The following is a 288,358-nucleotide window of genomic DNA, read 5'->3' as shown; positions in this document are numbered from 1 at the left end:
AAGTTTTTTTTTGGCTCGGTAGTTGTATCTTAAAAAAAGTGTCCTATAAAGGGATAATATTATGTTGAGTACAACCTTCAAAAGTTATCAAAAAATATTTTAATTAATTTTTGTGTTCCATATCCAACTCGGCAATACGGAACGGAATCATCTCGGGGTCTGTCTGTAACAGGTGTTTTTTTTCCAATTTTTTTCCATTAATTTATTTGACGTAAACAAATTAAATTTGTCACAATAACTTTAGTAAGTAAGCTCGGTAAGTATTGGCACACTCAAGATAAGTCACCAAACAGAAAAATAATTTAAAAAAAACATCGATAACTCGGGACATGACAACACTAGTGGACTAGTGTATCGACATAATTATTGAGAATGTCACATCACTTCGTTGACTGTATACGTATTCAACAAAACCCTCTCCGCCCCCCCTCACCCCCGAATACTGAGAGAAAGGGACACATGCACCTCAGCCTGATAATACCTAAATAAAATTGTCAAAATCGAGGTTTTGTAGTCCTCATTTTTCTACTCCAAAACTGAACCGATTTCCAAGATTTTTTTTACCAAATGTATTGGAAGAAAACATTCTATGTCTGTACGTTTCGCTTTTTTTTAAAATACATCGTCTTATTTGTATACTGAACGTTTGTTGATGGCGTTAAAAAAAGGCAATTTTAACAATTTTTGAAGGGTTATAACTCCTATAAAAAGTAACTTATCAAAAAAATCAAAACGTACCGACACGCTTGCGGTTAATATTCATATTATGTAAAAAAAAATATTTTCTCTAGTGTCAAAATCCAGAGAGGGAAATGAGGAATACGTTTGTATGGAAAAAAACACCACCCGGTTTCCTCTTAAGCATATAAAATATTTGATATCAAAGATTGAATACAGTGAAAAACATGAATTCTTTAATAAATACCTGTGAAAACTGATTTTTTTTGTTCCTTTTGAGCTTCGGTTGAAGCACCCATACATAGCACATATAGCCATAGCGTTTTTTTTTTAAATTTCGCTCAATTAACGTAAAAATATCAATATGTTTGCACTTTTGAGCTACCGCACGATGACAGATCAAACTGGTGTGAACTTCGCTCGTTCCAAAAAGTCGCTTCATACCGTTTACACAGTATGTTTTTAACAGAAATTGTTTGTCTCTGTTTTTTGTACGTTAATGGAACCGAGCTGAAAGGGAGAGCTTTATTTTGCGAGTATGTCAACGATTTGTACAAATATTAGTGCGGTCTCTTGTATATTATTACTCTAAGGTCCAAACCGTGTCTTCAGCCGATGAGAATGCTCCTTTACGGCCGATAGTGATGATAGTTGTAAAGTTGATTGAGATTTATTGCAATCTGCCTCCCGCACCCGGTGCTCGGTGAATGTTGGTCACTGGGTGTGCTGTCGTCTCTGCTCGCTTCTGGCGTTTGGCGGTTTCCTAACAGGGCCGGCTGATCTTGAAGAAGTAAACACCAGAAGATTTGGAGCAGAAGACTAGGCAAGGTGAGGCAGGTGAAGGGCAGGAGTCAAAAGGGGTGGGGGATTTTACCCGCGTTACATGAGAGTACATAAGCCACCGCAAAATGTTTCATATTCATTTAACCCCCGAAATTCCCAGAGGGAACAAAGGGCGCCCATTAAACAGGGCAATAGCCAACAACACCGGCTAGAGCGCCAGCCCGAACCAAAATAAACTCCCCAAGACTCCTCTCCCAACTCTCCTCCACGACCCCTGGATCCCGTACATGTCCAAGCTCTTGTTGAACAAGCCACGGCGCTTCAATACTCTATCCAACATGCCACCAAAGAGCTGGCAAAAATTCAGGCACTATTAAGAAATCACAATGTCTAGACAAAATGTTAAATTAAATAATTGTCAAATAACTCCTACGCCAAGCTCAAGAGCTAGCACTCTTCATTGGAGTAGAAATTCAACAACATATGTTTTACACTATTACTTATTTTTAACTTATTTTATGTACAATGTAACAATGTTATAAGTTAAACAATAAAAATAAAAAAAAATAATAAAAAAAATAAAATAACCTACAGACGGCCTTTTGGAACGCCAATGGCTCTGTCCTAGCTCACAAGGAAGAAAGAATTGAATTCCTTCACGATTATAGTATTGAAGTATTCCTCATTAACGAGACCTGGCTCAAGCCTTCCAGGAACTTCAGAATACCAAATTACATAACTTACCGTGACGACAGACTAGCTAACAAAGGAGGCGGAACCGCCATCTTGGTTAAGAATAATATTGACCACCGTCTAGCACATTCATTCTCTGGTATTAACATTGAATTCACCTCCATAATAATTAATACCTCTTCCGGACCACTTAAATTTATTTCTGTCTACGCACCCCCTACCCGCAAATTAATTCCAGCAGAATTAGACAATCTCTTGTCTGAAAATGTCCCCACTATAATAGCTGGGGACATGAACGCAAAGCACGGATCGTGGCACAGCCATAAAAATAACATCAAAGGTAACGTCCTCGCAAATTACGCGAGTACCAATCCTATCGTAGTCGTTGCTCCAGATAGACCAACGATTCATCACCATACCGGTAATCCGGACGTGATTGACATCGTCATTCTTAAAAATACTAGCCACCTACACTCCCTCCGAGTACTAAACGAACTTTCATCTGACCACGATCCAGTTCTCCTCTCTCTAACAGGAGGCTCTAACCCTCTGGTCCCCGTTAATCCTCTACGCACTAAAATCAAATGGAATATACTTAACGAGCTAATGAATAAAAATATAATAATTCCCACATCAATTCCCGACGAAACCACTCTTAACGCTGCTACCGCATCAACGAGGCGTCCGTTGAGATTCCTAGCGATACCACACGACCTGGAATACCCGAAGAGATCAAAGATCTTATTAGGGAAAAAAATCTTGTTAGGAAAGAGTGGCAGAGATCTTGCAATCCAATATTAAAGCATCATTTTAATAGACTAAACAGAGAGGTGCGTGATGCCCTCAGCAAATTCCGCAACGAGCGTTGACACGACTTTATTTCAACTCTCGAAGATGATAGAGCAGCAAACTGGAAGCTCTCTAAAGCACTCAGACGCCCAAAAACTAAAATCTCTCCGATTAAAGGCCTCAACGGAATAGCAACCGCTGCTGACAAGGCTGAAGTCTTCGCAGATAGCCTTCAAAGTCAATTCTCTCCCAATACAGACTACGACGACCCAGCCTTCGTAGCAAAGGTGGATTCAAAAGTAGAATCAATCTTAAGTCTAGATCCTGAAGACCCTCCAATTAGGTTCGCAACTTATGATATTTGATACGACAATCAGATTATTGATATTCTGTTAACATTAGATTCAACTAAATAATATTCGGTTTATATGATAATAAGATTATTTATATTTTGTTTACATGAGATTCATCTAAATGATATTCGATTGACAGAATAATCAGTTTATATATATTCTGTTAACATGATAATCAACTAAATGATATTCGTTTGACACGACAATCAGATTATTGATATTCTGTTAACATGAGATTCAACTAAATGATATTCTGTTGATACGATAATCAGAACATCAGAAGATGAAGTAAAGGATATTAATAAGAAGTATACATTTTCAGATATCATGATGAAAACAATGGAAGGACGTCTAGAGTTTCTAGAAACACCTGGCTCAGGAAGTTTATTGGTTTGTTTAAAAGAATACTTCAATCCAAGTCCAGCTTGTCGAAGGCTTTCCTTGGTATGTATTTAATTACACATTATTTATTTTGATTGCAAGAAATGGAAGAAAGAAAAAATATTTTTTTATTGAGTAAAACCTCAAATTGTGTTATTAAATCAACGAAGACAATATTAACGATGCTCAGAGAACAAAGACGTGAATAAGGAAATACAGAAAAAGATTCAGTCTCGTCTACGAATTGAACCAGGGACATCTTCCTTGCTGGGGGAGGTTTGGGGCACAGGTTTGATGAAATGTGGGTGTGTGCTTGATGTTGTGGAGACACCAGCAGATTTTTGTCCGTATGTAGCATACAAGCTTGTCTTAGTGAATAACTGGCGAATCTCCAAGACCCTAATTTTAGCAAATAGTTTGTTTGAGGGGTGGGTTCGGTTGGCATTTAAATATAATTCTCAAAAATAGTTTTTGTACTGTAATAACTGGATTGATAACAGATGCGGCACAGCCACCCCATCCCACAATACCGAGACCTCTTGCCGGGGAGGTACTTTTCTCCGGCAAGGAAGAGTTCTCGGGTTCAATTTCTGAATTAATTTAATCTTTTTCTGTCTTTCTTGTTTAACATCTTTCGTTTGAGTTAACAATGTCTTCAACTATTAAATATTAAAATTACTTACTAAATTATATTCAAATTTTACAAAATATGCGATTGAACCTTTTCTGATCACTTTGTAGGGTAAATTATAGGGAGTTTACATCTCCCGAAAATAATAACAACATTACTTTTACACACATTTATGTGCGACTGGTATCACTGTAAACCTCGCGCGGTAAATATTTCATTCTCTCTCCAGTGGTCTAGCCGCCGGTTTAGCCCCAAATCTCCTCTAGCGTACGTCATGTGTTTTGTTCATAAAATTATTGTATCGTGAGTTTTGTAATAAAACTAAATTGAAAATATTCGAATTCTCATTTTTACACACCGAGAGTAATCACTTCACCTTGGATTCTGCGGATTGGAGAACCACAGAATCATTTAGCCAACAACCCATTTAAATTGGCGATAATTCCAACCCTCCAAAACATCTTACTGTCTTCAAAATTTATTTACTTACTTGAAACATTTTTATATTGACTGTAAGTTTCATTTTTTATAAATTCCAGACAGGGAAAGCCGAACAAAATTTCATGCAGCAGGAGTTCATGAAACAATTTTTTTTATGTGTAGGTTCGAATACAGGTACCGCACAAGATATCGCACTGGCGAACCATTCAGAGTTGAAAGGATGCTTTTTTTATTATTTTTTATAGTGAATACCTCACAAGAGTCCCAACTGCTCCTGTCTGGAGTCAGTGAGACTATGGCATCCCCAATTACGGGATGTTGTGAGGCTGAAGGTAAGTGGGGAAGGGAAAGAGGAAGGTGGGGAAGTACCTGGCTATTCAGATCTAGTCACTAAACACGGCTAAAGCCATTTGGAGCAACGTTTCAATTAATGAATGAAATGAAAATTTGAACATGAAATGGCTTCAACTGTATTTAGTGACTAGATCTGAATTCCTCACCTGTAGGCCCCGTAGATGGTTTGAAATGGGGATATGTAAATACGAATATTGTGGGAGCACGCTAATATTAAACGATAATAATTAAGCGAGAATGTTGATAAATAAAAGACGACTTGTTTGAAATAGAGCGAAAATCTCTTTACTAATGATTTTGTTGCATTTAAAGGTAAACTGTGATTTTTTCATGTCTATAACACATTAAATAAAAGAACAAAACGTGTTTTTAATAATTTTCGGAGCATACTTTGCGATTTTTTCATATCGAAGGAATTTCATATAATTAAAGTATCGGGATAACAAATGTATAGATATTATCTTAAAAAATAACGTATATTTTTTTTGAAACTTAACGAGTTAACGAGAAACTTGTTATAAATCGGTAGAAATTAGGTGGTTCCATGATAACTCAACACAGTGACTATTCAACACACCTTTCAAAAGTGATTTAATGTCATTAAAAAGACGAAAAAAAAAAATTTAAACCTAACCTAACCTACTTAACCCAGTTAATAAACTTTTTGTTTCATCACTTTCCATGACGTTATATAACTTATCCGGTCACCAAATTAGGTATACAGAAGCTTAAGCCTCACATGTAATGAAATGCCATGATCCCACTAATTCCGGTCAGTTAGTTATCTTGTGCGGTATTGACAATAAATCATAAATATGACCACGTTTTTTAACTTGTTTTGCCGTTTCTAATACAAAACGATATTTTACTGAGTATGTAATCCTAGGTCGGAGGAGAATCTGCGAGAAACGACATAATATGTGGAAAGTAGTTCAACTCGTCTGAATGAGAACGGGTCATTTTTTCGACTCATTTTTATATAAAACAACACTATAAGGTAGAAGATACCTCTCGAACAAGCATCTTCCCTTCCTCATTTTTACATTTGGTCTCTCCATTCCTCGAGCCACTCCCGTTACCATCCTCACAATGTCACCCAACAGGGGGGCAAAATATCTTTTTTGTCTGATTTCAAAAATATTAAAATATAAAATGACTTGCCTGTGCAGGCCTTCCTATGGTACAAAATATTGATTCAGCATATTTCTGACTCTGAGTATAAGAGGAGAGTGGAACGTGAACACAACAAACACTAGGTTCACAAAGAATGAGGGCACGCTTTTTCCAAAATATAGCAAAAAATGTGCTAGAATATAATGTTCCCAATATGTTCAAGATGTTCCAATTAGATTTAAGAAATATGCTGTAAACATGTCACATAAATAGAAAGACTTTACTTATTTATTAGCAGAGGCGGCTCTAGGGATTCAGTCGTGGTAGGTCATTTGAAAAAAATGTGTGACTAATCTTTATTTGATATTGTGAAAAATGCCCATATATTATTAACTATATCAATTTGTTATAGAGTTTTAGAGTCGCGGACTCTAAATAAATATTATGTTAATATAATAAATTGGAAATAAATACACAATCCATGTACTTACGGCAAATTATTTTTAAGATATTAAGTTTTAATGTAGTTGTCCACAACATTAAAATAAATAAAATCAGTGTTTGATTCTATTTGACAATGATTTTTTACGTTTTTTGTTTTGTTTCATTCTAAATCGATAACAACATAAATAATTATTCTAATCCTTTCCCGAACTATGCAATTGAAAAACAACCATTGTTCCACACACTACAAGCGTGTAAAATGAAAAAAACGACATTTGTTTATGTCACCATCTCTGTAAAACATATAATATTCACCGTGTTGTCTCCCCCACGGTCATGACCTAAGCGTCCCTAAACTTTCTTCGGAAGCTAATTTTTACTTCGACGAAAAATATAGTGCCATCTCGTTTATTCTATGGCGCGCGTAGGGACAGAAGATGCCAAATTGGACATTCTTTAAATTGACCCAGCGAATCGTGTGGACTTGTGAATGAAAGCTTCTATTAGAGACAACAGATGTCACTGCTAGTCACTCGCCGCCGCCGCTGTTTCGCGTTACATTTTAAATGTTTTGATGCACATAATTGATTATTATATTTATTATTGTTGTCTTATAATTTTGGGGGGTCAAACACCAATTGACCTAAGGGAAGAACCGCCACTGTTTATTAGTATGTAGATTTAGTGTTATTTTAGATTAAATTGTGCCAATAATAATAATTTGAATATTTTATAATTAATAATAATACTTACATTGTGATTGAACATGAACATCCTGTTGCTTAATTGTAGTTTAACGAGATAATACTTTAAGGCGATGCACTACGTCGTGTAATGTTTTGAATCGCGCCGCTATCAATAACACACCTTACGTAGATGGCGATAAGGCTTAAATTCCCGCTTAACACCATCCACCTATTGTGATTTATGCAAGAAAAAAACATAGCCAAAAAGTGCCTTTTATTTTATTTTGTGGATGTTCAGGCACAAATATTAAATTTTTTTTGATCATGTTATAAATAACTTAATTTGCCACATTATACAATAAAACTATAACCGAAAATGGGTTCGTAAGTAGGAGATTTTGAACTTTAAAGCAGTTTTGATAGGTCCAGACATTATTTTTTTTCTGGGCTTATAAAAAGACTTATCTAAAAAATACTCTATTATTTCAAAGGCCAGAATGTATTCTACTCGAAGCATTTAATTAAAGCATCTGAAACATTTCTAGGCGACCAAATTTTCAAACCAAAAACAGATGATTTAGCATTATTACGTAGTGCATCGCGTTAACAATAATTAAAAGAAAAACTAACAATATATGTATATATATTTTTATAAGATTGATAAAATAAATAGGATTGTGTCTTGTTACTGTTAGCGCCTCGGTGTCCAAAAAGGGATCTATTCCGCGGCTTACCAAAGCTTAAGCGACCGATTTAACCCGCTTAAATTTGAGCGAGGGATGTCGCACATAGCAAGGATACGGACTGACTGACATACCGGCTCTAATGTGTTTTTTGATTGAATCATATTATTATTTATACTTATTGTGAATTTGTCGGGTATTATGCATGGCCATTACAATTATTATTTCTGTTATTTCCTAGGCTTTACGCGTGGTGTACCATTGAAGTTTACTGACCTGCTTTTGAAGTTTTTATTTTTGAATTACATTCATTTTCAATTTATTTCTTTGCTCACGGCACTCTCTGCGAAGTCTTCTGCAGGTAATTCTTAGTTGATTTAGCAGAAAATTATATTTATAACGTAGATTACAGAAATAAAAAGGAGATATGGAATGGAAGCGTGCCAACTTTCACTGAACTATATGACCTATCAAAACGACTATGCAATTAAAGTTATGCCATCGATTCCTAGGTAGGAACAACGGTGGGCTCTAGATGAACATACCATTATGTAATTAACTATTTTTTATTTATTACAATGTTTTTTTTTCTTCTAGGATCCAGTAAGCATTTAATGAGAACACTCTCTCGATTGTGACTCTTAACAACTTCCAAACCATCTGTCAGATTCTTTTACAGCGAATGTCTCTCCATCGCCCATGAGGATAGGCAGACAAACCACCGAACTACATCTGGCTGCTCGCTGGAAACTGTCGACAGCAAGAACAGGAAAGATCCGACTAGTAACGAAGATGGCCGAATGCAAGCGTCGTCCCGGTAAAAAGACATCAAATCAAGACATTTCACATCACAAAATACAATGGGAATTATGTATGTTAGTGGGATTCATCTCAAGATCATAGGGTTCGCATTGAAATTGTTGCCTACAGCCAACTTACAGAGACTTAAAATTATAAAACATTAAAATTACCCAAAATAATACACATATTTATATAAATCTGATTGTCCAAATGCATCATGTGGACTTGTTTGGGGAAAAGCAACTCCAGAGGAAGGCTAGGAGAGGTTGGACCTGCTATAGACGAAGGCCGCCGACGTAGCACAGGACAGGGAAGTCTGGAACGCCTTGTCGAGTCCTTGACCCCAAGGCAAAGGAAGTGAGAAGAAATGAGGACTTGGTTGTGCTTTTGCATTATTGATACCTCTACCGATTGCTAGATCTCTCTGCGATGTACCTAGATCCAATTCCCCATACCTCTAATGCGTGAAGTTAGCTATTATAGACCAAAAACAGAAGTTCAACAGCGTCGTCAGGAAAGAAGCGCGGTGCGGGAGACGAGAGTACGGTGTGACAAGTCACCAACGAACGCTAGTGAACTACAAAAAACTCACGCCCTCTCTGTGCACCTTCTTTTTCATTTGGCCTAGTCTTTCGTGTTTCTGATGCTTACAATTATTATAATGTTGCCAGCTGTGAATAGAAAAATGAAATGAGGACAAGCCAGAGATCTACAAATAATTGGATGACTTCCTGCCGTCGTGGAATGCAACCTTCAATTGCAATTTTAAAAGTTGCTTACCAAGGTCGGAATTCAGAATCGCACCTTCGCCGATAAAGTAACTCTTCCGTAACTGTCACCCAAAACCAATCTTTGCGGATTGCGGAAGCCCCGATGATATCCCACCTCCGATCAGATAGCATTTTTGAATAAATATCGATAAATTAAATAAAAAACTTTTATTATGCATTTTGTATTATTATTCACTGACTAACCATCACGCCGTTTCCCATATAAAATATCTATTTTTTTACGTTAGCTCCATAAAGGAGGCCCTGAGAAAAATAATTTCTCTCAGGATCTATGTCTTTATCTTAGGATCTTGGGTTTTTAAGAAAAGGTATGAGCGAAGGGTAGAAATCAGTGTGTCCAGGAGTGACATATGTATCAATCCATCCCTCCCACTGCGGTGCAAGACGATGTTCTGAGAATCCTGCTGAAGGGGTCATAAGGTATCCCTTCAACCAGTCTCTCCCGATGTCGATGCGGTGTCCTCCCACTGTGTGCAATGCAAGGTGATGGGTTGAGAGAATCTTGCTGGAGAGGTAAAAATCTAAAGATCTCAATCAACGCGTCTCTCCAAATCCGGCCCGCCGTCAAGACCCAGACAATCCTAACCCCATGAACCCGGGCACCCCAGCTGAGTCATCAAACGTGGCGAACCACCAAGGGTAAGCTATGGCAGAGGTGTTGGTTATTAAATGAATGGAGCACGGAGCGTCAGTACCCATACAAGCCTCACAAATTGAATCTCCTTTCAATAATAAAATAGTAAAAATAATAATAATAATAGATCCATAGTATTATCAAGAATCAGGGTTCCAAAGATTCCCAAGTAAATATGGCTTCAAAGAAACTGGGAGTCTTGTCGTCATAGACATTTACATCCAAATTATTAATGTCTATGGGGATAGCCATTATTTATTCAATGGTTACCAGCTGCTAACCCTATACAATTTTCAAGTACGCCCAGCAGTTAGATTTGGGAACCACCTCTGGGCTGGAGCTCCACAGTACTTTTATTTATTTACTACAACACTAAGTTAATACAAAGAGAAATGTAACAATACAGAATAATAAATAATTTATAGCTATGAAAAAATAGGAAACAAACACAATGAAGATAATGTGAAGTTAACACAGGAACAAGGTTTTGAAGGAGTTCACGGCTTCTGCCACATCAATACAAAATATTACTTGCGTAATGACTGACAAAAAACTTACCCTAAAAATTTAAGGTCCTTACTTGAGTTGACAAGTCTTGCCTTTGTGATATTGGTGAATGGTATCCATAATTTGTGGAGTGTTGATTGAGGAAAAGCAAATCATTGTTCTACTTCTACTTATTAGTCTACGGAGGGATATTGAAAGAGATGAGTTGCAACAAAGTAGGCAAGTCAATCATATTGTTAACCCTTCAGGCCTCGGAAGGACATTACTAGCCACAAATATCATATTCCATTATAGCCTCTGAAGGACAGATCTGACCCGTCCATACATTATAAAAGTATTTTAATCTTTCTTTCTATATCTTTCTATCTAATGCGTAGATAGGTGATTAGTTCGTCATTCGAAAGATAAATAATTATTATTTTCAGTTTTTTTTAAATATTTATACCGAATTACATAGATAAAATAAATAAAAAATGTCTAAGTGCATGATTACCAATCGGCAGGATTTTTTCATTGACAGTTAAAAGATAAAATATTTTTTATTTATTTTTTTACTGTACAAACGGCATAAAAAGTTAATTGACAGTTTTCTTACTAATTACCAATACAGAAAGAATGTGTTCTATAAATATTGAATTCTTACAAAATTATGGACGTTCCGAGTCAAAATGTTTCAGTAATTTTTTTTGTTAACATTTTTATGCTTGATATTAAAAAAAATATTTATAACTATCAATGTTTATCCAATTTCTAAAATGATATTTCTTTTAACGACAACTTCAAAAATAAGCAATATAAATATAGCACATTTTAAATACCTCGGAAGCATTCCAAAATTCCGTGAAATTTCATCATATTATCATTGGGACTTGTTGGTAAAATTATTTTAAAACCTGAAAGGTTAATAGTTTTGAAAATGCAGATGAGATCAAGGTCCTTTTTACGTTTTTTTTCTACGAAAGAAATATTTAATTTTACTTCATGTTCATCGTATGAGTAATCGCCTCTTTTTAGCCCTCCAAGCAATTCCCCTTAAGGCGACATAAGACTCTAATAACGGGGGTTTTCTCGACGCTCACATTTGAATTATTTCTGATGAACGTATTACTAAATTCTCAAATGTTTCTAAAGGGATCCCTACGGATGTGAGTTATTTATTTTTAAGATTAGTAAAAACAGTACCTCACCATAAAAATATTTAATTATTTCTGATGAACGTATTACTAAATTCTCAAATTTTTCTAAAGGGATCCCTACGGATGTGAGTTATTTATTTTTAAGATTAGTAAAAACAGTTCCTCACCATAAAAATATTTCATGTAAAACGGTTTGAAAATTTTATAAAACTATTAGCGGTAAACACTAGATTTCATTTTTCTAAGCAATGAATTGGTAACTTCCCGAGAGATCCCTATAGAAACATTTGAGATTTTAGTAATACGTTCATCGGAAATAATTAAAATAAACCCGAAGGCGAAGTCGACCAAAGGCCGGTCAATTACGCCGGGGTTTGCGTCCAATATTGTTTAAACACGACTTCATTGTTCACGTTGTTAAGATTCCAACTATATTTTACAGATTTGATAGGGAAAATTAAACCTCAGGTCTGTCCAATACACCAGAGCCACGCGTCGCATATTCACTTACGTCGTTATGATTCTGGCTTTATTTTAGGGTATTGTCACATCTTAAGAAGCGATGCTGTACGGATTCGATATGATTAAGGTAAATATCATAGAATTGTACATACAAAATATGATATTAAATATATGTATAGTAAATTGTATTTCTTAGTCTTTCTCACTAGGGTGACCTGTGCTGAGGCAAACTAAACTTATTCATTTCTGTTTTATTAGTTTTCTATGTCGTTTTTAATATATTTTAGAGTTTTTTTCATTAATCTCTTTCAGTCAATTTTTATTCTTGATTTGTAATCATTCAAAATTTCTATTCGCTTTATATCTGTTGATGTTGGAGTTTTGTCGCAAAATAAGTATAATTTCTTTGTACGAATATGGTTTTATGACCTGGAATATTTTTTATGTCATTGTGATTTTACCTTGTTTGATGAATACGCAGTATTGTAGAGGATTCAGTATTTTTGAATAGTTTCAGTAGTATATTTTAAGCATATATTTGGTACATCAAAACTATTGAAAATTTTAATTGAAGGCGTTTTTATGTGCACTTTCAGATGGTCTTTATGATTGCTTTTTGAATTATGTTCAGGTTATGTATATACTTAGATACAGCAGATCCCCATCCTGTAATCCCATATACAATACGAGAATTAACTAATGCGTAATAATTTTTTTCATGTCCTTTTTAATTCCCACGTTTCTTAGATTTTTAAAGAAATAGGTATATAGTTATAACTTTTTCCGTGGTTGATACCTTTGATATGTCGTGTCACCTGTTCCTGTACTTCATTTTACTTAACTTAACTTCACTTTATTTTTGTAATATTTATATTTTTTGTAATACCTGAATCAACTGTAAAGCGCCCCTGAGGTGATATCTCACAAAAGCGGCGCAATACAAATTGTCCAATAAATAAATATGTAGGTCCCATATAAGATTTTCATCAATTACCCCGAGATATTTTATAGTTAGTTTTGCTTATATTAAGGTTAAGCGAGTTCATTTTCAGCCAATTTTGAAGTGTACTAAGCCCCTGTTCAGCCACATAAAATGTTTCCGTCCAGTTTTCCTCTTGAAATAATATAACGTTATCATCAGCAAAACTGAGTATGTTTCCTTTAATGTTAAGGTTAAGATGCAATGTGCACATGTGTACATGGAGCCTGCTGTAAGCAGTTAGCAACATTGATCTCCGGTGTACCGGTGCACGTGCACGAGCGTTACACGAGCGGAACACCTGTTCACAGTTGATGTTGGCTTCCTGAGAATGGGTCCTTTCTGCGACTAGTTTTTTGTGAAGTATCTGGAACGAGCTGCCAATCTCTGTAATAACTTCTTAGTGAACTACTATCCATCACTATGTATTCAAATCTTATGCAATGAAAAGCCAGTTGTTGGAATTTAAATAACAACAATGGAAATTGTGGTAAGCGGGGATAGAACCTTAAAGGTGGTAATTTCGAATATTTTTATTTAAATTTGAATTCTCACGACTGAAAAATCTTTAAGAAACCCAATGATATTGATTTGGCGTAGAATATTTGTATAGTGTAATTTATGACCCTTTTGATATGTGTTTTAAAGTTGCAATTGGATGGAAATTCTTATATCTCCGCGTGTGTATTAGGGTGTATCGATTTTAAACTTTTTTTTGTTTTCAAATTCCAAGTTGAAAAAAAGTTGCTACTAGGTACCACAACTTACCACAAAAAGTTTTGGATTTTTAAAAAAATGTTTAGGTCTCCCGCACAAGACCTAAAGTTATAATTTTTTTCAAAAAAATCAATTTTTTTAAATTTTAAAAAATAAAATCGTAACTTTTGTGTTTATTCCAAGTTAAAAAACAGTAATATTAGGGCATAAAAATAAGTAAGAAACGATTTTTTTTTATAAAAAATGGATTTTAGGCCTCCCGCACAAGCCCTAAAGTTTGTTAATTTTGATGAAATTTTGTAATTTTGTGTACATATAAAAACCATGGTTTTTTAAACTTTAAACTACCTATTTATTTTTATTCCCTAATATTACTGTTTTTTAACTTGGAATAAACACAAAAGTTACGATTTTATTTTTTTAAATTTTAAAATTTTTTTGAAAAAAATTAAAACTTTGGGCCTTGTGCGGGAGACCTAAACATTTTTTTAAAAATCCAAAACTTTTTGTGGTAAGTTGTGGTACCTAGTAGCAACTTTTTTTCAACTTGGAATTTGAAAACAAAAAAAAAGTTAAAAATCGATACACCCTAGTGTGTATGCATGATTACAACCAAAATATTATTGAATATATTGTCATCGACATCGATTCTATCTGCAGAGTGTCAGCTTGATCGGATTTCAGGAAGTGGGTTTATTTCAACTTCCAAGATTTACCTTCATTAATTCACGAATACAAAATCAATATTCAAATGGATGCATTTAAAACTACTTTTGAATAAATAAACCCTTCCTTGAAATATATGTTTGATCGGAAATACCTAAAACCCAATTACAGTAATTACCTTACCTAAATGTAATATTGTATTTCAGGTAGTTATCCCAAAATCATTGCCAACATTACTTATAATTACCGTAATTAGTTTTATATTGTTTAAAACCCTTTTACAAGCAAGGGTATTACTATATAACGTATATAATTTCCCTCCGGGCCCATGCCATCTTTGGAGATACTGTGTGGAGGGTCTTTTTAAGGAGAGGAAGGAGTCGACATAGGTCTTGAAGAGACTCAAGAACGAGTCGTAGACTGATATATAGCTATTTGTACACAACTGATAAACAATCTAAATTATTATTATTTTTTTAATGATAAACTAATGTTTATAAGACAAGGTTTTATGCACAGCATAAAGGATAACAAATAATTATAAGCAATAATTAGTCACCTGAAATATCAATACAAATTGAAAATATCTCCCGAGTAAAAATAAATGCCGCCAACGGGAATTGAACCCGTGCCTTCTGATGTAATCAGAAGGTAAATTATTTTCCTAATGGCTTCCTGTGTTGAGCACTTGAATCCTATAATTTCTATACCCGCTATATCCGATTTTTTGACAAAATGATCTGAGTATGACATCTTGTTCACATTTTTGCGAGCAACAAGAGGAGCCTAAAATTGAGTTTCAAAACCCTCCTTATCATGACCAAAAACCATGTTAAAACTGCGAGTGAGAAACCAAATCCGCTATATCATACAGAAAGTCACTATCAAAACCCGCTATATCGGATTCAACGAATCACAAGCAGTTATTTTGCCAAAATACAATATGGCCGCCGCTCTGACGCCACGCTCGTGCGTCAAAATGATCTACGCGTGAGTTTCTAAACCCGCCATGTCGCCTCAGTTGACTTTCAAAATCACGAAGTGAGTATCAAAATCCGCTATATCCATTTTATTTATCGAAATTACTTAATTATTGCTAGACATATATAGAAAAATAAATGCTTTTCGAAATTTTATTACTCCAATTCATTATATAAAAATTTTTAATGCATTTACTTATGTACGCTAGAGATGTGACAGTTTTTTGCGGTTTTCTCCAAATCAATGAAAGTTGATATAGCGGGTATAGAAATTACACGACTCACTTAATGTCTTCGAAATCTAAATGACTAGTACTAATGCAGTTCCGCAGAGTTGCTCCAGACTACATAAGAGAAGCACCCGAAGAAAAAAAGTTTTTTTTTAAATTATTTCGAGATTTTTTAACCCATACAAACATTATAAAGACGATGTAAAGGCAACTTGAAACTAAATACAAATGCTTAAAAACTACAGGCCAAACAGGACAGGAAACCCTAGTGAGGAGGACTGGGAAAAAAAGAATCTATACTTATATTATACTTTATACCTACATCATGTGCAAATATTGAAATTGCAACTAATACCCACCTAGCACATTTAAAGTAAAACCTATCTATCCATACACAGTACACAAAAGAACATCTGTGAGAAACATAAGTTTTATTGTTTAAAGTGTGAGACTTTAGAAATTTCTTTACACAAGGACGCGACAGAAAGCTAGAGACATGAAAGCAATGTTATTTTTACAATGCGGACGTTAAAACTTAAAACAGTCGGTGTCCTTTGAGAAAACTGTGACTTTGGCGACCCTACCATAAAACATATTCCAAAAAAATCTTTATTTTACCACTTCATTAGAATTTTTTCTAAATATTTAAGGATACATGGTAGGAACAAAGCTTGTTAAAAGAGGGTTTTCAAAATAATATAATTCCTAAATAGTATAAAATATAGTCGCTATCCGCGTCTGTGTTTGTGCGCTTAGTTCTTCAAAACTACCCAACGGGTTTTCACTATCATTTAGAGAACTTCTTCCGGAAGGTTTATGTATATAAAACATTCATATTATATTTATAGAAGTAGAGAAAAGTCAATGTTTTGTAATGAAGTCGTAATCTCTAAATAGTATAAAATAAAGTCGCTATCCGCGTCTGTCTGTTTGTGCGCTTAGTTCTTATAAACTACGCAACGGGTTTTCACTATCATTTAGGGAATTTCTTCCGGAAAGTTTATGTATATAATACATTCTTATTATATTTATAGAAAGTAGAAAAAAGTCAATGTTTTGTAATCAAGTCGTAATCTCTAAATAGTGAAAAATAAAGTCGCTATCCGCGTCTGTCTGTTTGTGCGCTTAGTTCTTCTAAAATACGCAACGGATTTTGATAGGGTTTTCACTATCATTTAGAGAATTTCTTCCGGGAGGTTTATGTATATAATACATTCATATTATATTTATAAAAAGTAGAGAAAAGTCGATGTTTTATAAGTAATCAAATCGTAAATAAAATATTTTTGTGTTGACGCTGGCTAAACCTTATGAGATACGTCAAAATAATTTACTACGGAATTGTATATCTTAAAAAAGCCTACAAAAAGTTTCGTGATGGTATATTTCTCCTCAGAATAACCCCCAGCAACGCCGGGGGAAATCTTGAAATTAAATGTTTTATATTTTCGTAGAAAGCAATCACTTTGTGGTTTAATATTTTAATTAAATAAAAACAATATTTTTTGTTTAAAACCACGATTTTTTATTAATTTTAAGACCGACCGGTTTCGCTACACTCGAGCATCGTCAGGGTACAAAATTAAACTGATCATAAAAAGTTTTAATTTCAAGAAATATTTCTTTAAATTAAAAGTCTTTGCATTAGCGACTGAATTGTGTATTATGGAAACAGAACTATTTAGAAAGTTACAACAGAAGTTTCAAAGATATAAATCGTAACAAACGTGTCCCTAACATAACTACTGTATTCTGCTTAAATACTGAGAAAAATGAGTACGAATTTTTTAATCAAGATACTGTTAAAAATGTGATTGCATGATCATTTCCTAATAAAATATTGGTCATTCAAATTATGTCTGAACACGTGTTCACGCTGGTGCCCTTGTCCGTGTAATGTAATAGACGAGATGCAAACTATTATTATTTTGAAGAACTCTTTAAGTACTTTTTTTCTCCTACTTAACTCCTGTCCAATATTAATTAATTATGATTTATCTCTAAACTTGTATAAAAAAATATTTGTACACTTTTATTTGACACTGAGCATTGTCTATATACAAAATAATTTTCTTATATACTTTTTCCCTATTTACGTGTAAAAAATATTTAAAATTGTTATCTACCAGTCAATCTGTGAGAAATATTTAGGATGGAGGCGAATTCTCAAGTTATTGTTTTATAAAATTATCTTTTAATTACTGTCTGTATCTGTGTTTTCTCCGTAAGGCAATAACTACGCCGTGTAATATTTTGAATCGAGCCGCTATCAATAACACACCTTACGTAGATGGTAATAAGGCTTAAATTCCCGCTTCACACTATCCACCTGTTTTGATTTATGCAAGAAAAAAACATGGCCAAAAAGTGCCTTTTATTTTATTTTGTGGATGTTCAGGCACAAATATTTAAATGTTTTTCGATCATTTTATAAATAACTTAATTTGCCACATTAATTACAATAAAACCATAGCCGAAAATGGGTTCGTAAGTAGGAGATTTTGAACTTTAAAACAGTTTTCATAGGCATATACATTATTTTTTCTGGGCTTATAAAAATACTTATCTAAAAAATACTCCATTATTTCATAGGCCAGGATGTATTCTACTCGCAGTATTTAATTAAAGCATCTGAAACATTTCTAGGCCACCAAATTTTCAAACCAAAAACACATGATTTTAAATTACTACGTAATGCATCGCCTTAAATAAATAAAAAAACACGTGATCCGACTTCCTCATAACATATTCGTGCGTTACTGATAGTTTATTATGAAAATTTTCAAATCATTCATTATAGGCCTTCAGTCTCATGTTTATTTATTATTATTACACGCTCTAATGGGCTTTTACACACTACAAAGTTTAATAGTAGAGTATCACAGTTATTATAGATTCTACAAAATTAAAACAATAAAGGAAACATAATACAACGAAAAAAGAAATAATATTAAATGTTACAACAATAGCATATAATAAAATAAGATACATTAGTAAAAATGATAAGAAGTCTCACATAAATAGATATTCAAAATAAAAATAAAAATATATATATTGCGGAAATTATAGATTAGTAATCCAAATAATTTGACCATATTTTTAAAAAATTGACTATATTTCATATCAGTAAGTTTTCTCCGTGTAGATTTATGTATTTAATTTCTAATTTATTTGTTAAATTCTCTTGGATTATATTATTTTCCTTTTTAAATGTGATCAGCGCACAAGAGTCCCAACTGCTCTCAGATCCATTATATTGGGGTATGTTGTGATGCCGAAGGCGTGGGAGATGATAAGATTTCCTCTTCCTGAATAACGGTACTTCCAACATTCCTATTTACCTTTTTATTCCCTCAACTCTGCTTGACACGTACTCCTTGCTTAATTCCCATTTTTCATTCCATTCCATTTCGTTTCATTCCATTCATATTCCATTCAGTATAATTTTTAAGTCTAAAAATTACACGGAGTTGCGTTTTCGATTTTTAGCGATTTGTAAACGAGTTTAGTCATTGATGTATTATACTTAGATGAGACGTGAAGAGAAAAAAATATGTTCAAATTTTTTACCTCCAAGTGACCTCCAACACTCCTAAAACTACCGAATTCGGTCTATGCGCACCACTTATCGCGTTCTAATATCGGGACAAGTTTAAACGAGATATTAGTAAACATAGCTCTATGAATTTAGACCACAAATTAGGGGGCCAATTTCAGTCATATCAAATGCATCTTTTTACATAACAATAAACAGCAAAACCATTATTTAATGTCTTCCTTGAAATATTATATTAATAATGTACATTGTCGTTTAGGATCATTGTGGGGTACCTAATGTTTAGGTATAACTAGCTAATTACAGTATTTAACCACGGTTTCCTAATGCCATTTCTCTTGAAACAGTTTAAGACTTTGCTAAACTAGGCAAAAAACCCAGTAAGAGAGAAAGACCTGCAGAATTTTGGCAATATTATTCAGACCTTTCTTCTAAGAAAAAAACCAAACAGCCACATTGTGAATAATAGTGTTCATAAGTCTGGACTCCCGCATGTTGTTACTCGAAACTCGACGAACACGGGCGGAACGTTTATTCACAGTAGTTGATGTTGGCTTCAAGAGAACGAGTCGTTTCTTCGACTCATTTTTACATAATATATAATACGTGTCTCTTCAACCCCTACTCTAACGCTGTGTGCCCAACCAGGTAGCGATATAGTTTCCCCGTCTTTACACAGTACAGGCTCTTGTGAGGTGTCACTTAAAAAATGACAACATAATTAGTTATATATATATTTTATTTAACGCCGCACAAGAGTCCAAACTGTTTAGAAGCCAATGGGACTATGGCATCCCTATATGGGGTATGGGACATATATAGACCTGATCACTAATTAATAATGAACTTCTATTCAGATTGAGTAAATATATAATGTCTCTCCGAAAGTGGATGATAAATATGTATCCAATATGTTATTAATTTACGGAGATCACATAACACTGAACAGTCAATCTCTGGAAGTTTGTTACGAATTTTGCCATTTTCAGACTTTTCCACTTCTAAGCCACAGACAGACCAATGAAACTGATTTTATCACCAATAAAGCATTTTCGATTTTGAAATGGTTTGACCGATTTCACCAGAAATAAGATTAAATTGACCAAACTTAAGGCCCACAATACACACCTACAGTTTTATCAAATCTCTGCCTTATTTGAAACTTCAAAAAATCCAGAATTAAGACGCTAACCACTCTACAACAATGAAATTTATCTTGTTGCAAAATTTAATTAAAAAAATCAACACTTAATTTTTACCACCACTTTTATTGTTCAAAAAATTTACATTTGTCGTAATCAATGCTCACTTCTTCAGGTTTTACATAAAACTAAATTCAAGTCCAAGGGATTTTTTTTTCTCCTTGACTACCCACTCTAATGCTATAAGAATTAAACTTTTTTTGAAATATTTTTATATCTTATCACTGACAGCACGGGCATTAATCATAACAATATTTATTTGCAAATGTAAATAAGTATGTTAGTCGCAAATCTCTAGTTTTAAGCCAAAGTTGTAAGTCATATTATAACAGTATTGTGTAAAATACCCACTTGGGCATACAATGTTTATGGTCTAATTATAAGTCTTAGTTGCAAGTAACTAGCTATTAATCTTACTAAGGCAATAGTAATAAATCGAAGTTATAATTATAAGTGACAGTGAGTGTAAGCTAAATGTGTAAATTAAGTTATAAAGCGCCCTTGGGATTTCGTCACTAAAACGGCGCTATGAAAATGATCCAAACATTATTATCATTTCTTATGAAACACGTTGATTTTTTAAACAATAAAAGTGGTGATTACTTTGCTTATCTTAAATTGTTATGTTTTACAACTTTGTTTGGGTCAAATCAAAGTTCCATCTTCGCGCTGTCACCAGAGAGATTCCAGACTTAGAAACATCATTGTATACCCATTTGTTACCGTTTGGTGTCTTTGTAAGTGATTTAAAAAAAAATTGCAAATTGTCAAAGGTAAGTAGGTACGCGTTATGTAGGTACTTTTAACCTTTTTGAAAAGAAACCTTGGCAAAAACAGAATGGTCTTTTCTCATTGTCCTGGCAAATATATTTTTAAGCTAAAGGGAACTTAGGTACCTATCTACGCATGCATGTAAGTACTTGCATACACATTGTATGCACCTGCAATTCAGCGCGACAAATCAGGTAGGTTTATGAAAAGCACATGTTTTTCATACAAAACATACATACACACATATAATATATTCAAAACCTATGTATATATTATTTTATAAATCTAAATCTCTGTGTTCTAAATGATCAAACCATAAAAAAATAATTTTTGCATTTACTACTAATTAATGAAAAATAATCGATTTGTTTCAAAACTAATGGTTTCTTTGTCAAACGTATAATGAAAAATTAATTAGATTAATATGTGATATTTCACAAATTACTCATCTAAAATAATATATAATACATTTGCGGCACGCTCCATAGTGCAAGATACTATCAGTATCGCCCTGGTGTAGTAATAATATAATATTTGACTGATTTATATAGCGCCTTTTTGTTAAAAATCATATCAAGGGCGCATCATAAATGCATGTATTGAATAATAAACCCAGATGTCTTACGACTAGGATTCATAATAACTAGTGACTTACATATAAGATTTATATCTAGTGACTTACGACTAAGGCCTATAACTACTGACTTTGACCTGTATATTTACATCTGTGGCTTAAACTTAGAGACTTGTAAGATAACCATTCAAAATTGAAACATTGTTTGGTGACCAGATCTGAATAGCCAGGTCCACTTCCCCAACTTCCATCCCCATTTCCTTCTCCTCCCCACTACCTTCAGCCTCACAACTTACTCGAATTGGCGATATCATAGTCTCACTGGCTCTAGATGGTTGGGAGCAGTTGGGACTCTTGTGCGATTTTACATTTAAATTTTACATTTAACAAATTAAGAATAGACAAAGAAGTGTGCAAAAATAAGTACCTATAAATTTACAGTTAATACCTAGTACCCAATCGCACCCCACTGTTGGCAGCCACCTCTGATCTGGATCACCTAATTTTTTAAACTTTAACCCTTGCCTCTGTGTAGAAACGTACGGTCGTTTTGAGGGATTCCCACCTCTTAACAAACAGATAGTAATCTTTGGATGACAGGCATCAGGGGGAAATGCTGTACATTTTCTACCGGTATTTCAATGGAAGATGCTCTAAGGATGCTGGTCCAACATTTGTACACGGTTGACATTTGTAATGAACGGGTCGCTTCTACGACTCGTTATTGAGTTCAACAGCTCCGATGTGTAAGTATTTGCCGGCCCCTGTGTTTCCTACCTCCTACAAAAGAAGAGACCCGTATTCACTTCTCCCTCTTCTAAAAATATTCTCCACACAGCATCTCTGAGGTGACATAGTCTCAGAGGGAAATTATTTATCTCGGGGCCTCCTTTGTGGAATCGGCAAAAATAAATTGTGAAAATAATAAGAATGTATTTTTCTCATAACAAAACGATAATATTGTTTCGCCATTTTAAAATTATTGTACATACTTATTATTATCAAATATTATTCTAACACATGAAGGGGTAGGCAGAGAGGACGGACCGTAAAATAATATCAAGTCACACACTCCTCAAGTCTTGGCACATACTCCTTGCCTCATTCACATTCATACATCGTCTCATACACACAATATTCTTATTTTTTAATAAACTAATGTTTATAAGACAAGGTTTTATGCATAGCATAAAGGATAACAAATAATTATAAGCAATAATTAGTCGCCTGAAATATCAATACAAATTGAAAATATCTATATTTAACCGATAAATGAAGATATAATATATCGCGACTCCATCTAGTGAGAAATTTAGCAATAACAAAGCCTTTCCTACAAAAATAGTTGGTTGTTTACAGGTGGAAAAAATATAATGAGCAGTATTATTTTTTGGTTGAGGTACTAGTACATATTGAATTATTTGGCGGGTTGGAAATAAGCCAAACATAGCTCAGTGGTTCCAAGCACCTGACCGGACATCAGAAGGTACGGGTTGAATTCCCGTTGGCGGCATTTATTTTTACTCGGGAGTTATTTTCAATTTGTATTGATATTTCAGGCGACTAGTTATTGCTTATTTGTACAAAATATTCTATTAATCTGACTATTGATGTGGCCCGACCTGTAAGACCCAAACCATCTGAGCGTCCCTATCAATCGTAATAATTACGCTCACAACAACCTTGCTCATAATACCATCTTACTATGTATTTGTTTCATTTAATTAAAATTAATTAAAAGTTATCATTTAATATGTTTCTTAAATCAAAACATTGTATCGCCAAGAAAAGTTGGAAATAAATGCATTAATATTTGTTATTTTTCATCCCTTAGTTTAGGGATGGGTCAGGTTGTATACCGGAATTAAAAGCTGTATTGTCTGTTCTGAGGTGTTTCTAAGGTTTTAGTCGAGGCCAAGAAAGCTTGGTTTATGGCCGGGGTGGTTTTAATATTATTTATTATTATTTGTTCAATAGTTTAGCACGAAGTTTCCATGTGGTCAGTGATGGTATTTCAAGGGGAAAAGGAGAAAAAAAGCATCCTTGTGTGCGTGAGGAGAAAGCGGGCGGGAGATGTCGGATTATGTTGTTAATAGGGTGACCTCATCTTTTGATGGTCAGTGGGAACATTAAAAATAATAATAATAATTGGATAACTTGCATAGCGTCATTTTTTGTGAAAAATCACCTCAAGTGCGCTCTAATAATAATAATAGTTAAAATAAAAAATACGAAGAATTTAGGAAATGAGAATAAAAGAATTTGGCATTCTCAGACTATAAAAATATTATCATTTGTTATTTCGGCTACTGGCATTATACCTAGCTCTCTCATCCTAAATTTAGGCGTATTAGATCTGTCAAAGAATTTATATATAAAAATGCAAAAATCAGTCATTTTAAATACATTTATATTGAGGGATCAGTAGGATTTATAGGCCCTGTTAGAAGTTCTATCGAGCCGAACCCTCTGATATGAAAATATCTGTAGTCGGTGAATTATTTTCCCATTTGATCTCTGGTGAGTTGACGTGTTGTTCTTGTATTGTTTTGTATTTATTTTGCTTATATAGTGCACTTGCATAATGTGGATTGACTAGATGATCATTTGTGGAAGGGTTTAGTTTTTTCCTGTGGGGAAGATTTAACTCGGACATAAAGTCGGAAAATAAATATATCATATTGAAGATGTCGTACATACAAAGTGCATTAAATATTAGCAACAGAAAGTAACAAAATATTGATGACCACAAACCCATCGAAGTTCAGAATTTAATAACTTCAACAGAGTTCTATGTTATTACAAAGACTTTCAAGAAGTATGTGCACGAGAGATGGGAAGACCGATAGAGATATATAAAGAAAAGTAAATGCAGGTAACTCCATTAATGGAGGATTGAACGGCGTTGAAGCTAGTAAAAAATGTCTAAAGAAGCGAAGCTAGCAGTCCACAGTGAAGTGCTGGCACCTACCCTGATGTATGGCAGTGGGGCGTGGAACCGGCAGAGGAAGGATGGAAGTAGACTGAATGCCGTAGAAATGAGACACTTAAGGCGTGTGTGTGGTAAAATGAAGAAATGAGTAAGATGAAGAAAGGGACGCACATGGTTTTGGCTCATAGATGGAATAACGAGAAAGGAATGTAAGAATACACGACTCTAATGTGAACGGTAAAAAAAAATGACGCTCGAGGAAGACATGGTACGGTCAGGTGAACCGGGTACTTGAGTCGGGCCATGTCAAGAGTCAGAATAATATAAGAGCATGTATGATACGGTGTTTGAATGTTAATGCGGCAAGATCGAGTTGTTTGGCGGTCCGTTCTCTCTGCCTACGTCTGCGGGGTGATGGTTAGTTAGTTATGAAACTTGTTAGACCATATAAATTGTAAAATATTTTAAAGTGAATTCTCACTCAAAGATCACAAATTTTGACATTATGATGAGGCGAGAAATTACTTTTTTTTATTATTAAAAGTTGGAAACTGAGGAATCTACCTGACATAGAAAACCCAAAACAGTTTATTGAACCCGGGTCTACGCTTCGAAAGTAGAAACTGCTAATATTAACCCCCTAGAGACCGATTTCTTCAACTTTTACCTAAAAAATTCCACATTTGGACCTGATTTACTCCAAAACGAAAGCTTAAATCATAAAAAAGTCATCCTGCAAAATCTAAGCCAAATGTGATGTAGATTAACCAGCTTCCCGCTTGTACTACGAGTTTCCGGACACAGTGAATAAAACTAACCGAAAATTTGGTGAAAAATGTGCAAAGATTTTTATTATTGAATTATAAGTTATTATTATTATTACTAAATGCATTTATTGACTGGTGAAGGTAGACATCCAGCAACAGGTTTCTGGAAATTAAATAAAGATTTCCAGAAACTAGGCAATGGATGGTAACACTGCATCTCGCTGAGAGTATGCAGTCAAAAACTTGCGAATCCCAAATATACCATGCAGCGGTGTCACCCTTAGGATGTTGTATGTACCTAAACACAATAATATCCCAAAGGACACAATTATCATTACACTCCGAGCCCCGTGCCCCATCCCTGCCCCTATATTCAGGTACTGGCTATCTTTTGTCTTGTGTCGGCAGCCATTATCATCACCAATACTAGGAAGATGCACCATTCTTCCCGCCCAGTGGAAAGTTTACAAAAAATCCTAACAAAGCCGGGGGTGGCAAGACAGCCAATCCATTTACCATTTACTTAGGCAAAAGCTGCACTCTGGACCATGGCTGAATAGTTACCATTGAAAAAAAAATTCAACCACCCTCACACAAGTGTAAAGTATTGGTATTTATCCGATTTCAAACGAGATCATTGGTTAGTTTGGTGCAGCATCCCAACAAACCAATAGTGCATCTTAATATCTGTAAGCACAGCAAACTTTATATTTGCAATAATAAAATTTGAAAGTTAGAGTCATAAATATGTTATTTTAAAAATCCATTTAAACTTTAAATCTCGGTTGAAAATCATAAAATTTTAACATTGCTTTTATGTAATTATAAATAATAATATTTTTGGATCTTTTTAACTCTGCGTTTTTAACAACATCTTAACTATATTCAACACATTTTTTTCGCCTTTTATTAAATCGCAATTTCGTTATGCTTCGATAAAAACTAAAATCTCTCTATAATACTACACTTTTAACCGCAGAAAAGCTTTTTAAAATTTGTATCAATTTACCTTTTAATTCTTTATAATTTTCTTCTTTTTTTGGTTATTCTAATTTCGTCATAATTTAGGAACGGGTTGTTTCTGGGAATTTTTCAAATTTTCAAGTTCTGTTATTAAAGTTCTGTCAAGTAACTGTTCTATAATTATATAATAACAGAACTTGAGTAGGACATTCAGAAATTGTTCAAATTCTATGAAACAACTCATCCTTAGACATTACAATTCAATTAAATTCTACCACCTTGAAACAGGCTCATCCTTCTGAGGTCAGTTTTACAAAAAAAATCATTTATTCGTTACCATGTTATGTTAATAAACAGTTAAATATATTAAAAAACAAATCCGACAACAGTAAATTTATGTATTATTGAAAATATTTTAATGCCACGTGTCTACAAAGCGATTCACTGAACGCAAATAATATTTAATAATAATAATTGTAAAATGAATAATTTATTTTATTACCTTTGTAGGTGTCCCTTTTTAATAATAATATGATCATTATAACGTGTTAATTCTATGTTTTTAGACACATTTACCATCACGCACACAAAAAATATATTGAAAATTAATTTCACGAAGAAGTCGTAACATTAAAAAATTACCTCTTAAAACAATGTGTACCGCGAATCTGATGCAGATGAAAAATCAAAGAAAATTTAAATAAAAAAATATTATTTAAAGTAATAAAAAACTTTAAATGTTTGTCTGGTTATTATTGGTTAAATTTTGTGATGTAAAATTATAATAATCCTTTGCTGTTTTGAATATCACCTCGAAGACGCTTTGCGATATAAATACCATAATATAAATTTTAAAATTTCTTGATAAATACTTTAACAAGACACAACACCATTTCTGATGTCGAAAGGGTAAGGTAAATTAATAATTTATTGTTATTGTTTGTTTGTGTTTAATGAACGGCTTGTGTCCGATTGGTCCCAGGCGTCGCATTGGGTTTTCGTTGCAAGCGTCCTTGCGTTGTAGTCCCTTGTGCTAAATTTGATATCGCGGTCTCATAATAATCGACGCTTCTGCCCCTGGAAATTCCAAATCGTTGACAGAATTCGTGCTGTTTTTCTACTTACTTATGTCAAGAATTAAAAGAGATGGTGGATCTTTAGGTTAATCCACCCAAATATAATACGCTCAAAATGCGTAAATATCGACGCCATTTTGTGATTTTTTTATATCATGTTAAAATCTTCAATATCCTTAGTTAGTACAGCGCTTCATCCAAATATTATTATTATCAAATTACAAACACAGTTTTTTCAACGGAATTATCCTCTGCGCTATACAAATCATCCATCTATATATATGTTTTAAATTTAACGGATATCAGATCCGCCCGTTGGCGGAAGCGCCGTACACTAGCGCCGCACAGACGCCCGGCGCTTTATGAAACTAATTTACCATCAAAACATTGTTGTGTTTATGTCCCTCCACAGTGGCGATAAAATTACGAATTTCTGAAAATGAATAAGCTACAAATTGCTAAAAAAATAATAATTCAGCTTTGCTACCCTTTTCTATCGATTTCCTTGTTCTAATTTGCATTAACTTTCACAAAAACGGCTCAATAAAAATTGTTCTCAAGCGTCCAGACGCTCCAGAGCCAGTGAGACTATGGAATCCCCAATTGGGGTATGTTGTGAGGTTGAAGGCAGTGGAGACGGGAAGTAGATGGGGAAGAGGAAGGTGGGGTGATCACCAAACATGGCCAAAGACATATCAAGCACGTTTTTATTATTAAACGCAAGTGTTTAACATATGTTTTTAAATGAATAAATTGTGAAATACTACAAATTAATCACATACAATTTGCTTTTGCACGCCGGGATTTGAACCTGCAACCTTGGGCTTGTTAGTCGAAAGCTTTACCCCTCGACCACGGTGGCCAAAGGATCAAATAATATGAAATTATAATTAAAACTTAATATTTACTTAATTATGTCGGCTAAGAAGGTATTTAGCATTTGGCCAATATAGTCGTTTTATGAAACTGTAATAGTAAATTTGTTGTTTTTTTTTTAAATTTTAAAATATAATATTATCACGGTACGATTTTTGATTTTTACATATTATGAAATCTTAATAAGTTTAGAAAATACAGCCTTCGTATGTTTGCGGTCGAAAAACTCGAAACATAGTCCGATATCTTTGAAAATATCAAAGTTTGTTGTTATTAGTGCCAGCAGTGTTTAGAGGGCGGTTTTGAATAGTAGCAGAAGTCGGGGACTCCCGAGGAATACTTTATGCAATATCACTGCACCGTAATAAGATACGGAGTCGAATTAAATTCGATGTAATATGTTAACTAACTAACTAACCATCACGCAGGGGTCGGCAGAGAGGACGGACCGCCAAGCAACTCGGTCTTGGCATACACTCCTTGCCTCATTTAAAAAAAAATTTATTTAGTAAAAGATTATACATTATTTAAGAAATGTTTTGACTGCCCAACTAGGAGTATTCCCGTTTTAGGGCAGTCAAATTAGGATGAGTATTAACATTTTGATAAGTTGTTTGATAAGTATAGTATTAAAACAATAATGAAATAATAGGTATATGTACTTTTGACTGGTGCCTAATCCTACTAACATATTTTGTATAAATATGAATAACAAAGAGAAGAAATAGAATAAAATAAAATATCCAATTAAACATAAGATTAACTGCTGCTTGCGTAGCATTCTAATTTAAAAGTACTAGGTAGGTGTAGGTATTTACATTCATATATAGTATTGACATGGCCCGACTAAAGTATCTGATTCACTTAATCGTGTCATGTCTTCGTCGGGCGTCCCCGACTTTTGCTACCATTCTCATTTGCGTCATATATTCACTCTACAAGCCCAAATCATCTAAGCATCCCTTTCTTAATCATACTCATTACGCTTACATCAGTCTTGCACTATTTGCGGATCTCCGCTTTTCTCACATGATCATTCATGATTTTACCACATTTTAACAGTAATAATTATTGGATTACTTGTATAGCGCCGTTTTCATGAGAAAATCACGTCAAGGGCGCGAGTAACATTGTGGTATACTGTAGTGAATGGTGGATATAGTCGAAGACGCTCAAGAAAAACACCATAGCAACAAGTCTCCACTAGTTTCACATAAAATTGTAGAATATATCTAATTAACTCCTTTCTAAGAATGAAGGGAATTTTAGAGTCTCTGATCTTTAAAGAACACATATTATACTTGGGTTTTGGGTAAAGTTTGAAATGGTTAATTTTCGCAATCAGTGGCGTTGCTAATGTATTTTTGTTAATACAATAACAATAGTATAAAAGCTATTAATAAATAGTATTTTTATAGTGGAATAACATAATTAAAGCTGAATGTTAAAATATCAAGGCGAAGCTTAATACTAAATCACTATTTTAATTAATCTTTATAACGAATATATAATAATCTTCATTATGAATACCAAAAATATGCTCTAGATAAATTGAAGGTTTTCCTGTCGTTTCGCTTGAGTAGAATACAAATAAAATAAAAAATTACTCAATGAAAAATATAAATGTAAACTACTAAAAAAAATATTTTTTCATTAGAAATGTATGAGAACGCATAAAGGAAACAACTTTAAAAAAATACAATATTATAGCTAAGATTATCTGTGACAGTTTCGTTTGATTAACTTTTTTGCTTTCTTATAAAATTATTTACAAAATAAATAAAAACCAGTTTTGTGCTTGAAATCGAACGTTTCTAAACTCGGTTTGTCAAGCGATTTTAATGCCTATTACCTAGAATATACACATTTTTGGCTTGTTGCTTCCTCTTAAGAATAGTTAATACCTAGTTAATATCTAGGAATTGAACCCAAGACCCAGAAGATAATGTAGATAACTCTCAGTCGAAATGCGATACAGTTAAAAATGTGGAACTGCACTAGCACCCAAGCTAATACAGTTTACGTAGATTACGAAGCCATGACAGTTGTTAATATATATATATATATATATATTTTTTTTTTTGTTACAAAAATACATTTTTTATGTGAATACCATATATGAGTTCTCTGCCCGGAGCCAGTGAAACTATGGCATCTCAAAATGTGGTTTGTTGTGAGGCTGAAGGGATTAGGGAAGGGAAAGGAATGGGATGGGTGAGAGGAAGTGTCTGGCTATTCAGATCTGGTCACCAAACAAGGCTAAACCATTTAAAAGCAGATTATTTGATTTTTTAAAAATGTTATATGAAAAATACGGTTTTTAGAATAATGAAAAATCAGGGGATGATCGGAATTATTAAGAAATCAGGTCCAATTGTTGAATGTGGATTAAAATAATTTTCTGTTACAATATCATATTATAGGTAGGTACCTTCCAACTTTATCTCTTGTCTGAATTCAATCCGTATATATTATATTTGCAGCACGACGGCAAGACGCTCTCAGTTTCACCCTGGTCTAAGACCATTCAGAATTGAAACGTTGCTTGAAATGGCTTTAGCCGTGTTTGGTGACCAGCCCTGAATAGCCAGGTACTCCTCCACCTTCCTCTTGCCCATTTAATTTTCATCCCCACTACATTCAGACTCACAACATACCTCAATTGGGGATGCCATAGTCTCACCCACTCCAGACGGTTGGCAACAGTTGGGACTCTTGTGCTGTTTTTTAAAAAGGAATCTTCAATTTAAAGACATTTGATGAACCAGATAACTGAAACAATTAGTATGTTGATTGGTATTTTTGTACATGTGTTTCGAATTCAATTTTGGGATTTTTCGCAAGGGCGATACTGATATTTGGAAAGTATTTACTGCCCCTCAATAAACATGTAGGTATTGCTGATAGAGTCATTAAATTGATTAGTCATTACATTATTAACAGGCTAATTATAATCACATGGGTTTTCCACAAGTCTTTTTTTTTCCTGGACTACAATAATCGAAAGCATTACAACACGTAATTTTGCCTAATTACTGTGTAATTAATAAATGGGAAAAAACGTACTACTCCGTATTGGTCGCTAAGGGAAGAAGTTTACCTGAGGGTGCCTACCCGCTTAATTGCTATTTGTCTAGAAGCTAGTGGCTACCTGTCGAAATACTTAGAATTCTAATCCTTGACAAAATAATTTAAATATCAGGTATTTTAGGTTTAAAACAATGTTGTATAAGTGCCTTTTAAAAGGTCGACCGTTATAAATTTTAGACGTCTCCAAGTATTTTTTAAGTATCACAAATCAATTTGAAATAACCACAAAAGGTTGAGTTCCCAAAACCTACACACTACAAACTACATACTACAAACGATTTTATATTTTTGTAGTGAAAACTATCTAGATTGAAATTTAATTCGGATTATATCTTGTAATCATACACAAAGATAGCAGCCAAAAACTATGCATTAAAAAATGAAGATAATTTGGTAGTTCTCAGTCGGTATGACTTTAGTTAAAAATGACGTAAATTGACATGGTCGAATTGGTAACTGACGTTTTGATCATAATCAAATGATCGGATGTCAAAATATCGTATTTATCATTTTTCGTATGTGCATTTGATCGTATTATTTGCATACGATCGTTTTGATTACGATAATTTTGCTTAAGACCATTTTACCTATAACCGGTCGAATTAGCTCAGTGGTTAGAGCACTTTCTCAGTAAGGCAGAGGTCCTGGGTTCTATTCCCAGATGAGACCGAATATTTGTTCACGTTTTTCTTTTGAGAGTCGTTAATATTCTTTTAACTAAATGTTAAAAATTATTTATCTGTTAATTCTGTACAGGTGTTAAAATTTGTGAGTTTTCTAATGACTAAAATCCGCTACTTTTATTGTTTTAGTTTTTGCTATATAGCAATCCTGATGAATTTTAAAACTCATTTTTGGGCAGGAGGAATTTACAAAATATAAGTGGGAAGTTAGTTATACATTTTAAAATCATTTTTTCAAACAATCTAGAACTTAAAAGCTTACATTAATAACTGTTTTCAATGGAAACCTCATACATTTTCCTAGCCACCAGAATAGAATTTACAGATTGTCCGTGACATTTCTTGCGTTAGCAGACTATGTGTATTTTGAGAGCCCCTCTTTACAAGTTTTACTAAAAGGCGTATTTTGATAATACAAGACAACCTCAGAGTATAAAGTAGATGCTCTCAATATCGCCCTGATAAGATACCAATATATAGAAATGAAATCTTGCCTGGAGTACCCTTAGCCCTGTTTCATAGCCTGGTACTTTCCCAGCTTCCTTCTCCCATCTCCTTTATTTTCCCACTTTCTGAACCTTAATTTAGGATGCAATAGTCCCACTGCGACTTCTGTACATTATTCACAAAAATAATGTCTTGATTCAAATCTGATAGCCAAACATTAAAAGGTAACTTAAATTATTTTTTTAATGATAAACTAATGTTTATAAGACAAGGTTTTTTAATGCATAGCAAAAAGGATAACAAATTATTATAAGCAATAATTAGTCACTTGAAATATCTATAAAATTCGATTAAAAGTTGAATGTTTACAGGTTAAAAAATATAATAAGCAGTAATTTTTGATTGAGGTACTAGTACATTTTGAATTATTTGGCGTGTTGAAAATAAGCTGACGTAGCTCAGTGGTCCAGAGCACCTGATCGGACATCAGAGGTGAGGGTTTAATTCCCGTCGTTGGCATTGTTAAAAAAATACATAATATTAGCTTAGAAGTCATATAATAAACACATTAATTCAGACCGCCAGGAAATGTTCTCAAATATTCAATCTCCAAAGATTAAACACTATTAATAATATTGAATAATGGAATACTTTTCTGTCAAAATAATATTACTACCTATAAAATTTTAGATTATATGGACAGAATTTTTTTTTTATTTAGTTTTATTTTTTAATGTGAATACTGCAACTGCTCCCAATCATCTGGAGTCAGTGAGATTAAGGCATTCCCAACTGGGGTATGTTATGATGCTGAAGGTAGTGGGGACGGTAAGGAGATGGGAGAGAGGAAGGTAAGGAAGTACCTGACTATTAAGATGATTCACTAAACACGGCCACAGCCGTTTCAATATTGTAATATCTGTTTACAAACGCAAAAACAATGTATGTACTTGAATAGATTGACATGCAAAAACTTAATATTACGTAACTGAAACAGATAAGGACGCTTAGATGGTTTGGGCATGTAGAGCGGATGAACGAAGAAAGGAGTGTAAGGTGTAATATGAAGCAAATGTAAATGATGAAGAATTCATCAAGATCAAGCGAATCCGAAAGTCAAGAGTCAGACTGATGGAAGAGTATGTTTGAATGTGAATGAGGCAAGGATTGTGTGCCAAGACTGAGTTGTTTGGTCCGTCCTCTCTGCCTACCCCTGCGGAAAAACGGCGTAATGGTTAATTAGTTAGAAACAAACAGTTTGATATTTAAATCGGTATAATACTATTAGAAAATGTCTAAAAAATCTGATTAAGGTAATGAAAACTATTTTATTTTTCAATTATATATCACAATGTTTTTTATTGTTACTTGGATATTAAGATATACCTACAATATTATTTTTTATATAAGTACCGCACGAGAGTCCCAACTGCTCCCAACCTCTAATAAAATATGATTTTTTAACTGATTTATGCGTTGTTGAAATTGAAATAATAATAAGAAATCAATTCATTTCTCAATTAGTCTATTGAGTCTGTGTTATTTGATAGAGATAGGTTTAAAATAAATTAAAAACAATCATGAAAAACCTCAATACGTTGGTAAGCATGACAATTAGTCATATTTAATATTTTTGTTTGCTGAGTAATCAAGTATAGATTTTTAAACTTATGTACGAGAAAATATACAATGCAAAAGTGAGTGAATAAAATACACGAGTCAGCATAACAGAAGAGAATGTGTGAAGCGATGTATAAATGTAAATGAAGCAAGAAGGTGGCGGTCCTTAATCTCTGCCCACCCCCCGGAAAACCCAGATATTGACGATCTTAAGTACGTTAAAACAAGTAAATTAACAAAAATATTAGCTTTTTTAGTTAGCAAACTCAAAATGTGGCACATCACATTACGTTATAATAATACACTCGTTCAAATCATGTAAATTTAATACTTACATTAAGTTATATTATTTTTCTAACACCAACAATATTTCGCTTGAATGAAAGTAAACATTAAATCAATTATTTTCTTGGGCCTTTCCAGCGGCCTTTGGTGTTAAGTCTACGCCCGCCAAATCCCTCTGTTTCGTGTAGTGCAGGTACCTTCCACTGCACTGATAAGGGATGGTATATAAACCCCTATTTCAGGGGTAGCAGATCATTCGCAGTGGTGAGTTCGCCGAGGACACTTCTCCTCGGGAGAGCTGGTGGCTGTTACTGTGACTTGTGTTGAGGAGTGAAGTGATTTTGTTTACTTGAAGGATGTCAACATCAGCTGGTACTTCAACATACAATGGTAAGTTTTATTTAAAATATTATTATTATCGCTGGTTTCCTGATAAATTATAATTTCTAATAACTCATAGTAAGCGAAAAAATATAAAGATTATATTCAATTGAAAAACTCCCATACGTGGTCTTCCATAAGGAATTATACGCTTTCACATTAAACTAATTATTTGTGTCATTGAAGAAGGTAATATTAACAAACCTAAACGAAAGTGAAAAAGAACAAGACACATAAAATAAGAAGATAACGGTCACAACTTGGAATCGAACCCAGGATCTCTTGTCTTACCTAGACAGATATCTTTTTATTTTCTGTGTCTTGTTCTGTTTCATGTTTCTTTCAGATTTGTTAATATTATCTTCTTGAAATGAATTATTATTTTTTTTGGTAAACTAATGTTTAAGACAAGATTTTTTATGCATAGCACAAAGGGTAACAATTATTTTATAAGCAATAATTATTAGCCTGAAACATTCATCCACATTGAAAAATCTCCTGATAAAAGATACATGACACCAACGGGACTCGAACCCGTGTCCCTTCGATTTCCTGTCGACAGCTCTGACCACTGAGCTATGGCGGCTTATCTCTTATCCGCGAAATAATTCAATATATACTAGTGTTTCATTCAACAATTACTGTTTGTTACATTTTTTCACCTGAAAACAACCAACTTTATTTTATATGAGAAAGGAATTGTAAGTGCTCTCTCACTAGATTCATGTGAAAAAATGTAACAAGCAGTAATTGTTGAATGAAACACTAGTATATATTGAATTATTTCGCGGATAAGAGATAAGCCGCCATAGCTCAGTGGTCAGAGCTGTCGACAGGAAATCGAAGGGACACGGGTTCGAGTCCCGTTGGTGTCATGTATCTTTTATCAGGAGATTTTTCAATGTGGATGAATGTTTCAGGCTAATAATTATTGCTTGTAAAATAATTGTTCTTGAAATGAATTAAAAAAAGGATGAAAAAATAAAATTCTGGTTCAGTGCACTGGAATAATGTTTTTTATGTTGCCGCTAAACTTGCTTGATCTTGATTTTGCATCTGAAGGTGCTCCGGGTGTACAAGAGTTAAAGTTAAAAATAACGTATTTTTGTTTTGCGAAAAGTTGGTATTTTCCGTCCCTACATTCTTATGTTATTGTAGTACGGTAGATGCTGGCTTTTTGCTTATCCAGTCTTATCATCTCTACCAGCTTACTGAACAATCTCTCATTTTGGTTTTGTGATAAGTTGGTATTTTCCGTCCATACATTCTTCTTATATTGTAGTACGGTAGATGCTGGCTTTTTGCTTATCCAGTCTTATATCATCTCTACCAGCTTACTGAACTTTCTCTCATTTTGGTTTTGCGAAAAGTTGGTATTTTCCGTCCATACATTCTTTTTATATTGTAGTACGGTAGATGCTGGCTTTTTGCTCGACCAGTCTAATCGTCTCTACCCCAATACTACCAGCTTACTGAACAATATCTCATTTTGGTTTTGTGAAAAGTTGGTATTTTCCGTCCGTACATTCATATTTTATAGTAGTACGGAAGCTGATATTTGTAATTTAACAAATATTTTCATGGACTTCGTGGTACCTTCACTAACACAGAGTTTTCCGTTGGTCTTGTCCAGGTGTATATGTTTTATCTTCTTCTACGCGGAAAGGAGAAAGGAGTTTCGATGAAGTCTTCAAGATGATGGTCTCGACAAACCTGGGTGGCTGTTGAACGCCTAGTACATTCCGTCTTACAGTACATTTATTGATTGTAGTACGGGATGTGCTAGGCATTTAATGTCGTCTATTAATCAACAACTTCTATGGCCAACGTCTCCCCATCTTCAAAAATCAACACACTAACTGTTTCTATTCAAAGTTCAGTACGGATGGTACAGGACTATTGATGGCTACTGCTGCCAATGTGACTTCAAGACCAGATCGTTTGGGTCCTTCCAAAAGCCCGGTACTGCCTGACACTTTACACTGTATTTTTGCTGTAGTACGGGTTGTACCGGGCGTCTTGGTGGGGTTCGTATTCTCCACTCATCGAATATTCTCAAATTTCATCACCATGTGTTTACTATGCTGTTATATACTATTTATTATTTCCATATCCGTTGTGTGTTCAATTATTTCAGATGGATTTTATTTCACTCCAGATTCTAAAAGTCCTGTGCTTACTTGGTGTATACCGTCCATACATGAATTTAAATATGTAGTACAGTAAAAAACCGGGATTTCACGGGACGATATTCGCAAGAACATTCTGAATCAAGATTGGTATCCTCGTCTTGTGAAACTTCTGGTTTTGAAAGCATCTTCAGCTAGTTACTGTCCATCTTACATCGTTTTTTTTCTGCTGATGTTGATGGTAAAGGGCTTTAGATGATATCTGTTTCTGCTTTTCATATCTACTATTTTTTTCACAAAGTTTCTGGTATTTTATTATTTTCTTCCATTCATTAATATGGCTTCTGTCAAATACCCGGTACAACTTTTATATACACTATTACATGATGTAGTACGGGTTGTACTTGGCGTTTGATGGTTTCCAATTCCATCTGCATCGTCTTGTCATCTAGCGTTTGAAGCTTGTATATCTACACAGTTCGTCATCAATCCTGTGCTTACTTGGTATGTATTGTCCATTAATTCATTAAATATTTAGAACCTCGCCCGACTGAAATTATCTAAAGCTTATTACTGCCCGTCTTACACTGTTTAATTTGCTGTAGTACGGATTGTAAAGGGCTTCAGATGGTATCTGCTTCTGTCCCACGTTTATATCTTTTCTTCCATGACATTACTCGATATTGTGCGGTTTGTTTTTTATGGTATCTAAGACATCTTTTAAAATCCGATTCACATGCTTGAATTTCCAATTTGCAACCATTCCAGTTCTCCGGCGTCCCTGTAGTTACTTGGTATTTTCCGTCCATACATGAATTTAAATATGTAGTACGGTAAAGAACCGGGCATCCACGGGACGATCATCATCAGCTGTCTTCAAGTGTGTAATGACGTATTTCAAATCCCCGCTACATTTCGTACTACGTCGAGTCATTTAATATAGTACGGAGTGTACTGGGTTTTTGATTACGTTAACTTCAGCAAACTTCTTCAACGTATCTTCACCTACTTTCTTCTGTGCATTAATATGGCGTCCGTCAAATACCCGGTACAACTTATACATACACTATTACTTGATGTAGTACGGGTTGTATTGGGTTTTTGATTACGTTGAATTCAGCAAACTTCTTCATTTCTTCCCTTATTATATTCTGTGCATTAATATGGCGTCCGTCAAATACCCGGTACAACTTATACATACACTATTACTTGATGTAGTACGGGTTGTATTGGGTTTTTGATTACGTTAAATTCAGCAAACTTCTTCAGTTCCTTCCTTTTTTTCTGTGCATTAATATGGCGTCTGTCAAATACCCGATACAACTTTTACATACACTATTACTTGATGTAGTACGGGTTGTATTGGGTTTTTGATTACGTTAAATTCAGCAAACTTCTTCAGTTCTTTCCTTTTTTTCTGTGCATTAATATGGCGTCTGTCAAATACCCGATACAACTTTTACATACACTATTACTTGATGTAGTACGGGTTGTATTGGGTTTTTGATGGATTCCGATTTCTTCGGCCAGATCTTCAAATTTAATTATGTCTTAATTAATTAAATATTGTTCAACAACATTCTTTGATTTCAGCCATGTGTTTGCTAAGTACATACCGTTCATACAGTATCTGGTGTCCGCGGTACGATATTCCCAGTTTCTTGCTTCTTCCGGAATTCATCTGTTCACCTAAATTTCCACCTAAATTGCTGTAGTAAGTTTATTGTGTAAGGTTTTTGCTGGTGTATGCATATCTGACCATCGTATATTTTTAGTAACTGTTGACGCTTTATTTTTTCAAGATGTGAACCTATTTCTTCTGTCATGTGCACAAACATCATATTCCTGCCATGTCATCTATCGAATCCCTGGTACATCCCGTCATATACGATATTACCTAGTGTAGTACGGAGTGTGCTGGGTATTTGATGATGTTCAAATCAGCAATCTTCGTGATCTTTCACCGTCTTCACTGGTTCTTATGTATTATGCAAATATTATTTACTGTTTTTCTATATCTTGGAACATCATTATAGTACGGGCGGTACTCAACATTGAAGAAATTTCTCTACCAACATTGGAAGAAATGTTGTCAACACATCTGAGCGTGTGGTATGATTGTCTTAATTTCTTTATTCCTAATTCAAGAATGTGTTAACCTGAGAATTATTTGTTACAAAAAATATTGCCTTGCATGATCCAATTTGCTTTAGGTGATGTCTGATTTTATGTGATGTCTGCTGCTTCTGGTCTTCAGATAATTAGCATCTGCAGTCTGCATATCTGTGAAACTTGTCAAGTACCCGGTACAACTTTTACATTCATTTTAATTTAATGTAGTACAGGTTATACTTGGTTTTTGATGATTTTTGCTACATCTGTGATGACTTCCCGAAAATGTATCGCCATCTTCCGAATTATGTACATATTTCATTTCAGTCCTGTGCTTACTTGGTACGTACCGTTCGTACATGAATTTAAATATGTAGTACGGTAAAGTACCGGGCATCCACGGGACGATATCCACCAAGAATATTCCGCATCAATATTAGGTCCCTGCTTACATTTCTGATTTTATCTATAGCTGCTTACTGCCCGTCTTACATTGCTTTATTTACTGTAGTACGGATGGTAAAGGGCTTTGGATGATGTCTGCTTCTACTCTTCATGTCTTCACATCTTCTAGTTTCCGAAAGTTTCAGATTCCTTCTGCAACATCTTTCTAGCTGTGCTCGCTATCAATTAATTAATTGTAAATGTCTAAATTTATAGTTCATCAATGCATCAGTCCTGCGCCTACTGGTATTTTCCGTCCATACACGAATTTAAATATGTAGTACGGTAAAGTACTGCGTATCCGCGGGACGATATTCAACAAGAACGCACTTTTTCAAGAAATCGTCTCATCATATAAACTTTGATCCCATCCAAAGCTTCCGTTTCGTACTTCCTACAATCTCTTGCAGATACTGTGTGCAAATAACCCATTAATTCTGAAACAGCCTACATTCGCGCACTTGTAGTGAAATGTCACTAAACTGCGCTACACTGTTCCACAGCTTGTAAGTGACCAGTTATTTCTGTTACCATATGCATGGATTTAATCATATGCATGGATTTAATCATATAGTACGGTCAAGATTTGGATACTTGCGAAGCTGTACTCTACTTGCATATTTAATTTCAGTCTTGTCCTGCAATTAAATATACCGGGCATCCACGGGACCATCGCATCAATTATTCAGAATGTCAATTAATTCTGAATGTCAACATTTTTAGTTCATCAATACATCAGTCCTGCGCCTACTGGTATTTTCCGTCCATACATGAATTTAAATATGTAGTACGGTAAAGTACTGGGTATCCGCGGGACGATATTCAACATGAACGCACTTTTTCAGGAAATCGCTTCATCATTTCAATTCCATAGTAAGCTCAGTACTTCCTGCATTGTCCTGTGGATTCAGTATGCGAGTAACTAGTTAATTATGATACAACATACATTCATTGATGTCTATGGTACGGTATGTACAGGATGTTTTGCAGATCTGATGTAAATTGATTGGTTGGAAATACAGCACCTGCGCTCTACTCTGGTTTGCAAGCGACAGCATCTTCCTCAGCGCCTCTTGTTCCACAGCTTGTAAGTGACCAGTCCTTTCCGTTACCATATGCGTGGATTTAATCATATAGTACGGAATGGTTTGGGCATTTGCGGAGCTGTACTCTTCATGCATATTTCATATCAGTCCCGTACTTAATTTAAATATGAAGTACGATAAAGTGCCGGGCTTCCATGGGACGATATTCTCTAAGAATATTCTGCATCTATGGCCTCTGAAGCCTCCTCATCTTGTGAATGTTACAACTTCTGCTTAGATTTCTGATTCTATCCATAGCTGCTTACTGCCCGTCTTACATTGCTTTATTTACTGTAGTACGGATGGCAAAGGGCTTTAGATGGTTTCTGCTTCTGCAATTCATGTCTTCACATTATATGGATCTAATTATTTTATGGCTTCTATCAAATACCCTGCACATCTTTATAGTTTATCAATACATCAATCCTGCGCCTACTGGTATTTTCCGTCCATACATGAATTTAAATATGTAGTACGGTAAAGTACTGGGTATCCGCGGGACGATATTCAACAAGAACGCACTTTTTCAGGAAATCGCTTCATCATTTCAATTCCATAGAAAGCTCGGTACTTCCTGCATTCTTCTGTGGATTCAGTATGCAAGTAACTAGTTAATTATGATACAACATACATTCATTGATTTATATGGTACGGAATGTACCAGATGCAACTGCGCTCTGCCTCCGGATTCAGGGTTCGCAAGTGATAGCGTCTTCTTCAGCGCCTCTTGTTCCACAGCTTGTAAGTGTCCAGTCATTTCCACTACAATATGCGTGGATTTAATCATATAGTTTGGAAAAGGTTTGGATATTTGCGGAACTGTACTCTTCTTGCATATTTCATTTCAGTCTTGTCCTGAAATTAAATATGAAGTACGATAAAGTGTCGGGCATCCACGGGACCATCGCATCAATTAATTAAATCTGAATGTATACAATTTTAGTTCATCAATACATGAGTTCTGCGCGTACTTGGTATTTTCCGTCCATACATGAATTTAAATATGTAGTACGGTAAAGTACTGGGTATCCGCGGGACGATATTCAACAAGAACGCACTTTTTCAGGAAATCGCTTCATCATTTCAATTCCACAGAAAGCTCGGTACTTCCTGCATTCTTCTGTGGATTCAGTATGCAAGTAACTAGTTAATTATGATACAACATACATTCATTGATTTATATGGTACGGAATGTACCAGATGCAACTGCGCTCTGCCTCCGGATTCATGGTTCGCAAGTGATAGCGTCTTCTTCAGCGCCTCTTGTTCCACAGCTTGTAAGTGTCCAGTCATTTCCACTACAATATGCGTAGATTTAATCATATAGTTTGGAAAAGGTTTGGATATTTGCGGAGCTGTACTCTTCTTGCATATTTCATTTCAGTCTTGTCCTGAAATTAAATATGAAGTACGATAAAGTGTCGGGCATCCACGGGACCATCGCATCAATTAATTAAATCTGAATGTAAACAATTTTAGTTCATCAATACATGAGTTCTGCGCGTACTTGGTATTTTCCGTCCATACATGAATTTAAATATGTAGTACGGTAAAGTACTGGGTATCCGCGGGATGATGTTCAACAAGAACGCACATTTTCACGAAATCGCCACATCATTTCCATCTCCTAGAAAGCTTTTTACTTCCTGCATTCTCCTATGGATTCAATTTGCAAGTGACTAGTTAACTGTGATACAAGATACATTCATTGATTTTTATGGCACAGGATGCACCGGATATTTGCAGATCTCTCAATTGATTGTAAATACAGGACTTGCGCTCTACTCTGGATTTATGGTTTGCAAGTTACAAGTTATTTCTGTTGAATTTTGTGGTACGGAGTGCAACGGGAATTGTTAACAACAGTGTTAAAATATCAACGGCATCAACTCCAGGAGCTTTTCTTCCAAAGCTTGTATGTGACCAGTCCTTTCCGATACCATATGCGTGGATTTAATCATATAGTACGGAATGGTTTGGGCATTTGCAAAGCTGTCCTCTTCTTGGGTCTTTCGGCATCTTTACACCAATAATCTGTTTAATCATTGAAGATATTTTTGTTACAGAATGTAAGATGGAATTATTATCAGTATAGTAAGTAATATTAGTTCTAGCAGGACAGATAGCATCAATACTGAGTTATTTGAGCTCTCCGATTATGTATATCCCTCTTTTTAATTTAATATCCTGGTTCAACATGATAAATAAGTGTTTTCTCTCGTCTGATCTTCCGATAACTAGTACTCTCCGTCTTATAATCTATTTTAATTTTTTGTAGTACGGTTTGTGCTGGCAGTCGTGAGATCAGCTCGCATCGCCTTTATCTAACTTCTCCAGCTCCAAATTCTCTAAATTGAGTTGCAACCAATGTTTTCATTATTGCAATTACCTGGTACCTGCTGTGTCCTACATTATTTTGGTTAATAGTACGGTGTGTGCTTGGCATCTGCAAGGCTGAATAAATCTGGACAATAAGAGTGCACATACCTCTGGGGAGTTGACCTTTGTGGAACCAGAATACATCGCCATCATCCAATGACAGATCTACCTCGGATTTATCGATTACTAGGTACACACTTGTTCGCACAGTGATTATATTCTGTAGTACGGTGATTGTACCGGTATTTGAGACCATCCATTCAACTGTGAACCCAAAAAACTCAGTATTTAAAATATATCCAATAGATGGCGCTGTTTTTTTTAAAGAATGTTTGTCCAACAGATGGCGCTGTTCTTAAAAAAGTATTTTTACTTGTCACAGGTGACATCTATATAATGTAGGTATATAAAAACACACGCGTAGTCGAATGCAACGTTGTTTCAAAATACAAGGCAATCGGCAACTATCGGTAAGATTTTGAACAATGGAACATTAATATTTTTTATTTACACAGAAGATTGTACGATCGATTAATCATCTATTTACAGTTCCTACTTAAAAATATTTCTTATTTCAGTTAGGCTGATGGCCATTTTTTATTTTATTTTATTTAAACGCCCATAGGGCTTTTACAAGATATAATGTACATCTTTGTTTTTTTTAGTTATACAGATTACATAAAAAAATGTGTTAGCAAAATATAGGTTACATAAAATATAACAGTTTAAAAAATACAGGTATGATACAGTAAAAATAAGTGAGACAGAAATAGAAAATCTGCCAAAATCCTCCAAATCAACGATAATGATAATAAGAAAGTATAAAATTAGTTGATAACAATAGTTTACAAAGTGGGTCGAAATAGTTCAAGTTATTATTACAAGTTCAAAGTATTGTCAAATACTTTTACTATATTTAGTATTTGTTACCTAGACTGTGTAAACGTTGTATTGGAGAATGAAAACTATAGTTGGAATGAGATGTATGTGTGTAAAATGTTGATATTTGCCTCGTTGTTCGTGTAGGTATGTGTAGATTTATTAAATGCAGGAGTTCACTTGAAGTGAAATTACACTAAACTGCGCTATATAAATGCCATGTTATTATTATTATTATTCACAACAATCGAATTTAGAGTTAAAAAATTTTAATAAAAAGGTTAGGTCGTTCATTTTTCTTCTGTTTTCTAATGTTGGAATATTTAAAAGATTCATTAACGACAGGTAATTTATGTATTTTAAAGGGATGTTACATTTAAAATTTACGAATATACAATTTGTTTCAATTCTAAGAGCTTAGTTAGTTCACCTCCATTCGCAAATGAGGCAGATTTTGCACAACGAACGACATTATCCAAATAGTGTCCTTTTGTCTACCGACCATAAATAAACCACTGTCGGTAGACTTCCAGAACAGATAAATACATGACGCCAACGGGACGTCCCGTTGGCGTCATGTATCTTTTATCAGGAGATTTTTCAATGTGGATGAGTGTTTCAGGCTAATAATTATTGCTTATAAAATAATTGTTACCCTTTGTGCTATGCATAAAAAAATCTTGTCTCAAACATTAGTTTACCAAAAAAATAATAATTAGATAAAAATAATAATAAAAGTATAACCTTAAAACTACAAAACGAACGTGACTCACTACCGTTTAGGTCAGTGATACTCAACCTTTTTCTTCTGCGGGCCACATTCATATGTTTGTAAAGCTACGCGGGCCGCAACACTATACTGGTCAGTGTTGCCAACGGTGTGAGCTTGATTCCCCCTTTTATTATTCGAAATTTCGAAATCCATAGGGGGGGGGGTTGTTAGAGAATTTCTGTAAAACAATAATTCCCCACAAAAAAATTCAAAATGAGTGCTCCCCACAAAATATTTGAAATCCATGGAGGGGGGGGTTGTTAGAGAATTTCTGTAAAACAATAATAATTCCCCACAAAAAAAATTGTAGTAACACTGGTAAACATTTAACTTTGGAACTGTCAAAAATGTATGTGTTGCCACGAGCAAAATTATTTGTGCGCATATTTGTCTGTCAAATCTTTGTTTTTTAGAGATAGATCTAGCGTGTGCAGTTATGGTGTGCAGTAGCAACACTCTTATACCATATTATATTATATAGATAGTACCTATATTATACTTATACTATCCTCTTCGGGTTTCAATGTCTGTACGTCAAATTCGCAATTAATCTCAAATTAACGTGATATAGAATGCCAGATTTTGTAAATCATGTTGCTGATATAAAATGTATTGAGGGCCGCACAAAATAGCTCGGCGGGCCGCAGGTTGAGTATGACTGGTTTAGGTAAACTATTCATTACAATTGACGTATTTTCACATGTAATGTGTCCCAAATTAACTAATTGCCAAATTCAAGGGCAATTATGAGTTGGTGAATCACCGTAACAATTTGGGAACTGGGGTCAATTTCTTAATAGGAGTTAATTAATTACGAAACATGGTTATTGGGAATAATGGAGCGGGTTACTCGATTCATTTATGGGCCCCTGGTTCTTTGGATAATGGATTGGATTACCTAAACAGGTTGATAATTAAGATAGGCATGCTGGAACGACCTTGACGAAAATAATAAGGGTGTGTGCATTTATGGACTATTGCGTACTTTTACTTACTGTAGATTATATTTAGTTTTTAATAAGGAAACTGCAATTTGGGAGACAGGTTTGGGTTCCAAAATTTATTGGATAATCAACAGCTCTGATTCGCTACGTTTGGTGTTTAGCAGGGCTGTTTAGGATGCGGCTGCCCACCAGCAGCGTGGCGTGCCAGATCGGGAGAGGTTGGTTTGGGGAGATCGTCTTGGGGAGATCGTCTCAAACTGGACGGCGGAACACATGTTCATATAAATACTGATATTGTTACTGACATGCGTATATTGGAGCATGATGTCATGATATCTATTCGGGAAAGAACAAGTGTTCTCTATATATTCTGAATAACTAATACTTTAGAACTTAGCACGCTGTCACTTTTTTAAGGGGATCATTTTTCTCCGTGTTGCAGGAGTGATATATTCATTTCACTATTTCCTACCCAAATGCCTTTCTACCTTTCCAGAACTTACTGTCCCCCCTTTCCTTAAAAAATACCATCCACAAAGCATCCCAAAATATGACAGGCCCCGAGAGAAATGAATTTCCTCATGGTATAAAAAGTCATACTGCCTGAGGATATCAGGGACCAATAGGCTCTTCAAACAATCCGACTTGGAGAACCCGACATGTTGGGTTGGATCGGGCCAACCGAGATATTATTATTCACTTGTCGGGCCGTCAGAATAATAATAATTTGGTGGGCAGTTCAACATGGCCTTTGGGGTAGGTTGTATGGAAAGATAGTTTGGGCACGTTGAACAGATAGACCATGAAAAGAGATAATATGCGTTGTTTATTAAGACCTACTGGCTACTTGGTCACTAGTTTCAAGCTACTAGTTAAAAATAATAGCTGTGGGTAAGCCACCCATTATGAGTCTTTGATTTAAGTCACTAGTTATAAGTCTTAGTTGAGAGTAAGCCACTAACTATAAGTCTTTAAGTCAAGTCACTAGTTATAAGTCTTAGAGTCTCTTGTGAGTAAGCTATAAGACTATGAGCAAAGTCACTAGTTATTAGTATTTTTTTTTTAAATTTAATAAATACTAAAAGATTACAATTTTTGTGACTTTCTCAACTACCATACTAGGCTCTATATTATGATAGTAGTACATAATTTATCCAAGAATAACAATAATAAAACATAACGGAAAATGAAATTGTTATGGTGTAACAAAAATTTAAAAAATGCTTATTATTATAGAATCCAAATTAGAAAAAGAAATAAAGATAAAACTAAATAAATGACATTTTTTGTTTTTAATGAGTTTTTATTATTCACAATGTACATTTGTTACGTATAAATTTTTTTTATAAAATTAGCGACCGGTTTCGACACGTCCGTGTCATTAACTATCTATTTTAAAACTAAATTTTTAAGTGCAGAAATATGGAAATATAAATAAAACCCCATATTTCTGCACTTAAAAATTTAGCTTTAAAATAGCTAGTTAATGACACGGACGTGTCGAAACCGGTCGCTAATTTTATAAAAAATTTATACGTAACAAATGTACATTGTGAATAATAAAAACTCATTAAAAACAAAAAATGTCTAGAAATTGTTTACATAGTGAATGCCAAAGAAATACAAAAAATACTAAATAAATGAGTTAAAACATTTTTTTAAACAGTGTTAGGAACTCATGAATTCCTTAAAGAAAGGGGTTTCTAATAGCCAATGTTGAACACAGATAGTTAGTGTCTAAAGGAGCTATGAACCAGAATTGTCGTTGGCGAATGTGGTTCTAGTTTTAGGTTTGATGAAAAGCGGGTGTGTGCTTAGTTGTGGGTAAGCCACTAACTGTAAGGACGGGTTGTTTCGGAGAATTTGAACAATTCATCAAATTTCAACGTTCATTTTCAAGTTCTGTGAAAGATTTTTTCAAGTTCTGTTTTAATTTCAGTTTTGTCAAGCAACTAGCCTATAATGATATAATAACATAACTTGAATAGGACTTTCAGAGAACTCGGAAATGAACGTTGAAATTTGATGAATTGTTCAAATTCTCCGAAACAACCCGTCCTAAGTCTTTAAGATTTAAGACCCTAGTTATACATAAAGCATATATAAAGTGAATGAGTCATGAACGTGAATGAAGCAAGGAGTTTGTGCCTAGATGGAGATGTGTCGCGGTCTATTATCTCTATCTACCCACATGGAAATGGCGTGATAGATAGTGAAGCTGAAAGGAGATGGGTGGGAAGGGATGTGTTAAGAGGAAGGTTGACAAGTACTAACCTAGCTTCAGATCTATGGCAGTGAGGCATGGAACTGGCAGATAAAGGATGGCAGTGAGGCATGGAACTGGCAGATAAAGGATGGTAGTGAGGCATGGAACTGGCAGAGAAGAATAGCAGTGATGCATGGAACTGGCAGATAAAGGATGAAAGAAGACTGAATGATGTAGAAATGAGTTTATAATTCGTGGGCTTGAACGCAACGGGTAGCTGTTATATCGCTTACTGAGTTCGACATGTTTTCGGAATTGTCTGCAAATTTGCCTATTGAAGTTTTTTTTGTGCGATAATTGTAGATACTGGGGCGGAGAATATCACATTAAAGAGAGCTGTCTTAATAATAGAGCCTTGAGGGACACCGGCTCTTAGCAATCTCACCGTGGCAACAATTTCATCTAATTTGATTCTGAATTTACGGTCTTTAATAAAATTAGCTATTTATAAAGTTGGATCATTAATTAAGTTTGATCATTAATAGGGGTATACCTTGGAGAGACATTTTATAAATGAGATCTCTGTACCAGAGTTTGTCGAACGCTTTGCAGACGTGTAGGGAGATGACTAACGTGTGTTGGTGGCTATTGAAATCATTTGTAATTTCTTCAACCACCCGCAAGAGTTGGTGGAGGGCAGAGTGGAATACAAACTACATGTACAAAGCATTTGATCAATGAACGTGATGATGTTTGTAATTTTATTTATAGCTTATATTTATACTTTATAGCACAGATACATATAAACTTACTACTAATAATTAGAACTAGCTACTGAAAACTTTAAATATTTTTATGACCGAGTGGGTATTTACACAAGGTATTTATACCTTGGAGGGACATTTTATAAATGAGATATCTGTACCAGAGTCTGTCGAACGCTTTGCAGACGTGTAGGGAGATGACTAACGTGTGTTGGTGGCTATTGAAATCATTTGTAATTTCTTCAACCACCCGCAAGAGTTGGTGGAGGGCAGAGTGGAATACAAACTACATGTACAAAGCATTTGATCAATGAACGTGATGATGTTTGTAATTTTATTTATAGCTTATATTTATACTTTATAGCACAGATACATATAAACTTACTACTAATAATTAGAACTAGCTACTGAAAACTTTAAATATTTTTATGACCGAGTGGGTATTTACACAATACTGCTACAATATGACTTATGACAACTATGACAAAACTAGAAATTTACGACTAATATACTTATGGTCATTTACAAATACATATTGTTATGAGTATTGCCCATCAGTGGTAAGATTCATAAAATATTAAAGATAAACTCTGATGTAAGTGAGTAAGGTAAAAAAATAAACATTTTGATGGTTTCGGCATATAGGACAAATGAACGAAGTAAGGAATATATGACGGAGAAGTTAAGGACGCTCGAAGAATATATGACACGATCAAGTGAACTAAATACTTGAGTCGGGCCATGTCAAGAGACAGAATAACAAGTGTATGTATGAGACGACGTACGAATTTGAATAAAGCAGGAAGTGTGTGCCAAGACTTAGTTGCTTGACGGTCCATCCTTTCTGCCTGTCCCTGCGGTGAAACAGCCTGATGGTAACAGCATGACAATGAAAACAAAATATGAATTACTTGCAGTTAAGGTGAGGCCGCCCCGAGGTGTCCCACAGGGATCGAGAGTGATCCCTAAACATTTTTTTACCTCACATCTGAGGAAAATAATTTCACTCAGAGCCTATATCATCTTTTGGGATGCTGTGTGGGAGACTATTTTTTAAGGAAAGGAAGGAGACGAATTTCTGGCAAGGAAAAGGAATGAGTAGGAATTTAGTGTGTATTTTGAGACCAGTTGGAGAGATCATAGGGTCTCCCCAAACCAGCCTCTCCCGATTCAGCACGCCACGCAGAAAGTGGGCAAGGCGCATCCTAAACACACCTCACCCGATGAACCCGGGTATCCCTGCTAAGTTACCAAACGTAGCAAACCACTTAAGAAAACAAAGAAAAAAAACTTTCGATTATAAATACTGGTCTCTCAATATTCCGTGGTACATTTTTCACATTCTTAGAAAGATAAAAAAATATTGACTGATCGTAGCAAAGTCCTGTTTTATCTCCAACGTTTTGCATTTCGTCTGTCTGTAATTTTGTTTGTACGTTCCGTTTCCGTTTCAAGATGGTAGCTATTTTAATGGTTCAATTAAGATTCTTTTTCAAATTTAGAATCGACGTTTTTATTTTAACTTTCTTATTAGCATTTTTAAAGATTATTATTATTACCTGAAAAATGTTTGAAAAAAGAATTAGTGACGTTTCTTTGGACAAATTCTATTAATTCCTTTGAATATAAAAAAAAATTACTTTAAATTTTTGGACGCGAGGTCTACTCTCTACAGAATAAGGTAGTTATAAATATGTAAAAGCTAAAAAAAATACAGCACCGAGTTCACCTGATCATCACGATGTATTATTTTGTAATATTAAATTTACCGTATACAAATTAATTAATTCATTTTCATGAATCCCGTAACTCCACAACAAGGTAAGATAATCTGCCTAATCGCCTCATTAATTACTTAATCAGAGATATAATTAAATATGAGGAATTAATCGATACAATGTACCTACTTGCAAGGAACGTACTCCTGCCCACTCCAACCGTACTTACCTAACAACCGACGAATTAATGTTATTAGATTATTTCCCAAACCAACTAATTCCAAACATTGCTAAGTTTGGCTTTTCCTAAATCCTACCTATAGATATCTATTAGTAAATTACATAAATATAATATATTCTAAAGATATGCGCTAAAAATACAATGTATATTGGAATTTTCCTAGTATTTTCACATTTTGTCATTGCAAAAGTTTCTATGGAGGATTTTGTATGTAAGGCGCATGCTCAGAAAAGAAAATGCGTTTCCGTTTAGATTGTCGCGTAGATTAAAATAAATTAATTTTGAAATAGGTACTATTACCCTACCCAGAAAAAAAATTAATTGCTAAAGATATGGGCTTCCTGGTTTTTCGTTTTTGAGAAAGACTAACATTTACAGATTACCAACAACTTGACAACATTTGATTTGGTACTACCATCTTTATAACCGGAATAGTTTGATTGTACCGCGGTGAAGGATACAGCTATGCAGAGGATTGAAACCGCTCAAATATAGCTGGGAAGTGAGAGCCCGTCACTTTGGACTGCTCAGCCAACTAACCAATAATATATTATCTAGTTTTATTTCGAGAATGGTGAAATTTTGCACACTTGACCTTCAAAGTCTGTTCTGTCGATAAAGGTCAACAGATAGACAGCATCTACACTGACTTTAGCAAGGCCTTTGATAAGGTAAATCACAGATTATTAATACATAAACTAAAACGCATGGGTGTTCATGGTACCTTGCTAAACTGGTTTCACTCCTATCTAACTGACCGTGAACAAAGAGTAGTATTTGATGGTTATGAGTCAAGAGGATTAGATGTGCCGTCTGGAGTACCTCAAGGGTCCCATTTGGGCCCGATCTTGTTCCTTGTTTTTATTAATGACTTGTGCGATGTTATTTTGGATTCTAAAATTTTATTGTTCGCCGATGATTGTAAGATTTTTAAAATTATCCACACATTACTTGATTCAATACTCCTTCAAAATGATATCAACAGAGTTTCTAAATGGTGCACTGACAATAGAATGTTTCTGAATTCTTTAAAATGTGTCCACATAACTTTTACACGTAAACGCAACTCAATCTCAACTCAATATTTTATCGACGGTACTAAACTCCAGGAAGTCACAACCATTCGGGACCTAGGCGTAATATTTGATAAAAAACTAACTTTCACACCTCATATCGACAGCATTATTTCTAGATCCCTAAAAATGCTAGGATTTATCAAACGAAATAGTAAAAATTTTCAGAATCCCAAATCAAAAATAACGCTATACAATTCCTTCACCCGCAACGTGTTGGAGTACGCAAGTTCTATATGGAGTCCAACCTACAAAGTTCATATTCAGCGAATAGAGCGGGTTCAAAAACATTTTATGTACCACCTAGCGTATTGTGATAAGCGAGCTCGATCACTTCCTCATTACACCGATAGACTAAATTTCTACAATGTACGCACCCTTGAACAGAGAAGACTAAATATTGATTTAAATTTCCTTTTCAAAATTATTAATGCTCTAATAAACTGCCCTTTTTTACTCAATCAAATTATGTTCAACGTTCCTAGAATTGGTTCCCGACTAATACATTATATTCCGTTACATATAAAAAAATATAAAACTAAGCTGGGGTATGACTCACCTTTACCAAGAATGTGCCGTTATTTTAACGAGACATATAAAAGTCATCCCATTGATTTGTCAATGTCATCACTGGCCACCTTCAAATCAAACGTAAACAAGACTTAAAGCTACCTATCGTGTTGATCTATAAAATAATTACTGTTGCTGTTATGAAATGTATATGTAAGTGTATGTATTTGTGTATACATGTATGCATGTAGGTGCATACATGTACATTATTCTTTACGTATAGTTTTGTGTTCATCAATGTTGTGTTTGTCTGTAATTAGTGATAGTATCAACCAAGTTTAATTAATGTAATTGAATTTCGAGAGCTTTGATATGAATCACTGTTGACAAACCTAAGAAAAAAAAAAAAAAAAAAAAAAAAAAAAAAGTAAAAGGAAAATTACTGTTCACATCTGATTTTATAAAACCTCTGTGTAAAGCCCGGGCAACGCCGGGAGTTCAGCTAGTCATTTGTATTTCAGCTAGTCGGCGTGGATTTGATTTGTATAAAAATCTAGTTTTATTCTGAGATTGATGAAATTTCGCACACTTAACCTTCAAAATAAGAGGAAGGGCGCTGTCCACACGAAATTTCGAAAAACCATCCCATCTCCTTTCCCCCCCCGTTAATGCAGTATTTTTACACACCCTGGTGAAATTTTGCACACAATTGTGCACTTACCTTCAAAGAAAGAGGAAAATTACTGTCTACGTCTGATTTCGAAAAACTCTGTGTGAAGCCCGGGCAATGTCGGGTTTTCAGCTAGTCTATTCATATAAATGAGTGAAATTGATTTCTATATCTACAGTTTTATTCCGAGGTCGATGAAATTTTGCACACTTGACCTTCAAAACACGAGGAAGGTGTCTGTTTTCACCATATTTCGGAAACCAACCCATCCTTTCTGCGTACAGTCCGGGCAACGCCGGGGACTACAGCTAGTTATATATAATAATCGTATTATGTGATGCGCAAGAAAACGGAATAAGGGAATTTCCAAAAAGAAATTGCAAGATCATTGTGCATTATATACAATAATGTGTGACAATAACTGAAGTGGAAATAATATGGCAACTCCATTTAGGGTCAGGCCAGGCCAGGTCAGGTCAGGGGGTAAAGATTCAGGATTGAAAAAAATGATATCTGGTTTTTCAGATTTGGTCACTAAATTTAGGAAAAAACATTTCAGATAACGTTTCGACGCCTGGAACACCTGAAATTGCTGGGTTCAGAGCCAATGAGATTGCTGCTCTGCCACGCAGGTTATCTAGACTAAAAAAATATATGAAGATTTTGCTTAAGGCGATGCATTATGCAAAATCATGTGTTTTTGGTTTGAAAATTTGGTCGCTTAAAAATGTTTCAGATGCTTTAAATAAATACCGCAAGTATAATACATCTTGGCCTTTGAAATAATCGAGTATTATTTACATAAGTCTTTTTATAAGCCCAGAAAATTTTCTTTTATAAGGCCTATGAAAACTGCTTTAAAGTTCAAAATTTCCTACTTACGAACCCATTTTCGGTTATGGTTTCATTGTATAATGTGGAAAATTAAGTTATTTATAAAATGATCGGAGAATATTTAATATTTATGCCTGAACATCCACAAAATAAAATAAAAGGAACTTTTTGGCCATGTTTTTTTCTTGCATAAATCAAAACACCTGGATGGTGTTAAACGGGAATTTAAGCCTTATCGCCATCTATGTAAGGAGTGTTATTGATGGAGGCTCGATTCAAAATATTACACGACGTAGTGCATCGTCTTAACTTTCGAGTACCTACATACATTACAATTTTCCAAGGCACATTTTTTTTCCGATAAGTAAGCAAAGTATATTCAAATCATAGGTGTGTGTAGTGTACAGCTTGACACAAAATATCTTCAAAAGGCGACCAAAGGAGGAACTACCGAATCTATAAATATACTGAATCTATAAATTATGTTTAAATCCATAAAATCTACTCTAGGAATGCCACGAACAGTATCTTTTACTTTGAGAATAGACATTGTCAAGGGAGGCGGGTAACTTTTAACGTATTTACTACTTACTCTAGTAAGTAAGTGGTAATATCACAGGGGCTGAAACGCTAAACGCTTAAGGCTAAACGCGTTGTACGTTATAACCTACGCGTTCATAGGCGGCGTTAATTTCATTGATTTATTAAAATACTCTTTCTCAGTTACGATTTAAAATATTAAGACGCACCATTTGTTTGCGCCCGTACCCACGCAATATGAATATGAATAAATAGTTTTGTTCGTTTAAAAACTCAATTCTTTTCTTGAAAAAAGGTTGAAACATAGAATTAAATAATAGACGCCATAAGCAATATCCTTCACAAGCGATACGCATGTTACTCAGGAGGAATGCTGGTATTGAAAGTGTTAATTATATTCCATCCATATATTTTTTCCGAAGAAATGTCACCGATGACAATTATTTTTCAAACTTTCTTCATTTTATTTTATTTTATTTTATTTTATTTGGAAAATGCAGGTAGGTACCACATTTTTCATGCAGGTAGGTACCACAATATTGAAAAAATGCGAATAAGAAAATCCAAATAAACACGACGATTTCACACTCGAAAAAAGAATGTTTATTGAAACTTTAAAACGGCTACCATCTTAAACGGAAACGAAACGCACAAAAAAATACAAATCTTCGCCACGTCAATAAAAAAACAAAAAAGTAATATGAAAGCCCGGAATGTCGGAAATGAAATCACTGAAATCTCAATCTCATTTATTTCGGTTGCATTAATATTAAAAACAAATAAAATTGTAAAATAGGCAAAAAATTATTAGCATGCCAAAATTAATAAGCCCCCTTTTGCCAAATCGATACCGATCTACCCTCCATTATAATTTGGCGGGCCGCTCTCAAAACTCAGTAAGTAGCAGCTGTCTATGCTTATTCGGGAACGCGTTTTCAAAATGGCCGCCAGCATGCGCGCGACGCTTGAGTTTTCACAGCACAAATGAAATCCACGAACTGAACTTCAGTTGCGAATTTACACTCCTGTAGGTGGCCGGCACACCGTTACCTATTTCGTAACATTACCACGAACAATTATTATCATTAATATAAATATTAATACAATATTGTAATGAACAATATTAATATGTAATGCAATAAACTATAACTCAGACGAAATTCAAATTAACCGCGCGAACAAAACTGTTTTTTAAAAAAACTGCGTTTTTTTCTGCATTAACTAGTAGTTTTATGGTTTTTCGTTGTTGAACTATTGAATAGTGCCATTTATATTATATAAAATATGATTTGTGTTTTAAAGTGTGGTGTTATTGAGTTAATATCGCTTAATTTTATTTAAAGGATTTCGTTCACACGTGATTCAGCTAAGATTCCGACTGGTGAGTAAAATTCCGCAAGTATTACGTGATATTTATTGATGTTTCTTTGATTTTGTGGCTCTAGTGGTCAGAAAACTCAATACATGTTTTATCTGTGGTTGATTTGTTGTTTTTGGGGTAATCGTGGACATGTTTATGTAATGTAAGCACGTCACAGACCGACACCCCATCCCCTAGGTCTGCAACGGAAAATTACACGTTATCGACCGGTCGAGCACCGTTCGTTCCTGCATGCCCTTCTGTGTCGTACTAACACATAGACGTCTGAGAATTTAATATTAAACAATAAAATTAATTACCTCGTGCGTATGTACGAATTTGACACTTTAAAAATTGGAACTGATGGATGTACCTATTAAGAATCTTTTCAAATCCAAACAGGCGATGAAGTACCTATCTATAATATTATTATTTACAACAAGATTATTTATATTCTATATTTGAAATTTGTATTTTTTGTTCATTTTGTAGAAACGAAATTTCTTAGTTTTGCATTTATTACGCAAGTCATGTTGGTTGAATGCGTTTTTTTCAATTCCAGACAAGCGATACAGTGCCTGCTTTAAATAATGTATTTTAAAATACCGTTATTTTTATGGTATACTGACAATTCAACACGCTGACAATTCAACACACCTAAAAAAGTGCTATAAAGTTATGAAAAATTAAGAAACAAAAACTAGGTTAAATAGTTAGATATGTAACATATTTAACTTAGTTTTTGTTTCATCAGTTTTCATTACTTTATAGCACTTTTTATAAGTGTGTTGAATTATCATTTTGATGAGTTATCCGGTAACCGAAGAAAGTGTATCCAAAACCGTCACGAGTGTCGATGAAATAAATGAATAAATTATTTCAAATTAATGTTGGTCAATGTAATAAATGACATTTATACGTTGTGGAGGAAGATACATGCCAAGAAGGCGTTGGTATGAAGCACTTTTTACTGAGACATCTTATTTTGCGATTAAAAATAAGTCTTCCTCGGGCTCACTTTCAAGTCATATTCAAGTTAGATTCATGTCTTCCTAGGGCATTCCCGACTTTTTCAACATTCACTTCATCTAGTATAATAAAATCCAAATTGCTACTGTTAAAAAACTACATTATTTCGATTTTAATTCATTTTAATCTCATTTCAGTTCAGAGATAATGTCTCCTACCGTTCAAACGATTCTACAAACACTCATGGTACTACCAATAGCAAACTTGAAATTAATGATATGATATAAATGGGGACAAACAAAGAAACATTAATTTATATATTTACAGAAGATATGAAACGCGTAATATTTTTTAACTTCTTTTTAATATCTCAACGTGCAGTATTGAGCCAGAACTGAATGGCCAGGTTTCTAACCTTCACCCTTCTCATTTTCTTACCCTCCTCTCCATCGTGCCTCACAATATACCCAATTCAATATGCCATAGTCTCACTGGCTTCGGGCAGTTAGGACTCTTGTGCGCTATTTTTATAAATTACGCATATTCATTTAAAACTAAATTAAATATACCTTTATAAGTATATATTTAAAAAACAAATATTGTCTTTTTTGTGAATATCGCATAATAGTCCTGAATGATTCCTTACCGTATGGAGCCGGGACTACGTCATCACTATTTGGGGCATATTGTGAGGCTGGCATGTTGTGGAGAGGTACCTGACAATTCAGATCTGGTCACCAAACAGGCTAAAGTCATTTCAAGCAACGTTTCAATTCTGAATGATGTTTTTCACCAGGGCGATACTGAGAGTTTCTTCCACTCTGGTAGAATTTTTTAAATGATGTACATAAAGCTAAAATTTTTCATTTAATTTATTTTTTCCATCGAAAAGTTACTAATTTTCTATTTATTATTTTAAAGGAGATTAACTTATAAAATATCTGAGATAGAAAATCAGTTTTTTAAACTCATCTACTTGAATTTCACTCTTATTTTATCGTTTGGCAATCACATACACACACGCGGACTTACTTACTAATGTAATATACGAAATAAATGTCGGTCCTACCCGATTGGCACTTTCTGTCACAGTTCAATCTTCAGGCAAAAAAAAAAAAAAAACATTTTGAAATATGTAGATGGATTTTAGTAAAAAAAACTTTGTTTTTTAACTGATTGTTTTTTTTTAAATGGTTTTTCTCGTTTGTAATACAGTTGTTTGTTATAGAACTCATATCAAAGCAGACATTAAGACCTGAGCATGTTGTGGCATTTGAAAAAGATCGTTAAAATAATTATAAACAAACAATACAAGCCACACCAGCATTATCGTTTTATTCGCTCAGACTTGTATTGTTATTAGATTCGTTACGCAATTCAAATCTTGTTGAAGGTTTTTATTCTAACATGTATATAATACAGCATTGACGTGGAAAATAAATGTTTTATTTTCAATATTTCAATTCCCCTTCACACAGCATCCCAATATACAGGGTGTATCGGCACGTACCCGACAAACTTTAACCAGCTATTCCTTAGCACATTTGGAGTAAAAAATGTTATGGGCAATTTGCTGTCCGGTAACATTTTTTTTTAATAAAAAATTTACTATTCATATTTTCACCACATGTCACCAATGTTTTATCCTTTGTCAAAGTTTGAAAACCCATCTGGCAATATTTTGTTCGAGTTTCGTTGAATAATGTACGTACGTACCTACGTTGGCGCGCTTTTACAATCACAACGAAATGGCACGGCACCATTTGTCTCATTTTTACTATTATATTATTATTTAGTGTGTACGAAAGAGCGAGGACACTTTTTGACACACTTGCCAATAACAGCTGTTGAACACGAGAAACAATGCAAATGACAGTGACGGAGTATGGATTTTTTTATTTATTTTTTGTTTTTAATGGAAAAAAAATGTTACCGGACAGCAAAGCGCCCATAACATTTTTTACTCCAAATGTGCTGAGGAATAGCTGGTTAAAGTTTGTCGGGTACTTGCCGATACACCCTGTATAACAAAGGCCCCCAAGGGAAATAATTTCGCTCAGTTTGTCATGTGTGAAATTACCAAAAAAATCTGTAAAATTTTACAATTCCGCTTGGCGCAAATTATAAAAAAATCAGTGGTAAATGGTAAGCACCGGTATCGTGAAAACATAATGACAATTCGACACGCCTTTAAAAAGTGATATAAAGTTACTCAAAGTGATGAAAAAAAGCTTTTGTTTCATCACTTTTCATGACTATATATCACCTTTAAGATGTGTTGAATTGTCGTTGTGCTGTGTTATCCAATTACCAATCTGTTTGACTGTTTTGAGACTCGTTTTGATTAAGATTTGTGACATTTATGTCACATCTTTCTCGAAACGCGAAACCGGTCAGTAAAGGTCAAAAGTTAAAATAAACTTTCAATATAATTTTTATTATTATTAACAACGTTAGCTGGTTGCGAAAAACCTGACCATATTTTCATTCCTCTTGCTTACATAATTGTAAGCGAAAAATCTTGTTTGAGCAATGATGTAGAACTGGGAACCCGAGGCTATGGACCACTCGATTAACAAACCGATCGATTTCAGAAGAGTGTACAACTAAAACCAATTGAAAACTAAAACTATTGACAGTTACATTTACATTTCTAGGAGTGGTTATATTGAGAACCTGTTGTAGATTTGATAAAATAAAACATACAAATTACAAACACACAAATTTTAATCCCTTTCCCTCAGTTTAATTTTTATGTTGCGTCTTTTATAAAATAATTTTTAATTTTTAAAATATAATCTCAATAACAAATTATACCAATCAGTCAATTGGCTGAACGGTCCAAAGAGCCAGATTCGCCTAGGCATCGCGAGTTCTCCTCTTAGTTTTATGGTTGTGAAAGGAATTTTAATATTGTCAAGTTATTCATAAACTACAAAAATTTGCATTTCTTAAAGAAAAAAAGGAGAAAAAAAACTGCTTAGCGCTTCGATTTTAGAAACGAAATTTTTAATGATCCGGAGCGACGTTCCGGTTTTTTCGGTCATTTTGAATCAACCTGTACTACACAATCATGGAACAACTATAAACATCAATATTAAGGACATAGCACGTATACCTTGACGGCCTCCGTGGTCGAGGTGTTGGGCTCTCGAATAGCAGGCCTAAGGACGAGGGTTCAAATTCCGGCGTGCGTAAATAAATTTTATTTGATTGATTTGTGTTAGTTCACAAATTACTCATTCAAAATAATGTATAGCATATTTGCGGCACGTTCCAAAGTGGAAGATACTTCCAGTATCGCCCTTGTGTATAAGACAAGTATTCAGAATTGGAATGTTACTTAAAATGGTTTTGGCCGTGTTTGATGACCAGATATAATTAGCCAGGTACTTCCCAATCTTATCTTTCCCCATTTCCTTACCCTTCCCAATACCTTCAGCCTCACAACATTCCACAACTGGGGATGCCATAGCTATAGCTATATATAAGAGTCCCAAGTGCTCCCAACCGTCTGGAGCCATATAAATTAACACTTATGCAACATCCATCAATTGTTATTTTTTAATGATAAACTAATGTTTATAATACAAGGTTTTATGCATAGCAGAAAGGATAACCAATAATTTTCGTGCGACTAATTATTGCTTATAATTATTTGTTAGCCATCTATTGGTTTATGAACAAGGTTCCTCCACACCTAACCTAACCTCTGTATTGAGAGTCAAGGACACCGACTTTCCGGGCGCTTGTGATACTTGATCAGTCCTATTATCAGCCATCTTCTACTGCATCATCAGCTAGGTCAAGTTCGAGTTCATAGTTTGGCGAGCGAAGTGTCAAAAGTATGGCGAGTATATTGTAGGCAGAATATTTGGATATCTAACTCTTCCAGAATGGATATATTAGTGCGTCATTAGTATTTTTTCTCCAACAACACATTTCGAGAGCGTCTATCTGCATTCTCGATGACTTCTTCGTTCCAGCTTTTAGTATTAAATCCTGAGCATTTTTCTCCAGCACAACATTCCTAGGGCGTTAATCAGAAATTTACACCTGTTCGATAATAATTAATTTCCATTACACAAACTGGAGAGGGTGGCAGATTTCTACGATTGAATTATAGGATATACGTCATCGTAAACATTTTTCTCTAGCAACAAATTTCGAAGGGCGTCTACACGCATTGTTTAACTTCTCAACGATTATTTCTACTTCACTAACCGGAACGGCGTTTCGGTTTTTAACGATTGAATGTGATCAGCATTAGTTGTTTGATCAACCTGTATGTGTATATGTCACAGCCAAAGTAATAAATTCGGATATTACATATACCATTCAGCCATTATTTATAATGTCTACCCAATTTAGACAAAGTGATAATTGACACAGAATTAATCACATTAACTAGCCATTTTATATAATATCTTCGAAGACTTGGATAAAGTAATAAAACAAGTAGGTAAAAAAGATAAAGATTATAAAATTATATTTCAATTTGCCCTTAATTTATAAAGTTAGGTTAGGATAGGTTAGGTTAGGTTAGGGTGGGTTATTATAGGTTAGGTTGGGTTAGGATAGGTTAATTTAGGTTAGGTTGGGTTATTATAGGTTAGGTTAGGTTGGGTTGGGTTAGGATGGGTTGGGTTAGGATGGGTTGGGTTATTTTAGGATAGGTTAGGTTTTGTTTGGTCAGGTTATGTTAGGTAAGGTTAGGTTAGGTTAGGTTAGGTTAGGTTAGGTTAGGTTAGGTTAGGTTAGGTTAGGTTAGGTTAGGTTAGGTTAGGTTAGGTTAGGTTAGGTTGGGTTAGGTTAAGTTAGGATAGGTTAGGTTAGGTTGGGTTATGATAGATTAGGTTTAGTTAGGTTGAGTTATTATAGATTAGGTTAGGGTAGGGGGGTAACAAGTCAGTTGGACCGTATTTATTACTTTGTCTAACTTTGACCCGATATTATGAATAATATCCGGATAAAGTGATTAATTTATCACATTGTATAAACAATTTTATTATTATATATAATGACCAGTCATTATGTATAATATCTATTTAATCACTGTGACTGTAACATATATAGTAAGAAGGGGCTCTGATAAGTTCTACTTCATAAATCGGAGCGGCGTTCCGGTTTTCTACAATTGAATGTGATATCACCATTTGTTTTTTGACGAACCTGTGTGTGTATACATGGGGGGAAACTGGCTATTCATTCCTTTTACTAGTCCGGACAATGGTCGCCGTGCGCCTGGCTCCTCATCATTCAGAAAACATGAATGACAACTTCAGCGGATTTGGCCAAACAATAGCAGCGCTACCGTTCAATGCTTTTCAGCTTCTAAAAATAGTGTCAAACTTAAAACGGAGTCTGTGAATTCATAATCTTGATGTAGTATTTACTGCATAAGAGTCCCAACTATTGGGAGGCAGTGGGATTTTGGCTTCCCCAATTGGGGATGTTGGGAGCTTGGAAGATTAATTAAAAATACTAATTTCGGTTGTGACTGATTGTATACATGAAATTTGTATTTTGTTTTAAATTTTTAACAGATTTGTCGTAATTTTTCAAGTTTACTAACGGTGTTCATTCGAAAGGTAAATTTATGATCATCTCCGAAATTGTCAACGATTTTGTCGGCTTCACAAAATTTTCACAGGTCTGCGTCTTCGCTGGTATGTAATATTTAATAACATTTATGTATATAGAACCTTCTGTATACTGAAGTCTGTGAGACTGAAAGGGGATACTCAGGCTCGAATCTCAATTTAATACGTTTAATATTTATAGATTATAATTATAAGATCGGTCGGTGGCTGAGTTGACATCGCGTTTGGGTCGCACCCAGGCGTAGTGTGTTCAATTCCTCGGCTGGCTAAGTCCTCCATCACAACACGGGCAACATTTTCCGCTTACTGTGGTGGTAGTCATTTCAAATATTGTCAGGTTATTCGTAACCCGTTAATGTTTGTGTTTCTTTAAAAAAAAACAAAATTAAAATAATATGTAGCATATTTGTGAAACTTTCCATGGCGCTGTAAAACTCGTATTATCGCACTGTTGAAAACACCATTCAGAATCGAAACTTTGCTTGAAATGGCTTTAGCCATGTTTGGTGACCAGATCTGAATAGCTAGGTACTTTTCCCCTACCCACATCCTTCAGCCTCACAACCTACAATAATTTGAAATGCTATAGTCCTACTGGCAGCGGGCAGTTGGGACACTTGTGCGGTGTTCACATAAAACAAAATAAGAAGATGGTGGAGTGGAGGAAAGTTGGAAAAAATGTAATCTTAAATATTGAGAGGGCGAATCTCGTTTAGTAATAAATCACAGCTTCCCCTCTCCCGGCTTGTGTAACCTTCACCTGATTTTCCGCCCCCTTCCCTCCCACTGGCCTTGCTGTGTCGCATCCCTCTCTACAGAGGCCGGGCCGGGGGTACGTATGTTATTTCCTCACAAATGATTAACCCCTGGAATACCATGAAACCGTAGTGGATTTGATAGGAACTCACCGCGCTTGCCATGATATTATGGTATTTTGAACCTTGAAAAATGCTGGTGGCATACTAAAATAAATTTTATTCGCTTTGTACATAATATATATTAAAATATTATTTAAATTGTCGCTTTTTATCTGTTAAAAAGCGCTTCACAAATTCTAAGTAAAACCTCATAATGTTTCATATTTTAAAGTCATATTTACAGGAAATATTTAACTCAACAATATTGTATTAAATTATTTTATAACATTAGAAATAAGAAAAACATTTCTCTAAATATAAGTAGCTCTCTCGAGAAAACTACATATCGACGCCGGAAAGACAAAGGGCGTAAGAGACAATTTAATAAAAAAATGAGTTAATCATACAGTTTCGATAAGAATTTTCGTCTGATCAAAACTGTATGTGTAACTCATTTTGACTGCATTGTCGCTTACGACCTTTTGCCTTTCACGAGTCACAAGTCATAAGTCTTAGTTGTAACAAATTATTATAAGCAATAATTTGTCGCCTGAAATATTTATACAAATCGAAAATATCTCCCGAGTAAAAATAAATGCCGCCGACGGGAATTGAACCCGCACCTTCTGATGTCCGGTCAGGTGCTCTGAGACCACTGAGATACGTCAGCTTATTCCCAACCCACCAAATAAGTCAGTATGTACTAGTACTTCAATCAACAATTACTGCTTATTATACAGGGTTTTCCAATAAGAGGTGTTATTTTGAATAGCCCGCTATTTCAGTAGATGTTACTTTTGAAGCTGTTATTTTTTGACATTTGACAAGTAGAAACCACGCCATTAATAAAAATGGAACGATATACGCTTCGACAACGCATTGAAATTATTAAAATTCACTTGAGTGAATCAAATGCAAATCATCTTGAGTGATGAGGCCCATTTCCACCTCGGTGGCTTTGTCAACAAGCAAAATTGTCGCATTTGGGGCTCGGAAAACCCAAGAGTTATTGTTGAAAAGCCTCTCTATCCTCAACGTGTGACTGTTTGGTGCGGTTTATGGTCCGGCGGAGTCATTAGACCTTACTTTTTCGAAAATGAGGCTGGAGCAACGGTTACGGTGAATATAAAATATCATTAATCATCGCTATCGAGAGATGATTAATGATATTTTATGGCCGGAATTGGTTGGTATTGATCTGGACAACGTTTATTTTCAACAAGACTTTCAGCTACTTGCCACACAAGCAACGAAACTATTGATCTTTTACGATTGAATATCAAAATAACTCCTCTTATTGGAAAATCCTGTATTTATTCACCTGTAAACAGCCAATTTTATTTTTGTAGGAAAGGCTTTGTTAGTGCTAAATTTCCCGCTAGATGGCGTCGAGACATATTATATCTACATTTGTTGGTGAAATATCTTAGTTGTAAGTCACAAGCCATAAGTCTTAGTTGTAAGTCACTAAGTTTTAGTTGAAAGTCACTTGTAAGTCATAAGTCTTAGGTGTAAGCCATTACGTCGTTAGTAATAAATATTATCTATAAGTTAGGTACTAGTTACTAGAGCAGACCCGTGAAAAATCACGCGATATTATAACTGTAGAGTTTGTGAAGCTGAAATTATTTGCAAAATATTTGCAGCCGAATCATTGCCTTTTCAAAAATAAACATGTTTCTCAATTTTCTTTATGCCAGAATTATATTTTTTTGTTGACACATTAAAAAAACATTACGAAAGAAATACAAAAAATTGCATTATTATTGAAATATAATAATTTTATTACCTAACTACTTTATCGCCTGCCTGATATGGTTTATACTTATCAGATCCAATTTTGAAAACTAAAACTTCATTGAAGTGAGTAATGATTTTTCTACAGGAATCCGCAGGAATATTTCACGTCACGCACATTATCACAGACAACCGAAATTATTATGTTTGATAACTCTAAGTAGGATAGTACCTTGAGGTGATTTTTCACAAAAACGGCGCTATACAAATAATCCAAATATTATTATGGGGAAATTTAAAATATCAATTTAGCTGTCAAAATATGAATAAAGTCGTATTTTGTGTATTTTATGTTATTTAGAAACCGCTTTAAAGTTAAGATTGGGACATATTTTTTTAGTTTGTCTAAGTTTAATTATAAAATAGCCAGTTCTCAACTAGCACAGACGCTTGAAAAATCATGGGATATTATTAGGGGTACGTAAATTTCGTTTTTACGAAATAGATGCGATAAAAGCGAAATCTGCATTTTATTTGCGATAAAAGCGAAATTTGAAAATTAAATACTTTCGCACCTTTTTACGTTACGTGCTTTCAAATGTTGATCAGACGCGCTAACAATTATTACAACTCTGTTCAAAACAGACAGAGACGGCTATTTTATCAACCGAAAATTCTATCGATCACAGCATGATGTTGAAGACAGCAGCTCAAAAGAGCTTGGATAAATTGTTGGTACACATGGGGACGAATCCAACAAATGAGTGCTACAAGCACATTGACAGATTATTTTGTCCATCGGAAGCAGCAAATGTGCCCTCTTCTTCTGTCAATTCAAATTCCATAGTGGAAAGCTTCGCAAAAATTCCGTTTTTCAAAAGTGTACCACAAGAAGAACTAATTGACGGGTACTCACATTTTCACAGACAATTACTTCGATTGGTCGGCCAAGAAGCTCCTGTGGATGTAATGCAAGTTTTAGTTACATCAAAATCTTGCTACCCTGGATTTGCAAAAGCAGCTATTCAATGTCTCAATTGCCCTGTCAATAGTGTTGATGCCGAGAGGTACTTTAGTATCTACAACATTGTCGTAACTGATCGCAGGCAAACAATGAAAGATGAAAATGTAGAAATTACAACAATGCTAGCCTTTAATTGAGTTTTTAAAACTGTATTTTTTTTTTTGCGAAATAAATGCGAAATTTTCTATTTTGAGTTTTTTTAAATGCGAAATCACGATTTTTTATTTGCGAAATTTACGTACCCCTAGATATTATATTTGTAGAATTGGTATAGGTGAAAGAATTTTTAAAATGCCTTGTAATGGCAAAAATTGTAAATTTTAGAGACATTTACCATGATTTTTTTTTTATATTTTAAAAGATAACTATTTTGGTGATTTTCTTAACTACCATACTAGGCCCATGCCCGTATTATGGTAGTCGTACATGATTTATGTAGGATTATGGAGGAACAAATAATAAAACATAAGGGAAAAGGACATGGTAAAACAAAGATTAAAAAAAATACGTATTATAGAAATCATATTAGAAATAAAAATAAATAATAAACTGAAGTATATTTTAAATAGAAATAAAAATATTAAAATTCGTGCAAAATTATAGCAAATCATTTTTTTTTCTTTCTTTAACACATGTTAATCGTTGTACGTACTTATCTAGAAATGTACCCATGTACGGTCACGTTGTCACATTTGAATTTAGCAAGATAAAAAAACAGAGTTAAATTTTTTTTTTAAAACAGTAATGACATTTACCTACAGACATCAGAAATTTACACTTAGTAACTTAAAAAAAAATGAAATCTGCCAATAAATTAAACAAAAGATACACAAATTTCCGATATTGAATTATTAATTAAATAATTAATAGAATTTAAATTATTTTTTTCTGATTATATGTAATTACCTACTTTATCGCTTGTCTGAATTATTCTTTAAACAATCAGTTCCGATTTTCAAATTCATAACAAATTTTAGTACATTGAACGTGAATAATTTCATGCATTAATATTTCACATTTCACGCACCGACAGCCGAAATTAGTTTTTGATAACGAATTATTATTGTTATACCTTTTGGACCGCGGGCCGCAATTTGTCAGGCCTGATCTAGCGTGAAAACTATTCCATAAGAAAGATATTATGTACCTGCTTTCGGTAACTACGTCATTTGTCTTACGTGATTTATTTAAAAAGGAAAAATTCAACACAACACCCTCTTTATGGACTTTATGGCACCTCATTGCGAAACTTTTCTTAGAGCTTATCCGTTGTTTGTGGATGATACATTATTTTCCTTCCGAAAAAGGCCAAATTTATGGGGAAATTTTTTTTTCTAGTTCTTAGACATGCGCTGACCTATTTGGTTAAATATTGGGGTACGTATTCTGGGTACCTTTTTTTCACATTAGCTCTACACAGAAGGCCCTGAATTTTTTTTTCCCTCAGGGGATATTATGTCATCTGTGGGGATATTGTGTGGAGGTTTTAGAGAAAGGAAGGAGAGGATGGTCTGAAAGGCGATGGGTCGAGATAGAGTTTAGCTGGAGAGGTCATAAGGTCTCCCTCAACCAGTCACTGCCCAACCGACCCGCCACGAAGTAGGTGAGCAAACGCATCCGCCGCCAAGACCTAGGAAAACCTCACCCTGTGAACCCGGCTACTCCTTGTAAGCCACCAAACGTAACGAACCAATTGGGGTGACCTACGGCAGGCGTGTTGGTCATCCAATAAATGTTTCCAAGGGCGGCGGTACCCATACCCGCCTCCTAAATTGAGGACCTACACAGCATGGTCATATCGACAACTAAGCAAAATCGATACGACAAAGTAAGCTATCGATCTCAGTTTATTAATGTGGCTAGCGGTGACTGGATACTCAACACAATGAAAATTAAACACACCTTTAATATCATGAAAAGTAATGAAACCAAAACTAGATAAAATAGGTAACGTACATAGTTTAGCTTTACAAGTTAGTTTTTTTTATCGGTTGTAATACTTTATATCACTCTAGAAAGGTGTGTTGAGTTGTCATTATGTTGAGTTATCACGGAACCGTGGCTAGCACACCCGGTTCTGCTTACTATATCGATAATATTATCAAAATCGGTTGGTTATTGTCGGTCAAAGGTATTTCGTCATGTGCATAGATGTTGAATAGAGTCGGGTATGGCAGGGAGCCCTGTGGCACACCCGCTATCAGAATGGCAGCAAAGGAATTAATTTAGCACTATTACTCCGTTAATTCACGTTTAAATCAGTCTCTGTTCACCAAAAAGCAGCGATTTTATTTTTATTTTTGCCAAAGATGTTTATCGACTTGTAGACAAGCTTAGAAAGGCAGCGTAAGGGCACGAAAAAGTAACAATATTTAGTCGATGTCAACTGTCAAACGTCATCCGCGATTTGCGACCGAGCTAGTATATGTCGACAAAATACCGAATTCGTTCATAAAAAACACTTTGTGACAATTTTATCAATTTTATGAATGGGTCCCTAACCAGAGGTCACAGATTTGAAACCTGGTTTGCGCAAAAAATATTTATTTTATATCAATTACGTTACATTGAATACAGAAATCTCAAAGTGACAAGCAAAAAGTACGTCAACTGTAGTGCTTCCGATTTCGTAGTTTTAGTAGTAAAATTGCCTTAACAAGAGCCAAAACGCTCTCGTGCGCTGAGAGATTGTTTTAATTACTCGGTAAACACTAGTAAAAGCTAAGAAATGACATTTAATTCGTAAATAAACGCATATAACTTATTTTTTCGATTATTATAAATAATACAATAGCTTCCCTCCCGAAGTTTTTTTACGTCATAGATAAAATGCAAGGCCGACTAGAGTAGAGGTCTGGGCGCTCTAAAGCCAAATTACGCAGTCAGTGCTGTCATCAACTAAACTTCACTGTTTAAAATAGTCCAATCACTCCGTTTATATAATATGCTTGCGGTGAAACAACACGTAAATCAGCAGCAACAACGAATATCAACAAGAATTGCCTCCATTTAAAAAAATTGTCATTGCTCTTTTATGGCACTGTACTGACTTATCACTTGACACCTCAAAATTAGTCAGGCGTCCAGGCTATTAACTCTAGTCAGCCTTGAGGTAGTATTCGAACCCACTTTTGAATACGAAAATGCCGCCCGGTAATTTGAGTGTTTATGTTTGTAATACACGAGCAACGTTTGACTTAAGAATTTACTAACATAAGAGTGTTTTTTAGTTGCCACATTTTATCTTAATTTTGTGAGACAAAAACAAGTCAAGATTTATCGTATAGAAATTGTTTTATATGCTTTACTTATGAAAAATAATTATGTAGTAGGTAATATGAGTTTTTAATGGCTTCTTCCGCATACTACAAAATCTTTTTTTAATGTTTTGTACTTGAATTTTACCCAAAACCTTCCAGTGCCAAATGTACCTACCTTTGTTTAACATATCTTACTGATTGGGAAAAAAATATTATAAATAAATTATTGGAAATCATTACTTGGGTGATGTTGACATATTCAATACCAACTTGGCAAGTTTTGTGGATCATTTAAAACATTTATTTCAACAATACTCCGAAACACATCATGTAAACCTACAAATAGCTGTAATTTTCTGTTTTTGTTTCTTGTGTTTGTATGACTTGTTGCATATCTTTTATCAAATGTAATTTTATTCTTATTTTTTATGTTTCAAAGTATCTGTCAAATTAAAATTATACTACCAACCATGTAAAAGCCCTCTGGGCGTTAAATAAATAAAATATCGTCGAAGTCGCCAGGTTAAGCGGAGAACCACACCTTTATTTATATATAATTTCTCCCCGACTTCTGACGAGGGTTTTAAAAGCTTTGACGCGCCCTTGTTATTTTCACAAGGCGGCTTGGAAAACTTTTTCTTTAATAAAAACACAACTCTTTGCTGGTTTCCCAATGCTGGGAACTGAAGAAAAAATTTTATTATGTTTTTATCTCAGATTTTCAAATTGTTTGGTTTAATGAAATAATCGATACAAAATGATAACAATAATTAACTTTTCGGCATAACAAATGTAAAGATATTATTTTCAAAATTAACATTTCCTTTAAAAACTTAAGGCGATGCCATTCGTAGTAATGCAAAATCATGTATTTTTGGTTTGAAAATTTGGTCGCCTAGAAATTTTTCAGATGCTTTAATTAAATACTGCGAGTAGAATACATCTTTGCCTTTGAAATAATCGATTATTTTTTATATAAGTCTTTTTATAAACCCAGAAAAAAATAATATATAACGCCAATGAAAACTGCTTTAAAGTTCAAAATCTCCTACTTACGAACCCATTTTCGGTTATAATTTTATCGCATAATGTGGAAAATTAAGTTATTTATAAAATGATCGGAAAAAAATTGAAAACTTATCCACAAAATAAAATAAAAGGCACTTTTTGGCCATGTTTTTTCTTGAATAAATCAAAACAGGCGGATGGTGTTAAGCGGGAATTTAAACCTTATCGCCATAGGTTTAAATTCCCGCTTAACGGCTCAATTTAAAATATTACACGACGTAGTGCATCGCCTTAAAGAGTTACGAGAAATCGGTAGAAATTGAGTTGCAGGGGCTTATGGATAAACGTAATGTAGGGTAAGGTGGGGGAATGGCGGTCACTTAAGCGAAAAACGACATAATTCTTTTATTAAAGAACTTTGTGTAAAAGTAATTAAACTTTCATATAGCTAAAATAGTACACTTAATGTTTAATATGTTGTAAATAACCCAGATTAAGTAGTTTAATTATTTTTATACATTTTTTAAACCTTTCATTGACTGGTATTGCCCGCACTTTGCGGGAAATGGCAGTCACCATGAGGGGTAATAACAGTCGCTCAAAATCAGTAGAGTTTTGCATTAAAAAAAACTAATAATGACTAGAAATCAGTAAAACAATGTTTTTAATGTAACACAATGTTTTTATTACAAAGATTTACCAAAGTTCTTATTTAGAAAGCCATACCTAAATCAAGGCGTTTTAGAACTTTATTTCTACGCACACAAGAATCGCATTCGTATTTGTCAGGAGAATCGGTTCCGGTGCATTCTTTGTGTGCCCACTTTCCACAACCTCGACATCTGAACCAAATTTCATTTTTCCCAAATTCTTTGCAAACGCAACATATTTCTTGCTCACTATCATCTATACTTTCAAGGTTCTCTTCATCTGACGAGTCTGGGATTGACTTTTTCTTCTTAGAAGCCAAAACTTCTTCATCTGAAGAAAAATATTCTGAATCGATCCTTGATTTCTTACTGGTCTTAAGCTGTCTTCGTTTGGTGGTGGTGTTTGTCTATATCTTATCAGTTTTCTTGTCAGTTTTCTAGTCCGTTTTCTTGTCAGTTTTCTTGTCAATCTTCTTGCTATCTTTTGACAACTTTTCTTGTCTTTTTCTTTCCTTGTTTTCTAAGTCTGCTTTCAGGGGTGTTGCTGTTAAGATAGCAGAGTGTTGTTTGGTATTTGGACGTTTTATGGCTTGAGTTGTCAAAAGTGGCAACGGAGACAATACGGCGTTCTGTATTTTGGCGCTCGTTCCTGGCAAATTATTGTCCTCGGGAGTATTTAGTAATTCCACTCGCCTTAAATCCAGAAACTCCTTTCTGAATTGTAGCCGTGTCACAGTAGGGTTTGTTGAATTTAGAAGCCACATAATGTAAATTAGCCCTATATTTTCATATGAGGTAATGCCGGTCGGTGACTGCCATTACCCACTTCGAGTAACTGGCATTACCCCAAAACAAAAGAAATGTTTTCTTTGACATTCACTAAAAATCTAAAGAAGCTATCAAAAATCAAACCGGCACATCAAAAGTGATAACAAATTTGTTATAATTGGTGATAAAAGCAAATCCAGCCGTAAATAATATACTTAAGCTTACCTTTGATTGAAAATTCCAATTTTTAACAACAAAACACTCCGAAACATGAACGACGCACTGCCATACTGACGTGCGATGCAAGATGGCCGCGGCCATGTAAATTAGTTGTCCTCAGTGAAGACTAGATGGTGGTATAGGTATCATTTTTTAAATAATTCAGGAACTTGGTATTCCACAGTGACCGGCATTTCCCGCTGACCGGCATTCCCCCACCTTACCCTACATTATAATATACGCGTTCATAGGTGGCGTCCATTATTTTAGGAAAAAGCACTTCAAGTAAATTATGCTTTAAAATAATAAGATGAATTATTTGTTTGCGTCCGTACACACGCAATATGAATATGAATAAATTGTTTTGTCCGAATAAAAACTCAATTCTTTCAAGAGAGGCATACAAATACAATATTGGATTGATTCAATGATACAATTTATTGTATTTTATGCCTTTCTTGAAAGAATTGAGTAAAGAATAAAGTACTTATTCATATTCATACTTCCTTCGGCCTCACAACATACCATCCCAATTGGAGAAGCCTCACTTATGTTGGGAGCAGTTGGGACACTGGTTCTTGTACGGTACTGTAACAAAAAATAAAAATAAAATGGATTTCGCGATAATTTTTGCGTTGATTTTGTCATTTGTACGGAGGACCGGTAAAAAGTCTCGATAAATACAGGGTTTTCCAATAAGAGGTGTTATTTTGATATTCAATCGTAAAAGATCAATGGTTTCGTTGCTTGTGTGGCACGTAGCGCCGTCTTGTTGAAAGTAAACGTGGTCCAGATCAATACCATCCAATTTTAGCCATAAAAAATCATTAATCATGTATCGATAGCGCAATGCATTCACAGTAACTGTTGCTTCAGCCTCATTTTCGAAAAAGTAAGGTTCAATGACTCCGCCGGACTATAAACCGCACCAAACAGTCACACGTTGAGGATAAAGAGGCTTTTCAACCATAACTCTTGGGTTTTCCGAGCCCCAGGTGCGACAATTTTGCTTGTTGACGAAGCCACCAAGGTGGAAATGGGCCTCATCACTCAAGATGATTTGCATTTGATCCACTCAAGTGAATTTTAATAATTTCAATGCGTTAAATGTCAAAAAATGACAGCTTCAAAAGTAACATCTATCGAAATAACGGGCTATTCAAAATAACACCTCTTATTGGAAAACCCTGTACATATAATTATGTTTTTTTAAGACATTCGCACAAGAAAACATAAAATAACACATTCAAAATTTACCACGAAGAAATATGACGTGCTGTCCAAACTTTCGGAAGCTTCTGTAGTCCAACAATAGATTGACCTAGTGACGAACCACCGCAGTACATATTATGTATTGCGCATTACTAATAAACGTGTTTTCAATTTTGTACAGCAGATAAACAATCGTTAATATAGGGCAAATCCTTGTTTATCGGTTGTATAAACTTTCAAACAAGTTTATAATTAATGGGGGATATGTGAGGTATTGGAATAAGGCGCTGTTGTTAGGTTTTATCCATGTGTTTATTTGGGTGCAGATAATGTAAGACACGCATTCATTCGTTTATACAAACTGTGTAAGCATTCTTTCTTTCTAGCACACATCATCTTTCACACACACATTACACCCAAATAATTAACCAATATTTACAATATATAATTCTGTAAAAAAAAAACTAAGCAAATATTTACATAATTCAATATTTCATGTACCTACTATTTAGTTTTTTCTTTTTTCATCTCGGATAGCGTGTACGTTTTCTCTCTCGGGGACGCAATCTCCACTTCCATTGTCTACGGAATCTGGAAAAATCAAGAGACTTAAAATTTGTTATGTCCATGTCTGATAGTGGGGTAATACCGTACACATTATTATCATGTGTAAACTAGGGAACGATGACCCAAAACATGTAACTTTTAAAACGCGTGTTTGATTTTGAATAAATTGTATAAAAATATTTTTTGAAAGACAAACATTCCTGGGTTACAAAAAACCTGACAATATTTGAAAACCTCAATCAACTACCATCAATATAAGAGGAAAATTTGGCGAGTGCAATGATGGAGGACTCAGCTAGCACAATTGACTCTCTCCGCTACTTAGTAGTCATAAAACAGGGTTTTCCAATAAGAGGTGTTATTTTGATATTTAAACGTAAAAGATCAGTGGTTTCGTTGCTTGTGTGGCACGTAATGCCGTCTTGTTGAAAGCAAACGTTGTCCAGATCAATACCATCCAATTTCGGCCATAAAAATCATTAATCACCTCTCGATAGCGCAATCCATTCACCGTACCTGTTGCTCCATCCTCATTTAAAAAAAAGTAAGGTCCAATGACTCCACCGGACCATAAACCGCACCAAACAGTCACACGTTGAAGATAGAGAGGCTTTTCAACCATAACTCTTCTGTTTTCCGAGCCCCAGATGCGACAATTTTGCTTGTTGACGAAGCCACCGAGGTGGAAATGGGCCTCATCACTCAAGATTATTTGCATTTGATTAACTCAAGTGAATTTTAATAATTTCAATGCGTTGTTGAAGCGTGTATCATTCCATTTTTATTAATGACGTAGTTTCTTCTTGTCAAATGTTGAAAAATTACAGCTTCAAAAGTAACATATACTGAAATGGCGGGCTAATCAAAATAACACCTCATATTGGAAAATCCTGTATATCATCAGATATATTTTACCAGTGCAGATATTATAATTGTATGATTTGTAAGCTGAAAGTATTTATAAAAAAATAAGACACATTTATTTAAGACTTTCAAACATTTAAACAAAAAATATACGCATTTCAAATAAAGAATTATTAGTTAATAAAGAAATAATTTTGACTTACTGCTTTATCGCTTGCCTTAAATGGTTTAATAATTATATTTGTTCCAATTTTGAAAATTACAAGTGCATTGAACTGGGATAATTTTATGCATTACGCAGTTAAATTACGCATGCACCGATAACTCAAGTTATTATAATTAATTTTAATCTAATATGATTCACTCGTAAAGATGGCATCTCCAATGGAGTTTTTTGACTGCTTTTTTATAAAGTTAACAAATGTGCCATTTTTGATTTTCTGCCAAACGTCCGTTCGTTTTTGTTCGTGAATAAAGCGTTGTTTACGTCACACCGTCCATTGTCGGTGGCAGCCGTCTTACCAGCCAGAGGCGTTTTCTACGTCATAAATATGATAAGCCCTCGCATACCATATTTCTACCGATTTATAACAAGTTTCTCGTTGACTCTTTAAGAGGAAGCTACAAGCCAAAAATGTGTATATTCTTGGTATACCTTATATTGTAGGTAATAGGCATTCAAGCATAAAACTGGTTTTTATTTATTTTGTAAATAATTTTATAAGAAAGCAAAAAAGTTAATCAAGTGAAACTATCACAGATAATCTTAGCTACAATAAGGTATTTAAAAAAAATTGTTTCCTTTACGCGTTCATACATTTCTATTGAATAAATATTTTTTTTAGTAGTTTACATTTATATTTTTTATTGAGTAATTATTTTTTAAAATTGTATTCTACTCGAGGGAAACGATAGGAAAACCTTCAATTTATCTAAATCATTTTTTTTGGTATTCATAATGTATTCGTTATAAAGAATAATCAAAATAGTGATTTGGCACTAAGCTTCGCCTTATGTTTTTAATTTAAACTTATATATATTATTTTTGAAGATAATATCTATACATTTGTCATGTCGAAACGTTAATTATATGAAATTCCCTCGATAGAAAAAAATCGCAAAGTAAGGTCCGAAAATTATTAAAAACTCGTTTTGTTCTGTTATTTAATATGTTATAGGCATGAAAAAATCACAGTGTGTCTTTAAATGCAACTTAAGCATTTGTCGAGAGATTTTTGCTCTATTTCAAACGAGTCGTGTTTTATTAAATATTTTCACCATTTTTGCTTAATTATTATCGTTTTTCAATATTAGAACCCCGTAGTAAGCATTCAAAAATGTTTGAAAGGGAGATAGCGTGGTCTGTCATAGGCTTGACGTTGTGACTAGTTTTAACCGTTTTGAAATGGATTGTTCTTAAAATCATCAATTCCACATTTTTAGAAGTATGGTCAGAATCATTAAAATAAACATCAAGGACGGGTTGTTTCACAGAGTTTGAACAATTCATCAAATTTCGAAGTTAATTTTCAAGTTGTGTGAAAGTTCTAATCATGTTCTCTTATTATTTATTTCAGTTCAGTGAAGTAAATAATGATATATTTACAGAAAATGAATATATTTCTGTGAAACAACCCGCCCTAAATCTTCCGCACATTTTAAAAGGAATTCATAATTTATGAAAATACCTCATTGGGCCATGTCATGACGTTGTGAGACTGAAAGGGGACGGGAGGGCAATTAGTTCGGGAGGAGAAAGGTGGGGAAGCATCTGGCTATTCAGATCTGGTCACCAAACAGCGCTAAACTCATTTCAAACAACTTACAACAAATAAGGATACCACATTCCTACTAATTTGTTGGAGTTCAGCTCAACTAGCCAAAGTAATAACTCAACAAAAGTTCGATTGAGAAATGCGTTGCACCTCTGCCCAAACACACACGCTTCCGGCGCCCGTCGCGACGCCCGAAATAACCCGGCCTAGTGATGAAACACCACTCTTATTAGACAGAATCCACACTATTAATACACTTCACTTCTCCCACCTCCCACACCCCCCTCCCCCGACAACTCCCACAACCCCCCGACACCTCTCATTCCTGTACGTGTTTACTGGAATCTGCACATTGCAACTTCTAAATAGATACACTGATAGTAGTGCGTTGTGGGCGTGTGAGTATGCCAAAAGTAAGCTCAATTTGTCCTTACTTTTGCTGAGATCAATCTAACATTTCCACTTGTTTATTTGAATATTGCACAAGAGTCCCATCTGCTCCCAACCGAACCGAGACATTGAGACTGAGGAATTCATTCATTTATTCAAACGCCATAAAATGGCTTTTACAATAAACTGATAATCGAATTACAAGCGTACAGTGGTAAACAGGATAATAAAAGCAATAAATTAAAGAACAATTAATGTGTACACAAAATCAATATTGCAAGTGATGCAGTTATTAATATAATTCAAAAGAATTTTAAATATAAATAGTTGAACTATTTTATACTAGGCTTGTATAAAATCTGTCTTAAGTCGAAGTATGAGGTATCTATGATAATAGTCAGTAGTGAGTTTATTGTTACCCACAAAATTAATTGTACATGGAATAGCTGAGTAGGCATCGCAACTTGGCATTAACAATTCAGGGCTGTCAGCGATTGAATGATAATTATGGATAAGAGATAATAATTTTTAATAAAATAATACATATAAAATAATTCAATTCAATTGAGTGTGTTGTGATGCTGAAAATAGGGAAGGGAAGGATATAGAGATAATGCACGTGAGAAAGTATCTGTTTATTCATATCTGTCACCAAACACGGTTAAAGCCATTTGAAGCAATTTTAGAATTCTGAATGGTGGTCTTTCATAAGGGATGAAAATATACAGTATATTATTTTATATGAACACAAATTAATTAAATATAGTTTACTTTCGCACGTGGGGATTTAGGCCTGCAATCTGAAGAATTTTAAAATTTCTTTTAGAACGCATGATCAATTTCATTGGACTGCCTGGAAGCCAGGAGTTGAAATATCTTATGCAAAAAAATGCGACATCAGTTTTGTTTGCATTTTGTTTTGATCACACTTCTAGGTATTATCTGTTCAGTTCAGCGGACCTACTCCCACGGGAATACAACTCTCACTTCTACATAGATGCTAAACTAAATACATTTAAAAAATGCCAACATTATAGGATCGGTATTTTTTATTTTCAAAAATGTATTAAAATATAAATCTAATACAGAAACAGTCTTCATCTTCTTCGCTTTGTCCTGTTAGGGGGCCCATCGCTTCGACAAGACGCCTCCAGGCGTCCCTGTCCTGCAATACTTAAGCTACTTCAGTCTTTTGCAGACCAGGTTCTAGTCGCACAGTCTCTTGATTTACTGTCCTCATCTTTGTCTGGTGCGGCCCACTAGAAGTATGGGAATTTTTCCATCTTTATAAGCCGCGTCTCCAGCGACCAAATGTTTTCAAAACATCGGACAAAAACGACATTGGGTCGGGACCACATCGTTTTACATCAACCACGGACAAAAAAAACATTGTGGCCCTGCCCTAACATTTGGTTCAATATTGTCAGTGGAGACGCGACTTTGTGTGTTCAAATTGTTTTTTATATTTTTAAATATAAATTGTACTTATACATATATATTTTATGAAGTTTTCAATTGAAGATAATCAATTTACCTATTAATTTGATATTTTTAGTTTTTGGATTTTTTTTATTTAAAATTTGTTTTCGTCCTATTTTAACTTGACCGTGTTGCATTTTGTCCGTCTGTAAATTTGTTTGTACATTCCGTGTCCGTTTCAAGATGGTGGCCGTTTTAATGGTTCAGTAAAGATTCTTTTTTCAAATGTGAAATCTTTATGGTACCTACCTGCCTGAAGAATGTTTGAAAAAGAATTGTCATTGAGATAGTCCACTGCCATCTTTTATTAATACAGGCCGTGCTGTAGAAAATAAACTGACAGTTAAAAAGACTTGTTTAAGGACTTTGGCACTGGGTTAGTATAGGTTAGTAGCAGGGACCCAAACCATGTTAAACCCAGGGTATTCATTCACCCAAGGTGGCAGTGGATAGTCAGATTTTGGACAAATTGTATAATATCTTATATGAAATAAAAAAATCGGTACATGAAATATGGTCTACTATTCACATAGCTACTTGTAAGCTACGAAAGTACTCAAAGCATTCGGACACAAATAATATGTCACACGATTTCTGGTTCAGTGGTTCGAGAAAACCAGTGCTCTGAAAATAATGCGGTTATTTAAATATCGTTGAATTTAGATTGAGAGAACTCATTTGACATCAATGAATTAATTAGAGAGTAGTTACAGTGGGAGAAATGGAAGTTTTACAAATTGGAAAATGTTCATAGGGCTGCATTTATCGTTATTATTTTAAAAAATCTTATAATTTATTATTGACAAATCTTGCGTTTTTTTTACTTATCTTTTTGTTATCATTTACAATATTACATGAATTACTTACTCAAATCATTTTACACAGTTGAGATAGAATTCCCTCAGCAAACACAAGAGCCTTGTCTTTTTATGGTAAGGAAAGACTATTTTTTTTACTTTATAATTTATTTATTTATTAATTTTCGGGAAATCGACAGTTTAAATTTAATTAGTTTGTACATAAGTGTTATACAGCAAAAATAAAACCAATTATGGATTTCCTCCTTGTGACTTTACCTCTACTGAGACAACATAATATGGAATAAATAAATTAAATTTGTAAGGAAGGAATATGAATTAAAAAAATTCTACAAATCAAAAGATTATATAAAACGAAGAATTTTAAAAACAATACATTTATAGCCATGGAGAGAGGTTGTTGATATAAATCAAATCATAATAGAAATATAAACAATAGAGACATAACATTATTCAAAAACCATCAAAGAAATCCTCTTGTATTTGGTAGGTTCGCAACTGAAAATATCAACCTTGGATAATACGCTATTGTAGTTATTGCATAGTCTGCTCAGGCAAGAATTCTGCTTAGAGTTCTTTTTGCATTGATCAAATAATAATAATACTGTTTTACGTGTATATTTTTATGGTAAAAATTACAAATATTGAATTAATTTTTTTTTTTTAAATACAGCCTGCCTGTGTTTGTGCCAAAATTCGAAAAGTGGTTGACCGATATCGCTGACAACTTTAACGTTTGTTACGCAATATCTCTGCACCGTAATGAGATACGGAGTTGAATTGAAGTCGATGAAATGTAGTTTTTTCAAAGTAACATTGTGGTATACAGTAGTGAATGATGGAAGAAGTCGGAAACGCCTGAGAAAGACATTAGATCTTCTGGTTATTTATAGAGTTAAACCATTTTCCTGTATTCGATGGTCATGCATTCCAAATGTCAATTAGCTTATCGTCTCTTGTGACTCCTTGATTACCCAAGATGAAACATTTTAAGCTAAATTTATACCGTCTACAATATCTGCATGGAATGCGGTGACGAAATCAGCAATTTATTAGCTTGATTAATTATTCAGAATTTAGAGCACTTGAATGAAGCGAGGTGGGATGAGTTAATTATGGAGAATGTGCGCGATGACTTACATATAATGAGTCAGAAATAGTGTTAGGTGATAAATCTAAGTCAAAATTTGCACCTGTATATCTTCTAGGAACAATGGAAATAAGTATTTGGCTACTTCCAACAATTCAAAGACTACAAAATAAAGTTCCAAGCAAAAAATAGTATCTGTCTTCTTACTACCAAAATATATATTCCGGGAACAATGGAACAACTAAAGAAAGTAATTCTAAGTCAAAATAAGTATATGGCTACTGCCAACAATAGAAAAACTAAAGTATAAAGTTCAATATAATTATGTATTTGACTACTGCCATCGATGGAAAGACAAAATAAGATAATTCCATGCCTAAATAAGTGTATAGCTACTACAATTTAAGGTAATTAAGATATTTAATAAATATTGCCAATCCGAAATTAGTATTTGCCTACTTACTACTAAAAACGGAAAGATTCCAAGTCTAAATAAGTGTCTGGCCAACAATGGAAAGACCAAAAGAAATAAACTTAAATAAGTGACTGACTACTTACATTCAAATATGAAAAGACTAAAGGATACGATTGAAATCCTTAACACGGGAGATCCCAGTGAGGATATCATTATATCTATTTGTTACACAAAAAAAAGATAGTAAAACACTTATTATTATTATTATTCCGGTCCAAAATAAGTGACTGGCTTCTTACATTCAACCATGAAAAGACTAAAGAATACGATTCCGATCCAAAAGAAGTGATTGGCTACTTACCATGGAAAGCTAACCATGGAAAGACTGAAGGATACGATTCCAATCCAAAATAAGTGACTGGCTACTTACATTTAACCATGGAAAGACTAAAGGACACAATTCCGATCCAAAATAAGTGACTGGCTACTCACATTCAACCATGGAAAGACTAAAGGAGACGATTCTGATTCAAAATAGGTGTCTGAATACATAGGTACTAGGAAAATGGGATATTAAAGGATATGATTAAATGAAACGAAAGAAGACCAAATAATTCCTATCCAAAATAAGTATCTGGCTACTACCAACAATATAAACAATAAAGAAGAATCTCCTTAGCCAAATGAGTATATGGCTTTTATCAATATTGGAGAGCCTGAAGAAAATAATTCAATGACTTAAATGTTTCTAGCTACTACCTACAATGAAAATACTAAAGGAAATATTTCCACGCCAAAATAAGTAAATGAATTGGCTTTTGGTATGTTTATTGACCGCATCTGAATTACAAGCACTTTTCGACATTTCCCTTTACTGTTTTTAGTCTTATAATATTCCAAAAATGGACATTCTGAAATTCCACTTATTCGAGCAATTAGAAATCTTTGAAAACACATTCGAATGCTGTAATTCTTTGCCAAAATTAGCTGTCTTCTGCTTGTTGTATTTATATAATTTTGGCATCATTAGGTTCCTACAAGATGTCACGACCTTCCAGATGCTTGTATTCTAGATTGCATTTACAAAGCCAAGTCCTTGTCATTCTCCTTGCCAACGTTTTCGAAAAGCCGATGACAAGAGACAAGATGATATAAATCTAAGATCAGTTTCTAGATGAACATTGCAGCTGTTTTAATAATATTCGTTGCAATTTGCTCCAGTCAAGTCTAAATTATAGGTTATATAAAGATTTAAACTTTAAATACATTATTTTGTGTTCAATATTTATTATAAGAAATTATACATACTTAGCTTGATTTGGTTTAGACCCCTAAACCAAATCAAGCTACGTATGTATAATAAAACCCTTTCGCCAAAGTGATTTTGTGATGTCCCACGATTTTGATTGGTTTTTTCATAGTTACGTATTATAGAAATTGGGACATATTTATTTTTATCAATTTACTATATTTAGTTATTAATTGATTTAAACCCTTGACTGAAATTTATTAATGTATGCGAGATGAACATAGGAATGCTTTGACCTGACCAGACTGAGAAAGTTGGTCAGATTTTCCTTGATAAATTCGCCATCAAAAATATATTATCAACGGTCAATGAATACAGTGTTACAGACAACTTCTAGGTATACTGCGCTTACCCGCCCTGGTATAAGTAACGTCTGCATCCGCGGTATATGCAATGTCAAGCTTCCCATTAAGAGTGTCACATGTGCATTGTGCAATTTGATCAATGTGTGCATCCACTGAAGAGATAAACCGATATAAGTGTGTTGTGGCCGTGCCCGAATTTCTTTCAACTTTTCTTTCTGAAGAAATTGTTATAAAATTTTCAAAAAATGCGATCAACTTCATCACGCCGTTTTGCCGCACGGGTAACCTAATAGGATATACAGCAAAAAATCATGCATTAGCACACACCCTTGCTTCATTTACATTAATACATATCATACTCTTAACGACCAATATCTTTTGAAGCAGATTCAAATCCCGACGTGCGCAAGTAAATTTTATTTGATTGGTTTGTAAGTTTCATTTGATTTTTTAAATAATTTAAGGTGTATTTGCGGCACGTTCCAGAATTGAAAAGTTGCTTGAAATGGCTTTAGCCGTGTTTGGTGACCAGATATGAATAGTCAGTAACTTCCCATCATTCCCTTCTCCATCTCCTTCCCCTCCCCAATACCTCCAACCTCACAACATACCCCAATTGGGGATGATATAGGCTCACTTACTCCAGATGGTTGTTACTCTTTGAGTCTTGACAAGATCTGACTCGCCGTACTATTTTATTCGAACGGCAGCATGGCAGATCGTTCCATAACTTTGTAGGACATCCCTGACTTAATCCTTTCACTCCTTTCTCAATCTTGCCCATAATGCTTAAATCAGCTTTGGATTACTTTCGGATATCCACTTTTTTGTAACAGGTCATACTTTTTTTTACCAGGTATGCCTCAAGGATCTCATTCCGTCCCTCGAAAAGATAATTGATTTAAATGGCCTGCATTGGGTCTAGCAGTCGAAAGGTATATATAAACTGGAGACATCTGTTATCTTTCCAATTGGCATAAATCACACACTTCTAGCTATTATCTGTTCAGTGTGTGCATCGGGCGGAATGCAAGTCATTGGTGGTCAATTGAAGCGATCAGGCGCCACGCACCCAACTGGAATGAACCGATTGAATCTTTTGATTTAGCTGCAGATTGGCAGATTGGCCGATTGGCATGCATCTTTCAATTGATGCCAATACTCTCCTCAATTCATTATTCATGTCATAACTACCAGGTTAACTCTCATAATAATTGCTTAGATGTACAATACGTGCATAATATTGATTGGATTTAATCTATTTGCGGGGGTTTTAGAGCAGACGAACTTCGTGTTCCAGTGGTTAAGATCCTCGAATACAAGATCAGAATCAGAATTAAAAATACTTATTTTGTTTGTGGGTCTGCGAGTGATTGTAACTCTGGTTCAATTAACTATATTTGTTTTGAATTTAAATGTCACTATCAAAATTGCAACTGATTGTGTCAAGAATTCAGACTAATTTTTAACTGATGTAAGAATTTCATTCACGAAGAATTTTTTAAAGGGATGCAGCTGTAAAAATGTTTTCTTGATCATTCAGCAATTGTCATTGTTCTGATGTATTTTGTACTTAAACTTTCAGCCTCACAAATAGAACAATTATAATATCCCATGATTAATCACGGGTCTGCGCTTGTATAGTATGTGTGCGGCACGTTTCGGAGTATTTATTTATTTATTTAAACGCCATAAAATGGCTTTTACAATAGAGTGATTACAGAACAAGTAACGTGTACACTGTACAATTAGTTAGTGATACAGTTGTTAATAGAAGTGCAGTTAAACAATACATAATTAAAAGAAATATCTACTAGTGTAGTAATAGTTGAATGAATACTAGGTTTGTACAAGACCTGATAAATCGAGGTATGAGGTGTTTATGATAATGGATAGTAAATAAAATAAATTCTATTAAGGTATAGAATGTTATAATAACAGAGAATATGTTAATTGAACAGAATATTAATATGTATAAAAAAGGTGATTTGTTAACATGTATAATCTAGCAAAATATTATAATAGAGTAATTATTACTAGTGAGTTTATTGTTACCTTCAAAATTAATTCTACTTGGAATAGCTGGGCAAGTATCGCAATTTGGCTTTAGTAATACAGGGCTCTCAACGATTTTATGATACATTTGGACAAGAAATAATATTTTTTAATAAAATAATAAATATAATAGCTAACACTATAAGATATCCGGAGTAAATAGTTTAGATGTAGTAAAATAAGAATATTATCATGCCTAACATTGATTTTTGTGATTGAGGTGAAGAAGGGTATATTCTTATAACTATATTCTGTGTAGTTTAATACATTTACTACTTCTGAGAAAATATTGCAAACTGCATGCAATCTAAGGTTTAAGGGAGTATCTAAATGACTCAGTCCTGATATTGTTGTTGCAATTAAAAATAATTTTGGATCGACTAGTTCTTGTAGGTATATGGATGTAATTAAACTTAATAAATCAGGGCTGTCTGTAATACCCTTAACAATATTAAAAATAAAAATCAAGTCGGAAACAAGTCTTCAATCTGAGATTTTTCATAAGTTTAGTTCTTTCATCAAGTAATTGTAGTTTATTGTTTCAATTGGTAGACCGAGTTTATAGTTAATGAATCTTATGAATTTATGCAGATTTTTTTCAATGGAGTCAGAGTGGATTTTGAAGTGAGGGGACCAGATAGAAGAATTATATTCTACTTGACTTCGAAATAAAGAAGAATATAATATTTTGTTGTAATATTTCGAAAGTCTCTGCCATTTCGAAGAATAAAACCAAGCATTTTTAATCCTTTGTTAGTAACTGAATTTATACGTGAAAGGAAGTTAAATTTAGAATCGAATCGTGAGGGGGACATCGCTGATTTTTATATTGGTAGTTCTTCCGAAAAATCTTATAATTGAGCATCGATGGTAAGATAAAGTTTGTTAAGTTTGCACCACTCTTGTAATTTGATTAAGTTCGTTTGAATGTGGATACAGTCATTTAATGTTTTTATAATTTTAAATAGTTTTCAATCATCGGCGAAAAGCAACACTTCAACATTACTATCCAAAACAGTGACAATATCGTTTATAAAAAGTAAGAAAAGTATTGGGGCTAGATGCGACCGTATCGACTCTCAATATCGCATAAATGAAAGAGCACCATTCAGAATGAGAAGGTGCTTGAAATGGGTTTAGCTGTGTTTGGTGACCAGATATGAATAGCCTTGTATTCCTCAATCTTCCTGTTGTCCGTATTTTCCCTTCCCCACTCCCTTTAGTCTCACAAAATACCCCAATTGGGGATGCCATCGTTCCACATTGTCTATGAACAGTTGGAATCAATTGGGAGGTGTGACACTTGTTTTTCACATAATATATATTTCAAGTAATAAGCTTAAAATATTTAAAAAAAAAGCTGGATACACAATATAGGGAGATCAGAAATAGATCATATACTGATACCAAATACGGACTTAAGCTAAAACCACTCAACTAAACAAAAAAGCACCATGTAATATATTTATAATTATTTCAGAAAAAACACTACTCAATATATTTATAATTACTGTATATTATCCATACTACTAAATTTGTTTTAAATTTTAGTCATATGTAAATGAAATTCTCAGCACGGGAGATCCCAGTTAGGATATCGTTGTTTATATTTTTTACAACAACAACAAAAAGATAATAAACACTTATAATTATTATCATTTTTGTGATACATATTAACATACTGTTCAGATACAAAGTTACCTACAATTAGGGTTGCCAGATGATAATTTGATAAAGGAGGGCAGTTGGGTCCAAAAAGGAGGATTTTCTGTAAAAAAAGGAATACATTCAGAAATTAAATTTTTATATTATTTTACTTTATTTTAATCATATTTAGCTGAGCTGTCAATTTTGGAAAGAAGTTCTTGGTTTTTTAACAAATAAATTATAAAAATCATTTCATGTTTTTGACGTTGTATGGAGTAAGAATTAAAGATTTAACTGACTGCACATTTAGTATATTCCTCTCTTTGCTCCACCGAGTATTAATCAGTGAAAAAACTCTTTCAACATTTGCGTTATGTGCGCTTATAAAAAAATCAAACTCGCAGATCTTGAGCAGTTCTAAGAAAAATTCAATGTTTTTAACACTTTTGAAGTAGATTTACCACTGCTCGTGCAACTTCAAATCATAATGTGCTACATCTTCATCTGATTTTGATTTAAGAAATGAAATCAAGTTACGTAGTTCGTAGCTACGTGTCTTTCTAAAGCAATAGTGCCCTTGTTGCCCACATTCACATGGTAGTCGTAAACAGAACATTTTTGGCGTCAAAGTAGTCTCGCCCGCTGGTAAAACACGGGTAATTGGCTGTTTTATTAATATTTCGGATGTTTAGCAAAAAGGAGGACATACAGTAGGTAAGGGAGGACAAAACATGGATAAGGAGGACATGTTCTCCTTTTGGAGACCATCTGGCAACCCTACCTACAATACACTAAATATTATTATATTTATGTTCAAATTTGTAAATTACAGTATAGACAGCCCTGATTTATTTAGCCTCATTGAATATGGGATTAACGATGAAATCAAGGTGGATTCATTGGCTTTAATCTGCAGTAAGCAGTTTCAAATGTTTATTGATATACAAAATGAAACAAACACTTAGTTTTAAACCACTTTATTTCGAGTTATATTCGTCGACCGGTTTCGATTGGACTCAATCTTCATCAGGACAATAAAATATAATACTAAATTATAATACAGAGTAAGGTATAAGGTAAACATAAAAGAAAGAGAAAGTATGTAGTAGAGTATTATATTTTATTGTCCTGATGAAGATTGAGTCCAATCGAAACCGGTCGACGAATATAACTCGAAATAAAGTGGTTTAAAACTAAGTGTTTGTTTCATTTTGTATAATGTCAAGCCACAAAGTGTTTGCTTTCTTCGATAGTTTATTGATATTTTGAGAAATGGTTTTAATTAAATAGTATTGTAAATATATACATGGTACCCATCGCTCAAGCGGGTATGTTTGGTCGCGTGCTAGAAATCCCATCAAGACTCCAATAATTGAAGGACTTAACAATATCTATAATTGAAACAGTTTGCAGAGTGGCAAACAAATCCTTGCAAATTAATATTTAATTAACTTTCTGTCGTAAGTGATTCCGTGTCGAGAACTTAGCTGTAAATGTTAGGTACCGAGTTGTTAATTTCTGGAAACAATGGCAGTAATTATTCAATGATACTCGCATTAATTTTCCATCGTCAAGTTGATGTTTTTTTAACACGGTTGTTTCATGTTTCAACTCTCGTCAAGTTTGAAGATTATCAACTTATTTGTTGACATTTTAACATTTTTAACGTTCGCCGTTAAGCATCAATTGCGATAATTTGACAAGCACAACCGTCAAGTTGTTATGATCACAATTTATTTTAAGAGCGATCCCTACTGATGTAAGTTATTTATATTTAAGATTAATAAAAACAGTACATTCCATTAAAATAGCTTATGTAAAACGGTTTGAAAATTTTATAAAACGTTTTTTAACTATCAAATTAGCGGTAAAAATCAAATTTTATTATTCTATCCGAAGGATTAGTAATATCCCGAGGGATCCCTCTAGAAACATCTCTGCTTTTAGTAATATGTTCATCAGAAATAATTAAAATAAACTCCACGGAAAGATAAAGTTTCTGGGCCTGCAAATTCGACCGAAGGTCCATCCATTACGCCGGGCCGCGTGCCGAATATTTTTTTTCATGACTTCTTATGTCGTTATGATTCTTACTTTATTTTATGCATTTGTTAGGGCAAATTCAACCGTAGGTCTGTCCAATCCACGGGTTCGAGCGTCGCATATTGTTGTGCATGGCTTCTTCACTTACGTCGTTAAGATTCCGACATTATTTTAAGGTATTGTCTCGTCTTAACGGGGACCATTCAAATGTAAAAATACAAAATGGTGCTGATCGTCATCTAATTAAAAAATTGATATAAATCTAGTTAAGTCCCGTTTTATCAGAAAATAAACGTTTTATAGCGAAGATAAATACAGTGGGAGGTGTTGAAATTTTTATTGTTCACAATTATAACTCACGATGGCGTGTGGTTAGTTTTCCTATTCTCGAAGATTTGTTTTGGCTGCAGATGCTACGATAAGTTATTTTTGGCGTACTGCAGATATGGGTAATGTTATTGAACAATTGTCTGTTCTCATTCTAGGCGAGACTACACGGTGTTCGCCTCATCTGAACCAAAACCAACCCCATCTCTATTTCCCACCCTTAAAGCAGAATTTTTATAATTTTTGATGAAATTTTGCACTATTGACACTTAAGGTAAGAGAAAAATTACTGACATTACCGAATTACTTATTATCTAACTAACTAACTAACCATCACGCCGTTTCCCCGCAGGGGTAGGCAGAAAGGACGGACCGCCAAACAACTCGGTCTTGGCACACACTCCTTGCCTCATTCACATTCATACATCGTCTCATACATACTCTTCTATTGTTCTGACTCTTGACATGGCCCGACTCAAGTATCTGATTCACTTGGTCGTGCCATGTCTTCCTCGGGCGTCCCCGACTTCTGCTACCATTCACATTTGCATCGTATATTCTCCTTACACTCCTTTCTTCGCTCATTCGCTCTACATGCCCAAACCATCTAAGCGTCCCTTTCTTGATCTTACTCATTACGCTTACATCAGCCTTGCACTCTTTGCGGATATCCACATTCCTCACACGATCATACATGGTTTTACCACACATACGCCTCAGGGATCTCATTTCAACAGGATTTAATCTACTTTCATCCTTTATTTGCTAGTTCCATGCCTCACTTCCATACATCAGGGTAGGTACCAGCACTCCATTGTGGACTGCTAACTTCGCTTCTTTGGACAATTTTTTGTTAGCGCTAACTGCGTTCAGTCCTCCATTAATGGAGTTACCTGCTTATTATCTTTTACTTACGTTACTTATTATCTGATTTCAAAAACCTCTGTGTAAAGCTTGGGCAACGCCGGGGTTAGTTATTTATAAAGCCATCGCACCTAAATTGAAACCGAAGAAATTATTATTACTTTCCCACAGGAAAAACTAAACCCTTCCACAAATGATCATCTAGTCAATCCACATTATGCGAGTGCATTATATAAGCATAATAAATACAAAATAATACAAGAACAACACGTCAACTCACCAGAGATAAAATGGGAAAATAATTCATCGACTCCAGATATTTTCATATCAGAGGGTTCGGCTCTGTAGAACTTCTAATCGGACCTATAAATCCTACTGATCCCTCAATATAAAAATTTTAAAAATCTTTCGTAATCCTACATTTATTTACAATGACTGATTTTTGCATTTTTATATATAAATTCTTTGACAGATCTAATACGCCTAAATTTTTAATGAGAGAGCTAGGTATAATGACAGTATCCGAAATAACAATTATCACTTTTATTTTTGGATGAAGGTATTATTATTATGTATAGCCCAGTATTTTAATATATATACGTATTGTTACAACTTTCAAATGGTTTAATTACTTTCTATAAATATTCCCCCACGCAGTATGTTTCAACGTTGTTATTTCGGTCGATAACGTAAATAATATCAACGGAGGAAAATACGTAATTAATTACCAGGGTATTTATAAAATTAATTGGATTCTTAAAGGAAAATAGATTGCTTTCTCCATATTTTAATATTCAATTCGATTCTTATTAAATGTGCATTAGAAAGGAAAAAAGTATTTATTGTGGGTGTACCTGAGAGTAAATAAATTCTGTCTTCGCCGTCATTGGAATCTGACAAAAAAACCGTAAATATTTTCCACAGCACGCGGTACGCCTAAATAGATTTAGTACGTGGCTGCCAAGGAATTCCACGTACAAAGTGTTGAATTTGTTGCCCGCTTACAAAACCTTATAAGTTCTGTTCGTCTCATCCACGGAAATTGTTCACAACTCGAAAATGCGATGGAAGTCGCTGCCAAAATGTATCATTGATCGGAAAATTGAAAACATTCGTTCACTGATGTGTCACTATGATTGGTGTAACTTTTCTGTTGAATCTCAGAAGATATTTGTCATATTTTATGAATAACTAGTTGTACTCGGCGTTTCTGGGGGTTTATCTTTGGGCGATAGACATATAATATCATCGTTAACTTTTCTGTTGGCCTTTTTAAGATATACAATTCGGTAGCACATTATTTTGTTATATATCATGAGGATTAGCCAGCGTTAACAGTGTGGTGCTCGAAAATATATGTTTACGTCTTGATTATAAAACATCGACTTTTTTCTACTTTCTATAACTATAATAACCATGTATCATATATGTAAACCTTCCGGAAGAAATGTTCCAAATGATAGTGAAAACACTATAAAAAATTAATTGCGTAGTTTAGAAGAACGAAGTGCACAAACAGACAGATAGCGACTTTATTTTAAACTATTTTACTAGTTAGAGATTCAAGAAAAATCTGATCACAACGATTTGAACATTTCGTTTTTATGTTTGCTTTTTAAACTTTAGGGCCGGGTCTACGCTTTGACGCATTTTAAAATACATTAAACAGCTGAAAGTTAAACAAAAATTAAAACCAACAAAAAAAATTATATACTTTTTACAAAATTTACTACTATGAGATTCACCAGTTTCCCGCTTGTAGACTCGTCCAAAAAGTTTTTTCAAACCGAAAAATGTAAAAAAAGTAAAAAAATAAATAAATAATCAGATCAAGAAAAAAAAAAGTTGTCGGGTCCATACATGATTTTTAAATCATTTGGTTTAACGCCCAGTTGCGATTTTACGTAAATTATAAAAATAGCATTTACCTAGTGGAATTTATACAAAAAAAGTTTTTGATGTTAAACTGTTAAACTTTACATTAAAAATATCAGTAATAAAACATGTAACAGTAACATAAAATAAAATAAAAACTAGAACAATACTAAATATAAGACAAATTATATACATTACCAATGCTACTATAATTTGAATGATTCGGCAAAGCAGTGATGTAGATTACCCTTACTTATATAAATGTAGTCAGTTGAAACATGTTCCTCAGGTCACGCATCCTATTGGTTAGTGAGTGTGTCTGATAGTTGGTTGTGTATGTTTTGCAGAAGAATGTTATTTTTAATTTAATATTAACGGTGATGGCAGGGCTGTCAATTAAGTTGTCAATTACTCTGTGTAACACAACCAGGTTATTTAGATGCAATTGATTCACCAGTTTCTCGGTTTGTACTACGAGTTTCCGGACACCATTTATACTTAAATACACATAAGCATAATAATAATAATAATAATAATAATAATATTTTATTCCAGGATGTGGGGAGGTTTGTGCAATCCCACACGTCCCATATAGATATACATTTTTTTTTGTACAATAGATATAATAAATTATCAAATAAGGAAAACTATGCAGGGTGTGGTCTTGAGTGCGCTTGGGCCCAGCGCTCACTCAGGAGTGGCGCTTGGTGCTGGTAGGCTGCGGTCACCAACGTATTGGCGGAGGCCATTAGCCGCATCCTGGCTCCAGTGACCCGGTGTCTCATCAGGCCGGCAAATCCATTCAGTCCTAGTTCCGTGAACATTGTCGATGCGCTGCTGTATCTTCGGTATCCAAATATTATTCTACAGGCGTCATTATATTGAATTCGGAGTCGTTCCATCGAGCAAGTTCGGTAGTAACACCATGTCTCACACGTATACAGGCCAGTACAGAATGCGTTGAACAGTATTTTTTTAACGGTATTGCTGCATTTGCAAAATCTGCGGGCAATCATGTTAGAAACTATGCTAAGGCTTCTCCTTTGTCGTTCGATATCGCCATCGTCCGATAGGTTTTCATTAATAATGTGCCCCAAGTATTTCACGTTCGAACATGTATTTATTTTTGCCTCGTTAAGGTATACGGGGAGCATATTACTTGTATCTTGACTTTTTCCGTGGTGGAACGCAATCAATTCCGTCTTCTTCGGGTTGTACATCATATTATGCTGTTTTCCATATTCTTCACAAATGTTTAGGAGTAATCTTAATCCCTTGATCGACGGAGCTAGGAGGATCATGTCGTCCGCGTAGCTTATATGATTCATACATATACTGTTAACACGACAGCCCGTTCTGATGTCCAGGCGACTTGACAACTCGTCCATGTATACATTAAATAGAATGGGGGACATACACCCTCCTTGCCTTACTCCTGACCGCAAATATATCGGCTGGGAGTATGTACTTGCCCACCGTACAACATTTTCTTGCTGGGAGTGCCATCGGGATAGTATGTTTATAAATGAGGTAGGTATATTTCTAGCTTTCAATTTATCCCATAATGTTTTATGACAGACCCTGTCGAAGGCTTTACTTAGATCTAAGAAGCACCCGTATACGGTAGTTTTTCGTTTCTTGTAGAATTCTATTATTTGCTTTGCAGTATATATTGCCATATTAGTGGATAGTCTACATTTAAATCCCATCTGGTTATCTTTAGACATTAGTTTATCATTTATCTCATTTAATATTACCCTTTCAAATAATCTAGCAGTTATAGTTGCTAAAGATATTGGCCGGTAATTGCTGGAGTTAGTCATGTATGCATAAGCATTGTATAATATTGCAGTTTATTAAAAAGTCAAATAAATTTGTTTACATCACTTTTATTTATATACACCATCTACATGTTTCGTGAACGATGTTCACATCATCAGGATTAGATGTTCACTAAAAATTAATTATAGATCACCTATGAAGAGGAGGGGTAGAAAGAAGGGGAAGTGGTGAGAAGAGAGGGGAAAGTCCGGTTAAGTGGGAAAATATTTAAAAGAGGGTTTATATCTGTTTTGGAATCAACATTGTTCGAGGAACGAACAAGGGTTGGGATAGCCGTATTTTGAAGGGCTATTCCACACAGATAAAGCATGGATAAAGCCTATGGCTTATGAAAGGCAAATGCGATAACACAATTTGTAAGGTTAATTCACACTCAACTTACCGGGTGGCGAACGAAATGTGCATCTCGAGAATCATCTGTCAGCACTAGAACGGTGATCGTTGTACGGTAGCACTCGTTATGTTGAATTGGATTGCGATAAAATACGTTTAAGGGATTATTCCGATAAATAACCGGCGATATTACACACATTGGTTTTTACAAGACAAACGTTTCGATGCGATTGTACGGCTCACGGCACATCGTGATTATAGCTGACGTGTGTGAATTCAAAATGTACAGTTCAAATTCTGACCATACCATTGGTTAGCACACGGCCTGTCAAAAGCAAATCAGCGTGACGGAACAAACATTTTTACTTATTTCTAAAATTTCAAAATTATTAATATGCGATACTTTATAACATGTATGAATTATTTTAAGTCCTGAATTTATACCGAAAGTGTGATCATATTTTAATAAATGATCTGCATACTCAGAATCACCATATGATTACTATACGCGTATGATTATTGAATTGATACCTATGAATAGGATGAATCACAATTGTAATGTGTATTTTTTTCGACAACAGTACCTTGATCCATCTTCCCCCCATTATCGCATACTGTATGGTCCATTCATGTATAATAATAATATTTATAATTTATAACTTATAAAGAATTTGGCAAGATGCCATTGCTTTCAAGATGCCAATCGCCCGAGGAACAAAACGGCGAGCGGCCTGGAGCAAAAGCTCGGAGCACTGAGAACTAGGCCAAACATAAATACCTCCTTCACGGTTGGATGTTATTACCAATACCGGATTTTTAATAGCCACTTATATTTAGTGTTGAGTACATCTTACAAGATGCACTACAAATGTCCCACACAAAACGTCAAATGTCACCTCACAAGTCACAAAATATATTATTTTGTCCCAACGCTTTTTCCTCGTTTACCACAAATGGTTTTATTATTTTTTTGGTAAACTAATGTTTAAGACAAGATTTTTTATGCATAGCACAAAGGGTAACAATTATTTTTATAAGCAATAATTATTATCCTGAAACACTCATCCACATTGAAAAATCTCCTGATAAAAGATACATGACGCCAACGGGACTTGAACCCGTGTCCTTTCGATTTCCGGTCGACTTATATCTTTATCAGTATCTTGTATCTTTTATCAGGAGATTTTTCAATGTGGATGAGTGTTTCAGGATAATAATTATTGCTTATAAAAACAAATGGTTTTTATTAAGGCGATGCAATGCAAAATCATGTGTTTTTGGTTTGAAAATTTGGTCGCCTAGAAATGTTTCAGATGCTTTAATTAAATACTGCGAGTAGAATACATCTTGGCCTTTGAAATTATCGAGTATTTTTTAGATAAGTCTTTTTATAAGCCCAGAAAAAAATAATGTATAAGTCCTATGAAAACTGCTTTAAAGTTCAAAATCTCCTAATTACGAACCCATTTTCGGTTATGATTTTATTGTATAATATGGCAAATTACGTTATTTATAAAATTATCGGAAAAAAATTAAATATTTTTGCCTGAACATCCACAAAATAAAATAAAAGGCACTTTTTGGCCATGTTTTTTTCTTGCATAAATCAAAACAGGCGGAAACCTTATCGCCATCTACGTGAGGGGTGTTATTGATAGCGGCTCGATTTAAAATATTACACGACGTAGTGCATCGCCTTAATTCAAATATTCTTATATTATTAATAATAATAGGTATTCAGTTTGATTGTGTATAGTCAGATCGTATCTTCCATCTGCTGGACCGAATTTGCAGACTCGCCGACTTGGAACTGGAGTCTAGTGTAGAGCGAGCCACGGTGCAAGTTCAATAGTTTTGTGCGGCTCAATTGAACGACGGCTCAATTGAAAGTGAGCCGTGAGCTCAGAGCGTATGAGCAATGAGAATACTGCGCTCGCCCACTAACTCCCCCGATACGGCTCCTAGCTCCCAGCGTAAGCATATAGATGATCGTAAGATTCTTAAAAATAAGACGCTAGACAGTTAGTTGGTGTAGCTACATATGTCCAAGTCCAGATGTGGAACTGTCAGATGTCGTTCATGTCTCTGAGTTAATTAATTTTAGTGGCGCTATTTTTATAAAATACTAGCTGTACCCCGCCACGTGTTACTGTGGCTCAGTATGTCTGTGCCAATGATAATAGTTGGTCTGTGCAGATAGAGAAACATAGCACGTGTTGCTTTTACGTCCAACAGATAGCGCTGTTTTTCAAGAAAACCATGTTTTAACCTGTCACAGGTGACATCTATATAATATAGGTGTATAAAAACACTCGTGTATTTGAATGTAAAGTTGTGTCAAAATTTCAAAGCAATCTGTGAAGAACTCTCGGAGATTTAAGATTTTGAACAAACGAACATTTATATTTTTATTTATATTGATAGAAGATAGATAGATTTCCTGATAACTAACTAACTGATTTTTATAATATTAAAATAAAGTACATTTTTCAATAAAGCAAAAATATTTGACAAAAATTTTCAGGTTGGTAGGTAGTGGCAACAATAATGAATAGAGGATTATACAGGGTTTTCCAATAAGAGGTGTTATTTTGATATTCAGTCGTAAAAGATCAATGGTTTCGTTGCTTGTGTGGCACGTAGCGCCGTCTTGTTGAAAGTAAACGTTGTCCAGATCAATACCATCCAATTTCGGCCATAAAAAATCATTAATCATCTCTCGATAGCGCAATCCATTCACCGTAACTGTTGCTACAGCCTCATTTTCGAAAAAATAAGGTCCAATGACTCCGCCGGACCATAAACCGCACCAAAAAGTCACACGTTGAGGATAGAAAGGCTTTTTTACAATGACTCTTGGGTTTTCCGAGCCCCAGATGCGACAATTTTGCTTGTTGACGAAGCCACCGAGGTGGAAATGGGCCTCATCACTCAAGATGATTTGCATTTGATTCACTCAAGTGAATTTTAATAATTTCAATGCGTTGTTGAAGCGTGTATCGTTCCATTTTTATGAATGGTGTAGTTTCTACTTGTCAAATATGAAAAAATGACAGCTTTAAAAGTAACATATACCGAAATAGCGGGCTATTCATAATAACACCTCTTATTGGAAAACCCTGTATTTGGGTGAGGTTACTAATTATTGCACGACCTTTATTGGGACATTTTTGTATTACAGTGGAATCTCAGAATTTGCCCCCCCCCCCGCTGTCCTTCCAACAAATAAGAATATTTAACTGAAAAAAATAATCCACAATCTATGTTTTTCTTCATAAATTGTTTGGCTTTGACCGTGTTTGGTGACCAGATCTGATTAGCCAGATACTACCTCATCTTCCTCTTCCTCATCTTCCCCTTTCCACTACCTTCAGATTTACAACATACCCCAATTGCGGATGCCATAGTCTCACTGGCTCCAGACGGTTGGGAGCAGTTGATAAAAAAATAAAATAAAAACGTGCTTGGCCTCTAATCCTAATTCCATTGTTCAAATTATATTTATTATAATGGTCCTTGCGTTAAAAGATCAAATACTTCCTCTCTTTCTGTTACTTGGGTCGTCTGTGAGAAAGAGAGAGAGATCATATTGCCTTTATCACATGCCTTTATTTCTGATTCTTTGTATAGTATCGCCAACGCGTAATGTGGTATGAGAAGGTGATAAAAGTTAATAGCAGCACTTGGGAGTATGATTTCAGCTGATAAGGAATATAAGGACCTACCGCACCGCGAACTGTCGACACATTCTGTTTTTTTAAATCAATGTCACACAAATCATTTATAATTCAAATATTCTGCCCGGCGAAATGGTCGACTTTGCTCTAGCAGGCCTAGAAAATTGATATTTCCATGGGGTTTATTTAAATTATTTATAATGGACCTATTATTAAAATCTTTGATGTTTCTAGACGAATACCTCGGGAAATTACTAATTCATCGTTTAGAAAAAGAAAATCTGGTACTTAAATATTTTAATGGCGAGGTACTGTTTGTATTAATCACAAATACATATAAATAACTTACATCCGTAGCTATCGGTCTAAAAATATATATAAAATTTCGTTACGAATTTCTCGGAATTAATTAAAATGTGAGGCACAAGTTAAACCCCTATGTTTTACGTGCTTACTGATTTAACTAAAGACCATTATTATTGTCGCGATTCCATAATTTCAGCCCGTTTGGCTCCATAGAGCCTGAAAAAATGGCTTTGAATGTTCGAATCCAAGTCTCGCAATAGCGCCCGTAATAATGATATTTTTTTCTGAAATGCAACTTTATGCATATTTTCTTACTGATTTAATAAAAGACCTCTATTATTATCACAATTTCAGCCCGTTCGGCTCCGTAGAGCCTGAAAAAATGGCTCTGAAAATTCTAACCCAAGGCTTGCAATAGCGCCCGTAAGGATGATATTTTTTTGCATACTAAGTTAAACTGAATGGCAAAAAGGGGCTTGCTTAAATATGGACAGACGTAAAGGAGCTAAAAAAGAGCTAAAACCTTGTATTACCCAAAAAATTAACATCCTGGGAAGATTTTTCTCCGAGGGGGAGAGGGGCGAATTCAAATAAACAATGATTTCAATACAAAAATTCATCAAAAACGTTTAGGTTAGGTATCTGAAAAACGAGCTAAGAAGCTAAACCACTTTTTTGAGCTGACTAGCTCAATTTAGAGCTAAATATAGCTCTAAAAGAGCTGAGTTGGCAACACTGAATTTGATACCGATTGCAGCGTGATTAAACACAGCTTGTGGTAGGAATCAAACTCATGTCGACTTGAAATGCGACAATTAATCTTCTCGTCAGTTCTAGAATCGCCTTATCAATGTGGTCCCCAATAGCGTGATAGTGCAGGATTGGAAGATGCTTATTGGTTACCCATCGTCCAAGGATGAAGTTTCTAGTTTTAAATTATTGATGATGGCGGATCCATCGGTCCCCAGTCAAAAGGCTTTAGGCTGTTGAACAAGGAATTTGGGCTGCTTCGATTATGAACTTCTCAGGTTTTGTGTTGTGGTAATCGATGTGTTCCAAAAAGTTCCAGGGTTGAAAATCTAACCAATGCACAATGGTTAAGGGTAAATACTGTAGGTGCCACACACCAAAACCATTGATATAAATTAAATAAAATTATCCACACCTTGTTACAAATCCTTTATGTGACAATCTGTTACCTTGACTGCCCGTTTCCCCCTGTCTCGTTGATATAAACTAATTATTACGGACTGGTCACCTACAGTACATGTCCAATGATCGTATAAACACTGTTCATTACATTTAAGACTTAGGACTGACTTAAATACCGCCTACGATTGACGCGATGTCATGCTTATCAAGGTTTGCATAACAAGGTTAGAAATAAAAACAGACGTAATGTTATGAATTATGAAGTATGATGGCATACAAAGGTATCTCTCTATTATGAATTTTTAAAAACGGAAGATATAGGCATACCTCTTTGAAAAAAATATGATATATCGGTAGAGTAAAAGTAAATTAGCTGAAACGTGAATATTTTATTTGAGTTTATGTGTTTTTGAAGAAAAAATCACACGATACTATAAGAGATCGATTAGTTAGTAGAACAGCTCAAATCTCCGCTTAGCTGAGTCCTCTACCACAGCACAAATAATATTTATCGCCTATAACGATGGTAATAGGGGAAGACAAATATTGTCAGGTTATCTTAATCAGGGAATTTTTGTATTTGTTTTAAAAAACGAAAATAAGGGAATCGAGTTTCGAGTGCTCGGAGCTGTTGGGACTAGGCATCCTCAATTTATATATGTTGTGAAGCTGAATGGAGTGGGGATGGAAAGGAGATGGGAAAGAGGAAGGTGAGGAAGTTGTAATAGTAGTACTTGTAGACATCAGTTTCCATTGAAATACAAAATTCAAATTAAATAAATTGCTTTCCGGTCACAATCCATATAATGTATACGATGATGGTTTTTTTTTAAATTTCCGCAAAATTTTATTGATCGTCAATGTATATGTTTATTTTATTTAGAATGTTTTACAATTACAATTAAGTCCTGCTAAATAAGAGGTTCTTAAATAAATCTATATTTCAAAAAAATTTAAATCGGTACTTAGGACGGGCGGTTTCGGAGAATTTAAACAGTTCATCAAATTTCAATTCATCATTTTTATTCTTTGAAATGTGGTTTCTTTGGTTCTGTGAAAGTCCTATTCAAGTTCTGTTATTATATCATTATAAGCCAGCTACTTGAGAGAACTGAAATAATAACAGAACTTGAAAAAATCTTTCACAGAACTTGAAAATCAACTTTGAAATTTGAAAAGTTGTTCATATTCTCCGAAACAACCCGTATTTAATTTTTTTTATGATTTTCGATTTTATGTCCGGGTCAAATCTTCAACATAGGAAAAACTAAACCCTTCCACACACTTTTCCACAAATGATCATCTAGTCGATCAATATTATGCAAGTGCATTATATAAGCAAAATAAATACAAAACAATACAAAAACAACTCACCAGAGATCAAATGGGAAAATAATTCACCGACTCCAGATAATATATGTATTATTATTATTAAAATCACAAATAAACAGCAAAAACTAAAAATATTAAAAAATGCCAAAAATCTTTTTCTCATTCCATTTTTTCAGAATGTATTTTCTAAAATCAAAAAAATACTAAATACCATATTTTTAATTTTAATTTCGGAAAAATGTTGTAATTTTTAGGACATTGTTTTCTATGTTTTTTTTAACCATATTTATTTAAATGTTTGGGAATAACAAGTCTATTATTTGTATTTAGACTTGTGTTATGATCATGTGGGTTACTATTTTGTTATTATTCAAATAGAAAAGAGTGCTGGCTGACAATACTTTATTTTAAGCCAGAATATAGTAAAAACAGATAAAATATTACGAAGAAAGATTGCAAATGTGCCTTTAAAAATAATAGTATACCATACAAAGTAAAGTGTAGCCATTTGGGAAAAAGGTCGTAATATAATATATTACGTAGGGAATATTATTTATTTTGGGGTTCTTTACCAATTCCCGGGAAAGGTAAACAAACCCGAAACGTAAATAATCGAAAAACGGAAGAGCAGGCTCCTTCTCATCATGAATTCCAGACATCGATTGAAATATAATAATAATAACGTAGCATTTATATAGCGCACTTTAGTGTCATTTAACTTCAAGTACGCTTTACTATAACAAACTTAAAAACGGTAATTTAGTATTAGTGGTCATGTTCTTAAAATTATTTCTACAGTGTACCTTACCCAATACATATCTAATATTATAAAACTAATTATACCGTTAATTATAATGTAACACACACACACTATAAATGTATTATCACTAAATATCATTTATTATGTGTGTACTATTCTATATTTTAGGGTTACTGCAAAAAATACATAAACTGCCACTAAGAGGGTGGTCTGAAAAGTTTCCGACCTAAAAATGAAACAACGCCGCAGCAAGGTTTATCACCGGGGTACCCAAGCTTTCGCACATTTCGGAACACCTCCGAAATCTTCACTGGCTGAAGTGTCCTGAAAGGATCCAGTACAAGCTATGCTGGATGGTATTTAAAGCTATCAACGAAATGGCGCCACCGTATATTACTGAGCTATGCATTCCGGAAAATACTGGTCTAAGGCAGTCAACTCTTAGATCAGCGACATCATCTGCAATTGGAAGGTTGAAAGAGCCTAAGCGAAATCCGAACACTAAGTTTGGTGATCGTGCATTCGGAGTATCCGGCCCTAAGGCTTGGAATAAACTTCCTATGGAATTGAGATGTATAACCAGCCCAACAGAATTGAGATCCAAACTAAAAACTCACTTTTTCAGACACTCATTTCCATAAATCCGTCATTCTATACAAATATGTATTTTTTTCATTTTTTTATACCGTTATTGTTACATTATCTAGCAATTCTGTTCATTCAATTTTGCTATTTACTTGCCTACCAATGGACAGTGGACAATATCAGCGGGAACACAACACGTCAATCGGTTTAATTGTGATATGAATCATCTAGATGCGTTTAAGATTGACGATTGATTTTATTCATTAATTTCATTCATTTAACATATATATCCAGCTAACAATAAAAACACCCTAATATAATAGAACTTCCTTCTTCTTCTGGCGTTAGTAAGATTAGATTGTTAATATAATTTTAGTTGTAAGTTGCTAAATATGTAAATACTCGTATATATGTCGTTAAGATAATAGTTATATGCCTTAGTCGTAAGTCGTAATTAGAGATAAGTCAGTAGTTCTAGTATTAACTATTTAAGAAATATATTTGTACAGCGCCCTTGAGGTGATTTCTCACGAAAACGGCGCTATATAAATTAGCCAAATATTATTATTACAAGAGTTTTTTTCTTAAGTTTTTTTTATTTATTTTTCTACATAGTCTCCTTGTAACTCTGCACATTTCTCCAAGCGATGCTCCCATCTCTCTAACCCGTCCAAATAGTACTCGGCGTTTTTCTCTGCAAAATTATTGTTCACAAAGGTGATTGCCTCTTCATTTGACGAAAATCTCTGTCCTCCGAGAGCAGTTTTTAGATTAGTGAACAAAAAGAAGTCGCCTGGGGCTAGATCTGGAGAGTAAAGTGGATGGTCAAGCAGTTCAAACCGTAATTCGTGGATTTTTGCCATGGCAACCGCTGAGGTGTGAGCCGGCGCGTTGTCTTGGTGAAACAGGATTTTCTTTTCTCGTATTTGGAATAGTGCGTCGATAGTCGTGCGGTTGTTGGGAAGAATATGTTTGTTTTATTTTTTTATTATTTATTTAAATGTATTTCTCATACATCTAGTAGGAAAAATACGAAAAAAATAAAATATAGTTAACCCCTCAGGTCTCTGACATATTGACCGTTATTTTTTCAGAACAACGGTCAACACTTCGAATAATTTATTTATCTATAGCTGAATCTGTTATAAGGTATGGAATAACAGCTTGGGGAATTTCCTGTAAAACTAATATCGACCATGTTCAATCCGTGCAAAATTCATTGGTTAAATTATTAGCTAAAAAAAAATTATACAAAGAAAGGTTTAATATTCCATACATCATACATCAGAGTCTCAAAATTCTTTCAGTGACAGCAATTCTGTGGTACAAAATTATATTTCAGCACATAAATAACCCTTTATATATAAAAAAAGGCTAGAACACAATCAAAATACTCGTTTTATCTTTAATGAAGGACTTTTTGTACCTAAGCATACAAATAAATATGGACAAAGAACGTTAAACTATATGATTCCCAGTTGTTTTAATATGTTACCTGCTGAAATTAAACACTGTTGGTGAACTTACTGAAGACTTGGCGCACTGAAAGAATTAATTTGTATTTGTATCTTACAATGATTATATTATTCTAAAGACTTTAAACATTGTTATTTATGTTTTCATAATTTTCTTTTGATTTATTTCTGTAAAATGTATAATTTTTTATAGAAATAAAATTGTAAAAATGTAACTGTAAAATTACTATAATAAGATTAATAATGTAAATAAAGTGCTAAAAAGTAGTTTATCGGGACTTTTTTGTCTTATGTTTGTAAAATATGAAAAATATGTATATACCAGAGTCCTGGGGGGTCTCTGACATATTGACCGTTATATTTTCAAGGACGCCGTCAGAAAGTCGAAGAATTTTGAGTATTTCCTTTTACTTTACTTCGTTCACACGAACACGCCCGCAACACACTTTTGTTGTGTTCGCCTCTTCAGTGCTTGTACAACATAACGACTAACCATTTTAATAACAATATGATTTCTTGCAACCTCCGTCAGTCATTTGGCGATCAATTCCGGGACCTCGGCCGTGTTGACATTAAATGCATTCATACAGACTGCACTGTGATTGCACATAATGCACATTGCGCGCGGTTGTGGCTGATTTAAAACATTCTGCTATTATATATTTATGTCGGAAGTAAGTCAGGGTCCAGGGGTCAAGTAGTGGAACGGACCCTTGACAGTGCCCAGTGGCGTGCAATTTTTTTGTCATTATTAGATATTATACAAAAATTTTAGCAAGTGGAATATTTTACGATACCATATTTTGGATATTTTTTGTAGTTGCGAGATAACAACAGAAGTAATAAACGTGTTTTCAAACTAAGCAAAAATTTGCCATAATTCCTATATTAACAAATCAGATATGTATGCGTATACCCTATAAAATTATAAAATTACAACTCATCATTGAATTCCCCTTTGAATTCGTATTCTTATGTACATATTTAATGTTGTCTTTCCAGTACCCCGCTACGCGTTGCTGTGGCTCAGTCTGTCTGTGCAAATAGAGAGAAAATAGTGCGTGTTGCTTTGCGTCCAACAGATAGCGCTGTTTATAAAAAAGCACGTTTGTCCAACATATAACGCTGTTTAAAAAAAAATATATCTTTCGCCTGTCACAGGTGATATATATATATATATATAATATAGGTATATAAAAATATATTTCAAATTTCAAAGCAATCGGTGAAGATATTTCGGAGACATAAGATTTTGAACAAACGAACATTTAGGTACATTATTTTTTAATGATAAACTAATTTTTATAAGACAGGTTGATGAAATGAAGATATCATATGTCTCGACGCCATCTAGTGAGAAATTTAGCACTAACAAAGCCTTTCCTACAAAAATAAAGTTGGTTGTTTGCAGGTGAAAAAATATAATAAGCAGTAATTGTTGATTGAAGTACTAGTACATATTGAATCATTTGGCGGGTTGGAAATAAGCCGACATAGCTCAGTGGATACAGAGCACCTGACCGGACATCAGAAGGCACGAGTTCAATCCCTGTTGGCGGCATTTATTTTTACTCGGGAGATATTTTCAATTTGTATTAATATTTCGGGCGACTTGCTTATAATGAACATTTACATTTTTATATATCTTCAAATTATTCATAATCTAGTTAATAACGGGATTGCAGGCCCTTAACGAATGAATGTCGGAAAACGTGGTTCGTAAATATCTTATCATTTTTGCATTTCGTCATTTTGACGAGTTATCCGGCCACCCAAAATATGTAATACTCATTTTTCTCCGTGTGGTTCTTTATTTGAAATGTGTATTTCGTTTGTTGGAATGTTTGAATTATTAATAATTATTATAATATCGCGTTATTTTACGGGTCTGTGCCATTCATCTCATTATATCTAACCACTATTTTCTTAAAATCACCGTGAATACATAATGCGATATGACTCTGGAACGTGATGCTTTTTAAAAATAAACATCCTTTTTGTTTTAACGGCAAAAAAACCACAATAGTAGCGCATTAACGAACTTTGGTCCTAGTTTTAATGAGATTCATACAAGGTCCGCCTTTTGCCTTGAGAGATTTTTTATTTATTTATCTATTACTAAGTAATTACTATCAAGGGTCTGTGAAGGTTCTATTAAAGTGCTGTTCTTATATCTTTATTGACCAGTTGTTTCACAAAACGGAAATAATTACAAAACTTGATCAGATTCTTCACAGAACTTCAAAATCAACTTTGAAATTTAATGAATTGTTCAAATTCTGTGAAACGACCCGTCGTAAGTTTGCACCAATCTTGTAATTTATTTAAAAAAAAATGAATTTACTATACAATCATCTGTAGTTTTTATTTGTTTAAAGAGATTTAGATCATCGGCGAAAAGCAGCATATTAACATTATTATCAAAAACAGTAACGATATCATCAATAAACATTAAAAAAAGTATTGGACCTAAATGCGACCCTTGAGGTACACCACTAGTGGCCATGAATTTGTATGAAAGGTTAGAATTATTTCTTACTTGTAGAATTCTATTAGTTAGTTTTATCCATTCCAAATATTTACCCTCTAAGAAAACATATGCCGCCAATTTTCATAGGATCTTTCGGCCCCAAATAGGTCAACGAATTTAATTATCATCTTCAAAAAGGATTTCGATATTTGAATTTTTGTAATCAATTTCACTGGAAGTAAGGTTACATTGAGCTTATTCCGAGTAAACCCGGCTTCCAAGAAAATGGGCGTCTTGTATAACCCAAACGCTAATAATTCTGTACAAATCTCAAGTACGCCCAACAATTGAACTTCAGAGCCACCTCTGGACTGGAGCCCCACAATACTTTATAAACCTACTTGATTCTGTGCACAGGAAGGCGCTCCATCTGTTAACAGACCGATTGACATCTCTAATACACGGACGCAATGTGGGCATGCTGAGTCTTTTATATAGGTATTTTAATGGAACCTGCTCTAAGGAACTAGTATCAATAATCCCCGGTGCACCGGTGCATGTGCGTGCACTCGACACAGAGAAAAATGATCCTGTTAAAAAAGTGACAGCATGCTATGTTCATGATAAAATATCTATTAGTGATTCAGAATATACCAAGAACACGTGTTCTTGCTGACGTAGCTTACTGATACTCTGTTACGACCTCTTTCTATTAATTTTTAACAAGAAAACGAATGATTTGACTAGATTTTGAATACATTAATAGTATTTCATATCAGTAAGTTTTCTCCGTGGAAGGACACGAGCGGAACACCCGTTTACAGTTGTCTTCATGAGAACGGGTCGTTTCTTCGACTCGTTTTAGTGTAAGTCAGCTCGCATCTGTTTTTCCTCCTACATAAATCTCTTCCTACAGCACCTACCTTGAATCTCCTCACAGCACTGCCCAACCTGGTAGCGACATAGTTCCCATGCCTTTACACTAATCTTACATGCGTAAGAACACATCAGCCTTGGTACGCCACTGTAAGAAAACCTTTACCGGACAATATTTATAGTAAGCTATACTGTCCAATAGTGACAGTTGTATTCGGTCAGTAGGTGAAGAAAATAATTATAATTATTCAACTAATCAGCACTAACTATTCAAACTAACAGTTGGCGTCGACTAAAATATCGCTGTTATACCGAGCACGTTCACTCCTTATATAAGCTCGTCCATTTGGCGAGAATATCAAATTACACAGGTTGCTTTCTGCCGAACGCTGACAGATTGGGAAAACGGAGTTCAACAGTTATTCAATATCACAGGTCTACTGGTTAAAAATGAACAGCAAATTCTCAAAACAATTAATTTAATCTGTTTGCAAAACGTGCCAGTCTTGCGGCGGTGTAGAGCAATTTCCCTCACGATATTGGTAAAATTATCGATGTAGTAGGACGTAGCTTAAATGCATATTATGCTTAGTTATCGATATGATAATGCTAGAGGCTAGGCCGTTGGCTAGCTTGTTGTATAATCGTCGCTGGCGTATCGGCCGAGTGGAGTAATGCATTATTGTATGTGACACGACAAGGTTAGACTTCAGTTAGTAACTCGTTCATGAGCAAAGACCTTTATATCATACTTTATCGACGTAACCTGAAAACATTCAAATTTGATATTTTATGTATTATTATTATTGAATTTTGTATGCATAAACAATGGCTGTTTTTAACAAGTATTTTTTTCTTTCTTTCAGGAATCGACACAACTTCAAGTATTCTCTGTACTCGCATCTAGTCGCAAGTAATTCAAAGTGAAAAACGTGCTTTAAAAATAGTTTCATTAAATTAGCATAACATGCAATTCGCGTACGAATTGCAAAAAAACTAATTAGCAAAACATGTTTTAGTCGGTGAATTAGACAAATTCATTTAACCTAGGTAATGTCGATCAATTATTGACGTTTTAATCGACTTATCGACAGGTTGCCAGCGACTAATAGTGTGAATGACTTACATATGTCGGGAAACTCTAAAAATATCATTCGACAAAAAAGACGCGGTTAGATACGGCGAAAACTTCAAACAAAACATGGATTTGATAACCAAAAGATTACTTTGATAAAAAAACAACAAAATCTATTTATTTATCTAAACAAAATAAATATATTAAAAATACAACCGATCTCCACTTAAATAAATTATATTAAAATCTATTGATTCATTTGTGATTTATTCATATTCAATCGAAGAGATTTAAAATCTAAAAAATAAAATATTTATAACTTAATTTGCTAAGGTCTATTTTAACGGCATAATCGATCTGACGGCGTCCGTCGAAATCGATTCCAAGATGGCAGCTACTAAAACTGACATCGGTCGCAATGGGCACGAACTTGCGCCTCTGAACACGCGCGCCAATGGAGACGGGCATCACGGTGTGACTATTGTGCTGCAAGGGTCCAGGGGATCCTTGCAGAGGCCGGATATGGACGATCCTGCTGAAGACAGGGCAGCCTGGTCCGGAAAACTGCAGTTCTTCTTGTCCATCATCGGATACTCCGTCGGACTGGGAAATATATGGCGGTTCCCTTACCTGTGTCAGCAAAACGGAGGAGGTAAGATCTACAAACCTATTGTATTCATTTATTCTAGTTTGAGATTTACCTTTCCATGCCGGCGTTGTGTTGGGTTTCTATTTTCTTGATTTTATGTAGTTTATACTGGGACCGTTCTTGCGATATATAAAATATATACTTGGTTACATCATTGTCCATTCTTTACATGTATGTATTTAAGAGATGAATGCCGCATACACTTACCATACCCTAAGATTTAAAGCACAGGTCTTTCACTAAACATAACTCGTATTGAAAAGAGAGTTAGTCGGTCACTCGCTGTGAGTGACGAACTTCATCTACCCGAGTTCTAGCTGAAACTTCATCCGCCGGAAAATAACCGCACATACTAGTTTTATTGCTGCATCTTTATCTTAGTCTGGTTGGGCTCTTTAGGGACTTCTTGTTTTAGGGCTTACGAAATCTTGTTTTTACTGGATTGCCTAAAGGGCCTGTTTTAGGACCACTCTTATTCAAACATTTTATTATAGTTCTAGGTATTGCCCATTTCTCTTATTTAATATTTTAAGATGATCTCGGTATGAGCAATTCATAAAACACACAAAACATACATACGACCCGCACAACGGTAGATGTCAAATGATTTAAACCGTCAAGTTTATGTTTTATATATATATTACAGACTGTATCCATTTAAAATACAACATAAACTACATATTAACAAAGAAGAAACATTAAATACATATCAGTAATGTGTGGCATTTACATGTCCCTTGAATCCTCCATGTCAAAAATATCAATAGTTTTGGAGACGTTATTTAACAGCGACATACCTCGTCATGCTACGCCGAGCTAGTATCTCCGTTCTGCTATGTGAAATATATAGCAGATCATGTTGCTGTTCTTGGCTGTAGTTGTACGAACAACTTATAGCATTGCAGGAAGTATGGACTATCTATTAAATTATTAATAAATAATTTTATACGCCGTTACTGCAAGGGCCCCTCATTGACTGGAGACTTTGGTAGGGCGTTTTATCGAGCAAAGCTAGTTTGTGATGCATGAATCACGGGTACTCTCGCGTGCATTCTTTACTTATACTTTTTTTTCAAGGAACTTTTTTTTTTTCTGTTCTAATTTTCTCAATGTATTTTTGCTGGGGCCTACACAGCTGAGGCGTATTCAATTTTTAGACCTTATAATGCAATTATACATAGCCATCATTGCTTCGGGATTTGAAAACTGTTTACAACATAATAATAATAATAATAATAATACTTGGATGACTTGTATAGCGCCATTTTTGTGCAAAAACACCTCAAGGGCGCTGTACAAACTCTTATTACAAACCCTAGAAGTTTATAGTCTGTTGATGACAACTGCAATATATGGTCTTAAAACATGAATTTGATATCAAAGACTAGCCCCAGGTCCTCGATGAAGTTTAATGGTGACAATAAAATCTTTTTTATTACAATAATCACTTTTTATGAGGTTTTAAGAACATGAATATGACATAGTGACACATTTTATTGAATTAATGAATCCCTTGATGAAATTAAATCTAAATTGGTTTTTAATTTGACACAATCTTGCCCGTCACAAATCATCATAAGTAATTTGAGATCATCAGCAAAAAGCAGGCAAGTGAAATATTTTATGCATTCTTGAATGTCATCAATTAAAATTACAAATAGTAGAGGCCCTAGGTTAGACCCTTGTGGTACTCCAGAGAACGCAAAGAATTCCTTAGACTCGTATCCATCGACGCATACATACTGTTTCCTATTCATCAGATACGTGGCAAAGATATTTAGAATGTATCTACAAATTGATCGAATACAAAATTATGAACATCAGTCACTAGCACAAAGAGAAAATCGCGAAAGATAGAAAGAGTATCCAGATCCTCCCAGCTCGGTTTCATAAATTCTCCCATATTATTTACTCACATTTTTTTCAAATCGAGTCAAATTTTATTTTTCTTTTTCGAGGGTTTAATCTAGTTTTTTTATGATAAAACTAATGTTAATAAGACAAGGTTTTTTATGCATAGCACAAAGGATAACAAATTATTATAAGCAATAATTTAGTTAAAATAATTTAGTCAAAATATTTCACCAAAAAATGTAGATATATTATGTCTATACGCCATCTAGTGGGAAATTTAGCACTAACAAAGCCTTTCCTACATAAATAAAGTTGGTTGTTTACGGGTAAAAAAATGTAATAAGCAGTAATTGTTGATTGAAGTACTAGTACATATTGAATTATTTGGGGTGTTGGAAATAATCCGACGTAGCTCAGTGGTCTCAGAGCACCTGACCGAACATCATAAGGTGCTGGTTCAATTCCCGTCAGCGGCATTTATTTTTACTCAGGAGATATTTTTAATTTGTATGGATATTTCAAGCGACTAATTATTGCTTATAATATTTTTTTAATCTTGTTGCTATTGTTTCAATGTGCAATTTTGGTATGCTTTCAGAAAAATTGGCACATTGTAGCAACTTAAAAATCCACTTGGATGGCGTTGTGAAACTTTATCCCGGCTTGTAATAAAAATGTCATATCTTTTAACTTAAAGCCATATGGTAGATCCAGTGCCCTTGTAAAAGTTACAATAGAAAAGCGCATGATACGAGTATCAAATAGAAAGAAGATTACTTTTATGTGGGTCATTTCATCCCATTAGATAGAACACGAGCTGCACGTGAAATATAGTAGTGATTCAATTCAATTCAATTCTGTTTGTTCATTTCAAAGACATTACAAAATTGTTAATTTCAGTGCGTTTTTAAAATATTTTCGTAATAAGAATTCTTAAATTAATATTAACAGTGTGTATATCAACTATACCAGTAATAATAGAGCTTGCCTTTTAAAGGAAGCTTCATTGATGCTAAAAATGTCGATATCCGAATTGATTCTGTTCAACAGCAAGATTGCTCTCCCCACAGGCATGACCATTGGCAAGTTAGTTCTGCAGGCCGGGAGATAAAATAATCTATGTTGTCGGTGACGTAGATAACCATCGGGAAGATAGAAATGAATGCTCTCCATGATAACCGAGTTTTCAAACCATCCACGAATCAGTCTAAGAAAATGTGTAGCAATGCGCACATTCCTCCTGACCAGTAGATAGTTCATTCCGAGCATACCCAAAAGAAAGTCAGTGGGATAGAGCCACGGGTAGTAGCCATACTCCCTCATGTAGAGAAATCTCAAGAATTTCTTCTGAACATGAGATAATATTTTATCTGGTGTGGACTCCAAATCACCGACACACTTTCAAGTCTACGTGATGCAACAATGTGTTATTAATTTGAGGATTAGAAAAGGTTGTTAGGCTGTATTGGATAAGGGTATGAGATGAGTAAGATAAAGGTTGGGAGTAACCGGCTATATCTGCTTATCATTATGTATACTGTTCAAATATGTCTAAGTCATTTTATGCAACGATTTAGTCAGCCGAGGAATTTAACGCACGCCGCCTGGGTGGGACCCAAACGCGATGTCAACTCAGCCATTGACCGGTCCAATTTAAAATCCAATTGTTAATGTCTCGTTCACTCTATATAATGAAAAGTCTAGTACGAGTTTGAAGGATTATTTAATTATGGTATACAAATATTTAGAATTAATGTTACCTACTTAAAAAAAAATACATTAACAAAAATTTTAAATCATTATTGCCTCTCGAAAGAAAATAATTCGAAGTATTAAAATATGACACAGATAATAGAAACAAAAGAGATTGGTCATTACATAGTTCTACCATATCAATGCAAATCGTATCTATGCACACTGGCCTTTGTTTCCGCCTACACATAGAACGCATAACTTTAATTGGTTCGGCACGCTTCTAAGCCATATCTCCTTTTTTACTTACTTATTATCTATGATGAAATAAACAAGTTCCTTCAAGTGTTCAAGTATTTTCATGTTTACAAATAAAGTTGAAGTTAAACTAGTAAGTTTCATGCAATGAAATGGTGCAAAGTTTAATACAAGGGAAGTAAAGTTTCCTCTGCAAGTTTAAAGGTTGTTCTCAAAGACTGCATAACCTCCTACATTCCACGTTATTTGATCCAAGCTCAAGTCAACAAAATATTCCCTGTATGTAATAATGTATCTCAAACAATTATATTCGAAAGATAAATTAATTTATGCATTTAAAAACCAGGATAAATTTGCACACACAAACTAGATTCGATTCGCAAAATCCTTATAACAACATAAATTTCACTAACCCACTACTAAAACGACTCTTAAGCAAAGAAATTTGCAATATTTATAAAACTACTTAATATCCTCCCTCTTGCAATAAAAACCATTACTAAAATAACGGACTTCAAAAGAAGTATTAAGTTATGGATTATTGACACTGAAAGGAAAAATATAGATAAAATGTTGCCACCTAACAAAGATTATTGTTATGTTATGTTTTTCCACAGTACATTTTTCTTGCATAATGTTATGTTTTTCTTCTGTATGTTTTTCCAATATACATTTTTCTTGCATAATGTTATGTTTTTCTTCTGTATGTTTTTCCAATATACATTTTTCTTGCATAATGTTATGTTTTTATTTTGTAGGTTTTTCCAATATATATTTTTCTTGCATAATGTTATGTTTTTCTTCTGTATGTTTTTCCAATATACATTTTTCTTGCATAATGTTTTGTTTTTCTTCTGTATGTTTTTCCAATATACATTTTTCGTGCATAATGTTATGTTTTTCTTCTGTATGTTTTTCCAATATACATTTTTCTTACATAATGTTAGGTTTTTCTTCTGTATGTTTTTCCAATATACATTTTTCTTACATAATGTTAGGTTTTTCTTCTGTATGTTTTTCCACTTTACATTTTTCTTGCTATGGTATGTTTATGTTATGTTATGTTTTTCTTCTATTATTTCGCTTTATAATTTACCTCTTGTACATTTTGAACGTTTACAAAAATTACTTTAAAAAATTAACGTACTAAAAAACTTGACCAAATTTACAATTTATAAATCACACAAATTAGCTTGTATAATAATTATAACTATTGGATTATTTGTATAGCGCCGTTTTCCTGAGAAAATCACCTCAAGGGCGCTTAACAACTTAATTTATGCATTGAATTTATTCCTATCACATAGACTTATAACTAATTACTCTTGGCTATAACTAAGTTTTATAGCTAGAAATTATTGGCTTATCACTAAGATTAATTTCGAGTGATTTACAACTAAGAATTTTAACTTATGACTGAAAACTATACATATTTTTATGACCTAGTGGGTATTTACACAATACCGCTAAAATAGACTTACAACTACGGCAACTAGAGATTTACAATGTGACCTTAGAACGGGGTACCCCAGTAAGGTCACATTCCTTTCAACAAATGTAAAACATTATTAAAATAAATAATTTCAAAAAATATAAAAAATTAAAATTAACAAATATTGAAAAATTAAAAAATATAAAAAAATTACAAAATTAACAAAAAATATGAAAAAATAAAAAATAAAATAAAAATGTCAACAGCCACCTAATTTACGATTATTCCATGCACAGTGGCAGGGTTCGATGCCAAGCACATATCTGAGAATTGATATCCCCACCATACGATGTGAGAATTGTAAATCGAATCAGACGAATTCATTGAATTATAGATTGAATTCTGAACTAAAGATTTGTTCCATAACGGGACACCATTAAATAGTATCTAATCACAATCACGGTTGATGAGTCCATCAAATTAACAATGCATAATTAATCGAATCGGTCTAATATCCGCGGCAAATCAGCTCTATCCAGTTTAACGTTGCAGGTGGGCACTGTTATATTCTGTTATCGCCTTGGGTATATTTTATATGATGTCACGCGTGACGTTCATAATGTATTTTCATAATTGGATAACTGGAGGAGGCCCGGTTCAGGTAATATTTTTTAATTTGGACAACTATGCAGAAAATCTAAAATTAGGGTAAATAAATCTGCCACCTACATTTTATTTAAAATGATTTGATGTCACCTACGCCAGGAATTACTTAATTTTGGAGATCGGCCTTTCCAAAGAACCAACTTAACCTTCTCCAAACTTAAGGGTCCCCCAAGGTTCCCGCATAGGACCAATTCTATCTCTTTCATTTTCGATCACATTCAATTTCACGCATTAGTAGTTAGGCTTTTTATCTTTCGCCTTCCTGTATACAGAATCTCCCCAAAAATGACATAACGCGATATTTTTAAAAGTAAATTTATGTATTATTTTCAAAGATATTTTAAAACAAAATCAATTTCTTCGAATTGGACTCTTGTGCTTGAAGATTTGTTATTATATATTATTAACATATATTTTATATGTCAATAATGCTCTTTTTTTAATGATTATGCATTTAAATAAATCTATTTTCTGGTTCTGATCATCGTTCTAAAAATGTTAAAAATCAGAAACAATAAATCTAAATCATCTAAAATCGCTAATTCCTATAGGTTAGAATTTGGATATTATGACGTGGGTAACGCTATTGATTGCTAAGACAGCTATCGTCGAGACCCGGGACTGTTCCTTTCAACTTGGTTGGTGTGATGTCACACCCCCCCCCCCTCCCACCGCGTTTTGGCAGCAAATAAATCTTTGTAGAAAAATCAACATAAGAATATCATTAAAGGTATTTATACCGGTTGTATGTCTATAACTACGGTTCAATGAACTCTAGATGGACCTTGGATGTTCTTTGAATTTAAGGGTAATTTTCAAAATTATTTATTTTTTAACAAAAAAATGTTTCTAATTGACTTATTCAACATTTGAATTATAATATCCCGTGATTTAAGTGTCATTTTCAAAATTTGAATCATTTGTGTGATAATATTATAGGTAGGTAGGTACCTTACCTACCTACCTATAATATTGTTGGGAAGTAAGAGCTTCGTAGATGCACGCACAGATGGCAGTGCATAGAGATTGCGTGGAAGTCCGCTAGATGGAGCCAGTGGCCAGTAGTCGCCAGGGCCAGTGGGAATGCTCCCAGACAAACTTACTGTTTCAGATTCCAATTAGCCAGCTTCTAGTTAGGTCAACTATCGAGTCACCATTATATTACGCAGAGTGTTAATAAATCCCTGATTAATCTAAAAGAACCTATTATTTATAAACTCCTTCCAAGACGAGTTGGAGACCTGTTTGTACAAATACAGCAAATATATTATTTTATTATTTAAAAAAAATTGGAATTGATTTGCCAAGAAACAAGAATTCAGAATATCCCGTGATTTTTCAAATAACTACGCTAGTCATTATTGCAATCTATATCTACAGTTAAAAAAATGGTAAAAATATCTATTTAGATTAGAAGGCGAGTGATAAAAAGTACTACATACATTGATGTATTATACTACATATAAATAAAAATGTTAGAAATTAAGTTTTAACACACATTAGCCTCAGGAATCTCATTTCACATTCATACTTTCACATTATATATAATTTAAAATTTCCTAAACGCACTTTTCAAGTGACGATTTCTAGGTTATGATTATAAGAGTCCTCACACATTTTATCCAATTTATAATTGGAAATCCGTGTTGTAATATTTATTAAGTACCTACCTACAAACCAACACATTATATATTAAGTAAAGTAGGTAGGTACTGGGCTGCTAATGGAAAATGGTTATGGTCTGGTTATATACACAAATACGTTATGGTTATACTATTACTAAAAGGTTTGCTTTGGACGGTATCAGAAATTAATGAGCTCTTATGATTTTATTTGATACGCCATTCACGTGATTTTATTTTAATGGACCATCTAGCGTCGAAATTTATATAAGTATTGTAAAATCTATGATTCAATCTAAGATTTAACCCTTGAGGCCTCATATGGCTTCCATATTGTCTGTTCAATTTATAGAAGTATTGTAAAATCTATGATTCGATATTAGATTTAACCCTTGAGGCCTCATGTGGCTTGCATATTGTCTGTTCAATTTATAGAAGTATTGTAAAATCTATGATTCAATCTAAGATTTAACCCTTGAAGCCGCATATGGCTTGCATATTGTCTGTTTAATTTATAGAAGTATTGTAAAATCTATGATTCAATCTAAGATTTAACAGCCAAACAACCACAAATTTTTTCATCCCTACATGGAAGGTGGTTTATGGGAGGACAACGTCTGCCCGGACCCACTAGTATATATTTACCATATTATTTAATTAGTATACAGATTACTGCGGTTTAAAGCCAATGAATCTACCTAGATTTCACCGTATATTTCATTTTTTAGGTTCTATAAATTTGGCTCATTATGGCAAGTGATCGCTCAAAACGTTGTGCAAACTTGGCATAGTAATATGTCAAACATCGCTCGTGTGGTTAAACGATGACATCATCAGGATTTTTTCTGAGTACCATTAAAAACTTTAATTCACTTCCTCTCATAAAATTTTTAGTTGTCTCTTTAGTTCGTAGCCAATTAGAGTAGAATAATTATTTTATTTGGTCACCTCAATATAAAATTGACATTGACTCTTGACAGGCCAAGATGCCAAACAAAACTTCTGTAACCAAGTGGTTCTTCCGACGACTCCATGCATTTTTCTGTCGTATGGGCTTTTAAACCATAGAAATCCCAATTATTCAGACAATTATTACTGGTAACTTATGTATTTGCGCAGAAATACCTAAAATACTAAATTGATATGTCAAATATTTAAGCTGATATAAGGAGGATAGTAATTTCGGGTACTACCTACTCCCCCAATTGACAAAAGAATTTAAATTTAAATTATAATATCCCTTTAGAACAAATTAATTAAAAAAATATATTAACTATTTTAAAAATTATAATTATTTTTTTATTAACACTCGCGGATCGAAGTATGATGTTTCTTATATTATGTTTCTTTTTTAAAATTGTAAATTCGGAACTCCACTGTTTCGAAAATCTGAGTCTAGTCAATTTAAGAGTACCTACTCGACACACTCGGAATACTGTTTTTAAATTTTATTTTAAATTAATATTAATGTACATATTTCACTTTCTTAACTTAAAATACACATAAAAAATCAAAATATTATTGTTTACTACATTTTTATTAAATTGCATAAGTACATTTTCTGATATTAAGAGTAAACTGTTCTTTCTTATATATATTCATTCTATTTACTGATGTCAAGCTATTGGGAGGGAGATTGTGTGTGTGCACTCCCTCATGGCCTATTTTTCTTTTACAACTTTCAGTCTTTACTTTGTGTACAGTTTATTATTTAATTATTGAAAACAATATTAGCGATTCCTAAACGAAAATTTGAAACAGAAAGAGATACGGTCACATCTAGGACTCGACCCCAGGACCCTTGCCTTGCCGGGGCACCGCACTACCACTGAGCTAATGGGACCCTATCTCATTACCATTACCTTTAGTTCGGGTTAAATCTTGCGATCATACACAAAGGTGCAAACAAAAATGTGCGGTTAGAAAAATTAAGACAATGTTGGTTAGACAATTAGCTCAGTTGGTAAAACGGGTGTCCCGGCAAGGCAAGGGTCGTGGGTTCGAGTCCTAGATGTGACCGTATCTTTTCTGTTTCAAATTTTCGTTTAGGAATCGCTAATATGGTTTTCAATAATTAAATATTACAATTTGAGGTTTTACTCATTACGTTTTTCCAAAAATAAAATACAGTTTATTATTTTGTCTTTTGTCTACCTATTTCAATGTCACACATTGACAAACAAATAATGTAACAAACTCGCCGATCCCTCACCTACATATTTTAGCAAATGAATCTATTTACCCACCCATTTTAATCCATGAATTCAACATCGTCACATGTGAACCCAGCTTAAGGCGAAGCTTAATGCCAAATCATTATTTTGATTAATCTTTAAACGAATTGGTGTACATTATGAATACCAAAATATATGCTTTAGATAAATTGAAGGTTTTCCTATCGTTTCGCTTGAGTAGAATACAAATAAAAAAATAAATTACTCAATAAAAAATATAAATGTAAGCTACTAAAAAATATTTTTTTTTCAATAGAAATGTATGAACGCATAAAGGAAACAACTTTAAAAAATACAGTATTGTAGCTAAAATTATCTGTGACCGTTTCGCACGATTAACTTTATTGCTTTCTTATAAAATTATTTACAAAATAAATAAAAACAAGTTTTCTGCTTGAAATCGAACGTTTCTAGACTCCGTTTGTTAAGCGATTGTAATGCCTATTACCTACAATATAAGGTATACCAAGAATATACACATTTTGACATGTAGCTTCCTCTTAATGGGTAATATTACTTTTTACATGATATCGTAACCGAAATGTCTTGTGGTATTTGGCAGCGAACAAGCAGTAAAGTCAAATGTAGACATTCCGTGTACTATAACGATAAGAAAATTGGGCTAGCGGTCCACGAGTTCCAGACTTTTACGCTAATTGCTATATTAATGGCCATTACGACGTTATCGTTTTTGTGACACCAAAACAGACCGAACCCTATATTTTCTTGATATTACCGTGTCCACGCCCATACCGCGAAACTTTGGGAGGTAATTAATTATTCGTGAAAAACTTTATTTACACTTTTTTCATTAGTGCCAAATATCAAAGGTATGATACATTTCTTACATTTGCGTCGTTGAAAAGCGTCCATATAAACACACCTTTATAATTATTATTTCCTCACACTCGGTCCGCAGTTAAGGCGAAGCTTAATGCTAAATCACTATTTTCGATTAATCTTTATAACGAATTGGTTTGCATTATGAATACAAAAAAAATGCTTTAGATAAATTGAAGCTTTTCCTATCGTTTTTGTTTTGAGTAGAAATAAAATAAAATATCTCATTATTCAATATAAAATATAAATATAAACTACTAAACATTGTATTTTTTTAATAGAAATGTATGAACGCATGAATGAAACAACTTTAAAAAATACAATATTATAGCTAAAATTATCTGTGACAGTTTAAATTGATTAACTCTTTTGCTTTCTTATAAAATTGTTTACAAAATAAATAAAAAACACTTTTTCGCTTGTAATCGAGCGTTTATAGACTCCGTTTGCTAAGCGATTTTAATGCCTATTACCTACTTTCGTGACGATATAAGGTTTTCCAAAAATATACACATTTTTGGCTCGTAACGACCTCTTAAGATTTGAAATGCTAGGGTGACCATTTTGCTATCCGAACACTTACGAAAGTGAAAAGATTACCCCTACACAATTTTTATAAAAAAATTTTGTAATGTTTAAACTTTACTGGGATTATTTTCTTAGGGCCAGTTGTTTCAAAGAATTTGAACACATCAAATTTCCAAGTTAATTTTCAAGTTCTGTGATTGTTCTGTTATTATTTCAGTTTTGTGAATGATATAATAACTGAACTTTAATAGAACCATCGCATTTATATTTTATATTAATGAGAGTGGGATTATGTTTAGTTTAGTACCATAATTTACGAAGCTTTTTTGCCCAAATGTTATACTTGTGGTTGCTTGTTGGATATGTTTTTGACCCTGAAATCTAGTGTTTCTAATATACGTGTTAGTTGTTATTTCTTGTATTTTGTATTATCATGAATATATTATTAAATGTCACAGGAGTCCAAAATGACATCCATATAAAACATAAGGTCAGGAATCATTGGTTAAATTCAATGACTACCACAACACGGGCATCAGCCTAGTGTGATAGTCAAGAGAAAATGTACTGCATAATCGTGTTAATATTTATTAACTAAAAAAAATAAAATAAAAATGGGCATGTCTTATATTCTGGGTACATTCTGTATATACGTTCTACTTATTTTGGGTACAGGAAATCTACTGTATATTTATAGACTAATGGGAAAAACAACCTTCGCAGAACAATTCGTTTATTGATTTCAGCGATCGAACGATTTAATGTCAGTTGTAGCCACATACGAGATAATATTGTTGTAACTTTGTAACCCAATCACATTATACAGTGTAACCCAATCGCCGGTAACATTAAAACAGTAATACTATCCGTACTTATATGAATCCTAACGTGAATAGGTAAGGACACACTGGGCCTACACACGCAATGTACGCAACGTATTAAGGTATCTGGACATCGTACAATCCATACATTTTCTATGAAAATAGATACTTCAGCACCACACCTGTCACATGCACCATCACATGCGATGCCACGTGGTGTGTAAGTGCTTGTGTGTACGTGAACGTTTATGCACATAGACGTTCACGGTAGGTACACACATATGTGTCTGAATTGTATTAAGTCGAAGCATAATACTAAATCACTATTTTGATTAATCTTTATAACGAATTGGTGTACATTATGAATACCAAAAATATGTTTTAGATAAATTGAAGGTTTTCATATCGTTTCGCTTGAGTAGAATACAAATAAAAAATAAATTACTCAATATAAAATATAAATGTAAGCTACTAAAAAAATATATTTGTTCAATAGCAATGTATGAACGCGTAAAGGAAACAACTTAAAAAAAATACAGTATTATAGCTAAGATTATCTGTGATTGTTTCACTTGATTAACTTTTTTGCTTTCTTATAAAATTATTTACAAAATAAATAAAAACCAGTATTGTGCTTGAAATCGAACGTTTTTGGACTCCGATTGCCAAGCGATTTTAATGCCTATTACCTACAGTATAAGGTATACCAAGAATATACTCATTTTGGCTTGTATTGATTAAGTTAACAGTAATGGTTTTTCTCAAAAGACGGCAGGGAGTCGAAGAATTGAGTTTTGAGTTGGGACAAAGATTGTTGAATATTTAAAGAACACAGGAAATCGGCGAGTTTGCTGCAGTGTTTGTTTTGTTTACGTTGTAAAATAGTTTGATGTGTGCGGATACATTTAGATATTACGTAAATTTGATACAAGAAAAAATGATTTTGCTGATTTATTAAAATACTGTTAAAAACGAATTGTAGGCCGTTTCTTAAATAATTTTAGTACATTCACAAAACATCGGAAAACGTGTTCATTAACCTGCGTTTGTCCTGATAATGTATAACGACGAAATGCGAAAATATTAGAATTTTTTTAAACACGGGTTCCGACACCATAACACATTCGTGTTTTACTAAAAGTTTATTAGGACATTCGTTAAAGGCCTGCAATCCCGTTTATAACACGAAAACGAATAATTAGATTCTTAATAAATCAGCAATATTTTATATCAGTGAGTTTTCTCCTACTTTTCATGAATACGTATCGAGATTTCTATAAAATTTCTGCGCAGTACATGTTACGTAGTACATAGAGGTCAAAATCGTAATTTCCTTGAACTTTTCCTATACATTTCTGTTAGTTTCCTCCAATTTCCACTTTTCCAATAACCTTTATCGACAGTGCGGTTTACATTAGCGGCAGTGGACTGTGTAGAACGGGCTAGGACCGTCAAATGATTGGAAGGAAATATAACTTGCATTTGCAACTTTGATATTTTAATCCAGGTTTCATTTATACGATGGTGCTTATGTAATGTTTTAATCAAATATTATTATGTTATTTAACATGTAGATATGAAAAATTTACAGTGTAACTTTAAATGCAACTTGAACATTCGTCGATAATTTTTTGCTCTATTTTGAACGAGTCGATTTTTATAAAATATTTTCACAATTATTATGATTTTTTTAAATATTGGCGCGCTCCCTCTAACATTTGTATTTTCATATCTCCCTTTCAAACCTTCTTCTTCTTTTTGAACGCTTACTACGGAGCTTTATTAAGGTAGGTAAAACAATTACATTATTTGAGGTACCTAAATATTATTTATTTATTACAATACATTACAAAATGATAACAAATTTATAATGTATTATTCCCAGTGAGTTTACAAAACTCATTTCGGGAAAGAAAAGATTAGATCAAAGACAAGACAACATAAAAAATTAAAATAAATAAATGCAGAAGTTATTTTGGAGTTCCAAAGAAAGAATGTATCAGTCATTAATAAAACTGCTGAGGAAATAGCTTTTAAGAGCTTTTGCCAATGTTTTTTTGTTCGTTGCCGGAAGTTTTAGATTACTAGGTAATGCGTTGTATTGCTTAAGTGCAATGTATTGTAAGGAGTTAATTCCAAATTTAGTCGTGTAAGTAGATGACGATAAGTGCATTTGATTTTGTGATCGTGTTTTGTGCTGGTGTATGTCGGAATTAAAAACTGGTTTAGTGTTGGTGTGTGAGGAGTGTTGAATTAGCTGTAGAATGGCAGTTGTGATGTTATCCTTTAGCAGAATAGTAAAAGGAAGTATTTGTGTCTGTGAGTATATGTATATCTTTGACATGTGTATCCCATGGTAGATTATATATATTCCGTACGGCTCTATTTTGTATGACTTGAATTTTGGAACTTTTTTTTGGTAATGGTGCCCCAGATACTAAGTAGATAACTCAGGTGGAAGTGGATCATAGAATAATATGTGGCACGCAGTAGAGATGTGGGGAGCACACATTGGAGTCAATAGAATACACCGATTAAAAAAACCTTAAATGACACTAGTAGTCCTTTGTAGCAAATACGCATGTATTACTCCTATGAACAGTAGACTTCGCGTCCAAAAAGTATGTTTCTAGTTTTAATAATATTATAAATTTCTATAATATAAAAAAAAAAAATCGTCCGAAATCATAAGATTTGTAAGTAGGTTATTATTGTAGTAGTATTATTGTTCAAATACCTTCCGATTTATCATATTTTATGCAGTATTTTTTTTAAATTTCAAATAAAGAATTATACAATTTATCCAAAGAAAAATCGACATCTCATTGACCATTCTTTTTAAGTACATGTATTCGAATTTCGAATTTGTTTTCGTTGATTAGTGAATGAATGCAAATCTCGGAAGTGGAAATTAGCCCACTTACACATATCTCTTTAATCTGATGACATTACAGCAGTATCTACATAAATAAATGTCGATCCTACCCAATCGGGAATCGGCTCAGTTGTTAGCGCTGTTGATCCTTGGTCTCTAGGAAGATTTAAATCAAAACGAGTCAATCCAGAATCAAAAAATTTTTTTTTTTTAAATACAACCATTTCTAAGAATAAAAACATATGTATTGTGGTAAAATCATCATTTATCACGCATGTATGTACCGTAATAGAGAAAAAATCGAACAAGAATGTCAAAATAAACGCAACGATTTCATATTTCAATTAGATTTGAAATTAATTTTAAGATATTAAAACTTCATTTCCAATGAACTTTAGCATAAGAAACTTCTGTGGCTTGACTTCAGTTAACTTGTATATTTATATCTATCATTATTATGTAAAAACTGTTTAAAACTGAGTAAAACAGTTTGATTTCAATAAGATTTTCCTTTTATCTTCGTCTTAAGAACACTCTGTTTCGCGACAGGAAATTGCCATTTATTTCCAATGAAATCACTTGAGATCAAAGCTATTTTACGATCGGAAAACGATAGTGAAGTATTTATATGAAAATAAAATATTATTTTCCCCAGTTGATGGTTAGTGGCATAGAGGCTGAACGGCTAGTGATGTTTGTGAAAGTACTGCAGAAATATTATAGGCCCATGAGAAATCACGGCAACTTGGCAAATATATTTATTTATTTATTTAAACGCCATAAAATGGCTTTTACAATAGAATGATATATCGGATTATAAGCATACAGTGATACACAGGAGAATATTAGTAATAAATTTCAGAACAAGTAATGTGTACACAAAAATACTATTGCAAGTGATACAATTGTTAATAAAAGTGCAGTGAGACAATATATAATTAAAAGAAATATCTACTAGTGTAATAATAGTTGAATAAATACTAGGTTTGTATAAGACCTGACATAAATCGAAGTAGGAGGTTTTTATGATAATGGATAGTTATTAATATAAAATAAATTCTATTAAGGTATAGAATGTTATAATAACAGAGAAAATTTTATTTGAACAGAATATTAATATCCATAAAAAGGTGACTTTATAATCTAGCACGGAGGTTCCCAAACTTTTTTGCCCCGTACACCACTTGCCAAATTTTTTTTCCGTTGTCCCACTGCCTGCCGAATGTTGAATTTTCTTAAAAATATTAACGTCCCATGTGATAATCGTTTATTTTTTCGTAAAAAGATTCCCTTCCCTTGCCTGTCCAACAACCGGGTGGCGGTATAGTTCCTCTTTATTTGCATTGTGCAGACAGGAGCGCCCTTGTGAAGTATTACACCAAATAAAAAACAAGCATCGGGAATTTCTTTCTGTAGCTAGACCTACAAAACTGCCCGTTAAGTTCTTTGTCAGTGCTTATTCCGGTCATTTGTTCTTGTCACATGATTTCCGATTCTTCGACGTTCCATTTCCATAGTCAAAATATCCTCAAAATTAGGTTTTAAGTCTGTATGAAGTACATTTAAATGTTGATAAACGTTACCCTGGACGTTTTTAAAAAAACAAGTTGGGGAACTAGGAAAATTCGCGGCTTCCAATGTGCAATGTTTTACTTCAATATATTAATTCCGACGAGAAAAGGAACGTATATCTCTGTTTATATGTTCAATAAACAACTTTACGAAATATAAAAATACAAATATCAAATAAGTAATTTCTCAGTCTATTATTAGTATTACGTAAACTGTGTTATTTGTGTTAGGTCTATTGTGTCATTTACGGAACTCCTAAATGTTGACTTGAGGTAAATGGGGGTCGGCTCGTATGTACCCCCATTTGAATCTTGTGGACCCCTACATTTTTTTCTCGCTGACATGGACCCCCAGCAAGCTGATATCGACCCCTGGGGGTCCATATAGACCACTTTGAGAACCTCTGATCTAGCAAAGTATTATAATAGAGTAATTAGTAGTGAGTTTAATGTTACCTTCAAAATTAATTCTACTTGGAATAGCTGGGCAAGTATCGCAATTTGGCTTTCATAATTCAGGGCTGTCGGCGATTTAATGATACTTTTGGATAAGGAATAATAATTTTTAATAAAATAATACATATGATGGATAACACTATAAGATATCTGAAGTAAATAGTTTAGTTGTAGTAAAATATGATATAGGACCCACGCAAAAAAAAAAATTATCATACCTAACATTGATTATTGTGATTGAGGTATGTAATTATAGCCTTCTTATTATAGCTTTCTTAACTATATTCCGCACAGTTGAATACATCTACTATATATATTTTTTACAGGGTTTTCCAATAAGAGGTGTTATTTTGAATAGCCCGCTATTTCAGTAGATGTTACTTTTAAAGCTGTCATTTTTTAACATTTGACAAGTAGAAACTACGCCATTAATAAAAATGGAACGATACACACTTCAACAACGCATTGAAATTATTAAAATTCATTTGAGTGAATCAATTGCAAATCATCTTGAGTGATGAGGCCCATTTCCACCTAGGTGGCTTCGTCAACAAGCAAAATTGTCGCATCTGGGGCTCGGAAAACCCAAGATTTATTGTTGAAAAGCCTCTCTATCCTCAACGTGTGACTGTTTGGTGCGGTTTATGGTCCGGCGGAGTCATTGGACTTTACTTTTTCTAAAATGAGGCTGGAGCAACAGTTACGGTGAACGGATAGCGCTATCGAGAGATGATTGATGATTTTTTATTGCCGGAATTGGATGGTATTAATCTGGACAACGTTTACTTTCAACAAGACGGCGCTACGTGCCACACAAGCAAAGAAACCTTTGATCTTTTACGGGAAAAGTTTCTTTGAATATCAAAATAACACCTCTTATTGGAAAATCCTGTATATATGCACTTTAGCGTTGTCTGAATTCTTCCAATTTTGAAAACGATCACACTTAAATTCAAAGCCAATCAATGAGTTACAGAGTCACCACCTAAATTAGCATTTTTAATAATTATTATAGTCCATAGGTAGCGTAATCCGCCTAGCAGTGAAAATATAAGACAATCGCCAACTCGGGGAGAAACACAGTGGAATGGGGTCGATTTGCTAGTTGTGTAACAGTCTATCCCTGGGGAGAAGGGGCGGGTGAAGGTGAAGGTGTTTGTGTGGGCGCGGGGCGGGGATCGATTTCCCAGCACTGGCAACACTCTGCACGGGTCAGTAGATAATCTAATGTTGCCACACTGCCGTCCGGTAATCGAATCAGATAATGGCAACACCGATCTTTTATATGCGGCGAACGATGTTCGGTTAGGGAGAAAGCGACCACATCGAATTAATTAAGCGAACACGTTCACACCCTATTTTTACACTCTTACTATTACTATTAATTATTACTTTACCCGGCGTTGCTGGGGGTTATCCTTAGGTGATAGACATATACCACTGACCACTTTCCTGTAGGCGTTTTCAAGATGTACAATTCCGTGGTAAATTATTTTGATGTATCTCATGAGGTTTAGCCAGCGTCAGCAATATAGTGCCAGAGAAAATTTTTACGACTTGATTATAAAACATCGATTTATCTCTAGTTTTTATAAATATAATATGCATGTATCATATATGTAAACCTTCATAAAGAAATTTTCAAAATTATAGTATAAACCTTATCAAAATCCGTCGCGTAGTTTAAAAGAAGTAAGCGCACAAACAAACATTTAACCTACATTAATTTTGGTTTATAAATTGTGTAAAATTTATTATTATTATTTTAGGTTCCGTAGAAAGTTTTCAAAAAGAAAAAGAAGATGGTTTGAAATAGAGATATGAAAATAAGAATGTTAGAGGGAGTGCGCTAATATTGAAAAACGATTATAATAAAGCGAAAATTATGAAAATATTTAAAAAAACACGACTCGTTTAAAATATCTCAACAAATGCATAAGTTGCATTTAAAGATACACTGTGAATTTTTCATACCTATAACATGTTAAATAACAGAAAACATATTTATGTACTTAATAATTTTCGGAGCATACTTTACTTTTTTTTCTATCGAGGGAATTTCATATAATTACCGTTTCGGCTCTACAAATGTATCTTCAAAAATAATATATATTTTTCTAGGAACTTAGAAGCTTAAAGTTTTCAAGAGAAGTATGTTATAAGTCGATAGAAATTCGGAATGAGCAGTCAACATTCTGCTGATGCTCTCAAATGTCATTTCACAAACGGTATATTTACGATTACAAATATAGATTTTTTTTTATAATATTGATTACATTTTATGCTTTTGACTTTCCAACTAGGAAGGATTCCTGTTTTAGGACAGTTATAGTTAGTTGATTATTATTATTTTATTTGTTGCGATATAAGGCATACCAAGAATGAACACATTTTTGGCTTGTAGCTTCCTCTTAAGTAAAAACGCCAGCCGCAGTGCGTGTTTGTACGCGGTTTGGCGTTTTTTAGCTATTCCAAAACCGCTGCGTTTAATCGAAATGTGTGCATCCATTATCACAGGACATCGATACTATGCGCAGTTAATAAGAAATTAGAACACATTAATCGGTACGAAAATTAAATAGAAATTTATAATTTTTGATGATTTATATCTTAAATCTTATTGCGCAATAGAGTTACTTGAATTTCACCGCTAATAAGGTAATAAATGCCTGATTGCGTTCTAGAAAACAGTTATTTGGAAGTTTTATATTTAATGAGCATCAATTTTCCATCTTACTCTATTTACTTTAACGTCGCAATAGCAAGTTTGGTGTTTGACGTCAGTCTGTCACGTGGTCCTAAGCGAAGTTTTAGTATGGAGAGTGGGGAGGGGGATGAAAACGTATTATAAGGGTAGGAGAAAATGGACGAATTAGGCCGATCGATTTGAAAAATCTGTATCTCGAAAAAAGTTTAATGAAATATACATATTATTTATTTATTTAGTAAACAGGATAATAATAGCAATACATTAAAGAACAATTGATGTGTACACAAAAACACTATTGCAAGTGATGCAGTTAATAATATTAGTGCAGTAAGATAATGCATAATTAAAAAAGAAATATATACCAGTGTTTTTAGTCAGTAATGAGTTATTGTTACCCACACAATCAATTGTACTTGGAATAGCTGAGTAGGCATCACAACTTGGCATTAACAATTCAGGGCTGTCAGCGATTATACGTTGTATACCAGTGACAGATTTTGTGAACTACAATTATCTGAACGAAAAACGATGTCGCCAACTTACATTAGAGTTTTCGACAAAATTGACTATTTCGATAGTTAAAAATGTTTTTTGTTTAAAAAATTAGAGTAAATCAAGTTTAGTAATGTTATTATTAAGTTTTGTAAATATCTTAGTTATATTTTATATCAAGCTGTGCTTTTGCCAAATTGTGAAGACTTATTATTGTTACCTGATAATAACATTATGTACGGCCTCTGTGGTCGAGGGGTAAGGTTCTCGATTAGCAATCTGAATCGCGAGTTCAAATCCCAGAGCGCGCAGTTAAATTTTATGTGATGAATTTATGTTATTTCACGATTTTTTTAAATTAAAAATAATATTTAGTATCGGCACGTTCCAGGATCTCAATAGCAATTTTCTCCCCCACCTTCCTCCCCTTCTCATTCTCCTCTCAAATACCCAACATACTATGATGATGAAGATGCCATAGCTTCACTGACTCGAGACGGTTGGGACTCTTAAGCGGTTTCACATTAAATAATATGTATCTAATCAATCATTTAAAAAAAATAGAGAACACTAAGGACGGGTTGTTTCGGAGAATTTGAACAATTCATCAAATTTCAACGTTCATTTTCAAGTTCTGTGAAAGATTTTTCCAAGTTCTGTTTTTATTTCAGTTTTGTCAAGCAACTAGCCTACAATGATATAATAACAGAAATTGAATAAGGCTTTCACAGAACCCGAAAATTAACGTTGAAATTTGATGAATTGTTCAAATTCTCCGAAACAACCCGTCCTTAGAGTTTACCGCGAGAATCTACGCAAGACTTCAACAAAATATAATAAACAAACAGAATGTGAAACTTTCTTGTTGTCTGGGTCATCAAAAAATCGGGATGACCCAATAATTAATTATATTAAATTGAGCGATCATTTTTAAAATCTGGCATTATCACAATAATATTACGTTCCACGAGCATTTCCCGTCTGGCAAAACGTTCTCTTTCTCAAAAATGTATTAATTTCCCCAAAGTTCTGAATTTTCTTCGTTTTAATTATCGTTGTGGGCGATTTTGAAACATGTGGTTTTCTTAGATTACGCTAACCGGAGAAGAGAATTTTCCAGGCAATTTTCCGGGCACTTCTACAGAAATTACTGAACGTCTCAAATTAAATATAAACGCTATGTTCTATTTGATTTGACTCTTTTTGCTGTGTGAATTATTTTGCTTGTTATTACGGATATTAAATAATGGAGTAATACTTTTTTAATGGGGAAGTCATAGAGTGAAGTCTGCGTCACAAAAATTGGCATTTTTACAATTTTTTTCGAATGCAGAAAGCATCTACTTCGTGTGGTGATTTATTTAGTGGCATTCTTGCAAAGCAATTTATGAAAATGTTGGAGCTAATATATATGAATATATATTTATTTTTTTACATCTTTATAATCTTTTTCACTTATTGCACAGCGCTATTATCAGTAAATGCTTACAAACGTGCGTTTTATAAACTTCATGGAACGAACAAAAACTGTTTATTTTTAAACTAGACAGGGAGAAAAGGGAGTATTCCAAATTTATTAAGAATCTCTTTACTAAGAAATTTTTGGTAGTTCGGTTAAAAATGGGTTAACAGGCCGTTTCCTGATAAAATTTTAGTAAATTACGAAAACTTAGAAAGACGTGTTTATACTCGTGCTTTGAAAATATAACATGACGAAATGCGAAAATTTTCCTATTTTCATGAACTCGTGTTTCGAGATCGTGATAATATATTCGCAATTTACTAACATTTTATCAGGAAACCTGTTAATTCATTCGTTAAGGCCTAAAATCCCGTTTTAAACTATGCAATAATAAAAAAAAACTAATAATTATGGACTACGATCTTTTTCCTAATCGGAATTTGGAGTACATGACTTAATACTTCGCCTCCAAAAAATTAGACCTCGCCTCCAAAAAAGTAGACCTTGCCTCCAAAAAGTAGACCTCGCCTCCAAAAAAGTATATTTCTTATTTTCTCTTATTTTTTAATTAATCAAAACCAAATTTTCCGCTCAAATCAGTAAGTAAGGACCTATTTGAATACCTACCTGTATAATAGGTACCATAATATTGATAAGTTCAGTCAATGTTAGGCTTACTTGGATAATATAATAATATATATAGATAGTGGATATAGTTTTTAAACCGTAAACGGAACGTATAAACAAATTAACAGACAGTAGAAATGCCAAACTTCCATGATAACTCAACACAGTGACAATTCAACACATCTTTAAAAAGTGGTATAAAGTCATTAGAAACGATGATTTTTTTTTAACCTAACCTAACCTAACATAACCTACTTAACCCAGTAAATTAAGTTTTTGTTTCATCACTTTCCCATGACTTTATATAATTTTTTAAAGATGTGATGAATTATCATTGTGATGATTTATCCGGTCGCCGTATCATATACCTTCAGGAAGAAATTTTCTAAATTATAGTAAAAACCCTATGAAAATCCGTCGCGTAGTTTAGAAGAACTAAGCGCACCATTTTTTTTTAAACCTAACCTAACCTAACCTAACCTACTTAACCCAGTTAATAAAGTTTTTGTTTCATCACTTTCCATGACTTTATATAATTTTTTAAAGATGTGATGAATTATCATTTTGATGATTTATCCGCTCACCCGTTAATAATACGTCCAGCTCCAGTAAAATATTGGCAATATCAACAACTCTGGTCGATAGAGGCGCTAGTGTATCATATTGTCGTTGAAAATCCTTTCAATGGCGGCAAATTGAATTTATTTTGTACTTAGTGGCGGTGTTTTACTCTTCCTAATTTGTATTATGAACAATATTGATAAAAGAAATATATAAAAATGTCCCAAAAATAGGTTCGTTTTTAGTTATAATTGTGGGAATTGAATAGAATTAAAAATAAATAATTAATTAAAATAAATAATTAATTAAAATAAATAATTCATACCGTACCGTGATCAAAGCTTACATAAAAATAATTTATTTATAAAAAATTAAATTACCTTTCTGAACCATCAAAGACAGAGTTAATATTTTTTATGTATGAGCAAAAATAGTAGTAATGATTTAATTTATTAATGTAAAATAAACAATGTATTTCACATATCCATTAGAATGTATGAAAGAAAACCAATGCGCACAACTCATGCCGCTAGGAGGCGCTAGTGTAGCATGTTACCACCAAAATGTATGGGATATGTCAGAAGTTGTAGTATTATTAATATTATAGGATGTTTGATTATACCTACACAAATAATTGCTTATTGGTATCCAACTTATAAAAAGCTCTTAATAAAAGATACATTAACTCTATAACAATTCTAAACATAACCTTCAATGTCGAGAAAAGGGCAACTTGATAAAAATAATATTATGTTAGGTTAGGTTTGGTTGAGTTACGTTATATTAGGATCACTTTTTTCCTTGTTCTGTTTCGTAACGAACCCAAGAAAACAAACGTAAAAAATTGCCTCATCGCGTCTCTGCCAAAGCGGCTGGCTAGAGTGGGAGCAGCGGGTGCGTGGGTCGGAATGAGGGTGTTAGGGGGAGGGGGTGAACCACGTGACGACTCGATGACGTCATCGCGGCACGCACCGGCGTCTTTTAAACGTCGCAATAAGCACGAGTTATTGTTGTTCGGCGTCCTTCAACTGCGCACGCGCTGAACGAGCCCCCAGAATTCTAGCCAATCAGAACCCGTGAATGATTTCAAATGGGGAACAATCGAATATTGAATACGTACATAACAAACCAAATGGATTGGGTGGTTTTGACATGTTTGTGATAAAAAATAATAATATTTAGATGATTTATGTAGAGCTGTTTTCATAAAAAAATCACTTCAGGGCAGTGTACAAACATATATATCATAAAAAATATTACTGGCTTACAATAAAGTTTCATAATTATAACTAGTGACTTACATCTAAGACTTGAATCTAGTGACTTACGACTAAGACTTATAACTACTACTGACTTAAAACTAGTGACTTACATCTAAGACTTGAATCTAGTGACTTACGACTAAGGCTTATAACTACTACTGACTTCAAACTAGTGACTTACATCTAAGACTTGAATCTAGTGACTTACGACTAAGGCTTATAACTACTACTGACTTCAAACTAGTGACTTACATCTAAGACTTGAATCTAGTGACTTACGACTAAGACTTATAACTACTACTGACTTAAAACTAGTGACTTACATCTAAGACTTGAATCTAGTGACTTACGACTAAGGCTTATAACTACTACTGACTTCAAACTAGTGACTTACATCTAAGACTTGAATCTAGTGACTTACGACTAAGGCTTATAACTACTACTGACTTCAAACTAGTGACTTACATCTAAGACTTGAATCTAGTGACTTACGACTAAGGCTTATAACTACTACTGACTTAAAACTAGTGACTTACATCTAAGACTTGAATCTAGTGACTTACGACTAAGGCTTATAACTACTACTGACTTCAAACTAGTGACTTACATCTAAGACTTGAATCTAGTGACTTACGACTAAGGCTTATAACTACTACTGACTTCAAACTAGTGACTTACATCTAAGACTTGAATCTAGTGACTTACGACTAAGGCTTATAACTACTACTGACTTCAAACTAGTGACTTACATTTAAGACTAGTATCTAGTGACATACGACTTCGGCTTATAACTTCTGGCTTAAAACTAGTGACTTAATGACATAAATATATTTAATGACTTAATGTTACTAACACTTACTTACAACTAACATACTTATATTTAAAAATAAATGTTATTTTTTAACTATAACATGTTAGATAACAGGACTGGATGTGTATTTTATACCCATAACATGTTATATAACAGTACTAGATGTGTATTTTATGCCTATAACATGTTAGATAACAGTACTGGATGTGTATTTTATACCTGTAACATGTTAGATAACAGATAATTTAAAATAATATATAGTATATTTGCGGCACGTTCCAGAGTGGAAGATACTCTCAGTATCGCCCTGGTGTAAGACCACCATTCAGAATTGAAACGTTGCTTGAAATGGCTTTAGCCGTGTTTGGTGACCAGATCTGAATAGCCAGGTACTTCCCCACCTTCCTCTTCCCCATCTCCCTCCCCTCCCCAATACCCTCAGCCTCACAACATACCCCAATTGGGGATGCCATAGTCTCACTGGCTCCAGACGGGAGCAGTTGGGACTCTTGTGCGGTAATACTGTAAAAAAAAAAAAAAAATATATATATTTTATACCTATAGCATGATAAATAACAGAACCAGATGTGTATTTTGTAATTTTCGGAGCATACTTTTTGATTTTTTTATACCGAGGGAATTTCATATATGTAATTCATTTTTAACTCGGCATCTGAATAGAAAAGTTCTCTTCAAAAGAAATATATATTTTAAGGGCTTTTTAGGGGGATATGTTATATTTCGATACAAATTCTGAATGCAGGGGCCTAAGAACCTGTGTAATCTACCGATTTATAATATATTTCTCTTGAACACTAAAGTTTCGGCAACTTGGGATTTGTCGAATTTTTTATTAATGTTTTACGCCAGTTGTGTTTCTTTAATATTTTCACAGTTTTCGCTTAGTTATTATGTTTTTTTTTTTTTAATATTAGCGCGCTCCCTCTAACAATCGTATTTACATATCTCCGTTACATATCATCTTCTTCTTCTTACTACGGAGAGTTACAAATATTCATTTTTTGAAACATTGCTTTTGCAATGATGGAGGACTTACCCAGCAGAGAATTGAATCCAAAAAGCGACACCTAGGTAAGAACCCAACGCTTTAGACCACTCAACAAACTAGCAGATCCAACTAACTAGATGTTTAAATAAGACTTATGCAAACATAGTTTGAAAGAAGATAATACAAATGTCTTTTAACGTTTTCCTTTGAACTGTGTTGACTAACCTACTTGCGCAGAACGAACCTCAATTCGCAATCTGCTTGTTTGTAATTGCGGGGTTTTACTTAGAATATTAACTGACTTGCAATGCTTTGAAAATGGGTGGTGAAAAGGGGAGGCTAATTCCCAAGTTTGAGATTCCAAGTACGCTCTAGAGAATTGAAATGCAATTTAATCAGCTTTAGAACGTAGCAAAGGTATTAAGCAACCCGTAGTTGATTTCCATTGATATTTATTTTTTTACATTATTTGATATTGTGGGCCACATTGGATGCTTTCGTTGAGCAGATGGTGAGAGAAAAGGTATACCTGGAAACACAAAATGAGATCTGTTTCCTTGTACTTGAAAATTGGAAAACCAGGGAAATAGATCAGTTATATAACATGTAAGACTCGGAACATAGGAAACCTGGAAAAAGTGCATTTTATTCAGACTTAGATCGGAGCAAAGGGTATTTATCAATCCGTTGTTGAAAACATTGCAAACAGGTTACTTTCAAAACGTGAAAAACCCGGAACATAAAAAACCTGGAAACTTTTGCACATACAAACCTCTAAAAACCTGGTACCTGAATAATCTGGAAAACCCGTAAAACCGGCATTCTATTAAATACCTGGTACCTGAGTAATCTAGAAAATAACGAAAAACCGGCATTCTATAAAAACCTGGTACCTGAATAATATGGAAAACCCGGAAAACTGGCATTCTATCAATACGTAGTACCTGAATAATCTTGAAAACTCGGAAAACCGGCATTCTATAAAAACCTAGTACCTGAATAATTTGGAAAACCCGGAAAACTGGCATTCTATAAATACCTGGTACCTGAAGAATTCGGAAGACCGCCATTCTTTATAGGGTATTAGGTCAGGTTAGGTTTGTTAATTGTTTTATCTGCGTAAAAAATTGTTAATTCCCAAATAGATTCAGATATATGCTGAAGAAAATGTCTCATAAGTACAAATACTTTATACTAATCATCACTATCAATCAATAGTTATTTATTAGCACGTAGATTTAGTGTTATTTTAGATTAAATTGTGCCAATAATAATAATTTGAATATTTTATATTATATATACAATTAGTAATAATATTATGTATATATACTTGCATTGTAATTAAATATGAACATCCCGTTGTTTAATTGTAGTTTAACGGGATAATACTATAAAGAACAATAAATAAAAAGAAAACTATAAGTATATATTTTTTCACTTTTCTTTAATGTTCTGTTTTATCATGGAACGTCAACGCCAGTATTGCATGAGCTTACGGCGATAAAAAAAATAGAAAACAAGGAAACTTCAAGTGTCATCTTCGCTACGGGAAGGTAAAAATTGCTACATTTAAACCATAATATTATATCCCTGTAAACAACCCGCAATTTTAAACAAAGTGTTTTAAATGTATAGAAAATGAGGGAGGCATTGGGAGTAAGGGGGTTGTTCGGTCTGCAAAATCTCTCCCCAGGGCCTTTTGCTCCTTTTCACATCCTAGGAATAAGATTACTTAACCCGTAAAGCCTCAGCGGAAAACTAGAGAAATGGTATTCAACAACCACTCACGATTCTATTCAATCCCACAAATCCTTTATTACGTAATGTTCATTCATAAGACATGCCTACTGTTGTAAAAAAGAAGGTTGAAGTAAAGCTGAAGAATTGGAGTAAATTTAATGTAATCCTTTCTTCTACAGACAGTTGTGAAGCAGTGATACTGCCCTCTGTGGGGAGAACGTCGAATCAAGTTAATAAAGTTCTCGTTTTTCCAAATATTTTATCAAATATGAAACATCCATCCGAATTTGAACAAGAGATAATGGGTTGTTTCACGGAATTTGAAAAATTTATAAATTTCAAAGTTGATTGGCAAGTTCTGTGAAGGATCTATGGAAGTTCTATTATTGTATCATTAATGGCCAGTTGGTTCAAAAAACTGAAATCACAACAGAACTTGAATAGAACCTTTACAGAACTTGAAAGTCAACTCTAAAATTTGACGAATTGTTCAAATTCTTTGAAAAAACCCGTGTTAACCCTTCAGGTTTTTAAATATTTTTAACAACAAGTCCCAGCGACATGGTGAATTATCTTGGAATTTTGGAATTCTCCTTAGGTAACTAAAATGTAATATATATTACTTATTTTTGAAGTTGTCGTTAAAAGAAATACTATTTTAGAAACTAGGTAAAATTATCTTTGAAATATTTACATTTAAAAAACATTGATCTTTCTAAAAAATAATTTTTTAATATCAAACATGAAAATGTTATCAAAAAAAAATACGAGGACATTTTGACTCGTAACGTCCATAATTTCTGAAAGAATTCGATATTTGTAGAACATATTCCTTTTGTGTAGGTAATAAGTAAAAAAAAAAACTGTCGCTTCACTTTTCATACCGTTTATACAATAAAAAAAATATTATTTTTTTTGTATACTGTCAAGAAAAAATGCCGAAATGTAATCATGCACTATCACAATTTTTTAAACTTTTATCCATGTAATAAAGTATAAATATTTGATGCAAACTGTGAAGAATAATTATTTATCTTTCCAATGACGAACATATCACATATCTACGCATTATAGAAAAAAATATAAAAATACTTTTATAATGTATTGACGCCCCGGTCAGATCTGTCCTTCAGAGGCTCTAATGGAATATGATGTTTGTGGCTAGTAATGTCCTTACGAAGCCTGAAGGGTTAAGGAAATTTCGACTTTGAATAGGTGCAGGTTTTGTCCTAATCACCATAGTACAAAACAATAAACTCTTGCATAGTATTTAATTAATTCCCTATCAAATCCCTACACCAATTACATTACAACGTCACTAAATGATATTTATTAAAAGAACAAAATTATGGCTGAATGAACAATGATTCTGTACTCGTTCATAGTGATTGAGAATTACAAAAATCGTTAATAAATCAACCTTAAGATGTTACACGCTTTTATTTTGTTTTATCATCTGATTTCACTTTCCAATAACATAGTTGTTTCTAAGTATCGGTTCACACTGAACTAGTAGAGACATCTGTTAAGGTTCCGTAATAAGCTTTCAAAAAGAAGAAGAATATGGTTTTAAAGGGAGATATGCAAATACAAATGTTAGACGGAGCTGGCTAATATTTTTTTTAATTAAGGCACCGTTGTAGGCGTTCAAATATTATTTGAAAGGGAGATACATAAATACAAATGTTAGAGGGAGCTCGCTAATATTAAAAAAACGAAAGTAATTAAGCGAAAATGGTGAAAATATTTAATAAAACACGACTCATTTGAAAAAGAGCAAAAATCTCTCGACAAAAATTAAAATTACCTCACTGGATGTTCTAAATTATTAAATGAATTGAATTAAAAATACCCACGCGGCACACGCACCTACATTTAATTTAATTTTTATTTTCGACAGAGAGTGGGATTTTGAGAGTACCACAGTATAGGAACAGTATTATAGTGTTCCGGTCTGGAAGACATCGCTTAAGGCGAAGCTTAATGCCAAATCACTATTTTGATTAATCTTTATAACGAATTGGTGTTCATTATGAAAACCAAAAAATATGCTTTAGTTAAATTGAAGGTTTTCCTATCGTTTCGCTTGAGTAGAATACAAATAAAAAAATAAGTAACTCAAAAAAAATATAAATGCAAAGTACTACAAAAAATATTTTTTCAATAGAAATGTATGAAAGCATAAAGGAAACAACTTTTAAAAAATACAGTTTTATAGCTAAGATTATCTGTGACAGTTTCACTTGATTAACTGTTTTGCTTTCTTAAAATTATTTACAAAATAAGTAAAAACCAATTTTGTGCTTGAAATCGTACGTTTCTAGACTCCGTTTGTCAAGCGATTTTAATGCCTATTAATTACAATATAAGGTATACCAAGAATACACATATTTATGTCTTGTAGCTTCCTCTTAAATAAGGCACCTCTAGGTTCCATGTGTCCTGGCTAATTCAGCCGTTTCCGTTGCAGTCTAAACTGCTATTCTTTTATCTTATTATAATGTTGAAAAAAAGATAATCTAGTTCAGTTGACTATTTTACTCTTAAATCCGGAACAAAGTTTTGCATGATAGGTACAGGTGTGCGTTTCTCTTAAGTAATTATTTTAAAGAACATTTTATTCGTTACCTTTTTTTTAATCTCCACTCTTTAAAAACTTTAAATTAATGTCGTTTTTTATATGATCCTTCTTAACTTTGCCCGTATTAAATTGATATTTTAAATTTAATGAGGTCTCAGGTGACGCAAGCAATTTCAAAACCTCGCAATGAAGATATATTCGATGTAGTCTCCTTTTTTCGTTTTAAGGATTAAATTTTAAATATCAATTATTTTTATAAGCAATAATTATTAGCCTGAAACACTCATCCACATTGAAAAATCTCCTGATAAAAGATACATGACGCCAACGGGACTTGAACCCGTGTCCTTTCGATCGATTTCAGGTCGACAGCTCTGACCACTGAGCTATGGCGACTTATCTCTTATCCGCGAAATAATTCAATATATACTAGTGTTTCATTCAACAATTACTGCTTGTTACATTTTTTTCAATGTGGATGAGTGTTTCAGGCTAATAATTATTGCTTATAAAAATAATTGTTACCCTTTGTGCTATGCATAAAAAATCTTGTCTCAAAACATTAGTTTACCAAAAAAAAAATAATTAATATTTGACAAGTTCTAGTATTTTCACCAAAAAATGTAGACAATTTGTCTCGACGCCATCTAGTGAGAGAGTTAGCACTTACAATGCCTTTCTCATATAAAATAAAGTTGGTTGTTTCAGGTGATTTTTATTTATAGATTTTTACTCGCCGGTTCAGCGTTGGTACAGTTCTGCAGGCTTAACCATTCTTACGCCGTGATAATAAGTCAAGAATTTCACTATTACGACCTTACGCACCTCAGAACATTCACGTTGAAAAAAAATGGATCTATGAGAATTATAATGAAGAATTATACTGAATTATATGAAGTTATTACTGAAGAAAAATAGATATACCAAAATCAAGGAAATGTTGAAGGAGTTAAATATCTTGTCATTTAAACAAATTATTTACTTCAATACTGCAAAATAATTAATGGCCATACATCAATTGAATTTCTTTAAAAATTGAAAACCTACACCAAAACACACCCTTGAGACGAGGAATTGAATGAGATAAGACACTCCTTCAGAAAAAAAAAAACAAATTAAAAAGTCGTTGATGTACGAAGCAATAAAGAAATTTTGGAGAATTACCAGAAGATATAATTAATTAAATAATAATTAGAAGAAAACATAAGCAAATTTTAACTTAATTTACCATAATATATCACTAATTTGTTCTAAAAAATATTTTTTAATAATATAAGCATTGCATCACGACATATTTAAAACAAATAAATAAACCGTAAGGCGGTAGACATAAAGAACCGTACTAATTCTAAAGAAAACTGATATTGCCAATTCACATAACACCCTTTGACTCGAGACAGGCCGATTAAATTATTTATCTGCTTGTGAAAGAATTATTTATTTATTAATTTTTCGGGAAATCGACAGTTTACACTTATTTCAGTTTGTAAAATTGTTTTCAGTATTATATAGCCAAAATAAAACCAATTATGGATTTCCTCCTTGCGACTTTTCCTCTACTGAGACAGCCTAATAAGGAATAATTAAATTAAATATGTAAGAGAGGAATATGAATTTTAAAATTTATTCAAAATAAAAGATTATATAAAACGAAAAAATACAAAACAAAACATTTAACAATACATTTATAGCCATGGACAGAGGTTGTAGATATAAATCAAATCATTATAGAAATATAAACAATAGAGACATAACATTATTCACAAACTATCATAGAAATATTCTTTTATGGACCTCTTGTATTTGGTAAGTTCGCAATTGAAAATATCCACCTTGGATAATACGCTATTGTAATTATTGGTTAGTCTGTTCAGGCAAGAATTCTGCAGAGTTCGTATTTCATTGATTGCAATGTTTAAGTCAATTTCAGCAAAAGTAAGGGAAGATTTAGCTCATTAAATTAACCTCACAATACATTATGTCGGTTTATATCTTCGGTGGACACAACGGTGTTACCGTGTGGACAGTGTTACCGTGTATGGTAAATGTGTCACTTTTGTGACGCGGAGAGTTCGACACGTCCCGACCTTTTGTCCTATTGTCACGACATTGCCAGTGCCGTGTCTCTCGTGTACCCCGCCGCCCGGCGTCGTTAGCGCCGGTAAGTCGCCACTATTTCTATAGAATACATTCAAAAGACCTGTCTAATGTATGCCGAAAGGTCTCGGGGAAATAATAATGATTGTGTATTTATGGACTACCGAAACTAATTGGAGACTTTGGTATTCGGGGAATACGTTCGCCGGACATCATTACTATCAGCATATTTCTGCTAGAAGACCATTACTCAGATTCGAAGCGATGCGTTGCTTAAAATCGAATAAGCCGTGTTCGAACTGACAAATTAAATGTTCCACGACAAAAAAGAATAGTGACAACATTGAAAACTGAAGAATAGTGAAGATAAAAAACGAACAAACAACTAACATATCTTAACTTACATAACCTAACCTAAAATAACCTTACATAACCTTGTTGTTACGGTTGTCTGCTACACCACTATTAACAGGGCCGGCCCTATGGAGCAATCCGCTCCGGGCGACGAATTGCCAAGGCGCTGATAATACCTAACCTAACACAACGCCCTTTTTTTTCGAGATTTTTTTTCATAATAACGGCGCTGCACGAAAACACAAATCATCCAAATTTGATTGATCACGGCGATCTTTTACAACCTAACTACCTAGGGTCCAGGAATCTACTGGTTTTGAGAAGTGGTGTTTGGCTCAGGGCCGGCCCTGACTATTAGTATAAGGTTCTGAGATTGTTCATAATATCAATGATACTGCCAGACTGATTACTGAATTTATTGTTAACCGAGAACAAGATGCGAGCTGAGTTGTGAGACGCAGATCAACCTAAAACATGGGCTTTTATACAACCATAACATCTGTCTCGCTCTACACTGATATATTAAAGCACCTGGCTTTATTGTCCCACACTTATCTATTATTTTTATCATATACACGGTGTCCGGAAACTTGTAATACAGCATCTACATTACTTGGAGAGCCCAAAAACACTTCTATTGATTTTTGTTTTTGTTTTAAACTTTTTTCATTAATTTAAAGGGTATTAAACTTTTGATTTTTGCTAATAGGCCAGTGCAATTAGCGATTCGCGATCGAAGTAATTCCGGTAGTCCCAATTTTTTTATATGTTATATAAACTGATCCCCTGATGTAAAATCTGAGTTTCCGACCTTGGCGCACCTGTGCTCGCGCCGCCATTTTGAAAAAACTGGCCGAAATCGGGCCAAAATCTAGTTTTTCCCAAATATCTCATTTCTAATGCAAATTTTGGCTAAAGTATTTTAACAAGTATAATAGAACATAAAATAACCTACAACTTTTATGAAAACAAATTTCTTCTATCTCTAAAAGGTACCGAGGTAGAAAGTCGTAAAGGTGCGTATATTTTTGAAAAAACAAGTTTTTTGCGCGACTAGGTTTGGTTTTTTATAAATACCTCGTTTCCAGTACAATTTTGTTAAAAAATTATTGATAATAGTTTTGTAGAAAATAAAATTTCGTTAAGGAAATAGGTATATAATTTACATTTTTTATCTCTATTACGTATCCAAACTCTAATCCACCAAAACCAGGCCAAAAATTGAAACAGAGGTTAGGTGTTTTAAACTTGGCATTCCTTGATTTTATTTTTCTTTAAAAATTATTGTTTTAAAAACATATACGCTGACAACAATCGTCATGCCTGTGTCAGACATAGCTATAAATATAGTAGATAGACTATTACAGCATATCGGTCGCCATATATTCCCAATGGGAAGACCACTAAAATTGGCCAAGCCACTACATTTGTGCTCGCAGTTTGGTCTGACATGCCTATTAACGTAATCACAACATACATTCAAGATTATTAATATAATTAAGATGATAAGGTACATAAAAAAGATAAAAAATTGGTATTTTCGTAAAATTAACATTTATTTGCATTCTTTTTTTTATTAGTTAAGTTGTCAGCATAACAAAAAATAAAATTAACGGGAGATCAGTTTAGACAGAAGTACGAGCCCTTAACTATAGTTTCTTACTTCTGGCCCTGAATAGCTTCTTCATCTGTCTCATCACCCAAATTTGTGGCGACTGGGTCATCATATTCCTCGTCATCGTCATCAACAAAGGCTTCTACAGCATTCTCGCAGGAGTTGCCATTGAATGCAGAGTAGGGAACATTTCAAACCCGACTTTCTGCAGGTGCACTTTCCAGCGCAACCTTTTTTGCATTGACATGATATGAAGTTCAGCAAGGCCTGAGGTGCAGCTTCCTTCAACATTGTTACTGGAGTAAGTAACCCAACAGCATCCTTTTTCCACTCCCATTCAGTCGGATCTTTATCGTGACCAAGCCAAGTCTGCACTTGCAAGTATGTTCTTGAAGCGTCTTGCTGGACTGCATCTTTGGTGGGTGGCCTGGATAAATTGAATTTGTTCTTTTTTACTCCTTTGACAAAAATGATGCACCTTAAATTTTCCAAATTTGATTTCTCATTGCCGCCATACAAAAGTGCAAATAGTTGTTCGGCAGCCAAAGTGATTGTTTGTCTATCGTTTTGGTTCTTGAAATACACGAACAAGTTCATTCACTGAGTGGTTCTTCAGATAAGAAGAATATTACAAAATTTGTGTTTGCCTTGACCGAACGGAGCTCCAGTTGTATCGCAACCACTTATGGCATGAAGGAATAAAATTTTTTCAACTATTTCAATGTGTTTAAAACATTTTTTCGAGTACAACGCGTTAGGTGATTTACCTTTTCGAACTTTTTGGTAATATACGTTGGGAGGTGAGAGAGCTGTGAGGAGTACCAGCAGATCAATATCCTGACTAACGATTATGACTACATCATGTTGAGATGACAATGAATTTTCTGTGTTCACTATGAGAACGTCAGCATCCTCTTCAGCTTGTACTGTCGTTATGTGGGATCGTGCAAATGAGGTTCTGAGTAGGGAAATAAAACGAGACTTGTTCTTCTCATTTCCCAGAAACTTTTCCTGTGGCACTTGTGGGTGCATGCTTTCAAAAAACAAAACTTCAGCAGAAGTTGTAACTCTGGCACGCCGTGCTCTTTCCACCCCTTTGGTGCTTTTCTTTTCCATAGAATCTGGGTATCCATCGAATAACACTACTGCATTGGATCCATAATGATTTTGTACATACCTGACATATTGCTGGAAAATTACTGAAAAAGATTGAGCACGACCCCATACCACTTTGTGCAGTAAATATCCTCCATTAATTACGTGTATTTTACTGCTTCCCAGTTCTGTATTATTTGGTAGAGGGTTGAATGATGAATAAAATATAGACTTCGTTCCTTTGCGCATGCCTTCCTCTGAGAAAAGAGACAATGGTACAGGAGAGAGTTCATATTGAATAGCATTAATGGATCTATTGCCATAGTCAAACCCTGATTTTTGACACTGCTGGTCACCGCCGCAAGATAAACTATCGCATCATTACGTTTTAAGTGTAGGTTTCCAAAGTTCTGGTTGATAACTTTAGACATAGCTAATTTCCCCATCTCTTCAGCCATGTGACAAGTGACTTTGCTATCCCCGATTGTGCCACTGCTAATAGACATAATCACGTTTGTTTTAGGAAATGGTTCATGGCAAGCAAACCAATCAATGAGAGTTTGAACGTCTCGATCATCACTCTTAATTCTTGTAGGCCTCATCTCTACATTCTGACGTTTCTGATTCAATCCCACAGAATGACTCGATACCCTCACAAATGTTATGCAGATAAACGAATCCAGCAGTCCAACGAAGGATGGAACTGTCTGTGAAGGGAACCGGAGGGGAGGAGTAGAAGGGTGTGGGGTAGCCCCCCCATACGGAAGTGCCCTCTAGTAAATTTATAGATGAATATATTTAAAAATGCAAACAAAAATCTAATAACGTGATAATAAACCGTGATAGATTTTCTGTGCGTACCTACCTAGATTTTTTTATTCTTTATATCGGTAAAAAAAACTATATAAACATAAAAACTGTTTACTACACAGCTTTTTTTGAAATTTTATGTTCTACATAATTGGTAACAATAAAATTTTCATGAAATTCCACTGGAAACGAGGTATTTATAAAAAACCAAACCTAGTCGCGCAAAAAACTTGTTTTTTCAAAAATATACGCACCTTTACGACTTTCTACCTCGGTACCTTTTAGAGATAGAAGAAATTTGTTTTTATAAAAGTTGTAGGTTATTTTATGTTCTATTATACTTGTTAAGATACTTTAGCCAAAATTTGCATTAGAAATGAGATATTTGGGAAAAACTAGATTTTGGCCCGATTTCGGCCAGTTTTTTCAAAATGGCGGCGCGAGCACAGGTGCGCCAAGGTCGGAAACTCAGATTTTACATCAGGGGATCAGTTTATATAACATATAAAAAAATTGGGACTACCGGAATTACTTCGATCGCGACCCCCTTTTTGGCGCTAATTGCACTGGCCTATAAATATGACCCAAACAATTCCATTTTTTTTACTCGAAAACGAAAGCTCTTACAAAAAAATATATATACACCACAAAATCGACTACGTATGTAATGTAGATTCCCCAGTTTCTCGCTTGTACTACAGGTTTACGGACACCTTGTATGGTGACTTCACATGCTAAAAACACGAATCGGTTTAGTTAATTTTTCATTAGTAATTAATTCATCTTTCGCTTGCCCTTTAGCAACCAATCCCTTTTCCTCATTTTTAATTACTGGCATAAGAAATGAATCTACATATTTTAATCAATAAAAACGATACTATAGACCGATTGTAAAATAATTTTATCATACGTGTCCAAAATTACGCCGATTATTACGTGACAAGTTGTGTCCTGTCTCCTATCGTATACAGTATCTGTACAGACTTTACAATTGTCTCGTACAGTAATACAGGGTTTTCCAATAAGAGGTGTTATTTTGATATTCAATCGTAAAAGATCAATGGTTTCGTTGCTTGTGTGACACGTAGCGCCGTCTTGTTGAAAATAAACGTTGTCCCTATCAATACCATCCGATTCCAATCATAAAAAATTATTAATCATCTCTCGATAGCGCAATCCATTCACCGTAACTGTTGCTCCAGCCTCATTTTCAAAAAAGTAAGGTCCAATGACTCCACCGGACCATAAACCGCACCAAACAGTCACATTTTGAGAATAGAAATGCTTTTCAACAATAAATCTTGGGTTTTCCGAGCCCCAGATGCGACTATTTCGCTTGTTGACGAAGCCACCGAGGTGGAAATGGGCCTCATCACTCAAGATGATTTGCATTTGATTCACTCAAGTGAATTTTAATAATTTCAATGCGTTGTTGAAGCGTGTATCGTTCCATTTTTATTAATGGCGTAGTTTTTACTTGTCAAATGTCAAAAAATGACAGCTTCAAAAGTAACATCTACCGAAATAGAGGGCTATTCAAAATAACACCTCTTATTGGAAAATCCTGTATTAAACCGAATTTTAACTTTTACGTCCGTTCTCTAAAAACAAATATTAGTATTTACAGCAGAAAAATCTATTCAATATTACGATATTAAATTTCGCAATCCGATTTTTTACCGTCATATTCTCTTGAAAACTTATTTTTAAGCTATTTAAAAAAATATATGTTCTTTTTTAAGATAATCTCTATTCAGATGTCGACTTTGAAAAGCAGTTATGTGGAATTCTCTCTAGAAAAAAATCGCAAAGTATGGTCCGAAATCTATAAAAATGTGGACAGAGAAAAATGAGAACAGAAGATGTATCAAAATACTGTTAAAATATGACTGCATGCCTATTTCCTAGTAAAATATTAGTCATTCAGAATATATCTGAATACATGTTCACGCAGGTGGCCTTGTCTTAATAAATATATTGAACGAATTGCGAAAACATTATAAATTTTAAGCACACGTGTTCCGTCCTCCCCATAACATATTCGTGCTTTACTGATAGTTTATAATGACACCTGTCAATTCATGCGTTAAATGCCTGCAGTCCCGTCTTTAACAGGAAAACGAATAATTTGACCAGTTTTTTAATAAATTAACAATATTTTAAATAAAGAAATAAGTATAAAGAAAAATCACAGGGTTTCTTTAAATGCCACTTATCTCAGATGTCAAAAAAAATTTTTGCTCTATTTTAATTAAGTCGTATTTAATATATTCACAACAATCGTTTACGCCTATTAAAATATTTTTTTAAATATATATTAGCGCGCTCCCTTTATCATTAATATTTACAAATCTCCTTTTCAAATCATCTTCTGTAATCTTGATATTTTTGAACGCTTGTAACTTAGCCCTTTGTTTAATATGTCCCAAACCGCCCAAGACTCAATTATGAAATAGGCAGGAGATTAGGAAACTATCGGAAAACCTTATTCCCCTATGGCCTAGGCCGGTCGTTTCGATCGGTACATGTCGAATGACCCAATTGAATCACACCAAAAAGTCTAGATCACTAGGTCACCCGAGTATAATACATAACAGTTAAACTATTATTTGTTGGGTTTGTCGATGAGTCGTTCATGAACGTGCCATCTCTTTTTGTTGAGCCGTATACAGACTCCCGGTAAAACGTAGAGGAAGCTACAAGCCAAAAATGTGTATATTCTTGGTATACCTTATATTGTAGGTAATAGGCATTAAAATCGCTTGACAAACGGAGTCTAGAAACATTCGATTTCAAGTACAAAACTGTTTTTTATTTATTTATTTTGTTAATAATTTTATAAGAAAGCATTAAAGTTAATCAAGTGAAACTGTCACAGATAATCTTAGCTAATATACTGAATTTTTCAAAAGTTGTTTCCTTTGCGCATTCATACATTTCTATTGAAAATTTTTTTTTTAGTAGTTTACATTTATATTTTTTATTGAGTAATTTATTATTTTATTTGTATTCTACTCAAGCGAAACGATAGGAAAACCTTCAATTTATCTAAAGCATATTTTTTGGTATTCATAATGTACACCAATTCGTTATAAAGATTAATCAAAATAGTGATTTAGCCATTAAGCTTCGCCTTAATCGATCTGTTACTTTTTTATCAAGAGATATTTTAGAAATATAGCGCCATTAAAATTATCCAAGTATTAATTATGATTATATATTCAGAGACGTAAACAGCTTCTGACAGTGTAGGATCTGCACTTAGAGATAAGTACCTACACCTACTAATTTCCTAGTATCTTATTTTTCGCGTGGTACGAGGTGGCATAACAGTCCCAAGAGTCGTACGATCTTTCGTAAGCTTACGCTGAGAACTGGGACCTGTATCGGGGGAGGCGTATCAGGGGTGCTGTGTTCTCATTGTTCATATGCTGAGCTCACGGCTCCCGTTCAAGTGAGCCGTCGTTCAACTGAGCCGTCTCCCACTTTGAATAAAATGTGTCATGATTCATTGCTAGTAAACTTACTAAACTGATAGTAATAATGATTGGATTATTGGTAAAGCGTGAGTGTTTCGTGAGAAAATCACCTCAAGGGCGCGTATTTCTTGTCCGTTGTCTTTTTTCGGGGTTTGTACTGTTTTTTGATATTTTAAATAAGTTTCGGTTCTGGCCGAAACATAAGCTGAAAGCTGAATGAGTCGTGTACTAAAAAGAAGTATAAAAGAAATCCAATGTGGTTGTTTTTTATGATCCAAAAGCCTGGCTAATCAGGCCTTAAATTTCAGATACAGAACTTCGTGCTTCGTCATTATGAAATTCGAGTGGAATAGCGATGTATTCATTTTTCAGGCAAGTGTAAGAGAGAGAACACGTTATAAATGGGATAGAACCAAAAAGTGTTAAGTCAGTTGCGATATTGATTTCTATCCAAATATACGCGGAAGGCATTTCTAGTGTGAATTAGTTTCCAGTATCTATAGTGCCGACTTGGTGTGCGTAAAAAGCCTCAGGAAAATTACGAACCGCCTCTGACAGCGACACTACAGCCCAAATCGTCTAACCATGAGTTAAGCCAATACTGACACTTCAGCACTTTCTCGGATATTGACTCTTTGAAAATGTTTGATCAATTTCTGCAAAGGAAGGAAAATTTAGTTAACTTTGGGCGAAACAACACGCCCTACCTTCTTCTTGGTTTGCATACACAATGAGTCAAGTAACATCAAATCACATTTGTTGCTTCATTTGCATTCGTGTTATTCTGTTATTTTGACTGTTGACGTGACCCGAATCAAGTATTTGCCATGTTTTCCTCGAGCGTCCCTGACTTTTTCTATCATTCACATTAATATATTATCCTTAAACTCCTCTCTTCTTTCATGCCCAAACCATCAATATTACTTATTACGCTTGCATTCTTTGCGAATCTTCACATTTTCACGTTTTAATTTTGAGAGGCGCTTATTGTTATTTATATGCAATATTTAGGGTGTCAAAAGAAATGCCGATAATTAACCTAGGAACTGACAGTAATCCAATTTTGGAAAATTTCCAAGATTGCGCAGTGCGCGTGCGACAGTTTTGAAATAGATTGCAAACAAGAAGCCAATCAGTCTATGGCGCAGTTTTCTGACGTATTTATCCAAAAATCAACATACAAAATTAAATAATTTTAAACAAAGTTGAATAATTACACATTTTTAAACATTGTTTTTTTGAAATGCAAAATTGTCTGAACCGTTATTTTAATGGTTTATAAGTTTAGAACTCAACTTTTTTTTCACACTTACATGGTGTCCTAGGGTAAAATGCACAAACTTCTGTAGGGTAGGTAAACTTACTTAGGTGATTCTACATGATGGTAAATATAAAAAAGACAGATAACTTTTTTAGAAATTTCGTTGTTTTTTTCCCTTTCAAAAATATTTTTCCAGAGAAGAATTTTATTTTCTCCATACAAACAGCTTTTGTAACTGGAAACTACCTTTTAACGTTAAAATTTTGATGAAAGTTATTATCTTTATTACTTGTATGAATGATGTAGAATTACTTCCATATTTGTGCACTATAATCCCGGACACTCTGAAAAATTCAACAATATTAGTATTCAAATTATTTATAGACAAGTTCTGGATGTGTAATTATTATTACGTCTGACAGCTGTTTCGCCTTCTGTAGGCATTATCAAACTGTGGTTAAGCTACATACAGACGAAAAATAAAGACACTAAAAAATAATTGCTTTCATTTTTATTACCTACCTATTAGCTGACGGAGATAGACATATAGCATAATCGACTTATTTGTAGGCCTTTTTAAGATGTACAGTTCCTTAGTACGTTGTTTTGATGTATCTCATAAGGTTTAGCCAGCGTTAGCAATGTAAGCGCCCTAAAATATTTCTTTTACGACTTGATTACGCAACATCGACTTTTCTCTATTTTCTATAAATATAATATTCATATTTTATATACATAAAGCTTCCGAAAGAAGTTCTATAAATGAAAATCCTATCAAATTCCGTTGCGTAGTTTAGAAGAACTAAGCGCACAAACAGACAGACGCGGATAGTCACTTTGTTTTACACTATTTATAGATGCCATATTGATTTCAGAGTAAAATGTCAGAAATTATTAATGGTTATTGATTACCCTTTAAAGTTTCCCCACTAACTGTATTGTTTAAATTTGACTAAAGGTCGTAAGAAAGATGTTTCCAAATTAATTGTTTTACGTAACTGTATTATTTGGAAATATATACGTAGATCGTGATTTTTCAACAACATTGAACAGACTACACGAAAACTGAACGTAGAAAACCACAGTAAGAGGATTGACGCTTGGAACGCGTAATCACTTCTACATACATTTCAACTTATTATCAATTTCATTGGCCAGACTAGGGCCTAAGAGTCAGAAGGTATAGGTATATCTAAGTGATAGAATTAAAAAAGTAGAGATATATAATTATTTAAGCAATAGTAAATCAATCTCTTTTGGGGTTCCGCAAGGTAGTGTGCTTGGACCAATATTGTTTTTTATCTACATTAATGCTTTGTGTAATTTAGATATCTCAGGTAACATTGTTTGTTTCGCAGACGAAACTGCTTTAATATTTGAGGGTAAAACCCGGAGAGATGCTTTAATAAGGTCTTATTATAAGCTGATTAAATCAGTTTTCTTTAAATCGGTATAGATCACACTTCTTGGGTTAATCTCTTCCGTGGGTTCTAATTTGGGAAGCGGGTATGGGTACCACCGCCCCGGAAACCATTCATTGGATAACCAACACCTCTGCCATAGGTCACCCCAAGTGGTTCGCTGCGTTTGGTGAGTTAGCATGGGTGCCCAGGTTCACGGGGTGAGGATCGTCTAGTTGAGAGACTGTTTTCTCTCGCCCCATCGTCTTGCACTACAGTGGGAAGGATGAATTCAAACGTTCCGTCACCCCCAGATTCCTCCCCAACCCTTATGCCGTTGTCTTTCCCAGATCTTCCTCTCCATCCTCTCCTTCCTCTCCATCCTCTCCTTCCTCGCCTTCCTCTCCATTCTCTCCATCCTCTCCTTCCTCTCCTTCCTCGCCTTCTTTTCCTTCCTCTCCTTAATTTCCTTAAAAAACCCTACACAGCATCTCCAAAGATGACATAATTTTCATCAGGGATTATTGTGTGGAGCTAATGTAAAAAAAACATAAACTCATCTACAAATCTGCCCTGATGATGAGTCAGTGGACACGGACTCTGTAACGCTCTCCAAAACGCGAAAGAATGAGGAAGCGAAACACGTCATAAAAACCTAAAAAAATAATAACGATCGGCAGTGAAAATCTAAAATAATGTCAAAATTTAAATAGTATTTGTTTTAGGGCGAAGTCGTGTAATAAATCACATAAAAATACAATCGTTTAGTTTGATGAAAATGTGTAAGGCGGGTAAATAAAATCTCTAGGGAAATATTAGACGAAAAGAAAAAATGATAAATATTGTTTTTTTTTTTATGAAAAGGAAACACGATCACGAAAGGAAAACCTATTTGTCTGTACAAAGTGTTACAGAAGCTCAGGGGATTTAGTACAAACACGCAATAATATTTTACAGTCCTTGCTAAAGCCGAACGACAATAAATTTCTAGAAAAATGAAGTCGGCTTCAAACAATTCAATCCGTTGCCAATTGGCACACATGAAATATCTAACAAGTTATTTATTTAATACTAGTTGTACCTCGCCACGCGTTGCTGTTGCTCAGTCTGTGTGTGCAGATAGATACAAAATAGAGCGTGTTGCTTTTACGTACAACAGATGGTGCTGTTTTTATTTTAAAAGCATGTTTTTACCTGTCACAGGTGACATCTGTATAATAAAGGTACATACGCGTATAAAATTTCAAAGCAATATGTGAAGAACTATCGGAGCTTTAATATTGTGAACAAACGAATATTTACATTTTTTATTTATAAAGATAGTTTGTGTTCTATCGAATGGCCAGTGAAAGTGCATTGCACAGCTCTGTTGCAAAGCGTATACAATTTATTTAGTCAAAAGTTGTTTTAGCGAAAGGGTGAACAGCTGACATGTAGGTATGTAACATAAGTATATAAAAACGCACGCGTATTCGAATGCAACGTTGTGTGAAAATTTCAAAGCAATCGGCGAAGAACTTTCGGAGATGTAAGATTTTGAACAAACGAACATTTGTATTTATATAGAAGATAGATAGAATAATTTGAAGTTTCCGGCGTTGCCCGTGCCTTACGCAGATTTTTGTAGGAACTGCTCTCGCGTATTTAATTTTTGTTACTGGCAAGGTCTAACAGCTTGCCACCCTGAAACGACACGTAACCCCCACCAAACTATTGCGGCGGAATTTGGAAATCATTCCGACTCGAGCACAGGGGGGTATAACTCCGATAAATCCGAAATATCGTGACGTCATATGATTGCCTAACTATATCCACCAATGAAAACCTCTGAAAATCTATGTAATAAACTTTCAGAGTTTTTCATTGGTGTATAGTATAATAAGTAGGCTACCAAAGAAAATTTTATTGTCTATATATTGGCATATCTATGCTTATGTAGGACCAATTTGTTTCATAGAAAAAGTCCGAAGATATCGATCTAGTGAGTGGTTTATTTATAATCGAGCACCCGTATAGTGACGTCATAATTATCTCTTACATGTCGCGTGTATTTTGTGTTTTTAAATTAAATTAATCTATCCAACGATTGTCCATCTTCATTCATTTATATAACAATATTTTTAGCCCCCCGTTAAAGTTAGTCTCACATATACACACTGCTAAAGTTTTTCTACATCAGATGTAGACAGTAATTTTCTTCCCACTTTGAACGTCAAGCGTCTAAAATTTTATAAAGAAATATAGTTTTATAATATAGTTTTGCTTGAAGGGGTGGGTAAAGAATATGGTTTGTTTTTTCTCTTGATTTGAAGATTAAGGACGGGTTGTTTCGGAAAATTTGAACAATTCATCAAATTTCAACCTTCATTTTCAAGTTCTGTGAAAGGTTTATTCAAGTTTTGTTTTTATATCATTGTAGGCTAGTTGCTTGACAAAACTGAAATAAAAACAGAACTTGAAAAAGTCTTTCACAGAACTTGAAAATGAACGTTGAAATTTGATGAATTGTTCAGATTCTCCGAAACAACCCGTCCTAAGTGTGTAAAATTTAATTAAACTCGGAACTTGCAACGCTGCCTGCCACTCTTCTTAATATGAACGAAGAAGAAAAACTTTAAGGACGGGTTGTTTCAGAGAACTTTTAACAATTCATCATACAGTTAATTTTCATGGACTGTGAAAGTTCTTTTATTATTTCAGTTCTGTGAAGCAATTGCCCATATTGATATAATAACAGAACTTCAATATGACTTTCACAGAACTTAAAAATTAACTTTGAAATTTGATGAATTGTTTAAATTTTCTGAAACCACCCGTCCTTGGAATCAAAACGTTGCTTGAAAAGAATGACTTTAACCGTGATCAGACCTGAATAGCCAGGTACCCAAACATCCTCTTCCTCTTGTCCTTCTCCTTTCAACTCCCTTCACCCTCAAGACATGCCCAGATTGGGATTCCATAGTCCCACTGGCTTCGGGTAGTTGAGAGTTGAGACTACTCTTGTACTGAGTTCACATGCAAAATAAACGGTGACCGGATAAATCATCAAAATGATAATTCATCACATCTTTAAAAAGTTATATAAAGTCATGGAAAGTGATGAAACAAAAACATTATTAACTGGGTTAAGTAGGTTAGGTTAGGTTAGGTTAGGTTATTATTTTTTTTCATCGTTTTTATCGACTTTTTATCACTTTTTAAAAGTGTGTTGAATAGTCACTGTGTTGAGTTAGTATTGAACCATTTGTCTATGTTTTTTAATAGTTTATCGTTATCAATAATTTTAGTTAAAAATAATAATTTGAGCCATTTTTTATCTTATTTTTACGATCTCATTAAAATATGTAATTAATATTTATAATAATAAAATTTGAGAGCGTATTTTATCGCCTTTCAAAAGCAGTTTTTAGTTTTCTGATAAGTTCAGAAATATTCCAATTATCTGGAGTTTCAAATACATGATTCACGCAATATCATAAGTTTTCTATTTACTGTATAGTCCAGCCCTGATGAATATAATGCTATATACATAAGTAGTAAAATTTTAATCCAAAGCAACCATTTTTAAGTATCGTGCAAAATGTGTTTTATTTAGTAATTCAATATTGGTACGTGTAAATCACATCTGTGCAATTTCGTCATGCAATCGTTTTTCCAATACACGTTACATAATTTAAATTTCCCTCTTATCTCGTCTGTCATCCATTCAAGTAGCTCACCGCGTCACAGGCGAAGAGCAAAAGTTTCGATCGATTCTATTCTTAGCTTCCCACTGCAGTTCGGGCGGCTATGACGTCACCACTGGGAGGGGGCGGCATCGCTTTGGAAGAAGGGTTGGGGTGAGGGCTACGCCGAGCCTCCAGTAGTGCGGGGGCGCTCCGGCAGATGGCAGACGGCGCTATTGATCGATGGTTTGCGTCCTGAATAACACCAGATACACCAACAACAAAATAATGGGAAATGCGCATTTAATTCCAATTCGATATAAAATAATACGCAACAAAATTATATTTAATTTGTTTTGATGTTTATTATAGGACTAGCGCACTAATAACTTGTCGAAACGTGTTTGAGTGCGCGGGGACCGGATTCGGTAGTTTCCGGTCGTTCGACTGTTGAGAGCGTGGAAAGTCAAATTGGACTAATTGGAGGTAAAAAACGTTAAACCAATTTGTTCGCTTCGTCTCTCGTCTAAATATCAAAGGGGACAGTCTGAATTTTCGACAAATCAGTTCTAATTTAGAAAATGGCAAACAAAATTATTTAAAAAATGTTATAGGTAGGTAGATACTAATCGCTTGTCTGGATTCACAAAACAAACACTTCCAATTTTAAAAAAATGAAACTTAAATTTTAAGTTCTAGATTTCGTTGAACCGGAGTTACATACAGGCAGACGGAATCACAATCGTAATAATTAGTATTTTAATGTATTAGCGCATGGAAACATTGTTAATTATGGGATTTCAGGTTTTTGGCACCCCTGACTTTAAATCTGGTTGACTTCAAACAGGCATATGACAGTATAGATAGGGAGAAAATATATGAAATACTCCTAAATTTTGGTATACCGCCCAAAATAATCAAGCTTGTAAAAGCAACGATGGTTGGTTCACGATGTCGAGTAAGGATAGGAGGTGAAACAACGGAGGATTTTAACGTCTCCCAGGGGCTGAAACAAGGTGATGGCTTAGCTCCCACTCTTTTCAATATTGTTCTGGAGCACGTCGTGAGGAAGACAATGATTGCTACCGACTCAAACATTTGCTACAAAAGCAATCAAATAGTTGGATATGCAGACGACCTTAACATTGTCGGAAGATCCTTACAGGCTGTAAGAGAGGTGTTTGACCCTTTGGAGACTGCAGCAAGAGAGGTGGGCGCGCAAATCAATGAGAACAAAACTAAAATCATGATGCAAACCAGAACCCCACACCGCAGAATAAAAGATAAAGTGAATTTTAAAAACTCCTATAACTTTGAAGTGGTCGAAGAGTTTGCCTACCTGGGCTCCATCATAACGCAGGACAACGAAGACCCAGTAGAAGTAAGAAAGCGCATCACAGCCGCTAACAAAACTTACTTCGCGTTGCTGACAGTGTTCAAATCCCAAAACGTCCATAGGAAAACCAAAATAACCCTGTATAAAACAATTATTAGAACGGTCTTGGCCTATGGATGTGAGGCGGGAACACTGACAGCAAAGTCTGCGGAACGGCTGGACACCTTCGAAAGAAAGGTACTTGGAAGAATCTTAGGAGCGGTGCGAGAGGGAGAGGCATGGAGAATCCGCCACAATAAGGAGCTATATGACATCTACCAAGCTCCCAGACTCTCTACTCATTTACGGGTCCAAAGACTAAGATGGGCCGGACATGTGCACCGAATGCCAAGCACACGTGTACCAAAGAAGGTTCTAACAGGACTCCCGGGAGGCAAACGAAAGGCGGGCAGACCTAGGCTGAGATGGGAGGACGATGTCAGGAAAGATGCCAGAGGACTACTCCATGTTGCAGATTGGAAGACGACGGCCGAGGACAGAGGGCGGTGGAGGCTCATGTTAAAGGAGGCCAAGGCTCGAAATGGGCTGTAGCGCCATTGAAGAAGAAGAAGACTTTAAATCTGATGATTAAACTGAATGAAATCCGTAGTGATACGTACTTTCAGTATTGCCATGACAAATTATTTAGCTCTACACTCTCTTCAGACATAGCCTCACTGACTCCGGACTGATGAGACAATTTATAGGAATTTAGCCTCTCTTCAGACCAACAGTTCCGTACAAGGCTAGGGACAAAATATAAAAAATATATATTGTCGCCCAATCTCTAAATTGTACACAATAAAGTCGCTCTCCGCGTCTGTCTGTTTGTGCGCTTAGTTCTTCTAAACCGCGCAACAGATTTTGATAAGGTTTTTACTATCATTTAGAGAATTTCTTCCGGAAGGTTTATGTATATAAAACATGCTTACTACATTTATCGAAAGTAGAGAAAAGTCGATGTTTTGTAATCAAGTCGTAAAAAAATATTTTCGGGCGCTTACATTGCTAACGCTGGCTAAACCTTATGAAATACATCAAAATGATGTACTAAGGAATTGTATATCTTAAAAAGGCCTACAGAAAAGTCTTTGACGGTATATGTCTATCTCCTAAGGATAACCCCCAGCAAGGCCGGGTACACGTCAGCTAGTTATTTATATTCCTACAGGCAGTAGGTATGACTATTTGCAAAAAAAATATTTTTCACAAACAATCACATGTAACCATGAACTAGGTCATTAGAAATGATGCAATCTGTAATTTTTGGAAATTGCAACTTCAATCAGTCGTTTTGTGAAGCTCTGATTGTGAGTATTGTGATGGATAATGGTGGCGTAACTCGTAATACAGGGTTTTCCAATAAGAGATGTTATTTTGAATAGCCCGCTATTTCGGTAGATGTTACTTTTGAAGCTGTCATTTTTTGACATTTGACAAGTAGAAACTACGCCATTAATAAAAATGGAACGATACACGCTTCCAAAACGCATTGAAAAAATTACACCTCTATTGGAAACCCTGTAGTTTACATTTATATTTTTTATTGAGTAATTTATTTTTTTATTTGTATTCTACTCTAGCGAAACGATAGGAAAACCTTCAATTTATCTAAAGCCTATTTTTGGTATTCATAATACACAATTCGTTATAAAGATTAATCAAAATAGTGATTTACAATATCGAACGAACCAGATACTAAAAAACACAGAGGAGTAAAATGTTTCAAATATAGTATGATTTATATAAAAATTTAATATAAAATAAAATACTCTTTTAACTCACGTCTGTTTTATGATTTTTAGCTGTTAGTTCAACATTTTTGCGTATGGGTAAATTATGTATGGGGAAATATTATTTATTTTACAAACATGTACATAATAATTTAGTGGTAAGTGGAACAGTAATCATGGTACCCAGGCAGAAGAATAATATTGTAATGCTTATTATTATTGAGGTATGTTATTATAGCCTTCTTGTAGCTGCATACAATTTCTGCGAAAGTGTTGCCAACTGCATGCAATATAGGTACAAGCGAGTATCTAAATGACCCAGTCCGGATATTGTTGTTGCAATTAAAAACTGACAACTCAACACAGTGTCAAATTAACACACTTTTGAAAACCTTTTTTTACATGTCATATTTGGGGATCCTGTGTGGAGGTTTTTAGGGAAAGGTAGGAGATGAAGTTCTGGGAAGGTTAAGACGATGCCATACGTAGTAATGCAAAATCATGTGTTTTTGGTTTGAAAATTTGGTCGCCTAGAAATGTTTCAGATGCTTTAATTAATGTTGTTCAATTATGTCTGCTGTTATATACACATGTGTGCTTGCATGCATTTGCATTTGCAGGCCTTTGAAAAAATCGAGTATTTTTTAGATAAGTCTTTTTATAAGCACAGAAAAAAATAATGTATAAGGCCTATGAAAACTGCTTTAAAGTTCAAAATCTCCTACTTACGAACCCATTTTCGGTCAGGATTTTATTATATAATGTGGAAAATTAAGTTATCTATAAAATGATCGGAAAAAAATTAAATATTTATGCCTGAACATCGACAAAATAAAATAAAAGGCACATTTTGGCCATATTTTTTTCTTGCATAAATCAAAACAGGCGGATGGTGTTAAGCGGGAATTTAAACCTTATAGCATTTGATTCACTCAAGTGAATTTTAATAATTTCAATGCGTTTTGGAAGCGTGTATCGTTCCATTTTTATTAATGGCATAGTTTCTACTTGTCAAATGTCAAAAAATGACAGCTTCAAAAGTAACATCTACCGAAATAGCGGGCTATTCAAAATAACATCTCTTATTGGAAAACCCTGTACTAAAAAAAATATTTTTTCAATAGAAATGTATAAACGGGTAAAGGAAACAACTTAAAAAAACAGTATTATAGTTAAGATTATCTGTAACAGTTTCACTTGATTAACTTTTTTGCTTTCTTATAAAATTATTTACAAAATAAATAAAAACCAGTTTTGTGCTTGAAATCGAACGTTTCTAGACTCCGTTTGTCAAGTGATTTTAATGCTATTACCTACAATATAAGGTATACCAAGAATATACACATTTTGGCTTGTAGCTTCCTCTTAATTTGACTGATGGACTGCGAAACCTTTTATCCAGAGACGCGCGATATACACGGTATATTTGTTACTATCTGCCTGAAAATCCTGAGTAGAAGTATTTAGCGGGCGTATAGTATAAATAAATAAAACAACTATTTATGTAGAAACGTAAATAACTAGAGTTACCCCGCTATTGTTAACTAAGTAACAAAGCATCAAAAGTAAATATTTACATTTTTTGTGTTTGTTTCGAGTAACGATTAGCGTATAATAGTGATTTGTTTTTGGGGACACTGCAATGCTGTCCGAAACGTTGGCTAAAGAAGGAGGTAGAGCAACACGGTACAATACCCCAAAAACAAATCACTATAATACTTTTGGCCGTGAAAATCTCAAATCATACCTAAACGATTATCATACGTAAACCCTCAAATTGTAATAGATGTGACCGTATCTTTTTCTGATTTTTCTGTTTCAAATTTACCTTTAACGTCTAACGTCTTCAATAATTTAATATTATAATTTGAGGTTTTACTCATAAAGTTATTCCAAAAATAAAAAAAATATTCACCCTAGACTTACAAAAAAAGTCAATAGATGTCGCACAACAAAATAAAAATAAGATATATTTATCTAAGACACTGTCTAGGTTGCATTTAGTTCGGGTTGAATCTTGCGGTCATACATAAAGCCAATTAAAATGTGCGGTGAGAAAATGAAGACAATGTTAGTAGTTTTTAAGAAGTCCCATTAGCTCAGTTGGTAGAGCAGTGCCCCGTCAAGGCAAGGGTCCTAGTTTCAAGTCTTAGATGTGACCGTATCGTATTTTCTGATTTTTCAGTTTTGCAAATATATTCTTTTTAATATAAGGTAGATAGTAGGTACACCGTTAGTAGCTAGTACCTACCTTCTCGTACAGTAACTGGTACTGGTCACACAGAGACAGCAAAATTGTATAGATTCGCATACCTTTGCATTTTCTGGACCCCTTTGGTGTTTGAATTCTCCAAAAGGGGTCGGTAGAATAGTCGACTTCTATTCAAATCAAAATGGAGCGTCACACAAAAGAAAGCCTTGGTTTTCTATTCAAGAAGTTCCTTTCACTACAACCATGCCTGCTAACCTTGGTGGCGTATAGGTGTATGAATAACGTCCCGACAATCAAATGTATTGTGTAAATAAGTACCATTTGTAATGTTTTTTTAGGTGTATTTTACAATATTGCGAGTACTTATTCTTGCTAAATATCAACACCTTTCGTCTGTTTTGGTTAATGTTGTGGCCAACTCATGGCGGAACAGAATATCTCAATATGACTTTAGTAAAACATCGCTAGTTTTCGAGATATTGGCACTTTTATTAGTTTTTCGATTGCTATAGTTACAAAATTCCATATTAGAGTATATTAGAGTTGACCTAACAGCCCTCCAAGGGATAACGTTGACTTTTGGCTTACGTTAGTAATATAAGTAGTTCAGCTTTTGTTAGTGACAATTTTATTTTAATTAAAAATAATAATTAACTAAAATCTATTAAACAACCCGGAAATTTGTTTATTTTTTGCGATGGCTACTCAGCTATTCAATTAATTTTGTGGGTAACAATAACTCACCTCACCTCATACTTTGACTTTGACAGGTCTTATACAAACCTAGAATAATGTAGTTCAACTTTTGTTACACTGGTATATATTTCTTTTGAATTATGCGTTGTCTTACTGCACTTATATTATATCTGCATCAATTGCAATAGTGTTCTTGTTTACACATAAATGTTTATTTATTTATTTATTACCGGACATCGTCCAAATTACAAAATAATAACACGAATAAAGTAAAATGAAAAATACAGGAGTAGACAAAAGTACATGAAAGCAAAGACATAATATGGTAAATATAATATAAGAAAATAAAGTAACAAGTCGAATCAAGTCAAGAATACGCCGTGGGTCAGGACCACAGGACACTTATAATATTCCGTCACTTGTTTAGCGACTGGCAAAAATCATTTAGACTTATTCCAAAAAAGTTAAGGTTTTGACTTGAGTTGACCAGTCTACACATTCTGGACAATGGTGAATAATATCCATAATTTGTCGAATGATGGTTGAGGAAGAGCAGTTCATTATTTCTGAGTCTTTGCGAGGGGATATTGAAGGGAATGAGTTGCAGTAGAGTAGGTGAATCAATAATACCATTTATAATTTTGAAGAAGCAAATGAGGTCATTTCTTTCCCGACGGACTTCCAAAGGAGAGAGGTTTAGAGTTAGTTCAATTTCATCATATGAGTATTTGCCTTTTTCTAAACCTAGCCTCCTAACAATCCCTCGAACCGATGTTGAATAATAATAATTTTAGTTAATTATTCAATTTATTGCTATTATTATCATGTTTACCACTGTACGCTTGTAATTCGTTTATCACTGTATTGTAAAAGCCAATATATGACGTTTGAATAAATATATCATATTTCACCTATTTGCATAGCTAATCCATTCTAGCTAAACCCACAACCAAACAAAACAAAGATGACACAGTAATTATTGTTGCATTATCTGCATTGATTGGCGCCAATCTCCATTAGCCATCGCGGTTTCCTTGGCCATGTCAATTGATTGATGTAACGCAGTAATTGACCCGCGTTAAACAACAACAAATGCATTAGTGGAAGTATTATTGCAGTCGCATGTGACAAAAACCTCGATCTCTTTGATTAATAAAAATAGATCGCAGTTATGTCACAGACATAGATAAGATATATAAGGGAGATGGGTCATAAACCGTGAACTATTATTATGAGATACACCAATATCATTCATCCATACTGTTCTGCAAATTGTTCTGCAAAAATTGTACGAACCGAACGCATAACTTCCATTGGTGCCGCTGTTTGGCGCCATGGCGACAATCGGAAAACTACCATATTCCATATCCCCTTTGTTTCTATAATACCGGTTACAACTAGGTATTTAGCACGATCGATCGATAATGTCGGTAACTTGTCACCGTTCTCGAGCACGACTGCAGATCGGTAACGTACAAACAACATTTCACGTCAAATAGATTAAGAACACTTGGTTGTTGTGAATTATTATTTATTTGTGGCGATCTGCATGCATTATCGGGAACGATGACATGTTACCGACGTCATCTATAAAACCTTTATCGATCGACCGTTCTAGATACCTGAACCAAATCAAACTTTTACCTGTGATTGTGAGCATATTTGGAGTGCAAAATATAGATGGCATTTTGGTCTAGAACATGTCAAAACAATACGTTAGGTTAGGTTAGGTTTGTTAGGTTAGTTTGAGTTAGGTAAGGTGTGTTTTTGTTATTCACTTTTCCTCACTTTTCTTCAATGTTCCGTTATGTCAATCTTCTGTTTTGTCATTGTCATATTCTGTAAATGTTATATATGTTTCCAGTGTTCTGTTTTTCATGAAACCCTTTTTCTGTTTGTCGCCAGGTGCCTTCCTGATACCATTCGTGTTCATGCTGATCCTGGAGGGTATCCCCCTCTTCCTGATTGAGATTGCCATCGGCCAGAAGATGCGGCTTGGTGCGTTGGGCGTGTGGAACACCATCCACCCTTGGCTGGGGGGCATCGGGATCAGCAGCTGTGTGGTCACCCTGTTCGTGGCACTCTACTACAACGTCATCATAACCTGGGTCTTCTTCTACCTCTTCAACAGTCTGCAGGTATATCATTTATCCTATCCTATTTATCCGAACATTCCTCGCCATCATAACTAAATTATGGCGTCCCACAGGGATCGGTTCTGTCTTCACCGTTAAAATGCCTCTAAATGCTTCCTTTATTTTATCTATACCTACTAACGTCATAATCACCTGGTATTCTTATAATAATTAACATATAGATTACTCCTTTCGATTGACTAACATTGTGCACAAATATTACGGATTCTATCGTTGCAAAATAGAAACGGATATGATTTGTGAGAAAAATGATAGGGTTGAACGCTCTTAGTTGGCAAGAAATCCGCAATATCAAAGTTAAGTTATAAAAATCGTAATTGAATTGTGGTGGCCCACAGGGATCGGTTCTGACTCCACCGTTAATGTGGTTTACTGTGCACCAATACATTGTTACGCGGATGATATATTTTTGTATAAATTATTATTATGTAAGCAAGTTTCAATAAAGAAATGCTTTTTATCGTGGACATTGTATATGTCCATGTAGCGTGTAAGGGGCACATAAATTCACGTGTAATTCTAAAAGGAAACATCAAACACATAAGTTAGATGTTTTATGTAAGGCGCAGGCCACCTTTTAATTAAAACTCGGGTGACACGTGTTGCCCCGAAAAAACTCATCAAAAGTTATGTCCAATCTCACCCAACTCAGAAACCGGCTGAAATGAAAACATAACTCACCACTGAACATGTTAGTGTCCCTGGAACATGATAATGAAAGATCGCCGGAATATATTTGATATTAAAACCCAAACCATCGCCATTGAGTCGCAGGGGTAGGCAGATAGCTAGGTTCGCTGTAAAATGTGTCTTGGCTTTCATTTCTTGCTTAATTCGCGTTCATACATCGTCTTCAATAGATAACAAAACTAAATTATTTTAGACGCTAAGTAGTGGAAAAAAATGAGGACGCTGCAATCATTAAAATTGCTATAAATACCAACACCATGGGTTGAACTTTAAAAGCCCCATGGTCCAAGTGGATGATTTAGAACCATTGATTAGAACCACACAGGAAGCCCGAGGAAAATAATTTCCCTCAGGGCCTATGTCATATTTGGGGATGCGTTATGGAGGATCTTTTTTAGGTAAGGAAGAAGTGGAGGTTCTGGAAAGGAAATAGGCAGAGGGGTGGACTGTGTATCATACTGTGGGTCAGTGTGTCTAGGAATTACGGACGTATGACTTCATCACTCCCAAGGTGGTCAAGAGAGTCCTTTTGATGAGGTCAAATGATCTACCTCAGCCAGTTTATCCCGATCCGGCCCGCCACGCTGGTGGGCAGATGCACCCGCCGCCAAGACCTAGACAAACCTAACCCAATGAACCCGGACACAAAACGAAGCCAATCGCTTAGGGTGACCTACGGCAAAGTCGTTGGTTATCCAATAAATGGTTCCTCTCAAATCGGATACACTATGTAAACACGGTATTATGAAAATAATGGTAGGGACTTTCCGCAAGGAGATGTTATCATAACATTCATTGAGGAAATATAATTTTTGAACTTTCGTTATTTTTAACCAAAAATATATGTTGAAGAAACCGGAAAAACAGACAGGTATAAAAACAGATATGTCATTGTCCTTACATTTGAATGTAGTTAAAATGAATAATGTATTATTGGATAATTTAATTCAAAATCGGTGTAAAAACCAGTGTTGTCGTTGTAATTAATGTAAAAAAAAAGAGTTCAATTTAATTTAATTTAAATATTTTATTTTCAAACAGTACCTACTCCACATAAATCTCTTATTATTTTCTTCTCTGCATCAGACGCGGCCCGTGACTGTAATTACCAGCAGTGCATTTCACTTTTAAAATGTACCTAGTCTGTAATTTAGGTGGAGCAAATTAATGAATGGGAACACCGACTGAAATTCATTATATCTTCTAAGTTATATTGTAAAATAACTGATTAAATAATACAAAATTATCTTGAAAATAAAGGACACTCAATTCATCGTTGAAAATATAGCGAAACCGTTTGATTTCACCGCGAACGAGTTCCAATGTGTTAATGTTTATGCGTTAACATTGAACATTAGTATTTCTAAGCGAATCCATTCCAAACGCATTGGATTACGCGTGATCAAAGTGATGCAAAATTCACTCGCCGTCAAAGCACTTCGATAATGCACGGATGGGTTATGTATCTGCACTGCTCTAACACGTAATTTGACGTTAATAGTGTAATCTGTCTCGCTCATGTCACCGTTTCGGCTACTTCGGGCTGTCTCGATGCCGCCCGATGCTGTTTTAGTAGTATGGTAAAAGTTGGTTCTGTGCATATTGGGGTATGCACGACCGCTTGCTCCTGCGCGGGATTTTTTTACTAGAAGATAGCTCAAATAATGACCTGACGGGAATTAGGAATTTCTTACATCGATCACTGGGGCACAGATGTGGTTGTAATTTGTTATGTGGAGATTGAAGACAAGCAGTGCAATGCACAAATGCACGTACCAAGGAACCGCCTCTGCTCTGCATCACTCTTTGGGCACTACTCCGGACTGTTTAAATAACTGCCGAATATTTTTGTAGACGCCTTATTCACTTAAGTCGTTCTGATTCCAACTCTATTTTAGAGAATTCTTTAGGTCAAATTCGACCGTAGGTCCGACCAATACACCAGGGCCGCGCGTCGTGTATTTTTGTAGACGTCTTCTTCACTTACGTCGTTCTGATTCCAACTCTATTTTAGAGAATTCTTTAGGTCAAATTCGACCGTAGGTCCGACCAATACACCAGGGCCGCGCGTCGTATATTTTTGTAGACGTCTTCTTCACTTACGTCGTTCTGATTCCAACTCTATTTTAGAGAATTCTTTAGGTCAAATTCGACCGTAGGTCCGACCAATACACCAGGGCCGCGCGTCGTATATTTTTGTAGACGTCTTCTTCACTTACGTCGTTCTGATTCCAACTCTATTTTAGAGAATTCTTTAGGTCAAATTCGACCGTAGGTCCGACCAATACACCAAGGCCGCGCGTCGTATATTTTTGTAGACGTCTTCTTCGCTTACGTCGTTCTGATTCCAACTCTATTTTAGAGAATTCTTTAGGTTAAATTCGACCGTAGGTCCGACCAATACACCAGGGCCGCGCGTCGTATATTTTTGTAGACGTCTTCTTCACTTACGTCGTTAAGATACCGACTTTGTTTTAGTGTTTTGTGTCGTCTTACAGGGTGTAGTATAATTTATTTCAGAATCGGTTCAACTAAGTGTTGGCCACTGCAATCAATTTTTCTCAGTTCCATTTAAAAATAATATTTATTTTACTGTCAAATATTACTCCTTATAAATCATCACATATTATTTTCTTCTTAATCTGCATTACTCATGGTGAATAATATTATTGCTTGGCTGTAGACGGTTTGGGCACTAGTCCAGAGTGTTTTAGTAACTGTAAAATATTTTTGACGGAAAGACGCTTTAATCATTGATCATAATTATTACTTGGCCCATGTTTTAATAGTATAACTTGCACTAACTGTAACTGTAAAGGTTATGCTAAATTTACACTGATTTCGATCAGGAAATGACGTATTAAATCAATATCTCAGTTCAAAAGTTTAACAAGTTAAACAATTACAGTTTTATTTTATTTTATTATCTTTAGAAAATCGACACTTGAATTTCATATATTTTTTTTAAATTATACTAAAAATACAACCGATTGTAGATTTCTACTTTGTGATAAAAATGTACAGGAGATGTATATAAGATCAAACGAAAAATTGAGTATGAGGAAATGCTTATCGAGAATACCAATATCTACCAGTTCCAAAATGTAACAAGTGGTAATATGTGCCTATTTTAGAATTACAGTTTTTTTATTTTTTTTTATTTTTTTATTTATTATAAATTTTTAAAGATACAAGTTTTATGCAGTCCCACAAAGCTGTCACACATGAAGGCTTGTCTGTAGGTTCTACAAATAATATATATAAACATTTTTAATTTTTAATACATGTATGACACAAAATTATACAATAAACAATATCACAAAATAATATATCTCAAAGTACCTACCTATATACAAATTATTTAGGCAGGTACGTTGAGATGTTCAGGAATACATCAATAATAAAGTTCAGAGATACATTGATTCGTCGCTTATTAGCCAACGCTTAGTGTTTTTGGGGCAGGGTCTCTCATTATTCTGAGGTTTAAAAGAATTATTAAATTTATTGAAAATCTCTGGTATTAAATATTTAAGCGTTCGGCTTCCATACTTATTTGTTACTCTTGGAATAATGAGGCCCTTATTTTCAGTGAATCTTGTTGTGTGATTATGCACCGGTTGCTTTTTATATTTGCTATCTCCCTCATTATCCATTATAATAATGTACCAAAGAAGACCCTTTATTGGAAGTAGGCCCTCAGAACCATACAGTAGTTTTAGATTACTTCTTTGTCTGTAAATATTCGGTGGTACAATTTTTTTTATTATAGCAATTTGTAAGTTTTGTATATATTTAATATAAATATTGCTTGAGTGCCCCCAAGTTCGTATGCCATATCTGAGTATGGATTCGACCATAGAAAAATAAATTATTTTAAGAGTACAATGAGGCAAAACAAATTTCAGTTTATAAAAATTACTTGCAAAAGATCGGAGCTGGTTACAGATTTTAGCCACTTGTTTATCCCATTTAAATTTATTGTCTACTATTAGTCCCAGATAAGTATATATTATATAACGTATATTCGTTAGTAAAGTCAATTGTTTCACAGTGGCAAATATTTTCAATTTTTCTATGAATACATTCAGAATTATGAGCAATTATTTTGGGTATATTCCATATTCCCAGGCTTGGTGATTTTACATACATACATTTTGTTTTTTTAACATTAATAATTAAACCAACATCATGAGCCCATTTAAGTAGCTCGTTAAAGTCACTTTGCAATTGTTGAATAGCTATGATAGGATTTTCATTGGATACTACAAGTGCAGTATCGTCAGCAAAAATGAATCTAAAGGCCTTTTTAAAGAGTATTGACATAACAATAACATATATAATGTACAATTTTGGACCTAAAATTGATCCTTGCGGTACTCCTGATTTAATATGTCTTCCTTTACTCATATCATTTAAAATCTTTACGTTCATTTTACTATTAGTTAAGTTAATAATAATTCTTTAGCATTGTTAGTTATTTTTTTAATAATTACCAAATTCACACAATTTACTAAATGCGCCATACGCTATCTCAGAAATGTCAAAATTAATTTTTATTACTAACTAAGAATTTTATTAAAAAACCTACTAAAATTAGAAATTCTACTGTACTATAAATCTCGTTTAGTTATTATCTAAGAACTATGCTTTATGAGTTGTTACACTTTCGAACTGTCAATTATATTATGATATTGAGGGATATAGGCTCTTAGGTTATTATTTAGTAATTGGATTTAGAGCACAGCATGTTTTTTAAAGACTCTGAGATATTTTTGAATCAAATCATAAAATTATAAGAAATTTCCATACAATTTAACTCAATCGTTTAATGACAATGTCACCAATGTTGCCAAAATAATCTTTAATCGGAACATTTCTATGTAGGTACTTTCTGCCTCTTTTTCTACTCGGCTTCTAATACAAGTTAAAAAATAATATAGTGAGAAATATCTCCAAAGTGCTATCTAGTCAGCACCTCCGTAGAACACTAGTATAAATATATTTGCACCAAGTAAATATTATTATTATTATTAAATACAGGGTTTTCCAATAAGAGGTGTTATTTTGATATTCGATCGTAAAAGATCAATGGTTTCGTTGCTTGTGTGGCACGTAGCGCCGTCTTGTTGAAAGTAAACGTTGTCCAGATCAATACCATCCAATTCTGGCCATAAAAAATCATTGATCATCTCTCGATAGCGCAATCCATTCACCGTAACTGTTGCTCCAGCCTAATTTTCGAAAAGGTATGGTCCAATGACTTCGCCGGACCATAAACCGCACCAAACAGTCACACGTTGAGGATAGAGAGGCTTTTCAACAATAACTCTTGGGTTTTCCGAGCCCCAGATGCGACAATTTTGTTTGTTGACGAAGCCACCGAGGTGGAAATGGGCCTCATCACTCAAGATGATTTGCATTTTATTCACTCAAGTGAATCAAATGCAAATAATTTTAATGCGTTGTTGAAGCGTGTATCGTTCCATTTTTATTAATGGCGTAGTTTCTACTTGTCAAATGTCAAAAAATGACAGCTTCAAAAGTAACATCTACCGAAATAGCGGGCTATTCTAAATAACAACTCTTATTGGAAAACCCTGTATCTAAAAACGAAGAGATTTCTAACAACCAATCTTAACTGAGTACGTATTATTAGACATTTAAATTTAATTTATATATTACTGGTACTTCGTGACTTCCAAATCTACGTGATGGCACGAAAACAGTTTGCAGAGTTTTTCCGCACTGCAGTCATAGCGATAGGGGCACCAGAAGGAGAAATACAAAATCTCTCCTTAAAAATTATAATGAACCATTTTTCTTTTGTCCATAGTCTCCTCTTCCTTGGTCCTCGTGCCCAATGCTGAACGGCACTCCCATCGCTGAGTGCGTTAAGTCCTCGGAGACAGCCTATTTCTGGTACCGCACAACGCTGGACGCAGCGCCCTCCATGGACGAGCCTGGGGGTCTTAAGTGGTGGATCGTCCTCTGCCTGCTGCTAAGCTGGACCGTCGTCTTCTTCATCGTGATGAAGGGCATCCAGAGCAGCGGGAAGGTAAAATTAATAAACAAACATACAGACTTACATACAAATAGATAAGAGATACGTGTACAAATTGATAAACCGACAAACTGACATATCGACCAACCAAACACCTCAGATTATTCCAAAGATGATATGAGCCCTAAGGTAAATGATTTTCTTGTATTTAAAAAATGTATATTTACAAATCATTCTGTCTGGTACGTACTTCTTCTGCCGAATCCCCCAACGGAGAAACACGGCTGGTGCAATCATGTGTAGTGCAGCTCTGAGGCGGTGAAAAGAGTTACTACTCATTTTATTCTAAAGCATATAGGTATGCCCGTTTACTCCCGTGATTAGAATTACATTACAGTTGAGTGTACTGAAGTTTAAGCATTTTTTTGAATTTCCCAATGAATTAGGATTTTAACAAAGAAAAAGGAGTTAAATTTTACGCTATAATTATTTAGTAATAACAAATGTAAAAGAGTCAAAATCTTTTATTAAACCAGTTTTTAAAAAGGAGAGGTACCAAGGAAAGTCCCCTCAGGAACGTATAAAAATAAAAATTGGACAGTAACTGATAACTTCGTATTGTATTGGTAATTTTTTTAACAGTAACCCCACACAGAAGGCTCTGAGGAAAATAATTTCCCTCAGGACCTATGTAATATTTGGGGATGCTGTGCGGAGGGTCTTTTTAGGGAGAGGAAGTTCTGGGAAGGAAAAAGGCATGAGGGGTGGGTAAGAATCTAAGGATCAGTGTGTCCAGGAGTGACGTATAAATATATCCCTCCTGCTGCGGCGCAAGTCGATGGTATGATATCCAATAAATGGTTCCCGGGGCGGCAGTGCTCAAACCCGCTTCCAAAATTAGAACCCACTGAACAGATTAGCCCAAAAAATGTGATCTATACCGATTTAAAGAAAACTGATCAGCTTACAATAAGACCTCATTAAAGCATCTCTCCAGGTTTTTACCCTCAAATATTAAAGCAGTATCGTCTGCGAAACTAACATGACGATGTTACCTGAAATGTCTAAATTATACAAATCATCAATGTAGATTAAAAACAATGTTGGTCTAAGCACACTACCTTGCGGAACCCTAAAAGAGATTGGTTTACTTTTGCTTAAATGATTATTCATCTCTACTTTAATCACTTAGACATACCTATACCTTTTAACTCTTAGGCCCTAGACTAGCCAGTGAAATTGATGATCCTCTCAAGAAAGAATTTCGGTAGGTGATAGTTTATCCCTTAAGCGTTAGAGCCATATTAAATAATCATTTTTATGTTTTGATCCCATTTTTTTGTTTGTTTGCAGGTGGTCTATTTCACGTCTCTGTTCCCCTACCTGGTGTTGACCATCTTCTTTATACGTGGAATCACCCTGAAAGGCGCTGGTGCGGGACTGATGCACATGTATACGCCTAAGGTTAGTTAAATTCATCCAACTTCTTGGTATCTTTAGTGGGTATTAATAACACCCATTGAACATATTATGTTATTAAGTTTGTTATTTATCTTTGTTCCCCCAAATGGACTTTTACAATTAGTAAAGAAAGAAGGTAATCTAATATCAAAAACAAACAATCTAAGAGAATTATATTAACGTTCATTTGCTTCTTACCCACTGTGCACTATGTCATCGATATTATTAGAGTTACAAAGTTATATTAAAACAGTCAATAATAATGGTCAAATGTATGTAGCCCCGTATTGTTAAAAAATCACCTCAAGGACGCTTTAGAATGAATGAATCTACAGAAAACGGCAAAAGAGGGTTACAATTAAGGAGTTACAGATAATGAAAATGAAACAGAACAAGACCCAGAAAAATAAAACAAGATAAGGTTCTTAACTGGGAATCGAACCCAGGATCTCTGTCTTTCCGGGACAGCGTCTTTAACCACTTGACCGTTGGGACCTAATTTGTGTTATCTCATCCTGGGTTCGATTCGCAGTTTATTTTTATTATTTATAATATAATATTAATTACATTTTATGATTTTGACTGTCCAACTAGGAAGGATTTCCGTTTCAGGACAGTCAGTTGAGACTGTTATCGTTGTTATTTTTACGTGTCTTGATCTGTTTCACGTTTTGTTTAGATTCATTAGTATTATCTTCTTCTTCAATGATATATTACATTGTAATGAGTATAACCTTCAAAAGGTATTGAATTTTTAATTGATTAATAAACGCAAATAACCTCATTTAGATGATGTAAATTAGAACGTACAAAATGTAACAATAACATATTGTGTCCAGGTCGAGAAGCTGCTGAACCCCACTGTGTGGCTCGACGCAGCCACTCAGGTGTTCTACTCCTTCGGGCTGGCCTTCGGGTCGCTGATCGCTTTCGGCTCCTACAACACGCCTAAGAACAATTGCGTGCGAGACGTCATCCTCGTCAGCTTCTGCAACGCATTCACCGCCATCTACGCCAGTGTGGTCATCTTCGCCATCCTCGGCTTCAAGGCCTCTGTCAATGTGGAGAAATGCATCGAAGTGTGAGTCGAATCTTTATATATCTTTTATAAAGCTTTTTGTTTATAGTCATTTTTAAAGTGTCATAACTGCTCCCAACCGTCTGGAACCAGTGAGGCTATGGCATCCCCATTCAGGGTAGGTTGTGAGTGGGGGATACCTTGCCATTCAGATGCGGTCACCAAACACGACTAAAGCAGTTTCAAGAATGGTGGTCTTACATCAGAACGATACTGAGAGTATCTTCCACTCTGGAACGTGCTGCAAATACACCTAATATATATTATTTTTGGGGTATTTTCTCAAACTATGAATACCGTTAAAAATGTATGGAAGATTTGGAAGGTCACCTAAGAAATTCTAAAAATATAGTACTATAGGGTTCATATGTCTTATACTGATTTATAAATGTGGAAATTCTAACTATACAATTGTAAATGTTCTCCAAAATGCCCTGGAAAGAATCTCAGACTTGTGATGTCCCGAAAGAAACCATTCATCTGTTCTGAATGCAATTACTAATGTTATCCAAATTGACCCTGGTAATAAATTACATCTTTGCGATTCTTTCAAGGATAAAGAAACCATCCTGTCACTTCGAATGCAATCAACAATGTTCTCAAAATTTATTTTGACATCATCGCCATTCCATTGTAAGAATATTATGTACTAAAAACACAATTTGGCTGTCCTGAAACGGGAATCCTTCACAGTTGGACAGTCAAAGGTTCATTTTGTTTTGTATTGTTTGTAATTTATATATGATTATCGTACTAAAATGTTTAATTTTCATTCATAATTATTGATTTCAAAAACGATCTAAAACCGCACATTCCGAAACGGTTCCAACTGGCTAAAACGTTATTATGACATAGAAAACGCCAATATCTGGTAAAACGGCTGTTACCAACGTCGCGGCCGAATTCACGAATAAAAACGAACATAATATATTTAAATATTTTCCTTTCGAACCGTCTTTGAACGCTTACTTCTTCTTCTTCTTCGATGGCGCTACAGCCCATATCGAGCTTTGGCCTCCTGCAACAGTCGCCTCCAACTCCTCCTGTCTTCAGCGGCTGACTTCCAGTTTGTCACCTGGAGAAGCTGTGCTGCATCCCCTCTTACCTCATCTTCCCACCTCAGTCTGGGTCTTCCCACTTTTCTCTTTCCACCTGGGTGACCAGTCAGAATTCTTTGAACGCTTACTACGGGGCCTTAATTCCGACTTTGCTTTAGGGTGTTTAGGGTATTGGTTTCAGATTATTATAATATAGTGATGTTTGCAGGAACATGGGCAAGATGTTCGACCATCACGTGCTCCCCGCCCGGAACGTGACTCCCGAGGTGTACGAGACGGCTCTGTCCACATTGGACAACAGCACCTTCTATTCCATGGGGTTGGAGATCTGCAGTCTGTCCAGGGAGCTAGATGAGGTCAGTCTGTCGTCTCATTACTCATTTACTTCACCCATGGTCTGCTATATAACCCACAGTATCTAAATATATATAATCTATATCAGTGTTTTCCAAGTTTTTTTACTCCTTCGTGACCCGAAAACACCCGGGCGAAAAAAATCTTATTTATAGTGTCACTGCAAAATGCTGTATTTTCCATAATACTATTTTAACCCTATCATATATCCGCGTTATTGTTTCCACATATATAAAATATGTAATGCTTGAAAATACCTCAAATAATTATTTGAAAATTTTTGGTATTTTTTTTTTTTTTTTTTTAGAAATTAGATATGTTAATTTGGATTAACATTGGATGTCAGAGGGTATTTTTTAAATAGTAAGATAAAATAAACAACACAAATGTAATACAAATAACTGTTTCATGTCAAAAACGCACATTTACAATGTAGTGATAACTAAAATTCATTCAGAAAAATAGAAAAAATCTAGGATAATAAATCTTTAAAAATTCGCCACACTAGTCGAAAACATGTCCGTCACTACACGTGTTAATTTGAATGAACATTGAAATTCATTTACAAAATTCTGGCAAATGACTGTGAAAAGTGAATTGAACTGATGTTATTATTATGAAACACATCTTAATGCGTTAAAATATTTGTAATTCGAGTAGAAAATATTGATAGCTCACCTTAAATTAAGTAATCAATGACGGCAGAAATTCGATGAAATTCACAATTTTATATCAAAATATTTATCGTTGTTTTGGCGGGAATAAGGATTTCAACCGAGCGAAAAAAATGGAAGCCACAGAAAAGATTACAAGCTATAAGAAAACAAAAATATAACTATTCTAAATCGCTACCGTTACGGTAAAAAAATTCACAAAGTTCATGTTAATTTGAATTAACACTGGGGCTGAAAGGGTTAAGCAAAGTGTCTATGTATTGGTTGGATATAAAATAATTATTATTTATATTTACAAATGCCTTATTGGGCTTTTACATATATGTGTACTTAACATGATATACTGCATGATACAGAGACGCAGGAGTTTAATAAAGTTTAGATAACTAAATTTAAATACAAATCTTTAACAAATTAATACATCACATGTCTATGACTTTGTAAATAACAAAGAATGCTAATTTATTATTGACTAGCTGACGTGTCCCGGCGTTGCTAGATTTTTCTCTACTTTCAATAAATATAATATCTATGTTTTATATATATAAACATTCCGTGAGAAATTCTCTTAATGATACTGAAAACCTTATCAAACTCTGTTGCATAGTTTAGAAGAACTAAGCGCACAAACAGACAGACGCGGATAGTGAATTGTTTTGTTCTGGTCAAATTATTCGTATTCCTGCTAAAACGGGACTGTAGGCTTTTAACAAATGTATCAGTAAAACACTAGTGTGTCCGAACATGTGTTTGTAAAAATTCTAATATTATCGCATTTCGTCATTATACATCAGGAAAAAAGCAGCTGCATGAACACGTACCGATATTTTATTAGGAAATGTCTTGCCAACACGTTTTTCACAGGATTTGAATAAATCCTTTTAGGTTTTGAATTACAAACATTACACAAATGTACTGTTTTATTCTGAATGGTTGACTAATTTTAAAAACTTAATTGTCGAAACAGAGGTCGAGCGATTTTTGGCATATTGTGGCAATAAACGGTGAAATTTAAGGCGAAGCTTAATGCTAAATCACTATTTTGATTAATCTTTATAACAAATTGGTGTACATTATGAATACCAAAAAATATGCTTAAGATAAATTGAAGGTTTTCATATCGTTTCGCTTGAGTAGAATACAAATAAAATAATAAATTACTCAATAAAAAATATAAATGCAAACTACTAAAAAAAATTTTTTTTCAATAGAAATGTATGAACGCGTAAAAAACTACTTTTAAAAAATGCAGTTTTATAGCTAAGATTATCTTTGACAGTTTCACTTGATTAACTTTTTTGCTTTCTTATAAAATTATTTACAAAATAAATAAAAGCCAGTTTTGTGCTTGAAATCAAACGTTTCCAGACTCCGTTTGTCAAGCGATTGTAATGCCTATACCAAGAATACACACATTTTTGGCTTGTAGCTTCTTCTTAAGGCCCCGTAGTAGGCGTTCAAAGGTGGTTAAAAGGGAGATATGTAAATACGAATTTAAGAGGGAGCGCGCTAATATTAAAAAACGATAATAATCAAAAGAAAATTGTGAAAATATTTAATAAAACACGACTCGCTTGAAATAGAGCAAAAGTCACTTGACAAATGCTTTTGTAGAATTTAATTATACACTGTGATTTTTTTCATGTCTATAACATGTTTAATAACAGAACAAAACGTGTTTTTAATAATTTTCGGAGCTTACTTTGCGATTTTTTTCTATCTAGGGAATTTCAAATAATTACCGTTTTGACATAACAAATGTATAGATAACACATATTTTCTTAGAACTTAAAAACTTAAAGAGAAACTATATATACATCGGTAGAAACCATCTTTGAACGCTTACTACGGGGCCTTAAGAGGAACGTCAGCGCGGCTTTGATTTGTGGCTAAAATACTTGACAAAACTGAATAATTATTTTTCAAATCTAATGGCATATTATATATCTTGTACGGATATGTGCTACATTTATTTATACAATATAGGCCATCACAGATGTCAATTTTTCATGATTATAGAGGCATAATACAGAGTTTTCCAATAAGAGGTGTTATTTTGATATTCAAAGAAATATGCCATTTTTTAATATAAATGAACGAATGTTTATTTCATTATAAAGAAGAAGGTATGCCGTTAATAGTGAAAAATAAAATCAGTCAAATGATCACCACGACCACGCCTACAGGACCATATCCTTTTCATGAAATTTTCCATAACCAAATCGCAAAGTGGCTGCCTTATGTCCTCGATAGCCTCACAAATTCCATCTTTGAAGTCTTGAATCGACGCTGGGCTGTTGGCGTAGACCTACTCTTTCACGTGGCCCCAAAGGAAGAAGTCGCAAGGTGTTAAATCACAAGATCTCGGTGGTCAATCGTGATCACCTCTTCGAGAGATAACACGGTCCGGAAACTTTTCCCGTAAAAGATCAATGGTTTTGTTGCTTGTGTGGCACGTAGCGCCGTCTTGTTGAAAGTAAACGTTGTCCAGATCAATTCCATCCAAAATCATTTGATGGCTGGAATTAAATACACATAACACCTTTTATGTGAAAACCCTATATAATAATTTAAGTAAAATTAATAATAATAATTTAAAAATATGTATTAAGTGTAATAGCATTTTCCCTATATTAGTATATGGCTTCGATGTTGTTCGCATAAACTTCAAAGGAACTTTTTCAATAAATTTCTCCGATTTAGGTTCAAAACAACATTTCTAAGTACCTATTTTATTTTATTCAATACATTTATTGATGAAAGCATATTGAATGCTACCGAAATAGAAAATAATTTTGCCTATGAAAACAAAATTATTTACGAAAGTCAAACAACATTCTCGGGTTACGAATAACCTCACAATATTTAAATGATCTCATACTACCATCACAGTAAGCGGAAAATGTTGCCTGTGTTGTGATGGAGGACTTAGCCAGCCGAGAAACTATATACACTACGCCTGGGTGGGACCCAAACGCGATGTCAACTCAGCCATCGACCGGTCTTTGTATTGTATTTACTTAGCAGCACTGGTATTAATGCGTTAATACGATATACCTATTTATACTTAGTAGGACTTGAACAAATGCGTTAATACGATATACCTATTTATACTTAGTAGGACTTGAACAAATGCGTTAATACGATATACCTATTTATACTTAGTAGGACTTGAACAAATGCGTTAATAAGATATACCTATTTATACTTAGTAGGACTTGAACAAATGCGTTAATGAGATATAGGTACCTATTTTTACTTGATAGGACTTAGACAAAAGCGTTAATACGATATACATATTTATATTATTTCTAGCGCAGATAGATATGTAATAGAAATAAAAGGATATACAAGTGAACGCCGATCTTAAATAGGTAGAGTCAATGGTAGACCTATGGTCAATGGTAGGTAGTTTGGCCGTGCACTGCACGGATTTCCCGAAAATCTTCATACATAAAACAGAATTTTCGAAAAAAAAACACGTTTTCGCGTACAACAACATCAATAATGACATTTTTTGTAGTATTAGCGCATTGTGCAACTAAAATTCACGAGCCGCCACTGACCAAAGGTAATGGTAATGGGGAAGGGAAAGATATGGGAAAGAGGAAGGTGGTAGGTACTTACCTACCTGACTATTTAGAAGCGGAACGTTTAGATTCTGGATGGCGATCTTAAATCCAAACCCAAATGAGAAATAAATAGCATTACCAATAAATTACTTTAATAACCATAACGTTGTTTCAATATGGTGTTGTTTACTTCTTGTATAATTAGAAACATGTACATTTAATGTAATTTTAATTAAATCTGACGCTCTGGCAGTAGGTACTTGCTAGATATTTATTTTACTTGGTCCAAAATAGAACGACTCAACAGATAAAACAATTCCATTGTTTATATTTACTTCAAACGTCGGAGCCACTTACGAGAATGTTTGATTTTGCTTGAAGAAACATGTTATTCGTTATATATATATACAACACTACCGCAGGCTAAAAAATCACGGGATAATCTGTAATCTTGACAAATCAGTTCAAAATTTTAATAATAACACTTTAATTCAAAGCAAATTTGAGTTCAATGAACCAGATTTCACACAGGACTAACGCACGCACAGATAACCGAAATATTTCATTCCAATTCCAATTTGACGGCCGGCATAGTCCAGTGGTAACGCATTGGACTGCCATTCCGAAGGTCGCGGGTTCGAACCCGGCGTGCGCAAATAAATTTTATTTGATTAATTTGTGTTATTTCACAATTAATTAATTAAAAAATAATATATAGTATATTTGCGGCACGTTCCAGAGTGGAAGATACTACCAGTATCGCCCTGGTGTAAGACCACCATTCAGAATTGAAACGTTGCTCCAAATGGCTTTAGCCGTGTTTAGTGACTAGATCTGAATAGCCAGGTACTTCCTTACCTTCCTCTTTCCCTTCCCCACTTACCTTCAGCCTCACAACATCCCCCAATTGGGGATGCCATAGTCTCACTGGCTCCAGACGGGAGCAGTTGGGACTCTTGTGAGGTATTCACTATAAAAAAAAAAAAATTAAAAAAATCAATTTTTACAGTTGGCGATTCATAATTTTCAAAGTTTGCATTTTTCAATGGCCGCCAAAACGATCGAAATCTGGCGGGGTACGTGTGACGTCATACGTACTTCGTTTTTGTCAGTTAGCAGTAAAGTCAATTCCACTCGGGTTGATATGAAATCGACAAATCCCATTTTAAATATTTAGCAAGATTTCCACAAAACATGAATTCTTTTGAAATAATTTGTATACCGCAGTGGCGACCCGTGTGCGAGGCTATGTAGCGGTGTAAGTTCCGACAGAACCCGCCGACCAATCACAGAGCGTTTAAGTCTCCGACGGTTTCAATCGTTTTTAAATGACAATTTATTTATTCTACGTATAATTTCCGTATAAAAATAAATAATACTTCTTTTTACCCTAAAGACTCCAAAACTTCTGGACCGATTTGGCTGAAAATTTCAAAATCTGACAGGAGTTTTTAGAAAGCAGTTTGAATCATAGAAGAAGTCGAGTCTTTTTAGGAAAAGCAATGAGGAATAAGTCCCCAAGTAAAAATGGTTTCAAATTTCTTCATAACATCGCGGAATGTATAAATACTCACAGAATTATGCAACAGTCAGAATATAATAATCTCTTTTAAACCACGATATTTTTCACACAAGTTCCGTATGTTTGAATAATCCAATGTCACTTTTATTAGGTTTAAGACATTCACATTGAGCACATATGGGTTTAAAGCTCGAGTTTTGAAAAGCATAATATGTATTAATTAAATGTGGGTTTAAAACTCGAGTTGTGAAAAGCATAAATTAATTATATATGGGTTTAAAGCTCGAGTTTTGAAAAGCATAATATGTATTAATTAAATGTGGGTTTAAAACTCGAGCTTTTAAAAGCATAATATGTTTTGATTAAATATGGGTTTAAAACTCGAGTTTTGAAAAGCATAAATTAATTAAATATGGGTTTAAAGCTCGAGTTTTGAAAAGCATAATATGTTTTGATTAAATATGGGTTTAAAACTCGAGTTTTGAAAAGTATAATATGTATTAAGAAAATATGGGTTTAAAGCTCGAGTTTTGAAAAGCATAATATGTTTTGATTAAATATGGGTTTAAAACTCGAGTTTTGAAAAGCATAAATTAATTAAATATGGGTTAAATGCTCGAGTTTTGAAAAGCATAATATGTTTTGATTAAATATGGGTTTAAAACTCGAGTTTTTAAAGCATAATATGTATTAATTAAATATGGGTTTAAAGCTCGAGTTTTGAAAATCATAAAATGTTTTAATTAAATATGGGTATGAAAACTCGAGTTTTGAAAAGCATATAATATGTATTAATTAAATATGGGTTTAAAGCTCGAGTTTTGAAAAGCATAATATGTTTTAATTAAATATAGATTTAAAACTCGAGTTTTGAAAAGCATAATATGTTTTAATTAAATATAGATTTAAAACTCGAGTTTTGAAAAGTATAATATGTATTAATTACATAAACGTTTAAAACAGGTACGGGTTAAATTCTGCGGCACAAAATAAATTGCGCGTTAAAATAACGATAATCGGATAGCTGATTGCTTTTCCGAATGAACGAACGCGATGGCGGGAAACGGGAAAAGCTCGCATCTGGTAATAGAAAAAGAATTGCCAACTTAGAAAAATAAAATGGGTTAATTGTTTTATATATAGTACCCGTAAGCAACCCAGTCAGAGGGTCGCGCTGAAGTCTTTATATTTTTGATAATAAAACAATACATTTATTATTATAATATACAAAAAGAATATTTTACAGATTATAAATTCACTATCGTTTTGAAAAGATCTTTTGCCAATTTTAGTGACAATTGAAGCAAATATACCGCACAGAGTTTTGGCGGCCCGGCGGAAAGAGCCGACGAGTCACGAGGTTATCCGAATGAAACATCGTTCCGTGCAAGAGCGCACGCATAAAAATGATTTGCTAATTTACCAAGAATCCCTCCAAATTATTGATAATTCCGGTTACAAACGGGATTGCACTACTTAGTAATGAAATAGCAGGTCTCCTGATATTTTTTTTAGTAAATTGCGAATATAATATCACGATTCTAAACACGTGTTCAGGAAAATCCTAATATTTTTGTATTACATTGATTTTTTTGTATCAACATGATATATTATCAAGGCAAATCGATAAAACATTCTTAAATTGCCCGTTAATTTATTGTGAGGGCAACACTTCGTATCAGTTTAATAACAATGAGGAGCATCTATTTCGGTCTACGGACATTGATGCATTATATTTAGTTGAGATGTGAAGCGAAAAAATAGGTTCCACTTTTTTGACCTCCAATTGACCTCCAACTGCTTCCAAAGCTCCCAACGCACTAACGTCGAATAAACGAAAACTACCGAATCCGGATACGAGCGCCGGTTATCGCGTTATAATAGTGGAACACATTTCGACGGAAGATTAGTACGCAACAGTGCCTCTAATTGTATAGCTCTTTGTCTCCGTAGAAATTTCTAAAACTAAATTTATTTCGTTTAAATTAATGAATTAATTCATTTATTTAGACAGTACATTTTATTACGAGTGATGAGCAAGTTACGGATTTTTAACGAAACAAAGTTTTATAAACTAAATTTATTTCCAAGTCTATGTATGAAGCCTTTGGACTGGAGAATGAAAGTTTTTTTTTACGAATAAACAAAGAACAACTCTGGAAATATAAAAAAAAGTCTTAGTAGAATTTATTTCTGCAAGCAGAACAAAAATCTAATTGAACAAACTGCCTAGCTCTGCGTGGACTTATTTAATTAATTTATTTTCAACTGATTCCTGTATTATATCTACATCCACTGAAGTGATAAAACGTGTAGCCTATGCGGATTTGACCTTACTTTGGGCAAACCAGAAAAACATTTCTAGCAGTTTATCTCTTTAATGGTGTTTCTAGAAGTGTTGAATCCAGTAGGTATAATTTATGTTTTAACTCCGGTTTTCTCATAACTCTTTAAATAAAACTCAGGGTATACAAAACACTTGAACTTTTGTTGTGCTATATACAATGAGCTCTGATGGCGTCTTTAGCAGGCGTTAGTAATTATTCTGGACCTCGACCATAAGGTTTCAATACTATTTATCATAGACCCAATAGACAGCTACCTCCATCTATGGATAGTGGATAGCCTCTTAGAACTACTATCTAGTGCCATCTATGAGTGACCAATCAAATTACCCTCTAGGACAGGCAAATTTTTTGCGGCCCAAAGTGAAGTTTTCAGCTTTCTGTGTTTTGGATTTTGGTATTCAAACAACAAAAATGTTCTCGTAAATTTATCACATTTATATTATATTTTGTAAAATTAGAACTATTTTTGTTATTAGACCTCGGACTCTCGATGGGGGTTTTGATTCACATCAATTGTTTTCATTCATCACTAAAATATTTTCATTCATCACAATCAATTCCAATCAATGTCCATAGAAAATCTACCAAAATTTGTGAAAATCATTATTTTGAAAACCCACCGAATTAAATTAAGTTTTGCGACTTTTGTTAATATAATATATTTTCCAGGCTGCCGAGGGAACAGGACTCGCTTTCATCGTGTTTACTCAGGCCATCGTAGAACTGCCCGGAGCTCCTTTCTGGTCCATCATCTTCTTCCTGATGCTGCTGTCTTTGGGAATCGGCTCCCAGATTGGAATACTGGAAGGCATGCTGTGCACCATCTTCGACATAGACATATTCAAGAGGATTCGGAAACCTTACGTCACTGGTAAGCTTTTTCGAGTCTCTACTATGTTAGACGAATTTATTACTTTTTATTAGGAAAATAAATGAGCTTTGCGAATGTGTGTATTTGCACGTAAGCTCGTTTTCCTCACTTCTGGCGAAATTGAATTTTAAAAATATATATTTATGTTGAATGGGTACAACGAAGTCCCTTTCAACTGCTAAATAGATAGCAGTTTGACAATGGGTTCAAACATTTTTGAAACCAAAATCGAGGTATTCAAGTTGGAAATGTTAACTCTGTACAAACGAAATGTAGGGCGCTTGTTTCTTGACTGTGACCGGAGTCAAAGGAATCAATGACGTTAGTTCCTATGTGCATTAATGGTACATATACATTTGCGAACCGAAACGCGAACCGAGTTTCGAATTAAGGGAAAGGAACGAAGCAACTGCAAGCGGCGTTTCGCGCCATTTGCGGTTGCTTTGTTCCTTTGCCATAGTTGAGGTTCAGTTCAGCAGTTCGGCTCGCGTATATATACGTAGCACTAGATACCAGTAGAACAAGTTCAGCATTCCCACCCGATACCTGTGCTCTAAAAGCCCAGCTACACTCCTCGCGAAGTTGATCGAAGTTGACCGAATACGATAGTGTGGGCACGAACTTCACTTCGCTTCGGGCAACTTCGCTTCGCTTCGCCCGACTTCCGATTGTTGTCGGTAAATGCGCCCGAGTCAAAGGACTCGAAGCGTCCCGAAGTTCGAACACATAAATAAACCAATCACGACTGAGTTGGACTGAGTTACTCGCGAAGTTGCACGAGTGTGTGGGCACGCACTTCGAACTTCGGCTAACTTCGTCGAGGACTTCGTCGAAGCGTCGAAGCGAGTAGTGTAGCTGACACTTAAAGTGTCAGCTTGCAATCAGGATTGCAATCTGTTTGTAGCATAGCATCGTTTCTCAATCTTTTTAATTTCGCGACCCCCTTTTAGATAAAAATAACGTAAAAAATGAACCCATAACAAAACAAACTTTTTTCTCCAATACTACATTTATTTTTATTGACTGACGATTAAACCTTCCTTATAAATATTTTTGGGGGTTCCATACCAAACTGATTGCTGATAAATTCAGTCGGGCGCTGCACTTGTGATTTGTACACAGTCAATAGTTATGAAATGGTGTCTTATTATTGAGAGTGTTGTATTTATAATGATACTCTGTAGGTTAGCGTCTACTCTAGCTGAGATCTTGGATGAGAGAGATAGAGAGTTTTGGCAAGTGTTAACACACGGACGTATATATAGCTTTGATAAGGGAATTAAAAAAAATATATAAGGTCATGTTTTCGTGAAAAAAATAGTCAGTCTTAATCAATCAGCCTTTATTTTTAAATATTATATATATAAATCATTCAGTCTCTGATATTTGAACTAAAAATAAACATAACATAATTATCGCTCCTTATTTAAATAAAATCGCTTCGTTTATAACATAAAAAAAGAAATAACATAAAATAAAAGGTGGAAAACAAAATAACTTTTTTTTATACCTAATTTGTTAAGGTACACTAAACAAAAATACTCTTTCATCTTAAGAACAAATAATTTGTTTTAAAATTGAAACACCTTTTATTTAATCACATAACCAAATAATTTATTCTAAACTTTGGTCATATTGTAAGGCACTCTTTTTAATGAACTACAATTATAAAATTAAAATCAAAAAGTATCATCCTACCTACAATAACAAAATATTTTTAATGCAAATAATACTTAATGTATGAAAAAAATAAGCGTTTTCTCTCAAGCTAAATGAAGAGCTTTCATCTTAAGAACAAAATAATTTCTTTTAAACTTTGGTCGTATTATTATGACACTCTTTTTAATGAACTACAATATAATTAAAATTAAAAATTACCTACCTACCTACAGTAACACTAACAAAATATTGTAAATTCAAGTTATACATGAAAATAAATGTAGTTTTCTCTCAAACAAAAAAAACTGACACGAGATTCATTGTTTTACAACTACTATTAATTAAAAATTATCATTCCTTATTTCAAATAAATGGTTGTGCTTTTTTAAATAAGTTATAACTTCTTCGTAAATAATATAAAAAAATAAACAGTATCTAGGTATTACCTGTGTGAACATTATTAACGAATAACATAAAATAAAAGGTAGAAAACAAAATTACTTTTTTAGGTGCACTAATTTCTTTAGGTACCTACCTACACTAAACAAAAAATACTCTTTCATTTTAAGAACAAAATAATTTCCTCTAAACTCTGGTCATTTTGTATGGCACTCTTTTTAATGAACTACAATATAATTAAAATTAAAAAGTACCATTCTACCTACAATGACAAAATATTTTTAATGCAATAAAACTTATTTGAATATAATGAAAATAAAAAGTGTTTTCGTGGCTCGCAGTTCAGTGCACCGAACATGTCCGACCGCAGGACGAAATCTCCCGAATTCAGTTTCGGTTTCGGCCGTAGTTTCGGCTGGATGGCGGCCGAAACCGAAACTAAGCCGAAACTCGTTTTTTGGCCGAAAGTAGGCCGAAACCGAAACCGAAAGTTCGGTCGGACACTACTTTAAAGTAATACATTTAGTCTTTTACGTTTAATTGCTAACTGATTAATAATTTCTTCGGAATCAAGTTGCACCGCCAGATCTCGGTGTACGCTCATTAAAGCCAGACTCGTAAGTCTTTCGTCGCCCATTTTATTTCTTAGGTAAGTTTTTAACCTCTTTAATGTAGAGAAAGATCTTTCAGGGGTTGCAGTGGACACTGGGAGTGTGGCTAAAATAATTAGAAGCTTTTTTATTAAAGGGAAAAACTGATCATCGCAGTTATCGATGGTGTCGATCACAGTTGCAGGTTTTTGTGCTACAGATTTCCAGTGATTGTGCCATATCTCATATTCACTCAGAAATATTGTGCCTTTATTTTCCCCACCCAGAAATGTTTGTGTAATCTTGTTAAGATTTTCTTTTATCCTGGAGTCATTACTGGTTTTTTCAGGTAGCAGCATTTGAATTCCTTCGATCGTCGATTCATGTGGTTTAAAACGAGCGTCGAGTTCTGTAATAACATGATCAATGAAAGGGTAAAACACATTTCGTCGGTAGTATATTTCGGCAGTTTCTGCTGCAATATTATTGCGCAGGGTTTGCCTTCCAGTTATTCTTGGCATTACTATATCGCTTGAACTCATCTGCTGTGCTTGCTCAAAAAGAATTGCGAACTGACTTTCGTTCCGAACATTTAGTAAACTCGTTTTTACATTTTTTGTATATTCGCAAATGTTGGTCAAATCGACATTGACTTTCTGCATTGCTTTGTTAAGGTTTGCTGTATATGAAAAAACTTTTCTCAGTATAACTAAAGAAACAATAAACTGGCTGTTATCCATAGCGATTTGAAGATGGTATGCTTGAGTAGCGACGTCGCTACTAGCAGCATCTTGAAGTGCCCCAAGTGTTTCGCATATAACGGGAACCATTTCTGCAAATCTTTCGACAGCCACGTGTTTCTCGGTCCATCGTGTCTCACAAAGAGAGATAAGCGTTGAATGAGATGAATTAATTTGATCCGCAATTTTCTTCAAAAGTCCGTCGCGAAGCGGTGATAGGCGAAAAAAGTTTATTACGCTCTTAATGGTTCCGATACAGTTACGTATTATTGGTATCTCACATGAATGCGCTAAAACTAAGTTGAGAATATGAGCAACACAGTGTACGAATTGCGCTCTCGGGTATTGCTCTGCGATTATTGTTCTTACGCCCCGTAACCGGCCGCTCATCACTGCAGCGCCATCATAGCCTTGACCAATCCATTTATCCATATCCAAATTATATGATAAGAGATGTGATATAATAGTCGTTGCCAAAGCTTGAGCTGAAACATCTTCTACGTGGATGAATTCTAAAAAATCTTCCCGTATAACCGATTTCCCAGATGAGCAGTGTACGTATCGTAAACATAACGCTAATTGTTCTCGCCGTGATATGTCTTGTGTTTCATCAGCAAGTACAGTAAAAAAACCAGCCTCTTTGACCCTATTAAGTACTTGCGCTTGAATAGCACTACCACATAGTTCAATCACTTGATTTTGAATTCCTGGTGACGTATACATGGCTCTACTGTGAATGTTTTGTGTTAGTAAATGATTTTTAAGTGCTTCATCGCCAGATCGCGCACGAAAACGAAGAAGTGCTCTAAAACTACCATCATTATGTTCGGGTTCATTTATCCCAATTTCTCCAAAATCACGACTTCCTCTTAGTGCTATTTCTTGCCTTCCACAAAGAATAATTGTTTCAACAATGGCTTTCAATCTTTTTCTGTTCTCTTCGGCAATTTTACTGTTTTCTGCATTCATGCACTCTATAACATCAAACGTTTTTCCTTCCATGATCCTTGCAAAATTTGCTGCCTGCTCAACAGCAAATTTATGATACTTAGTATCTGCATGGTGATCAAAGCTCTCTAAAGCTTTCTTCCAGTAAGTAAATGGCTTACTAACCAAGGCTCCAAGTTCTTGCTGACCACGACCGCCATGCTTTTTTCCAAATAAAACACATACTTTGCAAAGTGCTCCCTGCATGACGTTTGAATATACAAGCCATGAGTACCTGGTAGTCCAATGGCGTTGAAAAGAAAGTTTCTTTTTACCAGTGATAGTGACTGGAAATTTAAATGTATCCGGAGGGGTCCAAAGCTCTTTTAATGCTCTCAGCTTTTCCTCGTCATTGCTTGGAGGATGACATACGTAGAGCGCAATATCATAACCCGTCCTGGCTGCGGCTGCGGACGTAGCCGAACACAAATCCATCCTGGCTGTAACAAAGACATATTTGACTAAAACAAAACAACAGCACATACCCATCTTCAACCAGCTTTTTGGTCATATTTAATTGTAAGAATAATAATAATAATTTGTGACTCTAATACTCTAATCCATACTATAATTAAATCGTAAGCGTTCCGTTTCTGTAAGTACATAAATATTTACAAAAAAAACAATTCATACGCACTATAATTATGTTACTGAGGTCAATAAAATAGTTATTAAAATTTTTGTCTGTTTGTCTGTGCGTTTTACCACGCTAATCTCAGAAACGGCTTAATCGATTTGTATGCGGTTTTGTTTAACATTTTAGTCTATGTTTCATTCCAATCGGTTCATAAACTAAAAAGTTATGTTAAGAATAAGAATTTTCAACTAAAAATTAAGTCTATGCGAACAATGTCGCGGGCACCAGTTAGTTGTTAGTTAAATATAATTGTATTTCTTTCTGTTAAAAGGCGAAATGATTTTATAACACTTAGGTACACGTCGCATATACACTGAAATTACCATTTGTCAAATATTTTATGCTCACGGCAAAACATTTGTTTACAGAAATTCTCTGGGAATAAAAATAAGAGCAGGATAAAAGTTTTTAAAATTCTAGTAACTGGGTTCCTTCCTAATAAAATAAACAAGAGACTTACCTTTCTTCACTTCATCGTCATCAGTATCTGTGGATGGCCCCGCTCTATTTATTCCTTCAATATGACAGGATTCCACATTGTCTTTTGATAAAAGTTCATTGGGATTTGGTCTCTCTTTCTTAGAAAAAAAACTCAAAAGAGATACCTGATTTGATCGTTTCATACTTTTTAAATGCGACACTTCTTTCTGTATTAAAACAACTGACAACTGCGCAACGCGAAGAGACAAAATAGACTAAACTAGATTCTAGCTTGGTATGGTGCGCGCGGCCGAAACGCGGGCGGCGGCGGCGCGCCGCGGCGGGGGCACTGCCCATTCCCCCGCTCCCCGCACTGTGGCGGACTTAAGAAACTATCGTATTCTACAATCGGCGCGGTGCAATGGGGGGGGTCCGGACCCCCAAGACCCCCCCCTTATATACGTCCGTGTGTTAACAACTTATATGCATAGCACAAAGGATAAAAAAATATTGTAAGCAATAATTAGTCGTCTAAAATATCAATGCAAATTGAAAATATCTCTCGAGTAAAAATAAATACCGTCGACGGGAATTGAACCCGCACCTTCTGATGTCCGGTCAGGTGCTCTGGACCACTGAGTTACGTCGGCTTATTTCCTACACACCAAATAATTCAATATATACTAGTACTTCAATCAACAATTACTGCTTATTATATTTTTTCACCTGTAAACAACCAACTTTATTTTTGTAGGAAAGGCTTTGTTAGTGCTAAATTTCCCACTAGATGGCGTCGAGACATATTATATGTACATTTGTTGGTGAAATATTTTGACTTGTCAAATATTATTATTTTTTTAATAAATTTATTAGTTTATCATTAAAAAAAAAACTTTATATTCATTTTACTATTTCTGTCTTTCTCTAACACTGCTGGCCTCACATTGGCATTTTACTAAACCCTAATGATTTATTAAGGTATCAACTGTTGACTAGTATTGACTGATCGCTGGAGAGCAAATCTATCACATGCATCTGGAACATCGGTGTCCTTGCTGCGCAGGTCCTCGTCCTTGTCGCTTGTCTTTGCAGAAATGGAGGAGCTTTGTCCACAAGGAAAATTCATCGGCAATGAGGCAACGACAAAAGAAGTAGTTACTAAATTCTTGTGTTATTTTGTGTGCAGGTGCCGTGTGCTTGTTTTGCTTCTTCGTGGGCCTCATATTCACAACTGGAGCTGGAGAATACTGGCTGAAGATGTTTGACTCTTTCGCCGGCACCATTGGACTGGTCGTGGTGGCACTCATGGAGATGATAGCCGTCATATACGTCTATGGACACGAGAGGTGAGTTGATTCATACTTCATGGGCCTTCCATGGTGTCCTGCTTTGGATATTAGCTTGGTGGATCTAACAAAAACCACCTCAACCAACTCAAGCCAGGACACGTCATTTCGTAAAAAAATAAGGGTAAATGTGCAGAAATTAAAGACACGGTTCATACGCCCTTTTAGTGGGAAAAACACCATGTTTCAGTTAGATAACAATGAGAAGTAAGTATTTCAGTTTCCGGAAATTAAAAATAATGTAATTTAGTAGATGTTTCGTTAAAACAAAAACGGGTACTTAATGTGAAATTATAATTTAAAATTGTTTTTTCTTGGTCTAGTTATTTTTATTTATGTTTTAATGGAACTCAAACTGACAACCTAAGAACTTATTTCAGGGTCATAGGTTCATAATTTGGTTTAATTAAATAAGATAATAAAATAACTAACCTTAAAAGTTTGACATCAATAACAATGGCCGCCAAATAACAATCGATTTTAATTTTAACAAAACAACTATTAAAATGCATTGCTTTTCATAGACATATGAATATTAGTAGACCTTCCCTAAGTGATTAAAAGCGTATTATTCCCCACTACCCATACCGGTTCCATTGGAGCCGGCTGGGCTCGCGTATGGCTTCCTGTGAATCTTGAGAATGTGACGTCATCATTCTTGTTCGAACTAGCGTCGAGCTATGGTCGAGGCATTTTATGAAATAACACGGCAAAATAGTGGCTTGTGATATGAAAACTTGTAAAAATAGATGTGAAAAAGAGAATAAACCCAATTGTCGTATTACATTCCATATGTAAGCATCATTTTAAGCTTATTCACGTCGTATAATATGAATCAGTTGTAGAAACATATACTATCACATCGAACCAACATTGGTCGAATGTAGCAATTCTCAAGTGTGCGCATCGTTGTTACTGGGAAGTAAATTATGAACACTTATAAAAGTTTCTTAACTAAATACGTAAACAAAATATTCGACTCTGAAAATAGAAGAAATTTTTTTTTTCCGAATTTGGACTTCGCAAATTTGTTCATAACGTGGCGAGTAATTTGCGCTCCCATGTAAAAATGTCTATTCATTCAAAAGCAGATTTTACTTTTAAGAACTAAATGGTGATATTATAATGCGAGATGCCTATATACTGTCAGATTGATTTATTGACGAATCACAGTCAGCTTTACCCCCTTCGTTCTTCAACAGTTGATTTTACCCCTCATCTTTAATTTCTAGTCTATATATTCATATGTCTGTGATTGCTTTTCCATTTCTAGAAACTGAAATTACTTATTTTCTGTATATTTACCAAAACAAGTAAGTTACTGCGAAAATAGTGTCAGCCAGCGCATGGTTGGCAGCTCTGCATTTTAGCTGGCACACTAGGGGTTAAATAATTTATTGCGCAATAATTCTTCATGAATTTCATGCTAGTGGGGAAGGCAGTTGAAGGGATGATTTTCAGATTCCAGTGAAAAGATGAATCAGCTGCTCGACTTTGAAAGTTCAGCAAATCAATATTCCGCCCGTTCAAGGTAAGTTATACATTTATCATTTGCCCTCCACAATAAACACGTTACGTGGCGTGCACGCTATTCGTGCCCCAAAAAGTCAACTAACCCCTTCATACCTGAGCGACCTGAATTAAAACTGACCACAGTGAAAAAAATATTTTATGTTCTTTGACCCATTAATTTTTATTTGAATTTTTGGTGTAATTCGTTTTAGTAAATGTGATGTATGGTAATAAGTTGGGTATTCAAGAGATAGATGGCACTAGTCAGAAAGCTTACTCCAGAGTCCGACAGATGTCGCTAGAGTGTAGCAATTGCCTGTGGGGTATCCTTGTCAGACTTCAAGCTTCTAGAAACAGAGAATTACCAACCCTCGGGTAATGAACAGTGTAGCTAAATCCAGACTTATATTATTGTAACGTAAATACACCCAATTATTGTAAAGAACCTTTTACTTTATCAAGAGTTCCCAACACACTAAATCTGCAAGTAAGCAGAGATATAACAGTAAATATACAAAAAATGGGACACGTATAATACGCAAATTTTACTTTAAAAAAAGCTTTCAGTAGTTAGATTATAATGAGAAGTAAGCGTTTCAGTTTCCGGAAAAATAAAATAATGCATTTTAATAGTTATTTCGTTATAATTAAAACTGATTTTTACTTGGCGGCCATTGCTATTGATGTCAATGTTTTAAGGTTAGTTTTTTTCATCTCTAATTCAAACCAAAATTTTAACCTGTGCCCATTCTTAGGTTGTCATTTTGGGCTTAATGAAAGCATAAATAAAAAAAAACAGCTTACAATACGTGGCGTGTAGAAAATACGTCAATCTATCCGTTTTTTTTTTTAACGAAAATCTACTAAAATGTATTATTTTCCATTTTCGGAAACTGAAATACTTACTTATCTTTATTAACTGATACACAGTGGTTTTTCTATTAAAAGTGCGTATTAACTGTTTCCCTTGTTTCTATATTTACCAATGTTTACAAACAGTAGCTAGAAAATTTCCAAAAAAAAAATCCCCAATATTTAAAAAATTCCGGAACATTTTTTGTGAATATGATTTCGGTAGATATTCCAAAAATTTCGGCTACTTAACACATTCCTATATTTCAATAGATTTTTGCAGAAATCGGCATCTCTGCTCCTGAATTCTCAGCCAGAATTCAGAAAAAATAGCGCACAAACCCAATATTGCCAACAATTGGAAAACGATTACCGCCAGTTTTAATTCCTCTTTAAATTCTAGATAAGAGAGTTTAAAAAATTGAAAGTTCGTAGGGTATGAAAGGGTTAACATGCAGCATTGAGGGTAACTGTCAGACAACCGCCGAATGGCGTGTTTGAAATTGGACAGGATGAAAATTAAAAACATTTCTGTAAAATGTGGTAAGTTCTGAATAGCTTGCCTGTTAACTTTGCACGCTTCGTGCATAAAGTTTATGGCACCGGGGTTATTACGATTACATTGCTTATTATTTCATAATGTTTCTGATTTCGCTAATTTATTCAAACACAATTAATCTTTGACTCCTAGGCCTCCAAATAGGAGTTTGGCCCCAAAGTCCAAAATTGGCAAAGATGCAATGTGGGCATGCTGAGCCTGTTCTACAGGTATTTCATAAGGAGCTAGCAGCATTGATCCCCGGTGAACCAGTGCACATGCGTGAAACTCGACATACTCGAGCGGAACACCTGTTTACAGTTGATGTTGACTACATGAGAACAGTCCGTTTTTACTAGTTTTTGTGTAAGTCGGCTCGTATGTAGAACGAGCTACCGGCATCTGTTTTTCCTCCTTCATATAATCTGGGTTTCTTCAAGACCCACATTACCTTAACCCGCCTCACAACGCTGCCCAACCGGGTAGCGACATAGCTCCCCTGCTTTATCACTGTACAGACAGGAGCACTCTTGTGAGGTGTCACATAAAATAATAAAAATAAATATTTAATTCTCTCAAAAACTAATCTCGATATATTGTTATGTACGATATTGATTGATCCACTCCGAGTAGATGGACACGCCCACCACATAATTCTACCGGTTTATCTTTTCAGTGGAGAGAAGTATGTTGTTGGCATGTCGTGTCCAGTAAAGTTGTTCAAACATTTGCAAGCATCTGAAATCTTTCTTGCCCATATAAACATTTTCATTGGCATTTGAGAACAATTCTTCACTTTCCTTATATGTTTTATCGTGGAACCCTATCCAACAAATAAGTCTGAACAAACTGAAAAAGCAAAAATAATTAGTGACTAGCATTTTGCCCGTTGCACCCAGCGGGGGTGATAAACCTATATTATTTTTCCATAATGTAAATCTAACCCAATCCAACTCAACCCAACCTAACCCAAATCAACTCAAAATAGGGCTACACAATAAGCAACATGACAGAGAAATACCATGGCTTAAATAAGATATATTTGTACTGATCAACAAATGCTGATTCGAAACATATAAGTATATAAACGATTAAAACTGTAAGAGACTTAAACGCTCTGTGATTGGTCGGCGGGTTTTGACAGAACTTATTACACAACTACCTCGGTCGGCGCAACTACCATGGGGCGACTCAAGTATCTGATTCACTTGATCGTGCCATGTCTTCGTCCCCGACTTCTGCTACCATTCATATTTGCGTCACACTCCTTCACTCCATTACATCATCTGAGGGTCCATTTCTTAATCCTTCTCATTACGCTTTGTATTCTTTATGGATCTCGACATTTCTCACACGATCCCACATGGTTTTACCGCACAAACCCCTCAGGGCTCTCATTTCTACAGCATTCAGTCTTTAGTGATATCAAATAAATAGGTGATAATAAATAACGAATGTTAACTAATTCCAGATTCACAAATGACATATTCGAGATGACAGGCTACCGTCCCGGCTGGTACTGGCAAATCACCTGGCGTTACATCGGCCCGGCCATCATGTTCTGTATCCTCGGCTCTTCAGTGGTCTTCATGATCATCAAGAACCCAACCTACCAGGCTTGGAACGCCGACACCGTGAGTTATTAGTTATTGGCTTATTTCCCAAGACGGTCACTTTGGGAGGTGAGTATGGGTACGGCCCCCCGGGAACCATTTATTAGATAAACAAAACCCCCACCATAGGTCATCCCAAGTGACTCGCTACGATTGGCGACTTAGCAAGGGTGCCCGGGTTCGCAGTGGGACGCTCGAGGAAGACATGGCACGATCAAGAGAATCAGATACTTGAGTCGGGCCATGTCAAGAGTCAGAATAATAGAAGAGAATGTATGAGACGATGTATGAATGTAAATGAGGCAAGAAGTGTGTACCATAACTGAGTTGTTTGGCTACTCGGCTCTCTGCCTACATCACGCAGAAATGGCGTGATGGTTAGTTAGTTAGTTAACTAGTTTCGGGTATACCTGGTGGGAATTGTCCTCAGCGTCCCCCTGTGAAGAACCATAACTGGGAACAGCATGAGATGATTGGAAGTAAACTAAATGTAATAGTTTTTTTAATTATTTTTTTTTGTTCAGGAGGTATTTCTAGGGCATTCAGTAAAATATCCCATAAATAAAATAACACAAAATATTTTGTATTTCAGGGTTCCCTGGTGAACACCGACTATCCTACTTGGGTGATGGTCATAGCCCTGCTGATGATCTTTGCCGGGGTAATGCCCATTCCAGCCGTGTTCCTGCTTCGTCGCTTCCAGTGCCTGTCTCTGGATGTGGACATCCACCAGGGCAGCATCCGCCGCATTGAGACCACCGTCTCCACCAAGGAGATGATGGACGATCAGGACGTGAGTTGCTTTATTCGCATTTATACACCTAACCTAACTTATTTTTGACAGCTGTGTTTCTTCTCTAGATACCCACAGTAAACAATAGATGATATAAGTGACATCCCTTGGCGTGAAGATCTACATCAGCTACCATGATGATGATACCTAATAAAGGAGATGGGCTTCGATGTATAAGTCATAACATAACCTAACATTAGCTAACATAGCCTAATCTAACCATGGACGAACTTACATCTAACCTAACTTATTTTTGACAGCCTTGTTTCTATTGTACAATATACAACAGATGATCTATACGAAATTTCTCGGCACGAAGATCTATCATCAACTATTAATAATACAGGAGATGGGCTTTGGTGTATTAGTCCTAACATAACGTAGCGTAAAGTAACGTTACCTAACCTAACCATCGATAAAATTATACCTAACGAAAGTTAATTTTGACAGCCGTGCTTCAACTGAACGAAAGATGAACTACATGATACCTCTTGGCGTAAAGATCAATTTGGGTACATCAACGCTTCAAGAGATAGGCTTCAATGCTTACCTAATATTCTTAACCTAACCTAGCATAAACGGTCATGTTTCTACTGTACATGTAACAATCAGCGGCGTAGCTACCTAGGGGCCACGCGGGGCAGTGCCCCGGGGCCCTCAAGCTCAGGGGGCCCTCGAATCCTTATCAGAAATCTCGATGGAACTGAACTTTTGGAAATTTCTCCCATTTTCAAAATAAATATGACAGGTTGCAACTTGCAACCCCACTTTAATCATGACAAATCAGTTGAGAGAAATTCAAAAGTTATGCCTAGGGAATTCCCCTAAATTCAGCTAAATTCAGGAAACAACATCAAACGTTGGGATCTACTGTCAAAATTCACCAGCGAATCGGACACCACTCTAAAAAAACTAAATTAGACTAGATGGTCCACTAGGGTCAATACGATATCTGCAATAAAACTTCGTTATTTTGATATTATCAAAGCATTATCAGAAATGGTTCTAAAGAGTCCTAATAAAGATGAGCGTAGTGAAGCAGGGAGTATTAAAACAAAAATGCTAAATTTCGAGTTCGTGTTGCTTTGCGAATTCACGCACAGTGTATTGAACGACATCAATTATGCATCAAAAACTTTACAAAAATGCGACATCAATTTGGGCGAGGCGAGTAAAGTTTTAGCAGAGACCAAAGCAAAGTTGCAAATTTATAGAAATGATTTCGAATTATTCAAGTGCAAAGCCAGTGAAACTGCAAAAAATATGGTATTGATACCCATTTTCAAGAAAAAAGGCAAAGAAAAGTTAAAAAAAAGTGGGTGTGTCAAGCCTACGCAAGACAGAAGTGAAACTTCTAGTATTCCTCTCTCTCTATTTTCATTTCATCAAAAATTAAATGAATTAATTAAATGAACTACAACTATAAATGTAAATGTAAACGCAACACAAAACGCGAACACAACTTATCACAGCGGGAGCACGCTGCTAACTGATTCACTGGCCGTGGTGGGCGTGGCCGCGCAAGTGCGCTACCGGCCGACCTGCTAAACCGAACTCGTATCTCGCTCGTAACTCAAAGCAAAACGTTCGTGAGCGGCTCCCCCACCTCAACAAGCGCATATGGTGAGAGAGGGACAGTGAACGGTGAGCGGTGGTGGGGGTACCCGCATTTTCGTGTCGATCCTGACTCGGTTTTACTCCGTCCCCGAAAATCCATTACGCGCCTAAAGAAGTTTCACTTCAAAAACATTTTGATGAATTAGCTGCTGATCACCGATTTCCAAGCCGAGAAAAAATATTTAAAATTGAGATTTTCAATAATGTACTACACACAGTAATATCTCAATTAGATACACGTTTTATTGGTATGAGTGCAGTCTGTCATATATTCGATTTTCTAACACCAACATTTTTATTACATGTTGATGAAGCAACTTTATTACAAAAGTGTGACGAATTCATATTCAGATATAATAGGCCCTAGTTTTTCACTTCAATTTATTAATATTTACCATCTGGTTTTACCTCAACTAACTCAAGCATGGACTGTTCACCAATTATGTAAGGAAATAATGAGCAAATATGGAGTGCTAGAATGCGACCTAACGGAAGTATTTACAGCAATGTTATTATTCTTTACAATTCCTCCCCTATTCTGTAGCAGCTGAAAGGTCATTTAGCAAATTAAAAATAGTAAAAAATTATTTAAGAAATAAGATGGGCCAAACTCGACTCCGACATTTATCGCTAATAGCAATTGAAAACAAAACCGCATCAAGCCTGGATTTAAACGAAGTCATTGATACTTTTGCGAAAACTAAAGCTAGGAAAAAATTGTAAATATAATTGTTATTTAGTCAGTTGGTAGGCCCGACCTTTATATAATAAACCCTCGAATCTTCTCTATTTCGTTTTATTAGCCAAACCTACACCAAGAATTAATTGTAATTTATGTTGTTACTGTTTAATATTTTTATTACCTGCCCTGCAGTCTGCAGTGCACAAAAAAGAGCTTAAGTAGCTTAGCATTTTTAAAGTGTTTGTATATTTCATATTTTTATTTGATAAAACCTAATCAGTTTACATAGCAGTGGGGCCCCATTTTTTAATTTGCCCCAGGGCCCTTGGTTACCTAGCTACGCCACTGGTAACAATAGACTGTTCCTGTATCTAAAAATTTCCATATTGCTCCAGTCAATTGCCTCTCAAAAGATTGACATTAATGGAAATACAGTAGAACTGTGAATGTTTCCTTGAAAGTAAAAAGTGAATAAGATCACGAATCTTCAGTTATTTGTTACTGTGTGCGGTCAATCTCTCTCAATCACTTTAGCACAGTGCACAGCCATACGATGGGAACCACCGAATCGGCAAAACAGTGGACGTTTGAAACGCTGGATGTCAGAAACTTTTAAATAACAAAGAAGGTACTTGTACTAGGTGCAAAAATAAAAATAATTTAGTCAGCTATGGTTTGGTAAGTTAAAAAAAGTGATTTCCATGCGTACAATAATTTCTCTTTTTTTTACAGCCTATATTTTTCATTTACGGTTCACCGTGATCATTTCTTCAAATCATAGATGTTGGAAACAAGGGAGATGGGGACCCATATTGCTACAAATCGCATATATACACCAAATGCATAACTTTCATTGACTTTCCTGCTTTGATAGTTTGTGCAGTTTGGTCGAAGCTCGGCGATAGTCGTCACGCTTGTCTTGTCTTATCTCCGTTTGTTTCTATTATCTCAGCTTCAAATCAACGATTGAGTCTACAATATTGATTGGCATTAATCTTACTTTATTTCAGTCGGTGTTCTGCAGTGTGTGACTTATTTTGGACCAAGCCGCAGACGAAAACATTGCTTTGAATATTTCTTTCATGTTGTTTTTCAGATAATTGTTTCCATGAATTATTATTTACTGTATGTTAACCATTTGAAATGAAGTATGTATTAATATTAACACGTATTTCAATAACTAAAGAAATTTACCATTTTCATACTGCTTCATTACTATGTATCGTGGAATTTTGAGCGCTCATTTTACCCGGTTCACTTTGAAAGTTCATAATTAACTTTGTCATTTTAGGAGATATCGAAAAACTAATTTTACTGAGTTAACCTCATTACTAACATGTTAACTAACACATTTAGTAATCTGTGTATGTAGAATTTACCTACTCTTCTTTACCTCTAGTTTGCCAGCATATCCCCAAAGATACTATTAAAAAATCATTTCTCTGAATATAATATTTGTAGATATCTAAATAGATTGTTCAGTAAAAACATGATTTTGCAAAAAACAAGCAAGTTATTACGAAAATAGAATCAGCTGGCGCATAACGAAAAGTTCGAGTCGGCGATTAAGAAGTTAAAGCTACCCAAAGACAGTAAAAAAATTCTTCTCCGGAAACTGCGGAATACTGAAATTCAAAAACATTTAGGGTGCTGACACATTAGGCTATACCTACTCATCAAAGTGTTTTTTATAACACCATATTACTCGCCATACAATCTGACCTGTCTCACCTGACTGATGTGTTATAAGTGTGGGCGTGGCGATGATGATATGCCGTGATCTGCTAGCCAGGCGATATATGAAAATGATGCAACATAGTCAGATCAATTTAGGGACCAGTGGCGGCTAGCTCGAAGGAGCGTTGGAGCAATGCTCTCCCAAAATTTCGGTCAATCTCAAAATAATTATTATCAACCGATAATAATATCACCGAAAATCAATGCAAATAACAGTAATTAACGTAATTACTACATTGCCCACTCTCCGATACAACGACTTCACACCATGGGAAATCATCTCTTGGGTGATGTTGACATATTCAATACCAACTTGGCAAGTTTTGTGGATCATTTAAAACATTTATTTCAACAATACTCCTAAACACATCATGTAAACCTACAAATAGCTGTAATTTTCTGTTTTTGTTTCTTGTGTTTGTATGACTTGTTGCATAGCTTTTATCAAATGTAATTTTATTCTTATTTTTTATGTTTCAAAGTATCTGTCAAATTAAAATTATCCTACCAACCATGTAAAAGCCCTTTATGCGTTAAATAAATAAATAATCTATAAAAGTATTATGTTAAATACAACCAGCTCGAATTTTCATTCTTTGTATCACGTGTCATAAGTAACGTGGTGAGAGCGAATTCTATATTGCTCATCGAGAAACAGCACCCGGGAACATCAATTATCTATACGCGCAGAGCGTGGATTTTGACCATAGTATTGAAATTTCTCCAAAACTTGAACGACGCTCGCCGATGACTCTTAAACTCTTCGGTAAGATTTTTTTTTTTTTTTTTTATTATTTATTGAGTTAGTTTATACATTTGAATATAAACTAATATAAACAAGATCATATTTCATTTTGTAATTTTACATATTTTTACAGTAAATATAACATTTATTTTTAAATACATTCATTCTTCCTTCATTCTTCAGACTTTCAGGCATTTCATCATACATTTTTAGTCCTTTGTAGATGGCGCCACTTTAGTTTACAGTTCGCATATCGATAATTCTAGCAGGTGTATAAGCTTAAAAATTGCTAGTTACTAGTATCCTTCACTGCTGAAGGTTTACCTGTCCTGACGTAGGGATTGATTTGTGAGTTCAAGCTGCCACTTGAGCATGCAGCTGTCAAGGTGACAGATCCCATGCAAAGAAATGATATTCCGCGGCAACTCCCCAATTGATCTGACCCCCTCTTCTGCTGTAGGGAGAAGAAGATTATAGCGTAGCGTGACCCCTCAATCTGATCGGCCACGCCTAAATAAGCATTAATGCACATAGTGTAATGTGTCTTCGGCTTAATAAAGCTAACATAACCTATAAAATACATATTTAAATATCCAACCTAAACACAAAATTGTTTCGTTTTTTATAATACGGAAATACTGTTAACCAATGATCATCCAATTAACTTATTACTATGTTATCCATGCTAAATCACCATCATAGTCCATCCTAAAATGCTGTCCTAACCTTACCTAAAAATGCTAATGAGCTAACCTTCTGCTACTAATGTACCTGTGACTGTTTGCACGGAATGTTCTACAGGTGATGAGTCCTGACTATTCACCGGGAGCACCTTTGGAGCCGCCTGGAATGACACGATTCACAATTGGAGATTTTGAGGTTAGGGTGAAACACTGCTATTACTTTTTTAAAACATGGAAATATTATCAAACATATCTACAAGAACCTGCCTAAATACTGGATGAATAGTTGCTGTGGGTTAAATTTCCTCGTAATGCAATAAGAAGAATATTGTAAAAGTTCTACACTATATTATTATTTTTGTAGTGACTTTTGGCAATCTTCTAATGGGCCTTACAGACGACACAATTTGGTTGAGCGGTTGTTAACAATCTGATCCAAACAAATTGAGTGATCTGTAATGCCTTTAACACTTCAAGTCAACTCGGCAGTTAATAATCTTTTTAACTTGAATGGTTATTGTTTTACACCGATTCTCGGCACAGATGAGTTCTTGATCAAATTATGACCTGCAGCCAAGCACTGAAACTGAAAAAATGTTGTTATGCTTGTCGGTTGGTGGAAATTTGATCAAAAGCTATGAAGTGCAAACAATCGGCGTTTAAAGGGGACCATTAAATGGCACTAGGTGATGAAGTGACAATGTCAAATGTGACAATGTCAAATGTGACAATGTCAAATGTGTCAATGTCAAATGTGACAATGTCAAATATGACAATGTCAAATGTGATAATGTCAAATGTGGCAATGTCAATTGTAACAATGTCAAATGTGACAATGTCAATTGTGATAATGTCAAATGTGGCAATGTCAATTGCGACAATGTCAAATATGACAATGTCAAATGTGACAATTTAAAAGCGATGTCAGTTTAAAAGAACCCAACCTTACTATTATTGGATTCATTCTCATTGAAGCCGAAAAATACAAAATATTCAGGTTTCTTCTATTAAATTATTTCAACGCTGCATGGGTTGAACACGAACTACAAGACAAGGTACATTTGAACATAATTAAAGCGCTGTAAACTGACTACTGACTGTAGGGAGGGTCCAGCAAGGCCGACGGGAAGAAGTACGGGGGCGCCGTGCCCCCCTTGCCGGGTCCCGAGTCCAACAAGCGCACCCCTCCGCCCTCCAACATCGCCCGCAACCGCCCCGCCAAACAGTAGAGGGTATACCACAAACAAACAATACTTACAACATAACCTCACTTCACCAATATAGTGTAAGATAATTAGTGCATATTATTAACATGATTCCATGACAAACTAGAGCAGTGACAAAATCATGAAACTAAAAAGCCATGGACAAAGCATTATACATAGTGCTATTTTGTATGAATGACTTGAAGCCGGGTGAGGGGATTTCCTGCCAGCCATCTTGTACGACAAACTTTTGAAATGATTTGTACGCAAAGATATTTGATGCAATTATAACGGCTTATTATTTATTTTTTTGGATATTTGTAATTGTATTTATATGATTTTAAATCTCCACTACTCATTTGATAAGACAGATAATGGAAAATGTCGTTAAAAAAATTAAGTAAGTATGGTCATTTTTCATAACACTTCCCCTTCACCCAGCGGCTTCAAATTGTTCTCGAATAGCTCCTTCCAGGGCCTCTTAGGTTCATAGACATGAACATTGAAGAAAAATAACAAATAAACAACAAACCTAACCTAACTAATTCTATATCATTTTATGTATTGTCACTGTTCTATTTTGGTTACCAATAAAATATACATTCCTAGATAGTGCAACTGTATTTTTATTTATTCTTTATTAGGTTAAAGGTGTTTTTTTTTCAGTAGCAGCATTTCTGCAATGTTTTTATTTTTCTTTACAGGACAGTGTATGGTCCTGCTGCTGAGAGTTCCGTTGTATTCTTTCTATTTCGGTTGCATGTGTCATTTATAAGAGGGAGAGGTTACAACGGAACTATCAATAGTGTGCCTATACAGGCAGTATACACGCAGTCATTGCGAATTCATCTCGATGTACGTCACGTTCAGCCGGTTTTATGTTTCAACAAATTCAGAGCACATAAATTGCAGATTTGCTGTCATCGCTATCTCTTTTTATAACACAAGTTTCATTTGTGGAGAAAGGTTATAATGGAGTTATCAGTAGTGACTCTGCCCTACGATGTCGATATAAACTATATTATATATTATAGTGACACAGTGTTCGACGAATTTTGGCAAAGTTTATAAAGGCCGCTTTGCGCAGTTGTTTATCTAAGGTTTTTTTTTAAACATGTGGAAGGGGATCAAACAAGAACAACTCGACTTAAGGAGAAGACGATAGGACAAGCCTTTCGACGTGGTGGTTTCAGCATGTACCTGGGCCTGCCATAACGGTGTTTGTAGAAGCCTTAAGCCCCAAGCGACTGTCAAACACGAAAGTCCCCTCTCCGTACCGCATACCTCTCCCCCAAACAAAAGGAACACTGTTTCAAGTCACAAAACAGTTTGACTGCTCTATCGTGTTTAAAAAGTCAACATTATTGTAAAATTAAAATCAAATGACATTACACGGTGATGGTTTCGCAATGATGACATGCATTATATATTAGTTGCCGTGGTTTTAGGCTACTTATTCTTTATCTATTAATTTATTTTATTTTAGCAGGCTAAAGATTATTTTTAATAGTGCAATGTTTTATAAAAACTTTTTGTTTATTTATAATTTACAGATTCACGGGAGAGAATTCTCACCAATCTGAAATGGTTGAAATTTTTTTGTCGGTGGGGGTTTTTCAGCTTTCAGCAGCTGTAGCTTTATAGTGTGCAAAAATTATTAACTATGCAATAACACATGACCTAGGAGAACCTAACCTCACTTTACTTATTATAGTTTGTTTTATTATTTGTATTGGTTACGGTTGATAAATTAATGGCTTTTTCCAGCTGAGATGGTGAACTGAAAATGCTGTGGATTAATGTTTAAAGAACCGAACCAGAAAAATAAAAAGTCGGTATGGTCTGGTGGCGTCGATATTTTGTGGATACAACGGAATCCGTGGATTCAAAAAAGAAATTGTTCCTCTTTTAGCCATTTGTGAGGATAAGTGTGTCAAACTGTACTAATAACTACCTCCGTAGTCGAGGGGTAAGGCTCTCGACTAGCATGCCGAAGATCGCGAGTTCAAATCCCGGCGTGCGCAAGTAAATTTTATTTGATTAATTTGTGTTATTTCACAATTTACTCTTTTAACACAGCAAATCTCTCAGAATCACTCTGGTGTATGAAACGTTGCTTGAAACGATTTTGACCATGTTTGGTGACCAGATCTGAATAGCCAGATACTTCCCCACCTTACTCTTTCCCATCTCTTTCCTCACCCCACTACCTTTAGCCTCACAACATGCCTCAATTACCTACAATGGGAGCAGTTGCGACTCTTGTGTGGTTTCATTGACACCATTTACTGCCTAAAATAAAGTTGTATCCGAAATCTTTAAGTTGTTTACAGTTATAAGTATCATTGTTTTAGGAATGAAAGTAAATATATTTTTTAAACTTTACTCGGCAATACTGGGTATATGTACTTTTAGCAATAATAAATTATGTTTAAATAAATTTGGGAAATGGAAATATTATTATTAATTTTTTTAGATATAATTTTATTTGATCTGTATTGCGATGCTATACTTTTACTAGTAATTTTTTAAATGTTTTTTTTTAGGAAAAACTAGTTTTAAATATTGTGAACCTTAGGTACTTGATAATTATTTTTTAATAAAATGCATGGTATTTTAAGCAAGCAATTTTTTAAATACTTTTTAAATCTAGTTACTATTTGCATGATTTAACTGAAAAATGTTCTTTTTTATTTTTACTCTTGCATAAAACTTGACATTATTTACGTGTATCATAAAACGATAATTAAGAAAATGAATCTTTTTTTTTCAAATTTTATTAAGACATCCAACTGAGCCCTAAACAGTTGTTTACTAGAAATCATTCTATGTCTTGACATAGTTAACTTTGCAGACAACCTAAAAAGAGAACTAACAAACAAACTGGCAAGTCATTCTCGATGCCGGTCTATGAAATGTCTAAACACTGACAGCGAAGTTAACCACTGATCTTGTTAAAACTTTTGTTTTCCTAAAGTGATAATCGTTGTTTAATTTTTACGCAATTTAAACATATACAGATTGTTACCTTCTTGTTAAAAATCACAGTTTGTAACTTGAATTGCATAGATTCACTTGCAATCTTCCAAAAGTAAGCCATAAGTGTGAACATATCAAATATAGAATTAAAATAATTGTCCGCTAAAATATATTATAAGTAGGTACTCTATTGCTTGTCTGGATTTAAAAAGATTCTGTTCATATTTTTCTTTTCACATCCATCAGTTCTAATTTTAAAAAGTTCTTACAAATGGAATTATGTTGTTTAACTAAAATAGACAAGTATTGGTAATATTTAAAATAAGGTACCTACCTAATGATATCCAAATGAATGTCAGTGTTTGGCAATTTAAATAGAAAGTTCTATGCAAAGTCACATCTCCCTTAACTTGATTTACGCGGCTGTCGCATATTTGATCCATCGGCGACTATCCCCGTACGCGGATGTTTTGCGTGTGATCCATGATCCATGAAGTATCACTAAAACACGAACATTGTATAAAAAGTGCCGTGTGATGGGATAGATTGCGTTGAAACAGCCAGCGTTGTAAAGGTTAGTACTTATACTGTTTAATTTGTTTACCAGGGTGACGATGAAGACTTCAACGATTCCCCGATTCACCGCCTGGGAGACTTTACACACAACTCCTCATCAGACGATGATTCTGCCCCTCCGCCCAACAACCGCCTGAGGCCCCCGATCCAGCAGGCACGCAGGCCCTTCCAGATGGAAGTCCTGGAGGACTACTAAACCACTGTCATTTTTTGCAGCTGTTGTTTCCAACCTTTCCTTTTTAACTGCTAAGTATAAAATGACATCAAGTATCAGCATGACATTTGGCGTTATCCAACTGTTAATAAACAATAGAATGCTCCCATGTCAACAAGATAACAAAATAATGCAATAATATGTAATGTTATGTTTTTTTTGACAATTGAAAGGTCCCCGTTAAATGCCGATAGTCTGTATTAGCTTTTGAACAAATTGTGATTAGTGGAAGAGGACAACTGTTGTGGTTAAATTCATCATCAGCTTATTACAATTTGCTAGAAAGCTGAAACGCATCTAGAATCGAGGTTTAATGGGGACCTTTCATATTGTCAAAAAAGCAAAATGGCGCTGATTGGCTATTTGATGACAATGTTGCATTTGAATTTTTGCAAAACAGTTAAGCAGAAAGTTCCCATGTCAATAGACAACAAAATGTGTCAATTGTTTAAAAGTTAATTTAACACAATCTAAACACTATTGCATTTGTAGGGAATACTAGTTCGATGGCTTTATTGATTATTCGTCAAATGTCTCTGTCTGTTAACCGAGGTTAATCCTTGCAAATGAGTTGTCTGGATTAGGTCCACGAATAAGTTCAGCTCTGGAAACAGTCATTCGCTCAGACATGGTTTAGGCCAAATTATAGCTAAGCGGTTATGAAGATTGGTTGGAAATGACTGCCATTAGCCATTGGATCAGTCGTTGAAGTCTATATTTATTTGTGATTGTAATTTATCTTATGCCATATTACTCATTTAAATGTGCCTGCCTTTTTGGTGCTTCTTTGACAGTTGAAATGTTGATTCCAATGAATTGTCACATTGTCAAGAGTCCAGAATAATGAACTGGTTAAAAAACAAAATAATACGCTATCTATTTCATAGGTACGTAATCTGAAATCTGTGTTATAACACTGTTACCCTCCCAACTTGTTAATCTGTCGAGTGATTTTATCTGGAGAGTAGTCGTTGACAGTTAAATTAGAGTTTGTGACACAGTTCCCGATTATCATATATCGGATTATATGCAAAGATGCAATAGAAATCAATTTAAACAAGAAAAATTAAGAAAACCGTTTGTTTTATTACTCAAATTCAATGTTGTGCTTCGAGCAATAGACCTCCATGTATTTTTCTTATTTCTCTATATGAATACATAATCCTTTTGTAGCATGGGACTTTGTGTGACACGGTGACAAAGCAATACGTTTTCTGTTTCACTGAGCAATCTTTAGGGGTCAGAAATCAAAAAATCCAAAATACACCATTGGCTGAAATGGCCTAAATTTGCAAAAGCATACAATCCGATATCTGTTAAGAAAACTTAAATATTAATCTAACAATGTTTCTAGCAACCAATTCGATAAGTCTCCTACGGTATTTTCTTATCTCAGCCCGTCGTCCCACGGGTCGGTGAGCAATCGACATAAACCAAATGCTGTAAGATCCTGCGCAGAAAAGTTCCACACTGAACTGCGCTGCAGAACGTAACCTTACTATAGTAAACTTAATTTTCTGCGCAGGATCTTGAAGCATTCGGTTTATGTAGATTGCTTACCAACCCGTGGGACGACAGCCTCAATTGATTACCCGATTAGGCAGGTAATAAATTATGTAATTATATAGGTATGTATTTAATTTTTATTTGATTTCGTGAACATTAATATATTTCAAGAGATCAAATATAAATAACGTACTGGATGAAACATTGCCGAATTTGTCCTGTTATAGTAATATTTATTTGTGATATTATTGTAATATTTCACATTTATTATACTTGAATAGCCCCACCTATTTATTTTCCAATCTAATTGGGAAACTGTTGAAACCAATGCATATTTTGAAACTGATTAACCCTTGCCAGTGTTGCAAGAGTGTAATATTATAATTAAGAACTATTTAATATAAGTATTTATTTTGGTGTCTCTGTGTTGGCAACACCCGCTAAATTAAATATACGACTTAAAAATTTGTAAATAAATGTTTGAACATAGAACGTATTGATTCGGAAAAATGATCTGTCATCCAAAATGGTTGCAAAACAACCATTTATTTATTTATACGTTTAAGTTAGAAAAATGCTATAAGCTATTTGTGCTTTGTTTAAAATTACTTACCTATTATGTTATATATTATATTTATATGCTACAAGTATTTTTTTATAAAATGTAAGAAGGTAGGAAGGTACCATTTATTTAGTTTGTTATATTTTTGTATGAGTTTTAATATTTATTTACATGGTACCTACACTAGATGTTGAATTACATTTCAGTGTTGCTTTTATTAAGTATATTTAAACAAAAAATGTTAAAATTTAAGTAAGTACCTACAGTAGAATCTTATTAAAATGGCACTAAATAAAATCTGGCTGCTGGCACTCAAATTCAAAAATAAAACACTTTGTTTTCTAAAAATAAATTTCAAAATCAGATAAAGTTTTTTGGATTCTTTGTAACAAAACTGAGAAACCGAAAAGTGCCAGATAAGTGTTTTTACTAAAAAAATCTGAAAAACATTTATTTTTTGTAAAATTTTCAAAAAGATAAGATGGTGAAAGGAATTGAATTGGAAAATTGAATATTTTAGATTAATTTATTAATATTTGTTGCGTACGACTTAGAAGATAAAATTTAATGGCTTTTAAATACGATTCCATAGATTTACTATTTAAGTAGATGTAGTACTAGTGATAGCCTGACTGGCTTCCCCCGAGCTCAATGCATTTTTTCTATAATATTTAGGATGCTGTTTACGATTCAAAATTTTTAAAAAGAAAAAAAAAAGTTATTTTTTCATTTCTTCTTCTTCTCAAGTCGTTGAATATAAAACTCTGTAAAAATTACATGTGCGGATTTTTTTTTTTTTCATATATCGTGAAGCACGGATATTTGAAGATGTTTCTAGAAATTCAAATGTAACATTGCAATCACTTTTATTGGCCAAACAGCGCCATTTTTTTAACTTTCCCATTAAACACCGATCCAAGGTCCATTTCAGATTTTAAACAAATTGTGTACAGTTATGCTTGTCAGCTGATCACAAAGTTAGAAAGCTGAAACAAAAGGGGTCCTTTCAAATGTCAAAAAACAAAATGGCGCCGATTGACCATTTGGTGACAATGTTACATTTGAATGTTTGTGAAACACTCCAACCTAATAATCAGTCTACACAATTTTTTTCATAGTTTAATTAATTCTTGTTTAAATAAAACTGAATTCTGCCAAAGTTAATATATATTGAATATGGTACAAGTATCATATAAAAACGTTCCTTAATATCTGAATTATAATCCAATAAAGTTTATATACTTACAGTTTTTTTTTAAGTTTTTTCTTGGTACGGTCGGGAAAATCACAGGTAATTATTAATTTTTGTTATTTCCAACTTGAAACTAATTTAAAATATCGTTGCCGTAGATTTCAAGAGAGTCAAGACACAAAATCATGAAGCTGAGAAAACGGCGGACAAAGATTTTTTGGTGACAAAAATGTAACATTTTATTTGTTAAAACTTTTTTGTTTTTAAAGACTTTGAACCTAAATAATTTGTAGTATTATCTTTTTTGTTATTTTGGTTGAATATCTACAAAAAATAGTATTTTGGAAATTATGTGTGTTAATATCTCTTGACAACTTAATATTGAAAGGAACCGATGGCAACAAAAGTAAAATAAAATTGTAAAACTAACTAACGATCCTGCCGTTTCTCTGCAGGGGTAGGCAGAGAGGATAAACCGCCAAACAACTTGGTCTTGGCACACACTCCTTGCCTCATTCACATTCATACTCTTCTATTATTCTGACTCTTGACATGGCCCGACTCTAGTATCTGATTCACTTGATTGTGCCATGTCTTCCTCGGGCGACCCCGACTTCTACTATTATTCGCATTATGGTCAAAAGAGTAAGGCCTCTCACGCCTGCATCTTTAATGGTTTTAAATTGCTTTTGTGTACTAAGCTCATGTTTGCCAAATTTGTGGTTTGGCTCCCTTGACATCTACTGCGACGATATTATCTTTGGTTAACTGATGACTTAACTGATAACACAAACCTAAAAAAGCCCTGGACAGAACAGTAGTGCGGGTTTGTATGAATGGCATTGAAGCCAATTCTAGGGTGAGGGGAAATTGTCTTACAGCCATCTTGAATGACTAACTTCTGAAATGATTTGTATGCAAAGTGGATCCTAATGAACTATTATAATTCTATTTTTGTACTGTTAACGCAGTTATAATGGGTTATGATTTTTTAGGGTATTGGATTGGACAAATAATGGGATATGTCATTAAAAAAATTAAGTAGTATCCCCCTCACCCAGCGGCGGCTACTTATTCTTGAATCACTCCGTCCAGGGCTTTTTAGGTCCATGTTGTCTAATGACCGCGCCATCTTGAATGACTTTTTGGTAAATATTAATTTGTGAATATTCCATCTTTAAAAAAAATGTCAGTTGATCAAATTGACGGTAATTTTTGGATAGGGCCTGACACGCTTATTACGAATATTTTTTAGAAAAAAACTTTATATTCGCCTTAATTACTATAAAAGAAAACTTTTTGCATTTCGGGCGGCGGAAAATTATGAATTTAAATTTTCAATTGCGTTAACCAAAATTCACTTCGCGAATCGATGCGGCGGCAATCAGCTGCCATTAGGTACGTCACTGTTATGTTGGTATCCCTGATACATTGATTTGTATCACAAACCATGTTACACAAACCTAGCGTAGCCGGTAAACTAGTTGAAAACTGGGATGTTTTTCTTGCCTTGACGCGAGCAGGCGTTATTAAGGGGCACTTTCCTTTGTATCACAAACCATATTACACAAACCTCGGCATCCCACGAAGATAGCAACGGTCGTATTTAGCTCTTGTTAATGCATCAGTGATACCAACATAACAGTGCGTTCCTAATGGCGTCGCGTTGTCGCCACATCGATTCGCGAAGTGAATTTTGGTTTTATGCAATTGAAAATCAAAATGCATAATTTTCCGCCGCCCGAAATGCAAAAAGTTTTCTTTTATAGTAATTAAGGCGAATATAAAGTTTTTTTCTAAAAATTATTCGTAATAAGCGTGTCAGGCCCTATCCAAAATTTACCAAATTGACAACATGATGTTGTGAGGTAATTTATACTACAACTGGGTAAATTTTAAATCAGCTTTTCCCTGTTAACACTCAAAACTAATATGTTTATTTCCTATAAGGGAGTAAGTAGTAGTTCCTATGAGGTATGGTTTTGTACGTAATTTGGACAAACTAATTTCAGAGTTACCTAGTTGTAGTAATTACTGAGAGGTAATGTTTTGAAAATCAGATTGTAATATTATTTAGAGATAGCCAAAATGGCACATCAAAATGTGATGCAAAAACCAAAAAAATGTATAGTATTTTGAATAGATAGTGTTTTTCGAATAGCAATGTGTTGAACACAGAAGAGATTGTTGCTTTGTGGAGGCTGGTGGACAAATATTTCATTTTAGACAAGAAATTATTTTTTACTACAAAACAGCCCATTCTAATACATTAAATAAAAACACTTATCTTCTATGAAACAATGTCTTCAATATAATTTTTACTAAAAGTATGTACATACATTGAAAAGTCGATATTATACTGACAAAACGACCGTTATCTATATGTGCGTCTTAAGAAAACAAATATATGGTGGAAATGCTGTATTTATTCTACTAGTATTTTCAATGGAAGATGCTCCATAGAAATAGCCTCATTGTTACACGGTTGGCATTTGCAGCATGAGATTGGCTTGTGCTGGTTTTTGTGTTTACTCCCTCCAAGAATGTACATTTCCCCTTTCTTTTCGTAAAACGAGTTCCGCATAGCATCCCCAAAGATGGCATAGGTGCTGGGGGGCAACTTAACATCTCCTGTGAAGAGTCAATATACATTTTTAAAGCAGTTGTTATTTCATACAAAGTAAGTGTTTTATTTATGAATGTAAGTTAGAAGTGTTGATTATTTTTAAAATTACTCAAAACTATTGACATTACATACTTCCTAACTAAATCAGTACTACCAACGTTTAAGGTTTGGTTAGATGTTCAAATTCAAATGTAACATTGTTATGAATTGACAAATCAGCGTCGTTTTATTTTTTTACATTTTAGAACTCCCCTTTGAACACCGATTCCAAGTTCGTTTCAGCTTTTGAACAATTTTTGATCAGCAGGAAAGTACAACTGTCATGTTGGTATACTTGTCAGCTGATCACAATTTAACAGAAAGCAAACGAACCTTGAATCAGGCGTGTGCCAACCTTTAAAATGTAAAAAAATCAACATGGCGCTGATTGACAATTTGATGACAATTTTACATTTGAATTTCTGTGAAACACCCCTACCTTAACGTTCCCCAAATAACATAAATTTTAAATTACTGAACAGAATCAATTTTCCCAATAATCACTCCTTTTATGCAGTATTATACTTTTCTCTCTGAACAGCATTTGATTTAGTTGTTTTTAAATATTAGAATAATTCTGCTGCTTTTATATTTAGTGAGATTTACAATGTAAATGAATTAATATTCAACAATTAATTAGCAATATTTAAAATATTGGAATATGTAATATCCTCCATAAGTAACGTTTACCAAAATGTACCTTAATATTAATTTTAAGATTTTTTTTTCAATTTTTTACCAATATTCTAGTATACTTAAAAACACTTTTAGTTAAATTCAAAACATCTATATTGGATACTGAAGAGAAAAACCGATGGAAATGTGTTGTGGGCGTGACTGTGTGCCCGAAGTAAGATGAAATTTACCTCACTCCGGGTAAAACTGATCAAAAATTTTCGAATATTGATTTTTTTTTCTTAAACAGATGCACAAAACACTGCCCCGTCTGGGGACTAGGAGTCGAAAGGTCTTAATATAAATTTACAAAATCAGTTTTCTTTAACCTTTTGAACGCGTTAATTTGCTCCGTTTTATCTATACCCGTACGCGGTACATATTTTCAAATACCTACACACGCAATTAAATGTCAAATTATAGCATTCTGGCATGATTTATTGGACTATATAGACAGAACATATTATTCTCCACAATATGATGACAAATCCTCGTGTGTCAACACTCTTAGATGTTTATAAAAACAAAAACATAAAATTTCATACAAAGAGGTACCGTATCTTTTGAATGTGGTCCCGCCATTCACTCTGCGTGTGTGTACTTAGGCCACTGCATTGATAGACACAAGTGGGACACCATGAGCACTTATCATTTTTAGTTATGAAAACTTTTTCTAAAACTGAACACTTAAATTTAATGCCACTTAATATAATAACAAAATTGAACTAACGCCATCTGTTGACAAAATTGTAAACTATAGCACTCGAAGTTGCTCACATGATTATCGATGTTTTTTAATGAAATACAATTTTATTTTCGAGAAATTCTTGTAGATGTCAGCATCGTGATAGTTCTACGAATGTTCAAGCGAGTGGGAAATAAATTTATGTCGAAAGACCGCTGGAATATCGGCATTCAAAGTTTCCGTATCAACTGTTGATACAGCCGCGTGTGGGTATGGACTTTTTGCCGTAACAACAGTTGATACGGCTGCGTGCAAAGAGTTAAAAATAGTAAAGATTACATTTCTGTCAGTTTATCTCTTGAGTGGAGACACTCCATGAGTAACATTTTTAAATTTAAAATTTACTTTAACATAATTTAATATTTATGTGTGTTCCATAAACTTGAAGTCATCCATTTTAAAATCTAAAACTTTTGCCTCTGTATATAAAATAGTGTTTAAACTAGAATTTAATTTGAATTTACTATAAATATAAGTTATTTTACATTAAATTTATGTTACATACATAATTAAATGTTTGTTTTAACATAATACTTAAGTGATTTAAAAATCTGAAATATTCTAAATATCTGGCGAGAAGAGCTTACACAATTAAAATATAAAATCCTTATTCAGTTGAAAACATAATTTTAAGTATATTTCTTAAAATCAGTATTGAAAACCAAATTATCTGTGGAAATTGGAAATTTATGCAGAATTTTATTTTACGAAATGTTAAAGATACTTAAAGCTTTTAGATGGAAGTTTGCATGGCAATTTTTAAATTACCTAGTAAGTTATGTTTGTGTCAAACACACTGAATGTGCCACTAATGAGTTTGGAGAAAATCGGGAACAGAATTGAAAATATTTGGATTCTTTCAGACAAATTTATAAACGCTATTATAACTTGTTGCATATTTGTAAAATAGATTCTGTGTTTTTCTGCTATTGGATGTGTATTGTTGGCTGTTGACATATTATTAAGTTGACATGATGTTACGTTGACCTGATGTTGTGTTGACATGATGTCATGTTGACATGATTTCATGTTGACATGATGTTATGTTGACATGATATTATGTTGACATGATGTTACGTTAACATGATGTTACGTTGGCGTAATGTTGTCGTAAAATGTTCAATTGACTTGGGTAAAACTTTGCTGGCATAATATTATGTCAGCTGATATGATGTTATGTAGGTATAATGTTATTTTTCCTGGCATGACGTATGACTGGTATTATATTTTGTCAGCAAGTTATTATGCTTTGTTGATGAAATGCTTAGCTAGTATGATGTTTAGTCAGCATAATGTTTTGTTAACATAATGTTATTATACCTTGCTAATGAAATGCTTAGTGTTTTATTGACGTGATGTTATGTTGGCATGATGCTTTATTGACATTCATTATACGCTGCATAGTGTTTTGTTAACATGAAATCAACTAAAGTGGAGTTGTTTGCTCAAAGCACCGATGCCTGAATTGTATCTCTATATGAGGCAAATGTCTTGGAGATGTCAATGATATGATAAGTCTATATTGTGTTAAAACGGTTGTAAAAAAGTTAGAGTTTGGACTTAAATTAACGTAAATTCAAGGGCTGGAAGGGAGACTTAGTAATTTCATATCAGGATAATGTAATGGAATTGTAGACGTATGTATAAGTAATTAATGGAAGTATTTGTAAAGTGTATTGACGAAAATCATGACAATTCAATGAACAGACTTCAAAGTAAGGTATTTCTCTCGCCGTCTAGGAATCTCACCTCTCCCCATGGAGATATTTTACAAACAAAACACCTAGTGACAAAACGCTGCAAAAAATATTAAAATCAAAACTAAGCAATCAAGCAACAAAATGAGAAAAAGCTGTTTAAATTAAATACATACTAAATTGTTTTTTTGGTGACATAAGACAGAAATTATTTCTTTCAAATGAGAATAAGAATTACATATTCAAGGATAATTTATCAAATTTTCAATACGAAAAAAGCAAACTACCGTCCATTTTTATTTACGTTCGTCCATTACTGTGTTTAACCTGAGTTTCTTTCACTCAATCCGTGGCCGTTTTTTAACACGTAAAAATAAATTTAAAAATGACAACAAAAATAGATTTTTATCATTACATACATTATAATAATAACACACACTTTTTACATTACAGAACCGAAATAGTTTTTTATTTTCTTTTTAACTCAAATTACAGTTGGCTATTCGCCAGTGAACTGTGCAGTAAAAATTAAATTAAATACTGTAACTTCATGTAATATATCACTTTATTTCTATACAAGCAACGTAAAAACCGGTTTCGACTCAACTGTGCCTTTAAGATCAGGGCAGATATAAACGACAATAAGTTAATTGCGGTTTATATATGCAACAGCCCTGTTGAAGGGACGACGGTTTGTTGACTTGTTGATATAAATAAAGTCATGAATATGAATTAATTATCTCCCTTTTACTTAAAGTTACTACTTTCCAAAATAGTTATTGAACAATGAGATTAGTATATTATTTACTATCCTGTCAACATATTGTCTCGTTGGAATAGCAAGGTTCCATCTGGAACAATAATGTTATGACATAATGAGATTTATAGAAAGTTAATTTACAGTTCAATATTGCATAACAATGCTGTGTCAGATAGAACCTTGTTATCCCAAGGGGCCGATATCGACTGTTTTATGGTGGTCACAATAGGTTGGGGTATTTCACAGAAATTCAAAATGGCAATCAGTGCCATTTTGCTTTTTGACATTTGAAAGGTCCCCGTTCAAGGCCGATTCTATGAGCGTTCCAGCAAATTGTTATCAGATGATACTGTATTTAACAAGAACCCTTCAAATGATAGTAAAAAAAACAAAAAACAAAGGTCATCTGATGACAATGTTACATTTGTATTTCTGTGAAACACTTCAACCCTAAGTGCTTATTTTAACTGTGTGTTAACAGTTATCAACTGTTTTATGTCAGTCTCAACAGATTTAAAGTTCAAACGTTGCTTTGATGTATTGTCGCTACAAGTTAATGCATACGGCTAATTACACAATTACCCCTAAGGGTTAATATATGTAAGTCAGCAGTTGAATGAATCCATTTAGCCTTGTGTCCTGGGAGTTGAGTAGTTGTTGAGTGAGGGGATAGGGATGAGAGTGTGAAGTGAGAGCCTTATTGTATTAACTCAGTCTTAAAGCTAGTTCTAGGCTAGTTCTATATTTCCATGCGAGGGTCCGCTCTCGTAGTAACTTTTTGACAATAATTTGGATCACATAGGATGCCGCTATGATTAGGTAATCACGTTAGATGGCTAGAGAGTTTGCATTGTAATTGTAAGGATTAAACTTAATAAGTTAAAAGTTTAAGAACGGCAGAATGTAGTCAGTGCAAAATGACATTCCACACACCTACTTGAATGGGTAGTGGATTGTTTTTCCTATGAGATTCTAAAAGCCAAGTTGATTGCGTAGATAAAACACAGTAAGTTATTTCTAATTTTAATCTGGTAAAAATAGCTGGTAATAGTATCTGGTGACCAGTATACATTGTAACAATATCTGATAACAGTATCTGGTAACACATCATCTGGTAACAGTGATTGGGTAACAGTTTCTGGCTTCAGTATCTTGTAACAAGTATCTGGTTAACAGTCAGTGGCTGGTAACAGTAACTGGTACCATTGTCTGTTACAGTATCTACTAACCGTATCTTGTAATAATATCTGGTAACACAGCATCTCAGTATCTTGTAACAAGTATCTGGTTAACAGTCAGTTGCTGGTAACAGTAACTGGCACCATTGGTACCACAGCATCTGGTACCATTGTCTGTTACAGTGTCTACTAACCGTATCTTGTAATAATATCTGGTAACACCACATCTGGTAACAGTATCTGATTACAGTGTCTGGCAAGAGTATCTGGTAACGCAGCCTCTAGTAAAAGTATCTGGTTACAGTGTCTGGCAACGGCTTCTGGTAACAGTTTCTGGGTTACAGTTATCATAAACCTTTACAAGTTCATGAAATGCATCAATTCATTGATATTCGAAATTATAAGAGCATTCTAATGGAAACATAAAATAAGATAGGTTTTTGCTGGCTTAGTTGAAGTATTGATCGTGAATGACAACTAACACATTAAAAGCAATAGATAAATACGTGATACCTTAATAAATATGCATCTCCCAAACATTTATTTTTCCTCAACTTGATTCCTAACCTTTCATATTGCACTAAATTAAAAATAATACATGATATTTGAGTTTTTAAATTAACCACACAAGTCTCCCTTCGATATTGCTTTAAAAATATGATTACGTAGCTAGAATGTGGAATAAGAGTTCTTAGCCATACTAGAAACCACAATTTAATATAGTATATAATACTATTAATTATTAATATTATCAGATTGTATGTATGATAGACTATAAACCCAACTAAATATTCATTACTTTTCCAACCAACCTATCGATCTTTGTAGATTGTTGATAAAACGTTTTATGGACATGTGTAATATTTGTTGACATGATGATTTGTCCATATAATGTTTTGGGGACAATGTGAGTTATCCAAATGATTGTTTTGTCAACATTATTTTTACCTCAGACTGTTTTGTTTATACGTTTTGTCGACATAATGTTTTCTTTACATGATGGTTTGTCCAAATGATATTTTGTCCGCATAATATTTTGTTGACATAACATTTTGTTGATGCGATGTGTCATTGTATCCAAACGATATTTTGTTGACACAATGTTTTGTCAGCGTGACGAATTATCCAAAAGATATTTTATGAACATGATGTTTTGTCAACATGACCTTTTGTTGACACAATATTTTGCCGGCATGATTCTTCGTCCAAATGATATTTTGTTAACATGATGTGTTGGCGACACAATGTTATATTTGGTTCCATGATAACTCATCAAAATGACAATTCAACACACCTATAAAAAGTGTTATAAAGTTATGAAAAGTGATGAAACCAAAACTAGTTTAAATGGGTTACATATGTAACTATTTACCCTACTTTTTGTTTCATCACCTTTAATGACTTTAGAACACTTTTTAAAGGTGTGTTGAATTGTCATTTTGATGAGTTATCCGGTCACCGTTATATTTACATGGCGTTTTGTCAACACAATGTTTTGTCCAAATGACATTTGTCAATACAATTGTTATATTTTCACAATGTTTTGTCAACACAATATTTTGTCGGCATGACGGTTCGTCCAAATGACATGTCCACATGATATTTTGACACAATATTAGGTTTATATAACGTTTGTCAACACACAGTTTTGTCGGCATGACATTTTATGTTCACATGACATTTTGCTAACACAATTTTATATTCATACCAATAATAAATTAAAAACTGTACTCAATTTTAAAACTGATTGTTGTGATTTTTATGAACACTGAAAATGATACATTAGGTTATTATTGATTTAACGAGAAAAAACTATCTTTAAATTTCAACAGCAAACACAAAAAAATTAAAAGGTTTTTAGTAATGAGATGATTCTACAATATTTCATTGTAGGTAGTTATGCAAGGAGGTTGAATAACACCTAAAACCAGCCTACAGCATAACTAAAACAATAATTAATATAATATTTATGTTAGCGGTAAGTTTAAGATAAGTAGATTATAATATAATAATGCATTCGAAAGTTATAAATCAATTGAAACCTAATGCAATTAATGGCCATATGACCACATATGACCACATCGTGGGGAGTTGGATTTGTGTGGGTGTGAATGTTGTTATGTGTGAAGATGCTAAAACGATAACGAAATTATTGTAGATAAAATGTTGTACCAGATTTAAAACTCAATAAAAATTAATAAAAAAAATTCATGATGTTGTTTATTTTTGGTCTTCTTTTTTAGCCTCCATAAGTTTCAATAGAAAGCAATAACTTTGGGGTTTGACATATTAATGAAAAAAAACGCTTTGTTTTTAACCTCTAATTTATTCATCAACTGGTTTTGATTGTCTGTTCAAATTTAAATTACTTGAAATATAATATATTTTTTAAGGAAAATTAGTCTTAAATTTAATTGAGTAAATTTGAAAAAAAAATAATGTATATTTTAATATAACTAATATTTAATTGAATTAATTAAAATTAATGTGTTTAAAGTTTAAATTTTTACCCTGATGAAGCATGGAGCCAAACGAAACCGGTTGATGAATAAATTTAAATAAATTAGTGGTAAAAAACGAGGTGTTTCATTTACCTAATACATTTAAAATGGGGCAAAATTTTAAGTGCGATTCCAGAGAGAAGAAATTCAGTGGACCACCCGAGGCAAAGTTTGTTAGAAACAACTTCAGAGGCTGTGAAGAGAAAAGTTTAAGAAAATACTAAAGAATTTTCATTTATTTATTAAAAAAAAAATTATCGTTTCTTTGTGAATATTATAATTCATATTCCACACCTACCTCAATTGCGATTACCATAGAAAAAATTTCGCCCGCGGCGCCTTTTCCATGTGTGTGAATATTATAATCCCTACTATTAAGGGGATCCAGTGGAAAAAGTTTCGCCTGCGGCTGCCCGAGTTGTAAGTAATTTTCCACTCTTGTCGCTGTCGTCCATTGCTCCAGTTGGGGATGTCATAGTTCCACAGGGCTTCGAGATCATTGAGGAATTGAGACTAAAGTGCAATTATTTTCGAAGTCTTTTTAATATTTATCTGGGTAATTTCTACATAAAAAAAACATACATTTAATTTTAATTTAATCTTTCCTAATACAAAAGAATATTTAGAACCCTTCACTGCTTAAAACGGCCCTGTTTATAACCTTGATGAATGCCGTGTACACATCAGCTTGTATGTTTTTTATTTTAAACTTCCGATTTAGTTGTCCGGGTTAAGTCTTCCCCAAAGGAAAAACTTAACCCTTCCACTCACTTTTCCACAAATGATCATCTAGTCAATCAACATTATGTAAGTGCATTATATAAGCAAAGTAAATACAAAACAATACAAGAACAACACGTCAAATCACCAGAGATCAAATGGGAAAATAATTCACCGTCTCCAGATATTTTCATATCAGAGGGTTCGGCTCGGTAGAACTTCTAACAGGGCCTATAAATCCTACTGATCCCTCAATATAAATATTTAAAAAATCTTTTGTTATCCTACATGTATTCAAAATGACCGACTTTTGCATCTTTATATATAATTTTTTTGATAGATCTAATACGCCTAAATTTTGAATTAGAGAGCTAGGTATAATGCCAGTAGCCGAAATAACGAATGGTAATATTTTTATAGTTTGAGAATGCCAAATTCTTTTTATTTCATTTCCTAAATCTGTGTATTTTCTTATTTTTTCACTAACAGATTTTTGAATATTACAGGAATTTGGAATAGCGACATCAATGATATAAGTTATTTTTTTAATTTTGTCATGTAAAACTATATCGGGTCTATTATGACTAATCGCTCGGTCTGTTAGTATAGTTTTATCATAATATATTTTATAAAATTCGTTTTCTAAAAATGAATTTGGTTCGTATTCATAATATGGTACTACATTACGGCAGTCAATCAAGTTATGTTTAATTACCAAATTTTGGTGAATTATTTTTAAAACTTGATTGTGCCTAAATGTATACTCGGACGGTGCTAATATAGAACATCCCGATATAATATGTTCTATAGTTTCCGGAAAAGCCAAACATTTTCTACACAAATCATCAATTTGATTTGTATCTTTGATTATATGCTTTCTATAATTTTTAGTATTAATGAATCTATCCTGAATTATAAATTATTAATTATTTATAGTTTAATTATTGAAGACAATATTAGCGATTTCTAAACGAAAATCTGAAACAGAAAAATCAGAAAAGGATGCGGTCACATCTAGGACTCGAACCCAGGACCCTCGCCTTGCCGGGGCACCGCACTACCACTGAGCTAATGGGACCCTATCCCCCTCGGTCACTTTTAACTGTATAATAAATACTTCGAATACGAACTACCAACATTGTCTTCATTTTTTCACTGCACATTTTTTTATTGGCAACTATCTTTAAGTATGTTATCTATTTTAAAAAAAATGTTCCTTCCCTATAAACAATTGCACGCCCTTGGTTCAATCCTCAGTCTAACAATTTTTTTTTGTAGTTTTAATAATTTGCAGAAGTTAAAAGCCACTCCCTGGGGAGGAAGGCTTAATCCTCGGTCAAACCAATATAAAAAACTTTGTTTTTTACAGGTTAATTTTATATAGCTGTGTTCAATGGTGACCTGGTATGTTATCAAAATGACAATTCAACACACAAAAACTAGGTTTAATAGTTACCTATGTAACCTATTCAACATAGTTTTTGTTTCATCACTTTTCATGACTTTATACCAGTTTTTGCAGGTGTGTTGAACTGTCATTTTGATGAGACACCCGGTCACCGTGTCCAGTTCACCCAGCTTAACCACAACATTTCTCAAAAATTTTGAAATAATTAACGAATTAGTAATTTTTGACTGGCAGATTTATTAAAAAAAAACTCATCCATCCTCGTAGAATACAAAAAAAAATATGTATTACGATTTAGTAAAGACAATTAAATCATTTTAACCCGTAAGAGCAGGCAAGAATATTCAATAATTATTTGTTAAGACCAACACGTAGACAATATTATCATTCTTGATAAAGTGACATCTTGAATTTTGTGTTTAACCTTTCCCTTACTGTGCTAAAAAAATACACGCGTTACGGTGCTGTGTAGTCAATACACATCTCAAAATAAGCGATTTAATATTGGACAAATATGAATATTCATAGCTAATCGATTATGATTATTATATTTTATATCAAAAGTGATAATAATTGTAATTTAATTGCTGAAAACATGAAAAAAACCATCGGCAGATGCTAAAGAAACGTGCGAGGGGTCCACATCTAACGACGGTTCGCGGCCAACTGCGGCCAACTGATTAGCGAGTAGCGGCGCAGCTGGCAGCTGGCACAAACACAGCTGTGCGGTCGTAGGTATCGATGGTCTAAATCAAAAACTACAACTGCAGAAGTGTGGATGTCTCATGTTACCGCATAGCAAATTAAAGCGGGACATCAATAGCGTATCATTTCCTCGCACACTCTTCGCATATTTAGTATCACACGGTTGATTGTATTGGTGTATTTGTTCCCGATTTTTTAACAAAAAACTCTGATTTTTAATTGAATTTGAAAACTATGTAATATATTATTTTTTAATTCAGTGCATAAATGTATAACGGAGGAATACCTAAAATCTGAACCCAGAATTTATTATATTTATAGAGTTATTAAAGTTATTAGAAGCAATGTGTAGTAAATACACATCACAGATGAGGAAAGGTTAACAAACCCAGTAGAATTAATTAATATCCAAAGAAAAAATTGAATGTAAAAAGTCAACACTGCAAATGCAATACTCCAGCTCCTGAGGGTTATTATAAAATAACATACCTAGTTATTACAAGTTGTAATAATGGCACACAAGTTAATTTTATTTAATCCAAAATTGGATTTGCAAAAACCTAATTCACAATTTGACTAAAACTATTTTTGTTTGAAAAAAAAGAACTTACATTATAAAACCATTTTTTGACATTTATTTTTGCAACCATCATCACAAAGGTAATAGAAAATTTCGTTGAATAAAAAAAGCCTCAAAAATAGAAGCCTTCTTCGATTCGGTATTTTATTTAATAAAGATTTTTTAAAATAAATTATTGATAGGAATTTCTTTCATCTTTGTCAATAATAACTTAAATTCAATTTTTCTATCTAAATTACATTTTTTGTAACAGTTCTAGATATTATTTATACACGGTGTCCGGAAACTCGTAGTACAAGCGGGAAACTGGAGAATCTACACCACATGGGGAACCCAAAAAAACATAAAGTTTTTTGATTTGAGCATTTTCAAAAAAAAAAAAAAAACAAAAAAAAATATTTTTCGGCTATTTTAGGGTTAAAGTTTTTTCTGGTGTTTAGGGTTGAATAACAGATGTTTTAACCCTGCAGAGCAGAAATATTTTATGATTACACCGGGTTAAAGGGTGATTTCAAAATAATGCTTCAAATCCGAGTTTCTTCATTTGTTTTACTTTCAAATAGTTTTAATTAGTTGGGTACTTTGATCTTCAGTAATAATTTATAAGAATTTGATTAAAAAAAAAAAAATAAAATAAAAAAAAAAATCAACTTCAAACTCGATTTACTCGATAACGAAAGCTCAAATAAAAAAAAAATATACTACAAAATCGACTCCAAATGTGATGTAGATTCACCAGTTTCCCGCTTGTACTACGAGTTTCCGGACACCCTGTATAATAATGTAAAAGAAAAATTGTTTTATGATTTTTTTAAATATCCTTTTATTCAACACACGAGTTGAAAAATTTAATCGACAATTATTAAAGAGCGGAACAAATCGAAAATATTAATGTATGCACCAAAACTTGACAAAAAATGCAAGGCATTTTAGAAAAAGCACGAAATATGCTAAATTCACAAAAAAAATAATATTTATGTAATTTTTTAATTGATTTTTATGTTAGGAATGATTGTGTTATGAAATTCGGAATTAAGGTAATTTCAATAAAAGGTAACATTCATTGCATTTTAAAAAGTAGTTTATTGACATTTAAAAAAAAAAAACACAGTAAAAAACAATGTTAAAACCTTAAATTTAAATTATACCTTATGGTTTTATTATAAAAAAGATTAACTATGTATTTTTGAATATTATGTCTTTGAAAAATTATGGAAATTATATCTTTTGGCAGTATATTATTATTTTTTTAGTATTATTATTTGAAGAACAAAAAACTTTTAACAAACACAACCTCATTATTTAAAATATTTTGTGTCATTTTTGTTAAATACTGCACAGATAACAATGAATAGCATATAATATGTAATTATTGAAGATAATATTAGCGATTTTTAAAGGAAAATTTGAAACAGAAAAATATACGGTCGCATCTGGGTCTTGAACCCAGGATCTTCGCCTTGCCGGGGCGCTGCTCTACCAACTGAGCTAAGAGGAGCCTATTTTCTTCGGTCATATTTAATTATATCACACTTCGAATAAGAACTACCAACATTATCTTCATTTTTCTCACAACACATTTTTATGGGCAGCTATCTTTATGTATGATCGCAAGATTCAATTCAAACTAAATGCAATCTAGATAGTGTATTGGATAAATATATCCTGATTCATTTTTAATGTGCGACATCTATTGACTTTTCTGCAAGTCTAGGAATGAATATTTTATTTTTTGAACAGGAATAAATTTTTTTGAATAGTGACAATTTCTATATATGTATAAATAGAATATTAAATGCAACATAAATAATATCACCATGATTATTTGTTGACAAAACAGATTTCTGTAGCCTTTATCCATCACCTGGTGGCTGTTACTTGAACTATTTCATTTTTGAACATACGAAATTAATTTCTAATTATGATTTCATATAATAATCTTAATCAATCATAATAATTGTGTGTGCAATTTCATTAATTAAGAAATTGTTGAAATCCATTTCAATTTAGGATCTGCCTATAAAAAAACACTTAACACTTTACAAAAGGAAACTATTTATTGTTACTAATAAAGGCATATAATATTTAAAAAAAAAAAAGATTCACAGAGGAATAGATTAAAAAATCTCAATTGGTATAAAAAAATATACAGTAGAAAAAGTTATTTTACCCAAAAAATGGTAGAAAAAAACAACCTTTAGTTTACACTGCCGTGGTAAATAAAAACAGTGTATTCCAAGGAAGACACCGTGTTTTTAGTTACCGTGGCAGTACGTACATAATAAAAATAGGTATTTTTAAAAATATACAAAAGTACAAAAAAATGCTTAATTTGATCATTTTAGATAAATCAGGAATTTGGCACATATATATTTTGATCATAAGTAGAATAATCATGATACTTTTGTAAAATAAATTCACCAATCAACAAACTACTGAAATGCATATTGCGTAAATGATTATTTTAATTGGGACAATATGTACTTATAATGTATATTTATATCAAATACTCGAACCACATTTATTTCTGTACCTCAAAAGTCAAAGGTCGGTTGTCCAGTTTTTTGTGAAAATGAGTTATGAGACCTTTTTAGTTTTTTCAGTATCTACACAGAGGTATAAAGACTGTTGTTCTACGACAATGTGAAACTAAGTTAGGTTAACGTAAAAGGTCTGATATCCCCACACTGTTCAAAGGAAAAAATTTACTATATCCTCCCTCCTGAACAATTTCAAAAATGTGACAACCGACCTTTGACTTCCGAGGTACAGATTTGGAAAAATATTCCAATAATTGCATAAAATTTGATAAAACTTACAACATTATTTTGATCGATTATATTATTAAAATTCTTACACGAGAAATATTTATAGATCACCATAGGTCTATGCTATATTAAAAAAACTAAATTGTACACATTCAAATTTATATCCATGTTATTATAATCCAGTGGAGGTAATATCCAAAGGCAAGAAAGATTTAACAATGTATGATCACTGCAATAACAGTGCTTTTTTCTTTAACCTGCAAATGCAGGGCTTCCACCCCTGCGGGTTAAATAAAATTATGTAGTTAGTTTATTCAGCAAAACTAACATGATGACAACCTGAACATTTGAATTTATTGAAAATACAATTATGCACTACAACCATTTGTATTAGGTAAAACTGAAGAAAATGTTGCAGTTGTAGAAAAAATATGTATTGTTTGAAAAGCCTTGAAGAATTTCTAGAGTTGTACCACAAGTTAAAGATTTACAACTCTCGATAGGATAGGCTCAGCAAGTAAATTATAAATTAACCTACCATTTATATAATGCCAAATTCATTAATCACTGAAAGAAAATACAGCAGAGCATCCATTATCCAAATGTCAATTAACAGAATAATGTGAATTACACGAAATGTTGATAATTGTTATTAACCAAATTGTCAATTCATCAAAATGCTAATTAACCAAAATGTCAATTCACTAAAATGCTAATTAACCAAAATGTCAATTCACTAAAATGCTAATTAACCAAAATGTCAATTCATCAAAATGCTAATTAACCAAAATGTCAATTCACCAAAATGCTAATTAACCAAAACGTCAATTCATCAAAATGCTAATTTACCAAAATTTCAATTCACTAAAATGCTAATTGACCAAAATGTCAATTCAACAAAATTTTAATTAACCAAACTGTTAAAAGAACTAAGACACATTAATTGAGTTATGTTTTATATTTGAAATGGTTTTTAAAATTAGAGTTTATGAGCTGTTGCATATATTTTTATATTCTTTCTACTTATCCAGAAGTTTAAAATTTGTTCCTATGTTTTCTTTTCTCTATCATGCGCTTTATTATGTATTATTCACTTGTAATTTATGCAATATGGAACAAACATTATAAATGTTTGCAGTTCAAAGACTGTTTTTTTTTCTTTCTCTTTCATTTATATTTATAATATACATTTAAGTGTACCTTTATACCTAGCTTGTATTACGTCCATTTTTGTAGTTTGTTTTCTAAACCTTTAAAACTTTTTTTTTCTGTATCATGCACTAAATCGTGTAATCTGTAAACATATGTGCCCGTCAGGGCGATGATGATTAACAAATAAAAATAAATTTGATAATTGAAATAATTTGATAATTAGATCGATCTTCAGTCGCACTAGTCGGGATAATCAACGCTCTACTGTAATCAAAAATATTTAATAAACTAACATAATACACTGTAATAATAATTTCAGGAGGTGGTACGTAATATTGAAGTACTACAAATTATTCCATTTCAACATCATTAAAATTATTATTAAAATTTTAAATGGACAAACTTTAATCAAACGCCATCTATACTGTCAAATGTGAATTACTAATATAAAAGAAATAAAGTACTTACTTTATAACTGTAGTTTGTTAAAATCGTGAACTACAGATATCAATAAAAAGTAATGATTTTCAATACCAAAGGAAAACAATTCTCTTCTACCATCATCAGAATTGAGTCAATCATAGCACTCGGCGTTGTTGAATTAAATTATCGTCGGTTATTATGAAAACTTCACATTTCACAACATAGATGGTGTTAGTCATCAATTTTGTCATATCCCATGGTTTGCATGAGTAGCCGTCTTAAAAATACCATTGTGTGCACAAGATCTAACGTAATAATCACAAGATCTAATCTAACGTCTCCCGTTGCTAATGTCACAGTCTGAATAAAAATAGAATGTTTTAATACTAAACATGTATAAAAATTCTATGGATATTAATAACAAAGTATTGACTTATTGACTACACAAGTTATGTGCATAAAATCAATCCCTTTATTACATAAATAAGTAGGTGAAAAAAAAATTGGTACAATTTACTTTTTTCTAATATTACCTCTGGTGGCAAGAAATTGAAACACACCCACCAATAAGAAAGCTTCATTCAAAATGCCACATCTCTCTGAACCAATCATAATTAGGGAGAAATTCCTGTTCCAACCAATCAATAACAAAAGTAATTACCTAGGACTCGAATGCGAGTTTGCGCACACAACGGAGAAAATTTTAACGACTAGGATTTGAGTTACTTGCAAACCACGGATCGAACAAACTAGCCCATTGGCACATAAAAAAACCACACCCTGTTCAAAGTGTTGAAGTCCACTACGTTCCAAACAAAACCACAGACAAGATATATAATAATTTTTAATTGATTCTAAGTCTTTGGCATACTAAAGTACAGCCCTTTATAATATGTATATTAACGCCAATATATCAATTCCTAATAGAAACATCGCACCACGCTTAAACCATTCAATTTACAAGAAACATCTATCTGTCAATAGAGTATACATTGTTTAATAACTTTAAAACACTGTTTTAGAATACACGTCAAAAAATACAAAACAAATACAACACAGTCCAATAAAATTATCAGCGCTGCTAAAATTTGCTCTCACTAAAGTAATAATAATGTTTGTTTATTTCAGCTGAACAGTGAAATGTTCAAATTGAACTATGTAAATATGTTGGATTTCTGACAAAATTAGTACATATAGTTCATTGCAATATGTAACAGGTTTTGTTTGACATTATGTACAAAATCTGTAAAAATTCTGAATTAAAGTGTCACGTTAGCTATATTCTTGCTAGATGGAAAAGACTATAACACTAGCAGGAGATCCAAAAATACAAATGTTAGCAAAATAACAAGATTAAGAAAGGTACTCTTAAATTAGACAGAGAAAGGGTGAGGAGAATATAAGTTAAATATACAGAAAGGCGGGATGCAATACGATAACATTAGAGATGAGATGCTAACATTTTACCGATCTTGAGAATCTTAATCTTAAGAATAAAAAATGTCTTGACTCGCATACAAAGTGCAGCACAGATTGAAAAAAAAGTAGGCTTTTTGAGACTTAATAGGTGATGTCACGGGTCACGTCCATAGATTCCAACCATTCTTTTGAGACCCGAAAAATAAAACTTTTAAATTTTTAAACTATTGAAAATAACTACATGTATAAAAAATTTAGAGGTATTTAAGTTAGGTCATTATTGCTTTGTTTCTTTCTTCTCTTTCTCTGTCCTGTATACTTACCATGTTTTATATTTTATAAATGACAAAGTTTTACTTTGTTTTAAACCACTTTATTTGAGTTATGTGGGTTGACCAGTTTTGGTTGCACTCAACCTTCTTCAGGACAATGGAAATATAAACTGAAAATATAAACTATAAAAAATATAAACAGTATATATTTCCATTGTCCTGAAGAAGATTGAGTGCAACCGAAACTGGTTGACCTATATAACTCAAATAAAGTGGTTTAAAACAAATTTAAAAAAATAATTTATTTAACCACTCAGAACATTAGAACGTCAAAAGACGTAAATATGATAATAGCGGTCAAGACATTAGAACGTCTTTTCACGTAAACGCGCGAGATTTTACAAAAATCGATTTATTTCCATCACTAGTATACGGATTGCCATGATTTAAAAAACAGAGTGTCGATAATGAATAACGCTACGCGTCTGTATTCAAGAATATCTATGGAAAGTAGAGGTGCATTATCTAAGCCGATTGGATCTGTCATCTTGTTCGTTCATAATTTATTGCGTTTCTAAATAATTTATTAAAAATATTTTAGTTTGGACGGTTAATATTTTGAGGTGACTAATAGTTTTTAATTATATTTCTTCAATATATAAAGTGTTATTTCTTTATGATACTCAGAAAAAAGTACATTTTTCACGGCTTTGAAATAATGCTAAGCGATTCTTACATATTTTTGACGTTTTCATAAAATGTATATTTAGAAACGCAAATATTTACGTATTACAACATAATGCGATAGTGGATTTCATAATCTTTCCAAAACATTTTTTAGAATGAGGCTACGTTTCCCAAAACGTGAGTTATGAAGCTTTTAGCAAAACTCGAAAATAACACAAAAATTATTACGTTTTGACAGTTCTCAAAGGAACACAAAGTAAAAAAATGTCTTTGTCTGAGAGGTTAATACCAAGCTTTTATTGATTGCTTTCTTCCATAATTTTATTTTGCTTATTATTATTTGACTAGCAGCATCTCCACCTAGTAACAACTAAACCTTGATTTACACACGCTGTGAACATTTCAATTGGAGAGTTCATATCTGTGAATATCCCGATAGCTATTTCATTAATTTAATAACTGCTAACTTTGCTGTTGCCTGTAAATATTTCAAAAAATAAATAAAAGTATAAACAAATTATCTCATAAGACGGTGGTACAATTTGTAAAAACATTATTTTTCAAAAAGTTGTTACGAAAATAGAATCAGCTGAATCAGAAAGTTTTGCGTCGGCGATCAAGAAGTTAACCGTGTCCCATTTTTCTATACATTTACAGAATATAATATACATGACTCGCAAGTGGATAGATGAAGTGTTGCGGATGTCGCAGGAAGACACGGCACAACCAAGTGAATCAACTAATTGAGTATATACGAAACTATATTTGAATGTAGATGAAGCAATAAGGCAAGTGTTTTGCTAAGCCCAAGGTAATTTATTATCCCGACCGTCGCTTTTTATTGCGGGCAGAATGCACCACTTCAACAATCACCAGGAACAGGATTACATGGAGATGAATGATGGACTTGCCGAACATCACAGCGGTGCTGCCAGGGTCTCTTATCTATCTGAGGTGTCAGCGCTTTATTAGCAGCAATAATACAATACACATGACTCGCAATCGGATAGATGAAGTGTTGTGGATGTCACAGGAAGACACGGCACAACCAAGTGAATATATATTTAAATGTAGATGAAGCAAGGAGTGTTTGCCACGACACATCCCAGAAGAAATGCGTAATGAAAGTCCAAAACAGTGATTTAAAGTTTTTAAAAATCAACAAAACTAAAATAAAACATAACATGAGTATTCCGCCATATAATATATAACGTATAAACTAACATAAACTAAACATATAATTATATAGTTTTACGTAAGAACTACATTTCCTTATAATATGGCTTATTCACTTTATCACACAGAATCTTAAGTCTAATTGATTACATTTACAAAAATATTTCAAGTCTATACTTTTATTCCACAATATTATTATTATTGTAACACTATCTGTGACCCACTTAAATGTCTTTTAAACACAATATTATCTTTTGTTTGAACCACTCGAGCGATTTTTGGCATATTGTGCCAAGTTTACAAAACATTTTGAGCAATCGTTGGCTAGAATGTGCCAAATTTATAGAACGTAAAACGATGGGATAAACGGTAAAATCTAGGTAGATTAATTGGCTTTAAACTGCAGTACGCAGTTTCATATGTTTCCATATTAATATTTTGAGAAATGGTATTAATTAAATAATGTGGTAAATGTACATATATATGACACCAATCGCTCAAGTGGTTAAATTAATTTATTTATGTGTGACATTGTTGAATAATTTTGGCAGAGATTTCATTATTGTCTTGAATACATACTGAAATTTTTGAGCAGATACTACAAGTTGTAGCATATTTATTTAAACAAAGGTTAGAAAATGATTTTATATTTTAGATTTTGTGTAAATTTCGGATAAATCAGCGTATAACAGCAGAGAGAAAGAAATCTAATGCGTTTTCCACAATTATCAATATCAATTAACAATAAAAGATAACCTGCCATAACGGGCAAGGTTGCCACAAAATTGCCACAGACAAAACATTGTGTGTGAATCATCATTAAGAGAACTCTATGAAATTTTACGCAAGCCTTCCCGCAATTCAAAAACGGTATTTGTCAAATCAAAACAATGAAACATGTAACAAAAATGGTTAACCTGGCATAAAATAAGCACAAAAACTTAATCCTGCCACAAAACTGTCACAATAAAACAAGTAGTTGTCATATGTACACTGTGCGTTAGTGTCTAGTAATAAGTAATAACATTGGGGGTGGGGCTCCGATTATGACAGCGGATCCGTCTCCTGGGCGTTCTGCAGCAGGCCGGCGCGCTCCTCGAGGGCCGCGCCCCCCCGTCCCGTGGGTGCTGTGCCTCCCAGGGGGCCCACCGACGCGTTCGGCGCCGTGTACATGTCGTACACGGGGTTGGCAAAATGCCCGTTGTTCTGGAAAGTGAGAGAAGCATCCAAAAAGAATTAATTTTGTGCGAAAATTGTACAGTAATAGTACAGTAATGAAATTTCTTTGTTTGGAGGGAAAAAACATAAAAACTGAATACCGCACAAGAGTCCCAACTGCTCCCCACTCTCCGGAACCAGTGGGACTATTTCATCCCAAATCGGGGAGGCCGTGTGTAGCTGAAGGGAGAAGCGAGAGAAGGAGAAGGGAAAAAGGAAGATCGGAAAGTACCTGACTAGTCACAAAACCAAAACTTCCTCTAAAATCATAAGATTTATAAGTAGGTAGTTAAATACCTACCTACTTAATTGTAAACCATATTTTTATAATTTTTTTTATTTCAAATAAGTATTTGTCCAAAGAAACGGAACGTACAAACAAATTTCCAGACAAAACTGTCGAGTTAAAACAGGACTTCGCTATGCTCTGTCAATAAGGTTAACATGTGCCAGTTTAACAAACAATACATTACTGCTAACACGCCAGTACTCGTATGTAGGTTCATAATAGAATACTATTAAGAAGTGAACAGCAGCCGAATATCATTTCTTTGTATAGGATCTGTCACTTTGACAGACGACAGCCGCGTAATAATGGCACTCTGTAAATTGTTGACCCGTAGGAGAGGGGGTTCTGATAGGTAGGAGAAGGGGTCGCATAATTTTCAAATATAGCCTGGCTAGCAGGTCACAGCATTTATCGTCGCTACAACGGGTCTGTATAGGATTGTATGGCGAGCAATATGGAGTTATAAAAAACGCTTTGAACTTATACCACTAAAGAAGAAGAGTGTTACCTTATCAGAGTCTAGGACGAAGTTTCGCTCCAGTGGCTCAATGTCATCCTCAGGTCCCCCCTGAAGGTACATGGGGTTGTTGATCTCCACATTGTCCTGAAGGCGGGAGTGACTGAATGAGTTCCCTCTGCAAAATATCATTAAATAATCAGTACTTACAACAAGAGATCAAGACATTTAACTATACAAACAATGATTTATTAAAAACAATTATTACAAATTGATAATAAACCTAAACATTTTTTTTTACATTAACTCGACACAGGAGGCTCTGAGGAAAATAATTTCCTTCAGGGCCTATTTCATCTCTGGGGGTGCTGTGTGGAGGGTCTTTTGAGGAGAGGAAGGAGTGAACACGGGTCTTGAAGTTTGTAGACCCATGTTTTAGGAGGGAGGAAAACAGAGGCCGGCAAATCGTTCCACAGCCAAACTGTTGAACTTAAGAACGAGTCGTAGAAGCGACCCGTTCTAATGTGACAAATGTCAACCGTGTATACACGGTGTCCGGAAACTCGTAGTACAAGCGGGAAACTGGAGAATCTACACCACATGGGGAACCCAAAAAAACATAAATTTTTTTGATTTGAGCATTTTCAAAAAAAAAAAAAAACCAAAAAAAAAAAATTTTCGGCTATTTTAGGGTTAAAGTTTTTTCTGGTGTTTAGGGTTGAATAACAGATGTTTTAACCCTGCAGAGCAGAAATATTTTATGATTACACCGGGTTAAATGAAGGGTGATTTCAAAATAATGCTTCAAATCCGAGTTTCTTCATTTGTTTTACTTTCAAACAGTTTTAATTAGTTGGGTACTTTGATCTTCAGTAATAATTTATAAGAATTTGATTAAAAAAAAAAAAAAAAATAAAAAAATCAACTTCAAACTCGATTTACTTGATAACGAAAGCTCAAATAAAAAAATAAAATACTACAAAATCGACTCCAAATGTGATGTAGATTCACCAGTTTCCCGCTTGTACTACGAGTTTCCGGACACCCTGTATATGTTGGGCGTATTTGGCGTATTTCCCGATTATGCGCCGGTGCCGAAGGGATCAATGACGCTAGTTCCTCGGAACATCTTCCATTGTAATACCGGTAGAACAAGAACAGCACACCTACACGACGCTAGTGCGATAACTGTAAGGATATATTACCTGTTCTATGAGTTTAAATATAGTTTCCTTTTGATAAAATATTCTTCTACACAAAAGACAAGAATTAGAACTTTACTAAAATTTTAAAATTTTACTTGGAATTTGTAAATATCACTTTAAAATGCTGGCATTTTCAACACAATCTATCCCATAACGCACCATGTTTTGACACAATGTATGACGTGTTTTAGAGAAACTTCATGGATCACATATGTGACAGCTGCATAGATCAGTTTAACGGAACTCATTATTTTGACATTTGGTGAAAATCAACAGAATATATTACATTACATGTGATGATATAAATCTATTAAAGAGTATTTTTATTTTTCGGAATAACTTTTTGGAGTAAAACCTCAAATTGTAATATTTAATTATTGAAGACAATATTAGCGATTTCTAAACGAAAATCTGAAACAGAAAAATCAGAAAAGGATACGGTCACATCTAGGACTCGAACCCAGGATCGACCCAGTTATTCCGAAAAATAAAAATATTCATTCCAGACTTGCAGAAAAGTCAATAGATGTCGCACATTAAAAATAAAAAAAATAAGATAGATTTATCTAAAAAGACGCTGTCTAGATTGCATTTAGTTCGGGTTGAATCTTGCGATCATACATAAAGATAGTTGCCAATAAAAATGTGCAGTGAAAAAATGAAGGTTTGTAGTTCTTATTCGAAGTATGATACAGTTAAAAGTGACCGAGGGGGATAGGATCCCATTAGCTCAGTGGTAGAGCAGTGCCTCGGCAAGGCAAGGGTCCTGGGTTTGTGTCCTAGATGTGACCGTATCCTTTTCTGATTTTTCTGTTTCAGATTTTCGTTTAGAAATCGCTAATATTGTCTTCAATAATCTACTAAAGAGGGCTATTACGTACTTATTTTGTTTATCGTACATCAAACTTAACAATCAACATCACACCACCCAGATCTGACAGTTACATAATATATTATTTGAGAAATCCACGTAAATATGTACATTTTTGCACTGTGCGGGAATCGAACCCATAACTTGGGTCAACGCAAGTGAAATGCGGAGACCGCCAAGCCACAGAGTACGTCAGATAGAAGTGGGCGGAATAAAAGTATCTAGATTACAATAGCAACGTAAGGAGATAATTACTGAAGCAAATAGAACACACCCTTCGTTCCTGATGGTCCACAGCAAGGAGAGCATGAAAATACAGCATCATAGGGATAAGGAACATAAAATGAAATAGGATAAAAGCACTGAATAGAAAATTCATAGAAGTGTGATGTACATATACTGATTTCAAATAAAACGGACTCCTTTCGAATTTCCGGCTGCATTAAGGCCAAAAAAATTAAATTGCTAATCAATTCAAGAAAAAATTTCAATATTTGAAAATTTTTGATCGATTTCACATGGCATACGGAAATGTCCACATCACACTTCTATCGGTTAATATTTTCAACAATATTTAAATAGTGTTAAAGATGCAAGAAAATTCGTTAAAATTGTCACCGAAGCCAAATTGGACATTGTGCAGAAAGTGTTCAACCCCAAAAGGATTAAACTGAGAAAAAGTCGTTTGAATATTTGACAAAACAAAAGCATATTACGGCATTTCTGAAGAGAGAGAGAAAAATAAAAAAAAGAAAAGTAGAGAAAGAGAGAAATATAATTTGGTATAATAAAAATAAGATGTTACCCTCTCCTCCTGTAGATGATGATGAGGGCGGCCACAGCTCCAGCCACCAGCATGAGCAACACCACGGACACACCGACTCCGGTCCACATGCGCCGGGACCTGTCCAGCGCCAGCTGCTGCGGGCTGATGTCACAGGTGGGACCTCCCCAGCCCCCGAGACATCTACAACACAAGTATCGGACTGAGATTCTTTATCCTAGTATACAGATATTTATTACTTTATGAATCTCATGCAGTCCCCATCGTCAGTCAACATCGATTCTTGATCTGTGTCAGGGTTTGATCAAATTGTGTTCACCTGTCAAGTACAATGGTTATGTAATGCTTGTCAGTTGATCACAATTTGTTCAAAAACGAAATCGGGACCGTTCAATGGCTAAAATTAAAATGTAAAGAGAGTTTAATACAATCAAACCTAATATGGTTCGACCAAAAACAAAAGGCGGTTACCTAAAATCATCTAGAATGAAGGCGGTGCGGAAGACAAGTGCAGTGTGACAAGCTACCAATGAACTCTAGCGAGCTACTAATAAATTACACCATTTTAACTTGCGGTGTAGCTATAATTGAGAGAACATTTCATGTGACCAAAAACATATCTTACAGGCACTCGGCGCCCCCGTCCCCGTCCTGGCGGCAGACTCCGTTGCGGCGGTGACAAAGCCCCCAGCACGGGTCCTTGGCTCCGCACAGCTCGCCGCCCCAGCCCTCCAGGCACAGGCAGCGAGGGCCGCCGCTCTCCGCGATGCGACACACCGCATCGTTCTTACAGTGCCCGGTACACTGGTTGTCATGGCCTATGTAGCTCTGAAAACAAACGTCAGATGATAAGATAATGAAAATAAGTGCTTTGATCAAACTGGAGTGTTTTATTTTTATTGTCGCCGAGAATTCTCTACAGTAGCAATAGTATTGTATTTACACGGACGATATAACCAATTTTTATTACGAGCAACTCTTATTTAGCTGGAAAATATAAATAATGTAGAACGTCCATCTTGGACACATCTCTCGACAATTGGCAAACATCAGTAGCAGTACTCACTCCGCAATAAGGCCCGCCCCACTGCGCGGTGCACCGGCACGCCATGCTGAAGGCGGTGTGCGTGCAGTTGCCTCCATTCCTGCAGCTGTGTTCCACGTCCGTGGAGAGGGGGTCGCACACTTCACGACCCATAGCTTTGTCGTCTGGAATAGATTGATAATTTCAATTAATACAAACATAGTAGTATAATATTCTTCTGTTATTCCCTCTCTTGACATAGCCCAACTCGAGTATTTGATTGTGTCGTGTCTTCCTCGGACGTCCTCGATTTCTTCTACTAATCGCTTTCACGTCATTATAATCTGCTTTCACTCCTTTCTTCGTTTATCCGCTCTACATGCCTAAACCATCTGAGCATACCTTTCATCTTATTCATTATCACATTAGCGGAGCATTCTTTCCAAATCTCCACGTTTTTAACAGTCATAAATGGTTTCACCCGTAAAATAAATAAGAACACAAGAAATGTGGGCGTGTTTCAGGACCTAAAAGTCTGACCATTCTTTGCTTAAAATTCAAATAAAGATCTGTGTTTATTCATCAGTGTGAAATTTTCATTTCAATCAAATGTGATGGCGATATACGATGTAAGCAAATGTAAGAGAGACGGAGCACATACTAAATGCGCTAGAACCAAAAGGTATTAAGTCAGGGGTGACATTGAATCTACTTGGAAGGCATTCTAGTGTGCATTATCTATTCAGTGGTTTTACCACACATACGCCTCGGGGATCTCATTTGTACAGCATTCAGTCTATTTTTATCCTTCCTCTACCAGTTCCATGCCTCAATGCCATACATCAGGGTTGGCATCAAAACTCCACTGTGGACTGCTAGCTGCGTTTCTTTGGACAATTTTTTACTAGGTCCAACCGCGCTCAATCCTCCTTTGATGGAGTTTCTTGCATGTACACTTTTTTGATTATCTCTATTGACCTTTACAAACATAGAGGTTTAGAGTAGTCTAGTCAACCCATACAAATTGTTAATTGAAACAGTGTTCTATTTGGTTGTGGAGAGTTATGTGATACGGAGAGGGGGGCTCTGGTGTTGACATCAAAATAATATCATGTGATGATCAAAATAATATCATGTGATGATCAAAATAATATCATGTGATGATCAAAATAATATCATGTGATGATCAAAATAATATCACGTGTGATCAAAATAATATCATGTGATGATCAAAATAATATCACGTGATGATCAAAATAATATCATGTGATGATCAAAATAATATCATGTGATGATCAAAATAATATCATATGATGATCAAAATAATATCATGTAATGATCAAAATAATATCATGTGATGATCAAAATAATATCACGTGATGATCAAAATAATATCATGTGATGATCAAAATAATATCATATGATGATCAAAATAATATCATGTGATGATCAAAATAATATCATGTTATGTTCAAAATAATATCATGTAATGATCAAAATAATATCATGTTATGATCAAAATAATAGCATGTTATGATCAAAATAATATCATGTGATGATCAAAATAATATCACATGATGATCAAAATAATATCATGTTATGATCAAAATAATATCATGTGATGATCAAAATAATATCATGTGATGATCAAAATAATATCATGTGATGATCAAAATAATATCATGTGATGATCAAAATAATATCATGTGATGATCAAAATAATATCATGTGATGATCAAAATAATATCAAGTGATGATTAAATATTCGCACTTGATATTTAATTTCAAATTTTCGCTATTTTTTTATTAATTTCCAAATAAAAATAAATGTTTTTGAAAGCAGACTCTTTCAGATTTTAGTATTACAAATCGACATATGAAATTAAAAATACAAAAATTTTGAAGGAAAACATAGATAAAATTTTCAAAGTCGCTTATAAATGATGTGTATTGGGTAAACTGTAATAATTAACACTTTATGCGAAAATTCAAAGAAACTGTGAGGCAGACCAAGGAAGAGGCGGATAGACTATGGAAGAGGATTGGAGCAGAATGGGAAGGACTGAAGAGGGATTCCAACCAGTGGAGAGCATTTTTGGAATAGGCCTAATCCCACACTGGGATATACACAGTGATGATGATGAAGAAAGAAGTAGACTAACCTTGGTGAGGTGAGCAATCGGATCCTGGTACGCAAAGCGCCTCTTCGCACCTGCGTCCGGTGAAGCGAGCGGGACACGCGCAGCTGGCGTGCGAGCCTATCGAATGGCACGCTCCTAGGAACAACAACAACACAATATGTTAGATCTCAATGGTTCCATGACAAAACAGAACAGTGACGAAATAGAACCGATACAAAACGGAACAGTGGCAACTGAATAGTGACAAAGAGAACAGTGACGAATTAGAACAGATACAAAACAGAACAGATACAAAACGGAACAGTGGCAACTGAATAGTGACAAAACAGAAAAGTGACAAAATAGAACAGATACAAAACGGAAAAGTGGCAAATGTATAGTGACAAAACAGAACAATGACGAAATAGAACAGATACAAAACGGAACAGTGGCAACTTAATAGTGACAAAATAGAATAGTGACAAAACAGAACAGTGACAAAATAGAATAGATACAAAACGGAACAGTGGCAACTGAAAAGTGATGAACAAAACAGTGACGAAATAGAACAGATACAAAACGGAACAGTGGCAACTGAAAAGTGACAAACAGAACAGTGATGAAATAGAACAGATACAAAACGGAACAGTGGCAACTGAAAAGTGACAAACAGAACAGTGACAAAATAGAACAGATACAAAACGGAACAGTGGCAACTGAAAAGCGACAAACAGAACAGTGACGAAATAGAACAGATACAAAACGGAACAGTGGCAACTGAAAAGTGACAAAACAGAATAGGGACAAAATAGAACAAAGGCTCTCGACTACGAATCTGAATGCCATGGAATGAAATCTCGACGCGTGCAAGTATTTTTTATTTAATTATTTTGTGTTGTTTCACAATTTTCAAAATGTAAGATACTCTCAGTATCGCCCAGGTAAGTATACCACCTTTTAAAATTGAAATATTGCTTTAAATGGCTTTAGCCATGTTTGGTGACCAGATCCGAATTAACCAGGTACTACCCCCAACTTCCTCTTCACCATCTCCTTCCCTTTCCCACTACCTTCAGCCCCGCAAAATACCAAAATTGGGGATGTCATAGTGTTATTGGCTCCAGACGGTTGGGAGCAGTTGGAACTCTTGTGCGGTACTCGCATTAAAAAAGTGACAAAACAGAACATAAGAAAAGAGAAAAAAAAAGTAAAATTAAAAACCTAACCTAACCTATTATTTTATCATGTTCTGTTTTTCGTCACTATTCTGTTTTATCTGGTTCCGATTTCAACGCACTTATGACAATGTTAGTATAACTAACTAACTAACTAACTAACCATCACGCCGTTTCCCCGCAGGTGTAGGCAGAGAGGACGGACCGCCAAACAACTCGGTCTTGGAACACACTCCTTGCCTCATTCACATTCATACATCGTCTCATACATACTCTTCTATTGTTCTGACTCTTGACATGGCCCGACTCAAGTATCTGATTCACTTGGTCGTGCCATGTCTTCCTCGGGCGTCCCCGACTTCTGCTACCATTCACATTTGCATCGTATATCCTCCTTACACTCCTTTCTTCGCTCATTCGCTCTACATGCCCAAACCATCTAAGCGTCCCTTTCTTGATCTTACTCATTACGCTTACATCAGCCTTGCACTCTTTGCGGATATCCACATTCCTCACACGATCATACATGGTTTTACCACACATACGCCTCAGGGATCTCATTTCAACAGCATTAGGATAACATGTTAGTATAACATGCAAATAAAATAAAATATTAAATAAAATTTTAAATTTTAATTTTTAATATTTAATATATTAATAAAATAATTAAAAATATTATGTGGTCAAAAACGTTAATTTTATTTTATTTATACTATCTCAGTCTGCAGTACACAATAGTAATTTGAGCCGGCGGGTATTCAAATCTGGTCACCAAACACGGCTAAAGCAATTTTAAGAAAAAAAAAAAAAAAAAAACTTTTCAATTTTGAACGGTAGTCTTTTATTAGGGCGATACTGAGAGTATTTAACACTCTAGCGTGTATTTGTAGAAGATGCATACAATTCAACATTATGGTGTAACATTAAAAAGGTCAAATACTTCAGCTGGTTTGGTAATAAAATACCAACAAAAAACGTTTAAAAAACGTCACTAAACATTTGGAGTGGCTACGCCTTGGCTTTCTAATCATCTTATTTAATTAAATTAAATGATTAATGAAATCACTGACAGTAGAATCTCTTCAGTCTCTTTCACAGATGTCTATCACAGACATCATTCACAGACATCTTTCACACACATCTTTCACACACATTATTCACAGACATCTTTCACACACATCATTCACAGACATCTTTCACATACATCATTCACAGACATCATTCACAGACATCTCTCACACACATCATTCACAGACATCTTTCACAGACATCTTTCACACACATCATTCACAGACATCTTTCACCCATAATTCACAGACATCTTTCACACACATCATTCACAGACATCTTTCACACACATCATTCACAGACATCTTTCACATACATCATTCACAGACATCTTTCACAGACATCATTCACACACATCATTCACAGACATCTTTAACAGACATCTTTAACACACATCATTCACAGACATCTTTCACGGACTTCTTTCACACATATCATTCATAGACACCTTTCACACACATAATTCACAGACATCTTTCACAGACATCTTTCACACACATCATTCACAGACATCTTTCATACACATCATTCACAGACATCTTTCACACACATCATTCTCAGACATCTTTCACAGGCGTCTTTCACAGACTTATTTCACACACATCTTTCACACACATCATTCACAGACATCTTTCACATACATCATTCACAGACATCTTTCACAGACATCATTCACACACATCATTCACAGACATCTTTCACAGGCGTCTTTCACAGACTTATTTCACACACATCATTCTCAGACATCTTTCACACACATCATTCACAGACATCTTTCACACATAATTCACAGACATCTTTCACACACATCATTCACAGACATCTTTCACACACACATCATTCACAGACATCTTTCACATACATCATTCACAGATATCTTTCACAGACATCATTCTCACACATCATTCACAGACATCTTTCACATACATCATTTACAGACATCTTTCACAGACATCATTCACAGACATCATTCACAGACATCTTTAACACACATCATTCACAGACATCTTTCACGGACTTCTTTCACACATATCACTCATAGACATCTTTCTCACACATAATTCACAGACATCTTTCACAGACATCTTTCACACACATCATTCACAGACATCTTTCACACACATCATTCACGGACATCTTTCACACACATCATTCACAGACATCTTTCACAGGCGTCTTTCACAGACTTATTTCACACACATCATTCACAGACATCTTTCACAGGCGTCTTTCACAGACTTATTTCACACACATCATTCTCAGACATCTTTCACACACATCATTCACGGACATCTTCACACACAAAATTCACAGACATCTTTCACAGATCTCTGGCGTTGTGAAACTGTTACACGGCGTGAGCAGTATTGAATTACTAAGATCAACCCAATTATTTTCAACTCGAAACCATGAAAGCGGTTGAAAATGATTTCAGCATGAATTATGAAATTTCAAAATATTTTAAACTATCAAAAATATTTATATGTACTTACTAAGGTATAATATGTATACGTTATTTTGTCTGTATTATGTCTGTAAAAGACCTAACAGGTGTTCAATAATAATAAAAAATAAGACAAGACAGTTTAAAACATACCTACGTTTGTTTTGTACTTCTAAATAGTATAAAATAAAGTCGCTATACGCGTCTGTCTGTCTGTGCGCTTAGTTCTTCTAAACTATGCAATGGATTTTGATAGGGTTTTCACTATCATTTAGAGAATTTCTCCCGGAAGGTTTATGTATGTAATACTTGCACATTATATTTATAGAAAGTTGAGAAAATCGATGTTTTGTAATCAAGTAGTAAAAAAATATTTTCGGCCGCTAACACTAAGCCTACACTAACCTAACCTAACGCTGGCTAAACCTTTTGAGATACAACAAAATAATGTACAGCGGAATTGTATATCTTAAAATCTAGTAATAAAAGTCAGATACTAATTTAAAAATTATTCAATAGCAAAAAAACTGTAACCGGACAACGGTTCCATGTTATTTTATCTAAATGAAAATTCAACACACCTTTAAAAAGTAATATAGAGTCATTTAAAGTGATGAAACAAAAACTAGGTTTAATAGTTACCAATGTAATATCACTTGTGGGTGTGTTATTGTCATTTTAATGAGATACTCGGTCACCCAGGACAACACAGGACAACACTTTTGAAAATTAATATAAAGTCATGAAAAGTGATGAAAAAAAACTAGGTTAAATAGGTTACGTTTATAGACCTTTTTTCGTCACTTTTCAAAAGTGTGTTGAATTGCGGGGCTTATGATCACAGGGGCCTAATTAAAAAAACTGATGTTTTGAATTAAGCTTGGTTTCGGTAATGCCATAATCATATTTATCAGTGACAAAAAAGCTCTATCTATCTAGCTCTATCTAAATACAGCCGTTTAAGATATACAGTTGGGCATATGAGCATTTCAATCTTTATTTATGTTTTTGCAGATAGGCCCCTGTGATACTAAACCCCCGATATGTCCTTAGTTGCCATGAAACTCGAGTGAAACCGGTTAAATACAAACGTAATATAAAGGTTAATTATACATGTATTCAGTAATCAACTACTCTGCATTGGTACATATTTATCTATTGTTGATTGATTGGTTGGCTATTTATAATTCGTTAGTTAAAGCTTGTAAATCATTGTCATTAGTTGATGAAAAACAGGTTATAAGACTTCAATGGTTATACGTTAGAACATAATATTAATATTCCGTTTTATGGTACGTATACATTTGCGAACCGAGCCACGAATTACGTGAAAGGAACGAAGCAACTGCAAGCGGCGTTTTACACCATTTCCACCTCGACAGTTCGGCTCGCGTATCTATAAATAGCATTAGATTCGTATAAATGCGGTGTATTTATGTGTACCTATATTGTATTTGATTCAACGTAGAGTGCCTTTGAGATAATTTTTCACAAAACCTACGTTTTTCAAGTTTTCTTTCACGGTAATATATCTATTTTAAAATGTCATCCAATTTCAGAGAAATGCGTATATTTGTGTCTGCGTGTACGTGATTACCAATACAAGTTAACCCTTCAGTACATTTGTTCAGTTTGCAATGTTTTCTGTGTATTTCTAATACGCTATATACCTTATTTTTTTAATTTTCCGTAAAAACAAATACCGTTTTAGAAACTAGACAAAATTATCTTTCCGGTGTACGCATTTAAAATAAACATTACTGCAGGGTTTTCCAATAAGAGGTGTTATTTTGAATAGCCCGCTATTTCGGTAGATGTTACTTTTGAAGCTGTCATTTTTTGACATTTGACAAGTAGAAACTACGCCATTAATAAAAATGGAACGATACACGCTTCAACAACGCATTGAAATTATTAAAATTCACTTGAGTGAATCAAATGCAAATCATCTTGAGTGATGAGGCCCATTTCCACCTCGGTGGCTTCGTCAACAAGCAAAATTGTCGCATCTGGGGCTTGGAAAACCCAAGAGTTATTGTTGAAAAGCTTCTTTATCCTCAACGTATGACTGTTTGGTGCGGTTTATGGTCCGGCGGAGTCATTGGACCTTACTTTTTCGAAAATGAGGCTGGTGTAACAGTTACGGTGAATGGATTGCGCTATCGAGAGATGATTAATGATTTTTTATGGCCGGAATTGGATGGTATTGATCTGGACAACGTTTACTTTCAACAAGACGGCGCTACGTGCCACACAAGCAACGAAACCATTGATCTTTTACGATTGAATATCAAAATAACACCTCTTATTAGAAAACCCTGTATTTCTAAATAGTAAAATTTTAATATCAAACGTGAAAATTTTTGACAAAAACGTTAACCACATTTTTACTTAAGTTTTTACTCCAATCATAAAAATTAGATAACTCTATATTTAGAAAACACATTCGTTTTGTTTCGGGACTTTGTAAGAAAACTATACCTTCACTTTAATCTCGTTCATACAATAAAAAAATAATGAATAATTTTTAAAGTTTATTCGTTTAAGAAATTTAGAATTTTATTAATGGTTCCAGTATAAATAAGTATTTTTCTTTCTAACTTCAAAAAAATTATGTATTTTCGCATGATAGAAAAAAAGATAAAGATACTTTTATAAAATATGAATGCCCGTTCATATATGACCCTCAAACGCTGGAGGGGTTAATAGAATGCATTGTCATCGACAATGAACGAACGGATGTCGGGAGAGTGGGTTAATTTCTACATTAACAAGATTTGCATTAAGGCGAAGCTTAATGCCAAATCACTATTTTGATTAATCTTTATAACGAATTGGTGTACATTATGAATACCAAAAAATATGCTTTAGATAAATTGAAAGTTTACCTATCGCTTCGCTTGAGTAGAATACAAATAAAAAAATAAATTACTCATTAAAAAATATAATTGCAAACTACTCAAAAATATTTTTTTTCAGTAGAAATGTATGAACGCGTAAAGGAAACAACTTTATTATAGCTAAGATTACAAGATCTGTGACAGTTTCACTTGATTCACCTTTTTGCTTTCTTATAAAATTATTTACAAAATAAATAAAAACAGTTTTCTGCTTCAAATGAACGTTTCTAGAATCCGTTTGTCAAGCGATTTTAATGCCTATTACCTACGATATAAGGTATACAAATAATATACACATTTTTGGCTGGTAGCTTCCTCTTAATTCATTACCGAAACAAAAGCAAAATTCAAATAGATGTATTTAGATAACGGCACTATCTTATACATGGTGTCCGGAAATTCGTAGTACAAGTAGAAAACTGGTGAATCTACATCACAATTATAATTTGTGAGGCGGGTATGTGTACCGCTGCCCCGGGGACCATTTAATGGATAACCAACACCTCTGCCATAGGTCATCCCGAGTAGTTCGCTACGTTTGGTGACTTAGCGGAGGTGCTCAGATTTAAGGTGTGAGGTTTGTCTAGGTCTGACCACCAGCTGCGTGGCGCGCCGGACCGGGAGAGAATCATCAGATCAAAAAGACCCTCCACGCAGCATCCTCAAGATGACACAGGCCACGAGGGAAATTAATTTTTTCAAGCCTCAGTGTGTGGAGCTAATGAAGAAAAAAAATGCGCCGATTTCGTTCTATAACTTTTTTGATTAGAACTTTCGTTTTCGCGTAAATCGAGTCTGATGTTAATACTTACAACATCAAAACTTTACTCCAAACCATTAATAGGGTACAAGCCAGCTAATATTATTATAAAACAATATATTTTTCTAACAGGTTACTTGCAACTGCATCCGTTTAGCAAGTTAGCAACACAGAAAAATTAGCCACAAACTAGTTATTGGATCGTTATTATGCCATAAACTGGAATCAATACATTTATTTACTAATCATAATGAGATGGTAGAAATAAATTTCATGGGTGAAAATTACACCTGCATTAAATAGTATATTATGGCATTTATAAAATCGTATTTTAAAATACAAGTTTTTATCGAGAAAACTATATCCTTATTGTGACAGAAAAGAGATTGCACAGGGTTTTCCAATAAGAGGTGTTATTTTGATATTCAATCGTAAAAGATCAATTCGATCACGTAACGTCCGCGCCGTCTTATTGAAAGTAAACGTTGTCTAGATCAATACCATCCAATTCCGGCCATAAAAAATCATTAATCATCTCTCGATAGCGCAATCCAATCACCGTAACTGTTGCTCCAGCCTCATTTTCGAAAAAATAAGGTCCAATGACTTCGCCGGACCATAAACCGCACCAAACAGTCACACGTTGAGGTTAGAGAGGCTTTTCAACAAAAACTCTTGGGTTTCCGAGCCCCAGATGCGACAATTTTGCTTGTTGACGAAGCCACCGAGGTGGAAATGGGCCTCATCACTCAAGATGATTTGCATTTGATTCACTGAAGTGAATTTTAATAATTTCAATGCATTGTTGAAGCGTGTATCGTTCCATTTTTATTAATGGCGTAGTTTCTACTTGTCAAATGTCAAAAAATGACAGCTTCAAAAGTAACACCTACCGCAATAGCGGGCTATTCAAAATAACAACTCTTATTGGAAAACCCTGTAGTATATTATGGCATTTATAAAATCGTATTTTAAAATACAAGTTTTTATGAATAAAACTATATCCTTATTGTGACAGAAAAGAGATTGTAGTTGTTGATTTCATATATATATCCATGATCGCACGTACAAACGTACGATACAAAATAAACGTACGATTGTAGCATAAACCTAAGTTTCATGGATTGTATTTACCTACGGTACTAATGTACGGTCATATATACCTAGAGATACCCATTCATCCGAATTAAAGCGATAAATGGTGTTTTTAGCGATAATAAAAAAGATTTTTTTAGTCGCTATAATCTTGTATTGACAGATCGTAGAACGAACATGACACACTCTACTGTAGAAACATGTGCCATGCTGAATTTCAATCAATAATACAATAAACATGTTTCATGTGATTTTGCTAATTTAATTGTTTTTCCCCTCTTGCCGACTCCCATTCCTTGACGTTATCCTTTTTAGCTATAAACGCTCTAAAAACGCAAAATTAAAGTTATAAAAGCTATTTTTTCAATAATTAATGCTACATTTCTTAAAAATTAAAGCTATGAATGGGTGTCTCTATATATACCTAACCGACGGTAGTATGTAGTATGAACGAGATGCAATTTTAGCGGGATGATTTAGATTACGCCAAGGCAATAGGCTGGAACCTTCTAGCGAAGCGCGTGATGTGCTAGACCAACTCGCAACGTATTGTCGTAGGTAGCTCTAGACGTCGGTAGCCCGTAGACAGGTAGGTACGTAGGAACGCTTCGCATTGTCTGGAGTATTCCTGTTACGAAGCTTTTTGTATAGGCGAGACATTCTAGATGAATCTCGTCGATCGCTACAATATTATATACCTAATATCATCTAAAATCAAATACGCCAAAAAAAAATAAACGACACTATTTTTCCCGCCGAAATCTATTTTAAATTAATAATCAATGTGTTCTGTCGCTAAAGAGTATCAATCCTCAATCCTCAGTATTAAATACTTGAGTATTTTGTCACCGGTATTTTTCTGTACCTGTACTCATTGTACCCAGTAACGAAAAGTACTCATAGGACCCACCTCCAGTTCATATTGCGATACCACTTAAGGGGGCTAGTCAGAGGCGGATTTGCAGTCTTGGCCGCCCTAGGCCCCAGACCATGTAGCCGCCCCTTTCTCAGTACCCATCATATTGGCCAGGAGTATCCAAACTTTTCAGTAAGTTCCTAGGGTCAAAACCGTTTTAATTTTCCTGCCATTATCATTCATGGTTCATGGGGTGAGATTTGTCCAGGTCTTGGCGGCGGATACGTCTGCCCACCTGCTGCGTGGCGGGCCGGATCGAGAGAGACTGGGTGAGGGAGGCCTTTTGACCTTTCCAGCCGGACTATGTTGACCCATCGCCTTGCACCGCAGTTGGAGGGATGTATTCATACGTATGTCACTCCTGGACACACTAATCCCCAGATTCCTACCCACCCCTCATACATTTTCCTTTTCAGAACTTCTTATCTTGTCACGATTGGCCGCCCCTAATATCTGGCCGCCCTAGGCCCGGGCCTACATAGGCCTAAGGGCAAATCCGCCTCTGGGGCTAGTAGATAGCTAGTCAGATATTTAGCCCGACATAGTGAAATACCCCCTAAGTGGTATCGCAATATGAACTAGAGGTGGGTCCTATGAGTACTTTTCGTTACTGGGTACAATGAGTACAGGTACAGAAAAATACCGGTGACAAAATACTCAAAAGTATTTAATACCGACCTGAGGATTGATTCAGAATAAGTAATTCTAATGAACTCGCATAAATTCTGCCCACATATTCCCCTCAAATATTCTACGTGAGCTTGATTCTCCCTTTTATTATTCGAAATCCATGGGGGGGGGGGTTTTACAGAATTTCTGTAAAACATAATTCCCCACAAAAAAAATTCAAAATGTGTGCTCCCCACAAAATATTTGAAATCCATGGGGGGGGGGGGTAGCTACGGAATTCCATTTCGAAAAATTCGTCACAAATATACATCAAAAATACCCATCGAATATACTCGTCAAAAATACCTACTAAAAATACCCATCAAAAATACCCATCGAAAATACCTATCAAAAATACCTACTAAAATTATCCATCAAAAATACCTATTAAAAATACTTATCAAAATACCTATCAAAAATACCTGGTAAAAGTACATATTAAAAATATTTAGTCCCGGTATAAAATACTCATGAGTATTTTGGAAGCAGGTATTTTGGAGATCTGTCACAAGTACAAAGTATCGCATGGAAATACTCGGTAGGTACTTTTACTGGGTACGATAAATACGCCTCACCTCTAATATGAACACGTTTCTCCCTCCCTCGCATACCGCATTATCTATTATTAGCATCGAGCACACACGTAATATACCGATGATTATTATAGTTGCTAACTGTCGTGTGTTCAATGCATTTTTTTTTTATTTGACATCTCACAAGAGCGCCTCTGTCAAGTGTAAATGCAGGGTAACTATGGCGCCACTCGGCTGGGCAGCGTTATGTGGTAGGGGCTATAGGAAGGGCGTTATTAACGCGGGTCTTGAAGAGAAAGAAGAGAGAAATACGAGTAGCCTTACATATAAACGAGTCGGGTTCCTGACAAATTTGTTTTCGGAAGTCTAAAATCTCCACAGTTTCTCGTGGGATAGCCATGTATTTCAGAATAAAAATTTACATTCTTAAACAATTATTTCGGGAGCATCTTATTTTTGAGATTAATTATAAATATTACGGTATTGTAAATTATACGCTGTCTCACATTTAACATGCCTAGTTTTGCTTTCTTTATTTATAAGCGTAATAACTCTAAATTTCGTAATTGTAAAAAGCATTCACTTTGTGGCTCATCATAATTTATAATAAAAACACATAAATTTGTTTTTGACCACGATAGTTTTATTTTCACTCTACCGGTTTCGGAAGATCCCTTCCTTCGTCAGGAGAATATTTAAAACTTTTAAAAGTTTTTTATATTCTCCTGACGAAGGAAGGGATCTTCCGAAACCGGTAGAGTGAAAATAAAACTATCGTGGTCAAAAACAAATTTATGTGTTTTTATTATAACTCTAAATTTATTTACATAGTCTGTGGCGGGGGGCAAACACCGGGCGGGAGGCGTGGATTTATACAAATCTGCAGTTTTTTTCCGAAACTGAAGAAATTTTGCACACTTGACCTTCAAAACAAGCAGAAGGTCACTGTCAACGCCAGGGATTAGAGCTAGTAAATAATATTGTTGATAACCGTAAATAATCGTTCAGACTTTTAGAGGAAAACGAGCGCAAAATAATTAATTACAGGTGACACTTTCCTTGATCTTAATATCCAGAGGTATTTCACATGCGTTGCGATATTTACCTTTAAATGATGGTTACCTTCTGAGAATCCAGCATTGAACAGATAATCCATAGAAGTGTGATCCATAACGATTTGAAATAAAACTGATGTCTCTAATTCAAATAAGACCTTTTAACTCCTAGGCGTATAACAGGGTAATGAAATGTATTATATGTTCAAGAAATAAAGCCTAAGATACATTATGCTAAATGCATCAACTCTTATTTGGGCGTGACCTATACAGATTATACGTAGAGATGTCACACTACGCTATAATCTTCCTGAAGCGAGGAGGTCAAATCAAGTGGGGAACTGCCGCGGAATATCATTTCTTTGTACGGGAGCACCTTGACAGCAGACAGCCGCGTGATCACGGCGCTCCATAAATTGATGCGACTTTGTAATATTTTTCATTTTAGTGAGCTTTTTTTTAAATATCTTTTGTATTTTAATGCAGATAATTTATTTTTTATTTTTATTACATACACAAACATATTACAATAGATTTACAAATAAATATTTTGAGGATAAATAATTAAAAGTGGTATTTTTTAACTCAATTGAGAAATTATTTCTCGTGTTTAAACAATTGAAATTGGGGAGTGACGCCATTACAGTTTATAAGGTGATTAAAAAGACATTAATTGAAGTACATAATAATAAACCTAGATGATAAATTTAAATAACATAATGTGATGTTAAATAATCTGTACAAAACCGAATAGAAATATAATACACTTCGGGATGACTTAATACAAATGTCAACAATAATATGTATCATTTGTTTGAGTAGTTTTTGGTGGTTTTATCCTGTTTGTATATTGACTAAGAATTTATTTATTTACTGGAGTGTCCTCATATCTGTAAAATCGAGATATTATTCGACTTTATTTTAAAAAAAAATCGCACACGTAGAAAATTGAGTACGGCTTTTAAGATACTGTTAAAAATATGACTGCATGACCATTTCCTAATAAAATATTAGTTATATATGATTTGAGATTTTCACGGCCCTAAGTATTATAGTGGTTTATTTTTGGGGTATTATGCCGTGTTGCGCTACCTCCTTCTTTAGTCAAAGTTTCGTACAACATTGCAATGTGTCCATCATCAGAACAGTATGGTAACCAAATTACAAATTTGAAAATCTACATTCAGAATATATCTGAACACGTGTTCACGCAGGCGCCCTTGTCCGAATAAATATAATGGACGAGATGCGAAAATATTATTATTATTTCGAAGAACATGTGTTCCGACTTCCTCATAACATATTCGTACTTTACTGGTATGAAATTTGTCATATCATTCATTATGGACCCCTAGTCCCGTTTTAAACAGGAAAACGAATAATTTGATTAGATTTTTAATAAATTAACAATATTTCATATCAGTAATATTTCTCCGTGCACGAATTAAGGAATAATTGAGCTTAATTCGGACACAGTGACACGCATACGACACACTTCTATGTGTTTATCTCTTCAGTGGAATTCAGCTGTGTATGTATTTTGTTGGGAGACCTTGGTACAGTTCTCGGAAGGAGCTAAAAACGCAAGATGTCAGTATTACTTTGAATACGAATTAATGTTTCTCAGATATTGGATTAACGAGGTCACGTGGCGTTGGTGATTTCATTATAAAAACCAGCGGAATTTCCCGAACAGTAGCTACAATGTGTTACGTTCATTTATCAACAAAAATAACGGGAAAAATCTGGCATAAAAAAATAATGCATGTTGATTGAGATAATAATGCATAAAATATCGTATTAACACACCTTATTTGCACAAATGTCTATTTATATAAATAATAGTGGCGGCGTTTGTTTGATTTTTATACAAATCTACAGTTTTTCAGATTGATGACGAAGAAAAAATATAAAAGGAAGGTCACCTCGTCAACCTCGTGTAAAGCCCGGGAAACGCCGGGGACTTGAGCTAGTCTACCTATCAATCTATTTATAAAAAGAATTAATATCAATAATCAATATACACATCTAAATGAGCATTTTATCTATAAATGAGCATTTTATCTAGTTAATACCCACATCTAAAAGAGCATAGTATCTATAATAGAGCATTTTATCTATAACAGAGCATTTTATCTATAAAAGAGCATTTTATCTATAATAGAGCATTTTATCTATAAAAGAGCATTTTATCTATAAATGAGCATTTTATCTAGTTAATACACACATCTACAAGAGCATTTTTATCTATAATAGAGCATTTTATCTATAAAATAGCATTTTATCTATAAAAGATCATTTTATCTATAATAGAGCATTTTATCTATAAAAGAGCATTTTATCTATAAAAGAGCATTTTATCTATAAAAGAGCATTTTATCTATAAAAAAACATTTTATCTAGTTTACACACATCTAAAAGAGCATTTTATCTAGTTAATACACACATCTAAAAGAGCATTTTATCTAGTTAATACACAAATCTAAAAGATCATTTTATCTAGTTGATACACACATCTAAAAGAGCATTTTATCTAGTTAATACACACATCTAAAAGAGCATTTTATCTAGTTAATACACACATCTAAAAGATCATTTTATCTAGTTGATACACGCATCTAAAAGAGCATTTTATCTAGTTAATACACACATCTAAAAGAGCATTTTATCTAGTTAATACACACATCTAAAAGATCATTTTATATAGTTAATACACACATCTAAAAGAGCATTTTATCTAGTTAATACACACATCTAAAAGATCATTTTATCTAGTTGATACACACATCTAAAAGAGCATTTTATCTAGTTAATAGCAGATTTAAAATGTCTCGGAAACATTTCCAAACCGAAATTCCATGCAAAATGTCACCATCGTTGGGAGTTCAGGTAAAAATATTCGATATAGTGAATAGTGAGGTGACTTTCGTGAGGTGTTACATAAAAAAGTACATATTTACAAGAAAATTAACAATATATATATTTAAACGTCATCGTCTGTATTTATTAAGATGAAGCTTAATGCTAAATCACTATTATGATTAACCTTTATAACGAATTGGTGAACATTATGAATACCAAAAAATATACTTTAGATAAATTGAAGATTTTCCTATCGTTTCACTTGAGTAGAATACAAATAAAAAAATAAATTACTCAATAAAAAATATAAATGTAAACTACTATTTTTTTGTTTTCAATAGAAATGTATGAACGCGTAAAGGAAATAACTTAAAAAAATACAGTATTATAGCTAAGATTATCTGTGACAGTTTCACTTGATTAAATTTTTTGCTTTCTTATAAAATTATTTACAAAATAAATAAAAACCAATTTTGTGCTTGAAATCAAACGTTTCTAGACTCCGTTTGTCAAGCGATTTAAATGCCTATTACCTACAATATAAGATATATCAAGAATATACACATTTTTGGCTTGTAGCTTCCTCTTAAGAAGTACCTATATGGGAAGCACAGCGGTGGTATTTATTACAAGTTTTATCATAATTTTTTGCTATCCTCACAACGGGAAAACAGACCCAATAATTATTACCTGTGTAGTTCGTAGAAAATACAAGAGCACGTAATGTAGTTGAATTTAATTTTATGTCACACACACACTAATAATAATATGGCGTAAATCTACACTAAGAAAAGAGTGTCTGCGTTTTAATACAAATCTACAATTTTATTTTATTAGGAGATTGATGAAATTTTGCACACCTTCAAAACAAGAGGAAGATAGAAGAGAAGTCTACATGATATTAACGGCCTCTGTGGTCGAGGGGTAAGGCTCTCGACTAGCAATCTTGAAGTCGCGGGTTCAAATTTCGGCGTGCGTTATTTCAAAATTTAAAAAATATATTTAGTGGAAGATACTTTCAGTATTGCCCTGGTATAAGACCACCATTCAGAATTGAAATGTAGCTTTAGCCATGTTTTCGTGATCAGATCTGAATAGCCAAGTCCTTCCCCACCAGACGGTTGGGAGCATTTGGGACTATTGTGCGGTTTTCACACAAAACAAAATTGAAAAACCATTCCGCATTCCCTTTCCCCAGTTAAAGCAGAATGTTAATACTTATTGATGATATTTGATACGATTGAAGCTCAAAATAAGAGGAAAACAACTAATTTAGAAAAATTCTGCGTAAATCCCGGGTAGCGCCGGGAACTTCAGCTAGAATAATTGTAATAATGATCACAGTGGGAAAAAACGGGCAAAATAGTAAGAACTATTCTGTATTGCCAGGTACTTCCCAAACGTCATCCCCGTCTTTTTCTTGACCCCTTCAGCTCACAACATACCCCAAATGGGGATTCCATAATTTCTATGGTTTCGCAGCCGTTTTTACCGTGCGGTAAAAATTGCGAAGAATTATGAAGAAAGCAAAACACAACAGCAATTTTGATTGAAATACTAGCTGACGAATCCAACTGGTTTTGGAGAAATATCATCCTTGACATCGTGAAAGTTGTTTTGATGTAGAGTGGTGTATGTATTGAATGAAATCTCCAAATAGTATAAAATAAAATCGCTCTCTGCGTCTGTCTCTTTGTGCGCTCAGTTCTTCTAAACTACGCAATGAATTTTGATAGGGTTTTCACCATGAGACGTTTGCACAAGTAAATTTTTATTCATAAAAAAATTGATTGTAATTAATTGCTAACTTTGCTGATTGCAATCTGAAGAGCATAGGTTTCAGGCAGGTATGCTGTCCTTGTTCTACCGGTATTACAATGGAGGATGCTCCGAGAAACTAGCGTCATTGATCTGCCCACCCAAAATAATATACACAGGGTTGAAATTTGTCACATGAGAAAGGGTGGCTTCTATGATTCGTTCAAGAGTTCAACAGCTTTGCTGTGGAACGATTTGCCGGCCTCTGTGTTTCCTCCCTCCTACAACATGGGTATCTTCAACACACGTATGTATCATTTTGAGATTTTTTTCTTATATAATACGTGCATATTTTATGTATTTGTAAATCATAGAGAAAAGTCGATGTTTCGTAATCAATTCGTAAAAAAATGTTCGGGCGGTTACATCGCTAAGGCTGGCTAAACCTTATGAGATACATCAAAATAATGGACAGCGGAATTGTACATCTTAAAAAGGCCTACAGAAAGGTCGGCTACTTTTGAACAGATTGCAGTATTACTAAGGGTGGCTCAAGTGCCCTGAAAGAATCCAGTACAAATTGTGCTGGATGGTGTTTAAATCCATCAATGAAATGGCCCCACCCTACATCTCTGAACTATGCGTCTCGGAAAACACTGGTCTGAGGCAGTCAACTCTTAGATCAACAACATCATCAGCTTTAGGCAGACTGATGGAACCTAAGCGCAAGCCAAATACTAAGTATGGTTATCGCTCTTTCGGAGTATCTGGGCCGAAGGCTTGGAATAAACTACCTCCAGAACTAAGACCCATAACAAGTCCAACTGAATTCAGGTCTAAACTAAAAACTTACCCTTTTAAGCTGTCGTACCCTTGAATTAAATATACCATTCCTGAGAGAAAGTCCAATTATATCCAATTTTCCAATTATGTCCTAAATCCTGTATCTAAATTTCGCTAATAAACAATTAGTTAATGTTAATTAAGTGTTAATCTCAAGTGACCTACCAGGTAAGTATTGTAATGTATATTATCTCCATCATCCATCTGCAAGTAAATAATTACAACTTTTTCTTTCCAAAAACCATTCTTAATATGGATGCTCAGGCATATATTTGTCTCGCAAAGGACGCAGTGAACTTACTGACCAACATGATTATGGATCCCAATAATAAATTCACGAAAGAACATATCGCTAAAATTATTCCTAGAACCAATGACTTATTAGGAACAATTGGCCAAATGGCTGTTAAAATGGCGAATCTTGAGGGTGAATTAACAGCTCTTAAAACTGCAACCCCTAATGTGTGCACCCCCTCAGTTTCACAAACTCAGAGTGTCTGTGATATCCTCGCCGAAATCAAAGAACAAAGTTACAGAGATAAAAATTTGATTATTCATAATATTCCGGAGAATTCATCGTTATCTCAGACTGAATCAATAAATAGCGACATAGTGTCAGTGAAAAAAATAATTTCAGATTTAGATATGTCAACATTAAATCTTGACTTGAAAATCTACAGATTGGGTCAAAGGCGTGCCGATAAACCAAGAGGAATTAAAATCGAGTTTCCGGAAGCTAAATGGCCGAAAATACTATTAAGCAAGAAACACGCATTAAAAAATAATATACGTATTTACCAAGATCAGTCATTTATGCAGCGGAAACAATTGAGTGACCTAAGAAAAGAATTGGAAAATAGAAAATCTTCTGGTGAAACGGATATCACGATAAAATACATAAATAATAATCCGTCGATAGTCAAATCGAACCCAAAAAACTAAATTCTAAAATAAAAATATTTTATCAAAACGTACGTGGACTAAGAACAAAATTACAGGACCTGAAATCAACCTTACCTACTCTGGATTACGATTCTTACGCTTTCACTGAGACATGGCTGAACAAAAACATTGATACTACGGAATTGGGTTTCTTTGAACACACAGTGTACAGACAAGATAGAAGCAATAGCAATAAAACTAGAGGAGGTGGTGTGTTAATATCCGTAAATAAGAAATTCAACTCAAGAAAACTCAAATGCATCTACACTCATCTGGAACAACTATTCATCATGGTGTCTACCAATAAGGAAAAAATTATTGTTGGCTGCTTATATATACCCCCTTCTTCTGATGCTCAATTATACAAAGACCACTACCTCGAAGCTGAAACAATACGAAGAAAATTTCCAGATGCCACTTTGATATTAGCAGGAGACTACAATCTACCTAATGTAACGTGGGACACAGAAAACAATAAAACTTCATGCACGGACAACATCAATCATGGTTCCCATGATATAATCGAGATGTCAAATTTTTTAAGTCTCCGGCAGTTAAACTATGTCTACAATGTTAACGCTCGTCTTCTCGATCTAGTGTTTTCCAATTCTTCTTCTGTAAAAGTATCCGCATCTGCTGAAGATATTCTCCCAATCGACAAGTATCACCCTCCTTTAACGATCGAATGCTACAGTTCGAAAATAGAAAAAAATCCATCTCCATCAACAAAATTAAACTTTTTCAAAGTTGATTTTAAGCAAATCACAAATCTTCTATTGTCTACTGACTGGAACTTTCTTGACTTTGAAGAAAACCTAAATGTAATGGTAGACAAATTTTACTTAATTTTAAATGATGCTATTGAATTGTTTGCACCCGTCACTAAAATCACTGTGCACAACTACCCAAAATGGTTTAGCAACGACCTTATTAAAATAATTAGAGACAAAAAAATTGCTCATAAAGTTTATAAATCGTCACGTGATCCTAAAGATTATGTTAAATTTTGTGAACTAAGAAAGACAATTAAAAATATGTCCAAGTTATGTTACAAAAGGTGTATCGAAAACTGCGAAGAATTGGCAGCAGCTAATCCTCAGAATATTTATAAATTTGCGAACATGCTCAATAATAATGACTCTAGTATTCCGTCAAACATGTACTTAGATAATAAAATGGCCGATACCCCCCAAGAAGTCGTCAATCTGTTTGCTGAATTTTTCAGCAAAGTCTATGATACTGCAAACAACTCTCCATTATTCGATACAACTACAGCTAACAATGACAACAAGATCGATTTTAGCCAATGTATATTCAAAGAAAGCGATATTAGAACTAAATTAAAATCCCTTGATATTAATAAATCGGCTGGTCCCGATAACATTCCTCCAATTTTCTTATCAAAATGCTTATCAGTTTTAACATTACCTCTAACTAAACTTTTTAACTTGTCTCTAAAAATTGGTACCTTTCCACAAAAATGGAAAACCAGTTTTCTATTTCCAATCTTTAAGAAAGGAAATAGATCAGATATCTCTAACTATAGACCTATATGTATCCAATCGTCAATCCCTAAACTATTTGAATCTGCTCTGCTTTCTAAACTCTCGCCTGAGATTAACAAAGTTATTTCACATCGTCAACATGGTTTCATGGCAAAAAGATCTACTTTTACAAACTTGATGATCTATCAGGAATACCTATTTAATACAATGTAAAAGCGTCTTCAAACAGACGTAGTGTATACTGACTTTAGTAAGGCATTCGACAAAGTTTCACATAAAATTCTCATACATAAACTTAGTGCCCTTGGAATAACAGGGAATATTTTGAGATGGTTTGAGTGTTATCTGCATAAAAGAAAAATATGTGTTAAACTCAACTCACACTATTCACACCAGTTCGAAGTCTTTACCGGCGTCCCACAGGGGTCTCATTTAGGACCAGTACTATTTTTATTGTTTATCAATGATATAACTACGGTTTTTGATGGAGTCATGATTCTCTTATTTGCAGATGATCTCAAAATTTATAAAACCATTACAAATATTCATGACTGTTACGTACTACAATTTAATCTTGTGAGGCTACAAGAGTGGTGCACCCACAATGAACTATTTCTCAATATTGATAAATGTCAAACGATAACTTTTTCCCGAATCAAAAATCCCATTACGCATCAATATAGCATCAACAACATTTTCCTAAAAAGAGTTGAGAATATTAAGGATCTTGGTATTATTTTTGACAGACAACTAACATTTGTTCCTCATATAAACGAAATAACCAACAAGGCCATGAAATGTTTGGGTTTTATATTAAGGACAACGAAAGATTTTAAATTAATAAATTCCTTCAAACTGCTATTCACTGGTTTAGTTAGAAGTAATCTAGAGTATAACTCAACAATCTGGTCTCCATTTTATAAGATTCACCAATTAAAAATTGAAAGAGTGCAACATAAATTTCTGCGATTTATTAATTATAAATTAGGAATTCCAAACGAATATCTTAATTACACTTTCCTCATGAACTTACTAAATTTAACCGATTTATCATTGAGACGCACAGTGTGCGACTTAGTATCTCTTTTCAAAATTTCGAATGGCAGACTGGACGCCATTGATTTGACGAGTCTTATATCGCTCCGTGTACCTACGCGCGACACTCGACAGACCGCTCTATATAATGTTCCCATATCTGCTAACAATTATTTTCAAAACTCACCTATTCAAAGACTTCACATACTCGGTAATAAGTATAGCTCAATTGATGTTTATCATCACCAATCAGTATACAAACTAAAATACAGTATACTAGAATGTTTGTAACAGATTCATAATTTTTTTTTTTCAAACGCATATTTTATTGTTTCATTAACTAAGCTTTGTTTTGTAAAATTCCCAATCGGGCAAAATAAAGATTGATGATTACAAAGATGGTTTACAACAAACTGTAGTGTTTATCTTTATAATAACAATAACAAACTTACTTGTCTTGTGTGTATTACCTACTTACATTATTGTACTCTTGTAACTACACTATATTTATATAAACTTATCGAACTCATTGTCCAAATTCCAATAACACCGTAACTATATACTTGAATTGTATCTACTTAACTACCTACCTATATCTGTTATATTTTTCTCAAGTTTATGTATTAGTTTAACCTATGTTCTGTAAAATATTCAACCGACGTACTTTGTACAATAAACTTTGCTTGCTTATGTTTATAAAATAATAACACCATAACAATAACCCTACACATTGTTATGTAAGTTCATACTCAATTTATTATGCTATGTAATTAAAATATTTTATAATGCTACTGAACAACAAAACCCATAACATGTATATGTAAAAGCCTTCTAGGCGTTAATAAAATAAAATAAAATAAATAGTTAGTAATAACATATATCACTGTAGAAATGTATTATAAGGGTCATTCCGCCGTTTCGTTCAAATCGCATGTTCTTGCAAAAAAGTCATATGAAAAATAATGTTTTTCAAGAAAGTTTTATTGGAAAATGTAGTTATTTAAAAAGGAAAAAAGTAGTATTTACCGGATTAGGCATTTGTTACTTAATAATTTTATGGTATACAAAAAACATGCTAAAATCTCATTACCTTCCCCGTGTAAATGAGGGACCGGTAAATTGATCAATAAATAAGAACATTTTACACTAGTAAAATCACTACATTCATTAATCGACCTGAATGTACAACTAATTTTGCATATTTATTGGTGTTAAATTTATTTTTAAAGTTACTGTATCATAGAAAGAATTGAGATTTTGTTTTTGTCCAGAAAAAATCGCTGTCGTCTTCCGCCAAAGCGGTAATTAAAATTGTGACCGTGTTTGTCACTGTTCGTCAGCTGTACCCCACCCCGTGCCTCCGTTACTAATCAGTGTACCGCTATATCTGGACGGGGGAGGACGTGCGTCGCTGAATAAAGAAATATCTGCGATCTCCGTGCTCGAAAACGACTTTGTCACCGACCAGGCATCATTACCTTCCAGCTTTTTTTTAAGTAAGTACATGTTTCAAAAATTCGAATCATGAACCTATAAACTATAATTAGTCGGACTATTTTTTATTGAAACATAAAGATTTGTAATGTCATTATTAAGCGAGTTATTAAGGAAAGATTGTCAAAACCTCATTACCCTCCGTCTCATTACCTTCCGTATCGTAAATTTTTTTGCCGGATGGTAATTTAGAGGTGTGGAGGGTAATGATAAATTTGTAAGGGTTATTTTTACGTGCATCTGGGACCATGTTTGGGGGTTCATAAAAGTTAATATTATCAATAAAAGCAGTTTCTTGCGTTCTAGCGTCGGACAATTTCAGTTTTGGTGAAATAGATATTTTCGTTTTATCTATTTACTGATATGGAAAAACAATCTGTTAAAATTTACCCTGCGAATTTTTATTTGAAAATCGATTTTTTTATTCAATGATATAATTATAATTATTCAAATGTAAACGGTTTAACTATTCCCCTACAGTCACAATTATTTTCATTACTTATCTTCATTACTTCAGTTGTCTATTAAAACAGATGAATTTTTACAAAATTTCAAGTTTCTAAACAAATCCAGATTTGAACAAAAATCTATATAAAGGACATTATTAAGAGTCCAACGCAAATTTCTTGATTAAAAAACCATATCATTACTGTTAGATTTTAAATCATTTAGGGAAAAAATATTAAACAAAGATATAAAAGTAGTGTAACAATTTTTGGGCTCTCCTGTAAAAGTAACGAAATTGAAATTATCCATATTTGTTATTCAACTTCTTACTTGATCCGATACTTATGATAATTTTTCTTTATTATTTGTTAGAGGCTAAACACCATAATCCACAATGGCAAAGTTAAATAAAAAACTGAAAAAAGAAGAAAAGTTATCCAAGGACAGGCTGCGTAAGCAACAAAAATATGCTGAGATTAAAAACAATCCGGAACTGTACAGTCTTCAGAAAGCGAAAGAAAAAAAAAAAGATACTTAATGCGAAAAGCGCAAAAAAAGATTTGCAGCATTGAAGATATGAGTGAAAGAGCCCAGAGAGAGCAAAGACGAAGATGGCGAAAGAACTCTGTAAATTATTGGAAGAAAAAAGAGGAGCAGCGTAAAATAGAAACGATTACAGTAGAAAATATGCCTCCAATTCATGAAAATGTCAAGGAAGTACCCAATAATGTGCAAAATACTCTAGATCCTGACCCTCTCGCAGTCGAGAATGAACAACAAATCATTAAAAAAAATGTGTTGACATGAATATTGAAAACTTAAGCCTACAAATTGACTCGCCTACTATTTTCAATAATATTGATGACAATATGCTATTGAGCGAATTCGACGGCTCCATGTTTTTGGACGATACTATTGCTTCAACGCCAGAGCCTGCTAAAACTATAGAAAAGAAATGTAAAGTGAAAATACTCTCAAACGTGCCGTTCGACTATCAGCATTATTCCCTTTATAAAAATAGTACGCAAGAATTCAATCCTTTCGATCAATGTGAGTTCGAGAAGTTCATCCGATCCCTAAGAGTAGAATATCCTGATTTCGATGAATCAAAACAGCAGTCCCCCAAAACTGTGGAACTCCCACACATGGACATTGACGAGGAAACCAACAAAGAGGATAAGGAGGCGCCATTCAAATACTACTTAGATGACTGGATAATGGTTCAATATAAAATAACTAACACGACACATCATTTCATTGGGAAAATTATTGGAAAATATGAGTACACACTAGAGTACAAAGTAATTTTTTTGAAAAAAGCTCAAGGGAATTCCAAAAAATTTGTCTGGCCAACAATTAGTGACGACGATTTCATTTTGGAATCACAAATTCTTCAGCGCTTGCAAGATCCAGATGAGAACGAAAGAGGACAATTCACTTTCAAAAATTTGCCGAACTTTGATTTGAAATAGTTTTCCAGCAAAAACTTTCACAAGAATGATCTCAAGTTCCTTAAATATTATGTTCCTATTTAGATGTAAGACCTTTATCTTGTACTTATTAGTTACATATGTTGTGTTTGTTTTAAGTATCTCTGATTTTATTTTAAACTGCATTTCAATTGACTTCTGATTTTTTCTTATTTTTAATTATTATTTTTATTATTTCTATTTTTCAAATATTACAATGTTTGCTTAGGAATGTGAAAATTTTGTATTTCTTGTGTACAAACCTACTTATAAAACGTAATTATAAAGAATTTGACTATTCCTTATAATTTCTGGGTAAGTAGTATAATAGGAAAATTTTAGTTGTGTTGGGTTTGATGTTCCAGCTGCCTTTTCTTAATTTGTATTTTGATATTTTTTTCCATTATTTTTTAACAATTCATACAGATATTGCAAAAGCACAAGTAAGCAGAACTGATTACGTATGAAAAAATGTATTTCTTGTCTCCAATGTTCAAAAGTCTGAATAAAGCATTTAGTTTTTCACTATAATAGGTTTTTCTTCTTTTTCCTAATCCGCTCACCACGTCAAATGATACTGCATAATTTGAAATCTTGAAAGCATGATTTGAAATCTATTTTATTATTCAATTTCTATTCAAATTTCATTATTCACAGACATTTTAAGAACCTTAAACATGTTCACTACCATCTATTAATATTTCATTACCAAACTTCATTACCATCCAAATGTTTAAATGACCATCCAACAGTTTTTCATTACCATCCACACCTTCATTACCTTCCATCAATTTTCTTCGAATCCAAGTGTCGCACAAAGGTGCCCTTTTCACTTTTATACATCTGATAGGTACGGGAACCCATTTCTATAAAAATATATAGTAAAAAGGCAAAAAAAAAAAATCCGCGGAAACAGGCAAATTTGAACGAAACGGCGGAATGACCCATAAATTTGTACAGCGCCCTTGAGGTGATTTTGAACAAAAACGGCGCTATACAACTAACTAAAACTAACTAACTAACCATCACGCCGTTTCCCCGCAGGAATAGGCAGAGAGGACGGACCGCCAAACAACTCGGTCTTGGCACACACTTCTTGCCTCATTCACATTCATACATCGTCTCATACATACTCTTCTATTATTCTGACTCTTGACAAGGCCCGACTCGAGTATCTGATTCACTTGATCGTGCCATGTCTTCCTCGGGCATCCCCGACTTCTGCTACCATTCACATTTGCATCATATATCCTCCTTACACTCCTATCTTCGCTCATTAGCTCTACATGCCCAAACCATCTAAGCGTCCCTTTCTTAATCTTACTCATTACGCTTACATCAGCCTTGCACTCTTTGCGGATCTCCACATTCCTCACACGATCAAACATGGTTTTACCACACATACGCCTCAGGGATCTCATTTCAACAGCATTTAATCTACTTTCATCCTTTCTTTGCCAGTTCCATGCCTCACACCCATACATCAAGGTAGGTACCAGCACTCCGTTGTGGACTGCTAACTTCGCTTCTTTGGACAATTTTTTGTTAGCGCCAACGGCATTCAGTCCTCCATTAACGGAATTACCTGCATTTACCCTTCTTTCAATATCTCTGTCAGCCTTCCCATCTCTCGTAAACATACTTCCGCTATACAAGTCATCCAATTATTATTTATTATTATAACCCCCAGCAACACCGGGTACACACCGATCTTATCAACCCGATCTTATCAACCCGATCTTATCAACCCGATCTTATGTATCGGATGCTTTTAGGGTGGTAGAAGCAGGTAGAACATACACGTTTAAATTGTATAGTCGTGGCGTCTCGAAAACCGTTCTTGGGACACAAAAGTAGAGATGTTAATTTGAAATGGATTGTCACTGCGGGTTCGAGGTTCCAGTTACCGGAGACGGATACATATAACTTATTATTTATACAGTTCCCTGTGGCGTGAAGATTTACCGGTATGCTAATTGCTAACATGGTCCGATTTGAATACTATGTACAAACTTGCCATCTATATTTGTCTGTACCGAGAGTGAGATTGAGACGCCCGGTCTTCAAAATTTATATTTTCTGTGGTCGCTGCTAAACCCATCGCGGGTGCTGAATGAGCACACAGCTCATCAATCAAACGATCGAATCCATTTTAAACAAGTGACCCGATCGATCATCGGTGTTTCGTGATATTAATATTCTATCATAAAGTCATCATATCATTCACGTCCGATTATTTCAAATGGCATTAGATTATTTCAAAGTCACAGAAACGGAAATCTCAATTAACAATATTATTGCCTTAACGGAAAATACACCTTGAAAATGACTTGCGATTGAAATGCAATTAAACCCATCTACGGTGCTAGCAATGAAGAATAATCCCTTTGATGAAATTTATATATTCTTTAGAAGTTTTTCTTTCTTTTACGGCACAGACATAGGAATTAATAGACGAGAAGATAATGGCGAGGGGTAAAATCAACTGTTGAAGAACGAAGGGAGTGAAGCTGACTGTGATTCGTCAATAAATCAATCTGACAGTAAATAGGCATCTCGCATTATAATATCACCATTTACTTCTTAATAGTAAAATCTGCTTTTGAATGAATAGACATTTTTACATGGGAGCGCAAATTACTCGCCACGTTATGAACAAATTTGCGAAGTCCAAATTCGGCAAAAAAATTCGGTTCTATTTTCAGAGTCGAATATTTCGTTTAAGTATTTAGTTAAGACACTTTTATAAATGTTCATAATTTACTTCCCAGCAACCAACCAGCTTTGTGTTTCGCGTCCAGACGTTTCTCGATGTGATAGTAACAACTGATTCATATTATACGATGTGAATATGCTTAAAATAAAGTAAAATAATGCTTATATATGGAATGTAATACGACAATTGGGTTTATTCTCTTTTTCACATCTATTTTTACAAGTTTTCATAGTACAAGTCAACATTTTGCCGTGTTATTTCGTAAAATGAACCGATGATGCCTCGACCATAGTTCGCACAAGAATGATGACGTCACGTTTTCAAATTTCACTTGAGGCCATACGCGAGCACAGCCGGCTCCAATGGAACCGGTATGGGGAGTGGGGATAATACGCTTTTAATCACTTAGGGCAGGTCTACTAATATTCATATGTCTATGTTTTACGGACTTATCGCGTGTTATTCTTTTGCTATAAAATATATTTTACATCAGTTAATAATTGGAAAAAAAGAGAGATTTGCGCAAAGGGATTGTCCTTTGTAGTCTTATCTATTTATGTATTTATATAAAGAAGATTGTGCACAAGGTGAACATCAGGCGGGCGGCGAATATTTTAATATTATACAAATCTACAGTTTTATTCCGACATTAATGAAATTTTGCACACTTGGCCTTCAAAACAAGAGGAAGGTCACTGTCTAAATCGTGAAAAACTCTGCGTAATGCCCGTGCAATGCCGGGGATTTAGCTAGTCAATAATAACTAGTAGTTCTGTGAACAGTAGACCTCAAGTACCAAAAAGTATGTTTCTAATTTTATTTTATTTTTTTAAATCAAAACAAAAATTTCCATTTAAATCACAAGATTTGTAAGTACCTACTTAATGATTTGAAGTAAATTTTAAAAAATGTATGTTTATTTGGAATTTTTACAGATTTTCTAAAGAAACACTATCTTAATGACAATTCTTTTTTTTTTCAAACTATCTTCAGAAAGGTAGGTACCATAAAATTAAAAAAAGACTAGTAGGAAAGTCTAAATAAAGACGAAGATTTCACATTTAAAAAAAATCCACTGAGCCATTAAAACCGCCACCACCTTTAAACGGAACCGGAACGTACATAAAAATTAATACGATGAATGAATTATTGGATAATTTTTATAGTAAAATTTCTGTGGTCAGGTGAAACCCGTTCAAGCAATGGCAATGCTGTTAAGAGAACGGTTATTATTATTATTATTACCAACACAAACTCTCCTGAGATAATCTTACGCAAAAAACCTGCTTGATATTATGTGTTCATCGAGAACTAACTATTCAAGTGCGTGCTCTGACGCTGCGAGCATGTTGATGGGTAAATGATATTAAGACGAGACAATACCATTAAATAAAGACAGAATCAGACAAGATATGATATTATAATAAATACACGGTTTTCCAATAAGAGGTGTTATTTCGATATTCAAAGAAACTTTTCCCGTAAAAGATCAATGGTTTCGTTGCTTGTGTGGCACGTAGCGCCGTCTTGTTGAAAGTAATCGTTGTCCAGATCAATACCATCCAATTCCGGCCATAAAAAAATCATTACTCTCGATAGCGCAATCCATTCACCGTAACTGTTGCTCCAGCCTCATTTTCGAAAAAGTAAGGTCCAATGACTCCGCCGGACCATAAACCGCAACAAACAGTCACACGTTGAGGATAGAGAGGCTTTTCAACAATAACTCTTGGGTTTTACGAGCCCCAGATGCGACAATTTTGCTTGTTGACGAAGCCACCGAGGTGGAAATGGGCCTCATCACTCAAGATGATTTGCATTTGATTCACTCAAGTGAATTTTAATAATTTCAATGCGTTGTTGAAGGGTGTATCGTACATTTTTATTAATGGCTTAGTTTCTACTTGTCAGATGTCAAAAAATGACAGCTTCAAAAGTAACATCTACCGAAATAGCGGGCTATTCAAAATAACACCTCTTATTGGAAAACCCTGTATAAGAGAGGATAATACAGTAATTAAGTTCAAATGAACTTACATTACTAGTTAAGGTGACGAAACAAAATATATTGGCGTTTGTGGGAAGGCTATGGGTAAAACCAAAGTCGACACGAATTAATTGAACATTTTATTGATTTGCGATCCGTTGACAATTGTTTTCTGAACGAGGTTGTGTTTTTTGTATAAAAAGTTAAAAGCCACAGTAAAATAAGCTTTTCAATATTTAATGCTCAAAGTAGCAAGAGACAGGAACGACTACGAATAAAAATGACAGACTTCTTAAATAATGCTCTAAACAAAAAATAACATTAAGGCGATGCACGCGTGTCATATTTTAAATCAATAACAACCCTTACGTAAATGGCGATAAGTTTTAAATTCCCGCTTAACACCATCCGCCTGTTTTGATTTATGCAAGAAAAAAGCACGGCCAAAAAGTGCCTTTTATTTTATTTTGTTGATGTTCAGGCATAAATATTTTTTTTCGATCATTTTATAAATAACTTAATTTGCCACATTATACAATAAAATCATAACCGAAAATGGGTTCGTAAGTAGGAGATTTTGAACTTTAAAGCAGTTTTCATAGGCCTTATACATTATTTTTTTCTGGGCTTATAAAAAGACTTATCTAAAAAATACTCGATAAATTCAAAGGCCAACATGTATTCTACTCGCAGTATTTAATTAAAGCGTCTGAAACATTTCTAAGCGACCAAATTTTCAAACCAAAAATAGATTTATTTTATTTTAATTTTATTAATACATGACTTAGTGTTATGGCGGTTTATGATTTTGCATTATTGATTTTGAATTTGCACTAATATATAACAGTTTTGAAAAATACTGTCTCCACCAAAGCAAACTCAACTACAACCCACTAATTCTACACATGAACATTAGAAGCATAGATCGAAACATATATGAATTTCTAGCAACAATTAATAATGATCTCAAAAAGCCGGAAAACTCATTCGAGTAGTGAAGTGATGTACTATATACCTGGATATAAATATGTGTCAACGACAAACAGAATAAACAAGAACAGTAATGTTCGTAAAAAATAATTTTGACATTTTGTGCACGGAGGAAAATTTTCATTTCCTCCGTGCACATTTTCAAAATTGAACAAACTACCTACATGTTCAAATTAAGTATTAAAAAAACTGCGCTGTATTGTCAACCAATCGGAACAAATAAAATTTTAAAAAATAAACATTTCATAGAAAAATCAATATTCTACACAAAAACATTATTATAACATAAAACTTATGTAAGAATCGTAGCTCCCTTATCAGACACAAGAACTTCTCTTTTCTGATAAGGAATACATAACCAATGATGTTCTAAAATGTTATATTTTTAAATTTTACGTATCTATATTCCTTATATTACAACAACAAAAAATCTTCAAAATGACGAATTTATGAGCTTTCGAAGTGAACTGAGGTAAAATGTATACAATCATGTCTTATGACGTCACACGAGACACAATTCAGTAGAGTACACCAAGGCCGAGCGTCGCATATTTTTGTGCACGGCTGCTTCACTATATTTTAGGGTATTGTCTCGTCTTAACGGTAATCACGTATAGGTATTTATTATTAATTTAACTGATAGTTGATAATAAATCAAAAACAAATATTACCTATCCTTAAAATGTGTTGAACATAATTAAGATAAGATAATTGAAAAAAAACATGTACAAAGCCGGGTACGAAAGCAAAACTAGCATTCAGATAAAAAAAAAAAAAAACAAATTACTTCTTCCAAGAAAAACACTATAACTAGAGACCTATCATTCAAAATTCCAAAGAAAAAAAATTGAATAACTTATTGGAATAACAGCGACGTCCGTTTGTTGTGATAAATCACAAGAGTATGTGAGGAATGTTGAGAATCTGGTTATTTAGAGCTGGTCGCTAAACATAAACATAGCTAAAACCATTTCATACAACATCTCTATTCTTAATTGTCGTATCTCACCAAGACGATTCTGAGGGTAACTGCCAATTAGGAAAGATGTGCAAAAAAGAAATTTTTATAATTTTAAATGCGATTTTTGTTTTGCATACAACGGGATTAAAACCCGCGAATTCCTAGTCTAGAGCCAGAGAGCTTACCGCTCAACTGGGTATATCTATAAATATATAGGATCGACTAGTTTTTTTAAAGATCACACAATTTTAAAATGATAAAAAATAATACCAGAATGAGACCAGTGGCGCACCCAGGATTTTGTCTTATTTGGGCGAGTTAAAATAATGAAAATATTCATACACATAAAAAAAGATGTTCTACGTGTGAAGAAGCCCATTAAAAATAGGTTACATAATTAGGAACCTGAATATTTCACTACCTACATTTTTTAAAAGTCGCTACCCGCGTCTGTCTGTTTGTGCGCTTAGTTCTTCTAAACTACGCAACGGATTTTGATAGGGTTTTCACCGTTATTCATAACTAACTAACCATCACGCCGTTTCCCCGCAGGGGTAGGCAGAGAGGACGGACCGCCAAACAACTCGTTCTTGGCACACACTTCTTGCCTCATTCACATTCATACATCGTCTCATACATACTATTATTCTACTCTAGTCAAGAGTGAGAGAATTTCTTCCGGAAGGTTTATACAGGGTGTATCGGCACTAACCCGACAAACTTTAACCAGCTATTCCTTAGCACATTTGGAGTAAAAAATGTTATGGGCACTTTGCTGTCCGGTAGCATTTTTTTTTCAATTAAAAACAAAAAAAAATAAAATTTCCACACTACATCACTGTCATTGGCATTGCGTTTCGTGTTCAATAGCTGTTATAAGCAAGCATGTCAAAAAGCGTCTTCGCTCTTTCGCACACACTAAATAATAATAGTTAAAAATGAGACGAATGGTACCATGCCATTTCGTTGTGATTGTAAACGTGCGCCAATATAGGTACACACGTGCATTATTCAACGGAATTCGAATAAAATATTTGCCAGATGGGTTTTCAAACTTTGACAAAAGATAAAACAGTGGAGACATGTGGTGAAAATATGAATAATAAATTTTTTATTAAAAAAAAACGTTACCGGACAGCAAAGTGCACATAAGATTTTTTACTCCAAATATGCTAAGGAATAGCCGGTTAAAGTTTGTCGGGTACGTGCCGATACACCCTGTATATATAATACATGAATAGTATATTTATTCAAAGATGAGCAAAGTCGAGCAACGCTAATCTCGTAATGTAGTGGACCGATATCACTGAAAATTTCAAAGTTTGTTCTTATTAAAATCTGTGATCTATTAATATTATATAAAATAATTCACTAGGTCCTGGATACCCCTGATTTAATAGAAATAATACGATTTCGTTGCCCTGGTCGCGCTAACAATAGACTGACTCTACCGTTCTACTATAATAACACACATACATTATCACATTATTACTCACCAATCAGTCGATTACACATTATGGGAAATGAACATGCTAACATCGGCGACATTTATTTCTCAAAATTAGCGCAATATAAACATACACTCAAAAATTATTTTTCCATATTGTAACTTTATATACGCAATATGGACATGTTGAAATGAAATTATGATATTTCTCATTGTTCTTTTTTTGTTATTTTTGGTTGTGATACACAAAATAATGTATCTATGTTATTTTTAAGTTTAAAACTACTATTATGTAATGATATTATTTTTTTTTACTTTTGTACTCTATTATATGTTTATTTATCAGAGATGTGCAAAATGGGTACCCAAAACCATTTGAAATGCAAAATGGAAATGGGTCAAAACTTTTCCATTTGAAAATCCAAAATGTAAAATGGTTTTTAGAAAAGCATTTCAAATGCAAAATGCAAAATACCTATTTTCAAAATGCATTGAAAATGCAAAATGGTTTCTTAGGTCAAACAATCAAAATTTTGTCATTTAATAATGGACATCAATGTAGAACAAACATATTACATGATGGTAAATTCAAAAACACCACGACTACAGATTATGAAACCACAAAAAATTTGCGCGGGACTAATGTTGCCAACGTAAAAACATAGAAACTGCTATCTAACATTTAATATTACAGCGCCATGGCCCCATGTTCAGTATTTTTTGTAATGGTATCACTCAATTGCCAAGGCTCCTACCAGGGAGCAAATGTAACGTATCTCTCATAGCGAGGTTGAGGACCGACTGATATTTGGGGCTTATGAAAAAAAGATGAGTGGAGATAGTAGGAAGAATGTTGCAAAAAAGCATTTAAAATGGAAAATGCATTGAGAAAAGCATTTAAAATGCAAAATGGTTTTTAGAAAAGCATTTAAAATGCAAAATGGAAAATACCCATTTTGCATTTTGCATTTCCATTTGAAATGGATTTATTTGAAATAAAGCACATCTCTGTTATTTATAAAAGGCAGTATAGCCGTTTATGTATTTAAAATTAAAAATTTAAAACAAATTATTAGTGCAAGGAGTGTTTAGAAAGTGGTTTGAATGTTAAAAGAAGTCGGGGATACCCGAGGAATACTTAACGCAGTTTCTCTGCACCGTAATGAGATACGGAGTACGGAGAATTAAAGTCGATTTAATGCAGTTTTTTAACAGTAACACTGTGGTATAAAGTAGTGAATGGTGGAAGAGGTCAGAGACGTCCGAGAATGACATTGGCAATATATATATTTTTTTATTTATTTCCTGGGTGCGCCACTGCATTATACGATGCATGTACGTGAGTGAAGCAAGAGCGTGTTCGAAGACTGAATTGTGCAGCGGTCTACCTATCTGTCTACCCCTCCAAAGAAAAGGCGCGATTGTTATTTAGTTAGAAGAAATCATAACGAAAATAACAAACTCAGTAAAAAAAATAGTATCCCAAATAAGTAGGTACTTACGTAAAAAAAACAAATGAACACTCTCACAAAAATCACTTATCAACAACACTAATCAGAAATTTACAGACGATATTTTGTTACTTATTACAACCGATAAAGAAAAATTTTCAACAGCGAATTAAATATTAGTAATCTGCGACCGAGTAGCAAAGGTTGCTACACCGGCGAAGGTGAAATATCAACTGATTTTGGGCTTACCTGAGACCGCACATATACGATATACGACCACCGAACACATAATCCATAGAAGTGTCATCTACACCGATAAAAAAAAGACACCAATTATTGTTTATTAGCTGACGTGCACCCGGAGTTGTTCGACGTTTTTTTCTACTTTCTATAAATATGATATGCATGTATAATATATATAAATCTTCCGGAAGAAATTCTCTAAATTATAGTGACCATAATTATAAAACCATACCGAAATCCGTTGCGTAAGTTTAGAAGAACTAAGCACACAAACAGACACGGATAGCGATTTTGTTTTATACTACAGGGTTTTCTAATAAGAGGTGTTATTTTGATATTCAATCGTAAAAGATCAATGGTTTCGTTGTTTGTGTGGCACGTAGCGCCGTCTTGTTGAAAGTAAACATTGTCCAGATCAATACCATCCAATTCCGGCGATAAAAAATCATTAATCATCTCTCGATAGCGCAATCCATTCACCGTAACTGTTGCTCCAGCCTCATTTTCGAAAAAGTAAGGTCCAATGACTCCGCCGGACCATAAACCGCACCAAACAGTCACACATTGAGGATAGAGAGGCTTTTCAACAATAACTCTTGGGTTTTCCGAGCCCCAGATGCGACAATTTTGCTTGTTGACGAAGCCATCGAGGTGGAAATGGGCCTCATCACTCAAGATGATTTGCATTTGATTCACTCAAGTGAATTTTAATAATTTCAATGCGTTGTTGAAGCGTGTATCGTTTCATTTTTTATTAATGGCGTAGTTTCTACTTGTCAAATGTCAAAAAATGACAGCTTCAAAAGTAACATCTACCGAAATAGCGGGCTATTCAAAACTCTTATTGGAAAACCCTGTATTTAGAGATTTACTAGGTGAAGTGTACATATACCATCTCGGACTTTTCAGTGGGCATTTTTAAGATATACAATTCCGTAGTACATTATTTTGATGTATTTCATTGGGTTTAGCCAGCGTTAGCAATGTAAGGGCATTCAAAGGGATTTTTTTCACGACTTTATTACAAAATATCGACTATTCTCTGCTTTCTATAAATATAACATGCATGTATTATGTATAAATATTCTGGAAAAAATTCTCAAAATGATTGTGAAAACCATACCAAAATCCGTTGCGTAGTTTAGAAGAACAAAACACACAAACAGACAGACACGGATACCGATTTTGTTTTATACTATTTAGAGATATAAGTCGTTTCGACTACTAGGCTACAGACTGCAGACAGACCAATGAAATTTGTTTATATTTATGTTCAGGAAAGAATTTCTAAGAAGTAAGTACAAAAATGTCTAAAAATAATAGTTCTGTGAATAATAAACGTAGCGTCCAAAAAAAGTATGTTTCTAATTTTCTTTTATTTAATAAATCAAAACCGAAATTTCCTCTGACATCATAAGATTTGTAAGTAGGTACTTATTAAACACCTACCTACTTAATTATAAACCATAAAGTTTTACGTCACATTTTTTAAATTTTAAATAAGGAATTTTACAATTTGTCCGAATAAATGTCACCATCTCGATGACAATTCTTTTTTTAAACTTTCTTCGAGCAGGTAGAGATACCACAACATTGATTATTCGGATTTGACAGCTAATTGTAATCACGATCATGCGAATCCTGGCGGGATAAAAATGTAGTATCTAACACGGCTACCATCTTGAACCGGAACCAGAATATAACAAACAGATGAAATGCCAAATGTTCGAGTTAAAACAGGGCTACGGTGTTCGATCAATTTCGCAAAAAGGAAGGAAAAATATAATTGACAACTCCTAAGCCCCAGAAAGCCTTCTAGACGACTCCTAGATCCCAATGATTATCTGGTCAAAAAAAATTCGATACCTGAATTTTTTTTATTCATTCCGTAAAAGTGAGAAATGATTGAGCTTACTTGCTTCGGGCAACAGACTCGCCTGACACACTTCTATATATTTATCTCTTCAGTGTATACGACCATTGCTATTACCGATAATGATAATTTTATTGTTTGAGCGGGTCTTCAAAATACATTAATTTCTATGAATTGAGAACGTGAAGAGTTTTCCCAGAGCCTGAACCATTTCAGTTACTTACTCAGAACCATTAATTATCTAGGGGTTGGTTAGATAACCTGTCATATGTCATCCCAGGTGGTTCGGACAGATTTAGCGCCCGATGGTAAGGCTTTATGATGGATTCGTACGTCTTTCACTCCTAAACACATCCCTTTATCCCAGAATCTCCTCTCTAGAGGGGTATAATTCCGATCGAAAATTGGAACCGAAATATTGTGACGTCATACGATCGTCTAACTATATTCACCAATGAAAAACTCTGAAAGTCTATGGAATAAACTTTCAGAGTTTTTCATTGGTGTATAGTATAATAAGTAGGCTCCGAATGAGAATTATACTGTCTATATATTCGCGTATCTATGGTTTTTTAGGACCAATTTGTTTAATACAAAAAACCTGAAGATATCGATCTAGTGAGTGGTTTATTTATGCTCCTCTCCTTTGTTTGCTTAAAAACCCTCCACACAGCTTCCTAAAGATGACTTAGGCCCTGAGGGAAATGATTTTTCTAGCGTTCTCCTGTGTGGAGCTAATGTTAAAGAAGCCTATACAATTTCAGTCCACAGATTTTATATTATTAATGCGATTGGAAGGTACAATATGATAGCAAAGTCTAGTCGCAGTGAATAGGTTAGGTTAGGTGTTCACAAACAAAAGCTAGTCTATTGTAGTCGTCACCATGACAGAATCATGACTGAAGTACAGGGTTTTCCAATGAGAGGTGTTATTTTGAATAGCCCGCTATTTCGGTAGATGTTACTTTTGAAGCTGTCATTTTTCGACATTTGACAAGTAGAAACTACGCCATTAATAAAAATGGAACGATACACGCTTCAACAACGCATTGAACTTATTAAAATTCACTTGAGTGAATCAAATGCAAATCATCTTGAGTGATGAGGCCCATTTCCACCTCGGTGGCTTCGTCAACAAGCAAAATTGTCGCATCTGGGGCTCGGACAACCCAAGCTTTATTGTTGAAAAGCCTCTCTATCCTCAACGTGTGACTGTTTGGTGCGGTTTATGGTCCGGCGGAGTCATTGGACCTTACTTTTTCGAAAATGAGGCTGGAGCAACAGTTACGGTGAATGGATTGCGCTATCGAGAGATGATTAATGATTTATGGCCGTAATTGGATGGTATTGATCTGGACAACGTTTACTTTCAACAAGACGGCGCTACGTGCCACACAAGCAACGAAACCATTGATATTATTGGAAAACCCTATAGTATAGGCTTTGTAAATGATTTTGCACAAACAGAACCTAATCTACTAGAGTCGTCACCATGGCTGAATCCGTATGAAATGTCGACTAAACTCATATACACCGTGACTGATATGGTATGGGCTATGAGCTTTGTAAAAACGCGACCGAGAATTCACAAACAACTTTAGTAGTACCTACCATTGATGTATAATATTTAGATGAGATATTTGGCGAAAACATAGGTACTGCTTTTTCACTTCCAACTGACCTCCAATTCTCCCAACGCTCTAACGAAAATTATCGAATCCGGTCTACGTGCATCTCTTATCGCGTTATAATACTGGAACAAGTTTTGCAGTAGCGCCTCTAATTGTAGCTCTATGGTGAATGTGTCAAAATATTAAAGTACTAGCATTTAGGCACAGTTAAAAAAAATCATTACCACGGCAACACCGAGTACCTACCGCCGATTTAGGAACAAATTATATATAGTCGATTGAAATGTGAGATTATGCCAGACTTTCGAATTAGACAGTTTGATATAACAATAATTGGATAATTTGATTAGCACAGTTTGTTAAAAATCATCCCAAAGACACTGAAAGTATTTTGTATTTATTTAGACATACGCACATTTTATTACAAGTAATAAGGCGGGTATTTTAAATTGTACATAGTACCTACTAAACGCCTATACTTTTCCTTATTCTTTATCTTTGTTCTTGAGAGGAATGCTCCATTTCAACACCTTAGGCTGCGTATACATTTGCGAGCCGAACCTCGAATTATGGGAAAGGAACGAACAAATTGTGGGAACGAATTATGGGAAAGGAAAGGGCCAGTTACATTGCTCAAATTATGAAAAATAAATAATTTTAAATTTTCGACATCTTAATTTTGTTTGACTGAGAATTGAACCTTCCTTATCAGGAAATAGAGTAGACAACTTTACCAACCTCACCAAATGCCGGTCAGGTTGGACCGACATTTATTTCGCATATTAACTGCAGTAATGTCATCCGATTTTACCGGAACCAAAAGCTCGTTTCCAAGATTTGCATTCATTTGGGTACCGCCGCCCATGGAACCACTTACAAGTTGAAACGAATAACTGGATGTTTTTGTTAATTTATGGTACTGTTACAAGATGAAATAAATAACTGGATGTTTTTGTTAATTTATGGTACTGTTACATGATGAAATGAATAACTGGATGTTTTTGTTAATTTATGGTACTGTTACAAGATGAAATGAATAACTGGATGTTTTTGTTAATTTATGGTACTGTTACATGATGAAATGAATAACTGGATGTTTTTGTTAATTTATGGTACTGTTACAAGATGAAATGAATAACTGGATGTTTTTGTTAATTTATGGTACTGTTACAAGATGAAATGAATAACTGGATGTTTTTGTTAATTTATGGTACTGTTACAAGATGAAATGAATAACTGGATATTTTTGTTAATTTATGGTACTGTTACAAGATGAAATGATTAACTGCATGTTTTTGTTAATTTATGGTACTGTTACAAGATGAAATGAATAACTGGATGTTTTTGTTCATTTATGGTACTGTTACAAGATGAAATGAATAACTGGATGTTTTTGTAAATTTATGGTGCTGTTACAAGATGAAATGAATAACTGGATGTTTTTGTTCATTTATGGTACTGTTACAAGATGAAATGAATAACTGGATGTTTTCGTTAATTTATGGTCCTGTTACAAGATGAAATTAATAACTGGATGTTTTTGTTAATTTATGGTACTGTTACAAGATGAAATGAATAACTGGATGTTTTTGTTCATTTATGGTACTGTTACAAGATGAAATGAATAACTGGATGTTTTTGTTAATTTATGGTACTGTTACAAGATGAAATGAATAACTGGATGTTTTCGTTAATTTATGGTACTGTTACAAGATGAAATGAATAACTGGATGTTTTTGTTAATTTATGGTACTGTTACAAGATGAAATGAATAACTTGATGTTTTTGTTCATTTATGGTAATGTTACAAGATGAAATTAATAACTGGATGTTTTTGTTATTTTATGGTACTGTTACAAGATGAAATGAATAACTGGATGTTTTTGTTAATTTATGGTGCTGTTACAAGATGAAATGAATAACTGGATGTTTTTATTCATTTATGGTGCTGTTACAAGATGAAATGAATAACTGGATGTTTTTGTTCATTTATGGTATTGTTACAAGATGAAATGAATAACTGAATGGTTTTGAACGGCCTTGTTTTACTCCTCCAGGCTAAGTGTTAGTGTCGACTTGTGAAATACGATGCTTGCAGTGCAGGTTATTATGCAATATGCAACCAGCTACGATTGGTTAAAGTGACAAAGTCCGTTTCCAATGTAACTTCTTCGGCTTTACAAACAAGTTCATGAACAATAATTTCTATTAGGTTTATTTACATATTTGTTTTCTTGTATTTACCGATTGAATAATGGTACGTATACATTTGCCAACCGAAACGCGAACCAAGCCACGAATTACGGGAAGGGAATAAAGCAACTGCAAGAAGCGTTTCGCGTCATTTGCGGTTACTTCGTTCCTTTCCCATAAGTTGAGGTTCAGCTCGCTTATGTACACGTAGCATAAGACATGAAAGCAGTTATTTTAATACAAAATTCACCTTGATTGAATTTTATCGAATCGAAAGAATACTCGGAATCGAAAGAATAGGCGGAATCGAAAGAATAATCGGACGCGAAAGAATAATCAGAATCGAAATAATAATCGGAATTGAAAGAATAATTAGAATCGAAAGAATAATCGGGATCGAAAGAATAATCGGAATGGAAAGAATAATCGGAATCGAAAGATTAATCGGACGCGAAAGAATAATCGGAATCGAAAGAATAATCGGAATCGAAAGAATAATTAGAATCGAAAGAATAATCGGGATCGAAAGAATAATCTGAATCGAAAGAATAATCGGAATCAAAAGAATAATCGGCATGCTAAACAGCATTCACATTCACGCAGGGGTAGGCAGAGTTATTGGAACGTCAGAACTCCTTTTTTACACTAGCTCCACGAGGTTTTTTTCCCCTCATGGCATATGTCATCTTTGGAGATGCTGTGTGGAGGGTCTTCTTAGGGAAAGGAAGGAGATGAAGTTCTGGGATAGAAAAATGTATGAGGGGTGGGTAGAAATCTGGGGGTCAGTTAGTCGAGGAGTGACGGACGTATGATTCCATCCCTCCACGGAGAAAAATGAGTCTCTCCCGAATGCGGGCCCGCCACGCAGTCGGTGGGCAAACGCATCCGTCGCCAAGACCAATACAAACCTCACCCCATGAACCCGGGCACACCTGCTGAGTCACCAAATGTAGCAAACCACAAGGGGTGACCTATAGCAAGGATATAGGTTATCCAATAAATGGTTCTCGAGGCGGCGGTATCCATACCCGCCTCCCAAATTGAATACTGAATCCAGAATTTCATAATTCAATATACAGGGTGTATCGACACGTACCCGACAAACTTTAACCAGCTATTCCTTAGCACATTTGGAGTAAAAAATGTTATGGGCACTTTGCTGTCCGGTAACATTTTTTTTAATAAAAAATTTACTATTCATATTTTCACCACATGTCACCAATGTTTTATCCTTTGTCAAAGTTTGAAAACCCGTCTGGCAATATTTTATTCCAATTTCGTTGAATAATATACGTACGTACCTACGTTGGCGCGCTTTTACAATCACAACGAAATGGCACGGCACCATTCGTCACATTTTTTACTATTATTATTTAGTGTGTACGAAAGAGCGAGGACACTTTTTGACGGAGTGTGGATTTTTTATTTATTTTTTGTTTTTAATGGAAAAAAAATGTTTCCGGACAACAAAGCGCCAATAACATTTTTTACTCTAAATGTGCTGAGAAATAGCTGGTTAAAGTTTGTCGGGTACTTGCCGATACACCCTGTATATATTTTTTAATGTGAATACCGCATAAGACTATGGCATCCCCAACTGGTGTATGTTGTGAGTCTGAAGGTAGTGGGGAGAGGAAGGAGCTGGGGAAGAGGAAGGTGGGGAAGTACCGAGCTATTCAGATCTGGACACCAAACACGGCCAAAGCCATTTCAAGCAATGTTTCAATTCTGAATGGTGGTCTTACACCTGGGCTATACTGAGAGTATATTCCACTACATTTTATTTTAAATGAGTAATTTGTGAAACAACACAAATTTACTTGCGCACACCGGGATTTGAACCCGCAACCTCCAGCTTGCTAGTAGAGAGCCTTACCCGTCGACCACAAAGGCTGTGATATGATGATGATAGATTTAGAGGGTTATTATGCCGTGTGGCGCTTCCTTATCATTTGACCAAAGTTCCAAACAGTCTTGTAGTGTCCATCATCAGGGCAGATTTGACAGTAAAAATTATGTTAAAAATAGTTGCGTTGCCAAAAATTGATGACAGCAAAATCTGGGCCAATTTTGTCACAGATTTTGTTTGTTTCATACACAATATACCTCAACCTTACGTAAGGCAGATTCGAGTCGGTCTTGTTTACGAAAATATATTATACTGGTATATATATTTGTTTGTATGAAATGTAAATAAAACCCAGGTCAGCAAGTTCAGAAGGAAGATCGAGGTTAAAATAACTGATTTCTCAGTACTTAACGAGGAAACTTGCGAAATAATAAGGAAAATTCGCGGTTTTACGCCATCAACAAGTTCAACAAGTTACCCGTCACTGAAGAAATAAACCGATAGAGGTGTGTTGTAGGCGTGTCCGTATGCCCAAGTAAGCTCATTTATTCCTTTTTTAATGTGAACACCGCACAAGAGTCCTAACTAACTTGATACAGTGAGACTATACGGCCTACTACGAAACTCGGTTCGGTTATACATCTCACAAAGATATCATACGATAGGTACCTACTAAGCGTGCGTAACTTGCATTGCGACTACGCCTATGCTGGTGGCAATTCTTTTTCGATTGCTATCTAGAATTTTACTACTTTGTTTGCAAAATCTGTGAACTGAGGCTTAAACATTTCTCTCCAGCGATTGGCTTTTAACTGCTGTAAACTTTCAAAACTTGGTTTGACCGAGGATTGAACCTTCCTCCCCAGTGACTGGAGTCAACCGCGTTCACAAATTAGCCAAATCCCGATTGGGTTGAACCGACATTTATTTAGTATATTAACTGGTGTAGTATCATCCAATTTCAGTGTAATGCGTATATATCCACGTGTGTATTTGGGATTGCCACCAAAAGTAAAGAATGCACTGTCATCGACAACGAGTCTATCTGCCCAGTATCAGCTCGATCGAATGTCGGGAAGTGGGTTAATTTTTCATTTCCAAGATTCGCATTCATTCCTTCACAAAAACTAAATCGAAATTCAAATAAATGTATTTAAAAATTGGCAACATTTGGAACTGTTTGAGGGTTTTCTGCAGAATTATTTCAAATTATACGGGAGTACCTATCTATGGTAAATTTTTAAATGAAAAGAGAAAGCTTGGTGCTCTCTCTTTCTAAATCTAATATGTCTGCTCATAATATAAAAGCAGGTAGAATGGGTTTTGAGGATGTGTCATTTGGTGACAGATATAGCACTATGTGACCCGAGTGGTTAATTACACTTTGGTCTTGCATTCTTTACATACAAAGCACATGTATTGCCGTAATTGGTTTAACACGCATGCGCCTCAGGGATATCATTGCAGAACATTCAAAAGTTCAATAAGAAATTTTACTTTGTGATGTGATATTACGCAAATAATTTTATAATAATCTTTATAGGTGTCTTATATGCATTACAAAGTTGTCCATGCGTTAGCTATAATCAAAGGGACGCCTTAGATGGTTTGGGCATGTAGAGCGAATGAACGAAGAAACAAGTGTAAGGAGAATATAAGACGCAAATGTTAATGGTAGCAGAAGTCGGGGACACCCGAGGTGTAAGTGAACCAGATACGTCGGGCCATTTCGAGGGTCAGAATAACGGAAGAGTATGTAGGAGACCATGTATGAATGTGAATGAGGCAAGGAGTGTGTGCCAAGACCAAGTTGTTTGGCGGTCCAACCTCTCTACCTACAGCTGCCGGAAATGGTGCGATAGTTAGTAAAATAAATATTAAAATAAAAATTCGACGAAATAGATATTCAAAAGTAAATAAAATGTTAAAGGAACTAAATTGGCTAACGGTGAAACAGATGTTGACCTTGAATACGATGATATTTTTACACAAAATAGTAAACAACCTGCTACCAAAATATTTTTCAAATAGAATTGTATACAACAAGGACATACACAAACATAAAACTAGGACGTGCAATGAAATCAGGCTACCAAAAAAGGCCAAGGCCATAGACATATGAATATTAGTAGACCTGCCCTAAGTGATTAAAAGCGTATTATCCCCACTCCCCATACCGGTTCCATTGGAGCCGGCTGGGCTCGCGTATGGCCTCAAGTGAAATTTGAAAACGTGACGTCATCATTCTTGTGCGAACTATGGTCGAGGCATCATCGGTTCATTTTACGAAATAACACGGCAAAATGTTGACTTGTGCTATGAAAACTTGTAAAAATAGATGTGCAAAAGAGAATAAACCCAATTGTCGTATTACATTCTATATATAAGCATTATTTTACTTTATTTTAAGCATATTCACATCGTATAATATGAATCAGTTGTTACTATCACATCGAGAAACGTCTGGACGCGAAACACAAAGCTGGTTGGTTGCTGGGAAGTTAATTATGAACATTTATAAAAGTGTCTTAACTAAATACTTAAACGAAATATTCGACTCTGAAAATAGAAGAAATTTTTTTTTGCCGAATTTGGACTTCGCAAATTTGTTCATAACGTGGCGAGTAATTTGCGCTCCCATGTAAAAATGTCTATTCATTCAAAAGCAGATTTTACTTTTAAGAAGTAAATGGTGATATTATAATGCGAGATGCCTATTTACTGTCAGATTGATTTATTGACGAATCACAGTCAGCTTCACCCCCTTCGTTCTTCAACAGTTGATTTTACCCCTCGCCATTATCTTCTCGTCTATTAATTCCTATGTCTGTGGCCAAGGCGAATACCCAGAATAGTATACTATACATGGTGTCCGGAAACTCGTAGTACAAGCGGGAAACTGGTGAATCTACATCACATTTGGAGTCATTTTTGTAGTATAATTTTTTTTGATTTGAGCTTTCGTTTTCGAGCAAATCGAGTCAAAAGTTGATTTTTTTTTTGATCAAATTCTTATAAATTATTACTGAAGATCAAAGTACCCAACTAATTAAAACTATTTAAAAATTTAAAAGTAAAACAAATAATGACGAAAAAATTTGAACCCTGAAATAGCCGAAAAATATATTTTTTAATAAAAATGCTCAAATCAAAAAACTTTATGTTTATTTGGGTTCCCCGTGTGGTATACATTCTCCAGTTTCCGGCTTGTACTACGAGTTTCCGGACACCATGTATAAAGGGATGAAATACTATAACGCGCTGCCGGAAAACCTAAAGTCTGCCCCAATTGGAAAGTTCAAGATGTTGTTTAGGAGCCACAACAAGCAAGAAAAAACATAGAATATTTATATGTATGAATTAGTCATTTGTAAACTTAAATGTATAAATTACCAAAAATAAAATTAATAAATAAATAATAATAGTTATATTCTAAGCCCTTATAATAGTAATAACACAGCATTTATATAGAGTAGTTTAGTGTTATTTTACTTCAAGTGCGCTTTACTATAACAAACTTAAAAACGGTAATTTAGTATTAGTGGTCATGTTCTTAATTATTCCTACAGTGCGCCTTACCCAATACAGATCTAATAATATAACACTAAATGTAGAGTTTATACGAAGCGACGACAAAACAAAGAATAACAAAAACAGTGCTATTATAGCACAGGACAAAACAAGAACATTAAAACTAAAGAAATATATAAAACACGCAACACGCACAAACACATATCGTCACCTTAAAGCAATAGTGGGATATCTTCGAAAAATACACTTTTGAGATAAGTATGCAGTTCGATGTAAAATTTTGAGTTCTACATGATGCATTACTGGGATATTTTTTTTAAAAAAAATTGCCAGTGTTACAAGTAAAATCTCAGTATTGAAATGTTCGGTCACTCAGAGCAACACTGAGATATTGATGTTGTCCCACTGTTGCTTTCAAAAGGTCGTTTAAAATACTGAAATAAATTTATTGTCTCATTGTAGCTCTATAGTTTTCAACATGTTGGGTGATCTTGGAAGAGAAACATAAATAAACTGAAGGTGAATACTGGTCGGGAGTATGTAGCAAAGTCAGGAAAAATACGCAGAGCAAAACAAATTAAGCCTGTACTGTGTACTAATTGTAAATACAAATGTTCTGAATCTGTTTTGGAAGTTGATCGATTAAAATATTTTAATATTTATGATTCCATGAATCCTAGCTAATAGTGGTTATTATTTTGAGAGAGATGGACATAACATACGTATGTGTAAGATTTTTTTATGGCAACCTTAGATATAAGCAATAATACCATAAGCACTGCATTAAAAAAGAAAACAGACAGCTTCCTGCAAAAGGATGATTTAGTTGATGGTGTTATGAATCACATCAACAGCTTTAGTAGAGTGGAATCGCACTATTATCGTGCAGGATCATCTCGGATCTCCAAATATCCAAAAGATGTACAATTTGTACAAATAGAAGTGTGTCTCGGTAGGTAATCTCTATGTTACACACTCTACATACAATTCAATACCAAATTCAATATATTTTTAACCAAAAAAGAACCTTTGTGGATTTTGTGTATAATACAACTATAGTACTGCAAATGAGATATTAGAAAAAATAATAATATTCTGAACAAATTCAGAATGTAAAGCTATCTCGACAAGAAAAAGTTAAAAACATTACCAAGACCACTGATGATACTGTAGTTGCCATTTATGACTTTCGAGCTGTTATGCCGTTGCCAAATGGCAATAGGTATATCTATTTTTTTATAAGAGCAAGTTAAACGTTATAACTTCTGTATTTACAATACCAAACAAGACAGGGCCATTGTTACATGCGGCATGAGGGTGTAGCTAAAAGATGCGCAATTGAAATATCTACCTGCGTGTACACATTTTTAAAAGACCTTTGCCAAGGGAAACGGGAAGTGATCTTTTATTCTGATAACTGTGTGGCACAGAATAAAAACAATTTTATTTATTTTCTATGTACATGCATGCACTATGGACACTTGATATTCAAATCATTACCCATATATACCTAATTGTTGGGCACTCAGAGAACAAAGGAGACTCCATTCATTATTGCATTGACAGAGAAAAGGTCAGGGTTTTAAAAAAAGGCCTAATATTTATTCCAACGGAGTTAGCGATGATCATAAAGTGTTCCAAGAAGAATGAACCTCGTTATAAGTTATAAGTTAACAGAAATGGAAACAACGGACTTCATTGACTGGAAGAAGGTATGTGAGAAGACTGGAAAAAATTTCTCAATAAACATGGATTAAAATAAATGTATTTGGAATAAAGTTAAGATTTTACAGATCACTAAAGACGAATCGTTAGTTATCAAATACAAAAGCACCTACAAAGACGATCCATTTAATCAGAGCATTAATGTGAGAGAGCGACTAAAGAATGTTCGGAATGAGAATAGTATAATTCTAGGACCAGCTTATACAGTTCCACCTAAAATTCCACCGAATAAAAATCGTGATTTCTTATTTGTTTGCCAAAGTGGTGTTATACCAAAAAAACCTCATAATTTGTTTTGAATTAATTAATACTGCTAATACATACTGCGATGTACAAGAAGAAAATAACGATGAAGGTTCATTGTAGGTTTCCAGGGAATCAACACATATTTGTTTTATTTTTTTGTTCTTAAAGTTTTCTGTAAAAAAAATTACATACTTTTTATTCTAAAGGTTTTCTGTTATTTTTGATACATACCTACTTTTTATTCTTGGTTTTCTGTTAATTTTGTTACATACTTTTATCCTTAAGGTTTTTCTGTTATTTTTGTTACATACATTATATAACGCTTCTCATAAATAAATTTATAAGCACAAATATATATTTTTTCATTTTTATTCCACCTTACTATCGTCAATTGTCGTATTGACAAACTATAGGAGTGAGTGGGTGTGTACTGTTGAAAATGTATTTATGATTATAAACATCATGGAAAAACATGCAGAAATAAGAATTATTAATTATTTTGAGCAATTATTAATTATTTAAAGCAATTATTAGCCTGAAACAGTCGTACACATTGAAAAAATCTCCCGAGGAACAATTATTAATTCAATTATCCATCTAAACTCGTAATATTATTACTATGCTACACTGAGATAATTTGAGATGATTACCAAACACTCCACGCAACAGTGAGATATTTCCAGATTTACGTATACTTTGTCAAAATTAGTATGAAAAAATGAATTATTTTTCTATTATTACAATTTTGTGTTGATGTTAAATAATTTACCTCTCTTATACTATATCATTAATCTGCAAGATTAGTTAATTTGATGCTGCTAGAGCTCACGCAAACCTAAAAGTCCTATTATCTCAGAACAGCATTTTTCAAGATATCCCACTATTGCTTTAAGGTGACGATATATCATTATAAATGCCGATTTACATTCTCGTTTGATATTTTTCTTTTAGTGTTATAATTATATTTTAATTTTTAATCTTTATTTTTTATTTTAAGTTTATCTTTATTTTAATGTTGTTTTTCTTTTATTTTTTTTAAATGTATAAATTCTTAAATTATAAAATGGAGGCCTCAGCACGGGTAAACAACCCAGTGAGGCCAACATTACTAAATTGAAATATGAAATATTGTAAAAAAAAAATGCATCAACAATAAAAAAAAAAATAAAAAAAAGCATAATATAAAACAGGAGGTAGTTTGCGCTCAGAAATGAGTGTCTTCTGAGCAGACATTTAAAAAAGGTACAATAACGAGGCAACCGAAACCAAACAATTATCGAAAGTTTGATAATATGGCTTATTATAAAACATTGAAAAGAAGTTTTTTAAGCAATTTTGTTTTTAAAGCCCGTTCAAATTCAGCCAAATTCTGGAGATTAGTAAGAGCTGAGGGTGATATTTTATTCTTTTGTATTGTAGTAAGTTAAAAGTTATTCTATTGTTTCTTTTTTATATATGTCTCGGTTTTGTAGTTATTTAAGTTCTTATTTAAATTCTTCTGTATCTATTTTAACCGTTTGATTGCCAATCGTTGACTTTCGTCGATTCATGTTTTAACGAAGATTGCCGATCGTCGATTTCCGTCGATTGCGTCAGTCGTGTTCTGATTCGCGCGTACGTCGGGTGTGGTGCTGCGGCGTTGGTAAATATTATTCCAATATTATCTTAATAATTGTAAGATCGTAGTAAACCGTATAAATTTCAGATTCATTTATTATTTTTTTTATTTTAGTTAATTGAAAGTCGAGGGCGTCCTCTGAAATGTCTGACAGCGGGAGCGACGATTTCCACTCCTCTAATTCAAGTTGGAGTAAGAGTAGCTCTGATGAGAGTGATGTCAGTGATGTCATACCTGTGTTTCCCAACCGCAGGATGCGAATTTCCAGTAATTCTTCGGATCGTGACCAAGAAATGGAGAGTAACACGGGAAATTACTCATTTTCAAATGTACCTCCCGGAACCAATTTTTCTACCGAAAATTCTCATTTTTTCGAAACGCCTGGACTTTGGGATCCTCCTCCGCGTGATTCTAAACCAATATCATATTTTGATTTATCGAAATCCTTGAAAATTCAAAGAATTTATGGGGTTTTAAAAAAATATATAGTTTCATAAAAAATTATGTTTTTTTGGTGGCATTTTACAAGCAAATGTATGAATTTTTTGGCACTCAAACGGTTAAATATTGTGATTTCTCGTTATTTGTATGCTTTAGTAATATATTAATATTGTTAAACTGACCTGCTGACAAACTGCTTTGGCAGTTTAGCGGGTATAAATAATAAAAAATAAATAAATACATATATTGTAGAAGAGGGAATTTTTTTTAAGCATTCATATGAAGTTAATATTTTCCAAAAGTGTCACTTTTTTACAGTTTACAAAATAAATTTGGCAATATACCAGTCATCAATAAATCAATGCAAGTTTACGAGTTAACTAGAAATACAATCCAGTCTCAATACTCAGAAAAAACAAAATCCACAAACTGAATTCCATGAAAAAACTAGTCCGATGATCGAACCAACATAAAAACTAGCAAACAAACGTCATTCAAAAATTCAAGGGCATACAATTACTCAATGAGAAACACAACCATACAAACAATTTAATAATTCATACACACGAGGAAAAAAGTATTATCGTTTCTACTGTACTTAACCTTTTAAATGCCAGTAGGTAGAAGTGTAGCTGTGCACAGCAGGCCAAGAATGCGAGTTAACTCGCTCTTGGCACAGAAGCGGTTAAAGAATTTTTCATATAATGGTTTGTCCCTTTTCAAGAATTGGTATGAATTTAGCAGTTTGTCAGCATAGAAAGTTTATTTATTTAGAGGGATTAATTTTGATAAGGATAAATTACTGAAAAAAGAACATAGGTACAATAATGATAAAATTACTTTTAAGATTTCTTTTGCCTCCTCGCCAGACATGAATGTTATTTTTAATTCTCGTAGCTAACCTAACTGCATATTATGTCGAGATTAAATGTTTATAATCATTATAAATTAGATACAAAGAATTAAAAACAAAAATCAAAACGGAAAACGTTGTTAAAAATAAAAGAATTGAAAATAATGTTAAAGTTGAATCAATTTTGGAAAGGGACTAAAAAAAATGAGAAGCAATAATTGCCAAAGTGCAGAGTCGGGGATATCAATTTTGGACCTTGAGGTCTAGCACAGATGATCGATAAAACTCAATGTCAATACGAAATAGACGAAGTCCGTCATCTATGGTCAGTTAGTGACATTTGCGAGAAATATTCGAAAAGCTTCGGGTCAACTGTAAATATACAAATCTTTTTTTAATAATTTCATTTTCAAAATTACTGGCTTACTAACGAACGGAGTTGAACTAACGAAGCTCTTAGAATTGAACAAATTCAAAAAAAAAATTCCTAAGGTATGTTCACATGCGATCATACGGAATATATCCGAAATTCATGCATCACGTGGAACTGCTAAAGGAGACAAATTACCAAAGCCTGGAGGACAGGCGTAATGCCGGACTCATGGTATTTGAATTAAAGTTACTAAAAAACCTTATCGATTGTCCATATCTCCTGTCATACTGTGGCTTATTCGTTCCTGATAAATACTGTCGAAATCGTAGCCACGACCTATTCTGTATACCGCAGGGTCGGACAGATGTCATTGCCCAACATAGCATGACAAGAGGTATGGCCTTGCTAAATGCCCTACCAGCGGATATAGATGTGTTTAATATCACTATACCATGTTTAAAAAAAATTATGTACATGTATTGTTAGTTATAATAAAATTGTACCATAATTGGACTTACCTGTCTGTCATACAATAAATTTAAAAAAAAAAAAAAAAAAATTGAAATAATTCGTATACGCGGTGAGTTGCACCCGTTCAATCGTCAATGGCTACATTGGTTCGGGCTTGCAGAAATGATAATAATATTTAGGTTAGTATTTCAATTCAACATTGTCAATTTATAATATTTTTATGAAACTGTATGACTATAAAAAAAAAAAATAACTTAGTAATGGACAAGATGAACCTAAAAAAAATGTTATTACTAGATTAGACAAAAAATTGTAAGACGAAATTACGATGCTAGATGAAAGGAACAAGAATGACCTCAACACGTAATTGAGCATAAAGGGAACAAAGAAATATAAGAATCTACAGGATCGAATTCTGCTGAAAATTCAGAGACGTTCAGTGGGCCGCCCCACACATAGTTGGGAGAAACAACTCCAGAGACAACGCGAGAAGAGGTTGGACGTAAGCCGCTGAAATGGCATGGGAAAGGGTCACTTCGAGGCACCTAATCGATGCGACAGGATAGGACAAGGGGAAAGTATGCATGTAAATCACAGATCAAAAAAAACACTACATATGCAATCAAGGGCGAGGGGAAGAAACTAACACGAGCAGGGAAGTGTTGTGGTCTTGGGGGTCTACCTTTCAATGATTTGGGAAAAATGTATGCAACAGCCTGCAGGCATCTCGCATTATAGTTAAATATAATAATTGTTGGGAAATAAGAGCTTCATAGATGCACGCACAGATGGCAGTGCATAGAGCTTACGTGGAAGTCCGCAAGATGGAGCCAGTGGCCAGTAGTCGCCAGGGCCAGTGGGTAGGCTTCCAGAGAAACTTACTGTTTCAGATTCCAATTAGCCAGCTTCTAGTTAGGTCGACTATCGAGTCACCTTTATAATACGCGGAGTATTAATAAATCCCTGATTAATTTAAAAGAACCATTTATTTATAAACTCCTTCCAAGACGAGTTGGAGAACTGTTTGTACGAATACAACAATAATAATATCTTTATTTAATAAATTAGCAACTATACCTACACATGTAAATAGATATAATACACAACAATTAGATAAAATTGAGTATTCTCATAACCTGCCTCACTAGGCTAGCGGCTAGCCTGCGTTGAGGCAGTCATTTTAATACATATTTAGTTTAAATACTTTCGAGTATACCTACACTTATATTATAATATAAACTCTCTATATTTGTGTTGCATCAATAGTTTAGAATTTGGGTGAGGGCACCGGTAAAGGCCCTATTATTACTTTTTATCCAAATTACAATGTTCTTTTTGAAATTTGTTT

The 288,358-nt window shown here is 34.1% G+C and overlaps 2 protein-coding genes, 1 long non-coding RNA gene and 1 other non-coding gene across 6 annotated transcripts in view; 1 reads left to right on the top strand and 3 right to left on the bottom strand.

Moving 5' to 3' along the window:
* The first annotated feature begins 55,481 nt into the window (after nt 1–55,481).
* LOC149410161 (sodium- and chloride-dependent transporter XTRP3) lies at nt 55,482–205,839 on the top strand. 2 transcript variants are annotated; one of them, XM_089648609.1, is made up of 14 exons: nt 55,482–55,836; nt 106,620–107,480; nt 161,279–161,511; nt 168,053–168,274; nt 169,574–169,684; nt 170,521–170,762; nt 172,026–172,173; nt 180,957–181,158; nt 187,777–187,936; nt 192,310–192,472; nt 193,044–193,244; nt 198,827–198,904; nt 199,812–199,940; nt 203,500–203,625. In XM_089648609.1, the coding sequence occupies exons 2-13, from the start codon at nt 107,216–107,218 to the stop codon at nt 199,935–199,937; spliced, it is 2,151 nt and encodes a 716-aa protein (XP_089504735.1). In that variant the 5' UTR covers nt 55,482–55,836; nt 106,620–107,215; the 3' UTR covers nt 199,938–199,940; nt 203,500–203,625. The 2 variants fall into 2 exon arrangements, with proteins under 2 accessions (XP_089504735.1, XP_089504736.1); XM_089648610.1 differs by lacking the exons at nt 198,827–198,904; nt 199,812–199,940 and having other exon boundaries at nt 203,500–205,839.
* On the bottom strand, nt 137,901–137,977 carry TRNAS-UGA (transfer RNA serine (anticodon UGA)). Its single transcript has one exon. It is a non-coding gene; the product is annotated as a tRNA-Ser (tRNA).
* A 13,669-nt stretch (nt 205,840–219,508) lies between the features above and the next one.
* Nucleotides 219,509–222,541, bottom strand: LOC149410160 (uncharacterized). Its single transcript, XR_016305042.1, has 2 exons — nt 220,381–222,541; nt 219,509–219,715 (listed from the first exon to the last, which is right to left on the bottom strand). It is a non-coding gene; the product is annotated as an uncharacterized LOC149410160 (long non-coding RNA).
* A 2,718-nt stretch (nt 222,542–225,259) lies between these two features.
* LRP1 (LDL receptor protein 1) overlaps nt 225,260–288,358 on the bottom strand; it is a 325,177-nt gene continuing 262,078 nt past the window's right edge. For both annotated transcript variants that reach the window (XM_089648596.1, XM_089648597.1), the window contains 6 exons: nt 236,484–236,597; nt 234,364–234,506; nt 233,923–234,125; nt 233,319–233,480; nt 230,489–230,615; nt 225,260–229,679 (listed from right to left, as the gene is read on the bottom strand). In XM_089648596.1, the coding sequence (XP_089504722.1) occupies nt 229,518–229,679; nt 230,489–230,615; nt 233,319–233,480; nt 233,923–234,125; nt 234,364–234,506; nt 236,484–236,597 (911 nt within the window). In that variant the 3' untranslated portion in view covers nt 225,260–229,517. The remainder of the gene's footprint in view (nt 229,680–230,488; nt 230,616–233,318; nt 233,481–233,922; nt 234,126–234,363; nt 234,507–236,483; nt 236,598–288,358) is intronic.

Source organism: Hesperophylax consimilis, chromosome 28 (assembly GCF_061612785.1).
Source record: "Hesperophylax consimilis isolate HC1 chromosome 28, BYU_Hcon_1.0, whole genome shotgun sequence".
Taxonomy (NCBI): domain Eukaryota; kingdom Metazoa; phylum Arthropoda; class Insecta; order Trichoptera; family Limnephilidae; genus Hesperophylax; species Hesperophylax consimilis.
This window is presented reverse-complemented; position numbering and strand designations above follow the sequence as displayed.

What these genes read in the sequence shown, in the direction of transcription:
- LOC149410161 (XM_089648609.1), top strand. Translation starts at nt 107,216, where the DNA reads ATGGCAGCTACTAAAACTGACATCGGTCGCAATGGGCACGAACTTGCG. An exon ending in TCGGAAACCTTACGTCACTG is followed by an intron (nt 181,159 to 187,776) that starts GTAAGCTTTTTC and finishes TTTTGTGTGCAG; the next exon opens with GTGCCGTGTGCTTGTTTTGC. An exon ending in AGGCTTGGAACGCCGACACC is followed by an intron (nt 192,473 to 193,043) that starts GTGAGTTATTAG and finishes TTTGTATTTCAG; the next exon opens with GGTTCCCTGGTGAACACCGA.